Source organism: Hirsutella rhossiliensis, assembly GCF_020360975.1.
Source record: "Hirsutella rhossiliensis strain HR02 chromosome Unknown scaffold00004, whole genome shotgun sequence".
Lineage (NCBI taxonomy): Eukaryota > Fungi > Ascomycota > Sordariomycetes > Hypocreales > Ophiocordycipitaceae > Hirsutella > Hirsutella rhossiliensis.
In genome coordinates, this window is record NW_025408670.1 from 780,732 (window position 1) to 1,061,046 (window position 280,315).

Genomic DNA, 280,315 nt, shown 5'->3' on the forward strand with positions numbered 1-280,315 from the left:
GGCGGTATCCCCCCCTTCCCCTTTCCCTTCTTTCTCTCCCTTCTTTAACTATAGTAGTAGTATTAATAGGTAAGTTCCGCTTTACTTAGGGCGTTAGTCTATTCCTAGCTATATAGGCCGCTTTATTAATATATACTTATAGTAGTAGTAGTAGTAGTAATAATAGCCTTAATAATAATAATAACTCTAACTAGTAAGTTCCGCGCCTTATTACGTAAGAGGCTATATTCCGTTAAGCTAACTTCTACGATAGATATATCTACCTCTCCCTCTCCTACATCTTCTTTCTTAGAGCGTATAGAGTCGTTCGTTAACGCTATACTAGCCGCGGCTAATAATAACTCCGCCGCTATTACCGCTCCTACCGCCGCCGCCGCCGCCTCTACTACGCTATTCGCCTTTATATTGCCCCTTAGGGTAACGACGCCGTCCCCGCCGCTACTTATAACGCCCGGCCCCTTAGCCCCCGCCTCTATCTCCGCTACCCCTATAAGTCTATAATTAAGTAAGTATAATAGATATTATCCGCTAACCTCCTATAATATAAGCGCTAAGTATAAGCCGGCGCCGCTTTACTTAGCCCCCTATATACGTTATATATTATAGGAGCTCGACTACTTTAACTAGGCCGGGCGCCGCCGCGGCGGTAGCTACTACTAGTACGCGCGCGCCGGCCGCGCCTATAAAGCGGCGCCTCTCGTCTTACTCGCTACGGCGTTAGCTTAAAAGGCTAGCTCGTATAGGTAGGCGCGGGGGGCTACTAAGAAGCGCCTTACCGCCGCCGCCGCCGCCTACTATAACCTCTACGCCCTTAAGTAATAGGGCCTTATACCTAAGTAGGTCCTTACTCCTTTACTCCCTTACTTCCGCCTTTAATATACCCGGCGCTAGGGATACCGCCTTTATCGCCTTATCGGCGGTCCCTTTAGCTATGCCCGCTTCCGCTACCGCAGCTGCTCTTACTGCCGCCGCTAGCCGCCGCCCCTCTACCCTTAGAGCCGCCGCCGCCGCCGACTAGCTTATAGGCTTAGAGGGCCGCCTTAGCGCCTTAGAGACCGCCGCCGCCGCTAATAAGAAGGAGGAGGCCGATAAGGATAACGATAACGAAGATAATAATAAGGGTAACGACGACGATAAGGAATAGGCCTAGGTAGTTTAAGGGCTCCGCCCTATAATAAACGCTGTTTTTATCTCTACTTATACTATTACGCTTATATTACCTATATTATTATAACTACCCCCTTTACTTTACTTACTTTATAGTCTTAGCTTAAGCCGCTATTAATAGTTTATTAGTTTATTATTCTCGCTTATTAGTCTATATAAGGCCTTAAACTTATTAAGGGCTATAGCTCTTATAAACTTATATATAGGTTCTTATATAAGGTCGAGGTACCTACGCTACTTAATAAGAACCTCCTAGCGTTTCCCTTAGCTTACCTTCTTTTAGCGTATAGCCTATATCTCTTTAACCTTAAATTTATCGTCCCCCTCTACTTTAAATATAAGCGGTTAAGCGTCCGCTACTTCTTATTTAGGTAGCGGGTTAAAGGAGGCTAGGTAAAAGAGGTTAATATTAACCTTATTATAGACCCTTATTAAGAGACTATTAAGCTTAATTACCTATAAGCTAATAACCCTTTATACTATAAACTTTATATATAGCTAGTCTAGCTTTTTCTTTAGTCGCGCTAACCTATAGTTATAGAGGTTAAGTTATACTTTATCTCTTACTATAAACTTATTTATTAGCGCCTTAGTTTTATTAGCGTGCCGCTCTTAATCTTACGCTATAGTAGCTATCGCGGATTAGTAGTATTTTATAGTTTCTTATAGCTTTTATACGAACGTAAAAGCGCGGCTTTCTAATAATATACTACTATACTACTCCGCTACTACGTCCGCGGTAAATAGGATTAAGAAGGGCGGCTTAAAGCTATACGTTATAAAGAAGGGGGCTATCTTAATAAAGGTTTATAGTTTATTATTTAGCGCGAGCTAGGTAGCGGGGAGCTAGCGGTCTTAGTCTACTTAGTTATAGGCTATAACTACCTATAGGTATACCTACGCTTCCTAGTTAACCCTCTTAGGTCCCCCGTTAGTTTATAGGTAATAAGCTATACTAAGTAGCTATATAATTTAAAGTAGCTAGTATAAGTACTACTAAAAGCGGCTAGTTTAGTTTAACCCTCTATCGCTTATAATAAAGGCCGGCTAGCTATATAAGCGGGCCTAGTATTAAAGGAAGCGCTCTATATAAGCTTTTATATCTATAGATAGTATTAGCTTTAGTACTATTAATTTACTAAGTCGGTCCTTAATTACCTATATATAGCGGTTGCCGCCCTCTATAAGCGGGAGGTTTATTATAAAGTCTATCTATATATATATATAAAACCGGTCTAGTATTAAAAGCTACTTTAGTAGCCCTTTAAGCTATACCCTTTAAATCTTTATATAGCTATAAATATCGTAGTTATAAAGGAAGTAACGAACGTAGTACTATAGGAGGGGCTAGTAAAAGTCCCTTATAAGGCTTACTATTATACCTTATTTACCTAGGTAACCTATAATACTAAAGTTATAGATAAGTTAGACTAGCCTCCCTTAAAGCTTATTCCGTTTATTTAGCTTTAGCGGTCTCTCTTTCTCCTTAGCTTCTATAATATATAGTGCGCCTAGTACCTATAGTCCCCCCCGCTAGCATAGATACCCTTATAGGTCGATATAGTAGTTAGCTACTTATACCTTTAGCTTTAGCTTTAGATCTAAGCATTAAGCGCTAGACTTAACGGCGCAGCGTACGCCCTTATAAGTACGGTCTAAAGCCGCTATCCTATCCTATAAGCGTTAAAGGGCCTTATCTTAGAATACTCTCGCTACGCGTGCCCTTAGGCTAGTCTATCCCTCCTTACCGGACTAAGGTAAGGGCGTAAGGGGAAGCTTATTTACTAGTACCGCGTCTTCCTTTACTAAGGAAGCTCTTATATAAGTCTATAGTGCTTCTTATAAGATAAGCTATAGATCCTAGGCCTTAATATCCGCTCCTATTAGCTAGTCTTAATCCCTTTAAGAAAGCGCGTCTAAGACCGCGGAGTCCTACTTAAGGTAGTACTTAATCGAGAAGTTAAAGCGTAAGAGATACTCCGCTTAATAGGCTTACCGCTCTAAGAGGTATTAGCGAGTTATAAAGTACTTAAGGTTCCTATAGTCTATAAGAACCTTAAAGCTCTTATAGCTCTAAAGCTCCGCTTACTATTACTTAAGGTAGCTAATAATCGCTAGTATCTCCTTATCGTAAATAGTATAATTCTACTTTACTAAGGTTAGTTTATAGGAGTAGAACGCTACTAGTTACTTTTACTTATCTACCTCCTAAGAGAGCGTTCCTTTAAGTACCTAGCCGCTATAGTCTACTTTAACTAACGTAGACTAGTTAAAGTCCTACTAAAGTAGTACTAAGGCTTAAGAGAATAGGTCCTTAAGCGTATAAAACGCTCCTTCTTATATAGGCCCTTAGTAAAAGGCGGTTTACTTCCCGGTAATCTTATTTAAGGGCATTATAATATAGGAGAAGCCCTTAATAAATATCTTATAATAGTTCGCGAACCTAAGGAAGCTCTATATACCTATCTACGTAGTTAAGGTAGCTTAGTCTTAAATCGCCTAGATCTTTATAGGATCTACTTATATACCTACGCTTATATAAATAATAAATATTATATACTAGTCCCTTAGTATAGGGCTAGTATATTAACCTTACCGTCTACTTAGATCTAGTATAGGTTTAATAGGTAATTAAACGGACTAGCTACTATATATAATTAAACGTATTATATAGACTAGCTACTATATATTATTACGCGTATTAAATATAGACTAGCTACCGGTCTTATAAGTTAAAGTAAGAGTAGTAATAACTATTTATATTCTTCTCTACCTACCTAAGATCTAGCGGGTTCTCTATCTTTTATATATACTATAGCGAGCGTAGGACCTTACTTAGGGCTTTAACCGAGTAATATCTTAACCTTATAATCGTGCGACGGTAGTATAGTATATTAGCGGTATTTCCCGGTATTTTCCCTAGGTAAGCATAGGTATTTCTCTATAATTTCCCCGCTATATCCTCGTAGTAACTTCTTAGGGAAATATTAGTATAATCCCTAAGGAACTATTATTACTTAGGAAATCGTAGTATATTTCCTATATAATATATCCCTAGGGGAAATCTTTATAAAATATCTATATAATCCGCTTAGTTATCGTTTCTAGGATTTCTAGGTAATTTCCTAGAGTTTACCTAGTAGCTTCTAGGTTCCTTCTTCCGCGGGGAGCCTTAGGGAGGGAGGCTAATATCGTTATAAGTACCTAGATTATCGACTATAGGGTGTCCCGTAATAATAAAGCCTAGGTACTTAACCCTCTTAACCTTAAATTTATATTTATCTAGGTTAAGGTAGAGCCTATAAAGTTAAAGGCGCTTTAAGACCTTCTATACTTTCTATATATAGTCCTTATAAGAGCCGCTTATATAGATAAGGATATTATCTATATATATAGAGGCGAACTTATTAAGGAAGTCCTAAAGTATATTATTAATATAATATTAAAAGGTAGCAGGCGCTCTTAAAAGGCTAAAGGGCATTATAAGCTACTTAAATAAGCTATAGCGTATATAGAACGCTGTCTTTTACTTATTACCCTCTAAGATCTATACCTTATAGAACGCCTATTTTATATCTAGCTTTATAAACTACTTTACCTTTAAAAGGTTATAGAGTATATCTAAGATTAAGGGTAAGGGGTAGCGGTCTAGCCTTATAATTATATTTAGAGCCCTATAGTTATAATAGAACTATATCCCGCCCCTTAGTTTACGTATAAATAGGACTAGCGCTCTTACTTTAGAGCTACTTACTTAAATAAAACCTTTATTTAGGAGGTCCCTTAGCGTCTTCTTTAGCACTAGTAGCTCCGCGTATAATATACTATATAGCGGTCTAAATAGTATAAGTAGTTCTTACCCCTTCTTATTAGTATAGAGTACGATCTTATAGTCTACCCTTAGCTTATATAGATTAAGCTTATTTACTTCCTAGGATTTAAATAGCGGTAGGAGGTTATAAAAGCGCTTTAGTATCTACTACTATAGCTTAAAGGGCGACTTTAGCTTCTTTACCTAAAAGGCCTTATTAATATCCGCTAGGCTAATTATATAGACCGCTATATTAGCTGCTACCTAGCCTTCCTCTTACTTTAACCGTTATATAGTTCTTATAAAGATAAAGGTAAGGACTTCTTATACTAAGTATAAAGCTTATATACTTAGTCTTACGCTTATAGAACTATTATTATAGTAGACCTACCGTTATATAGGCTTAAACTATAGCTTCTTTTAATATAGAACTAAGTATAACTCTATATATAATAACTAGGGTTTCCTAAGGATTAAGGGAAACTTTAGTTAAGGGATTATATAGGCTATAATAAGCTTATAGTAACTATCGACCTTTATAGCTAGCTATATAATACCTTTAATTACTATACCCTCTATCGCGCTTAAGGCGCCCTTTACTCGCTTTAAGGCAATCTTTTCTACTAGTACTTATATCTCTTATATAAGCACCTTATTAACTACGGCGTAGTACTAATAGCCCTTATCTATAAGGGCGGCGATAGGTAAAGAGTTATTAACTATAATCTATATTAAAGTAAGCTCCTCTTCTATATAAGTAGATAATTCCTCTTTCTCCTTTACTAATACTAGTAATTAAGGCTTTAAAGCCTATCTTTACTCTAGAGCTACTTTTTTTCCTCTAGGCTTAAGGGAGCGGAGTCCTCTTTATTATCTAAGGTAAGGAGTAGTTCTATCTTTACTACTTAAACTACTATAGGCCGCTTAGCTAAAAGGAAGGGGCATTTTAATATAAAGTATATAAACGCGCTATAATATAAGTAGCGGCCGTTAGCCTTCCTTTTCCCGATTTCCTCGCTTATTACTTACTTCGCCTACTACTTAGAAAGCAGGATAGTATAAGGGATATTCGATAATAACTTCCTATTATATTTAGCTTAGTCTATATAGGTAGCTAATATTAAAGTATCTTTATTAGTATCGATAGTTAGCTATTCCTTTTATAGAGGGGTAGTAATCCTATTACCGCTATATAGCGTATACTTATAAAGCTTTTAAAAACACAGCGTTTACTTATAGCCCTATACTACCTTTATTAACCGGCTTATATACTTACTATAGTTAGTAGGTATAATTATAAGGATAAGTAGCTCTTATAAGGCTAGCGTAATTAAGTTCTATAACTATATAAGCTTCGCGCTATCTTCCTATACTATAGTTCCTACCGCTTATAAGAGCGTCTCTTTAAAGTTAAGGAGGAATTCGCTAAAGGTCTACCTATCCCTTTACTTAAGGGTCTATAACCTATCCTATGCCTTCTCCCGCTCTTATACGTTGCTAAATATATATATAAGGTATTAGAAGAAGTCCTATAGGTCGCGTCTACCTCTAGGGCCGCCCTTATCTTAGAATCTAAAGATCCGCTATATCTAGGGCTCTAGTAGTATATAAAGGAGTAAATACCACGCTATATTATAATAGCTATTTAGGCCTTATTTCTTATTTATTATAAACTTCGTTTATAGCTAGCTAAGGAAGAAGTAAAAGGACTTAGGCTTACTATCCTAAGTTAGCTAAAGAAGCGGCTTTTATATCGGTAGTACCGCTACTATAACCGGTATTACTAAGGTTATAGGGGTTAACGCTAGTCTTATAGACGGCTCCCTTAGTATAGCGAGAACCTCGTTCTTCTTACTAGCTATCGCGCTTTTAATCGCTTCTAAGATAGCTATAATACTTCCTATCCGCTTAAGGGGTAGCGGGGTACTCCCTTAAGAAAGCAGTACCCTTTCTAAGGAGATATCTATTAGATCTATTAGTTAATAGCTTATACTATTATAGAGTAAGTAGAGGTATATATATAGGTACTATCTATAGGATAATATTAATAAGCTATATAGAGCTCTTTTATATATAGCTAGCCCGCCCTTATATATATAGGATCCGGCCCTTTATATATAACTATATAGCTTAGGCTATAGCCTAAGCTTATTACCTATAATAGTTAAAGACTCTTATAAATAAACTTTATAATAAACCTCTTACTTATAAAGGGTAGTAACCGCTATATATAAGTAATTAAGGACCGACTTAGTAAGTCTATAGTATTAAAGCTAATACTATTTATAGATATAAAGTCCTATATAAAGCGCTTCCTATAGTACTAGGCCCGCTTATATAGCTAGCTAGCCTTTATTATAAGTAATAAGAGATTAAATTAAACTAGCTACTTTTAATAATACCTATACTAACTACTTTAGATTATATAGCTACTTAGTATAGTATATTACCTATAAACTAATAAAGGGCCTAAGAGGGTTAACTAAGAGGTATAAGCTTACCTATAGGATATCGTAGCCTATAACTAAGTAAACTAAGACTATTAGCTCCCTATAGCTTAACTTATATTAAATAGTAGACTATATACCTTTATTAAGATAGCTCCTTTCTTTATAATATATAGCTTTAAACTACCTTTATTAGTTCCCTTTATTATAGATATAGTAACGGAGTAGTATAGTAATTCGTTATTAAAAGGCCGCGCCTCTATATTTATATAAAAGCTATAGGAGACTATAGATTATTACTAATCCGCGATAGCCGCTATAGTATAAGATTAAGAGTAGTACGCTAATAAGACTAAGGCTTTAATAAATAGGTTTATAGTAGGAGATAAGGTATAGCTAGACCTTTATAACTATAAGTTAGTATAGCTAAAGAAAAAGCTTAACTAGCTATATATAAAGTTTACGGTATAAAGGGTTATTAGCTTATAAGTTATAGAGCTCGATAGTCTCTTAATAAGGGTCTATAATAAGATTAATATAGACCTTCTTTATAAAGCCTCCTTTAACCCGCTACCTAGATAAGAAGTAGTAGACGCTTAACCGCCTATAATTAAGGTAGAGGAAGAAAACGAGTTCGAGGTTAAAGAGATATAGGCTATATACTAAAAAAAGGTTAATAAAGGGAAACGCTAGAAAGTCCTCGTTAAGTAGCGCGGGTATCTTAACCCTATATAAAAACCTATATATAAGTTTATAAGAACTATAGCCCTCGATAAGTTTAAAGCTTTATTTAAAATAGTAAACGAAAATAATAAACTAATAGACTATTAATAGTAGCTTAGGCTAAGACTATAAAGTAAGTAAAGTAGAGTAGGTAGTTACGATAATATAAGTATAATAATATAAGTAGAGATAAAAATAGTATTTATTTTAAAGTAAAGCCCTTAAACTACTTAGACCTACTCTTTATCCTTATAGTCGTCTTTATCTTTATCCTTATTATCCTCCTTTATATTATTAATAGTAGCGGCGCTCTTTAAGGCGCTTAAGCGGCCCTTTAAGCCTATAAGCTAGTCGGCGGTAGCGGCGGCTCTAAGGGCTCTAAGAGTAAGGGGGGCCCGGCTAATAGTAGCGGCGGTAGCGGCGGGCATAGCTAAGGGGACCGCCGATAGGGCGACGGAGGTAGTATTCCTAGTACTAAGAGAGTTAGTAGTAAAAGTAAAAGAGCTAAAAGAGAGGAACTTACTTAAGGATAAGGCCCTAGCGCTCGAGGGCATAGAGATTATAGTAGGCGGCGGCGGCGGCGGTAAGGCGCTTCTTAGTAGCCCCCTATACCTACCTATACGCGCCGGCCTTCTAAGCTAACGCTATAGCGAGTAAGATAGGAGGCTCCGCCTTATAAGCGCGGCCGGCACGCGCGTACTAGTAATAACTACCGCTATAGCGGCGCCCGACTTAATCGGCGTAAGGGAGCTCCTACGACGCGCACTATATATAAGGGGCCGCGTAGGCGGCTTTAGCCTATACTTAGCGTTTATACTTTAAGAGGTTAGCGGAAAATAGCTACTACGCTCGCTAGGTAGCGGACTTATAGGGGTAGTAGAAGCGGAGGCGGGGGTAGAGGGGCTAGGCGTTATAGCCGGCGGCGGGGATAGCGTCGTTATACGGAAGAGCGATATAAGGGCGGCTAGCGTAGTAGAGGTAAAGGCGGCGGCGGTAAGCGCGGTCGCGGGGGCGCGGGTAGGAGTAGCGGTAGCGGCGGAGCCGTCGTCGGCTATACTTAGCACGGCGTCGATAAACGACTCTATATACTCTAAGAAAGAGAAAGCGGGGGGGGGGGAAGGTAGATATATCTATCGCGGAAGTTAGTATTATAGATTATAGCCCTTTACTTTATAGGGCGGAGAACTTATTAGTTAAAGTTATTATTATTAGGGCTATTATTACTACTATAGCTACTACTATAAGTATATATTAATAAAGCGGCTTATATAGCTAAGAACGAACTAACGCCTTAAGTAGAGTAAAACTTACTTATTACTACTATTACTATAGTTAAAGAAGGAGGAGAAGGAAAGGAAAGAAGAAGGGGGGGGTGCCGCTTTATATACCCTTAGGTAGAGGAGGCTGCCTAAGGCCGAGGGGACGGGTAACCTAAGGCTTACGTAGGTCTAGGCCGGCCGCTAGCTACCTAGGGGCGTATATAATAGGTCGCGCCCTTATTTAAACGGCTAGCTAGCCGATAAGTATAGAGCCCGGTTCTAGCTACCTAAGCTAATAAGCGCGGGGATAATAGGGCTAGTAGGGCTAGCACGATTAATAGGAAAGGGTAGGGTAGAGCTAGCGGTATAAGCTAAATAATATAGAAGCTATTAATTAAGTAACGCCGCGCCGCGCTTAAAGGAGGGCATTATATAAGAGTCTTTAACTATTATAGGTTATAGGCTTAGGCTATAGCCTAAGCCGTATAGTTATATACGGAGGGCCGGATCCTATACTATAAGGAACGGTGTTCCTACTATAAATAAAGTAGCTATAATATACTCTCCCGATTATATAAGCTAATAAGTAGTATATTAATTATAGATAAAATCTTATCCTATAGAGTAAGAATCGCTCGTTATTTTACATATTATTATATATTAAACGGGTTGCCGGTTATCGTATAATCGGGAATCGAAGGAATAGAGCTAGCTTAGAATACTAGCTAAGACCTCTTAAGAATACCGGCACGACTAACCTCCTCTAAACACGAATATTAGTAGAACTAAGATACTTCTAGATTTACTCGAGATATCACGGAATTTCCTAGTCTTAGGGCTATATAGCAGCCTAAATCTAGTCCTAAAAGGTTCTTCCGTTTAGCTATAATTATCTATATAAGACAGCATGTCCGCTAGTAGATAGATAGAGAATTATTAACTTTAATACCTCTTCTATATACTAATATACTACTAATAAATTCCGTTGAAAATCCTACCTTATACTCCTTCTTCCCCTCTATTACGTAGTCTTACGTAATTCCTTAATTTCCTAAAATTCCGCTTTTGCTTATATACCTTAAGAGGTTATAAGCCCGGCTTACTCCTTTTAAGCTAGGAAATTAACTACTTATACCTTTGAAATTCCTCGTTGAAATATTCAATTAAAATTCCTTTCGAAATTCCCCCTAACTTCTTTTACCTTCCTACGCTCTTAAACTCCCGTCTAGACTTCTCGATCCCTACGAACGAAATAATACCGAATTTATATAAAATAGGTAGATAGAAAGAATATAAATTTACTAGACTTAAGGGAAATTTAAATTATACCTTATAGACTACGAGGATAGAAGCTATCCTTATAAAAGAAAAGCTTATTGCTGCTCTAGAGCAAGCAAATTATATATAGACTACGGAGGCTTTATCTATAATATTCCTTTAAGTCGAAGATAGTCCCTTAATATAAATTCGGCATCTAAAAAATACTAAAGAAGTATAGGATGAGCTTAAAAAGCTATATAATCCGTCGAACTTTTCGTCGAATTATCTACTTATTAAGCAGCTCTTTAATCTTAGTCCCTCGGACTCTAATTTAGAGAAATACCTTTATAAGGTAAAGGAAATCTACGAGGATTTAAAATCCTATAATATAGAAATTCCAGAAGTTATTCTTATAGCATAGATTCTTAATTGCCTTAATAAGGAATTTAGAAGCTATATTATAAATATTACGTAGAGCCTTAGGTATAATTCTACGGTTTACCTCGAAACCCTTATAGCTAGTCTTTATCAAGCTAGAAGAATAGAGGATATAGACGAATCTTCGGAGAAAACCTTCTTAATACGAAGGAAGCCTTAGAAATCCCATAGAAATTCTACGGATACTCCTTATTATAAGGAAAGCAAAAAACCAGGGCATTTTATAGTAAATTACTATAAATTATACCCGAATAAGGCTCCCGCTTATTAGGTATTAAATAAAGGAAAAAGGGATAATAGGACTCGAATTTCTAAGAAGAGAAAATCTTCTTCTTCTTCTTCTAGAAGAAATCCCCTTCTAGTAGTATTTCTACTACTAATAAAAGAAGGAAGGCTGAATTACCGAGCTAGAGTCCGATTTAAGATAGTAATAAGGTCTTAAATATAGCTTCGTAAGAAAATATAGACCTAGATATCGACCTTATAGACCTTTCTAGGCTCCGACCTCATATAAACGTCAAGGATTTAGAGGTAATTTTAACCTCTATAAATACCCCTATAGTAGAAGCTAATAAAGACTCTCTTTAGGACCTCTAAAAGCCTCGATTCCTAGAATAAAGGAATTAGTCTTAAAGGTAAGAGAAGGAGGATTTCTAGTTATAAGAATAAAAGGATCTTTAATTTTATATATAATACCGGAGCTACTAGCATATAGTATCTAATAAGAATTTCCTTATTAACTATAAAGAAATTAAGTCTAAAGTTTACTAGGGAAAAGCTTCTTTTATATTAGTAAAGGAAAAGGGGACTTAGTATTTAAGTTCCGTGATAGTAAAAAGGTATATCCTTCGAGACTGCTTTTATATACCCGAATTAGGGTAAATATACTATCCTAATCTTATTTTAATAATACCTATGCCTTAATAGAGGAAATAAAGTCCTTTTATTAGATAATAAGGCTAAGGTCCTTACTAAAGGATTTCTTAGAAATAAATTATATTATATTCCTATAGAACCTTTATTAGAAAGCTAATTAATCCTTATTACGTCTTTAAAAGTAAAGGATATAGATTTTTATACTTAGCACTTACGCTTAGGGCATATAAATAGTAGGTGTGGGTAGGCACCTGCGGCAGCTGCTGCAATGAGACGGTACTAGGGTTAACCTGTGATGTTGTATTCGTCTTGATTCTCTATCTAAGGAGGCAGAGGCCAGCGTGGAGAAAGGGGCACGCTGCTCAGCCGCACACGTGACCGTACGGGTCACGTGCCAACCATGGTTGGTCACACCACTAGATAGATACATTCCTACACAGGCAACTCTTCTTTTGCTGTGAGAAGCACAGCAACACCTTGAACGGGTCTAAAGGATAGTAGCGTTAAGGCCGTGAAGGAATGTGCCGTGAGGGGCGTGTGTCATTATTGCCAAAAAGTGGGTCCGACGTCTTGTTCTTAGCTGTAGATATCTGGGAAGAAGTGAAGGGGTCTTCCTGATAGGAGCAATCATTTGATCATAGGTATAAGGAGCGGTTAGGAACGTTGTACGTATCCTTCGACTCGAATTGTCAGACTATTGGTATCGATGAAGCGTTCCAGGGCTCGGTTTGGTGATGCTTTCGTCATTGCATCTGCTGGGTTGTCTGCGCCGTTGATCCAACGAATATCTGTTATCTCTCTCTTCTCGTATGACTGGCGAAGGGCCATGATATCAATCATCAATCGTTTTTCCTTCGTCGTACCGAGCTTGACTAGGCATTCGTAGAGAGAGTACGAATCCGTACAGACGATGAGAGGGATAGGAGGAAGGTTGAGTCGTTCCGTAATTATCTTCATAGTCATCGCAAGGGAGATGCCTATGTCGAATCCGTTGGCCATACCGTAGATCTCTGATGCTAGGACGCTACGGGTAACACGTTTGCACTTTGTTGAACTCCAGTGTACGATGTTACCACTAATCTCGAACTGTTTTTCTTTGTGGTTTGTCTCGTTAACGAGGGTAATGACGAATCCTAGTTGGGAGGATAAGTCCTTGTTGTTTGCGAAAGAACCATCGGTGAAAACCATCAGCTTTGCAGTAGCTAGATCAATTGGTTTGTACGTGAGGCCACGTAGTTGGTGATCCATTTGCCATTGCAGTCGCTTGTTCAAAATTGCGTAATCTTTATCCTCAGGGGTCTGTACTTGGGCGGCGACTGAAACATCGAAAGAAGCTTCCGGTTGAGCAATTGAAGCAATGTATGAGGCTCGCGCTCGTTCCTCAACGTAGCGCTGGTGACGATCAATTGCTTTAGGTCAATGGTGGTCATTTTTGCTGCTTGTCCCTTCTGTTGAAGTAAAAGGATCCTTTCTTAAGGGGTTATTATTCAGCAACGTCAGTCTTGCACCATTAAAGTCAACCGTTGTTCCGTATGTGATGTCAGTCTTGGGCTTGGAACGAAATTCTGCCTTTGTAGCTCTTCTTCTTCACGGGTAGAAAAGTTGTTCGTTCCAAGGATGAGGGTGTCATCAGTTTGCATTCAACAATACCGAGCGTGTCAGGGCCAGTATTCGAAATCAGTAGGCAGGAGTCATAGGTGGAGGTAGACATATCCAGCTTTTCGAGGTGATGCTGCTGATATGTGCGGAACCAATGGACTCCGGCTTCTGCGATACCGTACAGGGGCTTAATAACACGAATAATTGTTCCGTTAAGGTATTTGCCTTGTAGTTCCGTGGGCAAATACGTAAGAATGGTCCGGGAAAGCTTGGTCTGGGATTGCGGGTATGCCTGAGTGATATCACGGAGGGAGAGGGTTATGCCGTAGTTTTGAAGAAGTCCGGGGGCAATAGCGAGGATGAGTCTCTGGCTAACGCGTTGAATTGTCGGAGATTGCGTCAGGAGGGTGGTCTTCTCAAAGTCGTTATGTCCTTGAATAACAAGTCGAGACTTTTCGTAGGGCTTAGTGTTGATTCCTTTGACTTCACGAACCATTCGAGAGCGAAAGATTCTATAGTTTCCATGAGTCATTTGATCGTATCGTTCAAATTGGAATACACCGCGGCCAACGAGGTCAGTAATCTTTGTTATCGGATTCTTCGAAGGGGTCACCAGGAGAGGTGATTATGCCATCAGACCGTAGCTTGAGGAAAGAGCTTGCATCTTCCTCCTTTGGGTCAAGAAGCTCTGGTCTACGGCTTGGGCCATCATGATCAAATCCTTTGGCTTGTTCTTTGATCCTGGTGGGCGTCCTCTCTTGCGGGGGGCCGGGGGTTCGGGTCGGGCAGGCAGGTCCGTTAGGGTCTTAACGGGGTCTTGAGCCGGTTGTTCATTAAGATCTGAACGAATGCCTGAGGGGTCTGTGTCGTGTGTAGGGTCGGAAAGAGTGGTATCATCACGCAGATACGGTTGTACAAGGGTCGATCGAAAGACTTGGGGCCGTTGACTGTGTCAATGGTGATGTTATGGCTATCAATCGATGCAATCTTGAAGGGTCCTTGCCAACCGTCTTTCTCTCCAAACGCGAACTTCACTTTGCAGCGGGAGGATAGCACTTCTGTCGTGCTCGGGCCGTTGCGTGCATGGAGGGCATCCTTAACTCGTCTTTCTGCCGAGAGTTGGCGGAGCATTTTCATCGCTTTCTGCATAGCTTCCGATCTTTTGAGGGTGGAAGCGGAAGGGGGCGAGTCTGTAGATACGCGAGGGTATGCGCCGAAAACAAGCAACGTAGGCACAAGACCGTCAGGTCCTGCCGTATCATTGATTGCTTTAACAGCCATTTGAAGGACTGTTTCGGCGGAAGTGGTGTGGCCAATCTCAGCATGGAGGATGTTAAAGGCGCGTCGGAGGGTGCGTGATAGCGTTCAATCTTTCCAATGGACCAATGCGTCTCAACAGGTACTTGAGAGCATTTGATCCCATAATCTTTGCTTCGTTCCGGAATTCGAGAGAAGCAAAGTTAGTTCCTGCATCGTGACGGAGGGTATCAGGAGGTCCAAGATACGTGTCGATCCAGAGGGTCCGGAGGGTCTCCATGTATCTTTAGCTGACATTGACGGTAAAAATCTGGCTCCTTGAAATCAGTAGCTGAGTCCACAACGTGTAGAACAGGGCGTTGTGGTGTTCCTAGGTGCATCACATCAACGATGATTTCGTAGTTGAATTCTTGATCATCGTTAAGGGTGAACTTGAAGCGGCGTGGGGCTTGTGAGTGCATTTGACAGTGGTGACAGAACTTAGAGATAGTCTCTAATGTGTCTATCGAGACGTCACTGTGCCCGGCTTGCTTCAAGAGGTGATGGAGCCTAGGGACTGCTGGGTGTCCAAAGCGTCGGTGAAGTGTACGAATCTCTGTTTCCGTAAGAAACGAGATAGACTCTTCATCTTTCGTAAGGAAGAACCAGGATGTCCCCATTTGCGGATGACTGGGATGCTGGTAGGGCGATTAGTACAATGATTACTACAATTGATGGTATCTGTGATGTTATTGAAATAGATACCAAGTCGATCCATATCAGCAAGGCAGAGCAAAAGGAGTTGGGGTTTGAAGGATGTGGAACGTGATCCTTCCGAGGGGTTTTTAGGCAACTGTGCCAAGTGAGTTAATCGTGTCGCCGTTGCCAAATTTGATGGAGGCCTGGCCGGATGTAGAGCTGTCGAGAGCTACAGAAGGATCTTCTCGTTGTAGGGCGATGTACTGAGAATATCCTGCTGTGGAGAATGTTGCTGCACCTGTGTCGATCATGATACCTTGGAATCTATCCCTTGAATAGCGATCTTCAATAATAAATTGCGAGGCTGGAACAACGGTTTGATCCGTCTGATAGACGTCTTCTCCTGTGATCAAATGATTGAATGCCTGTTGACAGAGCATTTGGCTTGCTTGCCATTGTTCCGGGTGATCGTTGGTGCTATTGTCATGTTCTTCCCATGTATCTTCAGTGTCATCAAAGCTGCTCATCTCATGACCTTCGTAGTCTAGAATATAGCCTCCGATGTCCGTGAGTTGTACACCTATGAAGTGGCATTGAGTGATATGTTGGTCCTGGCCTTTTGTCGTTCATCCGTAGAGTGTTTAGTTGACCAACAGCCTTCTTGTCCACAAACAAAACACTTCTTTGTCCAGTTGCGGTTATTGTAGCTAGGATTGTAGTTACTACGGCTTTGAGGCCGGTAGTTTCCACGGTTGTAGCTTTGTCCGTATCCGCGGCTGGGTCGTTGACCTGAATATCCGTATCTGCCTCGAGAGCGGTTGTTATTGTATCGACGGTCGAGGTAGTACTGATGGCGTGGATCGTTATGATCGAATGATCCAGCAAAGTCAAGGGAAATTGAGAAGTTGTTATGAGGGCAAGATGGGTTTCAACGGATGCACGAAGATCTGCAAGAAGGTGCTCGACGTTATCGGCGGGTTTGAAAAGAGCGTATTGGAGTTCGGGTACTCCACGGCATGCTTTCATAAGCGTTGTACGCAGAAGGTCTCTGCGTACCTGCCAAGGGCTCGTTGGCAGAGCTGAAGCTTATCAAAGAGGATTTGAAGCACTTCGTGGGGGGTCTTCGAAGCATCTTGGGCACGGATGGAGTTGAAGGTTATTGTTGTCCAGTCAGTATGGTAGTGGACATGGTTGACTTCCGTGTCAAAGTGTTGTTTGAAGATATCATACGCTTGTCGGAACGTCGTAGCCCATGTGATCTTATCAAGATAGAATCTTTGGGCTCTTCCATCAAGGATCCGGGGAAAGAGTGAGATTGTGATGGTTTCACTGGGATATGAGAGCAGTTGCTTAAGAAGAGGCGGAGCTTATCATCAGGAGATCGTACGGCTCTCCTGTGTAGTTCCGATCTTTGTTCCAGGTCTTCATAAACTTGCTGGATGTCGCTATCGACGATAGCGTTCGGGATGTTATCCGGGGAGTTTCATGTATTCTCCAAAGGTTGCAGGGCCGGATAAGTGTTCGGGGATGGAGTTGGTGACGGGTTGACGAGATCGGGGTTCTGGAAGCGGTAGGAAGTCGGATGAATAGTAAGAGAGGTCGGAGCAGGTTTATCTTGGATAGTCGGAGCAGGAGTAGGTGCGTTAGGAGGGCTCGTTAGGGTCTTAATAGGTTGTGGTTCGTTAAGACCTTGATGAGGTGCTGCTAAGGGCGTAACTGATGGTGAAGGAGGTTGAGACGGATGGGGATTAGTGGAAGCATTTGATCCTAGTAATGCTGTCTGCCTCCTGAAGGCAGCAGTCCTCTCATCAAACACCATCTCCGTAAACTCCTGCTCTGGCCAGGTTTGTGGGTTCTCGATAGTTTGTAATATGAGAAATTGTGTTGCGAATTTCCCCTTTGTGAACCTGTGTAGATACCTCTTTCCTTAGTAGTTTCTGAGGGCTCTTTGTATTCATTCGGGCGCGGTCCCATGTGTCTTCGGTCCATTCTTCAAAATGCTGTTGGAAGTAACCAAGGAGGTCGTATCCTTGATCACTGCCAGATTGAACGATGAATATGAACTTTGCCACATATGTCGTTACTGCGATCTTGTCCTTTTCGTCGTGTGTGATATCGTTGTCCCAAAGGTCGATATTAATTTGTCGGAATGCGGATGCTTGGATGTCTAGTGCCTGCATCTGGTCGCATATTTCTTCGAGCTGGGCTTCTGGGGACATAGCTCGGGCGGTCGGGGCTATCGTGATCAAATGAATGAGACGATGTGGGGTTCGTATTGGTCTCTTCGTATACGAGTTGTCGCTAATAGGAGGTCGAGCGTCGCGTACTAAGTAGGTCGTTCGCGGCCAGACTGAACTGACGGGGATCTTGCTACTTAACGTCAAGGGTCGAACGTTCTTACTAGTTGTTTGCGATGTGGTCGCCTGTCGATTCCGGTGCTCACGGCTAGGCAAACTAGCGGGCGATCGTAATCAACAGTTGGAAGGACTCTCGCGCGGCTGGGCAAACCAGCGGGAGATTCCTGTTCTTAGCACAAATAACCTTCTTCTGAGCGCTACCAGGGCCACAGTAAAGTGACGCGGACTATAGCACCTTCGAAGGTTGAGGAATTTGTCTCTTCTACTTAGCTGTCTGTGACGGGCGTGGGCCGGTCACTGATCAGTGTGGTTAGGCACCTGCGGCAGCTGCTGCAATGAGACGGTACTAGGTTAACCTGTGATGTTGTATTCGTCTTGATTCTCTATCTAAGGAGGCAGAGGCCAGCGTGGAGAAAGGGGGCACGCTGCCCTCAGCCGCACACGTGACCGTACGGGTCACGTGCCAACCATGGTTGGTCACACCACTAGATAGATACATTCCTACAGTAGGGCTATTTTAGAAATATTAAAAAGATATAATAAGGATATAAAAATGCCTCTAGAAGAGGAAAATAAAATAAGGCAATGCGAAATATATATTAGAGCTAAAGCAACGAATAAGGTTAATAAACAACCTTTATATAAGTCTTATTCTTATTTAGAAAAAATAGTATTAGATATTTAGGGCTAATTAAAGTGCCTACTTATAATAAATATCACTATTATATTTCTTTCTTAGACGTAGGAACCCGATATCTAGAAATATACCTTCTAAAAAAAGGAGAAGTTTCAGATAGGTTCCTAGAATTTAAAAATAGGTAGAAAATAACCCTAAAAATACTAGGATTAGAGAAGCATTTTCTAATAATGCTAAAGAATTTATATATAAAATAAAGCTCTATCATGAAAAGGAATTACCTTTAATTCTAGTCCTCCTAGGACGCCGGAATCTAACGGTAGAATAGAAAGAATAAATCGTACTATATTAGAAAAAGTACGAGCTCTTTTATTTACTACTAGGCTTCCTAAATATCTATAGGGAGAAGCTGTTTTAACAGCTACCTATTTATATAATAGATTACCGTATTCTACGATAGGATTTAAAAGTCCTATAGAAAAGAGGGATAATATAATACTACCCTTCGAGACCTTAAATAAAATTAAGACCTTCGAAGCCTTATATATTATAAGAATAAAGACCCTAAAGATAAGCTAGATAATAGAGCTTTTAAGGGAATAATAGTAGGCTATTTAGAAAATGCATATAAAATCTAGGATTTTTCTAAGAGAAAGATTACTATCTCTGAGATATTACTATACTAGAAAATAAATTTATAAAAATCTAGAAATCTCTAGTAGTAATAATACCTTTGATTTTAATTCTATTCGAATAAAGATAAGCTAGAAAGCTATATCCTTATAGAGGAAGCTACTAGAGAACCTAGAGATAAAAGTCCTTGCCTCTATGAAGAAGAGTCTTTAAATAACGATCCTATTCCTACTACTAGTAAAATAGTAGTAGAATTACCTAAGAAGCGGAAGGGTTCGATTCTAACTATATCGAATACCCTAACGTTAATTTATTTCTAAACTGCGATTTTATAGAGTTAATTCTAGCTAGTATAGAAAATCAGGATCTAAAAATTCTAAAGACCTATAAACAGGCAATAAATAGCCCTAAAATAGCATTTTAGAAAGATACTATAATTAAGGAAATTATCTAGCTAATTAAATATAAAACTTAGGAATTTTCCTACCTCCTTAGGGATAGGGAGGCTATAGAGCCGCTAGGTCTATACTATTAAGAAGGATAGTTAAAATAATATAATAAAATATAAAGCCCGTTTCGTAATATAGGGATTTAAGCAGATCTATAGCTTAGATTTCCTAGATACCTTCTTAACTACGGCTAGACCCGAATCTATTAGAATTCTACTTATTTTAGCTATTATCTATAAATTCAAAGCTTTGCAAATAGATATAATAAATGCCTTCGTATATACCGATATAGATAGCGAAGTATATATCGATCTTCCTATAGGCTACGAAGAATACGCTCTAAAGAATATTATTTAAAATTAATTTACGTCGACGACTTTCTTATAGTAGGGCCTTTAAATCTATAATAGAAGAAAGATTATTTAAAGAATTATCTAAATTCCTAGATTTTACTATCTTAGGAGATATAAAAGACTTCTTAGGTCTAAATATTATAATAAACCGAGAAAATAAAGAGCTATATATATCCTAAGAAAATTATACCTTAAATAAATTAAAGGAATTTAATAAAGAAGGTTTAGGAACTTCGAATTTACCTGCTATAGTAGGCTTTAAGCTTATAAAAGCAAAGGAATTACCTTCTAAGGAAGATATATTGCAATTTTAGAAAGAAATAGGATCTCTATTATACTTAGCCTTATTTACTAGGCCAGATATCTTATATTCTGTAATTTCCTGCGCTAGATTCGCGGCTAAGCCCGACTAGACGTATTTTAAGGCTTTAAATATAATTTAGAAATATTTAAATAAATTCCCTAGCCTAAAGATTAAATATAATTGCAATATCCCTTTTATATAAGGGTTTTACCGACTCTAGCTAGGCGTCGGATTTAACGGACGGAAAATCCTTTTCCGGTTACTGTTTTTATATATATAATAATATAATAAGCTAGGCTTGCTCTAAGCAGAAAGCCGTTGCCCTTTCTACCTACGAAGCAGAGTATATTAGCCTTAGGGAGGCAAATAAAGAAGCTATTTATTTAAATATGCTTTTTAAAAATATTACTAAGGATCTATCTATTAAGATTCCTAATACTATACCTCCTATTTTAACGGATAATACTGCTGCTATTAAATTAGCAGAAAATCCGGAATTTTATAAAAGGTCTAAGTATATAAGATTAGCCTATTACTATACTAGAACTAGTATAAGAGAAGGGAAATTAGAGTTTTTATATTAAATTAGAAGATAATATAGCTAATATTTTTACGAAGGAATTAAGACCTAGATTACTCTATAAATTTAGAAACGGTCTATCCTTAATATAAGTTCCTAAGCAATTAAAAGGGGTTTTTAGATATTTCTTATGCTTTCTATATCTTTCCCCTACTAGGTTTTTCCTTTTTAGGTTTCTTAGAGAAATATTTACTAGGTTTTTATCTATTAAGATTCTCCTAGCAATAATAGGTTTTACCTTATATAAGGTTATCCTATAAATAATTATTATAACTATAGATTTTTCCTACTATAGGTTTTTCTATTAGTTTATACCTAAGGATTTTTTTTTCCTAAGAAAGAATAGGTTTTTATATATCCTATTAAGGTATAAGAATGGTTTTCCTATATTAGGTTTTTACCCTATATATATACTACTATAATAAATTAGTAAAGAGTATATAAATCTACTTTAAGGGAGGCTATAAGGAACGGTGTTCCTACTATAAATAAAGCAGCTATAATATACTCTCCCGATTATATAAGCCAATAAGTAGTATATTAATTATAGACAAAATCTTATCCTATAGAGCAAGAATTGCTCGTTATTTTACATGTCATTATATATTAAACGGGTTGCCGGTTATCGTATAATCGGGAATCGAAGGAATAGAGCTAGCTTAGAATGCTAGCTAAGACCTCTTAAGAATACCGGCACGACCAACCTCCTCTAAACACGAATATCAGTGGAACCAAGACACTTCTAGATTTACTCGAGATATCACGGAATTCCCTAGTCTTAGGGCTATACGGCAGCCTAAATCTGGTCCCGAAAGGTTCTTCCGTTCAGCTACAATTGTCTATATAAGATAGCATGTCCGCTAGTAGATAGATAGAGAATCATCAACTTTAACACCTCTTCCACACACCAATACACTACCAATAAATTCCGTTGAAAATCCTACCTTATACTCCTTCTTCCCCTCTATCACGTAGTCTTACGTGATTCCTTGATTTCCCAAAATTCCGCTTTTGCTCATATACCTTAAGATATACGTATATATACGGGCTAGCTATATATAAGAGAGCTTAGTATAGCTTATTAATATTATCCTACGGACGGCACCTACGCCTACGCCTCTACCTACTCCGTAACATTGCCCTAGTATAGACCCCGGTCGTTACTCTATCTTATAAGCTAGCCGTCTAGACTAGCTCCTATTTAGGTTTAGGGTCGGGCCTAGCCGGTCGTCGTTAGGCTTCTCGTAGTAGTAGTAGTCCCCGTACTCCTCGTAAGTCTTAGGTTACTCCCTCCCGTGCCCCGCGTACTACCCTAGGGGGGTCCCGTTGTTCCCGCCGCGATAACGAGGCGGACGTTGCTACCGACGAGTTAGGTTAAGGTCGTAGTTTAGGGCTAGTTATCGGCTCTATCTTAGTTTAGTTTTAGGTTAGGTCTTATTCGGTTACGGTCTTTTAGTAGTAGGTCTTATTCTATAGCTATTAAGGCCGGCTCGGTTAGGTTATATTAGTTCTATTTAGTCCGTAGTTTAAGCGGCGAGGTTTACGCTTAGTCCGGGTCCGATTTAGTCGATGCTATAGACCCGTTATCGTAAGTCCTCTCCCTTTCCCGGGTCGCCTTAGTAGGGGAGGTAGTTAGCTAAGGTAAGAAGTAATATATTAATACTACTTTTACCTTTAAAGGAACTAAGAATAGAAATAGTATTATACCCTAAGGTAGTATATATAAAGGGAGGAATTAAAGAGGCTAATAAGCTAAGCTAAATTATTAAGGAAATACTACCGATTTAACTAATAACTAATAAGCTAGTAATATACCTATTAAGGGCTAAACTAAAGAACGTTATTAAGGAAGAGGATCTTCTACTTAATTAAGAGTTATATATTTTTAATATAATAAGCTAGGATACCTATTTATAGAATATACTAATTCTATAAAAGTAAAAACCTTAGTAAAGACTCTTAGACTTAATACTATAAAATAAGGAAAAGGTAAGATATTAAAGTAAACGCTTTTCCTTTAATAAACTTAATACTTATAAGATAGTTACTTAAAACTCTTATAATAATATTAAAGCGAAACCTTATTAAAGTCCTTATATACTTAGATACTTATAGTACTATTAACCTTATAAATATATACTTTACTTAATAGTAAGGATTACTATAAATAGCGCTATTATTCTTATAAAGAGAGATATAAGAAGTATATAAAAAATATATAAAGGTAAAATTAAAAGTAAGGGGTTAGATAGGTAGGGCAAAGATATATAATTCTTATAGGGGCAGTAATTATAGTAGGGGAGTAATTATTATATTGCCTTAATTCTCCTTCTTTCCTCTATCTAACGCCCCTCTTTATACCTATCTAGCATCTTAATTAATAAAGAAGATCCTGCTTAAAGAAGCTACTAATATCCTTTTAACTACCGAGCTTTTTACCGGTTTTTCCCCTCTATTCTAGCCGTTACCGGCATATCCGTCTTATCTCTCGCTACCTCTATAGGAAGCTATCGCCACTTCTACTTCCCCTCTTACCCCTACCCTCTTCTCTGCACCTCCTTTTAGCTCCTCCTTCCTTCTTCTATACCGGTGTTTCTTAGCTTCCTAGGTCCCTCTTGCTAAGGGATATCTCCGAGAACTGCGATATTAGGCCACGCTTCGCGACAACTACAGTATGCTAATATAACACGAGTGTGTACGTTTCCACATCCTTGCGACGCAGTATCTAACTAATACCGATATGCGGATACGACGTCTAGTGTGCCAGTACCTTCCTTCCTGCAATTGATGGGACATATTACTGCCGGCGGCATGCTGATACAAATGGCAACTCTAGCCAGTAAGCTTCTCATCTTTAGATATAGCCTCGTCCGGTACTAACAGAGCTGGTAATTATAGCACGTAAAGCGAATTGCCACCCCGTTGGTGAAAGATATACTATGCTAATATAGCTGGGCGAACCCAGGGGGTAAATTGCGCTCTAGAAGGGGCGTCTGGTCACTAGAGGCATGCTAATGGATTCATTAGACCGGAAGTGGTTATTCTGTTGGCTATACAGAGCCTAGTAAATGCTACTGACTGTTTTGACAGAATCGTGAGTTGTTACTCTCTCGGCGGCAGGTCTGACCAAGAAAAGGCTAATACAGTTTAGTGTGTAAGATCCTACTGAAAACAGAAACACTGTGATTGGTATACTTAGGCCCTGACTAGCCAGTATCCCAGTCTGACTTAAGGTTTTTAGTATATTGGGTGGTCAGACTGGGATACTGGCTAGTCAGGGCCTGGAGATGCCCATGCTTCTCTTGCTTGATAAGGACAGCTCGAGACCCAAGCCCTCGGTGACTCGTACTTGTAGCTGTCTGCGGAGGAGCGACGAGGCCAATGATTTCCTCAACGCGAGGGTGAAACCTCGGTCTCTACCTTTTGCACCACCCCCCGCCCGCCCCCAACTCTCCCTGGTCCAACAGTTTGTCTAGCCCTGACAATAACATGGCTTAGGTAGTACTGAGATATTGCATCTGGGCGCCCGGACTGCATACGTTCGCCTTGCTGCGACATTGACAGGTTGCAGCCCTTGTTGGTCGTTGCTGCGCCATGTAAGGAGACAACATGCAGCTAAAGAATCAAGGTAGCATTGGAATCCTATATCTAAGCGCCTGAGTTCCCCTGCTGCAACATGGACAGTCTACCTGCCGCCGACTCTAGGCAGCAACGTGAGCTGGCTGCCATTCTTTCTCCCAACTTTGCCACAAAAATGACGGCAACAGATGATACGATAACAGGATGTGAACTCAATATCACGCAGCGCAGGACGGGGGGCTCGTTTTAGCTAAAGAACACTCGCTATGTTGGTTTGTAAATGTGGCGCCCGCATGATATGTTGGTCTGTGAATGAAGCGCTCGCATATGCATACCTTGTTGCCGCTCAAGTGAACCTCTTCTCGATGGCTATGCTGCAGGTTATGCGGCTGCTCGCAGGAATCGTGCCCGTCAAATGACTGGGAAAACATCAGGCATCTACCTATAAAGTCCAAGACCGCCGCGAGTGGAATACGCATGTAACATCCATCCACCCATACCAGCGGTTTTAAGCTAGTAATAAAACGCACATCGCTCATAATATTGCTATATAAAATGGCAGGTACCGGAAACGACGATTAGGGCTACCGCTCCTCGGCCGAGTATACTGTCATTGTAGAGGATGCGGGCTATGGTATGAAGGGCAATGTTAAGGATTTGGCAGCCGCACTTTCATCTGGTGAAAGTGCCCGCGTCAAGCGTGGCATAGTAATAAATGACAACGGGCAAGGGGGGGAGAAGAATCAGGATCAGCAGGCAAAGGAAACCACAAAGCGATAAAAGATAGACATATGGGACTCAGGAACGCCACAATTTCGCCAAGGCTATAGTGGGCTCTTCACACCACCAGTCGCTTCCGAAGAAGTTATCTAAACTGCATTTATCTTCGAATTTTGATTCAACAATCCGTCTTAGCGGACACTGGCTCACTAAACAACCGCCTCAACCGATCGTCATATTCTTTCTTGTCAACAAGTTTTCTTTGAACAATATCCTTCGAGTTTCGACACCAAAACTCAGATACGGTTCTCTCAGCGTCTGGGCTCAGCGAGCATAGGTGCTGTCGCAAAAGAACATACATAGCATTCACCGAGGATATACAATGCCAAAACCACGTTCCTTTCGACTCCCACATGTCTTTCATAATCTGTGACACTTGCATGTCATGCTCTACCGTAGTCTTCTGCTCGATTTGCTCAAAGATTAAAAGAAATTCGTGGCGTACGTTGTCGAACTTGGCATATTGCTCATATTTAAGTTTAATCTCATCGACAGAGAGCCCTGTCAACCAGTATGGAACACGAAGCATCTCGGCGGGAAGGGAGCAGGCCCACTCTAGGTCAATCAAACATGTGATGTTCCATTGCTGGTCAACAAGTATGTTGCTTTGGTGTAAGTCGGTGAGCTGGAGTAGAAAGGGACCCTGGCTATATTCCCGTTTGATATAACGGTGGGAGAGCGCACGGAGCACTGTCTTGACTGCCATTTGGCTGCGGCAGTCGCTCTCGCTGAAGACGGCATTTGGCTGACTGAGGAAGCGATTATCATGAAAAGTGAGCATTTCTGATACGAATTTTTCAGAAGAATTATAGGTATCGTTGCTCTGAATCGTTCTCTCCGTGCCGTCATTTTCCAGTATCATCATCGAGCAAGACAAGGCACGGTTGGTTAGCGTTATCGTTCCATCATGGTTGAATCGAAAGGACCCAATTCGCGGCTGGGGAATACGCGCAAGAGAAAGCATAATGCGAGAAATGCCGCCAAATAGTCTTTGTCGTCGATCCGAGTCGTCTATGTGCTCACGCCACGTATTTGATAGCACTTCTCCAGTATCCGGCCCAATGTATTCAAGCAGCATGTAGGCCGAGTCCAGGCGAAGACTTGTTGGATCATGATGGGTATAGTTGGAGAGCATAGGCCATCGGAGGACTCTGTGGATATAACGGCGAATAGTCTGTGCGATGCGGATGTATAATGGGCGATGACTGGAATGCGTATACTAGAGATCCGTCTAGTCAGCTTAGACGGTCGGTCTACGAAGTATGCAGTGCCAAGACAGGTACCTACATGGTGGCCGTCTAAGAAGCCAAAGCCAAATAGGTGCGGAATGCGGATATCAGAGCACCTCTCCTGCATCCATACATACGTCGCGACCTCGCAGTGGAGTTTCTCATTGACGGTGCCGGCATATCTTGATTCAGCAAGCTTATGTGGCATAGGGCAACGAAAGACGAGCTTCCGAGTCACGCCACCAGACTTTATTTCCACGGGGATGCAGGCATTGAAGCTGCCTCGCATCCACTCAGGGAAGTAGAGAACGGTACAGCTGTCCTCTGGACCAAGCCCGAGGTGATGTTTCGTCAGGGCCGCGATTGACCGCCGTTGCATCCAGAGGTCGGCAAATAGATGTTTGGCTGCGGAGACGTAACCCAGTTTGTTGATGATGTTGGATTCTGACTTGCATGCCGATTCGTACGTGATTGGATCCCGCCCAAGGAGGTCCAATATGGCCGGCATGGTGTTGGGGGCAAGGCGGGTATCGTGGAGCACGTAGCTTGGCGTCGAACCGACGGTGGCCCCGAGGTTCGATCTCGAGGATTTCTGCAACAAAAAGGGGCCAAGTGTTTGCAAGTATATCACTCGCAACACATGGTCCGTGCGCTTCACCTAGCGTTGCATTTCCGCAAGGGCGAGGCGTCCTGTGATCCTCCCTGTGTCTGGCCGTATTGGGCAGGGAACCCGCCTACCAGGCAGTATATCAATTTGGCGGCATTCGCATATAAGCTAAAGTATCTCGCGATCATACGCACTCTATAGCCAGACATTTATATAGCTGCATATATCATGCAATTAAATTAAAGAAATCAAAGCTATTTATATACATCTTCTAGTTGCTATTCCTGCTCATACGGCTATGGGTAGAGGTAGATGAGCCGACAGCGCTAGAGGGTGAACCTGGACAAACTCCTCTCTTTACCTTTTTCAGCGTGATCATTATGCACAGCTACTTGTAGTCAGTATATCTTATGGCGCCCATGTTCTAATTGGGGATGCTCTACGAAGCATCGCAGAGACAGTCTATAACTGTCCTGCCTGCAGTCTCACCGCCAGATTCTGGACGCCCCTTTTACACGCATCATCTCCTTTCAAGTCGGCCTCACGGGTAGCCAGTCGCTCGTCGTGTTAAGGCCTTCGCTTAGGTTAACTCCTTTCGCTTGAGACCAAGCTTTTCTGAGATAAAAGTAAGCACGACCGTATTTTCCTTCTCCTTTTACTTGTTCTACTACTCGACTCTTGGGCTGCCTGAATGCTCGATGAGTAGCCGAGATCCTCTAATATGCATTTCCATAGTCAACCCCTGACTCGATCCTTCGTTTGAGAGGTGGGGGAAGATGGCCGAGGAAACGAAGGTAACCCTTGCCCTGTTTGCCCCAGCATCTCTCGACAACCCACGGGCGCGTTCACCTTGTTGGCGGTGACACAAGGCAGCTTCCCTCCCAGAGTAGCCTACGACAGTGCCAAGTCGATGCTCGGCACGGAGGGACGCTTGGACGGTGTGGAATTGTCTTCCCGGGTAGCTACCTAATTACCCATCTTCTCAAACACGGCACGATGGCAGCTCATGGCCAACCGGATCCTTGGCAGTTGAATGCCGAAGGTCGAGCTAACTCGCCTGATGTGGGCCTTGGCAGTCTCTTGCTCTTCATCATGGACATCTCCATTCTTCACTCAGCCAGGGTTACTTGGCCAACTGGTGGACTTGTGCCAGAAGCCGTGAGGGGCGGCTTTCGGCATGATTCAGCTGTTCGGTAGCAAAACTCGCCATGATGCTCATGCAGTGGCGCTATCAAACTTGGCGAGATGGCGCATTCACTCCCGTTGAATACCAGAATCCAACCCCTTGGTATCTCCAGACGTTAGCTTTCTGCGCAGGTACAGTACCCGTGGTAGAACCCATGGGTCTGTCTTGCATGTGAAGCGATGATGTCACTGTCGCGTGGCCCGCTTGCAGGGTGCCTTGGTTTGCGATTGAAAGCTAAATTACTGTGCATACAAAGAGATTGAGCGAACAATAATTAGGTACTGTCCAGTCCAGTACTAGTCTCCATTCCAATCTTAGGGGTCGGTGTGCTCTACGGAGTGCCCCATGCCCATACGTACTGGGCCATTTCCACAGTCATGGGGGCCCAAAGAGCGTGCGGTACAGGGCGGGATCGAGATCTCGAGCGGCGGGGGTGTCGCCTTTTCCAAGGCACGTTGACGCAGATGCACCGTCATCCTCCCGCTCGAGGACCCTCTTCGGCGCGGGGAAGACAAACCATTCCGAGCGCGAGCCTTGCCAAAGTGTGTGTGCATGTCTCGTGTACTTGCGAAACCCAAGCAGTGCTTGACAGTGCCTCGGATGACGCATGTAGCTGCAACCTCCGTTGCCATCCAACTAGCTAGCCTCACCAGCCACACGCGGCCCGCCCATCACGGTGCAGGGGTCCCGGTACATACGAGCAATCGGGTAGGTACCTGGGTAGGTAGTAGGTATGATGCCATCAACAGAAAAGGCCCGTGTCGTCGCCGCCACCACAGCCACTCCGTCATACGTCATCGTTCCCATCTACAGACTGTTAGACTGTACAGTGTAACTTACAGTAACCTTTTACAGTGTCCCCTGATGAATGTGGCATTTGCTAGCTGGCATTTTGTCTTCCTCGCTTTAATTGTCGTTTGCTCCGTGCGGAGCCAGGTGCCCGAGCTTCAACGTCAACGTCACAGCTATGACGCCTTCCCCTCCCTCCACCCTTCGGGCAGTGCACTGCCTTGGCCAAGCCGACAGGGCTAGGACTCAAACCAATCAGCTTGGCCTCTTGTAAAACTCCCCCCCGAGCCTGGTCGTGCAAAGACCGTGCTGGGGGACTGCCGGACTGGTTCTCGGCACATCCCCACCACTCCTGGTGGCCCTGATGACGACAGAGGAGGCGTGGTGATGCTCAGTTTCGGCTTGTGCGTCCATAGTTGGCAAGTGATGTCGCCGCTACCAGATCGAGATGGCCCAAGTGTGCATGGAATCTCTACATATATAAACCTCATCCCGGCCCTCCTCTCAAGACCATTTTTCCAGACCATCATCACCACTTTTGATACCATAAACACAAAGCTCACAGCAATCATTTCACGCACTCTTCACCTTTCCACTCAAAACACCTTTTCACCACACGACACGAGAGAAAACCCAACCACCATGTCTTCCATCGTCAACAAGGTCAAGGGCGCCTTGTCCAAGAACGACGACAAGACCGTCACCGATACCACGCACACCTCATCTGCAGCCAACCCTTCTCAGCCTCGCACCAAAGACACCCACGCGGCCGGTACCAATATCGGATCTCACGGTACATACTCTTCGGGTGACAACTATGCTCTCGGAGGCGACAACCGGGGCGTTCAGAGCGGTGGTTCTACCACCGACGGACCCCACGGTGATCTAGGGAACAAGCTTGACCCGAGAGTGGACTCGGATCGGGATCATTCGAAGAATTTGGGTGCCAATCCCCAAGGGACAGCAACCACGGGAAACACGACGTCCCACACGGGCACCCACGGCACAACCGGTACTCATGGCCTAGCTGGCACGACTGGTACCCATGGCACGACTGGCCTTCATGACACGACCGGCACCCATGGTGCAACTGGTATAACTGGTACCCAGGGCACGACCGGAACACATGGCACAACCGGTACCCATGGCACGACCGCAATTCCTGACACAACTGGCACCCATGGCACCCACAGCACAACTGGTACCCATGGCACAACCGGTGCCCTTGGCGGAGTTGGCACTCATGGCACCCACGAGCCACACCAAACAACTGGCCCGACCACCACTGCGGGACATGGCAACGCAGTCGCTGACAAGCTCGACCCCCGTGTCGATTCCTCCACGACGCGGGATCATTCTAGCCACACGTCCCACCACGGCACCGCCGCCGGCGCTGGTCTCGCCGCGGGAGCAACAGGCGCGGCCGCTGGGCACCATGCCAGCCACGGCGTTCACGGCACCACCGAGGCCAACCGCGGCTTTGATGGGCCTGCGAGCAAGACGGACGGACCCCACTCCAGCAATTTGGCCAACAAGGCGGACCCGCGAGTGGACTCCGATCGCGACCACTCGAAGAACATGGGTGCGAATCCCCAAGGTTCTGCCACCACCGGTAACACGAGCTCCACGACGCATGGCACATCCGGCAATACTGGCGGTGGTGCCTTCTTTAGCGGAACTGGAGCCGATACCACGCATGGAATCACGCAGAGCGGAACGCACAGCACTCACGGCCACAACACCCATGGAGCTCCTGAGGGAACATACGGGACTCACGATAGCCGTTTGGCAAATGCCGCCGATCCCAGAATCGATTCGGACAGAGACGGTAGCCGCAATGCCGGCGCCGCCCATTCGGGGACGCACACTGGCACTCACACTACTACTGGCGCGCACACGGCTGGGACTCATGGCCACAACACCCGAGGAGCCCCTGAGGGAACTTACGGAACGCACGATAGTCGTTTGGCGAATGCTGCCGATCCTAGGATCGACTCGGACAGAGACGGTAGCCGCAATGCTGGCGCCGCCAAGGGGACACACACTGCTGGCACGCATGTCCCGGGTACTCACACGGCGGGCACTCACACGACGGGCACTCACACGACGGGCACTCACACGGCGGGTTCGCACACTGGCACCCAAGGTACAGGTCCAGCTCCGAACACAGCAGGACCGCACAAGTCGGACCTCCTCAACAAGGTTGACCCGAGGGTTGATAGCGATTTGGATGGATCCAAGACAATTGGTGGAAACAAGACTTTTTCGCAGTCGTGAGTGCGTGGCCTCTCCCGGTGTACTTCCTTGCATGATTGCCAACTGACAGACACAGAAACCACGCCATTGCCCACAAGGACCCCACAGATGCGGCGCAAGTACCACCTTCAGTGCTCCGCCAGCATGTTGGAGACGTTGCGGTGCATCATGATGATCCCAAACATGATCGTGAGAGGCGACATAGTGTTTCGCATCAAGAACAGCACAGGGGGCTGTAAGAGAGTTCAAGAATGGGGATTATGTCTTTGGCAGAATAGGTTTTGTGATATCGTATCTTCGTTAGCGACTACCCGAATTGAAGACTTGTTGTTTTAACATTCGCACGTTACACCTTGTCACTTAAGAGGCGGTGATAATTCAATTGTAACTCTAAAAACCGTTTATAAGAATTTGTGTTTATCCCCTAATCCTTGTACGGCTCCTAATTCATCCCGACCCTTTGGTCTAGAATGCCGCGGTCAAGCTTACGAGGTGGGTGGCATAAAGCGCGAAGAACTGCTTATAGCTGTAAAAAGAATAGTTACTGTCCATGAATTTGCTTTAGTGCATCTATAGAACTGGTGGTCGAAGCCAAGCGCAAGAATAATTGCTATAAGCTGATCTATGGGAACGGGGTCAACCGGCCGAATTGTCTGGACTATATCCTATTTATTCGATTAGAACTGCGCATGCCAGCGTTCAACTCTCGGGGCATATAGCCAAGATGCGTCGGTATCCTTTGCTCCTCAATAATGGAACGAATAAAGCTGAGATTTGTCTCCCCAGTCGGGGAAAGAACGCTCAGTATCATCCCAACCTCAGCAGCACCGTGAGCGGCAGCCTTATCGTTATACAGGGTATTTGGGTTTCTTGCGCGTTCGGCCTTGATTCGTGCGGCTTTTGCACGGCCCATGCAAAGACCATCAATTACATCACACTTTTCTAATTCCTCGAGAGCAACGTTCCAGGTCTCTAGATCGATCGTATTGATATCGCCCTCTGCCCAGTCCACACGTGAGAAGCTGCAGTCGTGCTCTATGTTCCACGGTTGTCTTTGGACATCGTCTAAGTCGAAAACAAAATCGATGGGATTTTTACTCTGCACTAAACCCACGATCGTAATTAGAGCACTTGTCTCTGGAGAAAGCCCAAAGCCCTGAAAGCATGCGAGTATAAGATCGTTTATCTTCATGCCTCTCCCAGACGAAGGCAGGAAGCCATGGTTGGTGAGCGTATTGAGTCCCGGGCACGCGCAGCGAACTAAATATGTTAATAGATCCCGATTAGTGTAGGATAGAAAAAGCATACCATCATCCGGGCCTGGCGCTTGGAACGCCGAAAACCGAGGATCTCCAACATCCAGTATCGGTGAGGTTTTAGCTGGTTGAAAATAGAAGACTAAAGAGGTAAGTATGAGTGCAGAACCAGTATATGGTTTCATTTCTCCTATTCGATCTACTAAAGAAAGATCTGATTTTTATAGTTTCTTGCGGAGGTTTCCGCGAAAAGCGAGAGAATTATATAAAAGAGAAACCGTTGGTTATCGTCAGTCCCTAAACCTTACTCCTGCCTTGAGGATGCACTCGCTTCTATTATATTGCTTCCATTCTATGTTGTTGTTGCTTGCCGGACGGAGAGCATGCCATGTCATTCGTCGATTATGTCGATGTGTGCTACCTCATCTGGTTTAGCCGGCATGTGATAGCGTGCCATGTCTCAGGGCCTGGCAGCTTTCTAGAGGAGTGGCAAACGAACGGCAAGTTCATCGCCGCATCAGAGTTACATTCCGCAACCAGCTCTGACTTAGAGCGCCTGTTTAAGATACCTAACGAGAACGCAACCCAAAGTATATGCCTGACGTCAATGTTGGTTGTGACGACGATCACGACCATGACCACGACTATGACGGCCCTGATGACAAGTGCCACAAGCTTGATAAAGCTTGTCATTTTGATTCTAAGAAACATCAATCGCAATGCTGCTCAGGCCTCACTTGCGAACCCCTATCATCTAAGGGCAAAATCGGACGAGTAAGTAATAGACAATCTTAATCCTATGGGACAATTTATTAACTTGCTTTGATAGTGTAAACCAGACAACCAAAAGTGCCGCAAGCTTGATAAGGTTTGTTTTTTTTTTCTAAGAAACCCAAATCGCAATGCTGCTCAGGCCTCAGTTGCGTACCCCTAGCATCTAAGAGCAATATCGGACAAGTAAGTAATGGACAATCTTAATCCTATGAGATAACTTTTTTAACTTGCTTTGATAGTGTAAATCAGAGAGGTGCCGCGAGCTTAAAAAAGTATGCCATATCGATTCTAAGAAACCTGGGTCGCAATGCTGCACAGGGCTCAGCTGCGAACCCCTATCGCCCACAAGCAAGATCGGTCAAGTAAGTAATTGAGGCTCTTTTCAACAATCTCAATCCTGCAAGGGAGAATACTAACATACTCGCGTTTTAGTGCGAAGCAGCCGAGAAGTGCCATAAGAAAGAAACAACATGTCATCTCGATGCTACAGGGCCCGGGTCGAAATGCTGCTCAGGACTTAGCTGTATGCCCGTGAGCCCGAAAAGCAAAATCGGACAAGTACGTTTTAAAGACCATCCTATGGGCAAGGGTGAATCGTTAACATGACATATAGTGCAAACCTGCGGTTCCTGATGTTCCGGACGATGGCAAATGCCGCACTTGTGACGCGGTTTGCAAGCCGACAATCGAAAACCCCGACTCGCAATGCTGCAAGGGACTTCGCTGTGTAGCCCTAACCCCCGGCGACGATGCAGGACGAGTAAGTAAAGAAGGCTCGGTTGATTATAACTCAACCAACCGAGCAAGAGAACGAATCATTAACGCGTCTCGTAGTGCAGAAATCCCGACCAGATCCGTTGCAAGAACCCTAGACCAGGACTTCGGTGGAAATTATACCGACCCGGGCCCGGTCGAATTCCCTTTGACAACCTCATCTCTCCCTTTGCTAAGATCATCAGTCTGGATAGTTTGCTGGCGGGCCTGCCACCAGCCGTGGCCAGTGGAGAGACCCTTACAGTGGGGTGGCCTGGCGCTATAGGTCCCTGGGACCCGACGCTCTACCGCGAGCCCACAGGTGCCGGCGTTTCCCCGAATGGCCCACTCGAGTATGTCGTGGTTGCGTTTACCGGATACTTCATCCCAGTAACGTCTGGTACATACACGTTTGAGATGAACTTCGCAGATGACGCGGCGTTCTTGTGGGTCGGGCCCAAGGCCGGATGCGGATGCACCCAAAGGAATGCGGACATCGTCGCCGACTATTGGGGGCTGCCTAAGGAGGGATGGCCTGGGTCGTTCAAATTTCAAGCGACGGCCGATCAGCCAGTTCCAATTAGGATCGTAGTGGTGAACTCCGCGTGGTGGATAACACTGCACTTTTGGGTTAAGAATGCGGGGGGCCAGGTCGTCATGTCCCACGACCAAGCGGCGATCGATGGATCCTTTGTCGCCTGCTAGTTCATAAGGGTGGTTTTATATGCTTAGGTCGCTACACCTGTGCCCGAACCAGGAAGCAGCTGCTTAACAGCTCGCAGTCAGACCTGACTAGGAGAGACCTTCGAGTAAACAATTCAACTAGTTTCACTCTTTACAACGACATCCCCACCGGGTTCTACCACTCACCAGAATGTAACGTGAGGCCCTGTCTGCCTGGCCACCAACTATACCTAGCCTGCCACCTTAAAAGTAGGTCAAGGCGCAGCACCAGTACCGCCAATTTATACGCGCATATTCCCTGCGCCTGCGCAATGCACCTGTAGAGGGTTTCTAGCATTAACAATGAACAACTTCATTGATCTTATAGCTATTTAAAGTAAAGCCACAGATGACTGCGATGTCCTGGAATAAAGGGGCCTAGAATACAGAGCCACAAGTGCCTTGTCGAGTGACAGCTACAAGAATACAAGCATAAATAACTACAACTATATCTCGTTATATAAGCTTTCCTGTTACGAAATCAATAGCTCCTTAATGCAGTGTGTGACTTCTACAGTTGCAATAGCCCGGAGGCAGGCACATACGAGGTTGCAAGTAGCAGTGTCTCTTAACTGGAAATTACAGCTTGACCTCAAGGCTGAGTGGGCAAGTACCCTTCCGTTTTCCTTGACAGTTATTTAGGTCTCCAGGAGGTCTCTTTTATTCTGCATTATCAGGGCCCTGAGGCCACCCCTTATCAGCTGGAGATATATACATTGTTATCTGTTTGCTTATACGAGCGCCCTTTTTTCTGAGCGATGTTTACGAAGTAGTTGGGAATATCAGCCCGGCCACGTGAGGCTACCCCACTCGCCTACCCTACACATGTCACCGTCGTCTTTATTTCAACCTCATCCAACATCAGCGCACTGCTGGATAAGACGCGCGGAGAGACGTCCGAGTGAGAAGACGGGCAGAAAGAAAATGCCCTTCTCATAACATGGCGTCACCCCTCGCCCAGACTCTCTGGGATGCCCGGATCCCGCTGCACATCACCCACGCCTCGCCCTCGTCGTCGGCGCCGCCCTCGATGGCGACGACGGTCCCGCGCTTCAGCTACCTGGCCCTGCTGCTGCCCCGGCTGGCCGCCTTCTTTGGCGCGCCCTGCTCCAGCTTCCACTTCGAGGGTGTCCAGCTGCGCAACCTGGCCGCAGGCCTGCTCTTGGACCTGTACCGTCCCGAATTGCCTTGGCGATTGACTGTCGGCGGCGGGGTGGCGTGGGACATTGCCGACACTTTCCTGAACTGCGTCAAGGAGGTGAAGTTTCTCTTTCATTTCATGGCTCGTCTGGTCGTACCTCTTTGCAGTATAGGAAAAAGAAGAGTGAAAGCGCCCTTGGATCTCAGAAACTAACATCCTACCGCAGGCCGACTTCATCCGCAACGGCAACGCCAACCAAATCATGAAAATGTCAAAGGACCACACCACCCAGCTCTGGAACGCCGTCATCGACAACAACTACCCTGCCTACGCAAAAGTCCACGCCCGCCTCCTCGACGCCCCAACAGCCCTCAAGCACGTCCCCATCCGCGTCTACATCCCCTCGCGGCCCCCACCTGGCGCTCCGGACCCGGACCCAGGCTCCTTCAAGGTCGTCCAGTCGCTGGTACCCGTTGCGTCGCCCAACCGCAAGCCCAGGCTGCTCGGCCAGGCCCTCAAGCACATGATGCCCCAGCTGTTTCCCAGCAGCCGCGACCCTGTCCTGGCCAGCGCCATCTTGCACGGCGCCGCGGCCCCCTTCGAGGCGCCTCTGGGCGAGCTGATGAGGGAGGCGGCGTACCCGGATGGCTGGCTCTGCTTCGTGGTTGTTGTTTAGCATGCTGCTGCGCTGAGTTATTTCCTCCAAAGCCAAGGGATTTTGTAACTCGACAATGCTATCAACATGGCTGTCGCTTATGCAAGCTGGGTGACTTGAATCCATTTCCCTCAGTTCCGGGACGTGCAATTCTACTCGAATCAGGCCTGCCTCCAGCGGACATCATGTAAATGTAATATGTTTTCCCATCAAACTGCGGTAGGCGTTGTCTACCGCCTTCCTCTTCTTACTCTTGACCTCGTCGTCCTCGTCGGGCTCCTGCTCGATGGCCTCATCCACGTCGTCTGGCCCGGGAATGCGCGGCATCCACGCACGAATCTGCCCGTCTAGATGAGCGCTGTAGATGGCGCCAACCGAGTTGCCGCCCCCCGCGACCGGGCCGACGTGACGCCCACCACCGCCGGCTCCCCGCCAGACAATGCTCGTGATCCTGTTCCTGCCCGTCTCTGCTCCGCGGGGCCCCACAGGATTCGACGAGCCGGGACTCCGCAGCCGCGTTATCATGTCCCCGCTGTGAAGGTCAAAGACGAGGATCTCCTGCTCGTTGGGCCAAAAGAGGAGGTCCCCATGGGTCGACAGTGCCGAGGGCGACACAAAGAAGCTGGCCGTCTTGGCGTGTTGGTTCTGGACGAGCGAGCCAAAGCTCGCCAGCGTGTTGGCGCCCGTGGCGGCGTCCCAGACCCTGACGCGCCGATCCAGCCCGGCCGACAGCAAGTATCGCCCATCATCAGTCCACTGCAGCCCGTTGACCGCCTCGTCGTGGGCCTGCGCCGAGGCTCGAAAGTGTGATGTCTGGGCCCAGTCGATGCCCGCAGCGGCGGCGTGGCCGAACCGGTGTAGGACGCCCAATGAATCTTCCTGGTCGAGCTGCGCAATGACGCCGCCGGCGCGTCGGACATCCCAGATGCGAACCTTGCCGTCGGCGTGACCGCTCACAAGCACGTGTTGATGCCGCGGGCTCCACGACGTGCACAGCACAGGGCCGCCGCGTGCGACGAGGGCCTGGACGGCCGAGCCAGACTTGAGGTCCACCAGGCGCACGTTGGAATGCTGGGTTGCGCAGGCGACGAGCAGGTGGTCGGCGACTGGACTTGTCGAGTGCGAGTATATGGTGGCGTTGAGATGGAACTCTGCAGTTACGGCTGCGCGATCCGTCGACCACAACTTGAGCGACTTGTCGTACGAGCTCGAGAGGAAGGCGTCGGGGTCGAAGGGATAGAAGGCAAGATGGGTGATGCCATGGCTGTGGCCTCCACCTGCCCTGCTGTCCGGCGTGGACCGCGCAATGGTGCTCACAGGCCTGAAGGTATGGAGCTTGTGCGGGCTGACGCAGTCCTCCAAATCCCACAGCCTAATGGATCCTCCGGCACCGCCAGACAGCAGAAGGCGCCCGTCAAACTTGTCGAGGGCGAGGCAGCCGACGCCTTCTGCGTGGGCGCGAAGACGATGGGGTCTGTGATGGGCCGCAGACGACGCTGCCTCGCCGTGGAAGCGATGCTGCGGAGCTGGCGCAAAGGAGCGGAGGAGGCCAGAGGTGATGGCCTGGGCCAGGTCATGGGGAGCGAGGTCACCCGTCTCGCGGGCGAAGAGACGAGACTGCATTCATCTGGACCTCCGCGTGCGCGACTGAACTGTCGCTGCAACAAGGGAGAGTTGAGGATGATGTCAGCCAAGTGGAGCAGCTGTGATCGACCTCTCCCCACGTCCACCCACCCAAACAAGACTTGAATTTGTCGTCGTTCAATACTTCGCATCGTTGCCAAAGAGAAGCAGTCTACGGTGCAGTCACTCAAACGTGCGAATCGGCATTCACCTCGACGGAGCCATGAACCCAGTCACGCCACAGACAGACCAGCACTCTGGCCCAGGTCTCGACCGAAGCAACACCTGAGTGCAAACCAGCCCAACCTATTTTGCCTTATCAATCGCATCTCATTGTCTCCTCTCCTTCTCCTCAAACCGCGTCAGAATCAAGGACGCCGGCTTAGTACGAAGCAACGACTGTCGGCCATGCAGCGGCAACGGAATCAAGTGCACGCCACGGTCAAGGCAGAGGACCAAGAGAGTGAAGCGGGCGAGGTGCTGGTGCTCACCGACACCGAAAATCCTCGCCAAAGTCGACGTCGACGTCGTATCGCGACTGTCTACGACGCAGTGGCAGGTCAGGCGAGACATGGGAGCCCAAGGCCGCGTGGAGCAACAGTACTGACTCGACACAGGGCACGTCTGGTCCAAGCAAGCTACCCGAGATGAGGCGGCCGGATGGGAGGACCGCGCCAGGGTCATCAAACATTCCACTCGACACACGCCCCTAGCCCCAGACGAGCTCCTCTTCCGACGCAAGGACGCCCCGGAGCGCTACGCAGAGCACGACATCTACAACGCCCACGAGCGAGATATCCCGCACGGCGCCCTGCCCGAGAGCAACCTGCTCAAGGCCATCCATGGCTACACGAGCGGCTTCTACGGCGCTCTGGCGCGCAAGCACCGGCCTCGGCTCGGTGGGCGCGACGTCGACGAGCGGAGCATGGACGAGACGGCCCTGCTGGCCTTTGGCATCCTGCTGGAAGAGGCGGGCAGGGAGGTGCTGGGCCGGCGAGGAGACCTGGTCTTCACCGAGGGAGCCGACGAGGTCCGCCGAGATGAGGTGGCGCGGGAGGTCGGCCCCGAGGCTTTTGTTGGCTACCAGGAAGCCGGGACACCATGGAAGACAGCCAAGAGGGGCCCCAAGAGGCGCAAGGTGGTCAAGGAGGACGAGGAGACCTAAGGCCGACCCGGCTATCCGGAATTTGTCGGGGCTAACACTCGCCGTACGGCCCTGCAAAAGTGGCGATGCTCGGCGAAGTGACATGAGGATTGTCCTCTTTGTTGAGGAGCGATGCACGCGTCTTTGGACGTGATAAAGATGTACATTCAAGGGCCGCTACTAATGTTTTAAAGAACAATACGTCTGTCCGGTGGGGTGCTGCGTCTCTTCCGGTGCTGGAAGCCCTGACAGCCCCCTCTTCTCGACGTTGGAAGACGAGGCATTCTTGGCTGTGTACAATTCGAGGGACGAGGAGCTACGGTTCGAGCCAAGGCTTGACTGCGTGAGTCATTTGCCTGCTGGGAGTTGCACAGGGTTTCAAGACCCGGCAGACTCCAGCACCATGTGCTCCAAAACGTTCATTCGTTCAGTTCGCCATCAACGAGCTTGGCGACGGCGTTTGCGTGACGATGCCCAAGCGCACAGTCGAGCAGCTGTGGGAACAAGGCGTCGTTGTCTGGCCGGAGTTAATCGACCGACGTTGCACGCGCGCAGGATGATGTGATGCTGACGACGGTTGCGACAGCCGCCCTCTCGCGTGGCACGGCAACGGCCCAACCGCCATCCCTCGCTCGGCCGGCAAGCCCAATGCCGCCTCTTCACCTCGAGCAAGCATTACGCGCGACGAGAGCCGGGAACGGGTGAGAAAGACAACAAAGACGGGTAATGCGACGGGCGGACAGCGTTCAAGGCCCAGCGACAATGCTGACCGCGACCGGTGGAAACAGCAACAAGGCGAGATGGAGAGAGCGCGCACGACGGAGGACAGAAACCAACTGGGCAATGCCGTCGAGGTGAAGCTGCGACGGCGCGCTGCATCGCGGAGACATCATCTCTCGTCTAAGCGTCGCCCGCCGCCCCCTCTCGCGCGAGACACGGCCAGCAGGCGATGCAGGTCCGAACTACGCCAAGCGTGCAGCCGTTCTGCAACCGCATAATAAACCTTGCATTTCGCTGTATACACCGTCGTACGTCCTATGCGTGTATCGCCTCGACTCTGTGCGTATGGCCGGTCGACTTCCTTCACCCCTTGCCATTACACGCCCGGCATGTATTGATGCCCGTAGATGGGATGCGTGTCGCTCTCCCGCGCAGCCAAGGCACCGCAGGTACATGTTCTCTCGACTCCCAATCGAACCTATGGCAGCTCGAAGAAGGTTGTGTGTCTTCTGTCTCTTCCCGCTCCCTGCCGCCCCCTGGTCTAGGGGTATTTACTAAAGCAAAAAATACGATCAAGGAAAAAACCGGGCAATTCTGTGACCGATCTCCATCCGATCTGACGGCAGAGGAGATCGCGAGCCGCTGACAGGACGCCTCCGACTCCAGGCGCGAGCTCGACCAGGATATTTGCTGAGGGCATTTTACGGGACCTGGCCTTACAGCGGTTACGTAGCCGCTACGTGATATTTCGAAGTTTTCCCATTGCTGAGGAAAGAGAGAAAGGATGGCGAGAGAAAGCGTGAGAAAAGAAGTCTGTAGATGGACACCACGTTCAATGTCCTGGTGGGTGTGTCGATCAACAATCAGCGGCACGGGGGATGGATACGAGCATTGCAATGAGGAAACTACAGACTCAGCATGACCACTTTTCCTTTTTTCATTACCGTGTTTTTACACAGCGTCTTGTCTTCATGGCCGCCGCATCGGCTTGACATGGCTTGACCGTCATGGCCGTTTTTACCTATCGAGGGCCGCATCCTGGCCTCCCCAACGGCTGTCTTTTGTAGCTCCAAGGAGAAAAGAAGGAACAGGCATCCGTGCAGTGCAGTATGTACTTGCAAAGATGGAGTGTGGGTTGTTGACGCGCGAGATGGTGCATGCTGTAAGTGCACGAACGACTCATCCTAGCGTCGTCGGCCGATGGCTGAAGAGAGTATAGCACGCGGCTATCGCTTGAGGATGGGAATTATCTTGCCTGGTGTTATCATTGCTGCTACTGTGTCGTTATGGTGACGAAGCCTCTACATATGCTGACCGTATGACGGTGATGATATTGGGAGTTTCGTTGCCCCTTTCTTCTGCATCGATTTATTGTCAGGAGGCTGTTTCGTAGTCGTTTGATGTTGATGCTTCCCTAACCCGTAGCTATATACATACATTAAGATATATCATGCCTGTACCGGACATAATCTTTGCTGGTCTGGCCCAGGGCGCAAGACGACCCGATCACGGCTCGTCTCGGATCCGACTCTGGCAACGAACTGCACAGTATAAGGGAGACGGTAGACTGCGACCCGGCCATCGTACGAGGCGCAACCGAATTCGTGCTGGCCGTTCTAGAAGTCGTCACCGCACCTTCGACGACGACTTCCATGCAGGCAGCCGATGACCAGGCTCATCCCCGTCTCCCCTGATGCACATGCAAGGGAACAATCCTTTCTGCTGTGTACGTACGTAGCAACATACAGGTGAGCTCAGGCACAGGGAAGTCAGAGTAAACGTTGTTTGTGACAGTAGTAACCTTTCACGTATCACGCCGACGGGTTGAGAAGAAATCCAAAGCGGAATGTGAGCGAGTCGCGGCTTCGCCGTGCTTGAGCTGACTCTCTTCGTATCGGCGGCCCTACATGACAATGAAAATGCATTTCTCACCGTTTTCATCGCAAAATGACTCCTTTCCCATCTCGAGTGGACAGGACGCCCGATTGGCGATGGATCGAGCAACCCCCTCCCCTATCTATCTGTCATCTGCAAAAGCAGCCGAGAGACAGCCATCCTTTCCCCGTCTTCTTTCTTCTTCCATCGGCGCGTCATGAAAGCTCAGAACGTGGCATCCAGCAGCCTCATCGACGATCCCGTCCCTGCTGCGCGATCCCTTGAATCGAAATCGAGGCGATCCACGAGGGGGTATGGATCACCGGGACCCTTCTCAACTCATGTCTTCCGAGCGAGTGAGGCGGACTGTACACAGGGTCCGGCCGAGGATCATTGCTTCCGAGCCGCTGTGGCTCACTCTCAACCCATTGTCTTTTTTTGTTCATTTTATGCGCCGCGCGGCCGGCAACAAGGGGAGGGATCATCGAACCGGTGAGACGGGATCCCGAACCGACGGGGATGCAGCAATTGATGGGAATTTTCTTTCTCCATCATGAATTGGCCTTGGCTCTTCTCATCACCGGTCTTTGGCTGCATTATGTAGGCATGCTCGTTCACGTAGGAGGCGGCTGCCACGTGGTGTACGCGCCAGCGCCTTGCATCGGATCCTGTCTCTCCTCCCCCCCTTCTCCGGTGGCGAGGCAGCCCTGCTGCTTTGTCCGTCTTCCCCGTACGAGAGGAGGCTTGCGCTTGATGTCTACGAGAACCGTAACCGTAGCACGAATACTCCGTCCATGGCCCGTTGCCGTGCTCGCACTGCATGTTTGCATGTATGGCGCGTCGCACGAGCAAGCCCCCCCGGACCCCGGACCGGCCCATGTCAGCGACGACAGGGAACAAAAGGTCGTCAACGGCAGCGGACCGGATCCCCGTTGCAGGGTTCCCTCTCTCGCGAGCGCTCGCAAACCGGGGGGTTCGCGGGCGGCCGCGATGACTGACATGGCGACATGTCGGCCGGGCTGCCGAGCTCGCCCGCCGGCCCTTGTATGTAGGTTAGACGTGTAACTGTACTCTGCCTCACGGAGAACTCTGCCGTTGCTGCATGCATCGCATGTAAGCGCGGCTTCGGCAGTAGCACTGTCATGTATGTACAAAGGTCGTAGGTGAAACGTGTCTGCGCTGCGTCTTGCGGGAAGCTACCTACGTTACAACCAACCCTCAGCAGGTAGGACCAGGGCCTCTGGATGGATTTGCAGGCCATGCCTTTTCTCCATCACACTTCGTATTAACAAGACAAGCCAAATAACGAATTGGAAACCCCAAAAATTGGACAGGACCGGTCATTTACGGCGCAGGCCCTGGTGCGAGCCCAGCCAGCCGGGGAGCCGGCGCAGGCGAAAGGGATGAGAAGGGCAAAGCAGACAGACAGACAGCTGTCGTCTCTTTTGACAGCAAGGCTCGCCCAAAAAAAGGAGCTTCGGCATGCCCCGGCTCAGGAGGGAACATGATCGCGACATGGAGGCTTCAGCCTCATCATCGACTGGCTTGCCTCGTCCCTAGCCGACCAGACGTCGCATCTGGCTACCCTCCCTCGCACCGGGCACGCACAATCCCGGCTCCGCTGTCGTGCATCTTCTGCGACAAAAAGCTTGTCCTGCCTGCCTGCTTGCCCCCCTCCCCGCCCCTTCCCTTCTCTCCTCCCTCTGGAGGAGTGCCTCGAAGGCCGAGATAATCTCTCATTCGCGCTCTCCGCGTGGCGCATCCCGTCTCTCGCCACCCGTTCTCTGACCACCGGATGACAATAGGGGGACGGCAGGGACGTGTCAGAAACAAAGACGCGCGTGCAGATGATATCGTCCCGTGGTGCCTTGCCGAGAGCTCCGATGGCGGAGAGGGCGTGTGCTAGCAGACTCGCTCCCGCAGAGAAGGCGAAGAAGGGAAAGAGAAGATTGATCGAGGGCGAACGGAAATGGACATGGAGAGTGAGCCGGAAAGGAGTCTCTCCCTTTCGCTAGTCGACACCCTGCAATACAGCCCGGGACAGTCCAGAGAGCCTACAGCACAGTACAAAGCCACCGACCTCGTCTCTGGACCTGAGCGCCTGGTCGGCCTCGAGACGGCGATACCTTCGAGTACCCCGGGACGCCTTGTCACGTACCCGGCCGTATTGTACCGCAGTACGGCATAAGGCCTGTCTGTGCCTGGCGTGCGTGCATTCGTTGCTGTTTATGTAGGACGTTCAGCACAGCTCATGTCGAACAATCGAAGATACAGACAGTATGGATGGGATTCTGGACTGTCCATTCCTACTTCAAAGTCCATGTGTAACATAACGTGTGGGTTTCTGCGCGGCTGCCCCTACTGACCGGTCTGAACGGACACAATAGTCTTCCTGTAAGTTGCACCTCGGCAAACGTCTCGCCGGGACGACTTGCCCGCACTACCATAGACGATCAACAGCCTACAGCCGGTCCCGTCCACTGGGCTGGCCGGGCTATGTCACCGCCACGGCGGCGCCCGCACGCCCGCCGCCCTGAGTCGTCGTCCAGGCAGTCACCTAACCAGATGAGGCAAAGGGCCACCTCCGGCCGCGCCTTTGGAACCGCAGGAGGAGGGAGATTGATGGCTGAGCCGCGCTGCGGTTTGTGCGTGCAAGTTCAGCAGCCCCGAGTGGGCGGCGCGCAAAAAGGAACAAGCTCACACGGGGCAGCGTCGGAGGATAAGACGGTGCAGGAACTCCGCACGAAGCAAATAAAGAAAGGCGAGGCAAATTGAATAATGGGAGGAAAAAGCAAGCCGGACGGTTCACGCGTCTCCCATGACCCCTCTTAGACGCGCCGTCATCTAGCTGCCTGAGTAGTGCGCCTGGCACCAAGCGTGTCGGCTGCCTGTGTGGTTGTCGGCTGTTGATCCTGGGCTTTAGTCGCTTTCTGCACGCGGCAGCTAGACGGGCTGAAGGGAAACTCCCTGCCGGGACGGATGTCGAGGCCGCTCATGTGATGTAGGCTCGTAGTCGTGAGTGGACCGCGAGAGTAGGCCAACCGAGTCGGACATCGTCATGCTGTCCCCTCGGTTCGGCTTCTCGACACTGGGCCTTGACCGGCTGAGGCGCGGGGGCAAAGCGCAGTAGGCGGCAGCATCAAGCACAGACGAGGGGGACGCATATGCATACGTAGAAGCGGCACTCGGTACCAGAAATCGGGCATCATGGATGGGCGTGGATGCATGGGCGACTCTCGCACTCCAGCAGCCAAAGCAAGCAACGACCTCGGTCGAGATAGACTTGGCGCTACGCTGCCACCATTGTGCACTGGCTTCAGCATGAACCCTTGGCCAATGTATAAGTTAAAAGGCAGAAGAAAAGGGGAAGATGGGGGCCACGGGGCTGACTCTCCGCAGTGACAACTGAGAAGCTTCCGTGACTACTCGTCGTCTGGCTGGACGACGACGAAACCGTCTTTTCTCAACTGCGGCGAGGCGTAGGCGTGCTACTCGTCCTTGGTTCAGCTGTAAACGCGTGGTCCCCGCGTGGGACATTTTCTGCGGGGATGACGATCAATGTCTCGACGGCCTCGAAGACGGCGGGAGCGTGCTCATGCAAGTACAGTACATGCCGAGTACATGCGCGAGCCGGGGCGTGTAAGTCGCACAGGCGGATGGATGACATGGCCAGGACGAGGCACGATACGTGATTCGCCGGCGATATTCGTAAGTGTGCATGAAAAGAAAGTAAAAAGGAGCTGGCATAACGGGGATGAAATCCTACAGTGCAGTAGGAGGAGAAGAAGGAAAACCCAGCCGCGGGGTCTCCCAAATTACAATGCCACGGCCTCCAAGTCTTGCTTGGCAACCCCAGCTGGCAACCCAGCCCGCGAGATACGTCATGGAGCTCCTGCTGGGCAATAATTGAGCCTCAATGGGGGAGGTACCTGACATGGACGCATGCTGGTTACATGGACCAGTGTTCGGTATCCACCGCTATCAATACTTCAATACTGTACAGTTGATATGCATAGGCCTACAGTGCCCCGGGCCACTGCTCTAGAACGAGATGCCGCTACTAATTACCTACCCAGTTTCGCGCCTGGCATGTAGCGCCGGGAGCTAATGGGGGCCGTTGGGAACAGAAAATAGAGGCCGGCACATCGTCGTCTCTTTGGCTGCTCTTGCGCGACAGCAGAGGCGTTGGACAAAGGGATGGTACGTAGCACAGCACTCGACTTTGGGTATATGCAGTGTCATCCCATTCTCCACGTTTCATGCATGTCATGACCGTGTCGTTGCAACGGGACAGGAGGCAGAGTTCTCACTGCGCGTCAAACGTCGAAGCTATTGCACCTTGCAAGGGGCCTCGACGCCCGATGGCCGGCTTCAATTACCTGCCCAAAACACTATTTTACGAGGCTCCAGCTTTCCCCAGCCAGCCGGCGCCATTGATTCGCCATAGGACGGCGGCATGCTATGGCCACACCCGCCGAGGCGTCTTGATGGATCCTCTGCTGCAGTCTCTGATTTCCTTTTCCCCCTTTCTCTATCTATTTTCTTTCCTTTTGGGCACCCCAGCCTGCCCTGTTCCTGAGATCGTCTGTATGTCTTCGTCTGCTCCCCCCGCCTCACTCCTCCTTTTCCCCTCATTCTGCGAATAACGGGCAACTATCAACAACCTGGGCTCCATTCCAACTGGGCCGGCGGCTCGGCTTTGCCCTGCTGCCCGTTTGCCGGCCGTACATGCTGCGGGCGGTGATTCTGTACCCGCATTGCCCGCGGAGACTTGTCAACGTACATGCCGTGCTGCACGTCCGGCCAACTGCTATATAGCTCATGGCGTATCGCTATGCCACTCACGAGGTAGGTGGTAGGTGGTAGGTACCGTACGTATGTAATGCATGTACTATGCAGCTGGTGCCTGGCAAGGCGATCGGGAGCAGCTCATCGTCTCTTCTTCTGGGAAGCCCTGTGACAGGCTCGTCTGACCCAGACCCGTGTCGTCGGTGCAGCCGGCGTCCTTTTTCAGCGCGCCGGCGTCCCATGTCGGCTGCCTTGGGCTGATGTGCTCGCGCCGGCGCCTCCGCCAAGGCCCGTGGGGCCCGGGCATGGCTCTGGTCTGGCTGCCTCGGTCCCCCACGGCTATTTGCATCTCACAACACCCCCCTTTTTTCAGCTGCGCTCTGTCCGTCCCCTCTCGTCCATGGTTGGTCGTCGACAAAGTACGGGGCATGTCATCGCCCAACGCCAGATGGAGGAACACGGACGGCATCGGCACGACGAGACGGCGCCGGGCTCGATAGTCGTCTGGAGAAGGGGATGCCTGTGCAGGTTGTACTGCACATGGGTGGACCGCGCAGCATGTACAAAAAGCACAGCTCAAGTCGAGGCCATGGACCGTGGCCATGTACAGTAGGTAGCTTGGCAGAGACTGCTCTGCCCACACGTGGCGCGGGCGACCCCGTCCCCCGCGAGCTCCCGGGGACGCCGTTCCGCCATCCGGTAGTCCGGGGCTAGATCCAAAAGGTGAAGAGAACCTTGGACAACTGCAGTGCGGCGCCGTCATCTGCATATACCGCGCCTGGCCTGTTCCCCATTTTCCATGCACGGCCATTGAGACGTTTCGCCATGGCCTTGTCACCGCAACATGCATCTTGTTTTTTGCTCTTTTCTGCAGTTTGATCAAGGTCTTCTGTGTCAACGTCGGCGACCTCCAGTCCAGGCCGTCGCCGACAATCTCGTGGACGGCTACCCTTGTTGGCGTAGCGCAGGCCCATACTAACGCTCGACTTGGTCCGAAGCCATTGCGGAATCAAAAAGAGGAACGAAAGGGAAAAGGAAAAACACGCCGGCAAGGCAAGGCTATGTGCATGGCCGGCACGCTGTGCGGTTTTTATCGGCATGGGCATCCTACTAGGGGCCCGGTGCCTGTCTTTCCTTCATGTGCTTTGCCCGTCTGCCTGATTGGCGGACTTGTTGATGCTTTTTCGAGCCGCCGCCGCCCATTGTTCTGGGGATGACGGACTCAGCGGCCGGGGTTCGGGGGCAGGAGCAAAAAAGAAAGGAAAAGAAGGATTCATGTCCATCTCATGACCACCCCCACGAGAGCATGGCACTCAGAGCTCGACGTTTGGCTGGATGAAACATCCACCCCGCGGCTGCATGTTGGTGACTTCGGGCCCGGGACGGCCTTCCGGACTCGCGCCAGACTCACATGAGCAGGCTGGGCTGCGGGAGAAACGCCGTGCAAGAAGAGGTAGGGGGGTCCCGCAGTGACACTCGGGGCCGGATGGTGCCCAAAAGGTTCACGACGGATGGTCCTTTGTAGGAGATGTTGGCATGGGAGCGGACTGCGAGAGTGAGAAAGAGGCGACGGGATGGTGTGACAACGACCGGGTATCTGCTCCCCCTTGCCCTTGCTTCTTAGCGAGTCCACCTACCGGGAAACAGGTAGCCTAGGAAAGGCAAGCACGCATCCGAACGGGGCTACGGGTAGACGGGCAAACACAGTAGGGCGAGGTAGCTAAGGCGAGGTGGGCAGCTGATGTGATGGAGACGGACAGTAGAGCAATGTTTCGTCAGGCAGGTACAGTAGGTCTGTATTAGGTGGGCGCATGCAATCATTCACTCCACAGGGCTGCCGCCGCTGAAACTCGAGGGCCAGTCTCGACAAGCGATGTGCGTCTCGTCTCATCAGCTCTTCAGGGCCACCAGCTGCAGTCGGAGGGGCCGCAGGAGCCATATACATCTGCCATTACATCTGACCGTGTACGTGTACGTGCCGACATCTGCCGAGAAGGGCGAAATGTGCCCAAAACTAACATGACAAGACTGTGTATCTTGCCTCTGGGATGAGATGGCATGGGAGCGTAGTATACAGGGATGATGCTCAAGCCGTCGCCACGATCATTGGGGTACATACCTACTCGTATGGGACAACTTGTAGACACCTCCCCGAAGCAGCAAGCAGCAAGTCTTCGTGCGGGGAGAAGGAGGCCTGTCCTTGCGTGTTTGCGTGTATGGTGGACGCCCAACCCACTTCGATTGCCGCCATCGTCGGGGGCCTCGGGGCTGAGACCTGGTACCAAACAAGGAAGAATCGGACAACGCGACTCCGTACCCAGGTAATGGGTTCGGCGCCCTGGTTCGGTTGATGCCGACCCAGACCCGGCGCGTGGATGGCGCGCTCCTCGGCGTCGACTCGTTGGACGGCTGGTCGCCAAAGTACACAGGCGTGCCGGCTTGACCAGAGGTTTGGCAGCAACGCGGGGAACTGTACTCAGCCCGGACAGACGTCCAGGAGGAGCGGGGAGGTGTGATCCTGGCCGGGCTCGCGTCGACAACTACGACTAATATCTACTGTACTATACCTTACAAATGAGCACGTATGTACGAATCTGGGGGTACTATGCCCATCAAGGCCCCCTCCCGAGCGCGGGTTGCCCTATCTCGGCGGTAGCATCGCAGGCGGGTGCGATGTGAGGAGGAGAAGCAGCACGAGACGAGCGAGGCCATGATGGTATGATATGACCGAGGGTGCTTAGCCCGGTGTTTGTCATGAGATGCGGTCTGCGGTGTCACGTCATGAGTGGGCGGCTCGAGGGCGGTGATGCATGGGGCAATCCGTGCCCATTTGGCCCGCGAGACGCGCCCAGATTACAGAGCACTTTATTCCAATCAGCGGTCCAGTGTCGTGCTGTGTGCTCCGGTGTACTGTACTTTGGTACTGGGTCATCGATCAACGTGCGAAGCATGTACTGTAATTGGATACGACAGCGATGTTGTTGTTGTTGTTGTTGTTGTTGTTGTTGTTCCTGCTGTCGTACGGGATGGGCGTCGTCTCACCTCACTCCCTCCCAGGGGCTGACTCTCACTTCCGACCATGGACCCGGCAGGCAGCGATCCCAAGCCCGCACCCGGCACTCACCGTTACCGGGGCTCGGGAGGGAGAGCCAAGCCGGGTCGAGATGGAAGCGGGGAACAGGGCAGCAGCAAGCACAAACAAGATGGATGGGGGAAGCGGTCTGCGCCCAAGTAGGACCAGGTATGGGAACCAACAATGCTGCTGCATCAGTGTGCGGATTAGACGTGGAGAAGAAGAAGACGGCCCAAGATGGAAGGACAGCCAGAGAGGGCGGCGGCAGGGGGGGAGGCGGCAGAGACAAGGGACAGCTGGGTATCCGTACTGGTACTTTGGGCTACAGGGTGCAGATGAGACATGTACAGAATCGAGACGGCTTCTGACACCTGTCGCTCTCACCTGGCAGCACGGGCGGTGATGGGATGCTTGTTGTACGTATGCTGTGCGCATTCTCCTGCCGTTGGCCTCGAGTCGATGGGGCGGCCAACACGGGGCCAACACGGGGCCAACACGGGGCCAACACGGGGCCAACACGGGGCCAACACGGGGCCAACACGGGGCCAACACGGGCCCGACGAGCCAATGCGAGGCCCGCGGTGAAGTTTGCTCGCGCTTACTGTAGAGGGTGGTGAGTGAGCAGTTGGTGGTGCTCAAGAGAGGACGGAGAAGGACATGGGTAGGCGGCGATTGATGTCCCGAATCAGTTCCCAGCCGCCGACCTCGCCGGCGCTGGACATGCTGTCCGCCGGCGCTAGCACGGCCGTGACCCAAGCCCTCGGGGCCCCAGTTGGAAGCTCGGACATCTTGTTACCTTGATTAATAGCGTACGGATACACGACTATTAATTAAGGTAACGAGTACAACTAATTGATAGCCCTGACCGCACTTGGCGCCTGTATGTCCCGTACGCGATGCTCGCTGAAGCATGCGAGCGCGTGCCGTTTCGGCCCTTTGCCCGGTCCAACATGCATACGGAGTTTCGTGTGTCTGCCCAGGACGAATGTGAGGTGAGGATGCTCTAGATATACACATGTGTGACATCGTCAGTTACTCCCTTAGCTATGCTTCACAACGACGTATTATACTGTGCAGTATAGTACGCGGATACCGCCAAACAGAGCGGTCGCAAACTGACCGAGAGGCTCTCCGCGAGCAACGGCACCCCTCGCCGAGCTAGCGCCTTGGCACACAGGGCTTTTGCCACGGAGTTTTATTCTGTATGCATGCAGGGCATGCCCTGCTAGGCAGGCGGTAAACGAGCTGCATCACGGCGCCTTTGGATGGCCAGGTGTCGTGCAAAGTACGACAGTGTGTACGTACTGTATGTACGTAGAGACGAAGAGACGAGACAAACAATGAGTGAGCCATTGCCAGGTTCCGACGCGTTGGATGCTGGGGCCGACGGGACTTGGATGTGCATGTCCATCGGCATCGCACGCCGGGCCATGCAAGCTAAACAGGCAAGCTAAACAGGCAAGCTAAACAGGGAGGCCTAGCGTGCATACTGTAGGTACAACGTTGCCTTGTTCTGTAGGTACTGTACGGATACATGCCGGCACGAGCGTCACCGCTTGACGGGACGGCGTCGTGGGCACTTACACCACGCTCGACGCGCCGTACTGGCCTCGTCTTTCCCTCAACCTGCGTATGTATACATACTGTACTGTAGACCCAGCCCGGCGACGACGGAGCATCTTCATGTCTCACGGCAGCCGACTCATACACATTGTACTGACGGCGGTGGGGGTGGAGAGAGACCGTGTCCACCTGGATATCTGATGAAATTGCGACCAAAAGTATTGGTCCATTGGACATGGACGGGCATAGACGAGGTACACCACGAGACCAAGCTTTGGGCCAGGGACAAGGTGTTTATAAGCTTTGATTAAACCATTAGTAAAGCAGCTTGCTATAAAGAGAGCTATTGCCGTTGATGCCAGGGTCATCTGGATTTCACCAAACGTGCCCGCAGGGGCGCCGGCGAGCCGCGTCGGGCGGTGGCGGCCGCGTCTCATTCGAGAGTGATTGTCAACAAAGACGAATGATGCAAATCGAGAATCTGACATTACCCGCGGGCGTCTGCAAGGCTAGAAGGATTCGTTTGGCTACGTCACTTGACTAAATCAGTCGTCTTGATCGAGATAGTATCAGGAGAGGCGTTCATCGTTCATTCATTCTACCCTCGAGTGTGCAAGTACCTACGTTGGTGACTGTCGTACCTACCTACCAGGTACCCATCTACCTTACTGTACTAAGGCACCCAAAGCCCATCCATGTTCCTGTACTTACACCACTTGGTCCCTGGACACTGAGGTACCCGCTACTCCATGCTGTTTTATGCCGCGCCGCACGGGCGATGGCATAACCTGCCCAGCGGGCCTTTTTAGCTCGAGGACCATGTACAGCAGGTACTTCCTACCTACGCTGGGCCTCCACGGACATGTACAGATGTACCGGAGGAACGTAGGTACCTAGGTACCTACCCGCCTGTGGATGGAACGTCGACACCCGCTCTGTCTGCCCTTTCGTCGCTGCCTCTCCCGAATCTCCACCGCCTTCACTGCCCGGCCCGCTCGACTGCCGCCCCGAACCCATCTTTGCAGTCGACATCCGCGCCGGCATGGATCAACGAGGCTTTTGCCGCGAGACCCCTCATTCGAGGAAAAGAACCGGCAACCAGACAAACCACCAGGCAGGAGGGGAGGCGGGGGGGGCGAGGGGGGGCGTGTGTGTGTCAAAGCCGACCGACAGCTTGCTCAGAGCACATCCCCCCCCGGCGCTCCCTGTCGACTACCACCACCACCACCCTCACTCCCCCCCGGTCTCGTCTGGAGCTGGAGCTCGTTGCACATACGGACGCCCTTCAAGCCACCCTGGTCCTGTTAGCCTGCTGATGAATGACAGAGAGCGCGCTCGAGAAAGAGCCACAGGGCAGGGTCCGTTTCGTGGGTTCGGCCCTCAGCTCCCCCATCGCGGCTTACCGTCTTTTTTGCCCTTCCTGCTCGCCAGTCTGGATGGGACTCGACATTGTCCCATCGCCGCGCCACCCGCCGCGCCCTGTCCGACGTCGTCGTCCTCTCGTCTGGCCGCTAGCCCTGCGATAGCTTGGGAAAGGCTGCAACCTCGGCCGCACGTACCTACGCTGTGCAACCTCAGCCTGCTCCTTGTACACAGCCTCCAACCTGCTGCGACGCTGTACAAGCCTGCGGTACTCGCGGTCCCTCCCATCCACGGGAGAGAGGGGGGGGGGGGGCCAGTCGCTGCTCCCGCGCCCCACTACTCAGGCTGTCTCCTCCTGGATAGCTCCAGAGAGCTTTCTCGTCTGCTGCCCAACTGCTGCTGATCGCCTCGCCGCCTTTGCGGCCTTGGCTCGACTTCTGTTGAACCGACCTCTTTGCTTGCTTGGTCCCCCGGCTCATGTCATCATAGCCTACCAATCGTGCGAGCCTCGCGCGCCCACCCCATGTCCGGCCTTGTTCCCAAGCTCCCGGTCTTGAGCGCGACGGCCCAATAAACCAGCTCCTTTTCCAGCTTCACTCCCTGGGTGTCTGCTTGTTTCGCCTTTAGCCCATGGCCTGGCCGTTGCCCCTCGGTGGTCCCTGCTTTCGCCTCACGCCTCGTTCCTGAGCATGTGTTCTGTCTTGCGTGGCGGTACGTCGAGCACCACAAGTATGGATCCAGGACTTCCCGATGGCAAACGCCCTCGTCTCTCCTCGTGGTCGGCTTCCACAGCGCAGGGTGCGTCACTCCCGCATCCTCATGCTACTCCAGCGGCTCCGCGTCCTCATCCGCCGCCACCACCAGCTCATCCTTCTCAACCTCACCCAGCCCCGGCTCCATATCAACAGCCTTACCCACCCCACTCCGCAGATCCGCCGCCGTCTGCTTCGGCACCATTACACGGTCATGCCCACCAGCATCCCGACCTCGACCGTCGCCATCACGACCAAGAGACTCTTGCCCCCATGCAAGACCACCATCGCCAGCATCCCCCACCGCAACAGCAACCTCACTCGCCCGCTCATCCCCATCCCTATCACCAGTACCCCCCGCGAGACTCCCTTATAAAACGGGAAACTGGCGACGATCTCCGGCGGCCCAACTCTACGGGCCATGCCCCCGACCCTCTCCCTCCCACAGCCCACCCCGCGTCGGCCCCCCAACCTCCCGCGCCGCTCCAGCCCTCGCCCTACGCGGCCGAGAGTCAACCGCGACACATGAGCTACGACGGCGGGCCGCCGGTGCCTCCGGCTGCTGGAGTCTACCGCCCCCCGTCCTTTCCTCCCACGCCCTCGCACCAGTCCTCCTATGAGCCTCACCACAGTGGCTATCCGTCGGCGACGGAAACCTTCTACAGCGTCTACTCTTCCGTCAGCGCGGCCAAGAAGAAGAACACGCGGGCGTCACAGGTATGAGCCCCCGCCCCGGCCTTTCTCTCCTGACCTATCCACCTCTGGTTCCCGTTTCACGTTGAGCCGGCGCGAGACTAACACCTCCGGCCCAAGGCCTGTGACCAATGCCGCCAACTCAAAGCAAAATGCGACGAGACCAAGCCCTGCAAGACGTGCAGGGACAAGGGCACCGAGTGCCGGTATAGGGATCCTGTGCCAAAAGCGTATGCGGCACGCTGCCCTGCCGAGCGAGGAATTTCCAGTTGCTAATGGTCGACAGGACCGACAAGGCCCAGGCCGACATCCTGGAGGGCATTACGATGATGCAGAATAGCCTGTCGTCATTGGTGAACCACGTGGGCATGATGAATGATAGGATCACCAAGCTCGAATCGTCGTTTACTAGGTTTTCTGGCAACGGCCACGTCAGATCTGACCCCTTGTCCGACGACGAGATGAAAGCAATGTCGCGTCACTCGTCCATCACCGACGGCGGGGCCGACAACCCCTATCACTTAAACGATGCCGCCCGCGACCAGATCCGTGCCGAACGTCTTCCTATGCACATCACGGCAGAGGATGAGATCGAGGCGGAGCCGGGCCCCCCCGTCCCCCCTGGAGAGCCTGCGATTCCCATTAACCACACCACTCTGGCCGGTCTGCTTCTTGAATGGCCGCCTATCCGGGAAATCACGAAGCATCACGTTGAGAGGGAGGGCATCTATCATGTCAGAGAGTTTCCCATCAGTCCGGAGCAAAACCGGGGCCCGTTGATCGTGTATGGCCGGGGCGAAGACTCGCACCCCTCGCGGCATCGGGACATTGTGGACCACGGCCAGCTAGATATGGCCGACGACTCTTCCGACATGGCTTCACCTTCCCCGGCCGCCGACTGGGGTCGTCTGGGAGGGCTCAGCCCCGGCGATCAGGTCGATTACAGGGGTGGCGTTCTCGGCATCGACGGCAACCCCGACTTCAGCGAGTTCAGAGTCAAACAGTACGTGGAGAGTTTCAAGGAGAACATCTTGAACATGCACCCCATTATACAACCCAAAACCCTCGACGACTGGGTCCAGCAGTTCCTCGACTCGCTGCCCAGGGCTCACCCGAAATCCCTCAAGCATCACACCACCAAGCCCGGCTTCGCGTTCGCGAGCGGCTGCCACACTCCAACAGATTCCACGGGCTTGAAGCGGAAGCGCTCTCCCGGACCCGACGGCTTGGATGGCCCTGTGAGGGCTGGCAGGCCGGAACGGTCCATCCACAACGCCCTCATCCTGACGGTGCTGGCGCTCGGAAAGATATGCCTCCATCGCGACTGCGTCCCTGACGCGCTGCATCATGGGGATCCGCAGCCTCAGGGGAGCCCCATGAACCGAAACGGAATCCCGCCCTCGCCGATCCAAGGCTCTCCCCCCAGCCATTCTTCCCACTCCCATTCTTCCAGCCTTGCCTCTCCCAGGGAACCGGAGCGGGGCGCTCAGAGCAGGCGATCATCTATCCATGGTCCCGGTGGCGTCCGCGTCGGCTACAGCCTCAAGAAAAACTACGAAGTGATACCCGGCCTGGAATATTTTGCGTTTGCGACGGATATCCTGGGAAACCATACAGGAGCCTACAAGAACATGAAGAACGTGTACGCCGACATCTTTGCGGGTCTCTACCAAGGACAACTGGCGCGGCCAATCGAGAGCTTCGCTTTTATCCATCAGGCCAGCCACAAGCTGCAAGTCATTATGAGACCGTAAGCTCCTCCCCTTTCACCTTTTTTGCCGTGTCCTGACTCGAGGCGCAGGAGCCTGGACAAGCTGCGCAAAATGAAACACAACCGAGAATTCATCCAAGATCCCAAGTACAATCAGCTGGCGTTGGCGTTCTGGACGTGCCTACAGCTGGAAAGGTGAGAGACAATGCAACGGCGTGCTTACCACCGACAACTAACCAGGCCCTAACGACAGCGATCTCATCGCCGAGATGCCGTTACCTCCGTCCGGACTCTTGTCGTACGAGGACGACATGCCACATCCCAACATGAGCCTGCTCGATGACGTGGATCAGAGGGTGCTGGACAGCTACCCGGGCCAGCTTTACCTGCGGACGCATCTAAATAGTATCCACCGCCTGTTTTATGCGCCCGAGGATCCCTTGGACCCTGACAAGCAGCATGAAAACAAGCTGAACAGCGTTGAGCTCGTGGCAAAGGCCGTTCTGGGCATGGACTGGATTGCGCCACGTTACGCCTTCAACGAAGACGATCCGCCCGCAGATGACATTCTCTCGGCCCGGCTGCGCGGAAAGTACTGGGGGGCTCAAGTAATTACATATCGGCCATTCGTCAGGATGATCTTGGAATTCAATCACAGCCGCAAGAACCATCCGTCGAGCCCACACATGACCGAGTTCCGCGAAGGATACGTCTACTCGAGGATTGCCTCGGGTGCGAGGACCATGAGCGACATCGACCCCAAGGTTGTCGAGCTGGCGCAAAGAGGCATCAAGGCCCTGGTCGAGAGCACAAGGGCATTCCATGGTCTCGGCGAGAAACGGCCCATCATCACCAACGTCTTTGGAACGGCACATGCGTAAGTACATGTCTCCGATTCTAAGCGACCGCCCAGCTAACAGCCTACACAGCCAGTGGGGAAACCTCCTTGTTCTCGCGGCTGCTTACAAGGACCCTATCCTTCACGCCATGATCGACGAAGAGCTCTTGCAGGCGCTCTTCGTCAGGACAATATCCTTTTTGCGGCAGTCAGCGACGGCTACGAGCTCTCTGAGAATCGACAAGCACATCCTCGAGGGTCTGCAGCGGGACTTGTTCGCCCACGATCCGAGAACAAGCTCGAGCTTCTCGAGCGGCGCGAGCCTGCATACGCCCAAGATGCTCATGGCGGCACCGCCTCTGGTGTAGCACGCCTCCGGGAGCCTGGCCATGTCTCCCCACGCACACACGGACATGACACGCGGCAGGTGAAGCACCGGCCCGGCAGACAGTGTCAACAAAATGCGCAGCCTCGATGGCCGCGGAGATTTGCTCTGTCCGTTACAACGACGACGCCTCCTTCGCAGGTAGTAGCGAGGCTTGTTTCGAAACTGCATCTGCCTTTCATTCAGTTCGGCTTGGCGATGCATTGACGACCTCAAGATGCTGTCAAATGATTCGGCGGTTGCGAGAAGGGGCGATACCCCTTGCTCTTCAACACCCCCCTTTGAGCGCAGAGTATCTGTTGGGTTGGGCCTGGCTCTGGAACATGTTGGCAGCGGCGTCGGCTCCGTTGAATATTTCTCAGCTCGCGTGTGCAGCCTGGGTAAGTACCTATAGGGCGGGAGGAGTCAAAGATGCGCGGTTTGCGCAGACTCGATGCACAGTGGTCCACATCGTCAGATGCGTCGATGCCCGGGTCCGTGGGCAGCCTGCTTTCTGCTTGGCAAGGGCACGTTGTCCCGCCATTCCTTTTTTCTTTTCCTTGACCAGGACGCCGCGCGCGACCGAAAAAGTCTTTTAACCCATTATCTCTTACTAGTACGTCATCGGGGTTTCCTTGCGTTTATACTCGGGAGGGAAGCGGAGGAGATACCACGTAGACCTTCTAGGGTCTCATGCGCGAGCTGTGGGAGGGGACCTTCCAGGGTTCTGTATAGGTATAGGACTTGATCGACCTTGGAGGGTCCGGAAAGGAGGGAGGGCGGACGCGAGCGAGCAGTTGGCTGCGCCGCTGGTGATTTTCGGGAGTGGCGCGGGGGTGATAGATGATGAGACGGGGGGAGAAGACGCACAGATTGGTCGTCTGTATGAGATGGGCATGTCAGAAGTTGTAGTTTTGAGAACTAGGTGATCAAAAGCAACGGATGAGATGCAGCCTGAACAGTCCTGCTCTGATGCGGTCGAGGTTTATGCGGGCGGGCGGAAACCATCCCCCGCCCATTTCCCTTGGAAGCGGCACCGCGATCACGGCATCAGCGGCCTCTCTATATCTTTGGTGAAAAAGGGTGCCGTGATGGATACGTTTCTATATGCGGGCAGCGGGAAAGGCTATATATACCCTGCTTGCTCAGGTAGCTAACGTTGAAGTGCCTCGCCTGCTTTTGCTCGTCAAGTGCTAGTCTATGGGGCTGCGAAGAAGACATATAAATAGACATGTACAAGGATCTATCCATTTTTGGGGGGTATGCTTTCCGGCCTCTTCTTCCGTTCCTTTTACTCCCTGTACGGATCTGTATTCCTCCCAAACGCCCACGGACCCAGCTTGCCCAGCACAGTTCCTGAGGGAGGGGAAGGGGGAACCTCTGCTCTTCTTGGTTCAGCCAGCCAGCTTTGGCCCATGATGCTCCTATTGCATGGTGCTCGTGACCAAGGAGTCGAGCATGCCGCCCGTCAGGGAGGCCACCTGGGCGCCCTCGACCTCGCGCTTGACGCGGCGGTGGAGGGTGCAGAAGCCGTCGTGCAGCTCGGGGGAGCCGCCGGCGTACTCTGCGTACAGGTCGAGCAGGTTGAGGGCGACCTCGACGCAGACGCTGACGTAGCGCGGGTCGCAGATGTGGGCGCAGACCCAGCGCATGACGGGCAGGACCGTCTGCTCGTCGCGGGCCTCGAGGGCGTCGCGCACGGCGCCGCGGTGGCGCAGGCTGAGCAGCAGCGAGAGGGCCTCGAGGGGCGCGTAGTCCGGGTCGGAGCGGTCGACGACGCGGTCGAGGGCGCGCGCGTACCGGGCGTGGCGGAGGTCGTTGTGCCAGGGGCGCTCGCGCTTGCGGGAGTCGCGGGCGTCGTGCAGGACGACCATGTCCGTGTCCTCGCCCACCATGTCGAGGCAGGAGGCAGCCTCGATGCGGCGCTTGCGCTTCGACTTTGCGGCGTCGAGGGCGGCCACGGTGCCGCTCACCAGGGCCGCCATCTCGCGCTCGCGCTCGCGCTCGCGCGCCGCCTCGGGCACCGTCAGGCGGGTGCGGACGCTGAGGACGCCCGACTGCATGCCGACGGCGAGGTGGCGGTCGGGCGCGTCGGGCGCGTCGCCCGAGGGGATGACGAGGACGGACAGCACGGGGGACTGGTACTTTGAGCTGTGGACGACGTTCCAGCCCGTCGTCTCAAACACCTTGACGTGGCCCTCGAGGCCGCCGGTGAGCAGGCGGCGGCCGCTCGAGGCGAGGCTGAGCGACGTGACCGTCTTTTGGTGGTTGCTGATGAGGTGCAGGGGCCGGGCGGCGACGACGTCGAGGACGCTGACGGCGTTGCCGGCGGCCGCCAGCAGCGTGGTGCCCGAGGGCAGGGGGAGCACGTCCTCGACGGGGGCGGCGTGCTTGAAGGTCATGACGGCGCCGGCGGCGCCGGCGATGCGCGGATCCCACAGGCGCACCGTGGCGTCGTAGCTGCCGGAGACGACCATGTTGGCCATGGAGCCCGGCAAGAAGCGCGCGCAGCGGACATAGTCGGCGTGGCCAAACAGCGTCGTCGTCGGCTCGGCGCCGGGCAGGTCCCACAGGCGGACCGTCTTGTCGTCGCTGGCACTGAGCAGCGTCGTCGGCGTCGTCGGCGACCACCTCGTCGTCCACACGGGCAGGCGGTGCTGCGTCCAGGTGCGCAGGATGGCGCGCGAGCCCACGTCAAACACCTGCATGCGCCCGCCGTCGTCGCCGGCGACGAGCACCTTTGCGTCGCGGCGCACCTCGCCGCAGCGCGCCACGTCGCCGAAGCGCGTTATCGTCTTGACCAGCTTGCGCGTCCGGCTCGAGTAGAGGTGCACGCGCGTGCCCGTCGTCACGGCGAAGACGTCGCCCGCGCACGACAGGTGCGTCGCCGCGTAGCCCGTTGCCGACGGCACCAGCACCTGGTTCTTGAACGTCTTCCAGTACCGCTGCTCCGCCGTCGTTGGCGACGGGCCCGACGGCAGCCTGAGCTGTGGGAGCGGCCCCACGGGAGCGGCCATGGCTGCTGATGCTGCTTGTGCTGATGCTGCTGTTGCCGATGCTGCTGCTGCTGGTTGTCGCGGTGTGCCCGCTGGGGCCCCTGCCGCCGCTGTTGTTGCTGATATTCGAGTCGCTCTTTTGGTGGTAGCTGCAGTTATAGTTGTTGATGATGCCGAGGATGAGCAGTTGCGCTACCTAAATCGCAATCTTGGAGGAGCTGCCGGATGGATGAAGTCGGTCGGAGGTTTTCTCTAGCGGTTTAAAAAATTTAAAAAAAAAAAAGTCCCTTAACGTCAAATGGACTTCGATGTGCGGAATCGCTGCCGCGCGGGGCGGATGGCGCTTTGCTGTAACAGGACTAGCGTCCTCTCCTCCATTTCCTCTTCAAGACCTCCAGAGTACAAAGTACAAGCAATGTTGCCGGACGACGGTTCAGTCTTCAACTCTTATTCTCACGCTGATGCAAAGTCGGCCAGAGTAGCTTCACTGCTTCACCATTCATACGATTAGCCCTCGTTGAAAGAATCTAAAGTACATGTACCCATCCAAATCCATTGGCAGCAGCCCCAACTCCTTGTTACTCCGCAAATGCTTTGTCTCCCTCGCTGTTTCCCCTGGCCCATCCATATTCCTGAAAGACAGCCCGTATTGCCCCGAAATCAATCTCGTGTAGTTTTCCATCATCCATCCTGTCTTGCTCAATCCTTTTTCAATATCCTCCCCGGCGTCTAGACCTGCCGGACCCGATGTCAATCCGCTGCATCTCGTGCATCAATGCCAGCTCCCCCCCTCCGTTGGCGCCGCTCATCGCCGTAAAGGGGATCTTAGCCGGAATCGGCGGAGCGGCGTTATGCTGCGGTGCGTGGTTCTCGTTGGGGTAATCCCATGAGCCCCAGCGACGGGGTCCGCCCGTTCGAGTGTACACAATCTGTCGTTCTTGGAAGTTGTCCGTTGAAACGGGTGCGAGAGGGCTGGACATGGCGGCCGAGGGCCCCGGGGGTCCTCGTGCGGCCTTCTTCTGAAGCCGACCGCGTCCAGACACCGGAGGCGTGCGAGGGCTGTCGTCAAAATGATATGAAGGCGGCGACGTCGTGCTTGGCTGCGCGCGAGCAATCCGAAGCGGCCTTCGGCCACTGGGGGGCATGGGTTGAGCTCCCGACGGAGTGGGCCTGCTACGGGAATCTGGCGACGCCTGCATCTGGCCGCCCTTTGGCTCAGGCTCCGGAGCCCACGACTCCATTGGCAAGTGGTCCGACGGGTCAACTTCCCGCCCATCGTGTGTGATGATCTTGCCGCCCATTTCGATTCGTTCCGTCTTCGGACGGGGCTCCCGGGGCGATCCCAGGGCAGGATTCAGCGCGTCGTACGAGTCGGGGCTGAAAGGAGTATCGGATATCATCCGGTCCTCGGCCGCCGGCGGCCCAGGGCTCACCGATTTCCGCGGGATTCTGTGCTGCGGACTCGGGCTCGGGCTAGGTGAGGCGTGACCACGTCGGACCAGCTGGGTTTCTGGCCCTCCCGAGTAGGTCACATCGGGCCGGCCCTCATACAGACGGGCCACGTATCCTGGAGAGTGGGAGCGGTATGCCTGGGATTCGTCGTTATCGTGACGACCCCTCGTCGGCGTTGTCCCAGGAGGCGTTGCATGTCGGCCGTCGTGGCGATGCTCCTCGTATATTTGCTCCAAAATCTCACGAGACAAGCCCGGGTCCATTCCAGGAGACAGGGACGCAGGGACATCTGGCAGGGCGCAGCCCGGAGAGCCGCGCGCCTGGCCCGCTTCAAATTCAGGTCTTGGGCTTGGGCGCTGGCTTTGTCGCTTGAGTGACTGATACATGAGGCCATTCGACTGGTCCCTGACATGGACGAGCGATGCGGAAGTCGGAAGCCCGCCGCGGCCGTGTCCAGGAGACAGGCTCGCGTGGCGCGACGATGCGGCGGGCGAGCGCATGAGATCCATCGTTTCCGAACGAGGGGCCGACTCGAACATCATCTCGTCATTGGAGGTGGACCTCGGGCCACCGTGCTTGTAAGAACTCTCCAGAACCCCTGGCGGAGACTCCGGGACATCTTCCACCGTGGGCTGCATCGATCGGTGCTGCGAGTCGCTCGCAGGATCGTACGAGTGATACCTTGGTGGGACAGGAGAGCCGTTGTGGGACTCGGAGGGACTCGAGCCTGGCGAATTTGGGTCATAGGGCCGGAAGAGTGGTCGGCCTGGATAGGTGGGGGCCGAGTGCCTGAGTGCCTCGCTCTTCAGTACCCCGTGCCTCATGGGTGTTGAGGGCGCCACCATCTGCGGCGGGGAGTCGTAAATGCCCCGGCGCACCAGCTCCTGGCCGTCTCCGCTGGGCATGGAGCGATGCGCCGGCGGTGGCGGTGGGCATTCGTCCTCGATCGGCTGAGATTGCACCCAGTCTCCCTCGGGCAGCGTCACAGTGTGGTGCTCCGGCAGTGGAGAGTGCTGGCCCCGCGAAACGGGCTGATCGTAGGGAGAGCCGGCCACATTTGGCCCGTAGGCACTTTCGTCGTAATGGCGCGAGGGCGTGTCGTACGCCTCCCTGGGCCTCTGGGCGGGCCGAGGACCATCCACACGAGAGGTCGAGTATCCGGACTGAGGCGATGGCGAGTACTGGTCGGGATGCTGGCGCGCCGCAGGGGTACTGTACTCTACTGCCTGAAGCGGCGATTGGGTCGGGACATGGGCGTGGGGTCGTGGTGGCGTTTGCTGGTGATGGTCTGGGGACGCATGTACCGCGGGCTGGGGAGCCGACGGAGGAGGTGACGGGGCCTCGCCAGTGACGGGGTCAGACGGCAGAGGCCGTCTTTTGGTGGCAGCCCTTTGCTTCACCGAACCCATGTCCTGGTCCGAGGCATTAGGGAGCCTGCGCTTAACAGCCGGCTTGTCGGGCTTTGGCCGACTGTCGTAGTAGGTGATTTCAAGTCGAATCTCGCCGGCGTACTTGCCCTTGCACATGAGGGTCTGCCACACGTCGTTTTGGCCGCCTCCGGGGACGATGATGGCCTTGAGGTCTATCCAGGCGTCCCCAATGAGGTCCGTCTTCTTGTCGTCGGTGAAGATGGAGATTTTGAGCTGGTAGTAGTCGGGGGAATCGTGGACGGTGAAGCGCAGTTCTTGATCCCTAGGAGCGACGCGGTCAATATGAGATGAGATGAGAGCTTGGAGGACACCTTACCACTTGGGCGTCTGACCGCCACGGACATCAGTGGCCGTCTTCTTTGCCTCCTTGCCGAGCCTGGCCGCGCAGTAAGGATCCTGCTTCCCAATTGTCTTGCGGTTGGGCAGGTTCTTGGCCCTGTCGACGACGGTGACGAGGGTGCCAATGGGTGGGCCGTCGACGGACATGTCGGCAAAGATGCCGGCAGTGTGGCCGCCCTTGAGGGCAAAGGGCATCGTCTTGGTCGCCATTGTCGAGTGCGTGCCGCAAGGAAACGGAGAGCTTGTGGAGGTGATGCAGCAAAAGGGCAGAGGGAGAGACAGCTCACATCGGCAACCAAGCGTCAATAACAAGCGGCGAGAGTCGGAATTAAGAATGAAAGGAAAACCAGGTATGAGACTTAAGGAAAAGGAAAGAATCGCAAACGGCGAGCACAGCTATTTCGGGCGCTGATCGGGACAATGAGTGAGACGCGGAGTAATTGAATGCAAGAGAGGGAAGAGAGCGCAAAGAGGATGACGCCGCCTTGTTTTGTTGCATGAGCATCTGCAAGCTCTCTAACAGGCGGTACCTGGGGGGGAGCTCCAGACGGCGACGTTGGGCGCCGGTGGAGCAGGTAGCCCCAAGTACCGCGCGAGCAGCGGCCGTGTAGGGCAGCCGGTCCCGAGGCGCGGTGGCTGGGAGGAGGGGCCTGAAAACAAAGAGGCTGGTAGCGGCTACCTGGACGGTACCCGGCGGCTGCAAGGGTCCGGCCTACGCCCGACGAGCTCTAGCGCTCTGCTCAGGTACTATTAGTGGGGGCGGCTTTCAGCGGTCCATGGCTCACGGAGGGCGTGGTTGCTTGGGCGGCTGCCCGTTAGCTTGGTCGGCCCGCTGCAAGGAGGAGGAGGTGGGAGGAGGAGTTGGGAGGAGGAGGAGAGGACCAGAGAAGCCGTGCTGCGGCTGCCACTACGAACGTACTCGCTGGGGGATGCACGGGATGCACTGCGAGGCTTTGGAGACGGAGAGGTGTACCGTTTGCCGTCCTTTGGAGGCTGAAGCGGGGGCGCAAGAACAGGTACCGCCCCGTAAAGAGGACCTACGAAGTACGGTCGGTACCTCTTCAGGTTCCGGTACCAACTGCTGAGCCCCTTCTCGCGACGCAAGCTTCTAGAAGGCAAATGCCACAAGTGACGGCGAATCAGCCGCCGTCTCTGCAATGGCTACAAATCCTGGCTGAGCTGCGCCAAGTCTTTGCTGACGTCGCCCGGGACGAGGCTTGGGTTCATATCAACAGCGGGATGCGAACCGAGAAACGAAACGAAAACAATGTACTGCCGCGGTCCATCGAAAGAGAGCAGGGGTCCGGGATCCGACGACCAACCTCCTCCTCCCCCAAGGTCCACCATCGGAAACGAGAAAAGGGAACACTGCAATAGCGCTGCGCATTGAGCCGCCAATTCAGGCCCTATCCGCATCCGGTGGGTCAGCCTGTCTCTGTCGATGGCCCGGACACAATGGCCATTGCTCCGTCGCCATAGGGACCGCCTTGTCTTGAGCGCTGAAACCACGGGGTCGTGCGTGGCATGACAGAAACATGTGTTGGACTGTCCATTCCTCGTGGCAACGTCATTTCCCCGGCTTCGCCATCGCCGTGCAAAGAAGAACATCAGAGGTCTCCACGTCACCAACATACGGCAGCTCGCGGGCCGAACCATGAGGAAGCCACCTTTAAAGGTGATTGATGACTGCATCGAGCAGGAGATCTATGGTGGCGCCACGTGCTCTAATCACCAGTCGCAGCTTCTGGACAGCAGCTCGGCCAGTTGCTGCAGGTACCTCTTGTCGGATTCGTCAAAGCCGCCCAGAGTGGCACAGTCGACATCGATGATTGCGACGACGGCCCTCGTCCCACTGCCGTCGCGGTCGTCGGCCAGGACCGGCACGACAATCTCGCTCCTGCTGTCTCCGTCGCAGGCGATGTGGCCGGGGAAGCGGTCCACGTCGTCGACCAGCTGCGTCTCCCGCGACGCCGCCGCCGTGCCGCAGATGCCGCGGCCAAACTTGATGGTCTGGCAGGCGACTTTCCCCTGAAAGGGCCCGAGGATGAGTTGCGGGTCCTTGGAGGAAGGGTCCAAGACGTAGAATCCTTGAAGCGAAAACCCGGTTCAGCCGCAGCCGTCTTGGGGGGTGGACACTGGGGGAGTACTTGCCCGCCCAGTTGACCTGGCTGCTTGGAGGCGGTAGCGACTTGTAGGCGTGCCATAACAAAGAGGCGGCGTTGGCGAGGTTGCTTGCCATGGCGTCTTGTTGGTTACTCCCATGTCACGAATCCTCAGTGGACTGGTGGCGCATACCAAACCTGTCACCGTCAGTCGACGCGTTCAAGTAAGTGTCGGCCGAGAGGCGCTCACGAACCCAGTTGCGCTGGTCTGCGAACAGCCCTTTGGCCTGGAGCAGGACTTGCTCGTAGGCCTCGTCCTTGGTGACGCCACTGGCGAAGTTGGACGCGTCGGCGTGAACCTGCGGGGAGTGTCAGGGGTTTTCACGCGCGCCCTGATTGGGGGGGTGGCTTGACAGACCATTGTGTTGTCTTCTTGGTCGTTTTCGGGGTAAATGATTCGGTGAAGCGTCACGTCCACGTCCCGAGGCCACGGTTTTCCTCCCGCCAAGCTGGTGCGATTAGTCACCGTCCTGGGCCCACTGAAAATCGTGATGGCAACATCTTTAGCTGATGTGGCATTTTTCAATCCCGTTGTAGGCCAGCGCGCGAGACAACACTCAGCGATTAGAGTCCAGACGCTGCAGAATCGGAACTTGGCGCTGCATCTGCGGTGGATACGGTGGAACCACCCACCAGCCACCCGCCTGCGCTTCGGCTCAGGTCCAGGGAAGACCACCCACCCGCAGATGCATCTCTAGCCTACGCGCCGGACAAAAGCACTTGAGTGCAAGGCGTAGGACGACCTGGTCAGCAGAACAGGCGCTGCGTTTCCTTCCTTCCGTTCCCATTTTAAAAACCACTCACGCTCTCGACTCCGGATAGCTTTCCTGCCGTCTCTGGTGGCCTTTCTTATATCGCTCTGGGCTGCAAGGCAATTTGCTACAGCCCTGGTGGCAAGGTTGATACTCGCCTCTTGAACTCTTCCTGTGTGACTCTTCTGCCCGCACGAGTGCAGGCTTGCCTTTCCAGTGGCCTTGTCTGGACGCACGGGGCAACAATGCCAAACACCAAAGACGCAGTCGAGCCTGAGGTTGGATTCCCGCACTCGGCTCGCTTGGATCATCTTCCACTGTCCCTCCGCTTCTCCACTTTCTAGCCTCCAAGCCGACTTTTCTGAACTTGCATCAACATTTAATTACCAACGGTTGACTTGGCGAGGGTGTGAACCAATAAACGGGTGACGGGCAGAGGAAGACGTGGTTAGGGACTCCGCGTCATGTAGCGTCGACAGCACTTAACATGGCTCTTCAGCCAGACAAAAAGCCAGGCTCCCGGGACGCGCGGTCAAAGAGAGTGGAAGAGAAATCACGCCCTACCAAGATGAAAGTAGAGACTTTCTTCAGTCTCAAGCAGAGTCCCCTCTCTTGGCACTTGATACTGTTGTGTTCACAATAGTGTATTGTGCCGTCTTGACAGCACCCTGCGATTTGAAGGGCGCCAACGTCAGCCCTCAAGTCCACTCTCGTCCACTCGGCGTCTTTTGTTCTTCTACCTAAAGACGTGATAATATGGCTTTAAACTACATGGAGCAGATAACCAAAACTTAGGTGATTTAGGATGCTCGCTTTATGTGGCATAAGGTATAAGTGGCGACGGTAGGATCCTCTGACCACCTGTCAACTTGAGACTTATGGGGCATGATGACAGATGTGTCCTGCTTGACAGTCGGTATGGCTTCTTTTATAGAGCCATTTGTAATACTTTGGTAGTCAGTTCTTAGAGTTAGTCTTCGGCCTGTTAAGGTTGCACTTATAGGAAATTCCAAGTCCAGCTAAATCGAGATTTGCGCAACCTGCACACCACAGCTAATGTGCGACCGTATGTAGATGAATACTGCATATACATTCGCTTGGATTCGATTCTCCCCACTGCGAGGGGACGACTGGGAATAATGCGCTTCGGAGATGGATGCGTGTGCTGCAGCTGGTTCGTCTGGGCCGCTCTGATCCTGGCCCAACCACATTCTGCTCCTGCAGCAAGTTGCCGAAACGCCAATCGATGGCTCATCCTTATTGTTGGCTATCGTTCTCCGGCACCACTGTCCAGGCCCAGGCGCCGCAACTCCCCCATCTCAGAGCACGTCTGTTTGTTAGCCAGACGACAGCAGCCACGGCTCAACCGAAGGCGCCGACCAAGTTAATTCTTAATGCTACGCCGACAATTAGGGGCCGCACGACGGACCAGCTGGATCTGAGCGGCGGAGAGAAGGTGGTGCCTAACGGAAACTTATTCGGCAACCGTCAGTTGACACCGGTTCCAGATCTTTCTAGTCCCGAACCGCGGCAACAAGCTCTTCATGTTCTCGAGTCGCGACCGTACGCACCTCGTTGTTTGGCTTCGGGAACCCATATCTAGTGCCCAAAAAACGATCGCTACATCGGATCGTTGCCAGCAAGCCGAGACGTACGACCTCCTGCCTCGGAGATTCTATCCTTCTCGTCCCACTCGAGACGGATTGCCATTATAGCGTGCTGCTTTACCGGAAGCAGTCAAGGCGCCGGGAATAAAGTCCGAACCAGTAGAGTTCATTAGCTGCCCCTTCGGGCAGGTAGCAAAGATCTCCGCTTGTATAAGTAAATTCTTTCGCCCGTGTCCCTCATAATAAGTCGTTTAGCCTGCTGATTTTCTTCTTACCATTCTTCCAGACCTAGCTCGGAGCGGGCTAAGGGCAAGTAGTATCAAAATAGCCGGTAACGTGCAAATAGCTCTACTCTTGCCATTTATTCGACGTCTAATAGCTCTAGCTTGGGCACTCTCTAATCTATATGGAATCAACAGTCTACTAACCCGTCATTGAGGCTGCAGAAGCAATAGACAGCTCTAATCAAGCCCTGCTGCCTCTACCATATCATCATCCTCGGCGATATGGTTACTTGGTCAGTGGCATCGCGTACTAGCTCTGCTTTGACAAGCGATAATACCGACTCGCAGTCTTGGTCCTCAGCCTCTTTCCCCATATCAAAAGAGGCACGCCCAAAAGATTAATTGCCAAATTTATAAACGCGGCGGTAATGAACAAGCCGCTGAGGCCCATTCCCTTGACCCAGGGGTTGGTGGCAGCAGGGCCGATCACGCCGAGCACGTTTCGGAAAAAGGCGACGACCACAAATCCTTGGGCAATAATCTTCCACCTGTTAGTTGGCGCACCTAAGGAGTTAAAGGGGTACATACGTTGGGATAGGCATCTACCACGAGGGTAAAGGATATGCTTGCCATGCCGCCAAAGCCGAATGACATCAAGGCACTTCCGATACTGGGGAAAATCCAATGCAGGCCCTAGAGATTCCACTGCATTAGCATTTTCAAGCTCTTTTTATCTCTGAGAGAGAGGGAACATACGCGATCAGCTGTAACGCCGAAAACGACCAAACCGGCCGACATCCCAAGGGCCGGTAAAGGAAGCGGGTATAAGCGCATTTCTGGCTCGTATAAGCCTCCGTTCCTTTTTGTTAACCACACGACGATCCAATCAACGAAGTATCCGCCGTATAGGTTGCCAAATAAAGAGCCAACAAATGACGCCACAAACAGGTACCCAAGCTGCTGCGGGTTGAAGTTGTATGGAGGGGCGGAAAACACGATGCTTTTCAACGATCCTTGGATGGTAATCCTGTCTTCTCATCAGCATTGTCCGGACCGTCATGGTCAAGCTAGCGGAAAGTATAACTAACCACATCAAGCCGGTCCCAAAAACGAGAGAAGTAAAGACAATGTGAGGCAGCCACCAAGAGTGTATAGGGTAGTAAAATATCTTCCAGAGCGATTCGTCGGTAGTGGTAAGAAATTGGAGTCTGAGGTAGTGTGGGAATGGTTTTCGAGGCAAGGCACGGTCCGAATCGAGTACGAGGCCAACGGTGCTATTGTTATCCTTCTCGGAATCATCCGAGATTTTTTTCCCAGTCTCGCGAACGAATTTTGTTTCCTCGAATGAGAAGATGAAGAAGACGAAAAGGACCGTCATGGTCGCGGCTTGCGTCGTTGCGGATGCCCGCCATCCGAAGTTCGTCGCTTGCGCGCCAGCAGCCATGGGAATGAGGGAAAACGCCGTCGAGAGGGCGAAGTGATAAAGGGCATTGGCAGAACCCCTCCGGTGGAGGAAGAACATGTCGCGAATCTGGTTGGCCATATTAGTTGGCTTGCTCGCCATGTTATGCCGTGGCATTCGTGGAATAGTAAACGTACGCTCATCTGAACGGCTGTCTCGTTGATTGCGGCGGCAAAGCCCTTGAGGGCGTTGGTTATGTAGAGCTCCTGCGTCGTGGTCATGTTGGCAAACCACCAAGCCGCCACCACATAGACGGCAATCGAGACGATATATACCGAGCGTCTACCATACTTTGTAGCAAAAGGGATGAACAGGATGCACCCTAGGGCCTCCCCAGTATGCTCGACTGCCCTCGAATTGATGAGATCTTCGTTTGTCGCCTGTAGATCTTTCCGTAGCTGAGAGATGAAAATCGATTGGGTGGACAGCCTAAATACGTATTAATATTAGTGAGTTTGGGCTGTAAGTTCGTATACTCACCCGGTGAATATAAGCAGCGTCATGGCAACGAGCAAAGCAAAGTTCCAGGCCTTGCGCCACTTGGGCCATAGCTGAAAGACAGTATAAGCCGAGAGACGATGTTTGGGGAGCTTGTGAATAACCGACCAAGGGATCATCCGGATCATCAGAAGGCTCTGGGATCAAAACCAGTTGTCCATCTTGAATATACTTGCGACCTAAAGAAGCTGCATTGGCATTTTACGCTCTGAAAGTGTGACTGAAGCGCGGACCCACGGGATAGCAACTCGACAGTCCCCGGGGGATGGTCTGGGCCGTCATCTGGAGGTTTCCTCCGGCCGGGTTCATCCATCGCGACGTGTTTGAGAGGTCGTGAAAACCCTGAAATATAATGGTGAATGTGCGATAACGCGCCGATTGGAAGGTGTTGGAAGACGGAAGAAAGAAAAAGGTTCTGGCATAGGGACTTGGTATTTCATATACGCATACAAGACTCGTTGGGGACGGAGATGCCGTTGATGGTAACAATGCCATAACCTTTCAGGTCTCAGGTTAACTGTTGTCAGGCGCGTTCTTTTGTCGAACCGGTTACAAGACCACGAGGGCCTCTGACTCGGCAGCGGAACTTACTTCGCATGACATTACATACGCGAATGGTTACAAGGCGTCGCGAGTCAGTAATGCATTAATCGTCTTGATAACTTTACCCGGCATCATCACTTTAAGAAGGACGGTATCCTCGAGAGGGTCATCCCACGGCCGTCAGCTGTGGGTGTATTTCGATTACAGGCAGACCCGTGTCAACGTCTATCTAGCACTTACAGAGGTGGATTTGAAAGGGACTTCATCTACTTTACAGGCCTTGACGACACCAGCAGTCCATACGTATGTTGGGTACTGATGTACTGACTGACCAGACCACATGATACGACTGCATAACCGGGTAGCAGTCGATGTTGATCCCTGTGGCAGGCCTCGTGACAACGTACTCTATGCCCTCTTGACAGTCCAGCTTGGTGGGAAAGCGCATATCATCAGCCCTGCAAGAAGGCGGAATAGCGATGCCGGGGCCTCCGCGGCGCTATGGTTTCGCAAGGAAACCGAAACGCACTATCCAGTCCAGAACGCTTCATCTCACGGGCGCTGTTACCTGTTTGAGCTAGGTTCTAGCCACGGTTTCCATGCTGCTTTAAGCCCCATAGGGCGGAAATAAAACGATTCATTCACATATCAGCAGCCCCCCCTTGCGGAACACCTCCGTCCCACCCCCGAGAGCACCAGGACAAGCGCCCACCATGCAACGTGGTCCATTCTGCGGGGAAATAACGTTAATGGGGCTCATCAATCAAATTATCAATCACAACGGCATGAGCATCTTTCAAGTTGTGATATGCCAAAGGGAACTCTGCTGTATCATGGCGCTGAATCGGGCCAGATATTAGGGACAGGCGCCTAGTGTATATTGGGCGACATATTTTCAAGTAGGGGCCGTTATGTTCAGCCCTTCCTCGTTTAAGTAGATTGCATCGGCAAACCAAGCATGGCCGTCAGCATTGTTCAGAGCTTCATCCTTATCTAGGTTTATGAACCCATCTAGGCCGTATCCCAAATGGTCGCGAGTTCCCTTGACACATTCTATATGGGTCATCCCGTGGATCATCATATGGACAACGAAGCCCTGGTCGTCGGGTGTCGGGAATGTAGGCAAGAAATAGTCTCGCTTGCAGAATCTGACGTGAGCTGGGTCTGACCATAGAAAGTAGGAGCTGAAGCTGCCTCGGCCAGAGTTGCACTGAAAATGATCACACATAACGTAGAGTCGTATGTTGTGTAGGCTACACTCGGCAGCAACTTTGGCGAAGACATCCGCGACAGAATTTCAGGTTTCTGGCTTGAGTTCTAAGAGTAGTCATTTATTCGCTGAGTCGAACCGTTCAGAGCAGCTTGCCGCGCCGCTTCAGCTAAACATTCACAGCCGAGCATGGCTTCCTTTAGTACACTCATCCATTCCAGAGAGCATATGTTTCTCTCCTCAAAGACTTTATATGGCGATGTCAAGGTATCGGGAAATATATCTATGGCATTCGATTTGTACCGTATATAGCCAGCCAAACTGTTGTTCCTCTTATTGGCAATATTGAAGGTACCTTCGACGAAAAGTTTGAGTGATTCAGAAGAAAGCACGTAGGCTGCACGGGTATCATGTAAGTCGATGGTAATAGTGACACTCCCATGCGCTGGCATGGGTTGAAACCCGGACTCGTCGCTTCGGTCAGTTAGTGACTGACCTGTTATGAAGCCTCAGCAGGTTATCTGTTAAACGCGTAAGTATAAATCGCATAAATCGCGTATGATTACAGCAGAGAACCTACTCTCATGATAGTGGTGTGCCTCCATTGATTCCAGACGGCTGTCATCAAGGATGATACCGGTTTTAGGATCTTGATAACTGATCGCGTCTATTCCCAGCATTTATATTGATCGCTAGAGGTTCAACCACTTCTGTTATACATAGTTTAGAGGCAGGATTCAGCTTCCTACCACCGTGCATAGATTAGATTTCTCTTATTTAAACCACGACAACATTACAATAGCCTAGTATGACCAATCCAGAACAGCTTCCTATATGACTACATGTTGTGGGCCCGCCGAGGATCCGTTATAGTGCGGACTAAACAGAGGTCAACCTCAGATTGAAGTTTCGAGCAGACGAGAACTGGCAAATAACGCTATAGTCTTAAGACTCGCAAGGCTTATTCGTTTAACTAGAACTTGGACCTTCAATTTAATTTAATTTTCTAACGGGGCTGTTGTCGATTGACAACGTTGTCGCTTAGACAACTTCGTTCTCTTTGCTACGTGCCACACTTTGCCTCTGCAGTGACTGAGCGGTCCACTAGCGCGACCACTTCTTTTGCCACCAGGCCAAGACCCTTGCAGATTTACTTGGTTCGATTTGGATTCATTTTGACAAGTCTACTTTTCTCTTAAGATGATATACACTAAGGAGCTCTTATATGACCCATGCCAAGGCAGCATCTCTGAGCTGTAAATTTCAGTAAGAGCTACTAATACTATGGCCCGGGAGGTTAGCAGAGTCAGGGCATTAATGCAGGCACCCTTTTCCCTTAGAATTCTATCCTTTGCTGTAGGACACGTAAAGAGTACAACTAGCATATGGGACCTTACTTGCCCCTATTGTGCTAGGTCTCTAGAGCCTAAGACGTTTCTATACCTATAAAGACCTCTTAATATCCCGTCTCATAAGTGATGCAGGTTATGACTTCCCAATCGTCAACCTGATCACCCCTGACGGCACCCCTGAGTGCGATTCATTGAAATGGCCGTCCAAGTTTACAGAGGGCTCATTGACCGACTATCATTAATTGTATTCGAAAGACATCCGGCCGCAGTTTGGGCGGTATTCGATCTGGGGCATCCGGTCTCGAATTTACCGATGTCATCAGGCTGAGTAAATATACACAAGAACGTGTTTTGAACGCTCGCTATTCTGAAGCAAAATTCACCTGAGATACAATGTCGATGTATGATGAGAGTTTATTTCAATATCTGTGCAAGGCAAACGAAAGGGAATCGCCGTTGTTCGACTACATAGACCTTCACCTCACAACAAGGGTGGATGTTCTGGACTAGGCCCATATTGGGATAAAGAGGATACTGCTCATCTTCGTCCTTTAGGGGCTTGGTCTTATAGAAGATACTCACCTGACATGGACGGGTATTGAGACGCCGTGCAGTTGGCGTTAACCCACGATTGGCTGGCCTCATGGTCGGAGGTCGCTCTGCCGAAAGCCAATTGCAGTTGTTATTAATAGAGAGTACCAAAACAGTCAGTAAGTAGGTGGCCAAAAATATTGAATGGAAGGTTGCTTTTGACAACCATAGCAAAGCGCTTGCTCCTCTACTTTCCCTCAGCTCGGCTGAATCAGGCGCCGACCTTTCCTTCGACAGATGACGTAGACTGGGTCGTCTTCTCATGCTCCTCTGGCTCAAGTACACCATCGACAGATTCATAGAGTGCGCGGACGCTTCCGGGTTCGTGATAAACATTAGGCAGTCTATTGTCCTCGAGCATATCGGCTCGAGCTCTCCAGACTCGATTCCTGGGCGATGCTTCGGGCCCTAAGTCTTGCCAGCAGCGCAAGACGGAACACATCTGGGAGCCTCGTACGGAGAAGTCGGTTCGACAGTTTGGACAGGCGTCGTGCACCTCGACGCGGACCGGGCTCGTGGGTGCCAGCTCATTCCCGGTTCTGCAGAAAGCAAACTGTTGATCCAGCAGTAGCTGCTTTTTGCGCCTCCGGATCGCCCATGCCAGGTCGTGGTAGTTCTTGTGCGGACACAGAGGGAGGACGAATCGCAAGACGTCACGCTGGCGTTTGACTTCGGTGTCCTCGTCTTCGAAGCTCCATACGCTCAGGACCAAGAACCTACCGTCAACGATCCTCGGGAAGATAGAGTACCAGATGAGGAGTGACGGGGGTAAGCGGGTAGGCAGCCCGCCATGGTAGGGCTGCAATATCTTTTCAAGGTGTCTTTGGCGTCTGCCGCCCTCGTCCTCGAGTCCGGCGCGGGCCAGGCGTGTGTATTTGAGCGCGAGCTGAACGTGGAAGTGATAGAGCCTAAACAGAGAACCGATTCTAGGGCCGAAGATCTCACCGGACCGAGACTTGCATCCTCTTCTCTGCCGAAATTGAGAGGCCGGAGAGTCGGCGTGGTCGGTGCGATGGAGGCAATGGCACCGCCAGCAAGCCCAGTGGTCGGGCCGCTGACGGGCGAGGCATGAGAGGAACTCGACGCTCTGACTGCTTCCCCATTTGGCTTTGTCGAGACCTAGAGGGTGATGGAGGGCGATTCGCAGGGCACGACACGTCTGGGAGAGCAGTAGCTGGCCGTGCAGCGGAAGATTCTTGGCGATGAGGAGGGCGATTTCGACGGGCACCTCGAGAAGGGCGCAGACAGTCTTCTGCTGCTGCTGCTGCTGCTGCTGCTCCACCTCGTGCTCCCTGTGCTCCTCTTGGTCTTCGTGCTCCTCGTGCTCTTCGTGCTCCTCCTCCTGCTGCTGCTGTTCATGCTCGTGCTCCTCATGCTCCCCCTGCTGCTCCCGCTGCTTCTTAGGTTCTTGGTGATGCTTCGTCTTGGTTATCTTGGATACAAGACGGCGGACTGCCCTTTGGAGCCGCTTCATCATGGCGGATGACATGACTTGGAATGAGGACGAGAAGATGGACAAGAGGAGGGAGTTGAGGGGAGGTGGACATGACACGTACATTGGGCTTCTCCTACGGAGGCTAACAAGGTTATCCAGCGCCTACGAAGCCGGTCATGGTCGGATATTTGAGTTTGGTAAAGGATGAGTGCTAAGATTAACCTTGAAAATAAGAAAAAGCCACCGTGACGATGCAGGAACACGGGCCGTAGCGAAGGCTTGGCGTCGACACTCGGTTGGAAAGGCGTCAGGGCGCCGGTGAGCTGCCACTTCTCTAGTATCGTAAGGTAATCTGTGCCCGCTTTTAGCATCGCCCTGGCTTTGAAGGCAGGTCCAGTACAGACCCAAGGGGACTTCCCAGAGCGGTCACGCGTCGTCTGAACACCAGCCGGAACAATTCTCCCCTCTTGCCCTCGTCCACTCTTCTTCTTCTTCTTCTTCTCCTCCTCCTCCTCCTCCTCCTTCTCATTCTTCTTCACCGCCGACTTGTCCACCAACCGGATTCTTCATCGCACGACTTCGTCATCACAGGCTTCTTTTCGCAGAAGTCTTCTCGCCGGCGCCTTCATCACCGTCTCTTCATCTAGGCATCTCGAGTCTGCTGATACGCATACGGAATAGTTGGCCTTTGGGAGGTTGCATTAGAAGTTGTGATGTTGGAGTCGGCGGAAGCGAGTGGTAATCACGTGTACATACTACATGCATACGTGCAGGGTACCTCAACATTCGTCATTTTGCGTGGCCAAAACTCCCCGTCACTCCGTTTCTTGCACAAACATGATGAACCCCCGAATCCCGTGGAGACAATGCGCGCACCGCGGGAGTGGCTGGCATGCGAGCCGTCCATGCTCGGCCCTGCGCCTCCATGGCTCCCTCGTATCGCTCCGCCGAGCCCATGACGATGCTCCGTCGCCCAAGAGCCCGCTGCTCAACCCTCCGGCCTCGACGCGCCCACCGCCCCTGACGATCCCGCCGCGCAGCTCGGTCGATTCGACGTTCCAGTACCTCTTCCAAATGGGCAAGGGCTACCTGAGGTTCTACAAGGACGGGCTCAAGGGCGTCTGGGCCAACCGCAAGCTGCTGCGGCAGAAGCTCGAGCGGACGCCCCCCGACGACCGGCCCTCCATATTTCGCCCTTACTACGTGCCCAAGACCTTTTCCCGCGCCGACTGGGTCCTCCTCTGGCGCGTGCGCCACGACATGCTGCGCCTGCCGCTGTTTGGCCTGATGCTCATCGTCATTGGCGAGTTCACGGCCCTCGTCGTCATCTACGTCGATGGCGTCGTGCCCTACACCTGCCGCATCCCCAAGCAGATTCTAACGGCGGCGCAGAAGGCTGAGCAGCGGCGCCGGGTGGCCTTTGACGAGCTCGAGGCGCGGTCGCCGCACGGCGTGCTGAGCCCTCGCGTGACGGCCGACGTGGCGCGGACGCACGTGCTCAAGAGCCTGGACCTCGCGGGCTCCATCTGGGACCGGCTGGGCTTCATGCCGCCGGGAATGTGGCAGGTCAAGGGCAGGCTGCGCATGGCCTTTCTCGAGGGCGACGACCGCAACCTCATCGAGGACGGCGGGCCCCTGGAGCTGGAGCCTGCCGAGCTTGCCATTGCCTGCAGGGAGCGCGGCATCGACACGCTGGGCAAGAGCGAGGCGGAGCTGCGGAGCCTGCTGGGCGACTGGCTCCGGCTGACGGCAGCCGAGGACATTGCGGAGAGACGGCGGCGGATGGCGACGCTGCTGCTGACGAGGTATGTCGAATCCCAGTCCCATTTGATGGCGGCTTTATGAGGGCTAACGTGGCTTGACGTGGCAGACCCGAAAACTGGCCCGAGCATCGAGACTTTGCGGTCCCAGAGTGGGAGCTGTAGCGAGATGCGGCGCGCAACGACACCCGACACCACCACAGGGGGAGCTGTCGAGAGACGGTCATGGCGGATGATGGGTCGTTTGATGGAGAGGCCAGGCCGCCGAGGGATAGAAAAGGAAACAGGCCACTCACGCTTTGCCGGGCAAGATGCCCACGTTGTACGAGTACGAAAGATCAGATGGATCGATAAGTAGACGCCTATTTAGATGATGAGGACGTGTATACATACGACACTTTACTCCAGAGACGCAAGGTCAAAGCAAGAACATGTTGAACGGGAGGCGCATGTCGCGAAACCCGTCGGTATCCGGTGCGGCGCTGAGGAACGGGTCCGGTGGGCCGGCGGCAGAAGGGAGGGACGGAGATGTTTGGGCGTGGCCTCGGCGCAACAAAAAGCTCCGTTCGGGGGAGGGTGCGATGCGACTGGCCCGGCACAGCGCTCTGCTGGGCATCATGCAAGGGCTGTTTGGGAGTGGATAGGCAAAGAGACCCAAAGAGACCGGCTGCTGAGTGGATTGGGCCAGCTCCACCTCATGATTGCAAGGCATTCTTGACATGGATATTTGCACGTCTAGTTTATCAAATCCTCAAACTCGGAGCAGCGGAGGGAATATGGAGGAGCCCCGTGGGTCCGGAGGAGGCCGCGTGTGGGGAAGGGAGGAGGCAACTTTACAGGGCCGAGACATGCTGTAGAGAACCTACCTCAGGTACCTTACTGTAATGAGATGCACGAGGGCACATGATGCTTTGGGCACAGGCGCTGTAGGTCCGCTCCAGTGCTTCAAAAGACCAAAGCTACGGGGGGCGGAGTTGGGGGTACCTGGCCCTGGGGCACCGGGTCGGTCCTGGGGCAAGTACCCAAGCCAAGGCCGAGGCTCCGCATCACATGCTCGGCCTAGCCGACGTCCGTTCCCGTCAGATTCATCTTTCTTAAGAACCATTGCCGCGCGACTCCCCGCCCTCGGCTTCCCCAGATTTCTCCCTTACCGTGTTCCCAGTCGAGTCTTCCTTTCCCTCTCCGCCGTCTGTCGACTCCCGCTCTCAATTCCCGCAGCCATGTCTCTCAAGAACGGTCCGTCGCCTCTCCGTTGCTCCGCGGGCGCTCGGCGCACCATGACGAGTACCGTCGCATCATGGACAGACGAGGAACACGCGGCTGACAAGGTCCAACATGAAAATAGACAAGTTCCCCTCCTCGGCCGCCTTCGACGCCATCAGCCAGGCCCTCTCGGCCAGCGACGCCGACCGCAAGGACGCCATCCAGCAGGGCAACGCCGTCTTCGCGTTCACCCTCAAGAACAAGGCCGGCGAGACCGAGAGCTGGCATATCGACCTCAAGGATACGGGCAAGGTCGGCACCGGCAGCGGCGGCAAGCCTACGGGTGAGCCCATTCCTCCCGCACCTTCCTCCCTCCCCCTCTCTCTGCCTTGTAGCTTGGAAGGGCTGACCAGTGCGCCAAAAGTCACCCTCTCCCTCTCCGACGAAGACTTCGGCAAGCTCGTCGTCGGTGATGCCAACGCCCAGCGCCTCTTCATGTCGGGCAAGCTCAAGATCAAGGGCGACATCATGAAGGCCACCAAGCTCGACCCCATCATGAAGAAGGCCCAGACAAAGTCCAAGCTGTGAGGCAGGGATAGCCATGGCATGGCTGGATGGATGGCGCCGAATATTGTACTTTATACCGACGGGACATGCATGTAACTTTTTTTTATTGTTGGCACCCAAGGGTTCTGTCCCCTGAAGCTTGTTTGATACAACCTGAATGAATACTCTTGGATGGGAGTCACGAAAAGGCCTCGTCGTCCTCGTCCCTCGTCTTCTTAACGACTTGTTACACCAGCCCGGCCAGCTTGCGGAGGTGCTCCTTGGCGCCTTCGCGCAACTCGCGCACAATCTCCCCCGCCGGCTGGGCCTTTTGCACGAGGCCCACGCCGGTCCCGCTGCGCGCAGACACGACATGGACAAGTCAGCTCTCGGCACGCACACAGAAGCCATCCACTCGCGCCCCTCGCCCGGCGTCTGTTCGTCGGTGTCGGGGAAAGAAAAGAAAAGAAAAGGGGTCAAACTCACGCCCACGTGCCGAGCATCCGCGTCGCCTCCTCAGGCGAGTAGTCCTTGTCGAGGCTCCGTTGGCAGTCCTCCAGCGACGACCCGGACAGGAACTTGCCGTGGATGGGGCCTACGATTGCGCGGCCGTCGTAGAGGGGCCCCCAGAGGGTTGATTTGTTCATCTGGTCGTGGAAAGGAGACCTGGACGTTCCGGGACGTGTCAGTCGGTCTAGAATGCGCCAACGGACAGGAGCACATACTTGAGCGTTGACGAGCCGCCATCGACTGTCTCGAGGATGAGCTGCTTGCGGTGGTCGGGGTATTCTGACTCTCTGGCGACTGTGAACTGGACGATGTAAGTGACAGGTGCGCAACCCTGATACAGCAAGTAGAACAAGTCTTGCTACTCTCAACCCACCTTTGTGCCCATGACAATGCCTTCAGCCTCTGCGTTTTGCGAGTTTAGCATGAATGCACACCATGACCGTTGTCAGAAAGAAGCAGGGACTGAAAGGACGCACCCAGGGCCATCATGGCTGCCACCGCCTTATCCGTGGCAATGCCGCCCGCCGCCAGCACCCCGACGTCGCGCCCGGCAAACTCGCCGTCGAGCATGGCGCGCACCTCGGGCACCAGGCTGACGACGCCGGCGCCGCGCCGGAACTGGTGCCCGCCGGCGTCGACGCCCTGGCACACGAGCACGTCGGCGCCGTCGTCGACGGCCGCCCGCGCCGCGGCCACGTTCCCCACCTGGACAAAGACGCGCGGCACGGTGCCGCCGCTCTCCTCCGCGCTCTTCCGCAGGGCCTCGATGATGGCTCGGTGGGGGCGCGGGGACGGCGCTGGCGCTTCGGCCTCGGCCGGGGCGAAGAGCCAGACTATCGCGGGGCGGTGCTTGGCGATGATGGGGAGCGCTGTTTCGGCGAAGCGGGCGATGGAGGCATGGCCCGTGATGAAGCTGATGCCGATGCGTAGCGGCGACGATGATGGTGGTGACGGCGATGCTTGGTCGAGGAGGCGTCGACTCTCGGTCAGGTCGGCATCGAGCTTACTGAGCTGAGGCGAGCCCGGGTCGAGGTTGAAGGCGGAAGCGAGGAAGCCTGTGCCGCCGACGAAGAACAAGGTCAGATACAAGGGCGACGTGAAGCCGCGCAGACCTCGGCATTGATTACTTCACCCGACAGCAACTTGGGAGGGATGGGAGAGGCGACTGTACCGATACCGCCGGCCTTGGTGACTTCGGTGGCCAGCGCCGGGGTCGCGGCCCCGAGCATGGGCCCGTTGCAGATGACGGGCGCCCGGGTCCACGGGAACCACTTCTGCAGCCTGGGAGCCAGCGCCATGTCGTGCTCCATGGGCCTCTCTGTCCTGGGCACGGAGGGATGGGGATATTCAGGAGGGTACGAGGACGAGAAGAAAGGGCGCCGCCGATCGAGGCAGCAGACGTGACGAGGACGGGAGTCGAAGCAAGAGTAAACCACGCAGGTGTGAGCAGGCGACCTCGACGTATATGCATATAAAGATAGGTAGGTATAATTATAAAGCAGTTGAAGTACGTGGTGGAGAAGTCGCCGGCGATTCGCTCCGGCTCGTGCGAGTCCGCAATTGCCGAGCTCATTCACATGCAGCCGGTCCGCCGCCGCCGCCGCCGCCGCCGCCGCCGCCGTCTTACCCCCGCCTTTGGGCTGGGGGGGAGCAGTGTAACCAGCCAAGGTGTCAGCACGTTCAAACTGGACCGAGTCTGCGGGCTCGAGATTCAGGCTGCGTGCTCGTAAATACGCCCGTCTCTCCGACCCTCTCGCCGAGACAGGCGGCTCACGAGGGCAGCTCTTCAACAGCTACATATCGTTGCTTGGTAGCATCGGCGCGGTCGAGCATTGTCATGTGTGTTCAACATTGGTCATTCGCTGTGAGACGCACATGGACGAGCGACAGCCGTCAGTCAGGCCATGGAAGCAAGTCATTTATCGGTCGGGGGCTTCCAGCACTCGGGTACGCTGTCGAGGTCGACAGGCTCCCGCTCACTCGCGCCGGGGATGAAACATATTTCTCCTGCCAAGGTAATAAGCTGGTTGGTTGGCATTTGATGCCCGAAGTCGTGACGGAAACGTCGCCGGCTCCCCCCAGCCAGGGCAGTGTGATCGATCGGCAGGCTTGGCTGAGCGGCTGCCGTCAACCCCAGCAGGGAGGCGTCTGATTGGCGTTGGAAAAAGACGTGCCGCAGCCACTGTTTCGTCGACGGCAGCCAGAGCGTGGGCTGCCAGGGGGAGCCATTGGTTGTTGTTGGGGGGAGGAGTTTTTGGCGCTACGTAATGGGCCTGCTCGGTAAAACGTTATATTTCATGATGCGTGGAGTAATGAATGTCATGCATTGTCTCGTCAGACAAAGGGAGAATGGACCGCATCAAGCGAAAAGGGGGCCAAGGGTGGCCATATAGGGTAGGGCGCCTCTGCCAGGGCTTCTCTGCCAGGACTTCTCTGCCAGGGCGATGCGTCCGTCCACTGTAGGCACTGTAGACGGGGCCAACGCGACAAATCAGTGCGTACCTGCAACCGGGGGGCGCGGGCATTGGCAGGGAAGATGCTGGGAGGCCAGCCGTTTTGTCGACGGAAGCACGCGCATGCCAATTGGCAATTATGCCGCATGAAGCTCTGGCCTCATCCGTGGAACCAAAGCCAGCCAATCGTACCTTGTGCTGCCAGAGCTTGCCGGCAGCACGCGCCTCAACAATCCCCTAATTGCCAGATGTACATACTGCTTTGCTTTGGCCGGCGGACCGCTCCTTTTTCCTTTTGGGTCCCAATTCACGGCCCCCCCCCAACCAGGCAGAAAGAACAATCTAAAAGAAAGAAAAAAAATTAAGCACGTGAAGATTCACGCCTTCTCCAGGCAGTGAAGAAGCCTTTTTCTCCCACTTTGTGAGGGTGTCCTTCAGTTGGTGGTCGTCTTGTGCCCCTGCAGGCGGTTGATCAGGCGATGGGACAGATGATGCACCGTCTGGCGACGACGAGACACCTGCCAGCCCATCTTGGCTTGGCTGGGACCCCTTTTGGTGTCTGAGAAGCACGACCAACGGCCTCTATTGCCCGACTTATCAACCTTGAGATGGATTTACCAGTGGCCATGTCAGCTGCAGCGAGACACCCATCCATCCTTGTCTGCCAGTGTCTTTCTCCCCAGACGCGGCTGCTCAGCCCTCTCGTCCCAGTCTTCAACGCTACGACGGCCGTGCGCCATCTCGGGCGGTCCAGAATGCTCACGGTTCCATCAGCCGGAGGCAGTGAATCCTGGTCGCCACTCGGCTGCACGCCATTCACCCTCGAATATTTCGCCAGAAATGAAAGGAAAAATGGAGAGGCAACCAAAACCTCGGTGAATGCAGGGACGCGAGTCCAGTCCACCCATGCAACAGAAGCAAGCAAACAATGCACCTTTTTCTACAGAGAAATGCCCAAAAAATCGGGAGTCGCCTTGTCTGCTTGCCATAGCATCCATAGGTAATTATTAGTGGCCGTAAAACAGGGAAACGCCAGATTTGTCAAGTGTCAGTCAGCCCCCGTCTCATCCAATACCTCCAAATAGCATAGCCTACTTAGGTAGCTAGAAGCTGGCCTTGTCGCCTAGCAGCAGCTGATGGAAGCTAAGAAGTGAAGCCGAGGCGTTTGTGCACGCCTTGGTTTTTTGCCCTTTTCCGTCGGGCTGGCAACACCGTGACAGATCTGGCTGCATTTTCCCCATGCGCATGCGCGTAGTGTCGATGGCTAGGTACTTTTTATCTTGCCTTGCAGTGGACGGGATCCTGCCGTCTTCAGTGGACCATGTACTGTACGAACACATACTGGTCATGTTGAGAGCGCTGCGACCAGGGACGGCCTGGCGCCAGGTACAAGACTTTATCCGGTGGCCGGGAGCGAGGACGCTGGTTGGCTGGCTGCTGGCGTCTCTGCTAGCCTGCTCTGAGCGCTCTGGCTTGGGTTCCAATGGCCTGTACGGAGTACCTACTAATTACTAGTAGTACCTAGACAGCTCGGAGTACGGAGTACGTGACCGCGTCTCTCACTGTGCCTAAATCAGGAGACAGAGCTACCTAATCATGTGCCACCTACCAAGGCAAGGCACAAAACAAGATCAAGGCAAGAACACGGCAAGAAAGATGAGATGCTGCCGCTGCTTGCCGGCTGCGACTTTGCAGCGCCAATGGCCCGCCCCGGACTGTGGGCGGATGATTGTTTTGGCATCCATCCATCCCCCGCTCCACTCGCCTCTGCGCCTCTGCCCTCTCGCCGCCCTCAGGCCCCAAAAGCCCAGCGCCCCTGCCGCCCTTCCAGCCCCCTGTCCCCCACCCACACCCACTCGCCTTGCCAGTCTGACTCTAGCACCAAGCACCATGGAAGTCCCCAAGTCCCAAGTACCTACCGCCTAGCCACTCCCCTAGCCACTCCCCTCTGCCGGACGCCTAGAAGCAGCCGCAGACTTTGGCTCAATACTTACTCCGTACGGCTGGTGCTAAGAAAATTGTCTCTCCCTCCTCTCCTCTCACCACCCCCGTCTCTCTCCCACACACTCATCCGTTTCGTGCTCGCTGTCCACTCGAGTCGTCCCATCCTCCTCCTCCTGCGAGGACAGGCAGACTCGGCTTTAAACTTATACTCCCACCCACTACTGCCCGTCATCCATCCATCCAATTCTCCGCCATCCCCATCCTGCTGCGGCCCGCGCCATCAGAAATGCTTACTCTCTCGCGTCGTCGCTGACTGCCCTTGACCCCCGTCTCGTCGGTTTGCTTACCGGGCATTACTCGCCTGCCCCTTTTCCCTTCACGTTGGAGCCTCGCTGCTCCTGCCGAGCCTTTGCCCGCTCGCTGCATCAATTCCTGACCCCTCCGACCGACCGACCGACGACTGGACACACGGCCCGTCGACTCGCGCCGCTTCCTTGGCTCCTCTCGCTCCGCCTCTGCATTGTCTAGCCTGCGGCTCCGACGCCCCTCGAGGACAGCAGCGCCATGGCTTCCTCATCATCTAACGTCGTCGGCGTGCACTACCGGGTCGGCAAAAAGATTGGCGAGGGCTCATTTGGCGTCATCTTTGAGGGAACCAACCTGTTGAACAACCAGCAAGTTGCCATCAAGTTTGTGAGTGCTTTGACCCCTGGCCGCCTGCGCCTTGTGTCGCCATCAGCTGCACGCCGACCCACGCTGACTGCGCTCTCCAGGAACCTCGAAAGAGCGACGCTCCCCAGCTGCGAGATGAATACCGGACATACAAGATTCTCGTCGGCTGTCGTAAGCACCCACTTCCCCAATCCACCATCCCCTCCCGATTATCGGCTTGCCTCGCCTGCTTGCCAGGGCCTCATGGCTAATTGCAGTGGCAGCCGGCATTCCCAATGTCTATTACTTTGGCCAGGAGGGCCTCCACAACATCCTCGTCATCGATCTCTTGGGCCCCTCGCTCGAGGATCTCTTCGACCACTGCGGCCGGCGATTCACCATCAAGACGGTCGTCATGGTCGCCAAGCAGATGCTGTCGAGAGTCCAGACGATACACGAGAAGAACCTCATCTATCGTGACATCAAGCCCGACAACTTCTTGATTGGCCGCCCCGGCACAAAGGCCTCCAACGTCATCCATGTCGTCGACTTTGGCATGGCCAAGCAGTACCGCGACCCCAAGACGAAGCAACACATTCCCTACCGCGAGCGAAAGTCTCTGTCCGGCACTGCCCGTTACATGAGCATCAACACCCACCTCGGCCGCGAGCAATCCCGACGAGACGACCTCGAGGCCCTCGGCCACGTCTTCCTCTACTTTCTCCGCGGCGGCCTTCCCTGGCAGGGTCTCAAGGCTGCGACCAACAAGCAGAAGTACGAGAAGATTGGCGAGAAGAAGCAGACGACGGCCATCAAGGACCTCTGCGAGGGCTTTCCCGAAGAGTTCTGCAAGTACCTGACCTACGTCCGCAACCTCGGCTTCGAAGACACCCCCGATTACGACTACCTGCGCGAGCTCTTCACCCAGGCCCTCAAGAACGCGGGCGATGTCGAGGACGGCGAGTACGACTGGATGAAGATCAGCAAGGACTCGGGAAAGGGGTGGGACTCGAAGAACCACAGCGCAGCATACCTGCACAACCCAAACGTTCGCCCGGGCCCCTCTCAGATGGAGCTTCACAGTGGCCATCGCCAGGGGAATACCACTTCTCACCAGCAAGCACAGAACCTTACCGTCGGCCGCTTAAACGCCGCGCAACCGCCCCCTCCTTCCCCGATCAAGCAGATGGGCAAGCAGAGAGACCGGCCAAGCCCCCCCGGCGCCATTTCGGCACAGCGGGCCAGCGGGGTGGGCGGCCTCCGCGAAATGGGCACCCCGACTGGCTCTACCCAAGCACAGTTCCAGAACAGCACTCAGAACCTGCCGCAGCAGAGGGTCCCACAGCAAAGCCCCATGGCCGCGACCGGCCAGCATAACGCGCGGCCCTCGGAGCCCCAGCCCAGCGGGTTCCAAAAGTTCATGAAGACCATCTGCTGTGGTTAGGTGCCTCCCATCAGGTTTCGCGATTGTTTCTGTATATACTGTTGCGGCGGCGGGCCACAGGAACTCCAGGTCGACGGCAAACCGATCCCGACGAGACCCTCGTCGCCTGAGCCCGCGGCCGCGATTGGCGTCGGCGCCCTGCAATCCAGCCTCATCTATCCAGACCTCCCGGTACAGTTACTTGTTACTCCTACGAGAAGCAGAATTTCCCGCCAGCCACTCAGCCTGCGGCGGCGGCGGAGGAAGATTTTGAGGCGGCGGCGGCTGCTCTTGTCGCAACAGGCACCCTACTCAGAACCGGTTTCATCTTGGACGCTCAGTACCCGGTGGGGGGCATCGCCTATTATTTGACGACCGACCGACGACTAACAGTAATCAACATCATGCTAAAAACAAGACCAAAAAACGGGCGTGTCGTCGATCCGGGGCTTAGTGGCTCGGCTTTCCTTGTTCATCATGTCTGGCATTCCATCACGAAACCATACTCGACCTTCCTTATTCGAGTTGCGGCGCAGCACGGCGCAGGGTGGTCACGAAGGGCAGCATTGAGCCTCATTCATGTGTATCTTCGTTCTTTTGCTACCACGTCTTCTATAATAAGTCTAGAGCTTTTTTTCTTTGTCGCGGCAGAGTGAGGGGGCCGCGAGTTGGGGCAATCGGAGCTGCGGAGTGGCCGGCTCACTGGCATACAGGAGGGGAGGCAGTAGGGCGAGAAGGCGCGAGCGGGTGGAATATGATTTGTTGTGCGAGATGAACTCATTAGCACAAGTAGGTGTAGAGTCTCGCGTGGTGCTCATTGTAATGGAACATGAATTTGTCAAGAATTCGATAGCTCCTAGTGTGCACAGTTTCCGTGACATCTCAGATTTGAACTCGATCAAGATGGCCATGTCGGGATTCAAGTGGCCAAATCAGCCCGCAAAACGCTCCTCGCCATGGATCATTTCCCCCTATACGTGCCGTGCCTCCCGTGGTGTCTTCAAGCGGACAATGACCGGAAATAACATCACCAACCCCACAACAAAGTCATCATGTGAGCTTCTGCTTGATGAAAAAGGAGCGCAGATGCGAGAGCTGCCAAGCGCACGTGACGCCGATGACGACGAGCTGGATGACGATCCAGCGAACAACGCGGCCGTTGGTGGACTCGGACTGGTCTCTGAACTCTGCTTCTCGTTCCTACACGAAGACGTTAGGCTCGGATGACCACGGTGTCATGAGGAGGTCGGGACGGCTTACCCTCTGGAAGACTTGCTCCTTGCGGATGTCGCTGAGCCTGGCATTGAGGTCCCTGATGCGGCTGGCAATGTCCTGAAGCTTGTCCTTGTCGCTGCTCTCGATCTGACTGGTGGCGCCGATGACCAGGTCGAGCTTCATTTTGATGCCGCCGTGGAGGGTCTTGGAGGAGAGCCAGCCAGACCGGCCAGAGTTTGAGGAAGGTGTGAAGCAGATCTTGTGCTCGCCGGCTTCCTGGGCGGTAAAGGTAAAGCGGCCGGCCGAGGAGCCGCGCTGGGAGACAACGCGGTGATCGTTGTCGAAGACCTCCTACGGGGCGCAAGTCAGCATCCACGGCCAGCCAGGGGAAGGACAAGTGGTTGACGACGTACATCGACGGAAATATAGATGCTGATGCCACCATGCTGTTGCCATGAAGACACGTGGTGATCATACTCCTCGGCCGAATAATTGCCCACGACGAGCGTGTCCTTGGGCAGATCCTCAAAGAAGCATTTGGGCGCGGAGCCGTCGACATACAAGTGCAGAGCCGAGGCGAGGGAGAGGATGGAGAGGAGAGGCAAAAGGGCCCTCATTTCGACGAGGTTTCGGGAGCGCTGAAGAGCTCGCCGGTCGTCGGATCTGGGCTCTTGTCGGTTTGGCGGTGGGCGTCCCCCTTTCGCTCGAGCTTCGGTTTGATGGGTGGGCGTTTGTGACAGATGGCTTGGCGTGTGGAAGCTGCCACGTTCAGGAAAAGGTACAGGCCCGGTCACGTGCGCGGGAGGCGGCGACCTCTGGCGCTTTTGACCGTGAGCGGCCTCGAAAAGCCAAGAACAACACTTTTCGTAATCGCAACAACTCGCCATCTATTGCACAACTGCCTTCGATACGCACGGGACGAGTGGGATCAAGCGCCTCCGACGTGCAATGAAATCCGCCTCTTGAGACGTCAACCAGCACTTCCCCGACAATGACGTCCGATGTCCGCGACGTGCTCAATCTGCCCGAGGGCGGCGCCGGGCCGCGACCGTCCAAGAAGCAAAAGGTGGCGGCCCCGAAGCCGAACCTCAAGGGCCTGGCACGCGAGGTGCACCTCCTCGGCGGCGACAACCCCATCGCCATCGTCCCTGAACCCACGCAGTTCAAGAAGCGGCGCTTGGCCAGCCGCAAGCCAGCGGCGCGATGGGACATGCGGCCCTTCCGGAACACTGGCCGCGAGGACCAAAGCCTGATACTGCACCACTGGAAGCGGCAGGAGACCAAGGAAGACGGCGAGGGCGTGGCGCAGGAGAGCGCCGAGACGACGGACGAGATGGAGGACTCGACGTTTTCCAAGTACAGCGTTCGTGTCTCGGTGCCTCAGTACAGCGATGACCAGTATCGGCAGCACCTGCAGAGCGCCGAATGGTCCAAGGAGGAGACGGACTACCTGATGGGCTTGGTGCAGGACCTCGACATCCGGTGGCCCCTCGTCTGGGACCGATACGAGTGGAGCCCGCCCGCGACCAACGGCGAAGCGAATGCGGACGGCGACGAGAGTAAGGCTGTTGTGCCGGCTGCGTGCTCGCGGTCGATGGAGGATCTCAAAGCTCGCTATTACGAAGTGGCCTCGAAGATGATGGCTGCACAGAAGCCCGTCCAGTACATGAGCCAGTCCGAGTTTGCGCTCCACGAGATGATGGCGCACTTTAACCCCCAACAGGAAAAAGCCCGCAAGGACTTTGCCATGAACTCGCTGTCACGGTCCCGCGACGAGACGCGCGAGGAAGAATCCTTGCTGCTCGAGATCAAGCGAATCCTCGCGAGGAGCGAGCGATTCAATGAAGAGCGGAGGGAACTCTACAACCGCCTGGACTATCCTCGCGCCGAGACGGACATTGGCTCCTTCAAGTCATCGTCTGGCCTGCAGACTCTCCTGCAAAACCTGATGAGCGCCGACAAGTCTAAGAAGCGCAAGTCCATCATGGGCACCGACGGCGTGAGCCCAGGGGCCCCAACCGGGCCGCAGCCCGCCACTCAAGATTCTGGCAAACGAGACAGCATCGCCACGGCCTCGGCCAGCGCCCATCGTGATTCCATAGGAGCCGCCGCTACGCCAATGGGGGGGAGTAAGAAGGCTCAACAGCAACCGCCGTCTCAGCAACAGCAGCAACAGCAACAACAGCCGAACCTGCCACAGCAGCAGCAGCAAGAGCGACGCAAACTCAACGAACACGAGGAAGCCATCTACGGTGTTACGCGCTTTGACCGGCTGGGCTCTGGGCCGACGTTCCGGACGGAAAAGATCAACAAGCTCTTCTCGCACAAGTCGAATCAGCAGCAGATGCGTATTAACAATACGCTCAACGAGCTTGATGTTCCAAGCAAGCTGGCCATGGCCACGGCGGCAACGACGCAGCAATATGAGCAACTCCTCGTGGCAGTGAATGGCCTTCTCGAGGCCCGCAAGCTCTCAGACAAGTTCGACGCCGAGATCAAGCTGGAGCGGACGAAGAAGGCGGAGCGGGAAAGGGCATTGGCACCACCTGAGCCGGAGAAGGAAACGCAGAACGGCGAAACCAAGGGGGAGACTAATGGAGACGATGCTGGCGGAGGCGGCGACGGTGGTGTTGCCGACGAAGCCAAGACGGCTCGCGATGCGGCCCAGAAGGATGAGGGAGAATGGAGGCCGACTGCGCCCGCCGAAGGTGACGGCGACAATGACGGCAGTGAAAAGAAGGCTCAGACGGATGGCAACGAGGGCGCAGAGGAACAGGTCCGGGATGCCACGGACAGGGAAAAAGGGGCGGGGCCCGGAATCGCGCACAAGCGCAGCGCGAGTGTCTTGAGCACCATGAGCGACAAAAGCGCCAAGCGGCAGAAGAAGTAGGATCCAACCACCCAGGTACTTGATCTGTACATGCCGAGATGAGATCTGGATGAATGCAGGGTTGCTCTGCATGCGGGGAAACGGAGCGGAGAAGACTGATACGCGGAATCATCCCGACCGTTGCGACTCTGCGAGATGCGACTCGGCGGCGTCGGCAGCGTGCGGGCGCAGGATTTCAGCTGCTGGCGACGTTGAGAGGGAACTCCTGAGGTTGAGCCAAGGACTGGACGGGCGCTTGGCCAATGGCGGCGTCTAGCAGCCACGGGCCTACTGCACGAGAAGAAGCGGATCAAACGGCGGGCCCAAGGGTGAAGGCGCGCGACGGCGATGGGGTGAATGCAGGTACATAGATGTATGGATTTCTAGGTGCTTGCATGTGCTGGGAGCGTGTAATACCAAGACGCCGAGCCGGGGGACGTGATTGGCTCCGTGGTGAGGTCGATGCTGTTGACGCCCCTGAGAGCGGCTGGTGATGATGACGAGAGCAAGTCCAGGCATGTCTAGTGAAGGATCGAGTCGAAGATGAAGGACGAGACCGAGTAGATGGAATGTGACGTGTCGCTGTGATGGGCGCAGATAGCTGATGGCAAGAGATGGGCAAGTTGGCCGAGGGCTGAACGAAAAGCCCGCCCCTCCACGCTGCACCCCTTGATCCCCTGCCCTCCCGGCCAAGGCAGAAAACGCAGCCGCATCCAAAGGCCGGCGCCGTCGAGAGGAGGGCCTGTAGCTAACGTGTGCTGTGAATGTGTAGTCGGGCGCTTAAGCGGGCGGGCGGCTATGCGGTGCTAAAAGCCAAGGGGCAGCCCTTTCCTTCTTCCTTCTCTCTCTGAAAACCTTTCTTTCTTTTTGGGTCTTCTGCACGGTTTTTTTTTGGTTGTTTTGCTTTGTTTTGGCTGGGGGAAAGCTGAGGATGGGTCAACTTGCAGTGTGGCGTGTGTCGGGCGCTTATGCCGCCGCCGACGCCGTGGCAAGGGGGGGATGCAGGCAGGGGCAGCTCCGAGGGAGACCTGGACGGAGGCTCGCTCACCGACGGGGCCTCCCTCACCGGGCCATCTGCGACGTCAATGTTGGCAGCAGCTGATGGATGTGTTTGGCGGTGCGAAGACAGCTCTCAGGTCACTTGCAGGGATTGTAGCCAGTCGGACGCCGCGTAGGAGAGGAGATACCTCAGCGTTTTGCTCGCACATCACCCTTTTCGAGAAGGCCTCTTGGCACTGGATGGCTAGGTAATTCGCGCTTATCCCAGCATCCACAAGGCACGGGTTTTGATAGGCTCTCTCTGCGGAGTGATGGGTGTCGGCTTAGTGTCCCAACTTTACATACCGTGGGTTCTGCAACTTGAGGGCTGTTTGCACTGCCAAAGGGCTGGGCGGAAGAGCTGGACATGAACACTTTTCAATGCCCCTCTTCTCTTTCGAAACCCAGCTTGTAGTATCCGTGCCTAGATTCATCAGCCCTCGGGGGGCGGCTGCTGTGCGCGGTTAGCCAAGGTACCTCTCGGCCAGGCGCGCTGCGCTTTCCGGGCTTGTTGTACCGGCTACCTCGCCGCCGTGACGTGGCGCGCGTTAAGAATTGCGGGACACGGTGAGACGCCGCGAGTCGCGCGTGACTTGCTCGGCCAGCTTTGCTAGCGTCGGCTTTTAACCCGCCCCCGGATCGGCACGCCGACGGCAGCGGAGAACAGGGGGGAGACTCCACTTGGCACCGCTAATGACAGCCTCATGCTACGGCGTTAATCGTCAAGGCGTATTATTATATCATCCGTACAGGCTACTCGTGCAGCCAACGCGTGGGCTCGTCGTCGTGCGGCTGACGTCTTACATATAATCAGGCCCGGTCTTCCGAGCGCCGCCTCTCGGCGTGCCATGGCCGAGGTTGCACAGCCAGCGACAAACCAGCTATCCCCGTTCTCCCTCTCCCTCTTTGACTTTTTGACTTTGACAGCCCCGGCAGCGTCGTTGGAGATAAGCCGCCATGACCGTCTTCAGCCTTCTTTGGCAGAGGCGTCGCCCCCACGGGCCCGGCATTGCAGCCAACGAGCCTGGCCTGGCCTTTAGCCCTGGACAAGAGAAATGTTCCCTTTGAAGCAGTCATTTCCCCCTCTGCCCCCAGCTGTCTAGTCTGCCTGCGAGTCGAGGTTGTCCTCCTTCGTCCCAAATGCCCTTTTCTTTACCAACGCCGAGCCATGTCATTTGAATCGCAATTCAAGAGCGAGCAACATGCGGCGTCGGAAGAAGCCAATGTCGCCTGATCCGAATCTCATTCACAACTCCTTTGGTGTCTCATGAGGTTGGTGTTGGTCGCCCGAGCCCAAGTTCGGACCCGGGTCAGCAGATGATGCCTCGCCTCGCCGCGTCTTATCCAATGTTGGTCTCCCAAGCACATGTTGGAAGAAGCAAGAGTCGGAAAAAAGATGAGACAGAGAGTGCGCAAGCAAGGCCGGCAAGTGGTAGGAAGCGGTGCCGTCGAGACCAACCGCCGACGTGACCGGGCGGCGGCGTGGTTGGACGCCTCGTCGTCGCCCCTTGTTGCGGCTGTCCCAATCGGCTGCGATCAAGTAGCCTGGTGCGCTCGCATTGACCTGGTGCGCTCGCATTACTAACTTCTTGGCGCGCGAGGAGGCGTCGAGAACGGGCCACGAGCAGGGCGCCTTGCTTGCCTGCGACCTGGCTATGCTTCGCGGCGCCACGCCGTTGGAAGGGCCAGTGTGCCTAGACTCCCCTTGCGCCACGCACTCGCGCGCGTCGGAGCAAGGATGCCGCGTGAGAGTGCGTCTGTGTGATTGTCGATGCTTATGCTACGCATGTGTGTATTCTTCACACGCTACTGCCTAGCCTCGCATTGTATCCAACGGCACGCACCCGCCCTTGGCCATGGGGGAACAAACGCCGCTCGTGATTGGCCTCGCCGTCGAGGCCATGTGACGGCGTAGGCGGCGTAGCAGGGTGACGGGGCAAGACGCATTGACGAATGTAGACATGACGACGGGCCGGCGAGCGCTCGGTTTCAAGGTGGCAGGTTGTCACGTCGAACAAGGAGAGAAGCGAAGAGCCGTTGTGCGCGTCTGGTGCCCCCGGGGCGGCAGAAGAGGGGTGAAACATGCGCGCGCGTGAGAACGTTGTGATGTGAGTACTGTAGATACCGGAACCAACTCACCCGCAAATACTAGGCACCTGATTGCCGCGAAGCTCGATGAGACGGTTGGACGATCTGAAGGACGTTTCGTTGAAGCCTGCCATGCGCCGCCATGACATGGGGGCCTGGACGGGGGTGTTGGCCGCCTGTGGCCCCGGATTGGTTATCCATCCAGCGGGTATAGCGAAGACATCGTGTGTCCCCAAGGGACGCCTCTGGTTCGAGTCAGAGATTGCTCCCTCTCGAGATGATAAAGTACGTGAACCAGATCGAGGGATCAACAATGGAGACGAAGACGTCATGCGATAAGATGAACCGCCAACGGGAGTACATGCTTGCTCGAGCAGTGTCGGGTCGAGATGGCTGTGGGATAGAAGGAGAGCTGAAGAAGACCAAGATGAGCACATCTGGCGCTGCGGTGCAGCACCCGACAGGGGCACCCCGTCGTAGAGAAGGCGGGCATGAAACTTGGCGAAACAGAGAGACGCGTCGGCGTCTGTGTTTCCCGCATGGCCAGGCGTCTCCGCCTAAAATGACTCGACGATGCGGGTGGGAGACGTTTGATGATGGACGGATGGTGTAGGTACAAGGGCAAAGTACTGTACCGTGCGGAAGCGGGCGGCTAAAGTGGGCAATGGGGCGGCGTGTTGGAAGTACCTTGTACTGCACCGTCTGTACTACCTACCTTACCTACCTACCTAGGTAACGTACAGCGCATCTGAAACACGTGCAGAGTCGCCGTGTACTTTGTGGGCCGCCGTGCCTGGCGGTGCCCGCTAGTACCTGGGGCCTAAGCGCGGGCCCGCCCTGTCATCTCAAGTCGCGTCGCCAAAGGCTGTACTTTGTACTTGTCTTTTATGCCAGAGACAGGTCGGCGATACCAGGCCCGGCTGTCACAGACAACTCCCCCTCTGCCCGTGTGACGTTGCCTTGCTCCCTCTGCGCAATTGGGTGATTCGAGGCGGGCGGTGTGACGCATCGTGCCCGGGGGATGGGGGGGGGGGGTTGAAGGTTTCCGAAGCGCCTTTTACCCAGGCGCGACTGTCACTCGCCCTGCCGGTGCACGTCTACACTCTCTCTACACGCGAGCACCGCCCTCTCTCTGCCGGTGATCTGGACGTCTAGCATAGAGCCTCGTCCGTGTCTCCCTGTCTTACGAGCAGGCAGTTCGGCTGCACCTGCGCAGACGTGGACATGTAGTAGCATCGGACATCCGGCAACTCCCCGGAGAGGCCCGGCGCAAAGAGAGTGCGCGTCCGTGGGGCGATTTGGCCTGCGACGACCTTGGCAGTATAAAGCATAATGCGAAGACATGGACGAATGGCAGGCACGCATGGAGACACATGGCATCTGATATGGCTTTGAGTCTGAATAGATGCTTGGGGTGGAGCCGGTTTGGTGCGCGGCTTGCTGCGGGCACGCCCCCTTTTGTCTCCACTCGGCCGGCATCTGGATCTACGGGGACTCATGGCACTCATGGCGCAGAGTACAGATATGTATGTCGGGAACGGAGCTGCTGGAGTTGCATCTCCTGTAGAGTACAGGGCCGCTGCGATGCAAGAAGGAGCACGTACTGTACAGTACCGTATTTTACACAGTCGATCGGCTGGGAGACAAACAAGCACGAGAGACGACAGGCTTCAGGTGAAGGTGGAAGAATATGTACAGTATACATACACACACACTCGCCGGCCTGGCGACAGTGGACGGTAAAACACATCAACGACTCGGCAGGCGAGCGATTTTAGGTGCAGGGCGCTTGCAAAGCTGGCGAGCAGATGGCAGGCAAGCGAGGGCCAAGCGAGCAGACACACCGAGATGGACCCGTCTTGGTCCGCAGATGCAGTCTACAGCGGGGCCCCGGTGTCATGCACGGAGAAGCAGGTATCGCCTATCACTTACTCGACGGCTGAAGTCGAGTAGTTAGTCGACTACGACATGTATATAATTAGTACAGAGTACGGATACTCCGTACTCGGCCGTGCTGTGCTGTCAGAAGCGACCTTTCCGGATGGGGACACGACCCCTCGGCCAATACAGAGTACCAGCCGTCTAGCGCTGTTTGGGTCTCCCCGCTGCCGCCGTTGCCAACCGCTGGGCGCTAGGACAGTGCCTGTAAGTGCCTCGTCTCTTCCTCTGCACCAACCAGCATTGGTCGGCCAGTCGCCCCCGACTCCGTCTCTCGCCTCTTCTCTCGCCCTTCAGCCCGTGCTTGGCCAGCGATGCGCTCGCGTTGCCTGGCCCGAAGCTCTGTTCTCTGTTTTCCAAGGCCCCGAGCAGCAGGGAAGCGCCCCCCAGACGGAGCCGGCGGCTTATCCCGGGCCACGCAGCCGCAGCCTGCGACATAATAATCGCGCGCCAAACGAGGCCACCCCTTCCTCCTCCTTCCCCGACTGAGGAAAAAAAAGAGGGACCCAAGCTTCCGAAACTCCCCAACAAGCGCGCGACCCTTCCTTCCGCCTTTTATCACCACCGCCGTGACTTTTTTTCTCCCCGCCTTGAGCTTCAACCGAGCCTGCTTCTCACTTGCCTCTTTTTTCCCCCGCCTGCATCCTTGCGCAGGCCCGACGCGCTCCGTGTCGGTGGCGGCGGCGACGGTCCATCTTCTTCTCGCTGCTCCATTCGCTCTGGAGCGTGGGCTGAGTAAGGGTTGCTGCGCTCCTGAGACCAGCACAGTCAACCAGGGCACATGCGCGCTCGCCGGCCTTCCCACACGCCCAATTTTCTCACACAACGCCTCGGGCCCTGTCTCGGCTCCCTGGGGACTCCCTCCGTTCCTCGCTGCCGTGTCCCATCTCCCAGCGCTAATTGGGCCCCGACAACGACCCTCGTTAGCCAACGGCCTCGACGACCCGTGCCAGCTCGACCCGGAGCCACGATTCCTCTTTGCTCCCTCGTCGCCCGCTCTGTGCGCCCTTCTTGTCTTGTGGTCACAAACCAGCTGCCCTCCACCCCACAGCTCCTCAACCAACATGTCCACCTTCACCGCCCTAAATGGGGCCTCCCCAAAGACGACGGATCCGCCACATCCAAAGGCTACGGCTGAAAATCAAGCCGCCGTTGACGACCAGCCTCTGGGCTCAGCCCTACTTCAGTATCAGAAGCCAACCGATGTCCCCACGAACCAAAGGGGCTCCTGGCGAGTGCAAGACCGCCCGTCATTCCACCCGGCCAACTATTCCGACGCCGAGCAGTCGCACAAGCGGAAACGCTCAGATTCGTTGGAACCAAGGCATCAAGACGCCCCTCGAGAGCCAACGCCAGACACGGCCCCTGCCACATCCCACGCCGAGGCCCGCGGCTCCCACGCGCCGACCCAACAAGCACATCGCCAGGGAAGCGACGAGCTGCGAGACAGGGACGCCTCTCCGTGGAGTTCCCAACAAGGCCGAGACGAGAGAGATACTTATGAAGCTCGGCAGAGATCCGCCACCCCGACCCAGGGTCACATGGACGAGCAGGCAGGGGATGCGCTACGCAGAGCCGCCGGCCACATGGACCACAGCGACTACAGTCAGACGAGCCCCGATGCCGAGGACAGGTCCATGGGCCTCTACGGCAGCCCCTATGCTGCAGACCACAGGCAGGACTCGATGCCCCATCATGACCCCAAGAAGCGAAAGCGCAACTTTAGCAATCGAACAAAGACTGGTTGTCTGACCTGCCGCAAGCGCAAGAAGAAGTGCGACGAACACAAGCCCGAGTGTATGTTGTTGCTTTCGCCGTGCCCCTATTGCCATGCTGACTCCTTCCGCAGGCAGCAACTGCATTCGCGGCGGATTCGTATGTGCAGGCTACCCACCGCAGAGGGGCCCCGGCTGGCAGAAGCCCGACAACAAGGCCGCGACCGTTCCCCTCGAGTCCAAGGACCCCAGCTACGTGCCCCCTGGCGCCTATGGTATGCCGCAACACGGGGCCGCCTATGGGGCCCAGCCCGTCAAGCGTGAGCCCCTGCCGCACTATCGAGGCCAGGCTCTCCGGATAGACCCGCCCCAGGGCCGCCCGCTGGCCGCCTGCGACGACGACCGCCCAACTGCATCGACACTGCCCAGCGCGTCTGCTGTTAGTCCCGAGAGCAAGCTCTCCGCCATCGCCTACGCACCCGGTAACGCCTTTCCCACGCCCGTCAGCGCAAACACGCAGCCCCCGTCATTCGGAGAAAGGATGAACAAGGACTATCCACGCGTGCCCCCGTTGCACGACCTGGGCAGGGGGGAGCCCGAAACGCCCCATCCGTCCAACTCTCTGCCCCAGATCAACATTCTTCACCCCACGCGCGTGAGCAGCCCGACCGCGCACCCGCAACCCACCTCCTCGAGCGCCCAGGTCGCCGCGCAGCTCGCCCTGTCCCATCCGCAGTATCCGCAGAGGAGGACGCAGAAGGAGGAGATGCTCTCGGGACGCCACTACTATCCCTTTGACAAGGAACTGTGCCTGGAGCGCGAGCGCTGCGCCGTTGCCTGCTGGAGGTTCAACAACCTCACGACGCCGCCCACCCACGGCGTGTCGCCCGACGAACGATCCCGCCTCTTCCTCGAGATACTGCAGCCTCGCGACCCCGTCCGCGTCTCGCCCTCGGAGGCATCCCCCGTCACCAACGTGGGACGCGTCGGCCGCCACGTCGCCGTCGAGACACCCTTTACCTGCGACTATGGCTACAACATCTCCATCGGCCACCACGTCGTCATTGGCCGACACTGCACCATCAACGACGTCTGCGAGGTCAAGATTGGCGACAACTGCGTCATCGGCCCCAACGTCAGCCTGTTCACGGCGACCTTGCCCATCGACCCCAAGAAGCGCCAAGGCGGACAGGGACCGCAGCTCGGGAGAGGCATCATCATTGAGCAGGACTGCTGGATCGGGGGAGGAGCCACCATCTTGCCCGGTCGCACAATCGGCAAGGGGAGCACGGTTGGCGCCGGGTCTATTGTGACCAAGGTTTGTTTTGCCCGACTCTGCGTCCGGTAACAGCGTCGCAGCTGACCGCTTGTTGCAGGATGTCCCCCCTTTTACGGTCGTGGCAGGTAACCCTGCACGCGTTTTGCGCGGCATTGGCATTGCGCCGTAAGTACTACGAACCCGCCGGGCGGTCGCCGGTCCGGCCACGGCGGTCCTCGTCTCGTGTCCACGCATGGATTATACCCAAGCGCGCAATGTGCTGAGCTGCCAACCTTGTTTGTACATTTCTTCTTCCCCCCATTGTCTCCTTTTGTTCTTGTCCTGTTTGTTGCTCTCTCATGATGTCTATGGCAAAGCACGACTATATCGTTCGACGTGGCAGAAACGGTTTAACGGCGTTGCTCCTTGTCTTGGTGGGAACATGCATAACCGTGGCAGCTTTATTTTTATCATGGGAATACAGCGGAGGGAAATCATCGTGGCCCGCAAATTCCATATATTTCCTCCCTTGTCTTTGGCGTTGGTTCCTATCATGAGTGAAGGGGACGGGCCGGTCGTCGAATCAGCGGAGAATGGCTTGTCCGAGGAAAGATACAAGGCGGTATGGATCCGGGATGTCAAGAATCAAATGTGCTGGACGGCCGCGCGTTATGTTGCTTCACAAGCGGGATCTTGTTTTTATGTGCCACTGGGCCGTCTTTTGGGCGCCGGCCATGGTTGCGGGCTTGCTCACGATGTTACGCAGCTGTCGAAGGGTTCTGCACGACATTGATCGGCGTAGAGGGGGGAGGAACGAGGAGCGTCGATAACAGAAGAGACGCGTTTTAAAAACAAGGCCCCTCTGAATTCGTGCCCGTGGTGGTCAAGGGAACATCTCGTGGCCTTGCTACGTGGGGCAGCAGCAGGCAGCAGCATGCGCCTTGCTTCCTCCCACCTCGGTCGGCAGCACAAGCACAATGCAGGAGGGGAGGCCAAGGTCTGCCTCGGCCGCCTGGCTGCGGCCACCCGCGAATAGGGCGGGCCGTGGAATGCGCACGAGGCGCGGAGCCGGACTCTTGGCTGCGGTCACCGCCTTTTCTTTGCGTCCTTGCCTCCTGGGCGCCTGGTTCTCGTCGGCTGTCAGACACACGCAACGACACGTGGGCGCAACCCGAGACGGTCAAGGTGTTTTGAAGAAGAAGAAAGCCGTGTACAGTACATAGGGCACGAGTTGCCTCGCGACTCTTGGTTCGCCTGCCACGTGTAAGGAGGGAGGGGCGCTTCCTTGGGTCCTCCCGTGTAGGACGGGCTGGGTGGGACGGAGGCGGTTTTGGGGACCTTTGGCTGGGATGGGAGGGCGGTTGATGTTTATGTTGCTGCTGCGGGGGGGCGGTCATGGAGGAGAGGGCCCGGGTCGGAGGAATTGGTCGACGGAGAGCTGTTCCCGTCAGCTGACTGCTATTCTTGCCGGTTCGTCTTTCCCTGCGCCCCTTCCTCTTCAACCACCAGCCGAGGCTGCGATAAAGCAGGACGCAGCGAAATTTGAAACATACCCAGTCCACACCCACAGAGCCACCGAGGAAGCTCTCCAACGAGGGCATCTCGCCCAGGCCGACGGCGCAGTCGCCCCCACCCGCGTCATCCACGGGCCCGGGCCGGCTCGGTGGCTGCGGCTGCGGCTGGGGCGGCGGGGCGGCCGACGGCGACGAGGGGATGGCCGGGGCGGGGTCAACCCGTGCGAGGATGGCGCGCAGGACGCGCGAGGCGTGGCGGGCGTCGAGCGAGGCGGCACGGCGGGCGTACCAGAGGTCGTGGATGGTGCGGAGGAGGCGGATGCGACTGGCCCTGTCTTCGCAACTTGGGGGAGATTTGAGTTGGCGGGGGATCGATGGCGGGGAGGGGGAGGTGGGTACGAAAAGGGGAAAGAAAAGGAGGCTACCTGTAGTCGGTCGACTCGCTCAGGTCCAGACAGAGAACCATGGCGGCCAGGAGGAAGTGATCGTACGTCATACTCGTCATCATGTACCGGTCCTCATACATGCGCCGCCCCGGCCGCGTCTCGGCGTCGACCTCGACGTGCAGCTCGAGCAGGCGCCGCGCCGCGTCGCGACAGACCTGCCCCGAGGCGCGGTGGCGGGGATCCGCGTCGGGGGCGGCGGCGATGTTGACGGTGGTGAGGTAAGGGCGGTGGAGGACGCAAAGCGTCTTGAGGTACATGACCTCGAGCATGAGGCGGTGCATGACGGTGTAGCTGGGGTCGGTAAAGGCCGTGGTACGGATGGGCCGGACGCGCAGGCAGGCGGGCAGGTCGGCGTGCCACTGCTCGAGGGCCGAGTGCAGGGCCTGCGTCTGCACGTAGGGCACGGGGCTCGGGGACAGGGCGAGGCGCGCGACGCGGCGGAGGATGCGGCACAGGCGCGACTTGACGGTGCAGGCCAAGATGGGCGTCGGGTCCGTCGGGGCGCGCGGCGGCGGCAGCGGCGACGTGGGCTCGTCAAAGTCGTCGTCGGTCAGGTTGGTCGGGTGGCCGGCGTCGCAGACGTCCTGGTCGACGAGCGACGGCAGGCCGTGCTGCAGCGACAGCAGCAGGTCCGTCGACTGTACCGTGAACCAGGTCCGGCGCCGCATCTCGGCCTCGAACGGGCTGACGGCGAGGCCGATGCGGCCCGCGTCGCGGTGGTAGCCCCGCCGCTGGGCCAGACGCACCGCCAGCCCGTACACGGGCCAGAGCGCCGAGTCGGCGTCGGGTCCCTGCACGTTGCGGCAGTGCGCGTAAAGGAGCACGGCCTCGACCGACCACGGCCTCGCCCTTAGGTACTGTCCGGCGACCAGGCACTGCGCCGCCCGGACCAGGTAGACGCGAGGCTCCGTGACCGACGGCGGAGTCGCCTGCGCTGGGTCTCGGACGCGCGCAACCATGACCCCAGCGCTGAGGACCGAGAATAAGATACTGGTCCAGAGGAAGCCGGCAGACGAGGGGTCGGCCCAGAACGACTCGTAGCAACGCCGGAAGTGATGTGCGTGGAGGAACGGCACGGCGATGAACTTGGCATTGAAGTACAGGCTGACGAGTCGGTCCGCTTCCTGTCGCGCGGGGAGGCTGGCAACGGCGTCGGCGACAGTGACAGGGTTCACGTCTCCGAACACCAGGTCGGGCTCCTCTCCGGCTGGCTTAGGCTCGCTCGTATCCGGCTCCTCGCCGACAGTGGAGAGGAGCGTCTGAATGTCGCGGATGCTGTCCACCAGCGCCGTCCACGACGTTACCCCGTGATAGTCGTCGCCGATGCCGTCGCCGTGCAGCTCCTGCCCGCCGACAGCCGGGACTCCCCGCGCTTCGGCATCGTTGTCAGGACTTGTCTTTTGCTGCCTCCTCCTCGCGTCCGCCAGGCCTTGGACCATTTCCTCGAGCCTGCTCAGCCGCATCTGCACCTCCTTGCGTCCGGCGTTGCCGCCGAACTGGCACGAACTATCCCCTCCGCGTTTCTCGCACGCGCCGCAGGGCTGCCGCCGGTCGCATCGGGACTTGCGTCGCTGGCAGGCCGTGCACGAGGCGGAAGGTCGGCTGCGCTTGACGCGGTGATCGTCGTTGGCGCGGAACACGCCGGTGAAGGGAGCGAGACCTGGTTCCGGCATATCGACTGGAGTATCTATATTTTGAGGGACTCTTGTCGCAGCCTGAAAAGCCCTTCACTGCTTAGCCTTCCCGGGCTCACGTCCAGACTCGGTCATAATCTGGTAGCCGTCCGTTGTCGACGGTCCCCTGTTTTTGCAAGGGGAGAGGCTGATTGATATTTCTCCAACCGCTGATCTTCGAGCTTGATTGTCGATGAAGCTAGAAGATGAGGTGTGCAGTGTGATGAATTGTTAAGCGTAGGGTCAGCGGCCTTTCTTTTTACCGGGGCTAAGCAGAGCTTAACAAGCGATGCCAAAGTGGTGCCCTCTGGAGCTGAAACACGCGCCGCCTGCCGGCCAGACCTGTTTGACATCGAGTCTTGGGTGAGCTCGGTCGAGAGTCAACAAAGGCTCGAAAAGTGACATCGACGTTGGCTGAATACACAGTGGCCCGGAGCATTCATGTGTAGGCCACGGATTCTATAGGCCTATGAGTGATTTACTGGTGCGGGCCTTCTCCCATCATCGTCCGCTTGTTCTCGTCGATGATGCTCTCCAGCATCTTCAGCGCCTTGGCCTGGTTTTGCAGTCTCGCAAAGGCCTTATAGGTAAAAGCGTCGGAGTGAAACCCCACTGCTTCCATGTCTTGCAGCGTCGCGACCGTTCGCTTGACATTCTGCAACGAAGCGTAGCCTTTGATGAGCGTATTCCAGGTCACGAGGTTTGCCTTGATGCCGAGCTCGTCCATCAATTGAACGACTTGTTCAGCCAAGATGTGCTCGCCGCGGTTCATCAAGCCTCGCAGGAGAATGGTAAAGGTCAGGACGCTGGGACACGGATGAACTGGCGCCGTCGACACGTCCCTCCCGTTTTCCACTCGTGCTTTGCGCGCATTGGCAGAGCCAGTCTTTAAGTGGTCTTTCAGCATGTCGCCAAAAACTTGCAGAGCCTGTCTAGCTAGTAGTTGATGCTCGGTCATTGCCAAGATGAAGGCATCGTGAATGAGACTGCCTTGGTCCTTGATGAGCTGCCGCGCCAGGCGGCCCTTCTTCCCTTCCTCTTCAAGCCGCGACTTGAAAAAGCCGTAGGATGACACGAGGTCGTGCGGACTTCGCAGGCTTCTGATGTAGGATCTCAACATGATGGCAATGGTCGTCATGTTGGGCTGCAGACGTGACTGTTCGCCGCTAGAGAAAATTTTGTCGACAACAGGGACCACGGAATGTGGAAAGGCCCATGCTTGCCCATGGGCGGGAGCCACAAGATCCTGGGAGGGCGACTTTTGGGCCAGTGCTGCAGGGAGTAGATCTGGCAACCACCACTGCAGGGGCTCGAGATCGAATTTCTTGGCGTAGATGTGCAGCATAGGCGTGAACAGCGGCAGGGTCCAGGGAGGAGGGAGGTGCCGCTCGCGCGACTCTGCATCAGCAAAACAGAAGATGGTATGGAGCAAGTTGTTAAGCACGTCCACGTACGGCGCATTGGCAGCCTTGGCCACTTCGAGCGCTTTGATGACATTGGCAACATTCAAACTGTTCTTAGCGCCTCGAAACACAGTTACCCACGTCTTCGTGTCCAGCTGAATACCGCACTCGGCGAACAAGAGCGCTAGCCGAATGGCCTCTTCCACCTCGGATTGCTGGCAGAGAGAATCGACCAATGCAGTGGCATTGATCACATTAGGTGAGAAGCCTCTCTCGATTAAGGACTGGAGAGTTTCCGTGGGCGAAAAAGGGAGAGTTTCGTCCTCGCCTCCGTCTTGTGGCGCTTTGCAGTGAAGAAGCGAGGTGATGACACTCGCCGATCTCGCGTTGCTGAGATCCATGCCATCATCAGCCAACGCCTCGACAATCTCATATGCGCTTGTTTTGTGAGCCCGGTCATTTGCAAAATTGCTTGCGAAGTGCAAGAGCGTGTTGGCATGTGGTCTCCAGCCGTTTCTCAAAAGAATGGTGTAAAGTTCACTGGCCTGCTCGCAGGGAAGCTTGCGCGCTAGAAGACCGAATGTCCTCTGCCCAAAGGGGACGTGACGGAGGGGCATGTCCTCGACGATCCTAGACGCCAGGTCCAACATTTCATCCGCTTTGGTGGTTCGTTCCGGGATCGTAAGGGAAGCCTCGAGGCGGAAGCGCTGGACAACAAACAGTAGGACGTCGTGAATCGCATAGCCCGGTAACAAGGGCTCCAGTGTGGCGTCGAGAACCATGCTTGCCTTTTCTGGGCAGAGGTGCATCGTCGAAAGCATGATCAAAGGCCATTCTTGTCGTCTAGCCTTGGGGTCTCGAGATTCCCATGCTTTGCGCATTGCAAGCACAGTATCGAGCTCGAAAAGCCACTTTCCTCGCTCGAGCCACGGCCACGAAGATGGATTCACAGGATCCAGAACATGGCTCAGTTTGATCTTCCATGACTTGAAGGCGCGCCTCGCCGGCAACACTTCCGATGGGGGTAGCTGGTGGCGAATGTATCCCCATTGCAGGTAAAGGGACTGCCGTAGGCGCCGGCGCTGCCAAGCCTCCGGAGACAAGCGTCCATGGTCGGCACAGTTTGCCTTTTGGAAGGTGCGGATCACGGCCGATACGCTCTGTCGCGTACGTTGATCTGCGTGACGACGCGGGCGACGGCCGTTGGGGTGGGAATTGTGACTGCTTCGCTGACTATTTTGAGCTTTCGACGGACAGCTCGAAGTGGGCGGAGTATCCGTATCGAGAATTTGAGCGGAAATTGACCGCGTTCGATGTAGACTAGATGCCGTAGAGCGTCTCGACGTGACACTGTCGTTGTTTGTTTGGCCCATGATAGTTGGCTCCTTTGCCTGCTGCCCAGGGCAGTTTGACGGGAAAAAGACAGAGAAGAGCGCATCGCCATGCTCGCGGTCATGTTGCCGACTCTTGTTAGCTTGGTCTCTCATGAGCTGCGGCGCGCGAGTTGACGCAGAGGCCGTATGTCTGCGCAGTTGAGCAAAGAGTGTCGAAGTTGCGAGTGGCTGTCCAGAGTCTGAGAGCCTTGACAAGGCAGCGCGACAGATGCGAGCCCCCTGCATTTCAAGCGCACCAACGTCAAGCAATGTGGGGTCGTCTTGGCTTCATGATGCGTCGTCGTGTATGTCTTTGGGTTCAGGAGCCTGCGTGATCCCCCTGGTGTTGAAGTGCGAGCTGTGAAAAGTTGCGAGGCGGGAATTCATCGACGCGGAGAGCTGGAAGAAGTCCGGGGTACAGGACATAAGCCACTGCATGCGCACTTCCAGGAGGCCGTAAGTGTACAGAGTACTTTCCACACCATGGCGCGCTAGCTTAACTGCGCTTGCGCTCCTCGTGCCCCGCCAATCGCAACCTGCTGCAACAAACCACGGCAGAGTCGACTTCGACGCCTCGTCTCGTCACCACTGCTCGTCCGCCATCAATCGGCTGTCCACCATGTCATCCTCGCTCAACACCCTGGGCGCAGCCGCGGAGGACCGCAAGGCCCGGCTCGCACGCCTACGAGGTCTCAAAAGAAAGCAGCCAAACGACGAGGTCGCCGCCCCCGAGTCGGAAAGGTCCCCGTCGCAGCCAGAGGAGCCCGACGTTACGCGGCTGCACCTGTCTGGACGCAACTATGACTTCGAGACAAAGGGCCCGAAATTGGGCTTCGAGCATATGCCGAACCAAGGCTTGGACGCGCCGACCCTAGAAGAACAAGCGGCCGAGGTGGATGCCCAAGTCCAGAGACAAGCGGCCGACGAGGCGCAAGACGACAAGGGCATCGACCTGCTCAAACTACAACCGAAAAAGCCAAACTGGGACTTGAAGCGAGACTTGGACAAGAAAATGGAGATTCTCAACGTCCGGACCGACAATGCCATCGCGAAGCTAGTCCGTGACAGAATAACGCGCGCCCAAAAGGCGGCGCAAAAGGACGGCGACCCGGCGAATGCGCTGGCCGACGGAGAGGCTGCTGGAATGGATGGCCTGGCTCTCGTTGAAGGTCTCCGGGTCAGGGAACAAGCGGGAAAGGAAGAAGAGGAGCGAGAAAGGGAGGAGGCAATGGCATAACACGGGTGAGGTCAGGAACACCAGAAGTTTGCATTTTCGCGTGCATTGTTGGCCTGGAGTCGGTCTATCTAGACTGTGGATTGGAAACCCGGCGAAACAAATCTTGATACCCAATCATCTACCACCGTTCATCTCTCTCGTCATGGCTAGGCGTCTGCTGAACGGACTGAGACTTCGCTCCCTCGGCGGCTCGTCTACTTTCGCCTCCCTTGACCGCCTATTGTCTCCATTGTCCCGAGCACCATCGTCTCGACCGCGTCGTGGACCGCAATGTTCCCGCTCGTCCCTCCATGCCGCCCCTGTCTCTGGAGAGCGAGGGTCATTGTGTCGGCGAGATTTTGAGTCGCCGTCATATCTCAAGTCAAACGAGTTGGGCCTGTGCCGCTGCCGATAATCTCGACCGCCTTGCTCACCCCGGGAACTCCATTCATCTCGGGACCGCCCCAAGTTGTCGGGTGGAGGAGAACGACTGTGCCGCGATGAGGGGCGCGGGCGGCCTCTGGGAGGTGGCGGGCTGCGGCTGCAGCTGCGGCTGTAGCTGCGACCGCGCGGTCGTCGGTCGTCGGTCCTCACGCCTTCTGGGCCGCGTTCACGTGTCAACGGCATTGGAGACCTCGTCCGCCCTCTTGACTGTTTCAACTCTGCTGAGGCGTCGGTTGAGATAGTTGAGACTGAGCTTGAGGAAACCGATCTTGGGCGCCTGGGCGACGACTTGATCATCTCGTCCTCGCGGTTCTCGCGTTCGCGCTTCTGGGCCCGCTCAGTCTCCCTCTTTGCGATCTCCTCGTCGGCAACGCCTTTTCTGTACTCGGGTTAGGACAATCTTGATACGGTGCGATGGACGCTCACTTTTTCTCCAACGGTTGGAAGGCATCATTTGTGAGTTTTGGGACAAGCTTGGGATTGCGCAATTGCTGCGAGCGGGAAGGACGCGATGCATAGGGCCGCTCTTGGGCGGGGGCCTTGCACTCGTATGAGTAGTGACGTAAAGAAGGAATTAGTTCGAGGTTGACTATGGGGATTGCGACAAACATATCTCGTTTCAAGCATTTCTGGCATTGGACGTTGGCGGGCGTGGACCGCATCGGCCCTCCGCGGCGACTGTGAGCATGCATAACAGAAAGGCGCAGATGCTTGCGTATGGTATGAATGGCGTGAGAGCTCGAGCAGGACAAATGAAAAAAAAAGATACGGCGGCGGGTGTTCAGAATGAGGTTGCTACGCGCCCTCAACTCACCAGCCAGTCTTTAGATGATGAGCATGGAGTGCGAGAGAACTGACTAATCTAGGCAGGCTTAGGCTCATGGCGCACCAGTAAGCTCACGTGACCTGGACCATGGACCAGACATGTGGCGGCTCGATGCGAATATTTTTTGGCAGCCTAACCTTCGTATTTCATCGTGCATACACCAGCAGCTTGTTCCAGATCCAGGCACTTGTTGATGCGTCACCCATCAATCCAACTGTCGATGCGTCAAGAGGCGCCCACTGATCCAGGCCGCATTACGTAAGCGACCACACACAAAACCCATCAGCGAGGAACCCAGCCACCGGCGCTAGGTCATTTCCGAGCTTCACGGTACATCTTTGAAATCCTCCCTCTACCATTGTCGAGCCTCTCCGTCGACGCTACCCGATGGCATCGACCTAACCCGCCGTCAGACATCTCAATCTTTCGCCAGGCTTTGGCCATCGCAGCGACGCTCGGGGACTGCATCAAACCCTGCTGCCGTAAGCCCCTGCACAGCCCTGCCCAGCGCGCGCAGACCGAGAATTCGAGCCCGAACGTCGCCCCTCTCGCAACGCTGCCGCCTCCCCCCTCGCCGCCACGATTTCATCGTCGTCCGTTATTATTACATGCCATCATCGCCTTGTCCTGGCGACCCTTGTTCTGACCCTGGCGACTGCAGGTCCTGTGCTTTCCCTAAGCACGACGACAGTACTGAGGCTTTCCTGAACCCGGGGCGACTTACTTCCCTCCCCCATCTTCAAAAATCTGGAAACGATGCCCTCCACATACAAACAATGAACACCGGAACTCTGTCTTCGACCTGTCGGCCCGTTGCGATTGATTCTGCGCTCTGATTTCGATTCTCTACTCTCTCTTCCCCCAGTCTTGGCCCGCCTCCTACACCTGACGATCGTCGTCTGTTTTAATACCGCGTTTGCTGTGCCCGAATCTCGCTTATTTGGATATCGAGCCGCGCCCATCATTCATCATGGCGACTGCGCAGGTATCCCCCGATCTTCCCAGACCCTCTTTCGCCAAGGTAGTCGGCTCATCATGTGCCCGGCCGGCCCTTTCGTCGACCTCCTTCTGTCTGGGCTCGTGCTAATACTTGGAATTCTCCATCTTAGGTAGCCGCTGTTGTTTCAAAGGAGCCCCCATCAGGCCCAAGTACGGGAAACGATCAAGGTGCGAATGTCAAGCATCAGCCTGGCGCCGCTGCTCCCATTGTCGTTAGCGGTGCGTCGGCCAACGTCGCGTTTTTACGAAATGCCTCGCTTTCAAAGCCTGGGGGGCAAGGTACCGCAAGAGAGGGCTCAGCTGCCGCGGAAAGAGTGGCATCGTCGCTGAACGATCTCAAGCTCAGCTCCAGAGTTCCCAACCTCGTCGTCGACGGCACACCCACTGCGCTTGAACGCCAGCGCGCACTGATCAACAGGGAGAGCGTATCCGACGAATCACAGAAATGCGACTCGAGTTCAGAGTTGGGGACCAAACCTCCGAGCTTGGACGGCAAGAGCATCACATCTGGGACCACATTTGCCTTGGACGAGAAGGAATCCCTCCGTCCCGACGACAGTGCAAGCGTCAAGGCCGCTGCCGAGGACGACGATGCCTTTTCTATCCGAGGATCTTTCATAGCCGGTTCTCGGATGAGCTCCGAGGTGGCCGCTCGCGCCCGTGGTATTCAGCTCGGCGACATTCCCGAGCGTAGGCTGGCGCAGCAAACCCTCGGGATTCCGGGCCATGGGGTTATTACTCCGCAGAGCTCGGCTTCTGAGCGACCGCCGGCTGTCAACCCGACGATTCCCCTGAGCGTGGAAGGGTCCTCTGACGCCTTAAATGTCATCTACCGCCAGGCGCCGGATGAGAAGCTGCTTGACGCCTTGTCAAGTCCCCGGGATAGATTTTTCCTGTTAAGGTTGGAGAAAGATGTGATTGACTTTGTGCAAGATTCCAAGTATGCCTGCTCAGCTCCCCCTTCTGTCCCACTTTGACTGACGTCTCCAGGGAACCGTACATGGACCTGCCTCCCTCCAACTCATTCTGTAGGATGTTGACGCATAAGCTGGCCGACTACTATCACATGACGCATTCTTTTGAGCCGCATATTGGGTCTGTCCGTATTTTTAGAACGCCATTTTGTCGAGTCCCGCCGTCTCTGGCAACCATGGCGCCGCAACCCGCCGCCTCCGCAGGCGGCACTCCGCCTCCTGCTGTCCTGCCCAAGAAGATCATGCGTCGAGGGCAGGACAGTGAAGGTGGGCCATTGAGCGCTGGCGCCTCGAAGCCTACCTCGGAATCTGGAAGCGATAACAAAGACGGCAAAGAGAAGCAACCATTTGCGAAAGAGAAGTAAGTGCGCCCATTGTGGAGGTGCATGGAGTTGTCCCACTAATTTGTTCCCCAGGCTGTCTAGAGAAGAGAGGGAGGAACTGTACAAGCTGGCTCGAGAGCGCATCTTCGGTAGTTCGGAAGATAGCGTCCAGGGTATGTCCTTCTACAGACTCCTCGAACCAGCTCACAGACTAACGCGCCCGCAGAGAACGAGGGTGAAAACGGCATGTCTCGTACCAGCTCAGTCTCTGCCACCAACAAGGCAAACGTCGGAAAACGCGGCAAGGCTGGCAAACAGCGCCGCGACGACTCGGACAGCTTCGACTCGAGATACCAGTACACGCCTTACTGGGGACCGTCACAGCAGACCTGGGTAACCCAACCTCAAGGACAGTTTATGCCTCCGGCAGCTCACGGGCAGTTCAACGGCCAGCCTGTGCCGGCATATCCTGCACCGGTGCCGCCCGTGTATACTCAGCAGCCGGCTGCGTATCCTGGCTTGTCTGGCATGGCGCCCAGCCCGGCCTACCCGGCGTATGGGATGCCTCTGGTAAGCACTGACAATCCCGTCTTCCGATTCCATGGCTGACGCTCACAGGGTCCTCCCCAACCCCCTCCTCCGCAGAGGTATCAGCCCAGTGGCAGCCCGATGATGGCGTACGGCTCGCCCGTTCCGCCCGCTGCTGTGCCGCAGGGCTGGCAGCCGGGCTTCAGCGCCCCGCCCTCCTATCCCCCCCGGGGACCCGCACCCACGGCATCACAGGCTCAAGCAGGAGGAGTTCCGTATGCATTTGGGCAGCTTCCTGCGAATGCCAACCCGCACGACCCAAAGAGCCAGCATCCCATCCCAGGAAGCTACAACAGGAATCACGCATTCAACCCAAAGACGCAGTCATTTGTCCCTGGTGGGAATGTCATGCACCCGGTGCAACCTCCCCAGCCTCCCTTCACGGCCCCTGGCTCTCACCACGGCAGTCCCCAGATAGGGACTCCCCACCTTGCATACGTCGCATATCAGACAGGCGTCCCTCCCTCCTACGGGGGAGGCTACGGCATGGCAAGGCAAGGATCAAACACGTCGCTCCCGTCGTACCATGGCCCACCTCACATTCAGCATGTCCCGCTCATGCCGAGCATGCCCCCTCCACCTCAGCAGATCCCTCAGAATCCCTCGACGCAGATCCCTGGCCGCCCGGCGTGTCCTCAGGGGCCGAACCAGATATATAGTCACTTACCTACTTACGGCAACCCAGCCTCGTTGCCGCAAAAGCCGGCTTCTGGAGTTTAGTGAGCATCAGACCAACGGTGTTCAGGGGTGGGAGCCCATATGGACGGCGCTTACGGGCATGACGAGCATTTTGGCGTTATCGGTGGATAGGATGAATTGTCTTTCGAACGGTTTCTTTTCGCAGGCTACCGTTGCCTCTTCCCCCTTTCTTTTTAGTCGAGGTACAACACATTGGGAGAACCCCTCGATGAAGACTGCACGACGATTGAATCCCATTTCTTCAATACTTTCTCCAGGGCCGACTTTCGGCCTGCCAACAACGCCATGGTGACTTGTGTTATGGTAGAATACGGTGCCCCATGCCCACCCGTAATGATTCATCATGCAGACAATGCACCGAGTCCGCGGTCCTTTGTTTGGGCGAGGCTTCATTGGCCTGCTGTATGTTCGACCCCAATCCCGTTCTAATCCGTGGGTTCCCGGGGTTCCCGAGGCTGACCACCTCCCCTGCCGCCGCCCCGCCCGCCTCGCTTGCCGCCGCGCTGGTTGCCACCTCGCTCACCGTCGCCCTTGCCCTCGCCGTCTTTTTCGTTGCCTGTCAGGTTGGCGGTGGCCAATCTCTGAGACAGATCGATCTGAGTGCGGATGGTGTTTGCGAGGTAGCTGACCATAAGCACGTCTTGAATGTGGTTGTTGAAATCATGCTCGATTTGCGACGTGTCGACCTTGGGCGCCAGAGACAGAGCGCTCATCAGGTGCTGTCCCAGAGCGTTGTTGGGCTCCTCTTCCTCGTCCAGCACACCGTTTGCCCACTCGCTTACCCGGTCCAGGAGGCCCAGGGTCTGCTCGATTGACCGGCCCAAGCCCTCGATGTCTGATACCAGAGGCGCAGTCCGGGACTCGAGATTCTGCGCGCTGCCAAGGGTCTCGAGGGCGCTCCTGTCGGCATCGCCATAGAGCATCTTGTGGGGGACCTGGATGAACAGACAGCTCTCGGCTGCCCGCTCGGCGTTGACGGCAACTGGAGCGCTGATGTAGCATTTCGTCTGGATGTCCTCGCCCGGCTCGGTCGAGATGGTCAGGTGGATGGCGGGATGCGGGAACGTGCCCGTCTCGGGACTGCCGAAGAAGTTTTGGATCAAGGCGCTGAAGCTGTTGAGTTCGTGGGAAGTCGTGTACCACCCGAGCAGGGACTCGCGCGGGGAGGCCTTGAGGGTCAAGGCGAGCATGTTCTTTTGGTATTCGACGTCCACCTCGACTTGATCCTCCTCTTCGGTGTGCGGGATGGCGAAACAAGAGCGGACCTCGACTTCGGTGCCGTCTTCGGACCGGGTGCCGACCAAGGCGCCGATGACTCGGGTTGACTGGGCATTCTCGCGGATGTCCCTTCGCACAGCGTGATCGAGAATCGAGAGGACGGCCTTTGGAGACAAGATGTTAGACTCGTCGCCTCTCATCTAGCGCGCAACGGGGAGGAGGAGGTACCTGCGGCTGGATGTTGACGCTGAGCGGGGCGATGTTAGTCTGGAGGCCAACGTTGCTATGAGCCAGCGGGCGCGCGAGATGTATGAAGCGCTCGGTAGCGGCAGCCATGCTGGGCAGAAATCTCAACGAGCGTCGTGGGAGGGGGAGGGAAGACGTGCGTATCGCGCGGGTTTGGGCTGGGCGGCCGCGTTGTCGTTCTCGCTTCCAACGCCTCCAAATTTCGCCGATTTTGTGGTTTGCAAGGGTTGGCGGCTCCGGCTGGGGTTGTGCGCACCTGATAAGCGGCGATAACAACTGTGGCGCAGGAGCATGTCTACCCCCGCCATGATGTGGCTGGAGAAGGCTGCTCTGGCGAGGCTGAAGGCCCAAATGGGATTTTTCCAAAAGTCTCTGGCGCGATCGGCCACGACGACTGACAATACACTGCAACTCTGGCAGCTTTTTTCTCGTCTTTTCTTAACCGCGTCACTCTAGCTCACATGGCGCCCCGTGGAAGAGGCGGTGGTTTTCGGGGGCGGGGGTCCCGTGGTATGGGTGGAAGGGGTAGGGGAAGGGGAAGAGGAAGGGGATCAACTCGGTTTGGTCCTACACGACGATTTGACGGAGACCGATTGGCAGACCAAGATGAGTACGTGGAGAAAGTCCCTTGAAATTCTACCATGAGGGAATCAAAGTCTGAAGACCTTCACAGAATGGACGATTCAGAGCTTGAGAGCAGCTCTGATGATGCGCAGGAGGAAGACTTGGACTCGGCAGTCTCGGAAGACGGTGACGATGAGGAGCCGCCCTCACGTCCTTACATGGCTCTGCTGCAAAGCTTGAACGAGTCCAGTAACCCGAAAGCCAAGAGGCGGAAGCTGGAACATCCAGCTTCGCCCCAGCAAGCTCCCAGCTCGCTGTCCCATCAACGTGAGAATGGAGATGATGAGGAGCCTGAAGACGTCGACAAGGCGGACGAGGAAGAGGAGCCCACTGTGGACCCCGACGAGCAACCGCAAAGTGATTCGGATTCCGAAGACGGAGATGCCTCCGCAGATCCCTTTGATGCTCACATCGCCCAGCCTGACAAGTCGAGCGTCGCAAAGTCGGTGCAGGCAGTCAAGGATGGGCAGTGGACGACGAAGCGGGCGCTCATCCAATCATTGCGGACAACATTAATGTCTCCTGGACTTGAAAGTGCATTGGAGGTTCCTGAGAGTGTTGCACAAGTGGATGCCCTCAAACTTAAGCAAAAGTTGAGGGAGACAGCCAGCACAAAGATGAGCAACCTCGATGCAAGCCAACGAGCACTCATGCCTCTGCTCTTCGAGTATCGAGATGTACTGCATTGCGACCGGACAGTGGCGAACTCCCACGGCCTTCGTCAACTAGTTTGTCTTCATGCTCTCAACCACGCCTTCAAGTGCGATTTTCACCTTGCAACAGGACCTTGGCAATGGCTCAACTAACCACACCATAGGACCCGAGACCGCGTCATCAAGAACAACTACAAACTCGCCAAGGAGAGAGAAGACACAGACCTCGAGTTCCGGGACCAGGGCTTCACCCGCCCCAAAGTGTTGTTCCTCCTCCCCACCCGGAACTCGTGTACGCAAATGGTCAACATTATTCGAGAACTGTGTGAGCCTGAGCAGCAGGAAAACCGCAAGCGGTTCGAGGAGTCCTATGTCGAAAAGAGCTCCAGTTTTGGGGACGATCGGCCTGCCGACTTTAAAAACCTGTTCGAGGGCAACGACGACGACATGTTCCGCATCGGCGTCAAGTTCACGCGCAAAACCATAAAGTACTTTGCCCAATTTTACAACTCGGACATTCTCTTGGCCAGCCCCCTGGGTTTGCGCATGGCCATGGGGTCCGAGGAGGACAAGAAGAAGCCAGACTTTGACTTTTTGAGCTCGATTGAATTGGTCGTTGTGGATCACGCCGACGCGCTCTTGATGCAAAACTGGGAGCACGTCGAGTACATCTTTGAGCACCTCAACAAGCAGCCCAAGGACGCTCACGGTTGCGACTTTAGTCGCGTGCGGCATTGGTACCTGGATGACATGGCCAAGTTCTTCAGGCAAACAGTTGTCCTTTCGGCCTTTAATACCCCCGAGCTGTCAGAGCTGGCGAGGCTGCACTGCCACAACTGGGCCGGCAGAGCGCGGCTGCAGCCTGAGTATCCGGGGGCCATTCTGCAGCTCGGGATCAAGGTCAAGCAAGCGTTTTCGCGGTTCCAGTCATCGTCTGTGGACAATGACCCCGATGCCCGGTTTGAGTACTTTGTCTCGGCCATTGTTCCTACGCTCGTCAAGCGGGCCAAGGACTCGACCGGCACGCTGCTCTTCGTCCCCTCCTACCTCGACTTTGTCCGGGTGCGCAACTACTTTGCAAACTCGCCCACGGTCAGCAGCGTCACCTTTGGCGCCATTTCCGAGTACACGGACGTGCCCGAGGCATCGCGCGCGCGGTCGCATTTCCTGTCGGGGCGGCATCGCGTCCTCTTGTACACGGAGCGGGCGCATCACTTTCGGCGCTATCAGCTCAGGGGCGTGCACAGGGTGGTGTTCTACAGCCTGCCGGATAACCCCATCTTCTATCGGGAGATTGCGGGGGAGTATCTGGCCAAGAGCGAACAGGACCTAAGGATCGAGCCCGGGCAGGGGACGGTACGCGTCATGTTCTCCAGGTATGATGTGATGAAGCTGGAGAGAGTGGTGGGCTCCAAGAGGGTCGCGAAGATGATGCAGGAGCGAGGTGACACATTTGACTTTGTTTGAACAGCCAAATCGAGGGTTCATCTTGATAGAAACCCTGTTCTTAATCCAACATGGTCTCTTGGCTGTGTGGAGGGCTCGTCGCTCCATAGCATTAGCGTTCCGAGAGATAAAAGTACACTTGCTGTAAACGACTCCAACAGAATGGTTCAATCGTCACTGCGCTCACTTCCCTTTGTACACTGCGCGCCTTTGAACCAACAAGCACCCCGTGATTTATATTTCCGCTATCTCTTGGTACCCATGGGCCACCACCCTGACCGTCCAGACTCTCCGGCCGCCTTCTTGACAGAGTCTGGGACGATATCACCAGCCATTTTCTGCACCGCTGCGCTCTCCCTGGCGGCCATCTTTGCAGCCTCAGGGCTTTCCACCTCTGGCGTCGTGTCGGGATCTGCCGTATCAAGGGCCATGAAGCGCCGCACCATCTTCTCCAATTCGTCTTCGCCGCGGAGCCTCGTCACCTTTTGGACGTTTTTCAGGGTAAGCGGCGTAGACACCCTTCCCAGCAGGCGGTCCCTGGCCAGCGTCTTGGCCGCCATCATGAAGCGCGAGTCCTTGGGCCCGTCGACGAACTCGAGGATGGCGCTCTCGCCCTGGTCGTAGGTGTTTTTCGACTCGGTGCGCACGACGCGGGTGTAGCCGCCTTCTCTCGGGAGATAGCGTGTGCGCAGCTCGCCAAGAAGCTTTGGGAGGTGAACATTTGGTGTCTACCGGTTTTCCTTGTTAGTGAGCTTCGGGTCCCATGGCCGCGGGTCTGCCTCGCGATTGTTGGGGGGCCACGAACATAGAGGATGCCCTGTGCAGCCCTCCGGCTGGGCTCATTGTTTTTCTTTGCGAGCGTGATAAGCTTCTCGGCCATGCGTTGCGCCTCCTTGGCCTTTGCGTAGGTGGTCTGTATGTGCTCGTACTGCACCAGTTGCGTGACCAGGCCGCGCAGCAGGGCCATGCGCGCAGACGAGTTGCGGCTGAGATGCCGGTACTTGACCGTGCCTCCAGCCATTGTCGCTGCTGGCTCTCGAGGGATCGGTGGGGAATTGAGCCTGGAGGAGAATGTGAGAATTGGAACTGCTCTCTCTCAGCCTTAGGCGAAAAGGCGCTCTCCTCGTGAGCGACTGGCAGACATGAGGTTTTGCTTAGTCAGGATCTTTTTTCTTCTGCTTCCAACTTGGCCAGGCGCCGAGCGGCTCGACCCAGCTGTCGTCGACTCCGCTACGCCAACCACACCAAGAGACAAGCATCTGCTGTTGCCCTGTCACTGGGGGAGCTTCTGAGCTTAGACACAACATGAAAAACCACGCATAAGTCGCCAAAAAGCAGACATATTGGCCCTTTGCGCATCACGCAGCTCTCGCGCGGCTCCGCTCCCAACACGCCGCTTTTGGAGCTGTAACTGACATCATCATGGGCTTCGCTACCGGTTTTGTACGCAGGCAATCTTCTTTGAACAAACGCAGCCTCGCTTGGCCGCAACGGGCAGACTGACCAAGCCTCTACAGACCGGTGGCGTCACTCTGACCCTTTCCCTCGCCTACCTCTCGGTGCTTGCTCACCAACGCAACCGCGAGGAGCAGAGCCGATCTCTGCGCGCCCAGGCCCTTACTCTGCAGAGCATCGTCAGCCCGATCCCGCAGCCGCTGCCCCCTTCTCGCGCCGAGGTTGCTGCCGCCCAACGAGCGGCCTCCATTGAGAGCGCCAAGGACCGATGGAACGACGAGGTTGAGAACGCGGTGCGGTGGATGCAGAAGACGGACTGGACGGGGATTCGGGAGGGCCTCGAGGCTCGCGTCGCTACCCTGTGGACCAAGGCGTTTGGGGAGATGGCAGAGGAGGCGGACCGGGCGGGCGACAAAGTCGAACCCTTGGCCAGGACGGCCAAGTCTACCGCTGGAGAGGCCGGGAACAGCATTTCGGCAGCTGCCAAGAGCGCCTTTGGCCGGGCAAAGGAGGCCGGCTCGCGGGCTGAGTCTGCGGTCCAAGGCAAGGCACTGGATGCTAAGATTGTCGGTACAAGGGCCATTGCAGAGGCAGAGGACGAGGCAAAGAACACGGCAGCCGGGGCGCAGGGCGTCATCGCCTCGGCACTTGAAAAGGGTAGAGACAAGGCTCAGGCCATGGTGGGCAAGGTCAAGACGGCCGTGGGCATGACCGAGGACGAGGCAGCAGGTACAGCTACAGAAGTCGTCGGTGGCAAGGAACCGAACCCCGTGCAGAGGGCTCTGCAGCAGCGATACGAGAGGGCCGATGCCAAGGTGAACCGGAACGTGGCCGAGGTGTTGAGGGAGAGGTACATGCCGATGGACCAGCGCGACAACACGGTGCTGCGAGGGTTATAGAAGTGTAGCGAAAGCAGGCCATGAGAGTTTTGTCAGAGTACAGATGCCGCTCATCATGTTAGAATATAGCCCAGTTTCGTTGACACGAGTGCCTCGCTGAAGATACGGGGAGGCACGTTCAAGCGACGTGAACATGGCTCGACTGTTGAAGCGTCTGGGTCGTCTTGAGGAAGGCGTACTGATGATGGCTTGGGTTAGGAAGCCCCGTGGTGGCATTGGCTCGAGTTCTGATTTCTTGACCACGGTGAAGCTCAGAAAGTCGCCATGCACTCACTATAGCCGTGATGAGTTTCGCTCGCGCGCCTCAAAGCACGGTGGGGGCGGCTTCAGATTGTCCGTCGACGGGCGGTGACGGGATCCCATGTAGTAAGTAGTAAGCCTCGCGGCACCCGAACGGCACAGTCAGTCGCCTTACGTGGGAATCTGTGCTTGTTACTGCAGAGTGACGGACCAGGCCCAGCCTTTGGGTGGCTGTTGATGCTGCGGCTGCTATGTAGGTAGTCACGAGGACCAGCCGCTGACTAGAGTCGGTAGATAAGACATGTTATCGCTTGTCCGGACCCGTCGAGCCCGGTCGGCATGCTCATTAGCAAACGCTGCCTGCTGATTGGTTCGGGCGGACAGTGACGGTGCGCCGGCGCCACAGGGCGACCCGAGGCTTGGGGGCTAGAAAACATCAAACGCTGCGTGAGAAGGGGGCAAGACTTTTTTGTTCCTGTTGCATATTCTTGGTTCCCTCACCGATCAAGCCAGGCATTTTTGTTTCTTTCTCGTCTTGCGTCCGTCGGACTCCTCAATCGCCTCTACTCGTGCCCTCTGGACCCTGCGACGGTTTAGGTTTTTCCCTCCTCTCGAAACACCACCACCACCACCGCTCTCGGACAAAGAGCCCCACCGCCTAGGACGCTCGACGCCACGTCATCCGCAGAGACAATCCCCCATCGCGAGCATCAGAACTCGCTGATTGCGGCCGTCGCTTTCTCACACTCTTGACAAAGCCCAATTGAGAGAGGGAACCTCCCCCTGCGCAACCACCATGTCCTTCTCCAGCCTCGTCCAGGACCTTAGCCTGCGCGACACCAACGGAGCTCCCCCCCGTCGCCCCGGTCCACTAGGGTCCATGTCCATGTCCACCAGCTCGACGGCCGACGACCGGACCTCGCGCATCTCGCGGGCCATGTCGTACGCCAGCACTGCCGCGACCAGCGTCAGCATCTCGGGCGACATCTCCAGCCAGCTGCATGGAGGCTATTTCCACCCTTTGGCCCGCTCCTGGCAGGCCGAGCGCCAGTTGACAAAGGTCTCTCTCTTTCTTCTGGCGTACCGGCAACCCCGGCTAATCAAATCATGTCCCTGCAGTCCATGCTGATTTATCCCCTCTTTGTCACCGACGGCGAAGACGACATGATCCTGGTCTCCTCCCTACCGGGCCAGCATCAGCTCAGCGTCAGCCGCCTCGTCTCCTTCCTCGAGCCTTTGGTCCACAAGGGCCTGCGTTCCATCATGCTCTTCGGCGTGCCCCTCAAGCCCGGCTCCAAGGATGCCCTCGGCAGCGCCGCCGACGACCCCGAGGGCCCCGTCATCCAGGCCATCCGCCTCATCCGCCGCCGCTTCCCCCAGCTCTTCATCTGCACCGACGTCTGCCTCTGCGAGTACACCTCCCACGGCCACTGCGGCATCCTGCGCGACGACGGCAGCCTCAACAACCAGCTGTCGGTCGACCGCATCTCGGATGTCGCCGTGGCCTACGCCAAGGCCGGCGCTCACTGCGTGGCCCCGTCCGACATGAACGACGGCCGCATCCGCGCCATCAAGCTCAAGCTCATTGAGGAGGGAATCGCGCACAAGACAGTCCTAATGTCGTACTCGGCCAAGTTCTCGGGCTGCCTGTACGGGCCCTTCCGCGACGCCGCCGGGTCTGCGCCCTCGTTTGGTGATCGCAAGTGCTATCAGCTGCCCCCGGGCGGTCGCGGTCTCGCCCGCCGGGCCATTGTCCGCGACATTGGAGAGGGAGCCGATATCATCATGGTCAAGCCCGCCAGCCAGTACCTCGACATCATCAGCGATGCCAAGGACCTGGGCAAGGACTTGCCCATCGCCGCCTACCAGGTCAGCGGCGAGTTTGCCATGATCCACGCCGGCGCCAAAGCGGGCGTCTTTGACCTCAAAACGATGGCCTTTGAGTCGACCGAGGGCATCCTGCGGGCGGGCGCCACCATTGTCGTCAGCTACTTTACGCCTCAGTTCCTGGACTGGCTTGAGCATTAAAGACGGGCATTAAAGAGGGGGGACGGCAACGTACGGGCTACATGACGGCGTTAAGGGAGTCGAGGATTGGCGACAGGTGAAAAAGAGGTGCTTTTTTGGAGGAACTTTGGCTTGGGTGCTTGTTTCTTTCGTTTCAACCGTGCTTGGTCGACTGATGTAGGCCAAGATGAGAGGGGGTGATACCATAGCGTACCGGGCCGGCACAGTGCATCCAATCTACGACCTGGTCACGCGGGCGTCATGTTGCTGCGTCAATCGGGACGGCGTGGCTGTCGTGCTTTCCGAAGGCGACAGGGGCAAAGAGAGGCAAATCTGAACGCTTCCAGGTTTCTTAATGGAGAGGCCTTTCAGGGGTGGGGCGGCGGCTCGCGTAGCTGTTCGTATAGACGCGGTGAAGGTGAGCGGAGATGATGGACATTCGGCTCGGTCGACCTAATCAGAGGAAGCGAGCATGGCCAGGAAGCTCAAGAGGTCTGCACGTCATAATGTACCACGGGATTATTGTGCAAGATTTATTTTCCGAGGCCTTGTCCCATGCCTGCTGAGAATGGTCATCTACGGCAGTTTCCTGTGCAGTGCAGCCGGTTCCTGGTCACAACAAGAGGGATGATGTAACTTAGTAGTCTCGAATATCGGGTATCCGCATGTCAAATCAATGATTTGAATTGGTCGAATTCAATTCGGGGCAGCATGTAATGCACGCAGGTATGTATGCCTGGTTGGCCAACCCAGCGCTCGGTACTCGAAATGCAACCTGGCCTGATGATCTTTGCCGCGAGTGCATGCATCAGACAGTGTCGCCGTCGCAGCTGGATCGAGCGCCACCGGGCCCTGCCAACGGGACGATTGTACGAATATGTACCGGTATGTTTTGTGGGTGCGGCTCCGACATTGGCAGCGTCTTTTATTAGCTTTGTAAACCAACCTACCTAGTCCTTCCTGGGCAAGGCAAGAATAAGGTCAGACGCCTGAATCGTTTCAGATGTATGTGCAGCATCGAGGAAACAAAGCAAAAGGGGAAGAAAAAAGCAAAGCATGAAAAGAATCCCAAGGGTGGCATGCGACGTTTTCTTTCTCTCCTTCCTCCATCCTAGGTACGTCGGCTGGACGTGTGCCTTGGAGGTTAGATCCGAAACTCCCGGCACATCATGCAAAGGGACGGAGGAGGGACGGGAGGGCAGATCCGATGGTGCGGCGAGAAGATACCGGGACTCGGATGATGGTCTGTAGATTCATTTAGAGCAAAGTACTGATGAGTATGAACTCGTCATATATTCGAGATTTGATAATAAAAGGTGGACAAGATGGCAAAAGCTTACTTTGAGCGAGAGACAGACCGACAAGGGGCCGACGCCATGACGACCGCGTGTGCCAGGCCGGTCGTCGTGAGTTTTTGCACAGACAGGCTCACGTCCACTCCTACACACACATTCATACCAAATAGGTAGGTATTCCGTACTGTATGTCGGTATGGCACGAGATTGGACGGTTGGTCTGCAGCCTCGATGAGCTGACTTGCTAACAAAGCAAATAGTATGACATTTGCTCGCCGGAGAATTCGTTGCTTGGGTGGATGCTCGAGCATGACCAATCGCGGGGCCGCAGACTAAAAGTTGACGTTCGATTTGGGTTGTTGCAGATCCCGGCGATGCATCTGCGTCGGGCCCCTTGTTTGCTAGTGTGTCCAGGCTCGCATCCTCAGCCATACGGGAGCAGCTGGGAAACGGCATCGGTTTCAGACGATCCAGATGCGGTCGATATTCCCGTCTCGACACACACACACACACACACACACACACACACACACTCACTCACACTCACACGCACACGCACATGCAGCTCGCTTGTCGGTGCCTTCAGGCTCGCGCAGTCGCAAGCTGGCGTGACGCGGCCCGTCGACGGATGGCACGCGCAGCCTTCTGAGACAAGCGAGAGTGAGGGAGCGTGTGAGCAGCCCAAAGAAAAAGAAATGAAGAAGAAAAAAAAATCTCCAACAGAATTGCTTCTTTCCCGCCGTGTTACAGTACGGCCGCGGACCACTCTCGTCGCTTTCCGCCGGGGGCTGACGGCCCCTGCCATGGGAATCAAGGCCAAAAAACAGGCAGGCAGGCTGAAATAAGAAGGAACTCGAGGCAATGTCCGTGCTGGGGGAGAGGGAGCCCGCGGGACACGCACGTTGCCTGCGTCTCTCCCCCGAGAGCCCCGTTCCACTTTTCTCTCTTCTCTTTTTGATGACGCCTTTTGCATGCTGTTCCTGGACCACTTGTCTAGACAAATCAGACGGTTAGTAGTGGGTGAGGGGGGGAGATGGGAAAGGGAGCCGCGCAAGAGGTGGTGGGTTCACGAAAACGGGAAGCATGGCACGCTGAGCGCCCCGTGCAGAGGCAAGTACCCTGTCCAGGTTGCCCAAGGGCAGTGTGAAGAATGGCCTCGGTTCTGCGGCTGCTTGTTGTCTGTGCAGTGAACCTTAAACCCTGCTACTTACAGTATCTATCTCGGTGAATCTCCATCTCTGGATCCAGAGTCTCGCCGAGGACAAGCGACGGGCATGGTCGGCTAGAGGACAAATGGGACCTGGCACACGGTCGGTCCTCGTCGTCGTCGTCGTCGTTACACGCGAATGGCGAGGCAACACAACCAGGCCGTCTGCGAGCTGCTGTACTCTTCAAAACCAAGGTGGCGACTTACATAAGGTGAGGCAAGGTGTAAGGTAGGCGCAAAGTGACCTACCTAGGTAAGGTAGGTATTTTACTCTTTCGGGCAATCAGGTGAGCAACGGTACCTGGGCCAAATCAATCCAAATCCACTGGTGCCAGCGGATCGGACTCACCGGCTTCTGCTTCCCGGCTGCCCGGTGTGGATCGTGCATCTCCATCTCGCCTGCCGTCCAAGCCCTCAAGCCTTCAACCACCCCCCCTGCTTCCCTCCGTGGCAGGCGAGCGGGGGGGTACGCGACTGCCCAATCCAGTTCGACCTCACCGCTGAACTTGGGTATCGGCTCTCCGACGGCGTTAATGCGCCGCAACGAGGCCAGACGTCCCCCCCGGCCTGCTGCTCCGCCGTACCGACGACGGGGACTGCTCGCCTTGTCCGTGCATATGCAAAGGTGGGCAGGACCTACCTTACCTTACCTACCTACTCAATGGGCGCTCCGTGCCTTGCATCCGCCCATCCAGGGCCTGGGCAGGCACCTCCGTCGCCCTCCCCTTCCCATAACCACCCACGCATCCCCTCAACCGAAACCTGCCATTGCATATCTTCCATCTTCCCCCACCCCTCTCCCTCTCCCTCATCAGTCACCACTGTCCCAACGCTCTCGTCCACCCTGGGGGAGGTGTCATCTCGGTGCAAACTCGTTCCTCGATCCTAGCGCCTCCTCGTCCGTCCGTTCATCCGACTCCTTGGTCTGTGTCAAAACATCGGCTGTCCAAGTCTGTGCCCTGGCTCTCTCCGCCATAGTCAGCAGCAGCACCCTCCTCCTCCGCACCTAGCCACGCTGGCTTCCCTTGCCTCTCCTCCTCACCCTCTACCATCCCCTTCCCTCTCCATTCCCCTTCTCTTATCCTCTTCTGTCGAGCAAGCCATCTCGCTGCCGGATGATGAGCGGACACGCTGTCTCACTGCAGTCTCTGCATGTTGAGGAAAAGATGGGCCTTTTGAACGAGCGAGCCATGTGGGACAGCGAAAGCGAGGGCGATGCTGCCGAAGTGGAAAAGCGCTTCCTGTTCAACAACATCAATCTCGCAGAATACTCGTCGTCTGTCGCTACCCTCTGGACCTATCTCTTCTCGACGCAATGGCGCATCTACATCATCCGCCTCTTGACATTCCTGACGCCCAGCTTCCTGCAAGGTCGCTACGCTCGAGAGCAGCTTTGCCCGCAAAAGCTCTCCCCGACGGCCTACCTCGACGGCATGCGTGGCCTGGCTGCCCTTTTCGTCTTCTCCTGCCACTACACCTACCAGGGCTTTGTCATTGCCAAGGGCTGGGGCTGTGACGAAGAGAATTATGACATACTCAAGCTTCCCTTCCTCCGAATCTGGTTCCAGGGCCCGCAGGCCGTCTGCGTCTTCTTCGTCATCTCCGGCTATGCCTTGTCGTACCGACCCCTGAAGTTGGTCCGCGGCCGCTCCCTACCCGAATTCTCCACCACGGTGAGCTCTCTCGTCTTTCGCCGGGCGCTCCGACTGTACCTACCGACGGCCGTTTCAACCTTCATGATTCTGTGCCTCTTGCGGATCGGGGCCTACGAGTGGACCCGTGACTTTGCCAACGACCCGACTTATATGCCCAACGTCATCGAACCCCACCCTCTGCGGATGGATAGCGCCTACGAGCATTTCCAAGACTGGGCGCTGCAAATGTACAGATTCGTTCATGTCTTTGGCTGGGAAAGGTTTGGCGGAAGCACATGTAAGAACCTGCTCCCTGGAGGCAACAAAGGCCGCCTTCTTGTCGGTGCTGACCCCTCTTGTCTAGCTTACGACGTACACCTGTGGACCATTCCCGTTGAGTTTCGCTGCTCGCTGTATCTGTTTCTGGTCCTTGTCGGCACGGCTCGTCTTCGGACCAGGTTTCGGCTTCTCGTTGTCGGTTTCGTCATGTGGTTCACGTACCGGCACTCGCGATGGGACTTGCTCCTGTTTGTGTGCGGCATGCTCCTTGCGGAATGGGATCTCATCCGGGGCGCACACACTGCCCCCCCTGCCCTGCCTCAGGACGAGAAGGAGGTCGAGAAGCCCTCCCGCTCACCGTGGGCAAGGCTATTTTGGTCCCTGGCCAGCATCCTCGGCCTCTACCTGCTGTGTCAACCCGACGACGGAGGGGAGAATACGCCCGGATGGCGCCGCCTGACGTCGATGATCCCCGAATGGTGGGAGGAAGAGGAATACCGGTATTGGCAATCGGTCGGCGCCTTTGTGTTCGTCGCTGCCGTCGGCCACTCCAGGGGCTGGCAACGCTTCTTCAACCTAGCGCCGGTGCAGTACCTGGGAAAGATCTCGTACGCCCTGTACTTGATGCACGGGCCTGCAATGCACACCGTCGGCTATCATTTCGAGAACTGGGCGTACAGCCTGACCGGGGTGGAAGGGCACTGGTACACGGTCGGCTTTGTGCTGGGCGCTTGCTTCTGCGTGCCTACCGTCATTTGGTGGGCCGACGTGTTCTGGAGGGCAGTTGACGTGCCGTCTGTCAAGTTTGCCAAGTGGGTGGAGAAGAGGTGTGCGGCCAAAAACTAGGAGGTGACGGAGATTGCTGCTACCCAAAAGAAGGGTTGAGGTTGGTGGTTTTTTTTTCGGCTGTTTGGTCGAACAAACTTTGCACAAGACATGGAAGGCGCAAGCATATGTGTGTACGACGGGGGCCAAAGGACGGCGTCGGCGGAGTTTGTCACTATTCGTCTTCCAGATTCGGCGTGGGATACCCAAAGGCGAAGTATGGCATAATGCGTTCTCTAGCAGGCTCGGAGCCAATGAATAAAACAACGGTGTGTCACTGGACAAGTTCAGCACGGCCCTGTGTTTGCCTGATGGTGCAAGGAGCCGTCGCGGAGGGGTGTTGCATGCGGGACGAGGGGATTCCGGAGTGCCGAGGCCGGGATCCTGTCGGCTGGTGCGCGGCGTCGTGGGCGCAAAGCAGCGGTCGGCGAGGTCGCCGATGGCGTGGAAGTTGGCGGACCGGGCCGCGGCTTACGCCCAGGGTCGGTGAAGGGTTTGAGCATTTGGCGCCGCCGCAGCTGGTCGGGGCGTCAGTCTGCGTAACGTGAGCGGCTGCAAAGCGATCACGAGACGGCAAAGAGAGCCAAGAAGCGGTGATGGCGGTGTCACGTGGCTGGCTTGGTAGTCGGGTCGATGTCGGAGCCGACGTGGTGGGTATGGGCCAGGCGGGAATCCGGACAATCACGGAGACTGGTTTAATATCTTGCTCTAGAGAGATACCAAGGGATGAGGTTCACTGTGGAGTCGCAATATGGCCTTGGTTCACGGGGCCTCAGGTACTTGCATCACATGACTTGAAACCATTGGCTCCAATATTTGAATGTCCTGGGAGAACCAAAACTGTCGTCGGTGACACGTCATTTTTGCTGCATATGGAGACTCTTTTCCGCAGCCAACAGCCCCAACTGCGCAATGGTGGAGCGGCTCAGAATCTGAACGACAGGCACGTCGGCGCGAATCTCGTTTGAGAACCACCCGACGAGTTCCACGGCGACGAGCGAGTCGACGCCAAACGCATACGGCGGCCGGTCGATGTCAATGTCCTCGACGGGCACCGCCAGCGATCGCGCCAGCCGCTTCGCAAATAGGCCCGTGATCGCGGCCGCTGCCTCGGCAACACTCGCAGCCGCCCGGAGCTGTGCCGCGGCGCCGTCGACCTGCTCGGCGCCGGCGGCGGTGGATCCCTCGTGGCCCTGCTCCTCCATGCAGTACAGGTGCCGGAACACGGGGAGGTGCATCCAGCGGTGTTCCTGCAGTAAGCCGCCGCGCCGTACAAAGGCGGGCGTCGTGAGAGCCCCAAGAATCTGCGTTTCCCAGGGGGACGGGACGTCGAGGAGGGGATTGCATGCGTACTTGAGCAAGAAAAACAGGTCGCTCTCGCGCAGTGCCCTGTGGTCCAGATACGTCATGGCCATGCTCTGCGCCACATCGGCGCGCTCGGCGATGAAGCCGATGCTCTCGACGAAGCCGAGGTCGAGCGAGACGCAGCGCTGGCCCTGGGCGTGCCGGAAGCGCGCAAAGCCGTCGAGAAAGGCGTTTGCGGCCGCGTAGTTGCTCTGCGACCCGGCGCCGTGGATGCCTGCGAGCGACGAGAGGAGTACGAAGAAGTCCATGTCCGGCGGGAGATGGCTATGGAGATTGAGCGTGCCCTGGACTTTGGATCCCAGGGCCGCCTGGAAAGCTGGCAGGGTGTAGTTTTCGAAGATGTGGTTCTGGTACGCATGCAAAGGTTGGCTCGAGAAGCGCACAAGAAAAGGGGGGAGCGTGTTCCGTCACTCACCTCGACCACCATGGAGGCTTGGATGCAGCCCTTGATAGGCGGCATGTTGGCTTTGGCGTGCGTGACAACGGCCTCAACGGCCTCGGGGTCTGAGATGTCGCACTTGGGGGCGTACACGCTGACGCCGCCCTTTTCAAGCGAGGCAACCAGCTCTTTGGCCGCTTCGCTTTTGGGCCCGGAGCGCGAGAGCAGCATGACGTTTCTCGCGCCGTGTCGGCACATCCACGCTGCCGTGTGCCTCCCGATGCCCCCGAGCCCACCGGCGATGACATAGGTAGCCTCGGCGTCGAATCTGTAATCGAGCGGGCTCTTTGGGATGACCTATCATCTTTGTCAGTCGAAATACCCCTTCTTGGCCTCGCAATATGCGTCGGCAACGGCATATTCTACCTGAATCGTGTCTGCTTGCTCCCAGTCTACCACAGCCTTGCCGACATGACGGCCGGTCTGCAGCAGGCGAAAGGCCTGTTCAAAGCCGGAGCGTTTGAAAACCGTCAGCGGGTACGGTATCAAGTGCTTCGCCGATGCCGTCGGGTCCTGGACGAGCGCCTCGACTTCGCGCATGATGCGTCCCATGAGTGCGTCGTTGAGCCTCGCGACGACCTGGAGATCAAGAGAGCAAAACGAAACGTTGCGCAGGAAGGGCTCCATGGGCAGGGCCTTGAAGGTACTCGCGTCGCGTTTTCCAATCTCGATGAAGCGCCCAAAGGGGGCGACGCATCGCCAGCTTTCTCTCAGGGCTTGACCGGCGAGCGAGTTAAGCACGACGTCGACGCCCTTCCCGCCCGTCCTCTGGAGGAGCTGCTGCGCGAACAGGATATGCCGGCTCGAGAAGAAGTGGCTGGGCTCGATGCCGTATCTGTCCATGAGCAGCTTCTTCTTCTCGGGGGTGCTGACGGTTACGTATATCGCTGCTCCCGCTCTTTGGGCGAGTTGGATGGCGGCCTGGCCGACGGCTCCGGCTGCGGCATGGATCAGGATGCTCTCGCCCGGCTGGAGACGGGCCAGGTGGTGCAGGCCGTACTGCGCGGTTGCGTATGCTAGCGGAATGGCGCTGGCTTCGGCGAAGGAGATACCAGGCGGCATCTTGATCGTGTGGCATCCCTTTGCGCGGACGCAGCTCTGGAAACCGCCGCCGGCCGCGATGCCGCAGACGTGGTCGCCAGGGCCAAAAGCCCCCTTCAGACCCGCCCCGACCTCCGTCACCACTCCGGCAAACTCCTGGCCAATGTGGTCGTCCGCCACCTGGTTCAATGCCACCATGACGTCCTTGAAGTTGATGCCGGTGGCCATGACCCGCACGCGCACCTGGTCGTTCCCGAGCGGGAGGGACGCCGAGGCACTGGGGCCAAAGTGCAGCGAGTCGAGACGTCCGGGGGAGAAGCGCAGCTCCAGCGCGTCGGCGGCGCCGGCTTCCACCCCTTTGCCGACCTGGACCGGCCGGGGCTCTGCGTGGGCTTCCGAGTCGAAGAGGCTGTTGATGTGCGGCGCCTCGACGACCCTGGGGATGGAAATCACGCCGTTTTCTTCCACTAGGTCCGTCTCCTGATGCTCGGCCGGCACGCGACGGCTCTGGTCGACGACGCGAAGGATGGTCTCGGCCACGCGAGCCCCGGCCTGTACGTTGAGGTGGGCAAAGTTGAGACTGGGCCGTTCGCGCATGAGGGTCTTGGCGAAGCCGGCTATCATGGCTGCTTCCGGGTTCTCGGCAGCCTCGCCGCAGTTGTCCGTGACCCAGATTACCTGCCGAGCCGCGTCCATCACGTGTCGGAGAGTTGCAAATTGAGCCTCGGTCAGATGCGCCATGATGGGCTTGCCTAGTTCCATGAGGCATATACACTGGTCGTACTTGGACTCCCCTGTGGCTAGCTGGCTGCTTGGCGTTACAACACACACACCATTGGACTGTGATGTCAGCTGCGCTTGAAGAAGAGTGGCCATGTCCTCCTGGTATTGAGTCTCCGTCACGATGAGGGTCGTCAAGGGCTCTGCCTCTGCACTCGGATCTTCTGGCGAGCGGGCTGGACGAGAGACTAGCAGAGATAGGCCGTGGCTCTCCTCAACATTGTCGGGCAAGGAGACCTCGAGGCCGTCGAAGCCGGCTCGCAACAGGGCCTCGTTCCACTCCGATCTTGTCAGAAGCGGGCCAGAAGATCTGTGTTTCTCCGTGGCTATTTATATGCATGTCAGGTCAGCAACTGCAAACGAGGAAAGTCGCAGCGTTGTACGCACAAAGCCACCAGCCTGGAAGAACCCCAAAGGCGTACGGGATGGTTGCCAGCCGCCTGTTCGTGGGTTCGGAAAAAACAAGTCGGCCGCCGCTCTTGAGGAGCTTCTTGACATTGCGCAGTGCCTTGTCGATGCTCGTCGTTGCGTGCAGAACCTGCGCATAGCCCCTGATTAGCCATCCGTGCTCGCGAGACAAGCTGCCGGAATCCGTGTCTGCAGGCCAAGAAACTCACAGCAGCAGCAATCACCACGTCGTAGGACCCGCACTCGAATCCCTGCTCACCGGGATCCCGCTCGATGTCGAGCGTCTTGAACCGCATGCGGCCGGCGTGGGCGGCGTATTTCTCCTGCGCGCCGGCGAGGAAGCCCGGCGAGATGTCGGTGAAGTCGTAGTGGCCGAGACGCGCAGACGCACCCGCGAACCTGCCGTGACGGGACAGCGCGTCGAGGACGACGGTGGTTGTGCTTCCGGTCCCTGCGCCGACTTCGATGATTTTCATGTCGGAGCTCTTGTGCGACAGCAGGTCCATGTAGGCCGCCAGCCTGTGTGCTGTGAAACTAAATAGGGGGCTCTGGTAGAGGCTGTCGGCGAGTCCGTCGTTGAAGAGTATCTCGAGGGGGTCTAGCTCTCCTGCCAGCATGGGGACGAGTTTGCGGCCAAAGGATGCGATGAGCTGCCTTTGTGGCCCTTCGGAGGCGTACTCGTCAACGAGGTGACGACGTTGAACGTCGTCTTCCTCGAAACCAGGTAGCGTCTTTTCGAGGGTCAGCGTGGACTCGCTTTCATGCTCCAAGAAGGCCTTGGCCCACTTGATGTAGTTGTTGAAGTGATCCCTTGAGAGATTCGCCGGAGCGAGGGCCAGGTCGTCCAGCATGCGGGACAGGAAATGGCGACAGATTATCTCCATCTTCGTATCAAAGCACCCGCCCGCCATGTCTTGAGTTTCATGGCGGCAGTACTCCTCGATTTCGGCCTGTGACAGCAAGCTAATGTCGGGCTTCCAGCTGACCTGGTGGAACAGGCCGGTCGGCTCAGGCGGGCCGTCTCCTAGCGAGTCCGTGGCCTGGACTCCGAGCAGTCGAAGACCGCGGAAGGTAATCAACGGCGTGCCCGTCGACGCGCTCACGGCGGTGACGTTGCCGTCCATGCTGGAAAGCCCACGCTCGGTCACGTTGCCGTAAAGACGCAGCGTGTCTCCCACGTCGCCGCCCAGCAGGCTGGGCGAAAAGAAGACCTCGGAGAGCTGCGTGGGCACCATGGTGGGGAGCTTGAGCAGGTCCTTGTAGACCGAGGCGAAGAGGATGTGAATCAGCCCGTCTAGAGTTGCCGGGTGGACCATGTGCTCAGTGAGCTCACGCTGCCGGACTCGCCGCTGCCACTCACCAAAGGGCAGGTCTGCCGTTGCCTCTCTGCCGTGCTCGCTGAAGCGGATTCCGTGCAAAGTCTGGAAGCGTTCGCCAAAGGTTGCCCCTTTCTGGTAGAGGTCGCGGTAGAACTGGGCCCTGTCGATGCTGGCCGAGCAGCGCTCGTGAGCCTCGTTGAAGCTGCCTTCTGTCGCGGCCAGGGCACCGTCCTCGGAGACGGTATCTGAAACGGCGGCGTGCTCGATGGCAACCAGTCCCGAGCAGTGCATCTTCCAGTCGTCGCCGGCAACGGAGAAGATGCAAAAGTCGAAGACCAGCGCCTCCTTGGTTGAAGCCGTGTCGTGCGAGCTCATGTGTAGCTGCGCTTCGACTCCTTCGTCGGTCGAGGGCACGACCAGCGCGCTCCCGATGCCGACGTCTCGTAACCGGAAGCCGGTGACTCTCGGCATCTTTGCGGCGAGACTCCTGATGCCTTCGAGCACCATGACGAGCATGCCTGCGGCGGGATACAGAACGGTGTTGTTGATCTACACGTATGGTCTCGTTAGCCCAAGTCGAGTTCAAGTCCAGTCCTAGGTGAATGATGTGTACCTTGTGGTCAGAAACCCACGGGATATCCGATTCTCTTATAGTGAATCGCCACTTTGGCTTCAGGGGGTTCCAGTCCGCGCACGGAGTTCCGAGGAGCTCGTGCCGCGGCCTTTCTCGATTTCGGGCGTTTTTGGAAAGCCTGCTCTCAATCCAGTACGACTGGGAATGGTTAAAGGGGTACTTTGGGAGATTTACGAGCATCCTGGGCTGCCGGGAAGTGATGTCGTGACGATTAACCACCTGCAGGTCGACTGCGTGTCCATGAACGGCAAGTCTCCCTAACATGCCCTTGACGGTATCAACTGAGCTGACGTTGCGGCGCATGGTACAGTCGTAAGCGTATTCTGCGTCTCCCGCAACTGTCTCTCGAACGGGCCGCTCAAGAGTACAATGGGGTCCGATCTCGAGCAGGTACGGCAACGGCTTCACGTCGGTTTGACCGTTTCCTGCCAAAGATGAGCACATGAGTCGGAGGGCTTCGGAGAACTTGACCTGGGAGACAAGGTTGGCGACCCAGTAGTCTGCCTGACGCAGATCATGACCCCATGCCTCCTTTCCAGTGACGGACGAGTAGAAGGCCGAAGGCAGCCTCTGTGGTTCCGAGTCCAACTGGCCTTGGAGCGTTGCCCGGTAGAAGTCGGCGACTGCGCCCATCTGTCGGGAGTGATAGGCAACCGGCACATTGAGCTTCCGCGCAAAAACCTTGTCCGCCTGTAGCCGGCGCTCGAGCTCTTGGACGAGCGTCTCGTCTCCGCTCACTGTGACGCTCTTTGGGCTGTTGACGCAGCTGCACGCCAGTGAACCAGCGTCGCCCTGGACAACCGCGAGGTAAGGGTCTAACTCGGCCTCGGACAGACCAACCGCAAGCATGCCTCCCTTTGCTGCCTGGTTGTCTTGCAGGAGCCTCGAGACGGCCTCGCCCCGGAAGTAGGCGGCCCGTAGTGCAGAGTCCTTGGCCAAGGCGCCGGCGCAGTATGCGGCTGCGATTTCGCCCGATGAGTGGCCTACCACGGCCTGAGGGGAGATGTGCCACGAGGCCAACAGGTCGACGAGCGCGATTTGAAGTGCGGTACACAGGGGCTGCGCCAGGCTCGGGTTGTCTATGTCTAACTGGGAAGCGGGTGTGCATAGTTGCTCTTGCACTTGGTCAGCGCGACGAGCACACTCAGGATCTTGTTGAAGCGGGCTTACCAACGAGAGACCACTCGGAGCCCAAGGACCGGAAGAAAGCATCGGCATGCTCGATGCTTTCCCGAAAGACCGAGTGTCGGGGAAGAAGCTCCTTGCCCATCCCCGCCCACTGCGACCCCTGTCCTGTAAAGACAAAGTGAACCAGGGGGCTCGTCCCCGTGGCGCGGATCGGTTTCTGGGACAAGCCGTGCAGACTTTGCTGTAGCTCTTGCGCAGAAGCCCCCAGGGCAAAGGACTTCCATGGCAGCATGCTCCGCCTGCTGCCCAGCGTAAAGGCAAGGTCTTGCAGGTATTCGCTTGAGAAGGCTCTGTCAGGCTGGGCCAGATGGTTCTCCAGGGCTGCGGCTTGCCGGCGCACGCCGTTCTCGTCGGCGGCGCATAAGAGGAAGAGCAGCTTGTCGGGGACAGCTTTGGAGATTCCGTTTGTTACTGCCCCGTTGGCCAAAGGTTGGCTGCGGTCTTCTGCTGAGACATCGCAACTCCTTGTCTCTGATCTGGTGTTATGCACTGCCTGTATCCCACGGCTCTGTAGATAATGCAAGGCATCGTCAATAACCACATGGGAGTTGGTACCGCCGAATCCGAAGCTGTTGACAGAGGCCCGCCTCAGTCCCTCTGTTGGCCACGGGAGAGCCGACGTCGGAAACTGCGAATGTTAGCAGGCCTTTCAAGACTGCTGCCTTATACTTGGGCTTGCTCACCTTGAGATGCCACTTGTCGGCCTTTATCCTCGGGTTCAGATTCTCGAGCAACGCATTCGGGGGGATCACGCCCCTTTCGAGCATCAGGACCGTCTTGATCAGCCCAGCTATGCCGGCCGAAGGCTCAAGATGGCCGATGTTGGCCTTGACGGAGCCGACATGGAGTGGCGTCTCCGGGGAGAGGAGCCCCGAAAACGCCAGGCTGATTGCTTCTGCTTCTATGGGATCGCCGATGGCGGTGCCGGTACCGTGGGCCTCGAAATACCCCGGAAGACCAAAGTCGTCACCCAAGGGCTCGTACGCTTTCCGGATCAGAGCGGCTTGAGCAGTTGCGCTCGGCTGCGATATGGAAGGCGTGCGGCCGTCCTGGTTGGCCGAGGTGCCGCGGATGACGGCTCTAATTGTGTCGCCGTCGCGGACGGCGTGAGATAGTCGCTTCAGAACGACCATGCCGACGCCCTCGGCTCGGCTGTAGCCGTTTGCTCGATCGTCGAAGCTGTAGCACTGGCCATCGGGAGACAGAAACCCCAGCCTCGATATCGGGGCCGTCATGGTCATGGGATCGAGCTGCAGCTGGACGCCGCCGACGATGCTCTGGCACGGGTTCAGCGCAGGTGCTCAGGTATGGAAGGGAAAGACGTGGTTACCATGTCAGACTCGCCCCGAAGCAAGCTTTGGCATGCGATGTGGAGGGCGACAAGGCTGCTGGAGCAAGCGGTATCGATGGACACGCTGGGACCGCGCAGGTCGTAGAACCAGCTCAGTCTGTTTGAGAGCATGGCGGCCGAGTTTCCAGTGGCCTGATACTTTGCACTTATTTCGCCGTCGTGCGAAAACAGCGACACGTACTCTTGGGCGAGGTTTCCCACGTACACGGATGTGTTGCTCCCCTGCACCTTGTCCAGGGACACGCCGGCTGCGAGCATGAATTCAGTGCATGTTTCCAAGGGGCCTGAAGCGGGCGAAGCAAGCATCCCACAAAAGAAAGACATCTTGAATAACACACCATTCTCAAACGCGTGATACGTCGTCTCGAGCAAGAGGCGCAGTTGAGGATCCATAGCCTTGGCCTCGACACTGCTCATCTTGAAAAAGGGCGCATCAAAGGTCGAAATGTCTCCCTTGATGAAGTGGCTCTGCCGAGGCGCCCCCTATTCTCCTGCGTCAGAGGATTGGAGCACGAGCAGACGATCGAGTGAGGGATGGTCGTGACGAACCGTATCTTGCCGCCCCGGGGTTTGGGAATTATGGCCATTGATATTGTAGCGGCTTCTTGGCACCTCTGTTCTCGTGGAGAGGCCATCGCGAATGATGTTCCAAAAGGCATCTTCGGAGACGGCCTCTTGGGGGAAACGAAACGCAAATCCTACAATGACGACGGGGTCCTCGGCTCCGTGTTGTCGAGGGGCCATTTCGTGATGCATCATGGGAAGCACAGAGCTGCTGAGCTTGTTCTAGTTTCAATACCACGTTTCGGGGCTTTGGGCGATGACTATCCTACCTTTATACAGCTATCTATATACTGGCACCAGGTCCTACCTTGGGTAGTGGTCGGGAGTAGAGGGGGCTCAACCCTTCGGGATGCTACAGTCGCATACATACATGCAATGCCATCTTAGACACTTCAGGCGTCTTCATGGGCTTGACGCTACAACACCGACTCCGTCAACATGCGTCTGTTGAAAGGGCGAACCGGGCCAAGTCCATTTGCCAAGCGTGAGTAAACGACACTTGATTCCCGGACCGCTGATCGACCTGCATCGGGCTATGTGGTCAGACCAGGCGGCAAGGTTGGGCAACGAGGCACAGCCCCCAGCGACGCATCACGCCGAGAATGGAAGCTTGCTACTACTTGACCGAGGGTTTAATGTGCGGTCATTGACGTACGCGCCCATCTCCGCGCACGTATGGACTATACGGAGTCCTGCGTGAACGAGGCTGACGGGAATCCCCCTCTCACACGCGTCTGATGAGTCTGAGACCAGCAACGGTCACACGAGCGCTGTTGGCTGCAAGGCTCTGGTGGACTGTCGAAACATTGCTCCCTCGCAGTTCCCTAATGGCTGATGAATGCCGACAATGCAGACAATCGGCACTGCATCCTCCTCCTTTCCCCTCTCGGGCAACGCTTCCGCCCCCAAGTATGCAGCGGAGAGCGACCACTAGCCGCATGTAACATATCAGATCAACACCGTTGCAGTCTGTCAGCCTTTCTGCTTCTCGGGCCTTGCTGCTTACGGCCTCGGTCCCACGCTGCCTCTTTCCTGCAAGTCAAGGGCCCGCCCCCTGGCGGCAAAGCGCTTCCTCGATATTTCCGAAAACAGAGAGCGATTGGCCGCCACTATGATGCAGAAATCGTACGCTCCCATATAAACTAGCCACGCTTACGTCGGCGGATGAGGGAGGGAGGGAGAAAGGGCGTGTAAGCAGCATCCAGCGGCCGTCCGCCGTGGTTTTCTTGACAGGTTGATTCACAAACCTTTGACTCCCGGGCTCGAGCTTGTCGAGGCTTCAGTCTTCCTTTCGATCCCAAGTCGCCTGGTCTCGGTTCGACGGTATTCACCATGCGAGCTCTCACAGAAAGCGGCAGGGACAACCTGGGTGCTTGCATTGCCATGATCATCTTGACGACACTCGCCACGATTGCAAGGTTTGCTGTCAAGACGAGCCGCCATCAGGCGCCCACCGGTGCCGACTGGTTGTGCCTATTGTCCATGCCTCTGTTCTACACTTACTGCGGGCTGATCATCCACTGTGAGTCTTGAGCCAACATCTTTGGTCTGATGTCTGTTGGCCAAGAGCCGGCGCTGACGGGCAAGTTGGATGCGTCTAGTCATTGTCGACACGTCCCTGTATGGCTCATTTGACATTGAACCGACGCGGGGCCTCGTGGAGCTGAGGAATCTTCTCAAGGTACGACGCAAGTAGCGCAGCATGTTCATCTCATCCACCGCTTCCAAGCTCACATGCTCGATACATAGACGACTTACGCGTCCGAGATACTCTTCGGACTCATCATCACTATTGCCAAGCTCAGCATCCTTTGGCTCTACTACACCATCTTCTCCGGCGCCAACAGCACCCTGAACAAGCTCGTCATCAAGGGGGCCGCGGTCGCCTGCCTTGTCTGGTTTGTCGTGGCCACGTTTGTCGTCGTCTTCCAATGCAATCCCATCCACGCGTACTGGGACAACTATGTGATGAAGCCTTGGTGCTTCAGCAGTCCGCGCCTCCTGCTCGGCTACGAAATGACCAACTTGTTCTTCGACGTTGCCATCCTGTGCATTCCGGTGCCCATTGTGTGGAAGCTGCGTCTGTCGTCGTTCAAGAAGATGGGTGTCTTGGTCATCTTCCTCCTGGGCGCTTTGTGAGAAACGCTCTGGTGATGGGTCTTGGTGCCTGAGACTGACAGGTGTTGCAGCGTTTGCGTGGCAAGCATTGTACGATTGAGCATGATTTGGCACCCTCCAGACGTCGATAAGGGCGGTGAGTCGTCCCCAGTGCTACGTGTAATCATGGGCCTTGGATATGGAGGCTCACGGCAAATCAGTCGACTTTTCCCCCACAATGATGTGGTCCACCATACAGCTTGGGCTCGCCATCATCTGTGCTTGCCTACCAACACTCGGCCCTCTGCTACCCACCATCAGCACGCCCTTTGAGTATATCGGAAGCTGGACCGCGTCGCTGTGGTCTCGGTCGAGCCCCAATTCCAGCGGCCGGGGGTACAAGATCTCCAATCAGTACGAGATGCCCGATGCAGGCAACAAGCCGCCTTCCTCGTCCCAGCATGAGAGGGATAACATGGGATTCCATGGTTCCTCCCGGAGCTGGGCGCACGGAAGTTCCGGCGACGGACATGTGGACCACAAGGTCGAGAGGATGCCTCCCAAGGGTATCATGGTGGATCGGGATGTACGCGTGGCTTGACGAGGGGGTGTAGGGTCGAACATACTGTACCTACATGCAGGGAAGGCTGGGCCAGAATGGGGGTGGATGGTTTTGGCTGTCGTGAGCCAATGAGGCATTGCATGGTCGATGCAAGAAGCTGTCTGTGATGGCTTCATACTATTCCAGAAAGGGAGGTCGACCGATATCAAGCCGTCGAGACCCTTCACGCCGGAGGGGGGAGGGGGCTGGGAAAGAGACGGCAGAGGTTGATGCCGTCAAGATAGCCTGGCTGCTGGCGTCCCCGTCTACTTGTCTCACTCACTATGTCGTCTGCATATTGTGAGCATGGCCGCTTATTTACATGTAATAGTCAAGCTGTCAAACTGAGCATCCCCTGTCATGAAGGATATAATTACAGTACATACTTGCTTGACACGAAACGGTTGTGCAACGGCGTGCTGCGATTCTGACAACGACAGAGGTGGCCCTCGGGAGCGGAGTCTTTTCGGACACGGCCGATCACTACATGGACATGGATATGACTGCGTCGCCGGGGGAGTTGGGGTTGCAATACCACGCACACAGCCCATGCCATGCAACGCAACCGGGCAATGGAGGTCATATTCGACAGTTGATCGGTTAACTCATCCGGCCGGGCTAGAACCCGGCCCGTGATTCACATGACCAGCGGAGAAGCGGAGAGGAGCTGGGGGCCAAACAAGACGCACGTCGATGGAGGAAGCGGGACGGAGAAGTGTTCCACGACCGAGTCCACGACCGAGTCCACTGGAGCTTGCCGGCCGAGCCAACGGGAGTTCCACACAATGCCTAGTACAGCAATAGAACTCCGGTCCCCTTGCTGTATACCATATGCTACATTACGTACAGTATGGACTGCATGCGTCCAACCAACGTGAAGGTCATCTTCATGTAGAGAGGCCGAGACATCTTCGCCCGTTGCACGACATCTAGGTCGCCAGCCAACTGGCCGTCCCGTCTCTCCCCCTCTTCTTCCCCCTCCTCCTTCTCCGCTTTGCATCAGATCCCTGTTTCCACCTACGCTCGCCCAAGGACAGCAAGCTATAAGCCTTTGGCCACAACAGCACTTGCCGCGCAAAGTACCGTGCACACAGCCACGACAACACTCCCCGGGAGCAGCCAGAGACAGGTTCCAGACATCCACGATGGCTCCGTTGTGGTCATCGCAGCCCTTCAAGGCCGTCTACACTGTCTTCTTCCTGCTCAAAGCACCCCCACACCTGGCACTCCTCTTCTTGCAGTACCTCGCCAGGCCACTCCGTCCGCTGGAGGAATGGGACGCAACCACAAATCTCGCCAGTGCCGTGCTGCGAATGCTCTTCCAGTATGCCACCGCAACCCGCTCCCAGCGCCCCATGTACACGGACCCCAGAAAGGCCAAGGAACGGCTCTCGCGTGTCGAGCCCGCGCCCGACCACCTCTTCACCGGCATCCTCGAGGGCTCCGAACACGAGGCCATCAAGCCGGCGCCCGTGGACGCCATATGGTTCCCGAGTCCGGCTCCGCGCGATGCTGCCGAGCTGAAGAAGCAAAAGGTCGTTATCCACTACCCCGGCGGCGGATATGTCCTTGCCTTCAGCCATGATTTCGCGGGACAGACCGTCGCCGACGCCATGGCCGCGCAAATGAAGGCGACCCGGACCGTCTGGGCTCAGTACCGGTTGTCGGGCACCCCGGAGACTCGCTTCCCTGCCGCCCTCCAGGACGCCATCACCTTCTACCACTACGTGCTGTCTCTGGGCATCGACCCCGGCAATATCATCGTGTCGGGTGACTCGGCCGGCGGCAACCTCGTTCTCGCACTGCTGCGCTACCTGGAAGACTCGCCGTCGTCATCTCTCCCGCTGCCCGGCGGCGCCATCATCTGGTCTCCTTGGGTTCACATCACGGCCCATGCCGGGCGCGACTACGACAACAGCAGACATTCACGGTCCGACCTGCTGATCGGCCCCCTTCTGCAATGGGGAGCCGAATCGTTTCTGCCCCAGGGACAAGTTTCCAAAGACACGGAAGCCTACACCTCGCCGCTCCACCACCCGTTCAAGCTGTCGACACCTCTGTTCATCCATGCTGGCGCCGCAGAGGCTTTCCACGACGATATCAAGAGCTTTGCAGAGGAGATGGCGCAGGTGAACGGCCATCGAGTGCAATTCCATGCCACGCCACTGGCGCCGCACAACCTCTTGGTTACCCACAAGACTTTTGGCATGACCGAGGGGCTCAATGTTGCAATGAAGGAGGCCTATGACTTTTTCGAGCGTGGAAAGTAGAAGCACGCGATGCTTCATGTCAGGGGACGGACGTTTCCGTCCAACGCGGCCCTGTAGGGCAGCCGGCAGCAGTTTTGACTTTGCCGGAATCGTTGCGGCCAGCTCTCTCGTCGAGGTATTTCGTAAAATGTCGGACACGTTGAGGGAGGCCTGTACATACTTCAAAGCCCACTTCTGGACATCGACCGCCACCAGACTATCCACGCGATAATGGGCCGGCTGCTACCGAGGTCGTCAAGCTCCACCATCAAGAGCTCTCCGTCCGCCAAGGAAAGCTTGAAAAGCTCCGTATTAAGGTAATAGATTTACTCTACTCAGATTTCTCTGCTGCGTGACTATTTGTGGCTCTGCAGGATGATATATATATACAACCACCATGAACCGCAAATACTACTTCTGGCTATACTAGCAGGCAACTCTCAGCAGCACCAGTGCGCTCGGTAGGTTGCTGGCGATTCACCAGGCTCCCCGCCCTGGACTTGACCCCCGACTTCTAACCCAAATTCCGGATTGGTTGGGGATGATGTTGAGGTCCGCGCAAGCCAAATCAATATCCTCGGCTCTGCAGACTTCATCTATCCAGAGCCTCAAAGGGTCTTTGGAATTGAATAAGCCGGAGCACAGTTTTACGTCGAATTCGTCTTTGAGCATATAGGCGATCCTGGTTGCACAAGTTTCCATCTGGGAGGCCGAAGTGTCCGTCTGGGACTTGAAGCTAGGGACGGCTTGGCCGAGGACGCTCGAGGCGACGAGGCCGAGTACAAAGATGTTCATGATCATGGTTGCGCCGTGTAAGTCACTGGTAACTGCAGAACGTGAAGAGAGCGGAATTAGGCCGTTGGTATGAAAGCCTGAGAGTATAATCTATTGACAATACAAGGGGTTCGGCTGGGCTTTATACGTGGACGAGGTTGGCAGACGAGTGAGTTTTACGTACATGTAGACTCGGAACCAATCCCGAGGGATGATTTCTGTTGTTATCCCTCCGATATTTCAGTCTTTCTCAAGGGCCAATGGCTAGAGCTCAGCAATGGCCGGCCGTGTGGTGTTTTCAATGCTCGGCATTGTGCCAAGGGTCGAGAACTTTATTGCCCGACACAAGACGTTACTTTGGGCCTCCATCTTTTACCCGGGTACAAATCCTCTGCGAAGAGCTTCTCAAGATTTTTTAATCTTTGCGAAGCTTCTGCCGTTGCCTGAGGATTACATACGACATCCGATTCTCTTAACCTTTCAGCACGCATGCCTCATTGAAACTTGTCCAAGGCGAGCGGGGCTTCCAACCACAGCGCAACGATGGGACTTGGCCAGGCCATCGTATTTGAATACGATACTTCTGGTTGTATTATACCTCTCTCTCTCTTATGAGAAGCGACGGAGTCAAAACATGTACCAAGCATCCGCTTTTGACCGGTTAAGATGAGCGCGCAATCGTCTGTGCTATAGGTGGGAAGGCAGCATGAGCAGCCATAGGGTCGGATATTATGCTGCATACGTAAAGGTGTTGTAAGTTTTCGTGATTTCTCATAGGGATATCCATGTAAGAGCTTTGTCGCCTGATGTATCGAACACGGAATCGCCTGTCAACTTGGTGTCTGCCCCAGCTCCGAAGGACTCCCGCCATGGCACTGCAAGAATCTCGCGACAGGAGAAAGCATGCTTCTGTTTCTTCGGGAAGGAGTCGCCCGTTGAGTGCCTTCAAACGTCATTATCGGATCACGCAGGGCGAATTCTGAAAATTGGAGTTTGGCCCGATGGCACGACAGTCACGGTGGCCCGCATTTATGAGCAAAGGGGCCTCGACAAAGCATCAAGGTGGACAGATAGCCATGAGTACTCCTGTGAGCAAAGGGAAGGAAAGTAAGAGAGCTTAGTTTGAGTGGAAAGGCATCCCCAGGATGACGGCCGATCACCCTATTCACATCATCCACTGACAATTCGGCAGGCCCGTGTCTGAGGCGCACACGATTTATCGGCCGAGGTCTATATAATAAGCATCCTGGACGGGATTGCTAAAGCTAGTTCCACTTTGCTTGCCTGGTGACGCACGAGTTTTGGCGGAATCTCGGTGTCAGCCCGAGGCAGGAATCGGTTCATGTCGCCGACGGGCAGGCCCTTGCGTCGAGGGTTGCCGCAAAGGTCGCCGCCATCACGGGTTTTGTCCCCGACAATGCGGGCGCCCAAGGTCTGAGGGAAGAGCCTCAGACTTTTACCTTGATCGTCATGTATGTATCACGAGCTCACTCCCTTTTGCGCACGGCAACTCCCAACTCGCACCGCTTTCCGAGAAACTGCATGGACAGGGTGAGCAATTCGCGCAGCGCCCAACTGGAAATGGCCATGGCCGGGTAATTACACGAAAAGCAAGTGTTACACGTATCCTGAATACGAGTTCCATTTTCCGTCGCGGTTCGGACTCTCGACGAACTTCTGCGCAGCCTTTGACGATTGTCGAGCACGAGCCTCGAAACGACAGGGCGGGAACAGAGTGCAACTGGCAGCACAAGACAGGAATGCGATCCTAGCTTCAGGACAAGCCGGGCTAAACTAACACGCAATGGGGGTGTCTCAGAACCATTGCAAAAGCGCAAGCCGGCCTATCCCCCTTGTCTTTGGCCATTTCCCCCTCTTCACGACGCCAGTGCTACCAAGCCGGGCCTCGACAGTTTCAATCTTCATTGCTTTTGCCCGGCTCTTGCGCGGCAAGACCAGCTCGGGTTATGCGACGGAATCCGGTTGGGAAAGCCAAAGGGCTTTCGGGCTGCGGTGAGAGGGGAGAGAGGAAACTCAATCCTGATGTGAGGGAAAAGGGACAGAACCGGTCCCAATGTCGTCACGGCCACAAGGGAGGACAGGGAAAGATAGCGGTCAAACGGCAGTTGCAGATCCATGCCAGGCGGTGGCTCTTTCAGCAGTCTTCGGCTTTGCGCGTCGGCGACACTGCAAAGGTGCCAACATCGACGATGGGCCAAGACAAGAGCCGCCGACATTCCTCCAGCTCGTGGGTGTGCCAGATGTTGCGAGATGTCAGATTGTCTCGCAAGCCCGACCAACTTCTTTCTCCTGGTCTTTCGTTATCTGTTGAAAGTCTAAATCGCTTGGTGAGCCGAGAAGCGAGCGCACAGGAGAGAGCGAGAGAGAATAAGAGATCGACCTTTGCCGGATACTTTCCTCCATAGAAATTGCACCGAATTCCAGCCATGCGAGTCCGTAGCTGCCTGTCGCTGCTCAGCAGGCCGCGCAGCATGATCGCCGGCTTTGGTCGTCTTTTTGTCTTGTCGTGCGCCTAGGGGCGGATTCCTCCTCGCAAGACAGCAGTATAGTAAAGGCCGGGATCAGTGACGGATACATAGCGGCGCGAGTTGTAACAGGCCATCGGTCGCTGGGTATAAAGTGTCGACTCGAGTCCCGTCATCTGACAGTTGGGTCACCGATAGTCGTTGTCGTCGTCGCCGTCGCAGAAGCCAAGTTCAGACTTGCCTTTTAGCTGTACGCCCATTCTCTCAAGCCAAGCCTTGAAATAGAGAACTAGGTCTCCTTTCAACCAAGATCTATCCGGTCTCTCACGCCATGAAGGTCAGCTTGTCCACCGCCGTCTTGGCCGCGCTCGCCGGCAGTGTCTTGGCCGCGCCGTCGGAGGCGGCAGCACAGAGGCAGGCCAATGTCGAGGTTTCGCAAGCGGGAGCGGGAGCCACCGTCAACCTCGCCCAGGCGGACGCACAGGAGCTTCTCCGCATCGCCATACGACTCAACGAGCAGTTGATGGAGAGCCAGCAGCCCCACCACGCCAAGAGGCCAAGGAAGGAGAGCGTGTTCAAGGCGATTTCCAGAAACGGCGAGAGGAAACTCCAGAGGTTGTTTGGCGGACGCCAGCCCGAGACATCGCAGGGAATCGTTGAGGGGAACGAACGGCAAAGCATCAGCCAGCGGGACGGGCAGGGGCTAATACCCGACTTGCTCAATGGTCTCCTGGGCGGCGGCGAGAAGCCCGAGCCCAATTACAAGCCCAAGCCCAAGTACAAGCTCAAGCCCAAGTACCCGATGCCACCCTCGCCCACCACGACGGCCGGCAGCACGTCCACCGGCAGAGCCAGGCCGTACGGAGCCAAGCCGTACAAGCACAACAAAGACTTGAAATACCGCCGGGAGTTTACCAGAGCCGGCTTCAAGAACAACACCGGCGTGCGACCGAACAACGGGGCCTAGAAGTAGAGCCGGGATGATTCAGGGCTGATGAGATACGATTGAACGGATGAGTCTGCTGAACTCACCGGGCAGACCCGAGAACTGGTGTAATGTGCTTGCGGGATAGGGGTGGAGGCTCATGACTGAACGCACGCTTATTGATCAGCCCCTTCTAGCGCCTTAAACATTTGACAAGGCAATCCCCTTATTTCTCAGTATAGCCTTGTTTCGTGATGAGAGTCGAGGCTGGTGACCGTTGATCGGCATGCGTCATGACATCATCTTCGGGCCCCGACGGGACACAGCCATCTCTGCCCTGCCGTCATGGGGTCGTGGGCCATGACGTCTACTTCGTACGCATCAGCCACACAATTTCTGGCCATGGCGATACCTGTTTCCAGCCAGTTCCCAGCACACCCTTGTCTTCCAAGGACTGTACAGCCTTTGCGTGACCCAACCAACCTCAACAAGCATGGGCCCGGGAGTGATCTGCGGGCTCGAGCTGTCCGTGACAAGCATGCCATCATCTCGCCCCCCGTCATGACGGAGCCAAGCTCTTTTGACCTACACCACCTACATGATGCTTGCGGCGGCCGCCGTCTCTGGGCAGATAAATATACAGCTTTACCCTTCCCCCTTTTCCACGGCATCCTAGCCTTCTCCATCATACCCACCACACTGCCAATCCAACAGAAAGGAAACAAGACAAACAAACTCCTCCATCCATCGTCCATCATGTTCTCCACCTCCACTCGCCGCCGTGAGCCTGTCCACCACCACCAGCCCGTCATCCACCACCAGAAGCGCAAGCCCACTATGAAGGACAAGCTCAGCGGTGCCCTCATCAAGCTGCGGGGAAGTCTGACGCGCCGTCCCGGCCTCAAGGTACGCACCACCCTCCTCTCACCGGCCAAGGTGGTGGACACAAGCTGACCATACGTGTAGGCCGCCGGCACTCGTCGCATGCACGGCACTGACGGTCGCGGGTCGCGTCGCCGCCGCTACGGCATCTTTTGAGATTGGTCCATATCCACGAGTGTTGCAAGCGAGAGCAAGCGGTCGCCGGCGTTACAGAGAGGATATCCCATGCGCGTTGATTTTGACGGGTGCCATTTACACGACGGCTTACACATGTCTCCTCCTACCCCTCGACAGAGGAGGCTCTGATACCCATGCCCCTTAAGGACAATAACGAGAGAATACACACGAAGAATTCAAACCAGTGTCTTGCGCTGCGAAAGTTTTGTAATGAGCACAAGCACGAAAACCATGGAGTGAAGAAAGAGGCGAGGATTACTTTCAATTGTTGATCTTTGAAGGCCTCATAAGGGAGACTGTGGTTATGCCCTACATCTTGTGCCCAGATTGTATCAGCTGTCCATGGCTGTCACAGCACAGCCGCTGACATAGCTCCTTCAAAGCCATATACTATCAAATCAGTTATCGGTACGGCTAAAGACTTGTACTTTATATACGGCCTTTCACTCATTTCCTCGTGCATGCTGGTCGTGATTCCAGTAATTGCGAGTTGGTCGGGAAACCGCAAATGCTTAACGCCGGATATTCAGGCTTTACAGGTTACAATGTATGATTGTATAGCAAAACCCATCAAACCTGATTGAACAAGTGGCAATCTAGCTGCTCTGAGATTCGATTACTCAGTTTGAAAACCATGATTTACGCCTGGTCCTGTTTGTGTGTGGCACCTGCAAGTAGGAACAGTCGCTTTTGTCCTCAGCACGAGAAGATAGTCATAGACCGCCATGTGGCTAGGCTACCCGAAGGCCTGCAGTACCACCTTTGCCCCATTCGTGAGTTCTCCGATTTTTGATTCTCCCCTCACGATCCTGGGAGGTGGATGCATAACCCTTGGCAAGGTGTGCAAACACAAGCCGATTACCATCGGCCCAGTCCACGTAGCGTTTCGAAGCCGAGTGCGTCAAGAGGTTACGGGTTTCATGGCGAGCTACTTTGTTGGCAGGCCGTAGCTAGCTCAACGTGCTTGAAAGGGGCCCCATACTTTGGTGACCGGAGTACCATCTGTGGTTTCCGCCTGAAAGAGCACCTCTGAGCGCTCAGGCTCGGAAATTTTTGTCCCTAAAAGAGCACAACCTCTGGTGTACAGTAGAAGCTGGGGTTTATCTCGGTGACGACCTTGCCCATCCCGGTGCTGTATGCCAAGGCGACATGACCGACGTCGGTGTGTGGTGCTGCAGCTCTCATGGCTTTGATCGTCTTGCTAGTAGGCTCCTTCTTAGCCACGTCGACCTCCTCGGTGACGAACAGCCGTCCGCCGAGTTGGACCCTGGTGCTAAAGAATTCGCCTTCAAAGCAGCCTTCCGAGAAGGCACACCATAGTGATCAAGAAATGAAGTAAAGTCGACTTTATCCTGGATTTTCCAAGTCGGAATCGCACTACTCAGTAAGTTCCAAGTTGTCCTTGTCCAAGAAAGCCGTGACACAAGGAACCAACTTGGTCAGTATACATGCAGGGCAACGAAGGTGGAGGACTGATCTCCACTTACACTGTATGCAGCTGTCACTTTTTCTTGCCTGTCGAAGCGCAGCTGGCCGTTTCCTCGAGCTCGGGCACATGTCTGTGGTAATGCTAGCGTATTATCGGAATGAAGTCTCAGCCAAGCTGTGTGGATGGCAGGGCCAGACACTTTGCGGACGAGAAGTGCTGGCTCGAGCTGGTACTCGATTAGCGCAGGTAAGATAGACGACTCAGAATCGAGGGCGCCATACCAACGGAGCCCGCTGTGGAATCATTTGCTTGTGAAAATATACATCGAAGATGGTTACGTCCTGATCAGCGGTAGTCTTTGGGACAAGCTAGAAAAGATCTCGTCGCATGAAAGACATGGCAGCCATTAACTGAGGATATTCAGGCACTCCTTAATCGAGCAGGAGTCCGGCACGAGGCCGCCTTCCTTGGAGCAGAAGGGAAGGCACTAGCTTTGAACAACATTTGCTCAAAAGAATTTGTACACTCGAGTCCGCACATTTATTTGATTTGCGATGGACCTTCAATGGGCTTTCCAAGTTCCGCGAGTATGGTATCTTCGAGAGATACTCTTGCCACAGGCGCAAAAAATATTCTTTCCGCACGGTGCCGTCCGTGAGCTGAATCCGGGCAGAAACGACTGTCATTGTGGTAGATCGTAGATGGTAACAAGATGGCTGGGGACTGTATCTATGCTATAGACAGGAACCGGGACACTACGGTTGGATCACTTAGCTCACGAGGATCACAGTCCGATCAATCCTCACAGCTCATCTTGGATCCACCTGGGTCACCCTACAACCCTGGCGATCCGATGCGCTGGCTCAACGTTCCAATCACTCACTTATCCGAGTTGCATTGGACCTTTCTCGCGGCCCCTAGATTCGGTAAAAGCAAGTATGTCGCTGGTCTATAGGTGGAATCTAACTAAGCGAATTAGGCCAGCTAGGTTCGCCCTAAACAGGACGACTCTCTCCGTGAATTCCTTATTATACATTAAACAATTCCTTGTCTTACTATAGAGTCCTCGTGTAATCCAGCGCCATGGCTTTAATAGGAATAAATTAGCCAAGCCCTCTCAGCAAGAAATACTTCGCTTAGTCTTTTTCTCAGACCAACTCTAATTCCCGTTTCACCATGAAGGTCGAGGCTTTATCAGTCGCGTTCGGCTTTGCGGCCGGCACCATTGCCAAGACCGCCCACGACTTTGTGCCGCAGATTGGTCCCTAGAAATTCAAGGCCTGCTATACCGATAACAGCAACAAGCGGACCCTGCCCTTCGTCCAGCAACCCGGCAATTTGCTCCCGTCGACATACACCGATATATGCCAGGATAATGGCTATACGGTGGCCGGTATGAAAAATGGCAACGAGTGTCACTGCGGCCACCCGGAGGAGATCGTTTCCTCCGGGGCTAAGATTGTTGACCTGAGTCAGTGCAATAAGGGCTGCGACGGCGATGGATCGGATAACTGCGGCGGCGACTTGCGCATCACGATATACTTCCTTAAGCAGTAGAAATACAAGCCCAGACCACATCCACGAAGCATCAAGACGACGACGACGACGATGATGATGATGACGAGCATCACCACAAGCACCCCAAGCATCACCCTAAGAAGCACTCCAAGAACCCTAAGAAGCACCCCAAGAAGCACCCCAAGCACCACCACCACGATGGTGACGATGACGGCGACGACGGCGGCTACAACGGCTAGAGCTGGAACCAGACTCGGGCCGTTAAATGCGACGTCCTCCGTTACAAAATGCATTAAATCTAGATACGGAGCTATTAGAGGTAGGGGATAGGCTCGGTTAGAATCCTCATGCTTAATAGAGGCTATGCCAATCGCCGGTTAAGTTAGCAAAATATTAGAAAGGGCCTAGGTCGTTTGGAACACGTGGCCTAGCCCTGCCCATCCTCAGACTCCAATTCCCCAATCAAGTGTCTAATTATTACCCAGAGTGCTTAGCCTGGTTCCATTCGGAGCGGCCCGAGACGAACCGCCCAGTGAAAATACCAGTAGCGTTCACTCCCAGTAAATGTCTCAGCTCTACGGATAGTATAGATCTAAAGGTGAATTTCAAGAAGCCCCAAGGGCCGTGGTCGGCGTCAACGTTGGTAGTGGCTTTGCTATGAGTTCCCTACGCAAATCAGATAGATAGGGAACTCGACGTATGCGTTGCTCTTAAGCAGAGGCTTAAGAGCATAGTAGAAGAAATAGGGGCTTAGGAAGGTGAATTTAGTGATATATATCTTTATCTATCTATTAGGATAATGTAAGAAGGTATAAGCAATAAGCGTAGAATCGGGTAATCGATAACGTAAGCGGAAAGATCGGTCGAAGGAGTATAGGGTAGGATTTCGTCCGGAATTTATAACGAGTATATAAGGGGCTAAATAATATATTAAAAGAATAGCGTTGCAAAGGATGCTTATAAACTTACTTATTCTATCTACTACTCCTAGGGAAATCCTTCGTCTTTTATAGACTATTGCTCGCCTACTAGTAGACTAATTAGTTAGCTTTCTAGTATATTCTATAGTGCTTAAAAAGCTCTATCTATAGTATATCTTCCTAACTTAGTAGGTGGTCTAATTATAACGTAATAGTTAACGTAAGACTATAGGTTCTAGTATAAGTAGTAGATTTAACTAGAATATTCTATACCCTACCTATTCTTATATCATAGATATCTTTAGAACTACTAGGCTAAAATAAGCAATAAGGTATTCGTTCTACTTATAATTAACTTATATATTTTATATAAAAACTTTTTACGATACTAATACGCGCCTATAGCGGGTTTATATCGCGACTAAAATACTAACTAATACTAGGAATTAATTTAGCGGTATTAATTACCCTAAATAACGATACTACGCCGAGGCTAAGGGGTAGGTAGACGCGGTGGCGGCCCTCGACGCACCGGGCTCGACTAGAGCGCGTGGCGCGAGGAGACGCCACCCGAATTTATGCACCCCGATAGGGCGAGTCAATAAACCCGAAGCAGCGATACGATACCTGCCCGGGCGCCGAGCGACCCCGTAGAAAAAGTAGCATACGACGAACTCGCGGGCTTTATCCTAAGCGTATAGTTCGGTAGGGTATAGGCAGTAGTCGAATAGCTCTCTAGGGCGAAGAGCCGCGCCGGTAGCGCGTCGTCGGCGGTGCTCTACGCGGATAAGAACTTTAAGATAATAATCCGGGAAGCAATTAAGGAGGCTATTAAGGAAGAACTCCGCTTAGGCGTTGCTTTAGGCCCGGAGGGCCTAAAGCGAACTTAGGCCGCGGTCGTAGCTAAGACTAGGGGACCGACCTAATATAAAGCCGCGGTAAAATAGGTCCTACCGCGCTATAAACGCGAAATTATTATAGTCCCTACTAAGGCATTGCCCGAAATCCTAGGCCGCGAACTAAAGGATATAGTAAAGGCGGTAAATACGGCCTTAAAGACCACGAGCGCTATAGCGGCGAGGCGCCTCTAAAGCGGGGATATCGCGGTTATATTTAATACCTCGGCGAGAGCCTACTAGAGGGACTAAGGCTAGGTTAAGGCCGCGTTTAGACTAGAGGCTACGATTACCCGCCGCGCGTATACGGTAGTCGCTAAGAATATCCCCTTAAGGGTAACGACGGTAGATAGGGAGCGACTACTCTACGAGATTATAGAGGTAAATAAAGTCGAGGTCCTTTAGGCCTAGGCGCTATACCCCTAATCTAAGATATCGACGGCGATAACTATACTTATTAGGGTTAGTAGCCTAGAAGAGGCTAATAGGCTTTATAACCTAGGCCTAGTCCTTAAAATATAAATCTTTTAATATAAACCCTATAATAAGTTAGTCTAACTATAAAGATACTATAATTACTATAGGTACGGCTATATTGCTAGGCGGTATATATCGATATAACTTTATAGCTAATATAGGAGTATAGTATATAATAAGGGCGAGGATAAATATAGGGCTAAGAAGGGCGAAATCCCCTATAACTACGTCTTATACTAAGGAGACTACTTATTATAGACCTAAACTTACCCTATAGTAAATAAAGCCTAGGAAAAGGTAAGGGAAAACTACCTACGATAACCTTAATAGTTCGTAAACTCTTAGACTTACGCCGAGTAATAAGTACTACCTACCGTCGAAACCTAAGGCGTCCTTAAGCCGCTTATAGTCTAAAAGCGGGGACCGGGTAGACCGCGCTAGGATAAGAGGTCGAGCTTAAGATACCCGCCGGCTAATAGGGCTAGGGAGGCTAAACCGAGCACGAACGATATTTATAGGTATAGTAGATAGAGAAGCACTAAGAGATAGAGCGCCTCTTTCCTTATATAAACGAACCCCTTTACCCCGACCCTACCTATATATAACTAAAAGTACTATACTAGAATATATAGAAGAGATATAAGCTAGCTTAGTTAGCGCTTTACTACTAGGCTAGCTTCGACCTAATAGTATTATAGGAAGTAGAAGCTACGCTAGGAAGCGGGGCCCTACCCCTTAGAGCGGCGCCTTATAGCTTAGTTTATAAGGAGGGGAGGTACGCGCTATATATATATAAAAGGCTCGGGCTAGGGATATAGTCGCCCCGGTTTAGACTAGACTAAAGCGAGGTAATTTTCGGGGATAGTACTAAACTAAGAGCGATTTACTTACTACTAGGAGCCGCGAGGGCTAGGGCGTTACGGGACCTAAGCGTAATTAAACCGGAGCACCCTATAATAATAGTAAGGGACTTTAATATCTACTACCCGCTCTAAGATAGATATAATAGAACCTTAGACGGGGCGATATAACTTATATAGGAGGCGATAAGACTATAACTCGAACTCGCTACCTTAAGAGGGGAGTATATAAGATTTTTCTATAGCTAAAAAGATAGCACTATCGACCTAGCTTAGGCAACGCTAGAGACTAAGATATAGTATACCGGGCCCAACCTAGACCTATCTAGGTTAGACTATATCCCTTAGACTATTATACTATAGGTTAATACCTAGGCCTAGGCGCCTAAACTAGCCCTAAGGTAGAAAGAAGTAGAAGTAAAGCTAGTTAAAGCTAAGACTATATCTTAGCTAAGGCTATTTTAGCTAACGCTCTAAACGCCTAAGGATATCGACCGGGACCTAGACTATATCTTTACTACCTTTATATAGATCGCGAAAGCTATAGTTCTATACTAAGGGCGAGCATTACCTAGGGGCAACGTATAGTTTACCCTAGAGGTAGGAAGGGTAATAAGGGAAGCTAAGAAGGCAAGGAGGAAGTATAGGCGAGAAAGGAGTAAGGCGAACTAAGAAGACCTATACGAGGCGACTATAGCTTAGAAGTAGACCGTCCGCGAGGCGAGGAGGGCCTACTAGCGCGAGTTCCTAGAGGAATTTAGCGCGGATAATACTAAGCTCTAGAATATAGAGAGGTAGGCTAGACTCCGTAGTAGGCTACTATTAAAACTAACCTATATCCCGCCGCTAGTTAAGGAGGGCGAGGACCGACTAATAGAAACCTTCGAAGGGAAGGCCTAGATACTAGCCGCTAAGTTCTTCCTACTAAAGGCTAGCACGACTTAAGGGCTACCCCGGCCTATAGCTAAGGCGACCCTTATAGTTAACTAATAGATCTAACTAGCCGACGTTACGGCAGCGCTAAGTAAGATAGTAAGCTAGAAAGCGGTAGGACTAGACGGCGTCCCCCTAAGGTTTATTAAGAAGTACGGACTAGCCCTAGTCTAGCGACTAGCTATAATCTTTAACGCTTATACCTAACTTTTATATTTCCTAGGCCGGTTCTATAGCGCGAACGTAGTAGTAATTTAAAAGCCTAGTAAGAGGCTAGAAGCCTACCGTATAGTAGGGGGATAGAGACCTATTTCCCTCCTACTTATAGTAGGGAAAGTACTTAAGTAGATACTAGCCTAAAGGATCGCGGGGGTAGCGGAAGCGAACGATATCCTACTAGAAGGATAAATAAGGAATAGGAGGGAACGCTTTATAGAGGCGGCGATCCTACTAGTAACGGAACTAGTACGTACGACCTAGGCCTATAAGGGCATCGTATCGTTCCTATAGCTAGATATTAAGAGCGTATTTAATATAGTTAACTATAATAAGCTTATAAGGGAACTAAAGCTTAGGGGATACCCTAGATAGCTTATAAGCTTAATATAGAGCTTTATAAGTAATAGAAGATCGACCTTTTACTTTAATAGGAGGACCTCGGAACTAACTTAGGTGCTATCGGGAGTCCCCTAAGGCTCCCCCTTATCCCCGATCCTATTCCTATACTATATAACCCCCTTATACGAAAGGCTTAGTATAATATATAGTATTTATACTATTAGCTTTACCGACGATATAAATATAGTTAGTATTAGACCTAATAAGGCTACTATAGTAGCGCGCTTAGAGGAGGCCTAGAAGGTATACGCGGAGTAAGCGACTAAGTTCGCGGTTACTTTTAAACTATTAAAAAGCGAGTTAATATACTTTATATAGAGGAGATAAGCAATAACGATACCGGTTAGCCTTAAGGCTAATATAGTAATACCGGTCTAAGAGGCCCGCCTACTAAGGGTTTAGGTATATCGGAAATTATATTAAAAGGCGTACCTAAAATAGCTTTAAGTAAAGATAAAGCGCTAAACTATAGCCCTAATCGGGCTCGTAGCGTCTACGTAGGGCTATACCCTACCGCGCGCTAGGGAAGTCTATAGTAAGGTAATCCGGTCCCTAATCTCTTATACTATAGTTATATTCTATAAGATAACGCCTATAGGGGGGAAACTATATAGGATCGCGCGGGACCTAGTACGGGACTAGTTAGCTTACCTCCGAGTAATAATAGGTGCCTACCGCGCGACCCTAGTTTACTAAGTAAAAGCGGAAGCGTAGGTGCCCTTAATTAACCTCTACCTAAACTAAAGAATAACGGATACCCTCTAGAGGCTAAAAGACTTAGGGCTCCTAGGCTAAATTTAACGCGCGTTTAATACGGTCGCGGATATACTTAAGAGGAGGCAACGCTAGAGGGAGAGTAGGCCCCCGGCGGCGCTACTACCTAGTAGGCCCCCCCTCGCGGAGGAGATAAGGGGGGTCTAGAGCTAGATAGGATCGGACGACCTCTTAGATAAAGCTAAGTTACTTAAAAGGCTAAATAAGGAATAGGCCGCTTAGTAGAACGCTAAGGAAGACGCGATCTAATAATACTAGACTACCCTCTACCCCGCTAACTTCCCGCTATAGTTTAATAAGGTAATAACGCTAGATCGCTATAAGGGCCTCCCTAAGTATATTAGCACGGTAATTACTTAGATATATATAGGAAAGATTAAGCTTAACGACTTCCTCTTTAACTAATAGGTCCCTAGCGTAGTCTTACTAATATATACCTATAGATAAAAATAAGATACTATCTACTATATAATAATCGACTACCTATTAACGGAAGAGGCGAGGGAGTCCCTCTTAATACGGGCCTAGAACGTAGGCGACGTAAGAGTAGGCTTCTAAGGGAAAAAGATAGTAGCGCCGCTAGCGTAATAGCTCCTCTACTTAAGTAGGCTCCGCTAGTTTAACCTAGCTTAGAGGCTATACGTAGATAAGCCGGATAATAAGACCGAGGTCGCGCCGGAGATAGAGCGGCCCTAACTAAGACTACCCTAGCTAACTACTTCCCTTACTAAGGCGACCTAAGAAAGGGAGAGGACTTACGATAATAGGACTATAGTATTAGCCGAACTAAACCTAGACTAGGTATATACCTCGCTACTTAGACTACGGACTAAATAGAACTAACGAGACCTAACTATACTAGCCTTAATAGCTATAAAATAAGACCTACTACTAAAAGACTATAACTAAATAAGACCCGACCTAAAACTAAACTAAGATAGAGCCGATAACTAGCCCTTAAACTACGACCTTAGCTTAACTTATTAGTAGCGATATCCGCCTCGCTATCGCGATAGGAATAATAGGACCCCCTTAAAGTAGTACGCGGAGTATAAGAGGGAGTAACCTAGGACTTACGAGGAGTATAGGGACTACTATTACTATAAGAAGCCTAATAACGGCTAGCCGGGCCCGACCCTAAACCTAAACCGGAGCTAGCCTAGACGGCTAGCTTATAAGATAAAGTAACGACCGGGGTCTATACTAAGGTAGGACTTACTCTAGCGGCGGCATAGAGGCGTTCGCTATAGCCTATACTTATAAGAGTCTTTAACTATTATAGGTTATAGGCTTAGGCTATAGCCTAAGCCGTATAGTTACGTACGGAGGGCCGGATCCTATACGTATATATACGGGCCAGCCGCGTATAGGAGAGCTCTATATAGCTTATTAATATTATCCTACGGACGGCACCTACGCGCACGCCTCTACCTACTCCGTAATAGTATAAGCTATTAATTAATAAATCTAATAGATATCTCTCCGGAGAGGGCGCCTCCCCCTTAAGGAAGCACTCCGCCCCTCCCTAGACGGATAGGAAGTATCGTAGCTATCCTAGAAGCGATTAAAAGCACGACGGCTAGCGAGAAGGACGAGGTTCTCGCTATACTAAGGGAGCCGTCTACGAGACCGGCTTTAACCCCTACGACCTCCGTAACGCTAGTTACGGCGGCGATACTACTATCGAGGAAGCCGCTCCCTTAGCCGACTTAGGACGGTAAGCTAGAGTCCTTTTACTTCTTCCTTAGCTAGCTATAGACGAAGTTTATAACTAACGAGAAATAGGGCCTAAATAGCTATCGCGATATAGCGTAGTATTCGCTCCTCTATACGCTACTAGAGCCCTAGATACGGCGGATCTCCGGATTCTAGGATAAGGGCGGCCCCGGGGGTAGACGCGACCTATAAGACTTCTTCTAATACCTTATATATACGTTCGGCAACGTATAGGAGTAGGAGAAGGCGTAAGATAGGCTATAGACCCTTAAGTAAAGAGACGGATAAACCTTTAGCGAATTCCTTCCCGATTTTAAAGAGACGCTCTTACGGGCAGCGGGGACTACGGTATAGGAAGATAGCGTAAAGCTTATATAGCTACGGAATTCGATTACGCCGGCCCTATAAGAGCTACTTATCCCCGTAATTATACTTACTAACTATAGTAAGTACGTAAGCCGGTTAATAAAGGTAGCTTAGGGCTATAAGTAGACGCCGCGTTTCTAGAAGCTCCGTAAGCGTACGCCGTATAGCGGCGATAGGATCACCGCCCCTCTATAAGATAAATAACCGGCTATCGATATAGATAGGGATACCTTAATATCGGCTACCCGTATAGACCGGGCTAGACGCGGTAAGAAGACGCCGTCGACTACCCCCTATACCGCCCTATACTCTAAGCAGCGGGCGAAGTAGGTAACGAGCGAGGAAATCGGGAAGAGAAAGGCTAACGGCCGCTGCCTACGTTACGGAGTATCTATATACTTTATATTAAAATGCCCCTTCCTTTTAGCTAAGCGGCCTATAGCGGTTTAAGTAGCGAAGATAGAACCGCTCCTTACTTTAGACGATAAGGAGGACTCTACCCCCCTAGGCCTAGAGGAAAAAGAGTAGCTCCGGAGTAAAGATAGGCTTTAGAGCCTTAATTACTAGTACTAGTAAAGGAGAAGGAAGAATTATCCGCCCGTATAAAAGAGGAGCCTACTTTAATATAGGTTATAATTAATAACTCCTTGCCCGTTACTACCCTTATAGACAAGGGCTACTAGTACTACGCCGTAGTTAATAAGGCGCTTACGCGAGAGATATAAGTGCTAGTAGAAAAGATCGCCCTAAGGCGAGTAAAGGGCGCCTTAGGCGCGATAGAAGGTACGGTAATTAAGGGTATTACGTAGCTAGCTATAGAGGTCGACGGTTACTATAAGCTTATTATAGCTTATATAATCCCTTAACTAGAGTTTCCCTTAATCCTCGGGAAACCTTAGTTATTATATATAGAGTTATACTTAGTTCCGTACTAAAGGAAGCTATAGTTTAGGCCTACGTAACGGTAGGTCTGCTATAACGACGGTTCTATAAGCGTAGGACTAAGCGTACGAGCTTTATACTTAGTATAAGAAGTCCTTACCTCTATCTTTATAGGAACCGTGCGACGGGTAGAGCGGGGGTAAGGCCGGGCAGCGGCTAACGTAGCGGTCTACGTAGTTAGCCTAGCGGATATCGATAAGGCCCTCCGGATAAAGAAGCTAAAGTCGCCCTCTAAGCTATAGTAATAGATACCGGAGCGCTTTTACGACCTCCTACCGCTATTTAAGTCCTAGGAAGTAAATAAGCTTAACCTATATAAGCCGGGGGTAGACTATAGGATCGTACTCTATACTAATAAGAAGGGGTAGGAACTACTTATACTATTTAGACCGCTATATAGTATATTATACGTAGAGCTGCTAGTACTAAAGAAGACGCTAAGGGACCTCTTAGATAAGGGTTTTATTTAAGTAAGTAGCTCTAAAGTAAGAGCGCTAGTCTTATTCGTGCGTAAACTAAGGGGCGGGATACGGTTTTATTATAACTATAAGGCCTTAAACGCAATTATAAGGCCGGACCGCTACCCCTTACCCTTAATCTCGGATACGCTCTATAACCTTTTAAAGGCGAAGTAGTTTACGAAGCTAGATATAAAATAGGCGTTCTATAAGGTATAGATCTTAGAGGGTAACGAGTAAAAGATAGCGTTCTATATACGCTATAGCTTATTCGAGTAGCTTATAACGCCCTTTAGCCTCTTAAGAGCGCCCGCTACCTTCTAGCGTTATATTAATAACGTACTTTAGGACTTCCTCGACGAGTTCGCCTCTATATATATAGATAATATCCTTATCTATACGAGCGGCTCCTATAAGGACTATATATAGAAAGTACGGAGGGTCCTAGAGCGCCTCTAACTTTATAGGCTCTACCTTAACCTAGATAAGTACGAATTCGGGGTTAAGAGGGTTAAGTACCTAGGCTTTATTATCTACGTAAGCGTAGGTATATAAGCGGACCCCGTAAAGATCTAGGCGATTTAGGACTAAGCTGCCCTAACTATATAAATAGGCGTATAGAGCTTCCTTAGGTTCGCGAACTATTATAGGATATTTATTAAGGGCTTCTCTTATATTATAATACTATTAAACGAGATTACCGGAAAGTAAACCGCTTTTTACTAAGGGCCTATATAGGAAGGAGCGTTCCGTACGCTTAAGGACCTATTCTCTTAAGCCCTAGTACTACTCTAATAGGACTTCGACTAGTCTACGTTAGTTAAAGCGGACTATAGCGGCTAGGCACTTAAAGGAACGCTCTCCTAGGAGGTAAACGGGCGGAAGTAACTAGTAGCGTTCTACTCCTATAAGCTAACCTTAGCGGAGCGGAATTACGCTATTTACGATAAGGAGATACTAGCGATTATTAGCTACCTCGAGTAATAGTAAGCGGAGCTCCGGAGCTATAAGAGCTTCGAGGTTCTTATAGACTATAGGAACCTCGAGTACTTTATAACTCGCTAGCACCTCTTAGAGCGGTAAGCCTACTAAGCGGAGTATCTCTTACGCTTTAACTTCTCGATTAAGTACCGCCTTAGGCGGGACTCCGCGGTCCTAGACGCGCTTTCCTAGAGGGATTAAGACCGGCTAACGGGAGTAGATATTAAGGCCTAGGATCTATAGCTTATCCTATAGGAAGTACTATAGACTTATATAGGAGCTTCCCTAGTAGAGGAAGATATAGTATTAGCGAATAAGCTTCCCCCCGCGCCTTTACCTTAGTCTAGCGAGGAGGGATAGACCGGCCTAGGGGCGCGCGCGGCGAGAGTATTCTAAGATAAGGCCCTTTAACGCTTATAGGATAGGATAGCGGCTCTAGACCGTACCTACGAGGGCATACGCTACGCCGTTAAGTCCGGCGCTCGACGCTTAGATCTAAAGCTAAAGCTAAAGGTATAGGTAGCCGACTACTATATCGACCTACGGGGGCATCTACGCTAGCGGGGGAGACTATAGGTACCGGGCGCACTATATACTATAGAAGCTAAGGAGAAAGAGGGACCGCTAAAGCTAGATAAATAGAACGAGCTCTAAGGGAGGCTAGTCTAACTTATCTATAACTCTAGCGTCGTAGGTTACTTAGGTAGATAGGGCATAGTAGTAGGCCTTACGAGGGACTTTTACTAGCCCTTCTTATAGTACTACGTTTATCGCTTCCTTTATAACTATAATATCTACGGCCGTATAAAGATCTAAAGGGCGTAGCTTAAGGGGCTACTTAAGTAGCTTCTAGTACCCGACTAGTTCTATATATATATATAGATAGACTTTATAATAGACCTCCTACTTATAGAGGGCGGTAACTACTATATATAGGTAATTAAGGACCGACTTAATAAGTCTATAGTATTAAAGCCGATACTATCTATAGATATAGAGTCCTACGTAGAGCGCTTCCTATAGTACTAGGCCCGCTTATATAGCTAGCTAGCCTCTATTATAAGCGATAGGGGATCGAATTAAACTAGCCGCTTTTAGTAGCACCTATACTAGCTACTTTAGATTATATAGCTACTTAGCACGGTATATTACTTATAGACTAACGGAGGGCCTAAGAGGGTTAACTAGGAGGCGTAGGCTTACCTATAGGCTATTATAGCCCGTAACTAAGTAGACTAAGACTAGTAGCTCCCCGCGGCCTAACTTACGTTAAATAGTAAACTATATACCTCTATTAAGATAGCCCTTTTCTTTATAACGTATAGCTTCGAACTACCCTTACTAGTTCCCTTTACCGTAGACGTAGTAGCGGAGTAGTATAGTAATTCGTTACTAGAGGGCCACGCCTCCGCGTTTATACGAAAGCTATAGGAGACTATAGATTATTGCTAATCCGCGATAGCCGCCGCGGCGTAAGATTAAGAGCGGCACGCTAATAAGACTAGGGCCCTAGTAGATAGGTTCGCGGTAAGAGATAAGGTATAGCTAGACCTCCGTAACTATAGGTCGGCACGACTAAAGAAGAAGCTTAACTAGCTATACGCGAAGTTTACGGTATAGAGGGTTATTAGCCCGTAGGTTATAGAGCTCGATAGTCTCCTAATAGGGGTCTATAATAAGATTAATATAGACCTCCTTCGTAGAGCCTCCTTTAACCCGCTGCCCGGATAAGAAGTAGCGGACGCCTAACTACCTATAATTAAGGTAAAGGGAGAGGATAAGTTTAAGGTTAAAGAGATATAGGCCGCGCGCTAGAAAAAGGTTAGTAGGGGGAAACGCCGGGAGGTCCTCGTTAAGTAGCGTAGGTATCTTAACCCTATATAGGAACCCGTATATAAGTTTACGGGAACTATAGCCCTCGATAAGTTTAAAGCCTTATTCAGAATAGTAGACGAGAATAACGGACTAGCGGACTACCGATAGTAGCCTAAGCTAGGACTATAAAGTAGGTAAAGTAGAGTAGGTAGTTACGATAACGCGAGCGTAATTATATAAGCGGAGATAAAAATAGCGTTTATTTTAGGGCAGAGCCCCTAGACTACCTAGACCTACTCCTCGTCCTTATCGTCGTTCTTATCCTTATCCTCGTCGTCCTCCTCTACCTTATTAATAGCGGCGGCGCTCTCTAAGGCGCTTAGGCGGCCCTCTAGGCCCGCGAGCTAGTTAGCGGTAGCGGCGGCTCCGGGGGCTCCGGGGGCGGGGGGGGCCCGGCTAGCAGTAGCAGCGGGGGCGGCGGCGGGAATAGCTAAGGGGACCGCCGATAGGGCGACGGAGGCAGTATCCCTAGTGCCGGGAGAGTTAGTAGCGGAAGTAAAAGAGCTAGATAAGAGGAACTTACTTAGGGACGAGGCCCTAGCGCTCGAGGGCGCGGAGATTGCGGTAGGCGGCGGCGGCGGCGGTAAGGCGCTTCTTAGTAGCCCCCCGTGCCTACCCGTGCGCGCCGGCCTTCTAAGCCGACGCCGTAGCGAGCAAGATAGGAGGCGCCGCCTTATAGGCGCGGCCGGCACGCGCGTACTAATAATAACTACCGCTACGGCGGCGCCCGACTTAGTCGGCGTAGGGGAGCTCCTACGACGCGCACCGTATATAGGGGGCTACGCGGGCGGCTCCGGCCTATACTTAGCGTTTATACTTTAAGAAGTTAGCGGAAAATAGCTACTACGCTTACTAAGTAGCGGACTTACGGGGGTAGTAATAGCGGAGGCGGGGGCAAAGGGGCCGGGCGTTACGGCCGGCGGCGGGGACGGCGTCGTTACCCGGAAGGGCGACGTAAGGGCGGCTAGCGTAGTAGAGGTAGAGGCGGCGGCGGTAGGCGCGGTCGCGGGGGCGCGGGCAGGAGCAGCGGTAGCGGCGGAGCCGTCGTCGGCCGTACCTAGCACGGCGTCGACGAACGACTCCGCACGCTCCGAGAAGGAGGAAGCGGGGGAGGGGGAGGTAGATATATCTATCGCGGAAGTTAGTATTACGGATTACGGCCTCCCGCTCTATAAGGCGGAGAACTTACTAGTTAAAATTATTATTATTAGGGCTATTATTACTACTATAGCTATTACTACGAGTATACGTTAATAAAGCGGCCTATATAGCTAGGAACGAACTAACGCCTTAGGTAGAGCGGAACTTACCTATTACTACTACTACTATAGTTAAAAAAGGAGGAGAAAGAAAGGAAGGAAGAAGGGGGGGATACCGCCTTATATACCCCTAGGTAGAGGAGGCTGCCTAAGGCCGAGGGGACGGGTAACCTAAGGCTTACGTAGGTCTAGGCCGGCCGCCGGCTACCTAAGGGCGTATATAATAGGTTGCGCCCCTATTTAAACGGCTAGCCGGCCGATAAGTATAGAGCCCGGTTCTAGCTGCCCGGGCTAATAGGCGCGGGGATAATAGGGCTAGTAGGGCTAGCACGATTAACGGAAAAGGGTAGGGTAGAGCTAGCGGTATAGGCCCTATAGTACGGAAGCCGTTAATAGGGCAACGCCGCGCCGCGCTTAAGGGAGGGCATTATATAAGAGTCTTTAACTATTATAGGTTATAGGCTTAGGCTACGGCCTAAGCTATATAGTTACGTGCGGAGGGCCGGATCCTATATATATATATACGGGCTAGCCGTATATAGGAGAGCTCTATATAGCTTATTAATATTATCCTATAGACCATACCTACGCGCACGCCTCTACCTACTCTATAATAATACTATAACTATAGATTTAATCGATATTAAGACTAGCGACGATCTTAGCCGGGACTAAACCGCGACGACTATAAATACGCTACTAAATAAAGTTAGGAGCGCTAATAAGGTCGCTAGGCGATATAAAACGGGGACGCTTTAGGGCGGGTTTAGCGATAAGAGAACTACCGAGCTATAGCTCGGTATCGGAACCGATAGCGGGCGATAAGGCGGGCTCCTATACTAGCTTTAGGACGACTACGGGTATAGGGACGGCGACGGTCTCCCTAGCCTTAGCCTTAGATAGAGCTATAGACGAGGTAGCTACCTTACCCTTACCCTTACCCTTCCTTTTATTAAAAGGGGCTAGGGCCGGACTAGGGCTAAGAAGATTAAAACTACCGTTATCCCTACTATTAAGACTATCGCTAGCAATAAGATAGAAATAGTTAGCGAGATCGTTAACCGCTATAAGAGTCTTTTAAGTAACTAAGAGCGACTTAGGCCTAACCTAGGCTAAGGTCTTAATAGTATCGCTAAACTTACTTAGGTGCTTCTCTAAGGACTTATATATATAGTAGGTATTATCTATAAAACGGGTAAAAGCTAAGGCGAGCGTCTCGATATTCTTAGCGACTATAGCCGGACTAAGGGTAGACTCGTTTAACGCGCCCTTACCCTTAGCGGCGGGGGCCTTCCGACTAGCGCGGATATAGGTTTCTAGAGCAGCGCGGTAAAGGCGCTCCTATACCGAGCCCTTAATAAGAGAGAGGCGGTCGACCTTAGACTAAGCCTAGTATAGAGTATAGGCGGCCTCCTCGCCCTTAAAGGTAATCTAAGATATAGATTAGTACTAAACTTAGACCGTACTATAGTAGGAAGGGGTTACTTACCCGGTAATAGGACTAGTTAGAGTTAGCGTAAGCGATATATACTTTAGCCTTTACGGCTAGTAAAGTTAGTAAAAAGTACTAGAAGTAAGACCGGCCTAGGAAAGGAGTAGGACTAATACTTATAGGACTAGTTTTAATAGCCTACGAAGGACTTATAGGTAAGCTCGCTAGTAAGGCGCCCGATATACGTAAAATATAAGATAGAGCGCTCCGATCCTACTATAGTAGCGACTTTCTTATAAGGAGGGGGTTTTATAGGAGGTAAACCGCTACTACCTAAGTTAGCTTCTTAGTTAGATATTGCGAAACGATAGCGAACGAACTTAATATAGTGCTAGTAAGACCTAGGATATAGAGATAAGGCGGGTAAGAAACCGGGGCTTCTAAAGGAGAGGGTAGATAGAGAGGTAGGGGGAGGTAGGTATAAAACTAAGGGGAGAGGGCAGGTATATATATACGCGAGCCGGGCGCGCGAAATTAGTAACCACGCGCTAGATAGTAAATATAAGCCGCCGCGCCCCTAATTAGGAAGCTGCGTAGCTAGATAGAAACCGATTTTCGATTAGCGGAGCCGGCCGACTAAATTTCGATTAGCCGGCCCTACCTAGGAGCGACCTATACTAGCGCCCGGCCCGGCAACCGGATAGTACCTGCCCTACTAACTAATAGACTAATAGGCTAACGCGTACGCGGCTACGCGGTAGCGACGCGGGAGCTAAGGAGAATAAAGGTGCCCGCGAGCCGGGCCCCTAGAGAAAGACTACTGCCTATAACCCTAGGCCTAGGCTAGTAAGCCCGGGCCGCGGCCGCTTAGGATAGTAGCGGCTACGGCCTAAGAGGGCCTACGCCGAAGAGTAAATACGCGGGAGGAGCCTATAGTAGCTAGCGTAAATTTTATATATACTACTACTATAACCTCGTTTAAGGCGGACCCATACTAAAAGAGGGGAGGGTTTTCCCCTAGGCACTTTAGTTTTTCCCTCCTATTTAATACCGAAGTTTTAGATACCTTTAGCTAGGTCCCTAGTATAATCTTAATAATAATAATATATATTTTATATATATTTTATTTTACTAGGATAGGCTTATCTTAACCCTCTTCTCTTAAAGGAAGGTATAGATATTTAGTAAAGGTCTTTATCTTTAAGGGTTATTCCCTTAAACTATATTATAAAGCCTCTTTTTACTAGCTTATTTTATAGAGCCTCCTTATACCTATTATTTCTTTATAATAGTAAAATAGGAATATAAGGGTATATTCTTATAGCCTCCCTTAAAGAGTACTAAGTAAATAGTGCTCTTTACTAGTTATTCCTTTTATAGTAGAATTATCTATATTAAGAATAAGGTATATAATAGGAATATAAAGGAAAATTTTAAAACCCTTTCTAGGAAAAACCTTAGTAGGAAAAATCCTAGTTATAATTATAATTTTTTTTCCTTTTTTTAGGCAAACCTTTATAAGGAAAAAGCCTTATAAAGTTATTATAGGAAACCTTTAATAAGGAAAAACCCTATTTTTATAAGTTGTTTTTTATTAATAGGAAACCTTTTTAAAGGAAAAAGCCTATTAGTTATATATAGAAGAAAAGCTAAGAAAGCGAAAGATAAATAAAAAACCTTTATTAAAGGGATATAAGCTTTTTTTTTAAGGCTCTTTTAATTCCCTAAGGGAAAGAAGCTCTTAGAACTTTAAGAATTTTTCTCTTCTTAGTTCCTTAGTAAATATATCGGTAATATTATCTTCGGATTTAATATAGAAAATCCGAATCTTCTTTTCCCTAATATTTTCTTAGGTATAAAAGTAAGCAATATCTATATACTTTGTCTTTTTATAAAATTCCGGATTTTTAGCTAATTTAATAGCTACCTTATTATCTATTAAGATAGGAGGTATAGTTATTATAAAGTAGGTAGAGGCGTATATATAGGTGCTATCTATAAGATAATATTAATAAGCTATATAGAGCTCTTTTATACGCGGCTAGCCTATATATATACGTATAGGATCTAGCCCTTTATATATAATTATACGGCTTAGGCTATAGCCTAAGCCTATAACCTATAATAGTTAAAGACTCTTATATAATGCCCTCCCTTAAGCGCGGCGTAGCGCTGCCCTATTAATAGCTTCTATACTATTAGGCCTATACTACTAGCTCTACCCTACCCTTTCCTATTAATTATACTAGCCCTACTAGCCTTATTATCCCTATACTTATTAGCTTAGGTAGCCGGAACCTAGCTCTATACTTATTAGCCGGCTAGCCGTTTAAATAAGGGCGCAACCTATTATATACGCCCTTAAGTAGCCAGCGGCCGGCCTAGACCTACGTAAGCCTTAGGTTACCCGTCTCCTTAGCCTTAAGTAGCTTCCTCTATTAAAGGGTATATAAGGCGGTATCCCCCCCTTCCTCCTTCCCTTCCTTCTTTTCCTTCTTTAACTATAGTAATAGTAGTAATAAATAAGTTCCGCTTTACTTAAGGTATTAGTTCGTTCCTAGCTATATAAGCCGCTCTATTAACGTATACTTATAGTAATAGCTATAGTAGTAATAATAGCCTTAATAATAGCAATAATATTAATAACTTTAACTAGTAAGTTCCCCGCCCTATAGAGCGGGAGGCCGTAATCCGTAATATTAACTTCCGCGATAAATATATCTACCTCCCCCTCCCTTGCCTCCTTTTTCTTAGAGCGTATAGAGTCGTTCGTCGACGCCGTACTAAGCACGGCCGACGATAACTCCGCCGCTACCGCTACTCCTACCCGCGCCCCTACTACTACGCCTACCGCCGCCGCTACTACCTCCGCTACGCTAGCTACCCTTACGTCGCCCTTTAATATAACGACGCCGTCCCCGCCGCTACCTATAACGCCCGGCCCCTCGGCCCCCGCCTCTATCTCCGCTACCCCTATAAGTCCGTAGTTAAGCGAGCGTAATAGACGTCTTCCGCTAACTCCTTAAAGTATAAGCGCTAGGTCTAGGCCGGAGCCGCTCGCGCGGCCCCCTATATATAGTATACGTCGTAGGAGCTCCCTTACGCCGACTAGGTCGGGCGCCGCCGCAGCGGTAGTTATTACTAATATACGCGTGCCGGCCGCGCTTATAAGGCGGCGCCTCCTATCCTACTCGCTACGGCGTTAGCTTAAAAGGCCGGCGCGTATAGGTAGGCCTAGGGGGCTACTAAGAAGCGCCTTACCGCCGCCGTAGCCGCCTACCGTAACCTCTACGCCTTAGAGCGCTAGGGGCTTATCCCTAAGTAGGTTCTTCCCCCTCCGCTCTCCTACCTCCGCTACTAACTCTCCCGGTACTAGGGATACCGCCTCCGTCGCCTTATCGGCGATCCCTATAGCCGTGCCCGCCGCCGCCGCTACTACTACCCCTACCGCCGCCGCTAAAGCTAGCCGCCGCCCCTCCGCCCCTAGAGCCGCCGCCGCCGCCGACTAGCTTATAGGCCTAGAGGGCTAACTTAGCGCGCTAGAGAGCGCCGCCGCCGCTACTAAGAAGGAGGAGGGGGCCGATAAGGATAATAATAATAATAATAGTAAGGGCAAGGGTAATAATAAGGAATAAGCTTAGGAAGTTTAAGGGCTCTACCTTAAAATAAACGCTATTTTTATCTCTACTTATACTATTACGCTTATATCGCTATAATTACTTACTTTACTTTACTTATTTTATAGTCTTAGTCTAAGCTACTACTAGTAGTTTATTAGTTTATTATTTTTATCTACCGGTCTATATAAGGTCTCGAACTTATTAAGGGCTATAGCTCCTATAAACTTATATATAGGTTCCTATATAAGGTCGAGGTACCCGCGCTACTTAACGAGAACCTCTTAGTATATCCCCCGGCCTACCTTCCTTTAACGTATAGCCTCCTCGACCTTAAATTTATCGTCCCCCTCTACCTTAATTATAGGCGGTTAAGCGTCCGCTATTTCTTATCTAGGTAGTAAGTTAAAGGAGGCTTAGTAAAAGAGGTTAATATTAATCTTATTATAGACCCCTATTAAGAGACTATTAAGCTTAACTACCTATAAGCTAATAACCCTTTATATCGTAAACTTTATATATAGCTAGTTTAGTTTCTTTTTTAGTTATATTAACCTATAGTTATAGAGGTCGAGCTATACCTTATCTCCTACTATAAACCTATCCGCTAGTACCCTAGTTTTATTAGCGTGCCGCTCTTAATCCTACGCCGCCGCGGCTATCGCGGATTAATAGTATTCTATAGTTTCTTATAGCTTCTATATAAACGCGGAAGTATAGCTCTCTAGTAACGTACTACTATACTACTTTACTACTACGTTAGCGGTAAATAAGATTAAGGAGGGTAGCTTAAAGCCATGCGTTATAAAGAAAAGGGCTATTTAAATAGAGGATTATAGTTTACTATTTAGTATAAGCTAGGTAGCGGGGAGCTAGCGGTCTTAGTCTACTTAGTTATAGGCTATAACTACCTATAGGTATACCTATACTTCTTAGTTAACCCTCTTAGGTCCCCCGTCGGTCTATAGGTAATAAGCTATACTAAGTAGCTATATAATCTAAAGTAGCTAATATAGGTACTACTAAAAGCGGCTAGTTTAGTTCGACCCTCTATCGCTTATAATAAAAGCCGGCTAGCTATATAAGCGGGCTTAGTACTAAAGGAAGCGCTCCGCGTAAGCTTCTATATCTATAAACGGTATTAGCTCTAGTACTACTAATTTACTAAGTTAGTCCTTAATTACCTATATATAGCGGTTACCGCCCTTTATAAGCGGGAGGTCTATTATAAAGTCTATCTATATATACGTATAGAACTAGTCTAGTACTAAAAGCTACTTAAGTAGCCCCTTAAGCTACGCCTTTTAGATTTTTATATAGCTATAGATATTATAGTTATAAAGGAAGTAATAAATATAGTACTATAAGAGGGGCTAGTAAAAGTCCCTTACGAGGCCTACTACTATACCCTACCTACCTAGGTAACTTATAACGCTAAAGTCGTAGATAAGCTAAACTAGCCTCCCTTAGAGCTTATTTTATTTATCTAGCTCCGGTAGTCTATCCTTCTCCTTAGCTTCTATAGTATATAGTGCGCCTAGTACCTATAGTCTCCCCCGCTAGTATAGATACCCTTATAGGTCGATATAGTAGTCGGCTACCTATACCTTTAGCTTTAGCTTTAGATCTAAGCGTCGAGCGCTAAACTCTATAGCGCGGCGTACGCTCTCGTAGGTATAGTCTAGAGCCGCTATCCTATCCTATAAGCGTTAAAGGGCTATATCTTAGAATACTCTCGCCGCGCGTGCCCTTAGGCCGGTCTATCCCTCCTTACTAGACTAAGGTAAATGCGCTAAGGGAAGCTCGTTTAATAGTAAAGGTATAAAGGGAAGCTCGTCCGCTAGCACCGCGCCTTCCTCTACTAGGGAAGCTCCTATATAAGTCCGTAGCGCTTCTTATAAGATAAGCTATAGATCCTAGGCCTCGATATCCGCTCCTATCGGCCGGTCTTAATCCCTTTAAGAAAGCGCGTTTAGGACTATAGAGTCTTACCTAAGGCGGTACTTAATCGAGAAGTTAAAGCGTAAGAGATACTCCGCTTAGCGGGCTTACTACTCTAAGAGGTACTAGTAGGTTATAAAGTACTTAAGGTTCCTATAGTCTATAAGAACCTTAAAGCTCTTATAGCTCCGGAGCTCCGCCTACTATTGCTTAAGGTAGCTAATAATTACTAGTATCTCCTTATTATAAATAGCGTAATTCCGCTCTACTAAGGTTAGCTTATAGGAGTAGAACGCTATTAGTTACTTCCGCTTATCTACCTCCTAAGAAAGTATTCCTTTAAATACCTAGCTATTATAGTCTACTTTAACTAACGTAGACTGGTTAAAGTCCTATTAGAGTAGTACTAGGGCTTATAAGAAAAGGTCCTTAAGCGTATAGAACGCTCCTTCCTATATAGGCCCTTAATAAAAGGCGGTCTACTTCTTAGTAATCTTATTTAAGGGTATTATAATATAAGAGAAGCCCTTAATAAATATCCTATAATAGTTCGCGAACCTAAAGAAGCTCTATATACCTATTTACGTAGTTAGGGCCGCTTAGTCCTAGATCGCTTAGATCTTTATAGGATCCGCTTATATACCTATGCCTATATAGATAATAAAGCCTAGGTACTTAACCCTCTTAACCCTAAATTCGTACTTATCTAAGTTAAGGTAGAGCCTATAAAGTTAAAGGCGCTTTAAGACCCTCTATACTTTCTATATATAGTCCTCGTAAGAGCTACTTATATAAATAAGGATATTATTTATATATATAGAAGCGAACTTATCGAGGAAGTCGCAAAGTACGTTATTAATATAATACTAAAAGGTAGCGGGCGCTCTTAATAGGCCGAAGGGCGTTATAAGCTACTTAAATAAGCTATAGCGTATATAGAACGCTATCTTTTACTCGTTACCCTCTAAGATCTATACCTTATAGAACGCTTATTTTATATCTAGCTTTATAAACTACTTTACCTTTAAGAGGTTATAAAGTATATCTAAGATTAAGGGTAAGGGGTAGCGGTCTAGCCTTATAATTATATTTAGAGCCCTATAGTTATAATAGAACTATATCCCGCCCCTTAGTTTACGTATAAATAAGACCGGCGCTCTTACTTTAAAGCTACTTACTTAAATAAAACCCTTATCTAAGAGGTCCCTTAGCGTCTTCTTTAATACTAGTAGCTCTATATATAATATACTATATAGCGGTCTAAACGGTATAGGTAGTTCCTACCCCTTCTTATCGGTATAGAGTATAATCCTATAATCTACCCCTAGCTTATATAGGTTAAGCTTATCTACTTCTTAGGACTTAAATAGTAGTAGGAGGTTATAAAAGCGCTTTAGTATCTATTACTATAGCTTAGCGGGCGACTTTAGCTTCTTTATCTAAAGGGCCTTATCGATATTTACTAGGCTAACTATATAGACCGCTACGTTAGCCGCTGCCTAGCCTTCCTCCCGCTCTACCTATTATATAGTTCTTATAAAGATAGAGGTAAGGACTTCTTTAGCTAAGTATAAAGCTCGCACGCTTAGTCCTATACTTATAGAACTATCGTTATAGCGGACTTACTATTATATAGGCCTAAACTATAGCTTCTTTTAGTATAAAACTAAGTATAGCTCTATATATAATAACTAGGGTTTCCTAAGGATTAAGGGAAACTTTAATTAGGGGATTATATAGGCTACGATAAGCTTATAGTAGCCGTCGACCTCTATAACTAGCTATATAATACCCTTAATTACTATACCCTCTATCGCGCTTAAAGCGCCCTTTACTCGCCTTAGGGCGATCTTTTTTCCTAGTACTTATATCTCTCGCATAAGCGCCTTATTAACTACGGTATAGTATTAGTAGCCCTTATTTATAAGGGCAGCGATAGGTAAGGAGTTATTAATTATAACCTATATTAAAGTAGGCTCCTCTTCTATATAGGCGGATAATTCCTCCTTCTCCTTTACTAATACTAGCAATTAAGGCTCCGGAGCCCGTCTTCGCTCTAGAGCTACTCTTTTTCCTTTAGGCCTAAGGGCATAGAGTCCTCTTCGTCGTTTAAGGCAAGGAGTAGTTCTATCTTCGCTACTCGAACTATTATAGGCCGCTTAGCTAAAAGGAAGGGGCATTTTAATATAAAGTATATAAACGCGCTATAACGTAAGTAGCGGCCGTTAGCCTTCCTTTTCTTAATTTCCTTACTCGTTACCTACTTCGCCCGCTACTTAGAGGGCGGGATAGTATAGGGAATATTCGATAACGACTTCCTACTATATTTAGCTTAGTCTATATAAGTAGCTAATATTAAGGTATCCCTATCTATATTAATAGTTAGCTATTCCTCTTATAAAGGGGCGGTAATCCTATTACCGCTATATAGCGTACGCTTATAAAGCTTTTAAAAATATAGCGTCTACTTATAGCCCTATACTACTTTTATTAACCGGCTTATATACTCGCTATAGTTAGTAGGTATAATTATAGGGATAAGTAGCTCCTATAAGCTAGCGTAATTAAGTTCTATAACTATATAAGCTTCGCGCTATCTTCTTATACTATAGTTCCCGCCGCCTATAAGAGCGTCTCTTTAAAGTTAAAGAGGAATTCGCTAAAGGACTACCTATCCCTTTACCTAAGGGTCTATAGCTTATCCTACGCTTTCTCCCGCTCTTATATATTACCGAACGTATATATAAGGTATTAAAAGAAGTCCTATAGGTTACGTTTGCCCCTAGGGCTACCCTTATCCTAGAATCTAGAGATCCTTTATATCTAAGGCTTTAGTAGCGTATAAAAGAGCGAATACTACGCTATATTACGATAGCCGTTTAAGCCCTATTTCCCGTCTATTATAAACTTCGTCTATAGCCGGCTAAGGAAGAAGTAAAAGGACTTAGGCTTACCGTCCTAAGTTAGCTATAAAAGCGGCTTCCGTATTAATAGTGCTACTACCGTAACCGGTATTACGGAGGTTATAGGGGTTAACGCTAGTCTCGTAGACAGCTCCCTTAGTATAGCGAGAACCTTATTCTTTGTTACGACCCGACCAACGGATGTTACGACCCGACCAACGGATGGCCATGACACGGGCCAGGGATGACTAACCGCTGAAGGATCACGTGACCATGCGAAAGGTGATCGGTGGATCGCCTTACGATCAAGCGAGCGGTGCTCGACGGATCGTTCATCGATCAAGGTGATCACCTCTGTGATCACCTCCAGCACCTCGCGATCAGAGACGGGCAGTTGGGTATATATAGCTGCCCCATTTCACTCTTTAGATAGATAGCTCTTTAGCTTTCAACACAATCATTACGATCCCTATCACGATCTCATCTCTGATTCCGATCACTTGATTACCTGGTTACAGTCTACGGTCTACGACCTCCGACTCATCACCAACGTGACATACTTATCATTGCTCAGACCACGCCCTGTTGTATCTGCCAACATAAACCCCACGACAGGTTTATCCCTGGGAATATCACCGGTCGTCACACGTTGAAAGCTCTTGTTCAGAACGATACCGCGTCTCTCTGAGCAATATCGCATAACTGTCAACATGCCTGCACAGCAAACTGGATCAACCAACTCGGGACACACCGTGTCGCCGCAGGACATGATGCGCGAAATCATCAGCCTTCGACAGGAGGTCCAAGTACTCAGGAACGGAGGAGGCAACGGACAAGTTAGGGACCTCGGAGAAGCAGTCAAACCAAAACAGCCAGGACCATTCGACGGTACTCATGGCACGCTTCGAGACTTTCTCACCCAACTCAAAGCCTACCACCGATTCTATCCGACCAAGCTCTCGGACCCAGTCGAAAAGGTACTCCACGCAGGAAATTGTTTATCTGGAACGGCACTCGCCTGGTTTGGACCCATCATGAGGACTTTCTCGACAACCAACCAGCGCGACGAGACAACGAGACAGACGAAGTCTTTGCCAGTTTCCAAGGATTCGAAGAAGCCATTACGAAGGTATTCGGAACAACCGACGAGGAACGAGAGGCCGAACAGAAACTTCGAGAACTCCGACAAAGGATCTCAGCATCGGATTATGCTGCGAAGTTCCGTCAAGTCACCTCAAAGCTTGATTGGGACGACGAACCTCTTATGTCACGATTCTACGACGGGCTTAAAGAAGAAGTCAAGGACGAGCTCTACAAGGAAAATCGACCTGACAACCTCTCGGACTACATTGCTATGGCAGTACGAATCGACGACAGACAGTATGCGCGACGCCAAGAAAAGAAACAAGGAAGAGGAAACTGGAACCCTTCCTATGGGAACAACTTTAACCGACGCGCCAACTACAAGAAGAAGCGCGAAACTCCCATTGCTTACGCCCACACAACTAACCCAGGCAAAATGGACCTGGATGCAACAAAGAAGGGCGAAGGAAAATGCTTCAACTGCGGGAAAGTTGGACATTTCTCACGAAATTGCAAGCAACCTCGCAAGGAGAAGAAAGTTCACTGGGCCCCAGCCCCAGAAGGTAAGAGACACCTGAACGCTACTAACAAGCAGGAACCAAAGCATGAACTCCTTAGTTGGACTGCATGCTACGACGACAAATGCACGGTACACCTAAGCGACAAAAACGGTACCGGATGGTTCCAAAGCCACCAAAGAAAACCCTGCAATGGTGCAACGAAGAGATCCACAACACAGAAACAAGTCAAATTCGCAGAACCAGAATACCCCTATCCTGAAGGAGTCTCACAAGACTGGATCAGGAAGAACGGCAAACGATTCCAGGAAGACATGCGAAATAAGGATCGACAACAACGACGGGCAGTCTATAAACAACATAACAAAGAAGATACGGACGCAGCCCTTATGCTCACGAAACTCGGACAACAACCCGAAGAGGAACAACGAAGTTTCGACGACACAAGCTCTGAAGAACAAGACACGCTACAAGAAACAGAAGACGAGGATGAACTCGCACCACCACCCTCACTACTAAGGAAAACGCCACGATTGGAGAACACGCTCCATACTTCGAAGAATTCGAAGAAATGCTCAAAATTGGAACTCAACAAATACCTCAAATTCTCACGGAAAACCAACAAGCTGCATTGATTCGATACCAACCGGCACCACGCGGAGGAGACTACGCTGTGGCTATCGCCGCGGTCGACACCTTTACAGCCCTACAACGAGAATGGCAACCACGAGGAGAATTTTCAGATGACCCAAGAACAGTGCTCAGTCACGAAGAGCACAAACATATTTCATGGATCTCATGCGTCTATTTGGACTGCATGATACACTTCCAGATGAAGGCACGACACGACGCCTTCCCAGTCAGATTCGACGGACAAATACTTTCGAAACCCTACCTAAGCACGGAACTGGACTACTGGAAAATCGATCAACGTTACCCGAACGACCAAGTCATGTTATTGGAACCCGATTACGGCACGCCACTTGAATGCCGCGATGATTACGGTTCTTTAACGAGATGTCTTTCGGAAACATGCAAAATCCACAAACACGCCAAAATTGGGGAATGGCACAACGCCACTCGCTCTAAGGCATCCGAACCATCTATCTTCACAAGACTCGCGCAACGAATCAGATGCGACGAAGAAGATTACAACGAATGTGCACACCCGAACTGCAAAGTTCACGAACACGAAAAGGCACGAGCATGGCACAAACGACACAACGGTGCACCAAAGGACTACTGGCGACACCTACGAAGGCTACAAGCTACATTCGACCAAGGAAAAATTAACGCAGAAGAACTACGCGCAAAACAGAAAGACGCAGAACGAAAACTCGATTCCTGGTACGAAAACGAACAGAATTGCGAAGCACGGTACGCAATCAACTGCGAAGCAGCACAATGCAAACAACACAGCGTTGAGAAACAAGAAATCTTCGATTGGCTACAAGAAATCAGTCTCTTGAGCCCCGACACGACACCACGCGACGAAAACATAAAGAAACGATATCAACAACAAATCGAAGAAGAATACCCAAATGAAACGAATAAGGACCAGGCAAAACGAGGTACGCCATCTGTAAAAGGGCTACAGACTGGCACGACACGACAAGATCCAAGGACCCTATGCATGGCAACGGCAAGCCATGGCAACCAAATGGTATTGGACATCCAAATCGCGGGACATCACGTACACGCACTATTGGATTGCGGCGCGATGGGCAATTACGTTTCACCTAGAGTCATCAATCGTTACCGACTCCCATGGAGACACAAGAAAGATCCATATGAACTCACGAATATCGAAGGAGAGGCCTTCAACTATAACAACGGAATCATTGATATGGAGATTGATCACCTCGACATCAATATCCAGGGCCACGACGAACGAGTCGACTTCGACATCATGGACATTGGAGAACACGACCTTGTGTTAGGGCTTCCATGGTTACAGGAGAGCAACCCACTGATCAACTGGAAAACTGGCCAGCTGCGTTGGAACGAAGACGCAAGTTTCCAAGACCAGCAGATTTGGGAGAAAGCAAAATTTTGCGATGATTTAGCCACTGAACAGGACGAAAGGGATGACCGTTCAAGCAAATCATTACGGGCTTCAGCGATACAAACGAAAACAGCAACCGAACCGGCGGACACAACAAAATCGACTGACAAGACCCACGTACTGACCAACACGGCTGTACAACCTGGCATCCGACATAAACAGAACAAAGGACACAACAAGAAGATCCGAAGAGTTATTGCCACTCTAAGGAAAGACCTCGAACAAATCAACAAAGAGCTCGAGTCAAGAAACCAGCTCTCAAAAGAAAGAACAAAGCCCACAAGACAGAATGAAGAACATCCCACAGGAATACCGGAAATACGACAAACTCTTCAAGGAAGAACTCGAGACAGGGTTACCCGAACACAGTCAATGGGACCACGAAATTTGTCTCAAAGATGGAAGAACGCCGACGTTCCATAAGATTTACAACCTAAACGAAAAGCAACTGCAAACGCTACGCGACTACCTCGACGAGAATCTACGAAAGGGATACATACGAACATCAACATCCGAAGCAGGCTACCCAGTCATGTTTGTTCCAAAGAAAAACGGCAAGCTACGACTAGTTGTCGACTACAGACGCCTAAACGATATTACAATGAAGGACCGAACACCATTACCGCTTATATCGGAACTACGAGATCGACTGCACGGCAAAAAATGGTTTACAGCCCTCGATCTCAAAGGCGCCTACAACTTAATACGCATGAAGAAGGGACACGAATGGATGACAGCTTTCAGAACGAAATTCGGACTATTCGAATATCTGGTAATGCCATTTGGACTCACAAATGCACCAGCTACCTTCCAACGGATGATCAACAATGTCCTACGCGAACACTTGGACATCTTTGTGGTAGTATACCTGGATGATATCCTAATCTTCTCGGACACCCTAGAAGAACACAAGGAACACGTCCACAAGGTACTCCGCGCACTTCAGAATGCGAAGTTACTGGTTGAACCAGAAAAAAGCAAGTTCCACACACAGGAAGTAGATTTCCTCGGACACACGATCTCACCAGGAGAGATACGAATGCAACAAGACAAGATCAACTCAGTCAAAGAATGGCCAACGCCAAAGAACGTCAAGGACGTACAAAGTTTCCTAGGATTTGCGAATTACTACCGACGATTCATCAAAGATTTCGGAAAGATTGCAACACCACTACACGACTTAACGAAGAAGGAAAAAGAGTTTACATGGGACGACAAAGCCAACGAAGCTTTCGAATGCATCAAAACGACGATTACGCAAGAACCGGTCTTAACCACCTTCGATCCAGAACGACAAATCGAACTCGAAACCGATGCATCAGACTTTGCTCTAGGAGCACAAATCGGACAGAAGGACGATGAAGGAAGACTACGACCAATTGCATTCTACTCGAAAAAGCTACATGGCGCAGAACTCAATTACCCCATCTACGACAAAGAATTCCTCGCAATCATTCAAGCTTTTAAGGAATTTCGACACTACCTTCTCGGAAGCAAACACAAAATCAAGGTCTACACAGATCACAAAAACATCTCACATTTCGCGACGACGCAACAATTGAACGGACGACAGATCCGATGGGCCGAATGTCTATCAGAATTCGACTACGAAATAATCCACAGAAAAGGAACAGAAAACGGTCGAGCTGATGCCTCAGCCGACGATCCGACTACGACACAGGAGCACCTATTGTGAAAGGACAACTCCTTGAGCTCAACAATGAAGGAATATGCAACAACGACAGCTTAACGCAATCTTCAAGGTCAATCCAGACGAAGGCCTTACGAAGAAGATCCAACAAGCCTACGATAAGGTTGATTGGGAACCACTTCCAGTTGTTTGGGAAGATGGCCTGGCAAAGCATCAAGGAAAGATCTTTGTACCAGAAGAACTTCAGGACGAAGTTATACGCGAAATTCACGAACACCCGACACACGGACACCAAGGAATCCGGAGGACGATGGAAAGAATTCGACGAATCTACGACTTTCCACGGATGAAGAAACGAATCAGCGAAACTATCAGAAAATGCGAACTTTGCGCACGAAGCAAAGCTGAACGACACAAGCCATACGGAGAATTGCAACCGTTACCAGTACCAAAGAAACCATGGGACTCGATAGCTTTCGACCATATCACAAAGCTACCACCGTCAAAAGAACCCATGACCAACGTCAAGTACGACAGCATATTCGTCATTACCGACAGATTGACGAAGTACGGATACTTCTTACCGTACAAAGAAGCAAGCAACGCAGAAGAGCTAGCATATGTGTTCCTACGAACTATTGTCAGCAATCACGGACTACCGAACGAGATTGTCTCTGACAGAGGAAGCACATTTGTGGCCAAGTTTTGGCAAGCTCTCATGGCACAATTAGGAACGAAACATAAGCTCAGCACAGCTTATCACCCACAAACAGATGGACAAACAGAACGACTCAACCAAACGCTTGAACAATATTTACGATGCTACATCAGCTACGAACAAAACGATTGGGTTAAATGGCTACCGACGGCACAACTAGCTTACAACAGCTCAGTCACAGAGACAACCAAGCTCTCACCAGCATACGCCAATTACGGATACAACCCAGAAGCATTCAAGGTCACTCGACAAGGACCACAAGCGGAACGAGCGATACTGCAAGCAGATCAGCTACGAAAATTGCATAAAGAAATGCAACAAGAACTTCAATTCGTCAGAGAACGAATGTCCACTCACTACAATCGGAAAAGATTGCAGGGACCAATCTTTCAAGAGGAGACATGGTCTACCTCGTACGACGAAACATCAAAACAAAACGACCAAGCAACAAATTGGATTTCAAGAAACTTGGACCGTTCAAAGTCAAGAAAACCATTTCAAAAGTCAACTACGAACTTTCGCTACCAACAACAATGCGGATACACCCGATATTTCATATCTCATTATTGGAACCAGCACCACGAAACGCCAAACCACAGGAAAAATCGAAGTCGACGACGATCAAGAATACGAAGCAGAACAAATACTGGACACAAGAAAACAAGGTCAGCAACAGGAATACCTTGTAAAATGGAAAGGATACGGACCTGAGGAAAACACATGGGAACCCACCAAGCACCTGACCCATTGTGGTTCGCTTCTCCGACAATTCAATCAACAAAGATCAACCTCCTGACGAAATGGGATTTTCCGGCGCCGACGAATCCCCGAGCAACCCAAATTGGGCTAAGACAGAAGGAGACAACGACACCTGGGAGTACAAAGAATCCCAATCCTCGACGAAGTCCGAGGGTAACCGATCGTCGTGAGGGGAAGGCGGCCGCGCCTCCTCCACTCGTTGCCGCTCCTTCTCCGCCTCTTCTTTCTCGACACGTTCCAGCTCCTCAACGTTATCGATCCCACGGGAGACCGCCCGCATCATCTTTTCAAACCATAATTTCTTTTGTTTTCGAAGGCGCAGAACCTTTTCCTCGGCCTCCTCAAGCTCGCGTTCGAGCTTGATGTGTTGATTTGCAATATTTCGAAGCTGTGCCGGCGATACCCCTTGGACGTCGCAGCGGGAAGGTGAAGGCGCACGCATTCGACACAGCGATCAGAATCCGAAGACGACACCTGGCATTCCCGGAGTCCGCGACGCTCGCAAGCCGAGCAAGAAGGCATCGTAAGAATGTCGGGATTCGAAAGGATCGTGGAAAGCAGGACACCACAACGGATGGACGACGAGGCCTTGGCCTTTCTTGGAAACACGGTCAGACGGCATGACGGACCATGATGAAGGAAGAAGAAAGGAACGGCACACACTCACGCAGGAAATGACCAGGATATGCGACACGGCGGCTAAAGCAGGTCTTGAGGGCAAGACCAAGGGAGGGGGAGACCTGATGTTACGACCCGACCAACGGATGTTACGACCCGACCAACGGATGGCCATGACACGGGGGGAGCCAATAGAGGCGCGGACCCCCGCGCCTTTAAAGTCGGCGCGGACGTCCGCGCCTGTTATGTAAGCCCAGGCGGAAGATAGTCGGGCCGCCCCCTGACCTGTACTCTCCTTTTCTATTGCATGTGGCAAACTGTCGCACAGAGAGCCAGCCTCATATAGCATACCATCTGCGCTCAGAGTAGTTGTCCGCGGAAGCGATGCTATAATCCGCATATTAAGGTCGAGCGCCTGCATGCGTGGTGCTTGGACCCCATTGAGGCCAAAGCTCAAACGCAGGCTGCATTAAACCTCGCAGGCGGCCTCGGTTACAAGGGTTCTGCACCACGTCCACAAAGCAGGAGTTTCCTTTCCTTTGTGTATAAAGAGCTGCTCACTGTCGTGCACTACAGCTAGCTCTTCAAGATAATTCCAATATGGGGCTTACTGAATTCCCTGACGATTGCCTTCCTCCTGAGGGCCAGTTCGACTCGCGAGAGTCTCTTCTTGCCTCAATTAATGCGTGGGCGGCTCCAAGAGGCTATGCCTTCACCACAGGCAAGTCCACGAGAGACCCGCGGTCCGGAAGACGCACAGTCATATTTGCCTGCGATCGTGGAGGTAGACTTGGGGCTCATACAAGCAAGGACCAGAAGCCAGCTGATCGGCAACGGTCTACAAGCTCCCGTATCACTGGATGCCAGTTTTCCATCAATGCGAAAGAGAGCCTTGATAAGTCGTACTGGTATGTCAGGCATCGCCCAGGCGAGGAGAAGTCGGTCCACAACCATGAGCCCAGTCTGCATATTACAGCACATCCAGCTCATCGTGCCTCTCCTCAACTGACCAGTCAGCTATTGGGAACCTCTCAAGCGCTGGCATAGCACCAAAGGATATCCGGACATATATGCGCCAGAGCTCTCAGACTGCCCAAGGAGCGACACAGCAAGACATATATAACTGTATCGCACAGCGCAGACGAGAGCTCCTTGCTGGCCAGAGCACAATGCATGCCCTTGCCAATGAGCTTGACAACGAGGGGTTCCAGAGCCGCATACAGCTTGATCATGATGGCCGAGTCACAGCAGTCTTATTCGCACACCCAGCGTCTCTAGGATACCTCAACGCATACCCAGAATTACTACTGCTAGACTGCACATACAAGACGAACAAATATAAGATGCCACTGCTCGATATGATCGGCGTTGATGCCTGTCAGCGGTCATTCTGTATTGCCTTTGCCTTCCTCAGTGGTGAAGACGAAAATGACTATATCTGGGCACTGGACCAACTCCAATCGATATACGAGTTATATGACATTCGCCAGCCATCGGTTATCCTGACAGATCGCTGCCTCGCCTGCATAAACGCAATTTCCGGTGCTTTCCTGCGTCCAAGTCTCTGCTTTGCATCTGGCATGCGAATAAGGCGGTGCTTAGCTATTGCAAACCAGCTTTCGACCGTGACGATGAGGACTCTAATAGTGATGAGAGGTGGGCTGAGTTCTTTGGGTATTGGCACTCAATCGTGGGCTCGAAAGATGAGGAGACATTTGATCAACAAGTTGAAGAGCTCGAGAAGCGCTTTGTGCCACGATACGTCAAGGAGGTTAGCTACATACGGGAAACCTGGTTGGACCCGTATAAGGAAAAGCTCGTCAAGGCCTGGGTCGATCAATATGCTCACTTCGGCAATGTGGCTACTTCCCGGGTGGAAGGCATCCACGCATTATTGAAGAGTCACCTTAAGAAGTCAACATTAGACCTCTTCGAGGCAACGAGGGCAATCAAGCAAGCTCTCCTCAACCAACTGGCCGAGCTACAAGCCAACCAAGCCAGGCAGCATATACGGATGCCAATTGAGCTCTCTGGAACCGTATATAGCACGGTACGTGGCTGGGTATCACACGAAGCCTTGCGACAGGTTGCAAAGCAACACAAGCGCCTCAACGAGAAAAACACCCCATCTTGCACAGGCAGCTTCACCAAGTCTCGCGGTCTCCCTTGTGCGCACGCATTACAGTCTCTCATAGTGGAAGATCTGCCTCCGGCTACAACATTTTCATACACATTGGCGCCTTCGACGGGATAACAAAGAGATTGGTCAGGTCCTCATAGAGCCTCGTCGGCGACTAGACCAACTTGTCGCCGCATCAAGGATATCACAGTCATCCACACAGCGCGAGCCAAGTGCATTTGAAGCCATAGAGTCAGATCTACGGCCAAAGGCGCCGCCTACATGCAGCAAATGCCACCAGCAAGGGCACATCATGACATCTCGCAATTGTCCTTTACGCTATAGCGACATACTGCAGCGGGCAGAGGCACGGGCGGCACAGACTGCAGAGACTGCAGCAATTGCAGGGACTGCACAGACTGCACAGACTGTACAGACGGTAGCAGTTCCAGAGACTGCGCAGACTGCAGCAGTCATGGAGAAAATGACAGTTGCAGTCACTACGGTCTCTACAGTCTCTACAGCAATTGCAGAGACTACAGAGACTACAGAGAATCTATTATATGATGACCCACGAGCCATCTATCAGAGGTATGTCAGGGAAAGAGACTCTTGGTATAGAGCACAGCCTCGCGGCAGTCTCAAGACCAACCAGGCATACCGAAAGGCAATGGGCTTGCCATTGCGCTACAGCAAGACTGAATATGACTGGTGCCTCGACTGGAAGCAAATGTCAAGGAGCTGCGGCTCGAGGCAATGGACCAAGGTAGAGATGATGGCATACCTTGATTGGGATAAGGCAGAAGAAGAGCGATTAGATGCCCGGGTGGCCGAGGAAATTCAGGTGCAGCCTTTCTCACGAGAAAGAGGTACTGCAGGTATATGGGCTGACTGCGAGAGAGACTCAGAGGAACAGCAGGCATTTTATTCACATATAAGTGGTGATGATGCCGGCGATGCGAAAATGTGAGGCAGATCGTGAGATCACCGACATGCACCGGCGTGTAGCACTGTAGCTGGCCAATTTTAAGGCGGTGAACTTCCCGCGCACCCTCCTTGCCACGCAACAGCGGCGCCCTTTGCGTCACGTCAATCTACCAAATAGGGAAGGCTATGGGTTCGAACCCTAAGGGATATCCTCCTTTGCAATTAATTGAAGCTATATGTATGCAGCAAGCATGCTGTATCGGTGAGGCCGACTGCGAGCGCAGTTGGCGGCGGCCCAAATGGCCTGCCAGGCTTACATAACAGGCGCGGACGTCCGCGCCGACTTTAAAGGCGCGGGGGTCCGCGCCTCTATTGGCTCCCCCCGTCTCCTGATGCCCTCACCCCAGTCTCCCACAAGAAGCATCCCGCTCGAGCCACACCACGCCCAAAGAAACCGGGTCTTCCCCGCCGCTCGATTGCCAGACTTGCCCACTCGCCTGACGGCTGCCTGTGCGGTTCATCGCTCTCCTCCACTCATTGCTGGTCCCCGGCATGTGAGGGGAACAGGGATCCGGAGATGCAGTGTCGGGAGCTTCGGCGGGACGCGGGGAGGCAATCGCCTCCGATCATCGGCCGCATCAGGCTCGGACGTGCGCTCAACAGGGAGATCCGCCCGCCGACTGCCCCGGGACCTTGCATCCCTTGGCCCCTCCCTTTCGGAGACGACGCCGTGTCGGTCGGCATCGACAGGCCTCGGGACATCAGCCTTGACCCGGTGTAGGGAAGCTCGTGCTCCCCAGAATGCCGTAACGCCCTTTGTCCTTCCTGTATTGACATGGACCAGTTCCGGCGCGGCGACTCGGCTTGCCGCACGTGGAAAGCAGCAATCGCTCAGCAAGGGCAAGAATTTTGGTCGACTGGACGGGCCGAGTGGCCGCCAAGCCCGGCATGTTTCTTCCGCCGCCTCGCTCCCCAGCGCGTGCCCTTCTCTAGGAAACAGTTCTGCTTGTCCGCCCTCGCTCAGCGGCCGCCTAGCGCACGACGTGCCGTGTGCTCTCAGAGACAGCCATCTGGCGCCCTTGTGGTCTGATCGTTAGCCGCCGGGGCAATCCGGTACGAGCCGTCTCTGCATCCATCGTCTACAGCCAGCTATTTGGCTCCAGCAGTTATACGCCATGGTAGTACGACCTAGCTTGGGATCTCTCACAGCCGCATAAGCCTGACGAACCGGGAGCCGGGAACAGGGCCCTTGCCGATTTCCAGGAGAGGCCTCGTTGAGTGCTAATACGTACTAGTCGGGGGAGATATTTGCTTTTTTAATCAACGTCACGCCAACACCCAAAGTCCTGACCCCTGCAGCTGGCGCCGTACTCTCTCCTTGCTCCGATCCAAACAAAGTCCAGGCACGATCCAATCAACCGCCAAGGTGATTGATTGGAGATGAGAGCCGCCAGCATCAAGCCCCATTCTCCCGGAAAGCTAGCGTCGAGGGCAAGTGCCTGCCAAGACCCAGAAATAAACCCAGAGGGAGATCGGCGAGTCCACGGCAGATCCCTAGTCTGGTGGAGTCGGCGGCGGGAGCGGGATGCTGACTCGTCGCCGAACTACAACAAACTGACAAAGGAGGGGGAGAAAGACACGAGCAAGCGCACTGACGAGGGCAAACAGTCTGTTGAACCCCCTTCCCGCGGAAACGTGACCGTCTGTTCCCCTTTCATCCCGTAATGGTCCTTCGCATCCAGCCATGGCTGCTTGGGAAGCAGTCCGTTCCCTGCACTGCAGTGAGCAAGAGCGGCAGCAAAGGAAACAAAGACGTGTGACAGTGCCCTTTGCTGTGCGTTTTCGAGGCGTTCTTGCACCCAATGACGTGAATGCAAACATTGAACGCGACTCAGATTTCGGCGTGGAATTCATTAACGTGCCGTGCAGAGAGTCTCAGACCCCTCGAGAGATTGAGACGCCAGCGAACGCGCCGAGACCCTAGCCTGCGCCAAGGGCTATGGGCAACAATAAACAACATGTCGATACAATTGTATGATTCTGGAACTCCAGGATGCTGTGCTCCGAGGCCTCTTGGCTTGCTGTGCGACTACATACCCGGCCAGGTAATCAAGCACACGGGTGAGAGCACGTATGCCAGCCCGCTCACTAATGAAGCAGAGAAATGACTGTTATTGATAGCGGAGCATACGCTTTCTGGCATCCTTTGCTGCCGGGAATGTTTCTGGCGGACCAAAGACGAATCACTGGTCCCACTCGGCGCTGGCAAACTGCCAGCTCTGGGATGCGAGACGTGGTGCTGATCTCTTGATCCAGCGAGACATTGTCTTTTCGGCCGCTAGATTACGGCTTCGGTAGCTACGAGCTTCCCTCGTGCCTGTGTCACGGCGCGCAGAGCTGGCTGTGGGACTCGATGATCGAGGGTGTTACGGGCTCGACTCGACTGGCTATATAACTCTGAGCTTCCTCCCCGTGAGCTTGGCTTTCTTTCCTCTTCATCCCTCGTGTCAATATCACAGCTTCGCCCATTGCTTTATCTGCCTCACTCTTTCGGCAGCAGTCTTTCGCTCATCAATCCAACTGTTATCCACATTCGTTTTCGCACGCCCGCAAAGGACCAATAACGGAAACATTTGCCTGTCCCTCCTTAACCAGCAAACTCCGTCAAAATGAAGTACGCTTACACCGCCGCCGCTCTCGTCAGCCTTGCCCTTGCCGGCCCCGTCGTCGTCATCGACGACTGTGTCAAGGGCTGCAACTCCGCCCATGACGACTGCCTCGGCAAGCCGGACGCCCACCGCCCGACCTGCGCCTCCGAGTACGCTGGGTGCCTGGGCTACAACCCGTACGAGAAGCAGCCCTACGAGGCCCCGACCGCCTGCCGCAAGGGCGACAAGGAGCCGACTCACCCGCCCAAGCACGGCCATGAGAGCAAGAAAGAGGAGGTTGTAGTCGAGCAGTGTGCGTGCGCCAAGGCCTGCACCGAGGAGTGGACTGCCTGCGGCAGCAAGCCAGATGCCCACAAGCCGACGTGTGCCACCAAGTACACCAAATGCATCGGCTACAGCCCATTCGGACCGGATGGCGCCCACATCCTCCCCAAGACCTGTGCCGATGACGACGGACATGCCGAGGGCCCTGGCGGTGTGGTTCGCGTCGTCGAAGTCCACGGCAATGACGGCCACGAGTGTGCCAAGGTCTGCTACGCCAAGTTCAATGCCTGCCGCGGCAAGCCCGATGCCCACCGCCCCAGCTGCGACTCGGACTACAAGGGTTGCCTGGGCCACAACCCGTTCGGCCCCGACGGTTCCTTCTCCGTCCCGACTTCCTGCACCGTCGGCCGCCCGGGCCACCACGGCCCGGGTGACAAGTTCCCCGGCGGCGGCGCTCCCGGGTACCCTGGCGGCTTTATCCGCTTCCCCGGCGATGATGCTCCGGGTGTCCACTGCACTGGTGGGCCTGGCTCTCCGTGCCATGGCGGTCCTGGCGGTCCTGGCTACCCGGGCCACCCTGAGCACCCTGAGCACCCTGGCCACCCTGGCCACCCTGGCCACCCTGGCCACCCAGACCACCCGGGCCACCCTGGTCACCCTGGCGGTCCCGGCTATCCCGGCTACCCGGGCCACCCGGGCGGCCGCGATCATTGCACGGGCGGCCCCGATTCTCCTTGCCACGGCGGCCCTGACTACCCGGGCCATCCGGGCCACCCTGGTGGTCCGGGCTACCCCGGCCACCCGGGCGGCCCTGGCGATCATTGCACTGGCGGCCCCGATTCTCCTTGCCACGGAGGACCTGACCACCCGGGCCACCCGGGCCACCCGGGCCACCCTGGCTACCCTGGCTACCCGGGCCACCCTGGCGATCATTGCACGGGCGGCCCCGACTCTCCTTGCCACGGCGGCCGTGACCACCCGGGCCACCCTGGCGGTCCTGGCTACCCCGGCCACCCGGGCGGCCCTGGCGATCATTGCACGGGCGGCCCTGATTCTCCTTGCCACGGCGGACCTGAGCACCCTGAGCACCCTGAGCACCCCGAACATCCTGATCACCCGGGCCACCCTGAGCACCCTGGCCACCCCGAGCACCCTGAGCACCCTGAGCACCCTGAGCACCCCGAGCACCCCGAGCACCCTGAGCACCCCGAGCACCCTGAGCACCCGGGCGGCCCCGGCGCTCCTTGCACTGGCGGCCCTGATTCTCCGTGCCATGGAGGCCCAGGCGGCCCTGGCTATCCAGGTCACCCGGGTGGCCCCGGCGGTCCCGGCTACCCTGGCGGTCCCGGCGGTCCCGGCTACCCTGGCGGTCCCGGCGCTCCTTGCACTGGCGGCCCCGATTCTCCTTGCCACGGCGGCCCCAAGGGCCCTGGAGCCCCGGGTGAAGGCGAGAATGGCGAGCATTGCGCAAAGGTCTGCACTGAGAAATACAACGCGTGCCGCAGCAAGCCCGACGCGCACCGCCCGACTTGCGCGTCGGAGTACTCGAGCTGCCTGGGCTACAGCCCCTTCGGCCCTGACGGCTCCCTCAACACCCCGAAGTCGTGTTCCAAGGATGGCCAGCCCCCGAACAAGGGCCCCGGCGGCGACTACCCCGGCAACAACGGCACCACTGGCACCGGCAACCTGCCCGAGGTGGTCGTTGCTGGCGGCGAGCACATCAAGCCCGTCATGGCGCTTCTCGCCCTGGGTATCCTGGCTGTCCTGTAAGCAGGTTATACGAGGGTTGAGGGTCGGGCTGGGGCCGGGATGAGTACAAAGTCGGCGGGAGACGATGGATGGATGCTGCTTCAGGCGGTTAGGGATGGGACAGCTGCAAATGTTTGTGTGCTATTGTACAATGCTGCCTGATGGTTGCCTCGAGGGAATAATGCCGCATACATATTGGTTTTGGAATTGATTTGCGATCGAACTTGACTGCCTCCCCTATACATGCGACAGCTCGTAGCCCTCTGCCAATCAAGTCGCTCGAGAATCCAGCGACCAAGAGTCATGGATGCACTGGACCAAGCAAGAAACATAGCATTCTCTCTCTCTTGCGATCCAAGGGCTCTCTCGACTTGTGACGACAAACCTCAGACGCAGACCCCTGGCCCATTCCCATCACATGCTCCCCTCGCCAGCTGCGACAGTGCCTCGCTCCACCAAAGGGCTGAGCCGGCCCTGCCTGGCTACGGGTTTCCTACAGAGACCGTCGTCCTTGATCTCCGGGGGAGGAGCTTGATTCTTGCTGTGACTTTTGTCGTCATGGTCCCTCGTCGACTCCTGGCCGGGCTTGATTCAAGTAGACCAGAAGCCAGCCGCGTCCGACTTCTGGTCGAGAACCCAACACCCGTGAACAAAAATACGCAAATAGCCACCAAGCCCTGGCGGGCATGAATGAGGCCATTGTCCGAAGGGCGTGTTTTCCCCTGAACCACCCTCTCTCTACCCCCTCAGACGTGTTGAAGTCTCCTTCACGCCCTGCCCTGGCTCCCTCGTCCGTCGCAGTCTCAGCCGCCAGCTCTTTTACGTGCTGTGCTAGTTATCCGTCAACAGGCAGCCAGCATATGCAGTGCATCAGCCGTATCCCTCGTGTGAAGCTGTTGCTCGGCTGACACTTTTCCCGCAGAGGCGCTGACAATGAAACCACTTTGGGCAGTCGGAACTACAATCTGGCTGCCTCATGGGCACAATGGCACCCCTGTCTTGTTCCAAATTCTTCGTCTACTGTGCACTCTGGCCACATCAAGTCGTCGTGGGATCTAGCCCACTGGCAGGCATGTCCGTACAATAAATGCAATAAAGGACAATTTTCACATTCCAGTCTCGTACGCATCTTTGCCCTCCTTGGTCGGGTCGGCCTCTCATATCAATCACACGTCCTGTTGATTGATATCTCTTTCATTTATATACATAGCGCGGACCGCGACCCCCGGGCGAGCCAGATAAAGTTCTGGTGGACAAAGGCGCATGACGCAAGAGAAGAAAAAAGTCGTTGGCAAAGTCGTTAAGTACCATCTGGCATAACGTACAGAAGAGAAGTGAAGATAAAAAGTCAGAGTCCCTGTGCAAATCCTCGCTATCTAGCATAACGAACATGGCCGCTCCATGCCCGCAGATGGTCTGCAGTCATCACATCGCGTCATCCACGATGGGAATCACGAGGGCTGAGGAACCATTTCGCCAAACTGGCCCGGGACGTTGCCTAGAGTCAGTCATGTTAGCGGCCGAAGGAATTGCGCAATTGCATGTATAGAATGAGTTCGCCTCACCTGGCTTCTTGTAGTTGCAGACAGTGACCCAGTCGACCTTGGAGTTGGAGCAACGGTGAGTCGCGCAGCCAACCTCGTCAGTCGCCTTCCAGACCATCTGGGTGTAGTGGCCGATGGCATTGAAGTTGCCCGAGGTGGGGTCCGGCACTCCGTAGAGGTTGCCAAAGTTCTTCTTCTCATCGTACCAGCTCTTGACACCGCCAAGAGCGACCTTTGTGGCGCTGTCGCCCTGATCAGAGGTCCACAGCCAGGCCAGGTTCTGACCAAAGCCCTTGCCATGGCTGCGAGTCGGTTAGCTGCTGTTGGAGCGCACCCGGGACACCTGCTTGAGACTTACTTGTCATGGTTGTCGATACAGTTCTCGGCCGAGCTCTTGGCCGCCTGGGCCAGTTCGTCGTTCCACTTGAAGGCGGGAACTCTGTGCTCACGGCGGGCCTCGTTGTGCTTGTCGAGCATGGACTTGGCGTATTCGTCGAGGTTGCCGCCGGCGGAGGGCTCAGACTCCTTGGGCTTGCGGGGAGCGTACGTGGGCTCAGGCTCCTTGCGATCGGGACGGGCAGGGCGCGGGGCCGCGGTGGGCCTCGGCCTGTTGTTGGGCTCGTACTCGGAGGGGACATGGGCGGGACGAGGTTGACGAGGAGGGTCGACAACAACATCCGGGGGCGGCAGGTCGAAGATGTTGGTGGGGGCCGCCTCGGGCGAGTCCTCGACGTCGTTGAACCGGAGAGGCTTCTTGACCTCGTTGAACTTGGCGTCTTCGGCGGGCGGCTCCTGGCCGGGGGCGAGGGTGACAACGGCGGTGCTGATCTCAGTGGCGTAGACCCACTCGGTGACCGTCTTGACGGGGGCACGCTTCTCGGCGTCGCGGATGGGACTGGCCGAAGCCAGCAGGGCGCTGGTGGCCACAAGGAACATGGACGACTTCATGGTTGGTAGTCTGTCTGGATTTCCTTGCGGAGTCGGGTCTATAAATGCTCGTCTGGAGCCAAGTTAGCTTCGACTTGCTGCGCATGCTGAGCCACATGTTGGCTCTTGAACAGGACGTCGGATGCTTGATGTGTCTGTGGTTGCTACACGAAGCATTCCGGCGTGGAATGGGGGAGGTGGGCTGTGAGGGACCCGAGCAGGCGGTTGGGGCTGGAATGGATGGGTTTGAGACGGGGTTGCCTGAGCGTCGGGGAAATAATAGGCATCGTGGAGACGGCCAAGCAACGGACAAGAAGCCTAAAATATCTCCGACACGAGCTGGAATGGTCCGTCAAGCAGGCGGGAAGAAACATGGCGTTGATTGTGCCGTGACGGAGCAAACGTGACAGGGCAAGACAAGTGCAAAACGTACCTCGAAGACAGGTGCTTCACAAAGTAGAGAGAATAGACGGTGACGATGCGGCTCGAGAGAGTGCCTCAGGACCAGCTGACGCGATTGAGATGGAGATGTCTGTCTGTCGATGAGGCCGAGTTGATGGCAGAGAGAGGGTCTGAGCCGGCAGGATCGTGAAGGGATGCGAGGGCCTAACACGAGAACAAGCCGACAAAGCGAGGGACGAAGGGTGAACAGGTGCAAAGAGCGTCAAAGGTGAGAGAGAGAGAATGGACAACGTGGTCGCAAAGGCCGGCCTGGGCAAAGAGGGCTTGGTGACCCGTTGAAAAGGAAGGAAGAGCTGAAGGTGAAATGAAGCTGACGAGAGGAAGGAAAGGGAGGAGAAGGGAAGGACGAAGAAGATGGGTTATAAAAAGGAATGGACTGCGAACATGCGCCGCGCGAGTGAATTGGTGGGGGCAACACAATGGAGGCGTGGAAGAAGTGAGGACAAGGCGTAGAGGAGGCGAGCCAAGGAGAAGCAGAGCAGGGGGGGGGGGGAGATCCCTGGGGGAGATCCTTGGACGGTGGACCGCACCCGAACCAGGTACGGAGCCGGGTACGGAGTACGTACCGCGGACCCACCCAAGCAGGAGCTTCTTTTTTCCCCTTCTTTCCTTTGATTTTAGTTCCGATGCAGCGTCGGTTCGCGCCTGCCAAGCTCGACGGCCCACGCCCCCTCCCTCCCTTTCTCTCCCCGTTTCACCCGTCCTTGGGTGTGCTGGAGAGGTGAAGAGCCAGTGCAAGAGCCAGTGCAGGTCCAGGCGCCTCTGCACGGCATGTGCGCACGGAAGCGCTTGTCACTGTACTGTGCTGTGCGGCACGGTACCTTGCCGTTGCAGCGTGCATTAGCGCCAGGGGCGTGCCAGGCGGGCTGATGTTACCCCTGGCGCTTGCAGGCTCGCCGTGCCGCTCGTCACTCACCATTTTTTTCAAAGCCTCGTCACACAGACCATGGCTGCCAGAGACGTGCTGAAGGTCAGTGGGATATTCAAGTGCACGGCTGCCATCTTGACGCAGAGAGAGAGCCGACCGGGGGCGTGCACACAGTAAAATGCCACGTCGCGTGTGCAAAGCTTCCTGTCCATGCCGCGGTGCATGCTCTGCCAGTTGGACCGGCCCTTTTGCCAGGGTGCTGTACTGTACAGTACGTTGGCAGACGGGACGAAAAGGCGGCCCCACGAGCCTCAAACAGAGGCTGGCTGCATCGATGACAGCGCAGCTGCAGCAACCTCGAGGGGCCGTAATAAAAGGCGTTATTTATCTCGTCACTGCAATCTCCTGCCCCGAAAAGCGCTCGCCCCCTTTTGAGCCGGGATTTGTTTGAGATGGCCGTTTGCGCATTGTGTTGCCGGGCCACGACATGTCCCTCTTGGACAACTAGCTGCTGCCCTATATGTCGGCTTTGGTGGACCGGACTATTCAAGAGATCTCAGACCAGAGACGGGGCTAGGCAAGTAAGGCAAATGCCTTCCAGACATTGATTTCCCTTGGGAGGGGGGGAATTTCAGCAACCTTGACTCCGTGCAGAGCGTCGCTGGGCTCGCTCTGAAGAGTCAAAGTGGGCAACGTGTCCCAACGACGTCATCGGCTGCGCCCAAAAAAACAATCCAAGCTGGTTGCACTCTGTTCGTACTAATCGCCCACGCTTTTTCTTTTCCTTCCTTCTTGTGCAAGGCGCAAGAGTCATCATCTGTGCCCAATGCCGATCGCTACTTTGGCTGCAACACGCCCTTGTCCTCGGCCGCTAGACGCGCTGCATCGGCCACAAGCGCCCGATGGACAGAAAAGGGGGCAAACAGCATCAAACCCTCGTGCGTTGCAGCCACAACAAGACTGCAGACCCGATGTCTGTCATCTGCCAACCGACGTGGGTGGCTAGTCGACACGAAGCCGGGGCAGCATGGCAAACAGCCAGCCAACAGACCAGCCGCAGTCTCGCACTCGTCAAGCCAACAGACACGGGGTTGTCTTTGGGCTGGTTTGCAAGCCTGCACCTGTGCAACGGTCCGGCCCATGGCACCCTGGGCTGTGGAAACGGAATATTCAAGTTACCATCTGGGCGGAAAGGGCAAAAGGGCAGAGAGAAAAAGAAGCCGATTCTCCTTGACGGCACAAACATCCGTGGCGGGTGTGTGTTGTATTACTGTAGATCCTCAGTGAGCCCAAAACGGACGCCTTCCAGCCGCCAACGGCGATTGGGCCGCCCCGTCAAATAAGATAGACGGCCTACGGGGCCGCTCGACCCTGAAACCCGCCGTTCATCTCAATCGAGTGCGGGGCGGGGTGGGAATGTGGGAATGTTGGAACAGGTCCGGCCAGGGTGCCCCTGCCTCATCTTTCCCTGGTTGGAAAAGACCACCTGCCTAGCCTGGAAGGATGCAGTACAGTGCATTACTGTGCGAAGAGAAGAGAGAGAACCTGGGCTGACCCGAAGAAACAGTCCTTTTTCCTCGTCAATGGTGGCGTTTCCGACTGCAATATCTGACACGGCTGTGCTCACCTCCAACGAGGCTCGGCTGTCTTCCGGAATACCGTCGTCGGACTGCTCGACTTTTTGCTTGTTTACGTCCGTTATTTCATTCCCCACGCGCGGCCCAAGGTCCGGATTGCTCGAGCAGCCTCAGCCGGCCACCTAGGTATTCTGCCCTGGCATCTTGCCGTGATGGGTGAGACGTGCATTTTTTTCTTGCTTGCGCAATGGATGTGGCTGATGAAAGGACTGCGCCGTTTTGATTACTTGCTGCGAACCAACCAACAGCCTCTTCTCTTGTCTTCTGGCGTTGCCAACCCCCAGACCCCTGCCGAGGCCAAGCGGCGACTGTCCTCCTCGGAGTTTTCGTCGTCGTCGTCGTCGGCGGCCTCGTCGTCGAGTGCCACGGCATGAGAAGATGCTCTCTGCATCTGTACAGATGCTGTCTGACGAGAGACGGCACTTGCATGCTCTGCCGCCCGAGACTCGATGCACGGCCAAAGGCGGCAAGGGAGAGGAACGTCTTGGCTTGGATTGGATGCCGTCGTGTGGCTCCAGTGCTCGTGCCGATCCGCGACATGCGGAGGACCAGGCGAGTTGGGAATGCATCGACGACAATCGATTGTCGCGTCTCCTGACCCCGGAGCTTTTCTTTCCCGCATGCGACTTACCTCCGTGGGGTATGCGTGTATGGGACAGTGCATCTTCACCGAGCACCCCCAATGCTCTACTCGACATCTCTTGCATGCAACCCCGGAAAGACCATTCGACAGCTCGTCGAGTACAAGTACGACTGTACGGCCGATCCTTCTCTCATCGACCGGCTACTGTACACGGCACGAGCCGGATGTGCGAAAAGTCCAGCCGTTTTCTCTTGAAAATGCAAAAAAGTCTTACAATACGAAGTACGGATAGTACTCTGCTCGAAACCCCTTCCCTACCATAGACACGATGTAAATTACTGTACGGAGTACGTACAGTACATACACACTGCACTTCGTAAATGCAGCCGAGCTGTCATCTCTGCCATCAAGGCTGGCGAACCGGCAATCTCGAAACGTGCCTTTTCTGGCCCGGGGAGTCGTGGAGCTTGGACTCTCCCCCCTCTCGCACCGTTGGTCCATGCACAGAGCCTCGGAAATGAAGAGCTGTAAAGCTTCGACGAGCACGCATCGCGACTCTGCAAGCATCGCGTCAGCCAAAGACGGGATCAAGGGTTCGCGCCCGTTTCGCGCATGTCCATGAAGGTGCCGTCTCCAACAAAACGCCCCTCTCTCCATCTTTGCTCGCTTCCCAGCGTCGAGGGGAGGGCGCGTGGGCCTGTCCGATTCTTCCTGGGCGCGATTGGATGGCAGTTGACGGCCTCGAAACGCCCAGCAACGCGCTTCCTTTCCCGCACGGCGACCCGAGGGAGCGGCCAGCCCTCCGTCTGTCGCGCGCACGCCCCCCTTCTGTGTCTATCTTGGAACACACGCCCCCCCATCCCACGTCTTTCAATGCCTTTCTTCTCGTCTCGTCTCATGTTGCTCATCCTTTTTGCTGAAACGGTTCTAGACTTCTTTGTTCCTTTTTGCTCTCGGCTTCCAAGACGTGTTGACGCCAGCTCATCGATGCTCCCGTCCCTCCCTTGTTCCCTCCAAATGGTACGCCCGCAATCAGGCCCCCCCCGGTTCTTCAATGTACGAATGCAATGCAGACGAGAGGCACAGAGCAGCCTTGGTCCAGGCGAGATACATACTTGGTAGATACTGCAGGTGTGCGACAATAGTCTTGGATCCGCCCGTACCACCGACGAAGACAAACCTCGTCCGAGCCTTCGACCAAACGAATCACGAGGCTCTGCCAAGCTGTGAGCGAGCATCGGTTTCATCCCCCGCCATGGACCATCTCCCCCCCGGGTGGCTTGACCACCCTTGGTGCACGGTAAGTGTCCGGCATGTCCAGAGCTAACATATCGTCCGAGAGGCGAGGAAACCATCTGGAAGGCTCGGCTCATATCCTTGGGCTTTGGACCTTGGCCGACTAGCAAAGTAAAAAAGCCATGGTAGCCAACACGTACTGTATGTATGGCGCTGTCGACACAACCAACCCCCTCATGACCTCGAGATAACTACTACATTACTATCCGTACTGCAGTCCCTGTAATCTGGCCGTTGGCTCTCCAGTATTGAACTAAAAACACACACGGACCGCCCGAGTCCAACGCTGATGAGAGAGCACCCGGCACACATGCCGCCCGACGCGAGCTGCCGGGCGCGCCGTCGCTCACAACAGACTGGCCGTTGAGACGACGAGCCCTCAAGAGACCGAGTGAGGCATGTAGGCATTCGTGCTCACTCTGCTACTGTGGAGCAAGAGCGCGTCTCTGTCGTCCAAGACATTGCGTTGCAGCCCGGCACAGTGGCGTCCGCCTTTTACAACAAGCCCCGACTCCCACCGGTGCCATCCATTCTTTCTCCCTCTCGCGGGCCGCCGTTGCAACGGCTCGCACGCCGTCTCCCCATGTTTTGCACAGAAACGCAAACGGCGTCCAGTTCTACGAGCGGGCACGGACACAGACAAGTCCAAGTGGCCGAAGCCAGCACGGGACGAATAGAGGGGAGAGAAAAGCTCACCCAGCAGCTAATTCGCGTCGTGTCACATGCGCAGGCCGTGGCGTGAATACTCCATCGGACAACCTAGTCGTGCATCCAAGTACGGACGCGTGCCGGGTGCCGCTGCAAACCCGAACACCAACGCTTTCATTGGAGAGGGGCAAACCAGGTAGCAAAGTACGAGTAGGTATGTAGTCAAGGGCTGGTAGCACGGGAGAGAGTTCCAGGTGGCTCGTTTCGTGCTCTGGTCGAGTCGACAAAAGGTGTCGTGGAACCGGCCCCCCAGACTGTCGTGTCAGGCCTCGGCCAGATGAGGACGGACCGTCGGCTTCACCAGCGATTTGCCTTCCCTTCTCCCTCTGCCGTCTTGTTGCACCATGCAGTGCAAGGCGGCAACGGCAGTCGACGCATCACTGCCCATACAAGCCGAGCCTCCTCCGCGTCCGTCGATCGATCATGGCTGTGCGGCGAACGTGGTATGAATGGGGCGATTGCGCCTCCCAATCCTCTCCCATCTCACTCATTGCGGCCTGACGACATGAACCAAAGTCTCAGGGGATGCCGCGGCGACTTGATGTGCGTGCAGACGCGTCAAGTTGGCGCCGCAGGACGCGTGCAACAGGCCCTCCCGTCTTCCCCTCAACCCATCTGAAACTCAATGTCGCCCGAGCTGTCTCTGAACAAGTCTTGGGCGCGCGGGGACGGGCCAGGCCAACGGACAACCTCCAACCTTTCAGGCGGCGGCGGCCGGTGCAGCCACAAAACGGCACCCGCCCACCCGTCTTCCGACCTTTCTGCGGACAAGGCGCAGTTCGCTTACAGTGGCAGCTTGAGCGTGTGACGGAATCCATGGCCGTCGGGGACCGCTGCGTCCGAGACGTACGTAGAGGTGGCCTTATCTCGCGTGACGACACACGGGCGCACTGCGGGAAACGCCAGACTGTTGGCACTTCTGCGATTGCGGTGCTAGCAGCGCGTGCGTAGCAACTGGAGAGCTGGGCCTAGACATTTGTCTCAGCTGTCATTGTCGACCGCCACGGCCCAACATGAAATCCCAACCCAAGAAAGCGCTCAACCTTGGTCGTACATCGTTGCCCTTCGCCTAGTCACAGATCAGGTGCGCCACGGGCCTGCATGTCCCGCGAAAACGTGGCACAGCTGCATATTGACGCCCAATTGTTCCATTCTGAGCTCAAAGAAACTTGGAAAAGAATGTACAACCCGTGTCGCCAACATGGATCCTTGCAGCTTCTCACTGCTTCGCCTCGTTCTGCTGACCCGGGGCAAACGGCTTCCCGTCGCCCGGCCCGATGCGCACGTCGGCAAAGATCTGTTTCGGCCGTAGCTCGACGGGGACGACGTTGGGCGGCTGATCCGGAATCTTCTTCTCCAGCTTCTGTAGGGGGAGTCAGCTCGGGTGGGGAGGTGCGTCGGAGAGGCACAGCAGCTTGCTTACTATGTTGTCAAAGACGCATTTGTTGAGCTTCCATTCAGCCGGGCGACACTGCCAGAGCTGATGGTTGCGGTCGTCGAGACATTCCCAGTGCTTGCGGAACTCGGCGAGGCAGTGCGTGTTGATGTCCTGGATGCTGTTCCGGCCGCGCCCTTGTCAGCACCGAGCTACACGCATCGTAGATTCGCCCAGTTGTCCCGCTTGAATCGTATCCACGTGACGAGGGAAAGGGAGCAGCGCAGGGGAGACATACACACTCTGGGCACAGCGCGTGACCCGTCGGCCCTCTTTCATGCACTCAAACTCTCCTCGGCCGGGCTTCTCCGTCTTGCACTGCATGTAGTCGTCGTTGTAGTCACGACACCGCGCCCCGATGAAGAATGAGGCCGACAGCAGCGGCGCCGAGCTGGCGCCAATCTCCTTGACGGCGGGGACATCGTCGGGGAGCGGCGTGGTGTCGATGAGGAGCTGCTGGTGGAACCTGCTCTGCCGTCAGCCCACGCCCATGGATTCGCCGCCGAGGTGCTGGATTGAGAAACCGCGGCGATCGCATCGCCCAAGAGGAGGAATCTTACTGAGCACGTCGGGCTGCCATGATGCTCGCGTTGCCGCTGCCCGGTGTTTGGTGTGAGCTGCGTAAAGGGCAATTGCTCGTTCTCAAGCGCCGGAATTTGGGCTTGAGGTTGGAATTGGCGAGCTCGGATTGGCTGGCGAGGTGCTTGGTGGGGCGAGGCTGGTACCTCGACAAGGCGGCCCTCGAGATTCGACCCTGCGACCCTCCGCTGCCAGCAGCGCTGCGAGCAACAAACAAAGGGGAAAAAAACCTGCATCGCCACGAACCCGACCTCTGTCTCTGATCTACGAGCGACTGCGAACCTCCCGAAATGTCTATCTGAAGAAGCATCAAAGTCGAATTCTTCTCGTGCGCATCGCCGTCGAAGCATACCTGAAGCTCCCGTCGCGAACAAACTCTTCGCTAAGCGCGACCTCGGAGCCGCAACGGGCGTCGTCACTGGGGCAAGATGTCGCTCTTTGGTCAGTCCAAGGGCCTCGGCTCTGGCGGATTCTTCTCCCAATCGCAGCCCGCCCAGCAGCCGCAACCGACCCAGCAGACCAACAATGCCTTTGGCCAAACCCTGGGCGGCGGCCAGCAGGGCGGCGCGCTCGCCGCCTCTGCGATGCAGCCTCCTCAGCAGGTCCCGCAGATGCCCATTCTCGCGCAGTCGGCTGCCCAGCTGTCCAGCTCCCTCTGGCAACCCGGCAAGGAGACGCCACGCAAGTCCCACGCACCTTTGATCGGGGCCCCGGCAGCTAACTTGACGACGCAGACCAGAAGCCGATTCTCGACCAGATCAAACTCGTAATGGAGAAGTGGGACCCGGCCAACCCCAGCTGCGTCTTCAAGCACTACTTCTACAACAAAGTCGACGAAGCCCATATCCCCTTCTACAAGCCCCAGCCCTACGAAGACCCCCGCGAGTGGGAAGAGGCACTCCAGAAAAAGCCCGCGCCAGGCTTCATGCCTGTTCTCTGCTCGGGCTACGCCGGCGTCGCCGATCGCCTCAAAACGCAGAAACGAGCCGTCTCCGAGTTCAACACGCGGCTGCATCAGGTCAACGGCAGCCTGGACGCAATTCTGCAACGCCACGAGCTCGAGACTGAAGTGCGCGCTTTGGCGGCGCGGAGACGGCAGACGGCAATCAGCGAGCGGTGCCTGGCCCTGGCAGCGCGTGTGCAGGTCCTGCGAAACAGGGGCTATGCATTGAGCGGGGACGAGGACGATCTCAAGAACAGACTGCAGAGCCTGGAGCGGGAGGTCCAGGACCCAGCGCTGGGGGCCAGAGAGGAGGAGCTGTGGAGCAGACTGATTGTGCTCCGGGGATACTCTGACCGGCTGAACAAGGCGATGGACCAGCCCGCCAGTGCAGAGAGTGAGGGACTGGACGCCGAGACTGAAGTCAAGGCCAAGAGGGTAAGCCAATCCCCCTTATTGGATACTACCCACCAGCTAGCACATTCGCTAACGACGCGAGCAGGTCATGGAAGACTACGAGAAGCAACTTCAGCATCTGAAGAAGGAACTGGAGGCACTGGGTGCCGATTTCGAGGAATGGGAGAAAAGCCACAATGCAAACCCCAAATCTAGATGACGCAGTGTCGCGGGCAGCGATGAGCGCGAGAGGGGAGCGTCTGACAGCTTCGCGAGGACTGGAGTATATGCGATTTGACGAGGCCAGCTAGAGGGGAAACGGTGGCTATAACTATGTTGCCATGTCTGGACCCGTCTATTCATGGTAGCAAGCAACATCTTGCGGGATTCTAGAACGCACATGGGCCCTGGGCGATGTTCCCAGGCCGCCGCCTGTCGCATCACCGAAATCTTTGACACTTGAGTCTATTTCGTGCTTTCATAGTCGCAGGTGGAGTTGGGAAGCCCTCCGAGCCAGGAAGCGTCACTAAACGTCCGACGCGGGAGCCGTCAACGATATGGTACAGCTTCTCTCTATATGCAACTCTAGTAGGAAAAAAGCTCCCAGTCCGCTGTCAAGAGCTTGACTCTCACCCCCGTTCATCGCTATGGGGACGTCCCGTTTCATCGTGTCATGCTGGGGCAGGCAAAGGCCGGGCCAGTCTCAAGTTTACGATCGTGCAACGACAGGTCTAGAAGATCCTGCTGGCCATGTCAATGGCAAACGGCGCTACAGAGCAGACAGCAATCAGTATGGGTCGCAGACGAAGGACGCAACCGAGGACCTACATAGATATAGCATGAAGGCGGTCGCGGCCACCTGCTGGACGGTGAAAGCCGCCTCAGCTTCCATGGCCCGAATCTCCTCGGGAGACTGTTGCGGGGGAGCGACTGCGAGGTAACGAGAGAAGAATAAGGTTAGCCTTCATCTTCTACAGCAAAAGTCATGGCATGGCGTAAAGGGACGTACAGCCTGCAAACATGGTGAGATTCGTGGTTTTTGATGCGAAAATTGCGTCGTGTTTGGTAACCGCAAGTTGGATGCTTTACGTAAAAACAGGGCGATTTCGGGCGCGCGGACTTGGGTCGAGCCGGGCAGCACCGGGCCGAGTGCAGCCGATGTACCTGTGGCGTACTCTATACGCGGCTGCATGACGACGATCGGGCCACTCAACGCGGGCAATGTACCTCATACTTAGCGCTAGCCGAGGTGCAGAGAGCGTTATCGGTGGTGCGAAAAAAAAAAGCCCTCTTCTAGCCGCGATATCAGCATCTTCCCTCTCTCCTTGTCCTCTTCTTCTCTCGGTCTCCTTTTTGGCAGGCGGATCTTTCACTTGGCGCCGACTCCCCTCTCCAGAACGCACGTCGCCTCACTCCGGGGCCGGAGAGATCTGCAATCGCTGCAGGTAACTACCGACGCTCAACAGCCTGCTGGAGCAGCCCGGGCCTGATACCGCCGCCCATTGACTCACTCCAGCCCCTCTGCCGCTTGCGAATACCAGCGCTCGAGCCGCGGCAATGTCGTCCAGACTGGTCCTCGCCGGGGCCGCCGCGCCGCGCCGCGCCTCCGTGCTGGTAGCCGGCCTCATGTCTCACGGCCCTCTCGTCCCCCGCGGCGCGCGCTGCTATACCAAGACGACCCCGCCTACACACGTCAAAGCCCCCTATCGTGTTCGTCTGCACCCGGGCGTCGGCTTGGACGCCGACCCTAAACTCTTCAACGAAATGGAGCACGCCCGTGACAAGGACGAGGCGCCGTGGTTGGACTTTGTCGACCGCCACATCGGTCCACGACAAGAAGATATCGCCGAGATGCTCAAGGCCTTGGGCCCCGGTGCCGAAACCCTCGACTCCTTTGTCGGCCAGGTCATCCCCGAGGACGTCATGCTGCCGCCTCAGGTCCCGATCCAGCCCCGCAAGTTTAACGAGTACAACATCTTCAGGGAATACCAAAAATACCACAAGGCAAGCCGACAAATGTTGTGGATGAACGGCGGCGGCTACTACCCGGTCGACACGCCGCCTGTCATCAAGCGCAACATGCTCGAGAACCCCGGCTGGTACACCAGCTACACGCCTTATCAGGCCGAAATCAGCCAGGGACGTCTTGAGTCGCTGCTCAACTTCCAGACCATGGTGTCGGATCTCACAGGCCTCCCAGTTGCCAACGCCAGCCTGCTCGACGAGGGGACGGCGGCTGCCGAGGCCATGACCATGTCACTCGCCAACCTCCCCAGCGCGCGGGCCAAGCGTCCAGGAAAGACCTATATCGTCTCCGACCGTATCCACGAGAGTTCCTACCACGTCATGCTCGGCCGTGCCACGGGCTTCGACATCACCGTGCAGCTCATGGACCTGTCCGAACCGGGCGTCCATCAGAAGATTCAGGACCTCGGCGATGACTTGGTCGGTGTTCTCGCGCAGTACCCGGACACCGAGGGTGGCGTCGACGACTTCCGGGAGCTTGCCAAAGTCGTCCACGAGCAGGGCGCCTTGTTTAGCGTCGCCACGGACCTCCTCGCCTTGACTGTCCTGACTCCCCCGGGCGAGTGGGGTGCCGACATTGCCTTTGGCAACTCTCAACGATTTGGTGTTCCCCTGGGCTACGGTGGCCCGCACGCCGCTTTCATGTCGGTCAAGGAGTCCATCAAGCGGCGCTTGCCGGGCCGGCTCGTCGGCGTGTCCAAGGATAGGACCGGTGGGCGCGCTCTCCGTCTGGCCCTGCAGACGCGAGAGCAGCACATCCGGCGAGAGAAGGCGACCAGTAACGTGTGCACGGCGCAGGCTCTCCTGGCCAACATGGCGGCCATGTACGCTATCTACCATGGACCGGCCCAGCTCAAGCAGATGGCCTTCACCGGCATCAGATACGCCCGCATGTTGCAGGCCGCTGCCCAGCACTACGGTCTAAGGGTCACGACGCGCACCCTCGACCCTGAAGGGCGTGTCCTCTCCGATACCATAAGCATCCGCTTCCCCGAGGACAAGCCGGTTACTATTCTGCGCAAACAGCTGGAGGCGATCGGGGTCAGCAGTGGAAGGACCTGGGCAAATTGTCCCAACGTTGTTCTCGCCGTACCCTCGGTCCTCCATCTAAAGCAGTATCTGCGCATCGTCTGGGCTTTTAAGGAAGTCGCCACCAAAAACCTCTCGGACGACTCGAACGAAGTTAGCCGCAAAATCTGGATTGAGCACACGGCCCAGTCACCGAAACAGGTGCTCGGGGAGATGCCTGATGCTGTCCGACGACAGTCTAGCTACCTGACGCACCCCGTCTTCAACTCGCACCATAGCGAGACCGAGTTGCTACGGTATATGCACCATCTCCAGTCCAAGGATCTGTCACTAGTCCACTCCATGATACCCTTGGGCTCTTGCACCATGAAGTTGAACGGAACGGCCCAGATGGAGCTCATCGGCCTCAGGGCGTCCCATACTCACCCGCTCGGCCCTCGCGAAATGTCCAAGGGATACTTGACCCTCGTCAGCGCTCTCGGTGCTCAGCTCTCGGCCTTGACAGGCATGCACTCAACCTCGCTGCAGCCCAACTCGGGTGCCCAGGGTGAGTTCGCCGGGCTCCGCATCATTCGCCAGTATTTCGAGGATCACGGGGATCGTCAGGGAGTCAAGCGCGACATTTGCTTGATCCCCGTCTCCGCCCACGGCACCAACCCGGCGTCTGCCAGCATGGCCGGCATGCGCGTCGTGCCCATCAAATGCGACTCGCAGACGGGCAACCTCGACTTGGAAGATCTCGAAGCCAAATGCAAGGAACACCGCGAGCAGCTCGGTGCCATCATGGTTACCTATCCCAGCACGTTTGGCGTCTTCGAGCCCAACATCCGCAAGGTCTGCGCCATGGTCCACGAATACGGCGGTTTGGTCTACATGGACGGAGCCAACATGAACGCCCAGATCGGCCTCACGTCTCCCGGGGCCCTCGGGGCGGATGTCTGCCACCTCAATCTGCACAAAACCTTCTGCATCCCTCACGGCGGTGGCGGCCCCGGCGTTGGCCCCGTCTGCGTCAAGGAGTTCCTCGCCGAATACCTCCCCCACAAGCTCGGCCAGATGCCCGTCGCTAGCGCCCACATTGGCAGCGCCAGCATTCTGCCCATCAGCTGGGCGTACATCGCGACCATGGGTAAGTCCTCTTTTCGCGTCTTGCCATCCTCTCCGCCCCATGCAGTACCCGGGGTGAGGGCTTGGGGCTCGAGTAGCTGACTGCGTATCATCCACAGCCGACGAGGGCCTTCGCAAGGCCACCCAGGTGGCTCTTCTGAACGCCAACTACGTTCTTGCCCGCCTCAAGGACCACTACCCTATCCTGTACACCAATGACCAGGGTCGGTGCGCGCATGAATTCATCCTTGATGCTCGGCCGTTCAAGGCCTCGAGCGGCATTGAGGCCGGCGACATTGCCAAGCGTCTGCAAGATTACGGCTTTCACGCCCCGACGATGAGCTGGCCCGTGCCCAACACGTTGATGATTGAGCCCACCGAGAGCGAGAGCAAGGCGGAGCTCGACCGATACGTTGACGCCCTGATCAGCATTCGCCAGGAGATCCGCGACGTCGAGGAGGGCAAGCAGCCTCGCGAGGGCAACGTCCTCAAGAACGCGCCTCACACTCAGGCCGACTTGATCATGGGTGACGGCGAGGGCAAATGGGACCGCCCCTACACGCGAGAGCAGGCCGCGTACCCACTGCCGTACCTGCGGGAGAAGAAGTTTTGGCCCACGGTCACGCGTGTTGATGACAGTACGTGGCCGCCTCGTCTCTGAACCTCCCTCGAAGGAGCCCATGGCTAACGTTGACTATTGCAGCGTACGGCGACACCAACCTTTTTTGCACATGCCCTCCTGTAGAAGATACGACTGGCTTATAAGCGCTGCTGAGCGAGACGCCCTCCAAGCCCTCCAAGTGGAGGGCAAACAGCGCTTCTGTTCAGCAGTCTCTGATCTCATTGTACTTTATTGTCTCGCCACACACGTACGTGTGTGAACCAGAGATGGAAACCCGCAGAGTTTAACCTCTGTCCAGGGCCATAGACCTCGAGGACGGACGGGGGCGACTCAACCCGTCCCTCGTGCTGTTTTGTGTTTGCAGCAATTTCGATCTGGCCATGTATCACGCAATTGGAGTCTTGCCTTTGTTTTTGTCTCTTTGGAAAGGCGGAGGCGGTGGCATTTTACCTTTTCCTTCTTTTCTGAAGGCACAGTTATCATTATGTGGAGCGGTCGCGGGCAAGCAGGCAAAGAGGATATATACATACACGTGTACGCTCGGGCACGCATTCAACATGTACGGCGTCTTTTGGCATACGAGCGGCTCTGGGCGGCGTGGAGTCAGTGGCGCGGGAAGAGGTGAAGCGAAAAGAAACAAAGAGTTAGACTTCAGAAGCTCACTTGGATGTGGGGAACACAAGTGGGATGGTTACGAGACACGAGGCTATGACGTCCCAGTCTTGATGTAGGAATTTGCAGATTCTGTTTCCTTGCTTCTTTTGCAAGTCTGTTGAAGCCCACTGCTCCGGGATAGACTCGTCATTCCTTTTATGTGCGCCGCCTCATCGTTGCAACCAAGAAAGGGAGTTGATATTCTGCCACATGCCATTGTCATCGTCGTCATCGTCAAATAGGACAAACCGTGACGCCAATTCAATCCACTGCGGGGAAGAAACCACTCCATCACCCTCCCCAGCCAGTCTTCAGGCCTCAAACACCAAGGCCAACCCATCATCACCCGCCGTCACCACCCTCTCTCCAGTCTGACCCTGGACAAAGCCCAGGACGCCGCCCCCCTCGCCGTCGCCACGGTGGCCCCTCCACTCCTTCAGCAGCCCTGCGTCAGCAGCGGCACTCGAGCCCGTCGCACCGCCGGCGCGCAGATCCCAGCGGCGCACGACGCCGTCCATGCCGCAGCTGGTCAGGAGCCACGAGCCCGGGACGAAGTCGAGGCAGACGACGGAGTGGTCTTCGTGAGCCCCGACAATGTGGCGGCGCACGGCGAAGCGGCGGTTGGCGTCGTAGACGGCAATGGAGCCGTCGACGGAGCCGGCGGCCACGAGGGTGGTGGGCGGCGACGTGGACGTGACGGCGACGGCGAGGGTCTCGACGCTCTCGCCTTGCGTGTGCAGCGAGGCGAGGATCTGCCCCCCGGTCGAGGGGTCGGCGGCCGAGCCCTTGGCGCCGCGCGCTGCTTGCGGGCGGGATTGCGACGTGGTGCTGCCGGGCGAGGCGAGGCGCGGGAGGGAGACGATCTTGATGGCGCCGCCCGCGCCGCCCGCGGCGACAAAGGCGCCCTTGGGGTCGATGGCGACCGAGTACAGGCCGCCCTCGACCTCGAAGCGCTGGTCGCTGGCCGTCAACGACACGGCCGTCATGCCGTTATCGCCGACGAGGCCCTGGCCCGCGGCAAGGCCCCACACGTCCCAGACGTACAGGCTGCTGTCGTCGGCGACCGTGGCCAGTAGCTGGCCGTCGGGGGTCCAGGCGCCGGCGGTGCAGGAACCCGTGTGCAGGAAATAGGACTGGACAATCTGCAGAGGGGCGGCGGGGTCCGAGGGGTCGACGGCGTAGACCCAGACGGAGCCGTCCGAGGCGCCGAGGGCGATGGCGTCGGGATGGGCGGGCGACGGGCAGGCGGCCAGCCAATTGACCTCCTCGACCTCGCGCGCCTCGCCCAGCAGCGCGACGGCGACGCCCTGGGCGCCATCGCCACCGGCGCCGTCAGCCCGTACGTCGACCTTCCAGGCGCGCACCCTGCCGTCGAGGCCGCCGCTGACGAGCACGTCGCCGCGCGGCAGGGTCCAGCACAGGGCGTTGATGGAGTCGGAGTGGCCGTCGAGGGCGAAGAGGCTCGCGAGCTGGGTCATGGTGGCGCGGGGCGCTGCCGCCGCCGCCGGATCGCTGGCGTAGCTCGCGGGCAGCACGGGGCGGGACGGGGCGGCGGCCGTGTCGAGCAGCCAGCCAGCGCCGGGGGCGTTGTCTTCGGGGCCGGCTGAGCCGCCGACGGCGACGAGGGCCAGGTGGAGCGGGTGCTGGGCGATGGCGAAGAGCGAGTCGGGCGGCAGGTCAAAGTAGGCAATCGAGTCGTTTTGCAGCACCACCTCTTCCTCGTTGTCCGAGTCCATGGCCACGTCGCCGTCGTCGTTTGCCTCGGCAACCTCCTCGGCCGCGTCGTCGGCGGCCAGCATCTCGTCCATGTCCTCCTCCTCGTGTTCCCCGGGCCGCGGGACCCTGTCCTTGGCCGACGACATGGCCGATTCGCTGTTGTGTCTCTTGTTGCTTTCGGTCGTTGCAGGCCTTTGCGGGCTTTGCGTGGTTGACGAGCCGCGAGGAGAGAGAGATGCTATGTTCTTGTATGGCTTTAGCTATTGCCGTGATTGAAAACCCCCCGCTGCAGCTTTTTTTTTCCTGCTTCGAACCCCTCCATACGTCACGGCGGGCGGGCGCTGCTTGATAAGCAGGGTCTTCTTTATTAGCGGTGATAGTTTATAATCAGGCCTTCTCTCGAGGTCCACCAGCGCCGCTTTTGCCACAGAGATTGTCCTGCATGCGCCGGACGACGGACAAGATATCCTACGTCTCTGCAAAGAAAGCTTCCTTTTTCCCTCGTGGCTGGAACGAAACACCTCTGATAATTGCAGAGTGTCTTCAAGCTATGCCGTGGGCTGGACTGTGTCGAAAAGACGGGGGTATCTTGAAGCCATCCATCCCCTTGCACGCCAGCTCGTCTTCCAGAACCCGGCAGAGCTGTGTGCCTGGACAAGTCTCGGGTTCCGGAAGCCACCCCAAGCCGCCTTCGTCCCGTTAACGCCGGCCAGAAAGCCCAAATCCCTTCACTTCGAACAAGCCGTGAATGGCCATCACCCGTCGACAACTTCCACCCAATTCTTCTCCGCCTGCTTTCGCTTCCACCGCTCGCTCGCCGCCTCCCGCACGATGCTTTCCTCTTCCCCCCACTCGGCGGCCTGGTTCGCCATCTCGCGTATCTGATACTTGATCCCCAGGGGTAGCATCTTATGCCACCCGCTGTGCACTTTGCACCTTTTGCGCTCACACATGCCCTTGAAGGCCTCGTCTGGGCTGAGCGCATCACCGCCGAGCTTCGACTCCTTGAAGGTGGCCTGGCCCTCGGCTGACGCGGCGTACGCGGCAAAGGCGTCTCGCGCGGATATCGTGTCCAGCCTCGAGTCGTATCCGCAAATATCCTCGCCGAACCGACCGCCCGTGATGGCTGCTCGCCGGTGCTCCTGCGCGAGCTCCACAAGCCTGAGCATCTTGTCGCAGAGGACCGTTTCCTCTGCCAACTGGAAGCGGGCTTTCGAAGCATTGTCGAGAAACGTCTTCTCCTCGTCGCTCAAGATGCGAATGAGCGCATCATCTGCCCCAAGTCAGCGCACGCGTCATCCGCCAGCCGTGGCGTCATTCACTCACCTTTTCCGTCGTCGCCGGTTCCCTTGGGCAGGGCGCCGGAGAAGGGTATCCTTGCGACCTTCCACGTGCCATCCTCGCCAACGCTCCCCAGGTCGCTGTTGAGGATGGCCATGAGCTCATCCTGAGAAAGATGCTGTTGGTTCAGCCCGGCTTTGGGCTGGGCCTTGGGCAGTCTCGCCACCATGCGCTCCCACCAGGTTTGTGCGTGTTCGCTGGAGCAAAAGACGCTCGGCTGATTGTGCGTGAGGCGGGCGGGCTTGCGGCATGCTCCCAGGGCGCAAGCCTTCTTGTATATGGTGACGAGGTTGCCCTTTGTGCACAAGGGGCAAACAAATTTTTCAATCAGAGCCTCGCCAATCTCCTTGTTGATGTTGATGCACTCGCCGTGGAACCAGTCCTCGCAGTTCTCGCAGCAGATCATCCAGCGGTGGTCGTCGGGGCCGCGGCAGAGGCAGTAGGGCCCATTGTCCGACTCGTCGTCGCCCGATGCCTCGTCGCCCCCTCGCCCACCCGGCCCCGATTTGGACTTTTTGGGTTTCCTGTTCGATTCGCCATTCCTAGTGCGCTTGGGCCCTTTCTTTACCGCGGATGCCGTACCTTTTTTCTTTGGAGGATGTGCGGCGGCCGTCGTCGGTGCTGGATCTGGCGCTTCGGTGGAAGGGAGGGGGGCGGGGGACGATGACGGCTTGAACGGCGGAGGCGCGACGTCTTGTACAGTAGGACGAGGTGATTCGGGGCCGTTTCGCGTCTCTGCGGCCTCGTCAATGAGTGCAAAGCGAGGCTGGTCGTAGAAAATGGGCGCCGGGGCTTGATCCATGGCCTATTGAAGCTGAGCTTGGCGATTCGGCTATTGCCCCGTCAAGTTTTGCACTCTGGCCACTCAGTCTGCCCCGGACATGGTGAGCTGAAGATGCTCGCACGGCATCCGCGCCTTGATGAGTATCCCGAGACGAGTCAACGGGATGAATTAGCTTTGGCAAGGATGCCCTCGTCGGAGGTCAACGATGAGGGACGACATGGCCCCTTGAGCGAGGTGACTAAGCGTTATCCGCTCCTTATCGATAGCACCCGCCTCGGCAAATTCTCGGTGGCGCAACGGCCCATCCAGAGCTCTTCTCTTCAAGCTGCTCCTCCAGAAGCTCGTCTCGCCAGCCTCAGAGATCGCCATGTCCCATCTAGCCACGGCATCAAGAGCCCTCCTCGGCAGGAATATTGCTCGCCAATGCCAACGCTGTTTTTCCAGCAGCGCGCTGCAGCCGATGCAGCTGCGGTCGACGACACTCCTCCGGTCACCGATTCGGACGAGACCACCGATTGCGCAGAGGCGGACGTACAAGACGGTCGAAGAGGCAAAGAGCCGGCATCGAACAGGTGTATGATGGGCCTTTTTCCGGCGCATGCTATTGAGGGTGAGGCCGCTGACAAGTCTCTCCTAGCCCTTCTCGTGGAAAGCAATCCTCATCTTCGTCGGCACCTGTTCGGCACTGGTGTGGTACTTTGAGTATGAAAAGGCTCGCATGCAGAGGAAGAGAATAGCAGAGGCGTCCAAGGGCGTCGGCAGGCCCAAGGTCGGAGGCGAGTTTGCGCTCGTGGACCAGAACGGGAATCCATTTACCAGCGAGATGATGAAGGGCAAATACTCTCTCGTACGTCCTCCAGCTTGTTGCGCCGAGGAGCTGCCTCTTTTCCCTCGACGCTTGACTGACTGGTACCTTTGCTGCGACAGGTTTACTTTGGCTTCACACGATGCCCGGACATTTGCCCGGAAGAACTGGACAAGATGGCTCGGGTGCTCGATCTGGTTGAAGAAAAGGCCCCTGGCCCTCTGCTTCCAATCTTTGTGACGTGCGACCCTGCGCGTGACGACCCTCCATCTCTCAAGAGCTATCTCTCCGAGTTCCACCATTCCTTTGTGGGGCTCACGGGCACCTATGACCAGATCAAGGACCTGTGCAAGAAATACAGAGTCTACTTTAGCACGCCCAAGGATGTGCAGCCGGGACAGGACTACCTGGTGGACCACAGCATCTACTTCTACCTCATGGACCCCGACGGTGACTTTGTCGAGGCCCTGGGCCGGCAGCACTCGCCTGACCAGGCGGCGCAACTGATCCTGGGACACATGAAGGATTGGAAGGGGCGGAGAGAATGAGCAGGATGGGGGTTCGTCTGCCCAAGGGATCGACGATGACGTCGGAGGCCTTCGTGGGCGTGTAAAGTAGTGTCAAGAAATGGGCCCTTTGATGGCGTCGACGCTCTCAATCCTAAATGTACAATTCAACAACGGAATAAAGAAGAAAAGAAAATGCGACAGGAAGATAGCTGAAACCAAACCGATACGCTGTCCTGCATCAGCATCGTTGCATTGTCGTTACGCCCAAGGCCCGTTTTATCACTCGCAGGGGTTCGCTGATCTAAGCCAAGCTACGGGAGGCGGACCCGTCTGACCGACACGATGGAAACTCGGAGTAGGCATTGACTGGCCGCAGAGTCTCTCCAGTACCGATTTTCAGCTGCCCCTGCTTCCCGACAAGGACAGCCATGGAAGCGCAAATGGCGCGTGCCTCGAGCGCGTGCGTGAGGTGTCTCGCCGGCCTTGCCTCTGGCCCCGGCTCGGCAACACTACGAAGCGGGCCAACATTGGCCAGCGGAACTGCGCTGGGCCCCAAACTGCGAAGGCGGCAGTTTTGTAGCTCACAGAGACTGAACGAGAGGACCAAGGTCGAGCCGCTGCAGCCTCGCCAACAGAGGGCCAATGGCGGCGACGTCTATGCGGACGTGGCGTTTGCTTTCGAGTAAGCAGGCTCCTCCGGGCAGAGTGTCATCCAGCTGCTGACATCCCGGCAGCATCGATGGCGTCTTGTACCGAGGCCACCAGAGCATCCCCGGGGCCAGAGAGGTGCTTCGGAAGATTCGGTCTCTCGGCATCCGCTACGTCTTTCTGACCAACGGCGGAGGCGCCCATGAAGATGCCAAAGCGGCTTCCTTGACGAAACGTCTGCTCATGTCGCAGGACGAGGACGTGATTCACAACAGGGTCATTGTTTCTCACACCCCCATGCGTGGGTGGCCAGACGCCGTCAAGGAGCAGACTGTTCTGATTACCGGATCGCAGCCTGAGATGGCTCGACAGCTCGCCAATGAGTAAGTCGCCCTCCCAAGTCCCGCCTCGCCTTGACTCTTGCCGGAATTGCGGCCAACGGGGAGCAGGTATGGCTTCTCGCGGGCCGTGACCCCGGCCGATCTCATCCATGACAACGACAAGATCTACCCCTTTGATCAGCTCAAGGACAGTCTTCATGCTCGTCATCGGCCACTCCCGGATGGGAAGTCGGCGTCCCGGATCGCCGAGGCCTACAGTCGGGACATGGCCGCGGACGCGCTCAAGATTGACCAGATTCTCGTATGGAACGACCCGAGAGACTGGTCGCTCGACATCCAAGTCATTCACGATCTCCTGCTGTCCCACCAAGGATACCTAGGCACCGTCTCGGAAAAGAATGGCGACCGGTCGTTGCCAAACAGTGGCTGGCAGCAGGATGGGCAGCCGAAGCTCTGGATCTCGAACCTCGACCTGGTCTGGAAGACAGAGTACCCCGTCAACAGGTTCGGCACCGGCGCCTTCGTGGAGGCGTTGAAGGGAGTGTGGTCCGCAGTCACGGGCGGCGCGGAGCTGCAGTTCAATGCGCTGGGCAAGCCGTCCAAGTTTACCTACGACTACGCGCACCAGAGGCTTCTCAACTACTACTCGGACGCAAAGGCCGCGACTGACGTGGGCGTGCGGACGGACACGGGCAGGCAACGACCCCTGCGGAGGGTGTACATGATTGGGGACAACCCGGAGAGCGACATCCGGGGCGCCAACGACTTCCGCTCCGACGACGGCGCCGAGTGGGTGCCGATTCTCGTGCGGACGGGCGTGTGGAGGCAGACGGCGGCCGAAAAGGAGCCTCGCCACAGGCCGGCTGTGATTGTCGACGACGTGGTGGACGCCATTGCGTGGGCGCTGAGGAACGAGGGTGTCGAGGTGGCGAGGGACTGGCTCGTGTCTGGAAAGATGTGAGGATGCGCAGGAAGACAGGTGGGCAATTAGACGGCCAGCCATTTTGTGTTTCTTGCGCGACTTGTCATGGCGCGTAGGAGCAAACGCAGAGCTCTCCGTTGATATAAGATTCTTGCGGAGCAGACGCGCTGTGCCTCATTTCGCGTGCTCTTATGATCTCCGTATGATGACACGCATAGTGCTCTCTAGCTACTCTCATTGGACTGCCGTGTCAACAACACACACCATCGGTCGGAAACGCCTCACAAAGCGAGAGGGCCTCATCGCCCATATAACAACCAGCTCCGAACGATGCAGATGATGGTGCTCTGGCTGAAGGCAGACGAAGCCGAAGAGTATAGTGAGCAGGCCGAGGACCTGCTTTAAGAAGCCAACGCCCGTCTAAAGGACTTGAGACGCCAACTCCTTCGCATACAGACGGCAGAAGTTGGGATTCGTCGACCGCAGCCACTGACGTATCGCCCATGGCTGCGGTGATGCAGTTTGCAATCCAATGGACTATTTCGAGCACAGTTGACACCGCCAAAATGCTATTCGTGGTCACACTTCGCTTCCCGAAGACGGCTCATCATTGCCCTCTGCTCGCTGTTTCACCACCGAATGATTCGCTTCCACGCCTCTACCACGCCATGCTATGGATCCTTCTCGGGCACCTCCTAGAGCTTTGGGAGGATACGATGCCTAAGATGGGGTGTCTGCACGAGCTTCAATGCAGAAGTAAATAGTATTTAAGTTGATGAGTCCGTCTCCGGAGCCAACTTTCGCCGCCCATATTAACGCCGCCTACTACCAAAATCTCACCTTGCGAGCTCCTGCAACTCATCAAACTCTTCTTCCTCATTCCTCAAATCTTTGAATATCAACCCCCTACCGGCAGCGCAAACATGTTCTTCGGCACTGCTATTCTCGTTGCCAGCCTCTTCGGCGGCGCCCTGGCTGCCCCAGCTCGAGAGGCGCCCGCTAATTTTCGACTCCAGGACACTGTATCCATGGGGGGAGAGGCGAGCGGAGGTCTCGAGGCGATTCCCGTCGTTGGGGATGAAATGGACAAAGCTGTCAAGGATATTACCCCTGTTTAGCCCGGGTCGGTTCTGATTAAGTCTGTACGACACGTCGGAAGAATAGAGCTGATTTCTTCTTTTACATCTTATTGGAATCCGAGCACTAGCCCGGCCTCAAGCTGCTCTTGGAAGGCCTTTATGAAAACTCGTCCTGATGGTCATGTTCGTCTGTCGGTTCTCCTTACCCTCAAGCCGACTTTCCTGGCTGGTTTCTCTCTTCTCGTCAACGTCTTTTCGCGCCATTGGAGGCGGTCGTAGCTAGATTGTCCCCATGAAGGTTGGCGTGCAAGTACTGTCATTGGTACAATCGATCTCATTCCATGTTGATGCTCCTAAGACTCAAAGCTCAGGCACTCTGACCATGTCGGCCACACTCAGGAGACAGCGAGCGATAGAGAACAGTGCCATCTAGCAACTCAACTGTGTCGGCATCAGTATAACCTTATACGTGTCTTTCATGTTGGAGTCCTCATGAGAAAGAGAAATGCTGTTCGCACAAAGACCGGCTATTCGGCGATGTGCGAATAGTGACTTACATGCGCGAATAGCATTGCTTCCGGCTTCAAATCATGTTCACCTCACACGTGATTGTTCTTATGAATGGACATGGAAAAAAGGTTATGCCCTGCAATTTATTCCTGCATGGCAGCTAATATAAATCCGATGTTGGAGCGACCGAGGCCCAGGCCACAAAGGAAAATCTAGAGATTGCGGATATTATCTAGGCGAAAAAAAAGCTGTAACGGGGCAGATGAGCCGCCCTCGCCCTTTAGTTGTGATGGTGGCCACGGGGACCGTCACGGTGACCATGGGGACCGCCACGGGGACCGTCACGGTGACCACGGGGACCGCCACGGGGACCGCCACGGTGGCCATGGGGACCGCGGCGATGACCAAGACCGTTACGGTATCCGAAACCCTTGTTCCGACCGCGGAAGGGACGAAGGCCGCCAATTCCGTAGCCATACTGGTGGCCAGGTCCATAGTAGTAGTCCCAGCAGTCGTCGTCGTAGTAGTCGCAATACCAGTCGTCATCATAGTAGTGGCCATAGTAGTAGCCACCTCTCTTGGAGAGGGATTCATCGGAGCGCTTCTCCACGTCATTGGACTGGACAGTGTCGGCGCTGGGGGCGGCGAGGGCCGCGGCCGCGAACAGGGTGGCGATGGTGAAGAACTTCATGTTGAAAGCTTTGCAGAGAGGTCCCGGTTTGTCTTGAATATGGATGATAAGAAATGTTTGAATGAGTGAAGATGAGATGAACTGATGAGTGATGGAGAGAAAGAAGGATCCTGTCGTGGGGAGGCGGTGATATTTGTACTTGAGCAACTGGACTCTTCGTCCTCGTCCTTCGTCCCAAGTCCGACGAACAGCAGAGGATACAGCTGGGCTCGCAAGGGCCTCAACCAGCTGACCTTGGACGTCTCCTGATGCGACGGATGCAATCACGGCTACGAGACAAGGCTGCGGTGCAGTGTGCACCGCGGCAACTAAGCTGTAAGTCGCCGCTAAAGCAGGCCATGGCTTCGAAGCTGGAGTAATCGATCAGGACGGGTCTGTGCGATGTACATACATACACAGAAGGACCTCCAAGGACAAAGCATGCGGCTGAAGAGGACCATGTCCAGTAGTCGGCGTCCAGCCATGGGTCGTTCAGCACAGCGTCATGTCAACAACACCAGCACCGCGCCGGACATGAGCTATACTCTGCCAATGCTGACATGCAGTAAAGCCACGGGCTACAGAGTAGTCAGACTGGATATGCTCTGGCCTGGAAAAGTGGGACTATGGCGGCTCGGCTGCCAGCTGAGCTCTTGTTCGGCACTTGACGGAACAGAAATTAAGCTCCAGAGTTAAGCATAGAGCCATAGTCCAAGTGGCGAAACGCCGCGTTCTAGCCCTGGGTTCTCTGAGCCGATATAAGCACGCTACTTCGCACTAATGAGTATAGTTGTCAGACTATAACACTCTTATTTCTGAATCCCTGTATCTTTATATTCACGATCTCGCCACTAGTCAGCGTAAAAGCAAATACGCAACCAGCTCTCCAATATACTGATAATTAGCTTGGTGCTAAGGCCACTTCCGTTGCCAAGTCGCGCCGTCGATGCGATGCCGCTTACCAGGCCCTTCTGGAGGCTGGCCAAGGAGCTAGGATAGCGAGGCTCCTGCGCCCAGAAGAAACTTCCCGCGCCTCCATCGTACATGCTTGCGCGGGAAATTGCAGAATACGTGAGCCATCTGGTCAGAGCAACGCTGCTGCACCTAGGGTTAGCTAGCTCTTCGCTTTCTGGCTGTTGTAGGTTGGCGAATCGGACGATCTGCTTGGCTGTGAGACGTTTCTTGGAAGTGTTTCGGTTCTCGCTACGGGTCGTCGAGTGCATGCGTTTGGGCACGTACATGAACGACTCCGTAGGCACACCTGATCAACTGAACAGACGGCAGATGAGCTGGACTGGGAGCTGAGGAAAACGGTGAACAGGGGAGTCGGCAGACACGCGGGGGCAGCTGAAGAATCACGCGATACGGCCATTAACTCATTATTTCTTTTGTTGCTTTCTTCTTCGGGTCCCCGGGGGGTAGGGGGTTTGCCGCCCTGGGACACTGTCGTGAAAATCCTGCGCAAAGGAAGAGAACCAAACTTGATACAAGTTGACCAGAATAGCTAGGGAAAGAATTCTAGAACCTCATTTCTTGGCTAGGAACATTCGCAAGCTGAGGCATTTCAAGATTTTAGGCCAGAAACGACTGGGTGCTCCGTAGCCAGCTTATGTCTATTTCGGAGTGGCCGGGCGTCTGAACTCGATTGTCGACACAATGAACCGGGGTCACGCAAGCTAAGGCGTTCTATATTCGTTTAGTTGCGGGCATTTGGCTACTGCGCGCCGTCGAGATGCTAGTTCCTCAGGGGCTTGATACCGCCTGGCTTTCTTTTTCCTTGCGGCTGTGCCCTGCAGTAATGCACTGGGGCAACTAAGCAAGGAAGAAGAAAATCGCCAGAAATTAATTACTAAGCCATTCTGTCGAGATAGAAGCCTCCAATTTGTTAGTAATATTATCGCAAAGGCATGACGGTCCCGGAGGTCTCCAGCAAGCCGAAGGCTGCGTATGCAGTTGTTTATGCGATTTATAACTTGGCCTAGATAGTTGTTGAGGAGAGTAGGCATAAGAGGCCACAGTCATGCCCAATAGACCTAATAGTCATGCACAAGGAAGCCTGCCTGACTAATATGACTCCCCTAGCCCAAGGACAGTATATAGGCCTAACTTAGGTATAGGAATATCTTAATGCCCTCTTTTAGCTAGCTATATATAGTTACTATACCTATATAAGCCCCTCCCTTATCCTAATAGATAGACTAAGATATATATTACTAAATTTACCTTTCTATGCCCCTATTTCTTCTACTATGCTTTTAAGCCCCTACTTAAGAGTTATAAGCCCGGCCTATATAGCTAGATTATCTTTTGCTCGCCGATATTACCTTTAAAGCTATTTACGAGCTATTAACGTGGTTATAACGCTTAAATCGTAGTATTAAGGCAAGGAACCTAGCTATACTAAGGGGCACTACTAGAAATATAAATTATATATCCCTTAAAGAAGGGTATTACTTATTAAGCTAGAACCCTTAATTTTTCTAAGATAACGTTAAAGGAAGTAAGAGGAGATAATTATATTATAAGACTAAAAGAAAGCCTTAATTAGACCCTATAAATTAAGGGGATCAAATTATAGGCCTAGATATATAAGATTTAGGAATATACTAACCTAGACGGTATAAAGGAGCTTATATAGCCTTAATAGCTAGACTAAGAGCAATTTATTATTAACCTTAAAGGGAGACCTTCTTAATAAAAAGATAAAACTAAGGCTATATTCCTTATAAGGTAAATAAGCTATAATAAATAATACTAGGATATAAAGAACTCTTTTTATAACCTTAAGAAAAGTTTTAGCTATAATTCGATCGCTATAAGGTCTAGTAGAAAGCCCTAATTATACTTAAAGAATTAATTAAGAAAACGATTAGGAAAGGGCTTTAAGGGATAACCTTAATATATAATAGCCTAAGAGAGAAAATTAGGGAATTAAAGAAGTAAGCCTTACCCTTAGGGGCAAAGGAGAAAAAGCTAATTTATAAGAGATATATAACCTTTATTAATAAAAAAGGTATATACGACTAGAAAGTATAGGTAGAATAGCTCGACTAAATTATTATAGATTTACGAGACCTTAAAGTCGATATACTTAATAATATAAGAATTAAATAAGATTTTCTTATAGTAGTAGACGAGTAGGACCTATATTAGTCTATAATAATAAGGGCTCTTAACCTTTATAATAAAAGATATAGTAAAGATTAACTTCCCTTAAGGAACTTTATCGCTAACTTTAAATAAAAATATACTTATAAGAAAAAGTTATAACTACCTTTAAAAAAAGGAAGCGCTAATTAAATCTCTAAGAGAGTAAATACCTAAGCTAAATATACTAGCTATAAGTAGTATATTAATAGCTTAATAAGCTAGTAGGAAATTTATTACTTACTATAGGTAATATATAATAAGAAGCCCTTAATAGGCTAGAAATATAGTAATCTAGCTAAATAAAATATCGAAAAATAGCTAAAGGACTATTTAAATAAGAAAGTAAAATACCTAGCCTAGACCCTTAATTCTTACCTTAAAGAAAGAAAACTAATAGATACTATTATTAGTAATAATAAGATAGGAAAGACTATTAATATAGTTACTCTATCTAAGGTAAATATAGCTATTAAGGGAACGCTATTACTTACTAATAAATTAATATATAACTTAGGGGCTAATATTAACCTCTTTATTAACCTAGGTTAGTTTTAGGATAGAACCTTTAAGTAGGGTTCTACTAATAAAGTCTAAGTTAGAAACTAAGCCTTTAGGATATAAGGAATAGGAATAGTAGTTATCCCTATAATTAATAGTAGAAAGATAACTCTACTAAATACTTACTTTATCTTAGAAATACTAATAAGTATTTTCTTAGCTAGGCTAGGGATAATAGTAGGGATATTCTAAAACTAGCTCCTAGGATACCTTTATTTAGAACCTATAAAGAAGGTTTATATTAAACTATAAGAAGGTATAAGCAATAAGCGTAGAATCGGGTAATCGATAACGTAAGCGGAAAGATCGGTCGAAGGAGTATAGGGTAGGATTTCGTCCGGAATTTATAACGAGCATATAAGGGGCTGAATAATATATTAAAAGAATAGCGTTGCAAAAGATGCTTGCGAACTTGCTTATTCTATCTACTACTCCCAGGGAAATCCTTCGTCTTTTATAGACCATTGCTCGCCCACTAGTAGACTAATTAGTCAGCTTTCTAGCACATTCTATAGTGCTTGAAAAGCTCTATCTATAGTATATCTTCCTAACTTAGTAGGTGGTCTGATTGTGGCGTGATGGTTGACGTAAGACTATGGGTTCTGGCATGAGTAGTGGATTTAACTAGAATGTTCTATGCCCTACCTATTCTCGTATCGCGGATATCTTCGGAACCGCTAGGCCAAAATAGGCAATAGGGTATCCGTTCTGCTCATAATTGACTTATGCATTTTATGCATATTTTTATATGTAAGGATAGGCTTATCCTGACCCGCTTTTCCTAGAGGAAGGTATAGATATCTAGTAGAGGTCTTTGTCTTTTAAGGGTTATTCCCTTAGACTGTATTATAGAGCCTCTTTTTACTAGCTTATTCTATAAAGCCTCCCTATGCCTATTATTTCTTTATAACAGTAAAATAGGAATATAAGGGTATATTCTTATATAAACTAACTAACTTCGAAGGTTAATTTATAATAGGAATACTCCTATAGTATAATAAGTAAGTATTTATAGTTATATAAGCGCCTAAGCTGCTAACTAAAGGGGTAGGTAACCTATAGTATCGCTGCCTTAAGTATCTTAGTTTAAGATTACTAGAGAAGCTATTAAAAGCCTACTTAGGTACTAAGCTTTAAGGCCCTATAATATATAGCTGTTAGATATATATAATAAGGAAAGCTAAGAAGGAAGTTTTAAGAAAAATACTATCCTTAAGGCCTAAAAGTCTAAGGGTATAAGTTAGCTTTAACCTTTACCTTAGCTTTATAATAGTATATAATAAGGAAAGAACTTTATATTATTTACCTATATAGATATATCTATAAGGTTCTATTACTTAATAAAAAGAAAAATAAGTATTAAGGATATCTTTAATAACTTTATAGCGTTACTTAAGACTTAATATAGAGTTAAAATAACTATATTAGTTACTAATAAGGAAAGGGCTCTTTTAATAATAGAATAAATAAAGTATATAACTAATAAAGGAATATAATTTATATAGTTAGCCCCTTAAACGCCTACGTAAAATAGTTATATAAAGAGATTAAGGGCAATAGTAAAGGAAAAAGTAAGGGTTATAAAGCTTAACTTAAAGCTTTTAAAAGAGCTATAGCTAGAGATATACTATAAGTTAGCCTACCTAAAGTCCGGTATACCTTAATACTAGTACTCTCTATAATACTAAGGTAGGTATGTTTTAATAGTAATTAAAGCTATATTTTAACGTTATAATAGTTAATTATAGTATTCTTAAGGTATATAAGCAAAAGCGGAATTTTAGGAAATCAAGGAATTACGTAAGACTACGTAATAGAAGGGAAGAAGGAGTATAAGGTAGGATTTTCAACGGAATTTATTAGTAGTATATTAGTATATAGAAGAGGTATTAAAGTTAATAATTCTATCTCTATTTACTAGCGGACATACTATTTTATATAGATAATTATAGCTAAACGGAAGAACCTTTCGGGACTAGATTTAGGCTGCCGTATAGCCCTAAGACTAAGGAATTCCGTGATACCTCGAGTAAATCTAGAAGTGTCTTGGTTCTACTAATATTCGTGTTTAAAGGAGGTTAGTTATGCCGGTGTTCTTAAGAGGTCTTAGCTAGTATTCTAAGCTAGCTCTATTCCTTTAATTCCCGATTATACGATAACCAGCAACCCGTTTAATATATAATAATATGTAAAATAACGAGCGATTCTTATTCTATAAGATAGGATTTTATCTATAATTAATATACTACTTACTAGCTTATATAATCGGGAGAGTATATTATAGCTGCTTTATTTATAATAGGAACACCGTTCCTTATAGCCTCCCTTAAAGAGTAGATTTATATACTCTTTACTAATTTATTTATAGTAGTATATATATAGGGTAAAAACCTAATTTAGGAAAACTATTCTTATACCTTAATAGTATATATAAAAACCTATTCTTTCTTATAACGACCGGTGTTATTCCTAAGGGATAAACCTATCGAGGGGTTTATGTTGGTAGATATAATAGGGCGTGGTTTAAGCAATAATAAGTATATTACGTTAGTAATAAGTCGGAGGTCGTAGACCGTAGACTATAACTAGGTAATTAGAATTAAAGATAAATCGTAATAAAGATCTATATTAAAAGCTAGAGAGCTATCTATCTAAAGAAGTGAAAGTAGGTAGCTATATATACCCGTAGAGACTGTCCTTAGATCATAGGCCTGGCTATGATCCCTAACGTTAGATCGTATAGAGCGCAGTAATCTCGTTGATCCTAGATTACTTAGATCTCTGCGATCCCCTCGATCCTATATCTATTAGATAGTCGTGCCGACTATTTATCCGTTAGACCGTATTACGTGCTTAACGCGGTCGACCGTTAGCGGCTTAGTAGCCGTAGTCGTAATACGATATCTCCCCTCCTTTTAGTCTTATCCGTAAGACCTACTATAGCTGCCTTAGCCGCCGTGTATAAATATACCCTTATCGCGTTGTGCATAAGTATATCGTTCCTTGTCTCTTTATCCTTTTAGGATATGCTGCTAATAGTATATCTAGTCGTGTACTAAAAAATCGTTCCCGAAAAGCCTCTAAGCGCGCTGCTCTTGCCGAACATATCGACTTAAGTAGAGATCCTGCCGATATGCCGTGCACTCGATGCTTTAAGGCGAAGAAGACGAATTATTAGATAGCCGAAAATTCTTCGCGCTATAATAATTATATTGCTAGTGGTCGTCCCTATTATAATAGTGTTTTAGTGGCCTCTTCTTATAGGTGTCTTCTAATTCTTTCTACGCGTAGTAGCTAACGTATTTCTTTTAGTAACTAAATTATTAGCGGAGCAGCGTAGGCTATATTCCGAAGAGGAGGAAGCTAGGGAAGCCTTATTAGAGCTTTAGGCATAGCTTGCGAATCTTTAGTCGTAAATATCTATCGCCGTTAATCGTTTAGCTTATATCTAGAAGATTCGGAATCGTGCGAAGGAAAAGAGTTCTAAGTTATTTCGTCGTAGTATCTAAGAAGTAGATGCCGAGGATAGCGTTTTGCCTACGCTCGATGCGTATAAGCATTAGGTAGTAAATAACTTGCAATCGTTAGGCGTTCCTAACGAGGCGAATTAGTCCTCGTTCGGTGTTAGTAAGGAGTTTGCGGATCTTAGTCCTTTAATCCCTCCTAAACCTTCTAGTAAAATTATTAAAGTAGAGAGCCGTAGTAGGTTAAGTGCTTAAGTAGTTCCTAGGTATTTTCCTTTAGTCTATATCCCTTCTACTTAATAAGGTATTCTTATTGCTAACCTTGTTTTCTTATATCTAGTATTTATTCTACTTTGTATTCTTAATCGTCGTCGACTTCGATTTTTTCCTATAGTTTAGCGTTTCGTGGCGCTAGTTTTAATAATAAGATATAAAATATCGGGTATATCCGTATTATTATTAGTAGCGAAAGTTCGTAGTTAACTTTTAAAATAGTTTCCTTAACCTTAAACGGTCTAAGTTTCTTAAAATCTAATTTATTGCTTAGTCGTTTTATTTTAATGTTTCGTCGTACGAGGTAGACTATATCTCCCTCTCGAAAGATTGGTCCCTATAATCTTTTCCGATTATAGTAAGTAGATATTCGTTCTCTAACGAATTAAAGTTCTTATTGTATTTCTTTATGCAATTTTCGTAGCTAATCTACTTATAGTATCGCTCGTTCTGCTTATAGTCCTTATCGAGTAACCTTAAATGCTTCGGGGTTATATCCGTAATTAGCGTATACTAGTAAGAGTTTAGTTGTTTCCGTAACTAAGCTATTATAAGCTAGTTGCGCTATTAGTAGCTATTTAACTTAATCGTTTTATTCGTAGTTAATATAGCATCGTAAATATTATTTAAGCGTTTAGTTAAGTCGTTCTATTTATCTATCTATTTATAGGTAATAAGCTATGCTAAGCTTATATTTCGTCCCTAATTATACTATAAGAGCTTGCTAAAACTTAGCTATAAATATGCTTCCTCTATTAGAGACAATCTCGTTTAGTAGTCTGTAATTACTAATAATTATTCGTAGGAATATATATACTAGCTCTTCTATATTGCTTACTTCTTTATATAGTAAGAAGTATCCGTACTTCGTTAGTCTATTAGTAATAACGAATATGCTGTCGTACTTAACGTTGGTTATAGGTTCTTTTAACGGTAGTAGCTTTATAATATAGTCGAAAGCTATTAAATCCTATAGTTTCTCTAGTACTAGTAGCGGTTGCAATTCTCCGTATAGTTTATATCGTTTAGCTTTGCTTCGTACGTAAAGTTTATATTCTTTAATAACTTTTCGTACTACTTCCTTAAGCTATAGGAAGTTATATTGTCGTTTAATCCGTTCTATTATTCTTTAGATTCCTTAGTATCTATATATTAGATGTTTATATATATCTTATATAACTTTATCTCGTAATTCTAGTAGTATCTAGATTTTATTTTTATATATTAGAACTTCTAAATATTCTATATTATATCCGTTTAGTGCTTCGTATTCTTTTATCTATTTTAGGATCTTTTAGTAAGTCGAGTCGTCGGGTTATACTTTAAATATTATATTTAGCTATCGTTGCTAGTAGTTCCCGTTTTCGTTGATTTCTAGGAGCTATCCTTTCGCTATAGGTGCTCCTATATCGTAATTGCTTCGTCGACTAAGGGCATTAGCTCGACCGTTTTCTATTCTTTTTCTATAGATTATTTCGTAGTCGAATTCTAATAAGTATTCGGCCTATCGGATCTATCGTCCGTTTAACTATTACGTCGTTGTAAAATATAAGATGTTCTTATAATCTATATAGACCTTAACTTTATGTTTGCTTCCGAGAAGGTAGTATCGAAATTCCTTAAAAGCTTAAATAATTGCGAGGAATTCTTTATCGTAGATAGGGTAATTAAGTTCTACGCTATATAGCTTTTTCGAGTAGAATATAATTAGTCGTAGTCTTCCTTTATTGTCTTTCTATCCGATTTATACTCCTAGAGTAAAGTCTAATATATCGGTTTTAAGTTTAATTTATCGTTCTAGATCGAAGGTAGTTAAGACTAGTTCTTACGTAATCGTAGTCTTAATATATTCGAAAGCTTCGTTAGCTTTGTCGTCCTATATAAATTCTTTTTCCTTCTTCGTTAAGTCGTATAGTAGTATTGCGATCTTTCCGAAATCTTTAATAAATCGTTAGTAGTAATTTGCAAATCCTAGGAAACTTTATACGTCCTTAACGTTCTTTAGCGTTAGCTATTCTTTAACTAAGTTAATCTTATCTTATTATATTCGTACCTCTCCTAGTAAGATCGTATATCCGAGGAAGTCTACTTCCTATATATAGAACTTACTTTTCTTTAGTTTAACTAGTAACTTCGTATTCTAAAGTGCGCGGAGTACCTTATAGACGTGTTCCTTATATTCTTCTAGGGTATTCGAGAAGATTAGGATATTATCTAGGTATACTACTATAAAGATATTTAAGTATTCGTATAGGATATTATTAATTATCTATTAGAAGGTAGCTAGTGTATTTATAAGTCTAAATAGTATTACTAGATATTCGAATAGTCCGAATTTCGTTCTAAAGGCTATTATCTATTCGTGTCCCTTTTTTATGCGTATTAAGTTATAGGCGCCTTTAAGGTCGAGGGCTATAAACTATTTTTTGCCGTGTAGTCGATCTTATAGTTCCGATATAAGCGGTAATAGTATTCGGTCCTTTATTATAATATCGTTTAGGCGTCTATAGTCGATAACTAGTTATAGCTTGCCGTTTTTCTTTAGAATAAATATAACTAGATAGCCTACTTCGGATATTAATATTCGTATATATCCTTTTCGTAGATTCTCGTCGAGGTAGTCGCGTAGCGTTTATAGTTACTTTTCGTTTAGGTTATAGATTTTATAGAACGTCGGCGTTATTCTATCCTTAAGATAAATTTCGTGGTCCTATTAGCTATGTTCGGGTAACCCTATCTCGAGTTCTTCTTTAAAGAGTTTATCGTATTTCCGGTATTCCTAGGGGATATTCTTTATTCTATCTTATAGGCTTTATTCTTTCTCTTAAGAGCTGGTTTCTCTTAACTCGAGCTCTTTATTGATTTATTTAAGGTCTTTCCTTAGAGTAGCAATAACTCTTCGGATCTTCGTATTATATCCTTTATTCTATTTATATCGGATACTAGGTTATATAGCCGTGTTAGTTAATACGTAGGTCTTATTAGTCGATTTTATTATATCCGCCGGTTCGGTTGCTATCTTCGTTCGTATCGCTAAAGCCCGTAATAATTTGCTTAAACGGTTATCCCTTTTATCCTATTTAGTAGCTAAATTATCGCAAAATTTTGCTTTCTCCTAAATCTACTAGTCCTAGAAACTTACGTCTTCGTTCTAACGTAGCTAGCTAGTTTTCTAGTTAATTAGTAGGTTGCTCTCCTATAGCTATAGAAGTCCTAATATAAGGTTATGTTCTCTAATATCTATAATATCGAAGTTAACTCGTTTATCGTGGCCCTAGATATTAATATCGAGGTAATTAATCTCTATATTAATAATTCCGTTATTATAGTTAAAGGCCTCTCCTTCGATATTCGTGAGTTTATATAGATCTATCTTATATCTCTATATAAGTCGGTAACGATTAACGACTCTAGGTAAAACGTAATTGCCTATCGCGCCGTAGTCTAAAAGTATACGTACGTAATGTCCCGCGATTTAGATATTTAATACTATTTAGTCGCTATAGCTTGCCGTTGCTATATATAGGGTCCTTAGATCTTATTGTGTTGTGCTAGTCTATAGCCCTTTTATAGATAGCGTACCTCGTTTTTTACCTAGTCCTTATTCGTTTTATTTAGGTATTTTTCTTCGATTTATTATTAATATCGTTTCTTTATATTTTTATCGCGTAGTGTCGTATCGGGGCTTAAGAGACTGATTTCTTATAGCTAATCGAAGATTTCTTATTTCTCGACGCTATATCGTTTATATTATGCTGCTTTATAGTTAATTGCGTACTATGCTTCGCAATTCTATTTGTTTTCGTACTAAAGGTCGAGTTTTCGTTTAGCGTTTTTCTGTTTTTCGCGTAGTATTTCTATATCGATTCTTCCTTAGTCGAATACGTCTTATAGCCTTCGTACGTATTGCTAATAATCTTTTAGTATACCGTTATATCGTTTATGCTATGCTTATGCTTTTTCGTGTTTATAAACTCTATAGTTTAGGTATACGTATTCGTTATAATCTTCTTCGTCGTATTTAATTCGTTGCGTAAGTCTTTAGAAGATTAATAGTTCGGATGCCTTAGAGCGAGTAGCGTTATACTATTCCTCTATTTTAGCGTGTTTATAGATTTTGCATATCTCTAAAAGATATCTCGTTAATAAACCGTAATTATCGCGGTATTTAAGTAGTATGCCGTAATCGGGTTCTAATAATATAACTTAGTCGTTTAGGTAGCGTTAATCGATTTTCTAGTAGTTTAGTTCTATACTTAGGTAGGGTTTCGAAAGTACTTATCCTTCGAACCTAACCGGGAAGGCGTTATATCGTGCCTTTATCTAGAAGTATATTATGCAATCTAGGTAGACGTATAATATCTATAAAATATACTTATAGTGCTTATAAGTAAGTAGTGTTTATAGATCGTCTTTAAATTCTCCTTATAGTTACTATTCTCGTTATAGAGCTATAAAGGTATCGACTATAGCGATAGCTATAGCGTAGTCTCCTCCGCGTAGTGCCGGTTAATATCGAATTAATATAGCTTATTAGTTTTCCGTAAGAATTTAAGGTATTTATTAGGTTCTAATTTTAAGTATTTCTTCGAATTCTTCGAAGTATAGAGCGTGTTCTCTAATCGTAGTATTTTCCCTTAGTAGCGAGGGTGGTAGTATAAGTTCGTTCTCGTCTTCCGTTTCTCTAGGTATTTCTTATTCTTTAGAGCTTATATCGTCGATACTTCGTTATTCCTCCTTAGGTTATTATCCGAGTTTCGTAAGTATAAGGGCTACGTCTATATCTTCTTTATTATATTATTTATAGACTGCCCGTCGTTATTGTCGATTTTTATTTCGTATGTCTTCCTAGAATCGTTTGCCGTTCCTCCTAATCTAGTCTTAGGAGACTCCTTTAGGATAGGGGTATTCCGGTTCTACGAATTTAACTTATCTCTATATTTTAGGATCCCTTCGTTGTATTATTGTAAGGGTCTTCTTTAGTGGCTTTAGGAACTATCCGGTACCGTTTTTATCGCTTAAGTATACTATATATTCGTCGTCGTAGTATATAGTCTAACTAAGGAGTTTATGCTTTAGTTCCTATCTATTAGTAGCGTTTAGGTGTTTCTTACCTTCTAGGGCTAGTGCCTAGTAGGTTTTCTTCTCCTTATAAGGTTGTCTATATTCTTTAGAGTAATGTCCAAGTTTCCTATAGTTAAAACACTTTCCTTTGCTTTTCTATATTATATCTAGATCTATCCTACCTAGGTTAGTTATATAGGCGTAGGCAATAGGAGTTTCGCGCTTCTTTTTATAGTTAGCGCGTCGGCTAAAGTTATTTCCGTAGGAAGGGTTCTAGTTTCCTCTTCCTTATTTCTTTTCTTAGCGTCGCGCGTACTATCTATCGTCGATTTATACTGCTATAGCAATATAGTCCGAGAGGTTATTAGGTCGATTTTCCTTATAGAGCTCGTCCTTAACTTCTTCTTTAAGCCCGTCGTAGAATCGTAATATAAGAGGTTCGTTGTCCTAATTAAGCTTTAAGGTAACTTATCGGAACTTCGTAGTATAATCCGATGCTAAGATCCTTTATCGGAGTTCTCGAAGTTTCTATTCGGCTTCTCGTTCCTCGTCGGTTGTTCCGAATACCTTTATAATAGCTTCTTCGAATCCTTAGAAACTAGTAAAGACTTCGTCTATCTCGTTATCTCGTCGCGCTAGTTAGTTATCGAGAAAGTCCCTTATAATAGGTCTAAACTAAGCGAGTGCCGTTCTAGATAAATAATTTCCTACGTAGAGTACCTTTTCGACTAGGTCCGAGAGTTTAGTAGGGTAAAACCGGTAGTAGGCTTTAAGTTAGGTAAGAAAGTCTCGAAGCGTGCTATAAGTACCGTCGAATAGTCCTAGCTATTTTGGTTTAACTGCTTCTCCGAGGTCCCTAACTTATCCGTTGCCTCCTCCGTTTCTAAGTAACTATACCTTATATCGAAGGGTAATGATCTCGCGCATTATATCCTAAGGCGATATAGTTGCTCTAGAGTTAGTTAATCTAGCTTGCTATATAGGCATATTAATAGTTGCGATATTGCTTAGAGTAACGCGGTATTGCACTAAATAAGAGCTTTTAACGTATAACGACCGGTGTTATTCCTAAGGGATAAACCTATCGAGGGGTTTATATTAGCAGATATAATAGGGCGTGGTCTAAGCAATAATAAGTATATTACGTTAGTAATAAGTCGGAGGTCGTAGACCGTAGACTATAACTAGGTAATTAGAATTAGAGATAAATCGTAATAAAGATCTATATTAAAAGCTAGAGAGCTATCTATCTAAAGAAGTGAAAGTAGGTGGCTATATATACCCGTAGAGACTATCCTTAGATTATAGGCCTAGCTATAATCCCTAACGTTGGATCGTATAGAGCGTAGTAATCTCCTTGATCCTAGATCACTTAGATCTCTGCGATCCCCTCGATCCTATATCTATTAGATAGTCGTGCCGACTATTTATCCGTTAGACCGTGTTACGTGCTTAACGCGGTCGACCGTTAGCGGCCTAGTAGCCGTGGTCGTAATATTTCTTAGGAAAAAAATCCTTAGGTATATACTAATAGAAAAACCTATAGTAGGAAAAATCTATAGTTATAATAATTATTTATAGGATATCCTTATATAAGGTAAAACCTATTATTGCTAGGAAAATCTTAATAGATAAAAACCTAGTAAATATTTCTCTAGGAAACCTAAAAGGAAAAACCTAGTAAGGGAAAGATATAGAAAGCATAAGAAATATCTAAAAACCCCTTTTAATTACTTAGGAACTTATACTAAGGATAGACCGTCTTTAAATTTATAGAGTAATCTAGGTCTTAATTCCTTTGTAAAAGTTTTAGCTATATTATCTTTTAATTTAATATAAAAAACTCTAATTTCCCCTTCTCTTATACTAGTTTTAGTATAGTAATAGGCTAATCTTATATACTTAGACCTTTTATAAAATTCCGGATTTTCTACTAATTTAATAGTAGTAGTATTATCCGTTAAAATAGGAGGTATAGTATTAGGAATCTTAATAAATAGATCCTTAATAATATATTTAAAAAGTATATTTAAATAAATAGCTTCTTTATTTACCTGCCTAAGGCTAATATACTTTACTTTATAGGTAGAAAGGGCAACGGCTTTATACTTAGAGTAAGCCTAGCTTATTATATTATTATATATATATAAATAGTAACCGGAAAAGGATTTTCCGTCCGTTAAATCCGACGCCTAGCTAGAGTCGGTAAAACCCTTTATATATAGATAAGTAAAGGGGATATTATAATTACATTTAATCTTTAGGCTAGGGAATTTATTTAAATATTTCTAAATTATATTTAAAGCCTTAAAATACGTCTAGTCGGGCTTAGCCGCGAATCTAGTATAGGAAATTATAGAATATAAGATATCTAGCCTAGTAAATAGGGCTAAGTATAATAGAGATCCTATTTCTTTCTAAAATTATAATATATCTTTCTTAGAAGGTAATTCCTTTGCTTTTATAAGCTTAAAGCCTACTATAGCGGGTAAATTCGAAGTTCCTAAACCTTCTTTATTAAATTCCTTTAATTTATTTAAGGTATAATCTTCTTAGGATATATATAGCTCTTTATTTTCTCGGTTTATTATAATATTTAGACCTAATAAGTTTAATATATAGGAATCTTATACTAGCTATCTTAAGTATTATTATAGTTAGTTAGAATTATATTAGCCCTACTATAAAGTAACCTTAAAAAGTAACTCCTTTATATATACGGGGTATATAGCGTTAATTAGTAGTATAAGCGTTTTTAGTTAATAGGTAATTATATAATTATCTTTAACCTTATCTTATAACGATATCTTTTTAGGCTCTACCTTATTTTTCTACTATAAGGCTTAGTAGGCTATTTTTATTAATACTAGCTTTTAGCTAGGCTAGTAGTTAGGTTATTATACTAGCTTTACGCCGTACTTATTAAGTTATTAATATTAGCCCTAGGTTTTTATTTTCTTAGTTAGGGGGCCTAGACTAAGGTTAAGGGGAGGTCTAAATAAATTTATTACTAGGTTTAAGTAGGCGAGGTCTAGGCTAGCCTACTTATAGTAAGGCTAGACTACTAGTATATTTATAAGCGCTTTTAAAAGCGCTAATTAGCTAATTAATAAGTAGGTTAATATAGTTTATTAGTTTAACTAAAAATTAATTATACCCTTAGCTAGATTTAAACTAACTTTAGTATTATAGCTAGTAGTCCTCCTAAGTATATAACTACTATACTATAAAGGTATTATTATTATTATTATTATTATTATAGCGGCTAATAGTAAAGAGTATAGTAAGGGTAGCGGCGGCGTAGGTAGTAAAGTTAATAGCTAAAAAGCTAGGTAGTAGGTAGTATAAAGCAGCGGTAGGTATAACGAAAGCGGCGGGGGTAGTAAGTAAGGTAGTAAGTAAAGCGAGGGCGCGGTTAATAAAGTTATCGATCTTAGTAAAAAAGTAAAATAAAGTAAAGGAAGATATATTAAATTATTTAAATAACTAATAAAGGTATAAGTTTACTTATATATAAGTAGTAACGTATAGCTAAGCGCTAAGAGATATATAGTTATAGTTATAGTTACTATTATTAATATTAATAATAATATAGTTAGAAAAAACTTCTTATAAAGCTAATATATACTTATAGTAGGTATATATCGTAACTAAAATACTAACTAATACTAAGAATTAATTTAGCGGTATTAATTACCTTTAGTAATAATACTATATTAAAGCTAAAGGGTAGGTAGATATAGTAGCGGCCCTTAATATACTAAGCTTAATTAAAGTATATAGTATAAAGAGATGCTACTTAAATTTATATACGTTAATAAAGTAAGTTAATAAACCTAAAGTAGCGATATAATACCGGCCTAGGCGCTAAGCGACCTTATAGAAAAAGTAGTATATAATAAACTCGCGGGCTTTATCTTAAGTATATAGTTTAGTAGGGTATAGGTAGTAGTTAAATAGCTCTCTAAGGTAAAGAGCCGCGCTAGTAGCGCGTTATTAATAGTACTCTATATAGACGAAAGCTTTAAGATAATAATCTAGGAAGTAATTAAGGAGGTAGTTAAGGAAGAACTCCGCTTAGGCATCGCTCTAAGCTTAGGGGGCTTAAAGCGAACCTAGGCCGCGGTTATAGCTAAGACTAAGGGACCGACCTAATATAAAGCTATAGTAAAATAGGTCCTACCGCGCTATAAACGCGAGATTATTATAGTCTTACTAAGGTACTACTTAAAATCCTAAGCCGCGAACTAAAAGATATAGTTAAAGTAGTAAATATAGCCTTAAAAGCTATAAGCGCTATAATAGCGAGGCGCCTTTAAAGTAAAGATATTATAGTTATATTTAATACCTTAGTAATAGCTTATTAAAAGAACTAAGGCTAGGTTAAGGCTATATTTAAACTAGAAGCTATAATTACTTACCGCGTATATATAGTAGTCGCTAAAAACATCTCCTTAAGGGTAGCGATAGTAAATAAAGAGCGATTACTTTATAAGATTATAAAGGTAAATAAAGTTAAGGTCCTTTAAGCCTAAGCGCTATACCTCTAATCTAAGATATCGATAGCGACTACTATACTTATTAAGGTTAGTAGCTTAGAGGAGGCTAATAAGCTCTATAACCTAAGCTTAGTCCTTAAAGTATAAATCTTTTAATATAAACCCTATAATAAGTTAGTCTAACTATAGAGGTACTATAATTACTATAGGTATAGCTATATTACTAAATAATATATATTAATATAACTTTATAGCTAATATAAGAGTATAGTATATTATAAAGGAAGGATAAATATAAAGCTAAGAAGGGCGAAATCCCTTATAACTATATCTTATATTAAGAGGACTACTTATTATAGACCTAGACTTACCTTATAATAAATAAAGCCTAAGAAAAAGCAAGGGAAAACTACCTATAATAACCTTAATAGTTCGCGAATACCTAGACTTATACTAAGTAATAGGTACTACCTACTATTAAAACCTAGGGCGTTCTTAAATTAACCGTGGTCTAAAAGTAAGGACTAAGTAAACCGCGCTAAGATAAAAGGTCGAGCTTAAGATACTAGCTAGCTAGTAAAGCTAAGGAGGCCGAGCTAAGTACGAACGATATTTATAGGTATAATAAATAGAGAAGCGCTAAGAGATAAAGTGCCTTTCTTTTTATATAAACGACCCCTTTTACCTTAACCTTACTTTTATATAACTAAAAATACTATTCTAAAATATATAAAAGAGATATAAGCTAGCTTAGTTAGCGCTTTACTATTAAGCTAGCTTTAACTTAATAGTACTATAGGAAGTAAAAGCTATACTAAGAGGCGGTCCCCTCCTTTTAAAGCGGCGCCTTATAGCTTAGTCTATAAAAAGGGGAGGTATACGCTATATATATATAAAAGGCTTAAGCTAGGGACTTAGTTACCTTAGTTTAGACTAAACTAAAGTAAGGTAGTTTTTAAGGATAGTATTAAACTATAAATAATTTACTTAATATTAAAAGCTATAAGGGCTAGAGTATTATAAGACCTAAGTATAAATAAACTAAGGCACCTTATAGTAATAATAAAGGACTTTAATATCTATTACTTACTTTAAGATAAATATAATAGAACCTTAGATAGTATAATATAACTTATATAAAAAGCAATAAAACTATAACTTAAACTTACTACCTTAAGAAAGGAGTATATAAGATTTTTCTATAGCTAAAGGGATAGTACTATTAACTTAGCTTAAGTAACGCTAAAAACTAAGATATAGTATACTAAGCCTAACCTAGACCTAACTAGGTTAAACTATATCCCTTAAACTATTATACTATAAGTTAATACTTAGGCCTAGGTACTTATTATAACTATAGTTAGTAGGCTATAAGGGAGCTAGCTACGTTTATATAATAAGGCGGCTTAAAATAATAATTAGGATAAGAAGTTACTTAAGCTTAGCTTACCTAAAGTATATATAAGCTAAGTAAGCCTTATATAAATAGATTATTACTTAAGAGTATAGCTTATAAGTAAGTTATAGTAAGCTATAAAAAGGATTATAGCTAAATCCGTAATCTAAGAATAGTCTCTATAAGTATATATAGCTACTTACTTTTACTCCTTTAAATAGATAGCTCTTTAGCTTTTAATATAGATCTTTATTACGATTTTATCTTTAATTTTAATTACTTAGTTATAGTCTATAGTCTATAACCTCTAACTTATTACTAACGTAATATACTTATTATTACTTAAACCACGCCCTATTATATTTATTAATATAAACCCCTTAATAGGATTATCCCTTAAAAGTAATATTAGTTATTATATATTAAAAGCTTTTATTTAATATAATACCGCGTTACTTTAAGTAATATTATAACTATTAATATACCTATATAATAAGCTAGATTAACTAACTCTAGAGCTATTATATTGCCTTAGGATATAATACGCGAGATTATTACCCTTTAATATAAGGTATAGTTACTTAGGAATAAAGGAGGTAATAAATAAGTTAGGACCTTAGAAAAGTAGTTAAACTAAAGTAGCTAGGACTATTCGATAGTACTTATAGTACTTTTTAAGACTTTCTTACTTAACTTAAGGCCTACTACTAGTTTTACCTAATAAAACTTTTAAACCTAGTTAAAAAAGTACTTTATATAGGAAATTATTTATCTAGAATAGTACTTACTTAGTTTAGACCTATTATAAGGGAGTATCTAAATAACTAATTAGTATAATAAAATAGCGAAATAGATAAAGTCTTTATTAGTTTCTAAGGATTTAAAGAAGCTATTACTAAGGTATTTAAAATAACTAATAAAGAATAAGAAGCTAAATAGAAACTTTAAGAACTTTAATAAAGGACCTTAGTATTAGACTATACTATTAAATTCTATTAAGTTACCTTAAAACTTAAATAGGATAATAAATCTATTATATTATAATTCTATAATAGACTTAAAGAAGAAGTTAAAGACGAACTTTATAAGGAAGATCGACTTAATAGCTTCTTAAACTATATTACTATAGTAGTACGAATCGATAATAGATAGTATATACGACGCTAAGAAAAGAAATAAGGAAGAGGAAACTAGAACCCTTCTTATAAGAATAACTTTAGCTAATATACTAACTATAAGAAAAAGCGCGAAATATAAATAGCCTAAGTATATATAATAAATCCTAGATTAATAAATTTAAGTATAATATAAAAAGGTAAAGGAAAGTATTTTAATTATAGGAAACTTAGATATTACTTTTAGGAATATAGATAACCTTATAAGGAGAAGAAAACCTACTAAGTACTAGCCTTAAAAGGTAAGAAATACTTAAATGCTATTAATAGATAAGAACTAAAGTATAAACTCCTTAGTTAGACTATATACTACGATAATAAATATATAGTATACTTAAGTAATAAGAACGGTACTAAATAGTTCTTAAAGCTACTAAAGAAAACCCTTATAATAATATAATAAAGGGATCCTAAAATATAGAAATAAGTTAAATTTATAGAACTAAAATACCCCTATCTTAAAGGAGTCTCCTAAGACTAAATTAAGAAGAATAGAAAGTAATTCTAAGAAGATATATAAAATAAAAATTAATAATAATAATAAGTAGTCTATAAATAATATAGTAAAGAAGATATAGATATAGCCTTTATACTTATAAAACTTAGATAATAACCTAAAAAGGAATAATAAAGTATTAATAATACTAGCTTTAAAGAATAAGAAATACTTAAAATTAGAACTTAATAAATACCTTAAATTCTTATAGAAAACTAATAAGCTATATTAATTTAGTATTAACCTGTATTATATAAAGGAAACTACGCTATAGCTATTACTATAGTTAATATCTTTATAGCTTTATAATAAGAATAGTAACTATAAGGAGAATTTAAAGATAATCTATAAATACTACTTACTTATAAGTACTATAAGTATATTTTATAGATATTATATATCTACTAAGATTATATAATATACTTTTAAATAAAAGTATAATATAACGCTTTCCTAGTTAGGTTTAAAGGATAAGTACTTTTAAAACCTTACTTAAGTATAAAACTAAACTACTAGAAAATTAATTAATACTACTTAAATAACTAAGTTATATTATTAGAACCTAATTATAGTATACTACTTAAATACCGCGATAATTATAGTTTATTAATAAGATATCTTTTAAAGATATATAAAATTTATAAATACGCTAAAATAAAGGAATAGTATAGCGCTACTTACTTTAAGGTATCCGAACTATTAATTTTTTAAAGACTTATATAATAAGTTAAATATAATAAAGAAGATTATAACGAATATATATACTTAAAATATAAAGTTTATAAATATAAAAAAGTATAAGTATAGTATAAACGATATAATAGTATACTAAAAGATTATTGGTAGTATATATAAAGGCTATAAGCTATATTTAACTAAGGAAGAATTAATATAGAAATACTATATATAAAATAAAAGATATAAAATAAAAACTTAACCTTTAGTATAAAAATAAGGATAAAATTATAAAGTATAATATATAATTAACTATAAAGTAGTATAATATAAATAATATAGCGTTAAGAAATAAGAAATCTTTAATTAGCTATAAGAAATTAGTCTCTTAAGCTTTAATATAATACTATATAATAAAAATATAAAGAAATAATATTAATAATAAATTAAAGAAAAATACCTAAATAAAACGAATAAGGACTAAGTAAAAAAAAGGTATACTATCTATAAAAGGGCTATAGACTAGTATAATATAATAAGATCTAAGGACCTTATATATAGTAATAGTAAGCTATAGTAACTAAATAGTATTAGATATTTAAATCGTAGGATATTATATATATATACTTTTAGACTATAGCGTAATAAGTAATTATATTTTACTTAAAGTCGTTAATCGTTACTAACCTATATAAAGATATAAGATAGACCTATATAAACCTATAAATATAAAAGGAGAGGCCTTTAACTATAATAACGGAATTATTAATATAGAGATTAATTACTTTAATATTAATATATAGGGCTATAATAAATAAGTTAACTTTAATATTATAGATATTAAAGAATATAACTTTATATTAAGGCTTTTATAGCTATAAGAGAGCAACCTACTAATTAACTAAAAAGCTAGCTAGCTATATTAAAACGAAGATATAAGTTTCTAGGACTAATAGATTTAAAAGAAAGTAAATTTTATAATAATTTAGCTACTAAATAAGATAAAAAGAATAACCGTTTAAGTAAATTATTATAGGCTTTAGTAATATAAATAAAAATAGTAACTAAACTAGTAGATATAATAAAATCCATTAATAAGAAATATATACTAACTAATATAGCTATATAACCTAGTATCTAATATAAATAAAATAAAGGATATAGTATAAAGATCTAAAATATTATTACTACTTTAAGGAAAGACCTTAAATAAATTAATAAAGAGCCTAAGTTAAGAGAAACTAGCTCTTAAGAGAAAGAATAAAGCCTATAAAATAGAATAAAGAATATCCCTTAAAAATACCGGAAATATAATAAACTCTTTAAGGAAGAGCTTAAGATAGGGTTACCTAAGTATAGCTAATAAGACTATAAAATTTATCTTAAGGATAAAATAACGCGGACGTTCTATAAGATCTATAACTTAAACGAAAAGTAATTATAAACGCTATATAACTACCTTAACGAGAATCTATAAAAAGGATATATATAAACGTTAATATCTAAAGTAAGCTACTTAGTTATATTTATTTTAAAGAACAATAGTAAGCTATAACTAGTTATTAACTATAAACGCTTAAATAATATTATAATAAAAGACCGAATACTATTACCGCTTATATTAGAACTATAAGATCGACTATATAGTAAAAAATAGTTTATAGCCCTTAACCTTAAAAGCGCTTATAACTTAATATATATATAAAAGAGATATAAATAGATAATAGCCTTTAAAATAAAGTTTAAACTATTTAAATATCTAGTAATACTATTTAGACTTATAAATATACTAGCTACCTTTTAATAGATAATTAATAATATCCTATATAAATACTTAGATATCTTTATAGTAGTATACCTAGATAATATCTTAATATTCTTAGATACCTTAAAAGAATATAAGGAATATATCTATAAGGTACTCTATATACTTTAGAATATAAAGTTACTAGTTAAACTAAAGAAAAGTAAGTTCTATATATAGGAAATAAACTTCCTTAGATATATAATCTTATTAAGAGAGATATAAATATAATAAGATAAGATTAACTTAGTTAAAGAATAGCTAATACTAAAGAACGTTAAAGATATATAAAGTTTCCTAGGATTTATAAATTACTATTAACGATTTATTAAAGAATTTAGAAAAACTATAGTATTACTATATAATTTAATTAAGAAGGAAAAAGAATTTATATAGGACAATAAAGCTAATAAAGCTTTTAAATATATTAAGACTATAATTATATAAGAACTAGTCTTAACTACCTTTAATTTAAAATAATAAATTAAACTTAAAACCGATATATTAAACTTTACTTTAAGAGTATAAATCGGATAAAAAGATAATAAAGAAAGACTATAACTAATTATATTCTACTTAAAGAAGCTATATAGTATAGAATATAATTACCCTATTTATAATAAAGAATTCCTTATAATTATTTAAGCCTTTAAGGAGTTTTAATACTACCTTCTTAAAAGTAAATATAAAGTTAAGGTTTATATAGATTATAAGAATATCTTATATTTTATAACGATATAATAGTTAAACGGATAATAGATTTAATAGGCCGAATATTTATTAAAATTAAGCTATAAAATAATTTATAGAAAAAGAATAGAAAACGGTCGAGCTAATACCCTTAGTTTAAGAAGTAACTATAATATAAAGGCACTTTTAGTAAAGGGATAGCTCTTAGAAATTAACGAAAATAAGAACTACTAGTAATAGTAGCTAAATATAATATTTAAGGTATAACCTAATAACTTAATATACTAAAAAATCTTAAAATAGATAAAAGAATATAAAGTACTAAATAAATATAATATAGAATATTTAGAAGTTCTAATATATAAAAATAAAATCTAGATACTACTAGTATTATAAGATAAAGTTATATAAGATATATACAAATATCTAATATATAAATACTAAGGAATCTAAAGGATAATAAAATAGATTAAATAATAATATAACTTCTTATAGCTTAAGGAAGTAGTATAATAAGTTATTAAAGAATAAAAATTTTATATATAAAGTAAAGCTAAACGATATAAGCTATATAAAGAATTATAACTACTATTAGTACTAAAGAAACTATAGGATTTAATAGCTTTTAACTATATTATAAAGCTATTACTATTAAAAGAACCTATAACTAACGTTATATATAATAGTATATTTATTATTACTAATAGATTAATAAAGTATAGATACCTTTTACTATATAAAGAAGTAAGTAATATAAAAGAGCTAGTATATATATTCTTATAAATAATTATTAGTAATTATAGACTATTAAATAAAATTATCTTTAATAAAAAAAGTATATTTATAGCTAAATTTTAGTAAGCTTTAATAGTATAATTAGGGATAAAATATAAGCTTAGTATAGCTTATTACGTATAAATAGATAGATAAATAAAACGACTTAATTAAACGCTTAAATAATATTTATAATACTATATTAGCTATAAATAAAACGATTAAGTTAAATAGCTACTAATAATATAACTAGCTTATAATAGCTTAGTTATAGAAATAACTAAGGTCTTACTAGTATACGCTAATTATAGATATAACCTAAAAGTATTTAAGGTTACTTAATAAAGACTATAAGCAGAATAAGCGATACTATAAGTAAATTAGCTATAAAAATTATATAAAGAAATATAATAAGAACTTTAATTTATTAAAGAACGAATATCTACTTACTATAATTAGAAAAGATTATAAGGACTAATCTTTTAAGAGGGAGATATAGTCTACCTTATATAATAAAATATTAAAATAAAATAACTAAGTAATAAATTAGATTTTAAGAAACTTAGACCGTTTTAGGTTAAGAAAGCTATTTTAAAAGTTAACTATAAACTTTCGTAACTAATAATAATATAGATATACCTAATATTTTATATCTTATTATTAGAACTAGTACTATAAAATACTAAACTATAAGATAAAATTAAAGTCGATAATAATTAAGAATATAAAGCTAAATAAGTACTAGATATAAGAAAATAAGGTTAGTAATAAGAATACCTTATTAAGTAAAAGTAATATAAACTAAAAGAAAATACCTAGGAACTACTTAAGTACTTAACCTATTATAGTTCTTTACTTTAATAGTTCTACTAGTAAAATCTACCCTAAGTATTATAAAATCGCTTAATAAACTAATAGTATTTTAATTAATTATATTAAATCTACCTATAAACTAAATATTAACTACTGCTTTAGATTCTTAGTGCTTAGCCTTATTATAGTTATTTAAGGAATAAAGGTCTTAATAGACTATCTTAGCACCTTTTATTTTTAGCTAGTACTTTTAATAGTAAAGCCGCGCTAAATAAGCTAAGGCTTTATTTAAGTTAGCTTAAGCTTTTAATATTCGCTCCTTAGTAATTTCTTCTTCTTTATCTAATCGATCGGACTCTAGATTTATTTAGGATACTAAGAAATATATTAGCTATAAATAATAGGTGAGATAATAAAGTTACCTATAGGAGCTAATCGCTACGCTTAACGTATTATAGGAACGACCCTACTATATATATTTAGTATACTTAGAAGATTTCTCTAGTATTTTATAGTAGAAGCCGCGCGATAAATAAAAAGAATATAGTATAACGTTAAAACTAAGATAATTAATAGACTTAGCTAAATAAATACGCTTAAGGGTCTTATAAGAACGATCCTTTAATATATAACTAGAAATATTATTAGTAATATATCCTAAGAGATAGAAAGGATAAACGGGGAATATATATATATATAATAAGGGTATATTTATATATAGCGGCTAAGGTAGTAGTAGGTCTTATAAATAAGATTAAAAGGAGGGGAGATATTATATTATAACTATAGTTTGTAGGCTATAAAAGAGCTAGCTATATTTACGTAATAAGGCGGCTCGGAATAATAGTTAGGATAAAACGTTACTTAAGCTTAGCTTACTTAGAGTATATATAAGCTAAGTAAGCCTTATATAAATAGATTACTACTTAGGAGTATAGCTTATAAGTAAGCTATAGTAAGCTATAAAGGGGATTATAACTAGGACTATAATCTAAGGATAGTCTTTATAGGTATATATAGCTACTTACTTTTACTCTTTTAAATAAATAGCTCTTTAGCTTTTAATATAAATCTTTATTACGATTCTATCTTTAATTTTAATTACTTAGTTATAGTCTATAATCTATAACCTTTAACTTATTACTAACGTAATATACTTATTATTACTTAGACTACGCCTTATTATATCTACTAATATAAACCCCTTAATAGGTTTATCCCTTAAGAATAATACTAGTTATTATAGTACTTAAACTAGCTCTAAGGTAGAAAAAAGTAAAAGTAAAGCTAGTTAAAGCTAAGACTATATCCTAGCTAGGACTATACTAGCTAACGTTTTAAACGCTTAAGGATATTAACTAAGACCTAGACTATATCTTTACTACTTTAGTATAAATTACGATAGCTATAGTTTCGCGCTAAAGGTAAGTATTACCTAAGAGTAATATATAGTTTACCTTAAAGGTAAGAAGGGTAATAAGGGAGGCTAAGATAGTAAAAAGGAAGTATAGGTAGGAAAGGAGTAAGGTAAACTAAGAAGGCCTATATAAAGCGTTTATAGCTTAAAAGTAAAGCGTCCTTAAGGTAAGGAGGGCCTATTAATATAAGTTTTTAAAGGAATTTAGCGCTAATAATACTAAGTTTTAAAATATAAAGAGTTAGGCTAAACTTTATAGTAAGCTATTACTAAAACCGACTTATATCCCGCTATTAGTTCTATAGTACGAATATAATAGTAATTTAAAAGCTAGGTAAGAGGCTAAAAGCTTACTAGATAATAAGGGGATAGAAACTAATTTCCCTTCTACTTATAGTAAGGAAAGTACTTAAGTAGATACTAGCTTAAAAGATTATAAGAGTCGTAAAAGTAAATAGTATCTTACTAAATAAATAAATAAAGAATAAAAAAGATCGCTTTATAAAGGTAGCGATCTTATTAATAATAAAACTAATATATATAACCTAAGCTTAAAAGGGTATTATATTATTTTAATAGCTAAATATTAAGGGCGCGTTTAATATAGTTAACTATAATAAGCTTATAAGGGAACTAAAGCTTAAGGGATACCTTAAATAGCTTATAAGCTTAATATAAAGCTTTATAAGTAATAGAAGATTAACTTTTTACTTTAATAAAAGGACCTTAAAGCTAACTTAAGTACTAATAAGAGTCCTTTAAAGCTCCTTTTTACCCTTAATCTTATTTCTATACTATATAACCCCTTTATATAAGAAGCTTAGTATAATATATAGTATTTATATTATTAGCTTTACTAATAATATAAATATAGTTAATATTAAACCTAATAAGGATATTATAGTAGTACGCTTAAAGGAGGTATAAAAGGTATATATAAAGTAAGTAACTAAGTTTATAGTTATTTTTAAACTATTAAAGAGTAAGTTAATATACTTTATATAAAGGAAATAAGTAGTAATAACGCTAGTTTACCTTAAGGCTAATATAGTAATATTAGTTTAAGAGGCCTACCTACTAAGGGTTTAAGTATATTAGAAATTACGTTAAAAGGTATACTTAAAATAGCTTTAAGTAAAGATAAAGCGCTAGACTATAGCCCTAACTAAGCTTATAACGTTTATATAGGGCTATACCTTACTACGCGCTAAGGAAGTCTATAGTAAGGTAATCTAGTCTTTAATCTCCTATACTATAGTTATATTCTATAAGATAACGCTTATAAAAGGGAAACTATATAGGATTATATAGGACCTAGTATAAGATTAGCTAGCTTACCTTTAAGTAATAATAAGCGCCTACCGCGTAACTTTAGTCTACTAAGTAAAAGTAAAGGTATAAGTGCCTTTAATTAACCTCTACCTAAACTAAAGAATAATAGATACCTTTTAAAGGTTAAAGGGCTTAGGGCTCTTAAGCTAAATTTAATATACGTTTAATATAGTCGCGGATATACTTAAAAGAAGGCGACGCTAAAAAGAAAATAGGCCCTTAGCGGTGCTACTACTTAGTAAGCCCCCTTTAATAAAGAAGATAAGGAAGGTCTAAAGCTAAATAGGATTAAACGACCTCTTAAATAAAGCTAAGTCGCTTAAAAGGCTAAATAAGGAATAAGCCGCTTAATAAAACGCTAAGAAAGATATAATCTAATAATACTAAACTACCCTCTACCCTACTAACTTCTTACTATAGTTTAATAAAGCGATAACGCTAGACCGTTATAAGGGCCTCCCTAAGTATATTAGTATAGTAATTACTTAGATATATATAAGAAAGATCGGGCTTAATAACTTTCTCTTTAATTAATAGGTCCTTAGTATAATCTTATAAATATATACCTATAGATAAAAATAAGATACTATCTACTATATAATAATTAACTATCTATTAATAGTAAAGGTAAGGGAGTCCCTCTTAATATAGGCCTAGGATATAAGTAATATAAGAGCGGGCCTTTAAAGGAAAAAGATAGTAGCGCTACTAGTATAATAGTTCTTTTATTTAAGTAGGCTCTATTAGTTTAACCTAGCTTAGAGACTATATATAGATATACTAAATAATAAGGCTAGGGCCGCGCTAAAGATAGAGCGGCCTTAACTAAGACTACTTTAATAGGTAAGATCGTACCCTTATAAATATTAGCCCGTTAAAAAGATAATACCCTTAGCGCTCCTTATCTAACTTCTCTCTAAGTATACTTAAAAGCTTTATAAAGGCTTAAATTATTTAATTAAGTATCTTTCTTAATTATAATTAATTCGAATTTTTATTTTTCCCTTTTAAAGTAAAAGCCGCTAGTTACGCGACTTTAATAAAGATAAAGAAGTATAAAGTAAAGAAATCTCTAAGACTTATATTAATAACCTAAGACCCTTAGAGCTATATATAAGACTAATAATTAGATAATTATATAGTTAATTACTCTATTAATCCTTAGCTATATACTATATATACTTTAAGTATATACCTTTATCCCTATTAAAACTAGTTTTTAAGGCGTAAACTCGTTATTTTATTATATTTATATAGCGATAAGTAGCTTTATTAAGCTAAGAATACTTAAAGGATAACTATACTATTTAGAAAAAATAAAATCTAAGGATTTAATAATTAAAGTAGTAACTACCTTAATAGCTAGAGTTAGGGACCTAATAAGGTAATAGGCTTACTAGAAAATAAATAATTAAATAATACCTTTACTAGTAGTAAAGGAAAAGAAATAAGCTAATATTAAAAAACCTTAAGCTCTTATTATCGGCCCTATAACCCTTAATACTAGCGACTTAGTTAAGATACTACGATCCTTATATAATACTTTAAAAGATATAAATAATAATAATAGTATAATCTAAACTATTCTAGAACCTTATTAAGACCTCTTACTTATATATATATTAATAATACTAATATAGATACTAATAAGGGATACCTTAATAACCTTAACCTTAGCTCTTTTTTATATAGTAGCTTATAGAGAATACTTACTTCTTTTTAATAGATAAGAAAGTAAGTAATAAGATAGTTATAATAAGATATCTTTTAACTTTAAAAGCTCTAACTTTAAATTTTATAACCTTATAATCTATAAGTATACTATATCTAGAAACGCTAGCTATTAAGAGGGATTATTTAATCTTACTACTAGTAATACTAAAAATATTAAGGTAGATATTAATAAGATTACTAATAGACTTAAAGATATACTTATTAAAAGCTAAAATAACCTTATAAGAAGACTCCGCTAACTATAACTCCTACCTATTAATAAGTTTAATAGTAAAAATATAACTAAATTTCTTAAGAAGTTTAAATAAGAAATATATATTAACTATATCTATAATAAAAATAAAATAAACTAGCTTAAAGTCTATATCTCCTTTATATAAGCCCTTACTATTAAAACTTTTATTAATAGACTTACTTAAAAAGAAGTAAAAAAGAGACTCCTTTAATATTATTATATATATAATATTAAATAACTAGAAACTACTAACGACCGCTTAGACTATTATAATATTAAAAAGCCTAAGACTATTATAAAAGTTATAGAATAGCTTAGTCTCTACGTATACTTATAGCGTAGGGTATAACCTAATAGCTAGGAAGAATCTATAGTTTAGTTATACTTTATCTACTATATAATACTAAAGGAACTTATTATTAATATTATAAAGAGAAATAAAAAGATATCTAAAGTTATCTTAAAACTCTTATATAAAAGCCTTATCTATATAATTAATAACTACTTAGTACCTTGCTAAGATATTAAGTAATAAGATATAATATCTAAAGTTTATAATTAAAAGCTTAAGAACTTAAAAAAAAACTAGCTTTTTAAGGAAATTAATAAAGTAGTAAAGGAAGCTAAATTTAATAAGGGTAAAGAAAAACTTTCTAAAGATCTAAAGAAAATAAATAAGAAACCTAGATAGCCTATAAAGGAGATCCTAGACCTAATAAAAGCCTTTAAAGATATAAAGATTAACCTTACTCGCTAGTAAGAATAGATATTTAACTAGCTTAATAAGGAATAAAAACGCGTTAATAATAAAAGCTACTCTTTAAGTTATAAATAAAGAGGTAGCGTAAATACTATTAGATTTTACTAGCTATCTAATTAATATATATATTCTTAGGTTAATACTTTTAACTAGCTTAGGAGATATTTTTATTATAATAAAAAAGGATACTACTTTAATAAGTATAAGAAATACTCTTAGAACTATAAGATCGGATTTATAATATATAAAGTAGTAAATAAGACTCTTTACCTTAAAAGAAAAGATAATAAAAGTATAATTCCCTTAGTACTTATTAATAGGTTCTCTTAAATAAGTATATATATTTAAAGGCTTATTATATACTAGGTAAATATATAGCTAGACTCCTTTATATTACTACTTATAAAAAGGTAAATATATAGCTAGACTCCTTTATATTACTACTTATAAAATAGGTTAAAGCTATAGTTATACTATCTTACTTAAATTAAGCTACTAGTAAAAAAGAATCTAGTTTCTTAAACTAGTTTTAAAGATATAGAAGCTTATATAAGTAAAAGCTAAGGAATTTAAAAGTAAGCGATATAAGAAAAGAAGTAAGAAGGATATTAGTTATTATAATTATAGATAATATATAATAAAGTAATATATATAATTAGATAATATATATAACTATAATAGGGATTAATACTTATAAAGGGAAAATATAAAGAGTTAAAGAGGATATAAAGGAAATTAAGATAACGAGAATAGTAAAAGCTAGCCTAAAGATTATTCTTATATACTATAGATATAGAGTAGATCTAAATAAAAAGTTTAATAGACTTATAGATAAAATTATTAGAGAAATTATATATAAAAGAATCTTAATCCTTTTAAATTACTTAATTAACTTTATTCCTTAACTAAGTAAGAAACTTAGTATAAGATATATAGATATAGCCTAAGGTATAGAAAATATTAAATTCTAGACCCTAGAGAAAGTAAAGAGTAATATAAGACCTTATAGAGCTACGATAATAGTTATAAAAGCAGCTAAAGATACTATAAAAAGTAGTTTACTCCTCCTTAAATATCTATAAGGAAAACTTATAGTAGCTTTAGTATAAGTTAAAAAATAAGATAAAGAATACTAGGTCGAACTAATTAAGCTTACTTACCTTACCTATAAAGAATCGGATTATAAGTACCTTAAAGTCTAATAAGTACTAAAGGAGGTTAGGTTTATAACTAATATAATTAGTATAATATAACTAGCCTAAGGACTATTTAATTAATAAACTTTAAAGGTAATAAGACTAAGGAAAGATAAATTTATTATATAAGAAGTAGTACTCTTAATAAGATACTAAGAGATAACTTTAAAGGACCTTATACCGATTCCTATAATATATATAAATATAGTCCTTATACTCTTCCGCTCGCTTAAGTATATATAAGACCTACCTTATATTTAAGTATAGCTTAGTAGCTAGAAAGCTAAAGTTCTAAGCGCCTTAATTAATACTAAGTCTAAAAGAAACCTTATTACTAAAAGATATATAAACGTATATAGGCTTAAAATCCTATTAATAAGAGTATTAATAACGGCGTATACTAAGTTCCTTATAGATATAGTTAAGGAGGTAGAGACTAATCTCTATTTAGGTATAGCCTAGATACTAATCTATCTTTATATTACGCTAAATAAAGTCTTACTCCCTTTTATCTTAGGTATACTATTTATTAAAACTATATATATATTATTTAATTATTCCTTAAGGAACGGTAATATATAGGTTAAATATTAAATTAGTATTATCTAAGTAGTTATACTAGCGGTAGGAGCTATTAAATAAGAGCTCCTAGATAAGGTCGATATAGTAAAATCCTTTTAAACTATAACCTTAATAGTTAATAAAGATATATATAAAAGACTAAAGCTTAAGGAGACTATATAGGAAATAGCTACCTAGCTCCTAAGAAATCCTTTTTAGGCTTTAATAATAAAAGTTAAGGAAGATAACCTAAGAGCTACTTAATAATTATAGAGAAACCCCCTTTTAGATACCTTAATAGCTAAGATTCTCTTACTAAGAAGTAAGATCCTTAGTTATAAAAGGGGCGCTAACTAAGTCCTTAACCTAGCCTATACTAGCGTAAACGAGCCCTTAATAGTATTAGTATAATAGTAATTAATTATAGATAAAAGAGATAAGGCGATTATAGCTATTAGATCTAAAATAGTAAAAGAGATTATTAAAGTTATAGTTATAGAGGCTATAGGAGAATTTAAGAAAAATATTATTAGAGCTAGAAAGAAGTTTAGAAAGATCTAAAAGGTTAAAGTTAAGATAGAGAGGAAACGACTTATTAAATTATATAATCTAAGAGTTAATACTCTTTTTAAAAGAAAAGTAAATAAGATTAACCCTATTAATAATACTTTATTAAATAGCTTAATATTAAAAGGGGACCCTAACTAAAAGAAGACTAAATAGAATACTATTAAAGATAAGATATAGCCTAGACCTTACTTAGAATACTTAATAAGAAAATTCTTAAGTATATAGAAAGGAAAGCGGCTAACGTAAGAGAGACTTAAAGTAATTTATAAATAATTTAAGGGCTTTCTTATAAAGGTAGAAATCTAAATCTTTAATAGTATTTTATTTAATAGGGAAGTAGTATTATCCTAAGACTTTATAGAAAGAGGTAAATTTAACCTAGCTATAGCCCTTTTATAGGTTATTAAGATAATAGAATATAAAGTATAGTAAGTAGCCTTAATTTTAATCCTAAAAGCGATAGAGTAAAAAGTTATTAATATCCTTAAAATTAAACTAAAGATAAGAGTCCTTAAAGAAAGGTATAGGCTCTATAAGAACCCCTTTTCTCTTATAGTAAAGAAAGATAAAGAGCTATACTTAATTAATTCCGCTATATATATAAATACCGTTATAATAAGAGATATAAACCTACCGCTAAATATAGATAGGTTTAGCGGCTACTTCTTAATATATAAGATCCTTTCCCTCCTAGACCTTTTTTAGGCTATAATTAGATCCCTCTTAATATTTAAAGCTATAACTTAACGATATTCGCGATACTTATTAGCCTCTTATATATATATATACTCCCTTAAAGGGCTATAAACTTAGTCGGCTAGTTTATAAGGATAATATAAAGAATCCTATAAGACCTTATACTAAATATTTATAGGAATTTCCTTAATAATATAAGTATTAAAGGGCCTAATATAATATATAATAATAAAGAGGTAGCGCTAAGAGTAAGGAGATTTATCTTTAAATACCTTATTAACCTTAATAAAGTCTTAGTTAACGTTAAACTTATTAGCTATATAATTATAAGGGCTAAATCGAAATTCTACTAATAAGTAACTAAAGTTATTAGTTATATTTATAGAATAAATAAAAGGTGCCTTATAAAAGCTAAAGTTATTAAGATTAAGGAATAGATAAGATGCTTTAATATAACGTATATTAAAGCTTTCCTTAATATTATAGGATACTATTAAATCTAGATTAAATAGTTCGCTATCTTAGTAAAACCTCTTATAGACCTATTAAAGAAAGAAGTCTACTAAGAGTAAAGAGATAAATAAGTAAAACCGATAGCTACCCTTAAAGAAGCTATTATTAATTTAGTCTTTTTAGTATCCCTTAATATCGGCCTTAAAAGAGGAGATATTATTTTAATATATAATACTAGTTTACTTAGCTAAGGGGCAGTCTTAATATAAATCGTTAATAGAAAGAGGCGCTATATAAGGTTTAAAAGTAAAATATAGTTACTAGTAGAAACTAAATATAATATAATAAAGAGGGAGTATAGGGCTATATTAAGTATGCTTAAAAGACTAAGAATATACCTATATAGCGTATATTTTATCCTAGAAACTAATATATAGGTCTTAGTCGATTAACTAAAAGGTACTTTTAAAGACGTCCTTAGAGCTATAATAATATATTAAATAAGCTATATTTTCCTCTTTAACTTTACTATATAATATATTAAAGGTAAGAAGAATAGTATAGCTAACGGACTCTTAAGAAAGCCTAAAAGACCTTTTAATATATTAGATAGGGAAATAAAAAGCGATATTAAAGAGTTTATAGACTTCTACTTAAATATAGTATAAAGGACTAAGCTATAAGGGGACTACTTAAAAGAATCGAGGATAATTATAGACTTCCTTTAAACGTTAAAACGGCTAAAAGGCCTTTTTAAATAAGACTATAAGAAGCTACGCCTAAAGAGTTTAAATTTCTATATTAAAGATTAAAAGCTTTAGCGACTCCTTAAGAAAGAAGAAAGAGGACCTATATTAGTTATAGACGACCTAAAAGAATAGAAAAGGATTATTATAAAGTACTATATATAAATAGGATATAAAGGATAATAAGTTATATATACGTTTATAAAGAATAGGTATTAATAGGCTAGCTTTTAAAATAATATTTATAGTATAATCTCTTCCTATAAAGAATACTAATACTTTATAACTAAGAGACCCTAGGAAGTTATAACCGCGACTATACTTAGCTACCTTATAAGTAAAATTTACTTCGATAGCTAGTATATACTATTTAATTATAGGTATTTATACCTTATAAATATATAAAATAACCTTATTAAATAGGTAGAAGTAACCTTAGTTAAAGAAATTACTATAGGAGCTATAACTAAGTTTATACTCTTTATTATTTATAGGTATAATATAATACTATATACTATAATTAATAGAGGGCCTAAAATAAAGAAAGACTTTAAGTATATCCTAGAGGATATAGGTATTAAAGTTATTTAAACTTTAGTATATAATTTAAAGGCGAACGCGGTAGTAAAATAAGGGTATTAAAGGTTAATAATAATACTTATATAAATAGCGGAGAAAAAGGGTAAGTAGATTAAATACCTTAACTAAGTAATCTTTATAAACCGAATAATAGTTAGAGAATCTTATAGAATATTAGCTTTCTACCTACTATATAAATAGGAACTAGTACTACCTTTTAAGGTAGAATACTTAACTTAGTAATTAATTAACTAGGATAAAGTAAAGATAAGAGAAGAATTATTTAAAGTATATATATAAGTTTTAAAAAGGAAAGAAAAAGATATAAAAGAAGCTAAGAAAAGAGTAATAAGATATTAAAATCGATTAATAAAGAGGATAGATAAAGCTAATAAGTATATAATAAGGAAAGAAAGCCTATAACTTAGAGACCTTATCTTACTATTTAATATAAGATAATTAAATAATTTAAAGAGGTAAGCTAAGTATTAAATAAGGTAGAACGGTCCCTTTTAAGTAGTATCGCACTTAGAGTAGTTTAGGGTATATAGGATTAAGACTTTAAATAGAATTATACTTAATAAGATAATCCTAGGAAAGTATTTAAAGAAGTTTAAAAATAATAACTAGTTACTTTAATATAAGATAACTCTTAATAAGAGAAAGAAAGAAGAAATAATAAATAAAGTAGATAATTTACTACTCCTACTAAGTAAAGAAGCCTTAGATTAAATAGTACTATAGTTATAACGACTCCTTAATAAACCTTAGAAGGATTAAAGCTAGGAAGAGAAAAAAGAGCAATTATAGATACCTAAGAAAGACCTAAGGTATACGATCGAGGTTTAGCTACTATAACTTAGTAAAGTAAAAAAGGATCTTTATATAAGAGCCTTAAAGACGCTAATTTAATAAGAAAAGAAGGAGGTAAAAAGGAGCTAAGGAGGGGAAAAGTAATAAAGATAAAAATCTATAACTATTATAAGAAATATACTAGAACCTAACTAGTAACTAAGGCACCGTTTAACTATTTAATTAAAGGACGACTATAGTAGCTAAGATATTTATAAGCGCCCTACCTACTACCTTATCTTTTTAAATTTTCTACTTAAAGTTCCTTAAGTAAATAAAGATAATATTTCCTACCCTTCCTTAATAATAACCTACCCTCTACTACCTTAAAGAAAACGAGTAAAGATATATTCAAATAATAAAGTAAGAAAATAAATATTCTTACTACCTACCTTTTTTAAGAATAGGATTTTTTACTTTATAGATAGGGATATCTATTTATTATTATAAAAGGGGAGACCTACTATAGCGAAACTAAACGCGCTTATAAGATATATTTTAATATATTTTCGACTTACTAAATTAAAGATATATAACCTTAAGAGAGAAAAAATCTTTTACCCTTAAAGATAGCGACTAAATAAAGCTACCTACTCTTAGTAAACCTACTATAGACTATTATAAAGCGAACTTAAAGACAATCTAATTATTACTTAAGAGAGAGCTTATTAAACTTATATAATCTCTTTCTAAGTAAAATATATATAAGGTTAATTTCCTCTCTTTCCTTTAAATCCTTAGTAGGACTAAAGAGATTAAGGATATTATAAAGAAAATAAAGAGCGGTCTTATTACTAATATACTTATTATAAAATTTATTAGTCTTAAGGTCGGTATAGAAATTATAACTATATATATAGTTAGCGAATCTATTAAGATTATAAGTAGCATTATAGTATTTAAGGAAGTACCGCTATTTATAAATAAGCGCCTTAGTTAAATCTTAAATATAGTTAGCGTAAAAGCTATTAATAGTACTTAAAAAAGAGATATACTTATAAAAAGGAAATATAACGTACTTATAAGTAAAAGTTATAGTTATTTAATAAGTTTAAATATACCCTTAATAAAAGCAAGGGTTATAAGTTCTATATAAAGTAATTAGGACTACTTAAGAGTATTCTTACTACCTTAAACTAAGCTAAGAAAAGAAGTATTTACGCGGATAAGTAATTTTTATAAGGATATATTATTATTATTATTATTAAAATTATACTAGTAACCTATTTTAAAGTATCTAAAACTTTAGCGTTAAATAAAAGGAAAAAACTAAAGTGCTTAAAGGAAAACCCTCCCCTCTTTTATAGCTAGTCTACCCTTATACTAGGTCGCGGTTATAATATATAGGAATCTTACGCTAGCTATCTTAGGTATTATTATAGTTAGTCGGAATTATATTAGCCCCGCTATAAAGTAACCTTAGAAAGTAACTCCTTTATATATATAGGGTATATAGCGTTAATTAGTAGTATAAGCGTTTTTAGTTAATAGTTAATAGTTAATTATATAATTATCTCCGACCTTATTTTATAATAATATCTTTTTAGGCTCTACCTTATTTTTCCGCTATAAGGCTTAGCGGGCTATATTTTATTAATGCCGGCTTTTAGCTAGGCCGGTAGTTAGGTTATTATACTAGCTTCGCGCTATACTTATTAAGTTACTAGTATAGGCCCTAGGATTTTATTTTCCCGGTTAAGGGGCCTAGACTAAGGTTAAAGGGAGGTCCTAATAAATTCGTCGCTAAGTCTAAGTAAGCGAGGTCTAGGCCGGCCTACTTATAGTAGGGCTAGACTACTAGTATATTTATAAGCGCTTCTAAAAGCGCTAATTAACTAATTAATAAGTAGGTTAGCGTAGTTTACTAGTCTAACTAAAAATTAATCTTTATAAGGATATAAGTTACTAGCTAACGTTTATAATAAAGGGTATAAAAGATAATTTAATTATACTAACTTAGCGTGCTCTTAAGAAAGTAAGAAAGAGGAGAGCGACCGCGTGCTTTAATCTTAATAATATTAAGAGCTTTTAATAGAACCTATAATTAAAAGGTAATTTCTATATAAATTAAAAACCCTTAGTAACTAATATTATTTCTATTATAAACTTAGGTCTCGAAGTAACTATAGATCTATAAAAGAAGATAGTTAGAACGAGCTAAGTAAGATTAAATAAGTTAAATAGTTATTACTTAAAAGTACTCTATATAAAGAGGAAAGACCTTAGTATAATAATTCTAAGTAAGAAGAGTAGTAGTAATAAGGGAAAGTTATAGAAGAGTAGTTAAAAAGAGGTTAATAATATTTAATAGCTTTTTAGTTTTAAGTTTAGCGGTCTTATAAGATATAATAAGAAAGAAGAGTTAGTTATAAAAAGAAAAGATAAGAGGTAGCGGTCTAGAAAAATAAAGAAGGTAGAGAAGAAAAGAAAAAAAAAGGAATAAAAAGAGTAAAGAGGGGAAGAAAAAAGTAGAGATTAAATAGCTCCTTAATCGATAACTAGTAAAAGAAGCTATTTAAGCGTAACCCTCAAATACGCTTAAGACCTTACCGCTATAGAGGCTAGCTAAAGTAACTAATAACCGCGCGCTTTAATAACTATTTATTCCTCTCGCTATACCCTTTTTTTTCCTTTCTTTTTCTTCCTTTTATATATATATATATATATATATATACTTTATACGCTTCCTTACTTATAACAATCCCTTTTATTAATATAACTCTTATATATATATATATATAACCCTCTTAGCCTCTTAGCGTTATAACTTAAAACTACTTACCTTAACTATTTAATCTTAACCTTTCCTTCTCTTTTACTTACTCTACCCTTTCCTAAGATATAGCGGCGAACCTAAATAGTATCCTAGGCCCGGCTATAGACCTCCTTAAGAATACTACTATTTTCTTTATTATACTACTATTTAGGAGTAGGAGTCTTATTTTACTTATTTACTATAGTAAAGTTAAAGTAAAAGGTAGTAAAAGGCGCTTTTACGCTAAAGATAAGGAAAAGTTTATAGACTAAGACTAACGAGATATTTATAAGTAAAAGCAACCTCCTTAGTATATTTATAGAGATCGTTAGTACTTAATACTAATAGGCCTTATTAAATAGTAGGATACTACCCTTAAAAACGCTTAGATAATATATAAAGGCGTTAAAAAGATAAATAGATTTACTAAGAATAAGGCCTGCTAAGAAAGTATATTATTAATATATATAACTTTCTTTATAAAGCTATCGATAAATAATAAGCTATAAGCTTTAGCCTTAGCGCGATAATTAAGATCTTAATAAGAGGTATTAAGAACGTAGTATACCTCTTACCTTACCTACTATTAGTTTATACTAACTATTAAGGGGAACCTATCGAAGATATAGAAGATAGATATATAAAGTACTATAAATACTTAAATAATAAGGAGTATTTAATTAAGTTTACTACTCCTACCTTTAACCTTAATTACTTTATATATAAATAAATATATATAACTAAAGTTATTAACTTTTTAATAGGATTAAATAAAGGGGGACTTTACTAAGGAGCGTTCTTTTAGGACTATAAGGAAGGAAACTTAGTTATTTTTAAATACTTAGAAAGAGAAATAGTATACTAGACTCTATATATTCCTATAAGTATAGCGGTAGTTTCTTTATATCCTTTAAGTTCCTTATAACTTTATATATACGCTAATCCCTTATACTACTTAGTTAAAAGGGTAGGAATATAGCTACTTAGCCTTAATAATAATCTAATACTAGGTTAAAGGTATAGTTAAGCTATGCCTTAAGATAATTAAGTAGTAATACCTAAAGGTTAAAGTAATTCTAAAGTAAAGGTATAAGGTAATATAAGAAGCCTTATAAATAAATAAAATCTTATACTAAGACTAGTATTTCTTTAAGCTAGATAAGAAGATAAGTATAAAAGGCTATATTAATAGGCTAATATATAGAATCTAAGCTATTATAGTAAATAAACTTAATTATATATAAGCGATATTATAGGGTAGTAGAGTTTCTTAGTAGTTTAATAGTAAGGTTAAATAACTATAAAAAATACTATTTAATTAAGGTTTAATAACTTTTAGCGGAGTCTTTATTATAAGGATTCTTAGGTATAAACGGATTTACTAATATAACTATATTATCCTAGGAGATTAAGAAAAATAAGACCTCTAAGAAGTCCTAAAAGTAATTAACCTCTTAGGTAGGCTTAGCGGATAAAAACTACTACTTTAAAGAGATATAAAACTAGCTTATATAGTAAGGAGAGTAAGAAAAGGGCTAACTACGCTAGCTACCTTTATAAAGTAACCTAACTTAATTACTTAGGCTATATACGGTTTCTTTATAGACCTCCTCCCTAAAAAGACTCCTAACTATTTAATTAGGCTATTAAGAATTAAGAATAGGCCTAGACCTTTATTACTTTAAGCGTCGACTAAATTAAGCTCCTTATTTAAACTAAGTAGCCTTTCCCTAAGTAACCTTAAGATAAGATCCTTACCTTAAAGTCTATAAAGGAGAGAGCTAAGCGCCCTTACTAGTCTCTTTATCTATATAAAAATAACGCCTTTATTCTCCTTCTTAGATATATAGCTAATTAAGCTTACTTCTTACCCGCTATTAATAACTCCTTTAAATATATAGAGGAGCAAAAGACTTTTAACTATACCCCTACTAATAACTTAATAAGAAGCTAGTAGGGACGAAAGGTAGATAGTATAGCTACTAACTTACCCTAGGACTCTAAAATTACTAAGCGCTTAGTTAATTACCTTAAGGCTAAAGACTTTAGTAACGCTTATAGCGCGCCTTATTACTCCCTAGAAATAAAGTATAGTAATAGCCTCTTTAGCTATAGTCCTTATAAGGTTTATACTAAGCTTTAAACCCTCTTAGGTTAAAGGAGTTAAAAACCTAGGAATATATTAAAACTACTACTAAGATATTAATAACTATAATTCTATATATTTATATAAGACTACTAGTAACGCGATAATAATTAGTCTATAAGACTCTATAGCTTATTTAATCTAGCTATACTTAAAGCTATAAACTAGTAAAAACGCTAACTACTTTATTTCCTTAATACCCTTAAGAATAATAAGCGCGAATACTTAGGAGTATATATAAGGGGTAGTAGATAATTATCTAAAGAAAGAAGTATATAAGTAAAGATAAGAAAGAGCTAAATAAGAAGCTTATAGGTAAAAGTAAGAATAAATAATATAAAGGGAAGGGATTATAGTAAAGGAGAAAAGTTCTATTAATAGTTTATTTACTTACTTATATACTTAGGAAGAGAGCCTTACTTATTATTATCGCGCCCTTTCTATTAGTATCTTAGGTTAAAAAGTTACTAGGGAGGAGTTTAACTAATAAGATTATACCCTTATAGATATTAGCCTATTAAAAGGATAAGACCCTTAGCGCTCCTTATTTAACTTCCCTCTAAGTATACTTAAAGGCTTTATAAAGGCCTAAATTATCTAATTAAGTATCTTCCTTAATTATAATTAATTCGAATTTTTATTTTTCCCTTTTAAAGTAAAAGCTATTAGTTACGCGACTTTAATAGAAATAAAAAGGTATAAAGTAAAGAAATCTCTAAGACTTATATTAATAACCTAAGACCCTTAGAGCTATATAAAGGACCGATAATTAAATAATTATATAGTTAATTACTTTACTAATCCTTAGCTATATACTATATATACTTTAAGTATATACCCTTATCCTTATTAAACTACCTTAGCTAACTACTTCCCTTACTAAGGCGACCTAGGAAAGGGAGAGAACTTATAATAATAAGACTATAGTATCGACTAAACTAAACTTAAACTAAGCGTAAACCTCGCCGCTTAAACTATAGACTAAATAGAACTAATAAGACCTAACTAAGCTAGCCTTAATAGCTATAAAATAAGACCTACTACTAAAAGACTATAACTAAATAAGACTTAACTTAAAACTAAACTAAGATAGAGCTAATAACTAGCCCTTAAATTATAACCCTAGCTTAACTTATTAATAGTAACGTCCGCCTTACTATTATAGTAGGAATAATAAGACCTCCTTAGGGTAGTATATAGGGTATAATAGGGAGTAACCTAAGACTTATAAGGTATATAGGGACTACTACTACTATAAGAAGCTTAATAATAGCTAGCTAAGCTTAACCTTAAACCTAAACTAAAGCTAGCTTAAATAGCTAACTTATAAGATAAAGTAATAACTAAGGTCTATACTAAGGTAGGACCTATACTAGCGGCGGCGTAAAGGCGTTTACTATAGCCTATACTATAATTATAGATCTAATCGAGGTTAAGACTAACGATAATCTTAGCTAAGACTAAACCGCGATAGCTATAAAAACGCTACTAAATAAAGTTAAGAGTAGTAATAAGGTTACTAAGCGATATAAGATAGAGATACTTTAAGGTAAGCTTAGTAATAAGAGAACTACTAGGCTATAGCTTAGCGTTAGAGCTAATAAAGGGTAATATAGTAGGATCCTATACTATCTTTAAAATAACTATAAGTATAAGGATAGTAGTAGACTCCTTACCCTTAGCTTTAAATAAAGCTTTAAATATAATAGCTACCTTACCCTTACCTTTACCCTTACCCTTCCCTTTATTAAAAGGGGCTAGGGCTAGACTAGGCTTAATAAGATTAAAACTATTATCCTTACTATTATAGTTATTACTAGCGATAAGATAAAAATAGTTAGCGAGATCGTTAACTACTATAAGAGTATTTTAGGTAACTAAGAGTAACTTAAGCCTAACTTAGGCTAGGGTCTTAATAGTATCGCTAAACTTACTTAGGTACTTTTCTAAGGACTTATATATATAGTAGGTATTATCTATAAAATAAGTAAAAGCTAAGGTAAGCGTTTTAATATTCTTAGTAACTATAGCTAAACTAAGGGTAAACTCGCTTAACGCGCCCTTACCCTTAGCGGCGGGGGCCTTTTAACTAGTATAAATATAAGTTTCTAAAGTAGCGCGGTAAAAGAGCTCTTATACTAAGCCCTTAATAAAGGAGGGGCTATTAACCTTAGACTAAGCTTAGTAAAGGGTATAAGTAGCCTCCTTACCCTTAGAGGTAATCTAAAATATAGATTAGTACTAAACTTAAACTATACTATAGTAGGGCGGGGTTACTTACTTAGTAATAAGACTAGTTAAAGTTAATATAAGCGATATACGCTTTAGCTTTTATAGCTAGTAAAGTTAGTAAAAAGTATTAAAGGTAGGACTAACCTAAGATAAGACTAGGACTAATACTTATAGGACTAGTTTTAATAGCTAGTAAAGGACTTATAAGTAAGCTTATTAATAAGACGCTTAATATATATAAAATATAAGATAAAGCGCTTTAAACCTACTATAGTAGCGACCTTCTTATAAGGAGGGGGCTTAAAAGGGGGCGAGCCGCTACTACCTAAGTTAGCTTCCTAGTTAGATATTATAAAATAAAGTTAAGAGATCTAGGTATAGTACTAGTAAGACCTAGGGATAGGGAAATAAGATAGGTAGGATTCTAAGCCTATATAAAGGATAATAGATAAAGAGGTAAGAGAAGGTAGGAATAAAACCGCGGGGGGAGGGCAGGTATATATATATATAAGCTAGGCGCGCGCAATTAGTAACTACGCGATAGACGGTAAATATAGGGCGCCGCGCCCTTAATTAAGAAGTCGCGTAGCTAGATAGGAACCGATTTTCGATTAGCGGAGCCGGCCGACTAAATTTCGATTAGCTGGCCCTACCTAAGAGCGACCTATACTAGCGCCCGGCCCGATAACCGGATATTACCTACCCTACTAACTAACTAACTAATAGGCCGACGCGATTACGGCTACGCGGTAGTAACGTAGGAGCTATAGGGAACGGAGGCGCCTATAAGTTAAGCCCTTAAAGAGAGACTACTACCTATAACCCTAGGCCTAGGCTAGTAAGCCTAGGCCGCGGCCGCTTAGGATAAAAGTAGCTATAGCTTAAGAGGGCCTACGCTAAAATATAAACGTATAAGAGAAGCCCGCGGTAGCTAGTATAAATTTCCTATATACTACTACTAAGACCTCGTTTAAGGCGGACCTATACTAAAAGAGGGGAGGGTTTTCCCTTAAGTACTTTAGTTTTTCCCTCTTATTTAATATTAAAGTTCTAAATACCTCTAGCTAAGTCCTTAGTATAATCTTAATAAAAATAGTATAGTTAAGAGGAAAGAGTAATAAGGGCGCGCTAGTAAGTTATTTACCTCTTAGCTATATACTAAGGTATAAGATTAACGTTATAAAGAACCGCTTATAAAGAGAAGGGTAGGGACCTTATATAAAGGTATTTACCCTTAGTATAGGTCTAGGTATTAGCTTAGACCTTAGCTAATAGTATTATAAGGCAAGGTAGGCTATATATATAAATATATATTTAATAGCGGTAAGCGTAGTATATAATTAAATCCTATATAGCGTATTATTATAATATAATAAAAGGCACTTATAGTATATCCTTTTACTTACCTTATTATAACGCTGTTTTTTATATTTATTTAGTATCTTAATTAATAAAGAAGATTTTATTTAAAGAAGCTATTAATATCCTCTTAACTACTTAAGCTTTCTACTAGTTTTTCCCTTTTATTTTAGCTATTACTAGTATATCTATCTTATTTCTTACTACCTTTATAAGAAGCTATTACTACTTTTACTTCCTATCTTACCCTTACCCTTTTCTCTATACCTCCTTTTAGCTCTTTCTTCTTTTTTTTATACTAAGCGTCTTTAGCTTCCTAGGTCCCTCTTACTAAGGGATATCTTTAAAAACTATAAAATTAAGCTATACTTTATAATATTACTAGCCCTTCTATCTTATCTCTTACTACCTTTATAAGAAGCTATTACTATTATAAAAACTATTATACTATATAAGTAAAAGTAAAACGCGCTTTAATAAGTATACTATAAATAATATATATTTAATAACTATAACTTTATAATAATTACTACTTTTACTTTCCTACCCTCCTCTTTATACTTCTTTTTTTCTTTTTATACTAGTGTTTTTAGCTTCTTATATCCCTCTTAATTAAGGATTTCTTTAAGAACTATAAAATTAAACTATACTTTATAATAATTATAAAATATAGTAAAATATTAAAAAAAGAAAAGTAAAAGAAAAGAAAAAATAATTAAGGGTTAAAACTATTATTTTATAATACTAAAGTACTATAAGCTATAATACTTAATACTATTAAATAATAGTATTAAAATAAATTCTAGTTATTTTATATATATAAGAGGTAATTACTTATAATATTTTTAAATTTTAATAAATACTATATAAGTAAAGCTAGTTAATTTTATATAAAGCAGTACTATTTTTACTAAGTATAAGGTAGGTATAAGGAAAGGTGTTTTCCTACTATAAATAAAGTAGCTATAATATTCTCTCCCGATTATATAAGCTAATAGTAGTATATTAATTATAGAAAAATTACTATATAATAAAGTAAGGAAAGCTTATTACTTTTTATATTATTATTTATTAAGCGGACTACTAGTTATCGTTTAATCGGGAATAAAAGAAATAACGCTTAGCGTAAAATAAGCTTAAAATATACTAAGATCCCTAATATAATAAGCCTCCTTTAAATATAAATAATATAAGAACTAAGACACCTATAGTTATATAAAAATCATTACTAAATCCGTTAGATAGAGGACTTCCTAGAAGCTAAAGTTCGGTCTTAATAGGTACCCTCGTTTAGCTATAATTATCTATAAAAGACTAGACGTCCGCCGATAAATAGATAGAGAATTATTAACTTTATTACCTCTTCTATATACTAATATACTACTAATAAATTCCACTAAAAATCCTACCTTATACTCCTTCTTCCTCTCTATTATATAGTATTACGTAATTCCTTAATTTCCTAAAATTCCGCTATTTCTTATATACCTTTAGAGTAGGTATAAGCTAAAGGTAAGGGTAGGATAGTAGTTAATATATATTATATATTACTATCTTCCTTCTTCCTACCCTAGACCTAAGCCCTTATTTATATCCGCTTTCTTTCGTATAGGGTTAAGGGGGGCTAGGGACTCCTAGCCTCCTCGACTAGAGACGTTGTAGTCTTTAATAGCAGCGTTATCAGCTCCCTTGTTAGCCCAGCTACCCATGGGTGACCTGGCTGACTCAGCCGAGAAACGTTCTTCGCGACAGTACGCACTTCAATTAGTTAAAGAATTCCCTACCCGTTGATCTTGGTGTGGGGCCACAGCAGCCCAACTAAGTGTCTTCGCCACTTAGTTGGCCCAAAAAATCCGGCACAGCCCAAAAAATCCGGCACAGCAGGGTCCTCAATTTGGGGTGCAAAATCAAGGAAATTCTACGCTTCGCTTCATGGTGCCGTCAATGCGACTTCAAATAGCTAAAATATACATGTGATCAATAGCTGCGGATCACCTAAAGACGCAAGTAACAACGAAAAGTGAAAAATATCACGTCTTTGGGCCTATTTAGGAGCTGCCGCCTTCCAGTCGAAGAGATAGGAAGACCGCGTTTGTGAGTCCAAATAGACGTATTATGTAGTAATTTCGCCTGTTGTGCGTCTCTGAGAAATATTTATCCATACCTGTGTTCCTGGAGCGTCTGCTGTATCTTGTTGGACGATCGGGTGCGCGGTCGAGGGCATGGTGTATCGACTACCGCTTCAACCGCTGCTAACGGCGGCGATGAGGGTATATTCTCTTGCGTGTCGAGTAAATTGTCCTCGTCTTCATCGTCGGCGCCATCCTCACTATGTTTGTCAAGATCGAGGCCTGTGAAATAGACGGTATCGTCACTGCCGGGCAACGACGACATATCTGTAAGTGGGCGAGGTCGGGTGCGCGCGCCCTGACATCTCTGGCGGAGTTATTTCTCTCGTGGTATCATAGAAAAGGATTCCTGGATGGCTCTTTGAGCTCCCGCATGAGGGTATCGCAACTTTGCTCCAGAGTGTAGAACTCAACGTCTCGTCCCGTAAACTCTAGCCAGGGCTTAAAGTTCAATGTCTTGACTCTGCCATTGACTAACTGCTTCTTCCCGACTTTATAGTCTTCTCGGATCTTCTGCATCTCTCCACGAACTCGTTTAAGATGCATCCTTATCTCCTGGCGCGTTTGAAGCCGGGTTTGCTTTGCCTGGAGCTCCTCATACTCCCGGTGATGTCGGCCATGCTGGAGCTCGTGATAAACTCTCCGCGCGGCCTGACAATCTTGCCTCTCTTCATTCGATTCGCATACGCCTGGGTTCGGCTATTCTTATCGCTGACTATGCCCTGGGAATGTGACGCCATCGCGATAGACTCGGTGTTCACTTTCGCAAGAACCCGCAAGTTTTCTCGTGATGGCGAGCTCATGAGGGGCCCATACCGTTGCCGGATATCATTGAGGGCATCCGCGGCGACTTGGAAACGCGTCTCCGAGGGTAGGAGCGAGGCGTATGCAGGATTGATCGGCTGCTGTTGTCGTAGCTGCTCGTGGAGGATCTTGGTGATCACCGGCGCTGGGTCGACAGGAAAGAGGCCTGTTTTTCAAATGCCGCCATAATGTTATGCCGCGTGAAGCCAGCCTCATATACGTCCTGAAAAGCTGTGGGAAGTTGACCCGCGAAAATGATATGTTGCCTTCTGCGAGCGACTTCCGAAGCGCTGATGTGCTGACTTTAGTGGCTGGAATACCCCAACATCAAGCGGCTGCATGAGGTGGGTGGAATGTGGAGGAAAATAGCAATGATGATATCAAACTTGATACAATACTCAGCAAAGTCAAGGGTGGTATGCCCTGTAAAGCCATCCACAACAAGCAATCGGTAGATCTTCTCGTCGTCAGGCCGTTGGTTTGGCGGCGCCTCCACGCGACTCATCCCCATGTTGGGGCGCCGAAGATGCTCGTCACAGCCGAACCACTCTTCCAGCGAATTTCCTGACTGTTTTGCTTGCGCTGACGATGCCCAAGACCAGCAGTTGAAATGCCTTGCCCACTCAAGGTGTATCTCTGCGTTGGAAAAGCCAGTTGGCGACTGGGCAAACCGTACGCCTGTCATGATGTCGATGCCGGCCCAGTTGGTGGTAGGGTAATGTTGGAAAACAAGCCAGGGTGGAAGAGAGTCCCCCACTGCGTTAACTGAGGCAATTACCGTGCAGGATTCTCGGTTTGCTGGGTCTAAAACTCGGGGCCGGGTGCTCTTGACTCTAGTGGTGCGCGTGATGAGAACTTGATGCGTTCTCGCAGGCACCCAATGCGTATTCCGGCCTCGTCTTCATTCCAGATCTCTGAACTGCCAATACGGTAGCTGGTGATGATTTCTCGAAGCTTTGAGTAGAAAAATTCGACTTCTTCTACCCGTGGGCTTCAAAGGACTTCCGGGCTCGTTCAACTGCTTTGAGATACGTCTTCGCGATCGCAGGATGACTTCCGCGCCAATTGTCAAGCCAACTTGACGAGACCGGGCGGGCATTGGGATCTCGACGCATTCTTATTGCATTTGCAACAGCTTCAAGTTGCTCTCTCGTGGCGGGCATGCCGGTGCGTTCCATCCACTGTACATACGCAACCAGGGCGTCGTCTTCGTCCTCCGTCAGCGCCAATGGACGCCCTGGAGCACGGAAAGGGGTTTCTTATGAAATTAATGGCTCTCTGTACGGATGAGCTCTTCACATTGTAACGGATGGCCGCATCTCGCACGGAAAGAGGCGTTCTTTTTGGTGTTGTTGAGCGACGAACATCGGCTCTGGGGTCGCGACGAGACGCCAGAACGGCTTTTGCTGCCTCCAGGGTAGCCATGTTATCTGTCATAATGTATTCCGGCAAAAAGATACGTAAATAAAGTCAAGTTGCGCGAGAAAACGCGGTTGAGATGCATAGGGTTGACGTTTTGGAGGTGGGCTGCTGTGCCGGATTTTTTGGGCTGTGCCGGATTTTTTGGGCCAACTAAGTGGCGAAGACACTTAGTTGGGCTGCTGTGGCCCCACACCAAGATCAACGGGTATACCTTTTCTTTTTTTCTTACTAGTCAGCTTATGGCTGTGAGACTATAGTTCCAGCTGTTGTATTTCGAGCCAATTCCGTTCTCTTCTAATCATCTCAATCCACATCGTTCGAGAGAGTACTATTTGCCTCGAGTTGCTCGATATAACGTTCGCAACCGTTCCTATTCCAGGCCTCTTCAAAAGCCTTGGATGCCTCTTCATAAGCCTTGGATGCCAGGTCAAAAACCTGGGATGCCTCTCCGCACTTAATCAGGTTTTGATCCTCTATCTGGTCACTGGCGCCAGGGACCGCGTCTGTAGTCGGGTTGTTACCCGCGTCGGCGTTTGTGTTGCCGTCAGCCACACGCTTCGGCAGGATGCAATCCCTGACATCTTCATCGCCATCTTCTGCCCCGGTGCCAATCGTGTTCGGCTCATTAAGGCATTCCTCAACTGCATCAATGCAAGCAGACGCATCGTCCACAATGCAAGCCTTGCTCTTACCGCTCATACAGTCCCATATAGGCATTTGCTCCTTGCGGCACAGCACTAGTGCGTCGTCGCATTCTTGAAGTCCGTCTTTTACACAAAACTGGACCCGAAACTTATCCACACGTTCTGGGGCCGGCTTTGCTTCTTGTCGGATCATGATTGAGTGCGCAGCAGCTAAGCTGGCAAATGAGACCAGGGCTAGGGGATGGCGCTTCATGATGCCTTTTGAGAGGTTCGAGAAGATGGTGTAAAGATTGTGACTTGTGCAAAGGCGAGTTGTCGTCTAGGTGTATAATGCGTCTGGACCACAAGCGCTTATATATATTTGTAGAATCCTCGATGCTCAGTTAGCCTTTATATAACTCGAACTGCGGCTGCTCATACATCTTATATCGCACAGGCGTGACAAGGTGCAAAGGCAAATATATCTAACCGTCTTCCCGACACAGTGTGCCTAGAGGTGTAAATACCTACTTGGTATGGACGAGTCAGACTACCGGCTAGACTGACTTGTTGGTCACACCACAGCGGTTTAAAATGGACACAAATATTTGCAATAGTATTACCCCGTTGGTCTAGGCGTGGGGCCACAGCAGCCCAACTAAGTGGCGAAGACACTTAGCTGGCCCAAAAAAACCCGAGACAGCACAAAACCCCCCGGGACAATCCTGGGGCCTAGTAGTTTACTAGAACAGTGTTAAGAAGATGTTAGTATTTCTTCGAAAATACGGTAAAATCCTAGGTACTTAATTCTAAACACTTATATTAGTAGTTTCCACTATTCTACAATTGTCCCGGGGGTTTTTGTGCTGTCCCGGATTTTTTGGGCCAACTTAACGGCAGTTAAGTTGGTCAGCCGCCCCTGCCTTTGACCAACGGGTAGTTGTTAATAGCTGAGAATGTGATGGGAGGGTGGCTAAGTAAGATAACGCTTGTCCGGTTATAGGCATAACCTAGTAAAAGCCTATGCCTTCTTGTATTTTAGAAACGAACGAAGCCCCGGCCAAGACGATTATACTACGCCTCTCGGCCGATCAAGTGGGTTCATCCCATCCGATGTCGGCTGATATCAAGCGCGCGATCTTGAATACGAGGATCAACCGTTATAAGACGGCGGAAGAATAATAAGTCTCTAGAGAGATACGTCTTCCGCAACGGCCTGGTTGTGAACGCTTATACCGGCCAACTCGAGACAAATATAATAATTAGGCGTACTCGCGTCCTCGGCGTCATCGAACCACGATTTGTTAGCCGCCCGCCGCCGTCGTGGTCGAAGCGCCCCCGGAACAGCCGTACTTGGCCCATTGTCTGGTGCACACAACACTCCGCCCTCTACTTGCCGTGCCCGACGCGGTCATTGTCCTTTGGGCTGTGTTTTACCTTAGGGCTCGGGAGGGCGCACCAGCCATGATCGCCGGCGCAGCACAGTCCTTCTCGCCTACCAAGCCCCTTTTGTTCCATCACTTACATGCTCTAATCAAGATTATGCTACTCAGGTATCCCCACTCGGCATTGACTCTTCGTAGAGCTGAGAGGCTTGGAGTGAACACGCTGTAAATTGACCCATCGTCCAGCAGGACGCTCGTCTTTCTGCATAAGGCTCAGTTGCTTCAGAATCAGCATAGTGGACATGAATCAGAACACCTGACCAAATTTCATCCAAAGCGACCAAACGGGGCTTATACAGTATTTTCAGACTAAAAGCCCAGGGAGCCACACACATACAAACAACAGGGATAATCCATACCTATGCATTAAGGCCAAGGGAAGTAGCAATTTCGTGCTAGGACCTTATTACCATCAGGGCAGGGCTATACAAGCAGCTATATTAGGGTCTAGGCGAGGTGTCTATACGTATAAATACCACTTTTGGATGTCACATAGCTGGATAGATATGCATTAGAAGTTCACCTCTTTAAGACCGCCTTTTCCTTCTACTGTGCTCTCAATACTGTTTGAGAGATAGACACATGGACATTTATAAAGGCAGCGGTATAATCCAGCGTATAACTGAGAGGCTTGATCCGCTAAAGCAGTATCATTACATACTTGTCATTCTCTACGCGCAACTACAAGTACAACAATGATATATTTCCGAGATCCATTTTCAGTAAAGGGAGTACTGCGCTTGTTCGCATTATGGGCGATTGTGCTGCTGCTCTCAGACTTTGGCCACAGCCTGCCCCCTCTAGCAATCGCGCCCTTGAGCTTACAAAAACGTGTGGAGCTTAACATTGATGACCCATCGCCAGGGTTTGTCTATCGTGGGGAAATGAGAAGTCCAGATCAAATTCGTGAAGCTGGCGGATTCCACTCGCGAGGCCTCCAATTGCAACAATCGGGCAAACAACTGAGTGGAGAACAACTATCACGGGGCAGCAGCCTGTTTGAGCATGCTCAAGGGCTCGAAACGACAGAATACACCCGATATGTTTCAACAAGCGCTGATCCGAAAGCGGCCCTGAAGTTCGCCATCGACGACGAAGGAAAGGAAGGAAAAACTGGGTATGTCTTCAAGGTCCGCACTGACAAAAGAATGGTGGCCGTAAACCCATCGCTTGGCTCGTATTCTCCGTTCCAATACCAGAAGGAACACGCAGTGGTTGGGTTTATTCCTCAGGACCAAATCGTCGGCTGGTACAGAATCACAGACGAGACACACTCGTTCACCCCAAAGGGACTTCAAGAAGCTGCGGATAAGATTAAAAACAACGACCTTGAATTTGCCCAGAATCCTACTTATGATGAAAAAAAATACGCTAAGAAGCGCGGCGGAGCGAGGCCTGAGCTCGCAGGGTTTCCAAAAGATCACAAGGCATGGGCAGAGAAACCATGGAAAGCGTTCAAGGACAAACCCGTGAGGGATATTTTTGAACAAATGCTTCAGCGGATATGCGGCAAAGTCAAAGCAAAAAGAGATCTGTCATGCTTAACAAGCTTTGGCTCTCAGGGTAAGCCCATGCCTGGTGGATCAAAAGGTGGAAATCCCAAGGTTGCTCCCGACACTCCTGATCCTAAGAAGCCCCCGAAAAAAGGAAATCCAATGGATATCGAGCCCGGGGCGGCACGGCCGAAGGGAAAAGGCATCAAGGTTTTCCATACCAGATTAACACTCAGGGGAACTGGATCCTTCGCGGCGGGTGCTTTACTGGTCGGGGCACCATTATTGAGAGGCGGATGGGAAAGACTCAAGCAGACGAATACAGTTTTCGGAAAAGCTGCCCAGGCCTTTGACAACTGGGTGGCAGGTATACAGGAGTTAATCGGAGGCCCTCTACAGCCTGATATATATGGAAATGCGTTAAAGAAGAAAATCATTACAGGGATAGGAAAAGCTCTTCAACTCGGGTTTGAGACAGTAAATCAGAAATGGGAAAGGGAGGCTGCTGAAAGGAGGGCCTTAGATATGAAGATGCTGCAAATGGCGGCAGATATCAATGCGCTTCTACAGGCTTGCGACGAGTCAGAAGAAAATTCTTTAGACGATGTCAAGTTTACAGAGGCATACTGTACCAAGCTTCGTAACGAAGTTAAGACAGCAGAGGCCAAGGAAGAAGAGGAGGAGAAAAGGATAAAAGAGGAGGAGAAAAGGACAAAAGAGGAGTGGAAGAAGAGGGAAGATAAGAAGAAGAGGAAGGCAGAGGAAAGAAAGGCTGCCGATACGTTGAGGAGAAAACAGGAGGCAAAGAGGAGAGCCTGTAAAGTAAGTTATCGCCTATTGCTTAAGGCACTGACTCAAGGGCCACCATCCGCTCTAACAAGAATCATAGTGCAAACCTATTCCACCCTTGCGGACTGAGTGCGGTTTAAAGTGCCGGCCACACTTGGTTCTAAGCTTGATGGGAGGTGGCAGGTTTCAGTAACTCTCTTCCTATTTATTTAGGGCTGTAAACAAATGAATCATATCTAAATAAAATCATATAAATCCAAATTAAATTGAATTAAATAGAGTAAAATCTTAGCAGTTATTACTATTAATAAATTATTACTCTAATACTTATAAGGTAGGGGCTAGTAGTAGTAGTAGTAGTAGTAGTAATAGTATTTTTTTATCTAGTAGCCTTATACTACTTAGGTCTCTATAAGGGAGTATAGGACGTACTAAGCTAGTTAGTATCTATATATTATATATTATATAGTTTACTTACTATTTAGTATTTTATTAGCTTAAAGGCGCTTATAATAAACCTAATGCTTATTTACGGGTTATTTAAGTATAAAGAGAGAGCTATCTTATAATTAGATTAATAGATTTAGCTTAAGGCCTTATAGCCCTTAATAACCTAAGTAAGCGGCGCTTAGTTATAAGACTTTAATACTTCCTAAGGTTAAGGTAAGTAATAAAAAGGATTAAGAAGAAAAGATAGGGTAGGAAAAGAGAAGTATAAAAGCTTAGTAGTAAGGGTAGATCCTTAAAAAGAAGGAGCTTACTTTTATTAGCTTAATAAGTTTATTAAAGTCTTTACTTAATACTTAATTACTAGCTATAGTTAGTAAGGATATAGGCTATAGCTTATAATATAGTATAATCTTTTTATAATAAAAGATATATATAAGCTCTTTTTATTATTTATATAAGTAAGTTAATTATATATTATTATAGTTAAACCTTTTATAGTAATTAATAAGGTTAGAAAAAAGGTTATTTAGATCCTTAATATTTTATACTTTAAAAGACTTCTATACTTTCTTAAGGGCCTTTAAGTAAGTCTTCTTAACTTTAAAGTAGCTTTAGCGCTAGTATATAAGCTAGTTTTAAGCTATAGGTATAGATAATAAATCTTAACGCTTCTTAATTATATTTATAATAGCCTTAAGCTCTCGTAAAGAGAGATATAAGAAGTATATATAAAATGCACGAAGGTAAAATTAAAAGTAAGGGGTCGGATAGGCAGGGCAGAGAGATATAATTCTTACGGGAGTAGCAATAAAGGTAGGGGAGTAATTATTATATTGCCTTAATTATCCTTCTTTCCTCTATCTAACGCCCCTCTTTATACCTATCTAGCATCTTAATTAATAAAGAAGATCCTACTTAAAGAAGCTACTAATATCCTTTTAACTACCGAGCTTTTTACCGGTTTTTTCCTTCTTTTCTAGCCGTTGCCGGTATATCCGTCTTATCTCTCGCTACCTCTATAGGAAGCTATCGCTACTTCTACTTCCCCTTATACCCCTACCCTCCTTTCTATACCTCTTTTTAGCTCCTTCTTCCTTCTTCTATACCGGGTGTTTTTAGCTTCCTTAGTCCCTCTTACTAAGGGATATCTCCGAGAACTACGAAATTAAGCTACGCTTCGCAATATACCCCCTTAGCTATAGCCTGCCCTTATAGTAAGGGCATAGCTAATACGGCTTCGGGCTAGTAAGTGTATAGAGGAGGTTCTTAGCTCTATACTTCTCCCTTTACTCGAGGAAAGCAGGGGCCCTTTTAGGTCCCTAGGCTCTTTTAGACCTACTTAAGGAATAGGGGCCTAAAGAGGGGAAAGTCCTATAAGAAAGGGGGCCTTCTTAGAAGGGAAAAACCTAATTAAATAGGGGGCCCTCTAAATAGAAAAACCTCTTCCTTCTCTTCGGCTATAGACGTTACCTTCTCGTACGGGCTATTAGCTCCTCTCGTAGACTCTTAAGGCGGGCCTCTAAGGATAGCTTCTCTCGAACGTCTTCTAGCCTAATTTACTATAAAAAGATAGCTAGCTTCTACTTCGGTAAGGGCTTTATAAGACCGTCGGCTTTTATTAATACCGTTAGAACCTAACGGACGGAAATAAGTCCCCTTTAGACCTCTTAGCGTAACTAATACTAGTAGATATCGATATACTATAGCTAAGTTAATAGCTTACTATTTTCTATAAGAATTCGTATAGTCTATATATTATTATATTCTATAGCTAATAGGGTCGGAATTTATAGTCGTAGAGATATTAGTAGCCGGCTAAGGAAAATCGCTTCTTTTAACGCTTCTAAAAGAGCTAGTAGCTCTGCCTCTATACTTAAAGTCGTAACGGTAGCTTGCTTCGAAGCTCTCTAAGTAATAGTTCCTCTAAAAAGGGATATAATATACCCCTATAAGCTCTTTCTATCTAAGGAATTATCTATAAAGAACGAATTACTCGAATAAAGGAAGATTTTAGTAGCTAATTTCTTCCTTTCCTACCCTCCTAGGCGTAGACTATATAATCTCGTTAAATAGAGATAAAGGATAGCTTAGTCTACTACTTCTTAGTGCCTAGGGCTAGGATTCTAGTTATACCTAGCTAGCTAGGAGACCGTAAAAGAGATATCTATAACGACCAGCGTTATTCCTAAGGGATAAACCTATCGAGGGGTTTATATTAGTAGATATAATAGGGCGTGGTCTAAGTAATAATAAGTATATTACGTTAGTAATAAGTTAAAGGTCGTAGACCGTAGACTATAACTAGGTAATTAAGTGATCGGAATTAGAGATAAGATCGTAATAGAGATCGTAATAATTATAATATATTAAAAGCTATTAAGCTATCTATCTAAAGGAGTAAAAGTAGGTAGCTATATATACCTATAGAGACTATCCTTAGATTATAGGCCTAGCTATAATCCCTAACGTTAGATCGTATAGAGCGTAGTAATCTCGTTAATCCTAGATCGCTTAGATCTCTACGATCTCCTCGATCCTATATCTATTAGATAGTCGTGCCGACTATTTATCTATTAGACCGTGTTACGTGCTTAACGCGGTCGACCGTTAGCGGCCTAGTAGCTATAGTCGTAATATAATATCTCCCCTCCTTTTAGTCTTATCCGTAAGACCTACTATAGCTGCCTTAGCCGCCGTATATAAATATACCCTTATCGCGTCGTGCGTAAGTATATCGTTCCTTATTTCTTTATCCTTTCGGGATATACTGCTAAGTCAGCTCACCTACTTAGGGGCATACCTACTTAAGGGCACGTCTCTATAATACTAACGCGCCGACTAACTCGTATATTATAACCGCGAATTCTCGTGCATCTTATACTTAATTATTATTAAAAAAACATTATTCGAATTAGCAATGTCTTAGCTTTCTAAATATACCGAAGATTAGCTTTAGAACGCTCTAGCTAATATTAAATTCGGCATAGGTTAGGTATAGGCTAGTCGGAAGTAGGGTATTCTAAGGACGATACTTTAGAAACGCCTTAAAGGTGCCTAACTAAAGAGAGAGGCATACGAATGCTATTAAAGGCTTAGCCGAGAGCAAGAGAAACACCTCTAGGATTAGGTTCTTGCCTAAGCCGCCCTTAGGCTCCCCCTAACGTATCTCTAGCTAAGGGAATTCGCCGGCCGTATTATTACGGCTATAGGCGATACCCGCCTACTTAGAAAACACTAGGTAGTAGGCTTTTTAGCCCGAAATCTAGAGGTTAGCACGATTAAAGGTAAAGCTCTTGATTCTGCTCGTATTAACGGCGCTTCTATAGCCCGGATTAAGGAGTGGTTCTAGTTACTTAAGCTCCCGGCTTTATAGGCTATTCCCCCGGAATCACGCTTTAATATAGACGAGATAGGTATCCTCGAAGGCCTCGGCTATAACGGCCTTATACTAGGGAGCCTAGAGAAGAAGGAGACGCTTAAGAAGCGGCTTAGGTCGCGTTATTAGACTATAATAGTAGAATGCGTCTCTACTACTAGCCGGGCCTTAACTCCTCTTATAATCTTTAAAGGTTAGGACCTTTAATACTAATAGTTCCTTAAAGAACTCGACTTTCTAAAGGATTAAGACTTTATAGCCTCTCTAAAGGGCTAGACGAGCGACTCTATCGCGATTTAATAGCTTAAGTAGGTCTTTATCCTATAAATAAGAAGCTAGCTATAAGGCAACGTCCTCTTAATTATAGATAGCTACGGAAGCTATTAGACTAACGATTTTATATACGAATGCTTCCTATACGGTATATATCTCCTTTTCCTACCTCTATACGCCTCGCACGTCCTTTAACCTCTCGATATCTTAATTTTTTCGCTAATTAAAGCTGCCTACTAACGTTAACTCTAAAAATTCGCTTCTCTCGACGATATAGCACTAATTAGCAAGGCACTTTTCCTTCGCTGCTATTATTAGGCCCGGCAGGCCGGCCTAACTAAGAAAAATATTAAAGGGGGGTAGCGAGGGATAGGACTTTAGCTAGTTAATATAGCAAAGCTATTAATAAGCCGCTTTATCTTGCCCACGCCGTTAACGCCGTTACTACTAAAGAGGAAGAAGAATTTAAGCTTAATAGATAATAGCGATGCCCTTAAAACACCGAGACGATTATAGGAAGTCTATAGGCTTATTAGGGGGCTCGAAAATCGCGGTTAAGTTAACCGTACGATCTATATACTTTTTAGCAAAGTTAGCTATAGCCTTAATCGTTAGAATATATAGCTTATAACGGCATAGCTATATATATAATAGCTTAAGTATTAATTATATTATCTACGGCCTTAAAAGCAACGAAAAATCGCCTAAGATCTAAATAGCCGGTTTATACGGATTAAATAAGTTATTAAGACGAGGAAATAGCTTTAACGCGCCCTTAAGCCGTTTACTATCGTAATAGCTAATTAGAAGGCGGATTTTAAAGCTCTATATAGAAGCTAGTAGCTAGAATAGTAGGAAAACACTATAATTAAGTATCGCGATATAAAAACGCGGCTTTAATTACTATTAGAATATACTGTCTTAGTTATATAAGACGTGCCCTTAAGTAGGTATGCCCCTAAGTAGGTAAGCTAACTTAATAGTATATCTAGTCGTATACTAAAAAGTCGTTCCTAAAAAGCCTCTAAGCGCGCTACTCTTACTAAATACATCGACTTAAGTAGAGATCCTACCGATATACTATGCACTTAATACTTTAAGGCAAAGAAGATAAATTATTAGATAGCCGAAAATTCTTCGCGCTATAATAATTATATTGCTAGTAGTCGTCCCTATTATAATAGTATTTTAGTAGCCTCTTCTTATAAGTATCTTCTAATTCTTTCTACGCGTAGTGGCTAATATATTTCTTCTAGTAACTAAATTATTAGCGGAGTAGCGTAGGCTATATTCTAAAGAGGAGGAAGCTAGGGAAGCCTTATTAGAGCTTTAGGTATAGCTTACGAACCTTTAGTCGTAAATATCTATCGCCGTTAATCGTTTAGCTTATATCTAGAAAATTTAGAATCGTACGAAGGAAAAAGGTTCTAAGTTATTTTATCGTAGTATCTAAAAAGTAGATACTAAGGATAGCGTTTTACCTACGCTCGATATATATAAGTATTAGGTAGTAAATAACTTATAATCGTTAGGCGTTCTTAATAAGGCGAATTAGTCCTCGTTTAGTATTAGCGAGGAGTTTATAGATCTTAGTCCTTTAATCCCTCCTAAACCTTCTAGTAAAATTATCGAAGTAAAGAGCTATAGTAGGTTAAGTGCTTAAGTAGTTCCTAGGTATTTTCCTCTAGTCTATATCCTTTCTACTTAATAAGGTATTCTTATTACTAACCTTATTTTCTTATATTTAGTATTTATTCTACTTTATATTCTTAATCGTTATTAACTTCGATTTTTTCCTATAGTTTAGCGTTTTATAGCGCTAGTTTTAATAATAAGATATAAAATATCGGGTATATCCGTATTATTATTAGTAGCGAAAGTTTATAGTTAACTTTTAAAATAGTTTTCTTAACCTTAAACGGTCTAAGTTTCTTAAAATCTAATTTATTACTTAGTCGTTTCGTTTTAATATTTCGTTGTATAAGGTAGACTATATCTCCCTCTTAAAAGATTAATCCCTATAATCTTTTCCTATTATAGTAAGTAGATATTTATTCTTTAATAAATTAAAGTTCTTATTATATTTCTTTATATAATTTTCGTAGCTAATCTACTTATAGTATTGCTTATTCCGCTTATAGTCCTTATCGAGTAACCTTAAATGCTTTTAGGTTATATCTATAATTAGTATATACTAATAAAAGCTTAGTTATTTCTATAACTAAGCTATTATAAGCTAGTTACGCTATTAATAGCTATTTAACCTAATTATTTTATTTATAGCTAATATAGTATCGTAAGTATTATTTAAGCGTTTAGTTAAGTCGTTCTATTTATCTATTTATTTATAGGTAATAAGCTATACTAAGCTTATATTTCGTCCTTAATTATACTATAAGAGCTTACTAAAACTTAGCTATAAACGTGCTTCCTTTATTAAAGATAATCTCGTTTAGTAGTCTATAATTACTAATAATTATTTATAGGAATATATATACTAGCTTTTCTATATTACTTACTTCTTTATACGGTAAAAAGTATCTATACTTTATTAATCTATTAGTAATAATAAATATACTATCGTACTTAACGTTAGTTATAGGTTCTTTTAATAGTAGTAGCTTTATAATATAGTCGAAAGCTATTAAATCCTATAGTTTCTTTAGTACTAGTAGCGGTTATAATTCTCTGTATAGTTTATATCGTTTAGCTTTACTTTATATATAAAGTTTATATTCTTTAATAACTTATTATATTACTTCTTTAAACTATAGGAAGTTATATTATCGTTTAATCTATTCTATTATTCTTTAGATTCCCTAGTATCTATATATTAAATATTTATATATATCTTATATAACTTTATCTTATAATTCTAGTAGTATCTAGATTTTATTTTTATATATTAGAACTTCTAAATATCCTATATTATATCCGTTTAGTGCTTTATATTCTTTTATTTATTTTAGGATCTTTTAGTATATCGAGTTATTAGGTTATATTTTAAATATTATATTTAGCTATCGTTACTAGTAGTTCCCGTTTTCGTTAATTTCTAAGAGCTATCCTTTTACTATAGGTGCTCTTATATCGTAGTTACTTCGTTAACTAAGGGTATTAGCTCGACCGTTTTCTATTCCTTTTCTATAAATTATTTCGTAGTCGAATTCTAATAAATATTCGGCCTCTCGGATCTATTATCCGTTTAACTATTATATTATTATAAAGTATAAGATATTCTTATAATCTATATAGACCTTAACTTTATACTTACTTCCGAGAAGGTAGTATTAAAATTCTTTAAAAGCTTAAATAATTATAAGGAATTCTTTATTATAGATAAGGTAATTAAGTTCTACGCTATATAGCTTTTTTAAGTAGAATATAATTAGTTATAGTCTTCCTTTATTATCCTTTTATCCGATTTATACTCTTAAAGCAAAGTTTAATATATTAGTTTTAAGTTCGATTTATCGTTTTAGATTAAAGGTAGTTAAGACTAGTTCTTATATAATCGTAGTTTTAATATATTCGAAAGCTTTACTAGCTTTATCGTCCTATATAAATTCTTTTTCCTTCTTTATTAAGTCGTATAGTAGTATTATAATTTTTCTAAAATCTTTAATAAATCGTTAGTAGTAATTTATAAATCCTAGGAAACTTTATATATCCTTAACGTTCTTTAGTATTAGCTATTCTTTAACTAAGTTAATCTTATCTTATTATATTTATATCTCTCTTAGTAAGATCGTATATCTAAGAAAGTCTACTTCCTATATATAAAACTTACTTTTCTTTAGTTTAACTAGTAACTTCGTATTCTAAAGTACGCGGAGTACCTTATAGATATATTCCTTATATTCTTCTAGGGTATCTAAGAAGATTAGGATATCGTCTAGGTATACTACTATAAAGATATCTAAGTATTTATATAGGATATTATTAATTATCCGTTAAAAGGTAGCTAGTATATTTATAAGTCTAAATAGTACTACTAGATATTTAAATAGTCCGAATTTCGTTCTAAAGGCTATTATTTATTTATATCCCTTTTTTATATATATTAAGTTATAGGCGCCTTTAAGGTTAAGGGCTATAAACTATTTTTTACTATATAGTCGATCTTATAGTTCTAATATAAGCGGTAATAATATTCGGTCCTTTATTATAATATTATTTAAGCGTCTATAGTTAATAACTAGTTATAGCTTACTATTTTTCTTTAAAATAAATATAACTAGGTAGCCTACTTTAGATATAGATATTTATATATATCCCTTTTATAGATTCTCGTTAAGGTAGTCGTATAGCGTTTATAGTTGCTTTTTATTTAAGTTATAGATCTTATAAAACGTTAGCGTTATTCTATCCTTAAGATAAATTTCGTGGTCCTATTAGCTATATTTAAGTAACCCTATCTTAAGTTCTTCTTTAAAGAGTTTATTATATTTCCGGTATTTTTAAGGGATATTCTTTATTCTATCTTATAGGCTTTATTCTTTCTTTTAAGAGCTAGTTTCTCTTAACTTAAGCTCTTTATTAATTTATTTAAGGTCTTTCCTTAAAGTAGTAATAACTCTTTAGATCTTTATATTATATCCTTTATTTTATTTATATCGGATATTAGGTTATATAGCTATATTAGTTAGTACGTAGGTCTTATTAGTCGATTTTATTATATCCGCTAGTTCGGTTATTATTTTCGTTCGTATTACTAAAGCCTATAATAATTTACTTAAATAGTTATCCTTTTTATCCTATTTAATAGCTAAATTATCGTAAAATTTTACTTTATTTTAAATCTACTAGTCCTAGAAACTTATATCTTTATTTTAATATAGCTAGCTAGTTTTCTAGTTAATTAATAGGTTGCTCTCCTATAGCTATAAAAGCCCTAATATAAGGTCGTATTCTTTAATATCTATAATATCGAAGTTAACTTATTTATTATAGCCCTAGATATTAATATTAAGGTAATTAATCTCTATATTAATAATTCCGTTATTATAGTTAAAGGCTTCTCCTTTAATATTTATAAGTTTATATAGATCTTTCTTATATCTCTATATAAGTTAGTAATAATTAACGACTCTAGGTAAAACGTAATTACTTATTATACTATAGTTTAAAAGTATACGCGCGTAATATCCTATAATTTAAATATCTAATACTATTTAGTCGCTATAGCTTACTATTACTATATATAGGGTCCTTAGATCTTATTATATTATACTAGTCTATAGCCCTTTTATAAATAGCGTACCTCGTTTTTTACTTAGTCCTTATTTATTTTATTTAGGTATTCTTCTTCGATTTATTATTAATATTATTTCTTTATATTTTCGTTATATAGTATTATATCGGGGCTTAAGAGACTAATTTCTTATAGCTAATCGAAGATTTCTTATTTCTTAACGCTATATTATTTATATTATACTACTTTATAGTTAATTATATACTATACTTTATAATTCTATTCGTTTTCGTACTAAAGGTTAAGTTTTTATTCTATATCTTTCTATTTTATATATAGTATTTTTATATTAATTCTCCTTTAGTCGAATATAGCCTATAGCCTTTATATATATTACTAATAATCTTTTAATATACCGTTATAGCGTTTAGACTATACTTATACTTTTTTATATTTATAAACTTTATAGTTTAAGTATATATATTTATTATAATCTTCCTTATTATATTTAACTCGTTATATAAGTCTTTAAAAGATTAAGGGTTTAAATACCTTAAAGTAAGTAGCGTTATACTATTCTTTTATTTTAGTATATTTATAGATTTTATATATCTCCGAAAGATATCTCGTTAATAAACTATAATTATCGCGGTATTTAAGTAGTATACTATAATTAGGTTCTAATAATATAACTTAGTTATTTAGGTAGCGTTAATCGATTTTCTAGTAGTTTAGTTCTATACTTAGGTAGGGTTTTAAAAGTACTTATCCTTTAAACCTAACTAAGAAGGCGTTATATTATACCTTTATCTAGAAGTATATTATATAATCTAGGTAGATATATAATATCTATAAAATATACTTATAGTGCTTATAAGTAAGTAGTATTTATAGATCGTCTTTAAATTCTCCTTATAGTTACTATTCTTATTATAGAGCTATAAAGGTATCGACTATAACGATAGCTATAATATAGTCTCTTTTATATAGTGCCGGTTAATATTAAATTAATATAGCTTATCAGTTTTCTATAAGAATTTAAGGTATTTATTAGGTTCTAATTTTAAGTATTTCTTTAAATTCTTTAAAGTATAAAGCGTATTCTTTAATTATAGCTTTTTCTCTTAGTAATAAAGGTAGTAATATAAGTTCGTTCTCGTCTTCTATTTCTCTAGGTATTTCTTATTCTTTAGAGCTTATATCGTCGATACTTTATTATTCCTCTTTAAGTTATTATCTAAGTTTCGTAAGTATAAGGGCTATATCTATATCTTCTTTATTATATTATTTATAGACTACCTATCGTTATTATCGATTTTTATTTTATATATCTTCTTAGAATCGTTTACCGTTCTTCCTAATCTAGTCTTAAGAGACTCCTTTAAGATAAGGGTATTCTAGTTCTACGAATTTAACTTATTTTTATATTTTAGGATCCCTTTATTATATTATTATAAGGGTTTTCTTTAGTAACTTTAAGAACTATCTAGTACTATTTTTATCGCTTAAGTATACTATATATTTATCGTCGTAGTATATAGTCTAACTAAGGAGTTTATACTTTAGTTCCTATCTATTAGTAGCGTTTAGGTATTTCTTACCTTCTAAGGCTAGTACCTAGTAGGTTTTCTTCTCCTTATAAGGTTATCTATATTCTTTAGAGTAATATCTAAGTTTCTTATAGTTAAAATACTTTCCTTTACTTTTTTATATTACGTTTAAGTTTATCCTACCTAAGTTAGTTATATAGGTATAGGTAATAAGAGTTTTATACTTCTTTTTATAGTTAGCGCGTTAATTAAAGTTATTCCTATAAGAAGGGTTTTAGTTTCCTCTTTCTTATTTCTTTTCTTAGCGTCGCGTATACTATCTATCGTCGATTTATACTACTATAGTAATATAGTCCGAGAGGGTATTAGGTCGATTTTCCTTATAGAGCTTATCCTTAACTTCTTCTTTAAGCCTATCGTAGAATTGTAATATAAGGGGTTTATCGTCCTAATTAAGCTTTAAGGTAACTTAATAGAACTTTATAGTATAATCTAATACTAAGATCCTTTATTAAAGTTCTTAAAGTTTCTATTTAGCTTTTTATTCCTTATTAGTTATTCTAAATACCTTTATAATAGCTTCTTTAAATCCTTAGAAACTAGTAAAGACTTTATCTATCTTATTATCTTATCGTACTAGTTAGTTATCGAGAAAGTCCCTTATAATAGGTCTAAACTAAGTAAGTACCGTTCTAAATAAATAATTTCCTATATAAAGTACCTTTTCGACTAGGTCTAAGAGTTTAGTAAGGTAAAACCGGTAGTAGGCCTTAAGTTAGGTAAGAAAGTCTTAAAGCGTACTATAAGTACTATCGAATAGTCCTAGCTATTTTAGTTTAACTACTTCTCTAAGGTCCTTAACTTATCCGTTACCTCTTTTATTCCTAAGTAACTATACCTTATATCGAAGGATAATAATCTCGCGTATTATATCCTAAGGCGATATAGTAGCTCTAGAGTTAGTTAATCTAGCTTACTATATAGGTATATTAATAGTTACGATATTACTTAAAGTAACGCGGTATTATACTAAATAAGAGCTTTTAATATATAACGACTAGCGTTATTCTTAAGGGATAAACCTATTAAGGGGTTTATATTAATAGATATAATAGGGCGTGGTTTAAGTAATAATAAGTATATTACGTTAGTAATAAGTTAGAGGTTATAGACTATAGACTATAACTAGGTAATTAAGTAATCGGAATTAAAGATAAGATTATAATAAAGATCGTAATAATTATAATATATTAAAAGCTATCGAGCTATCTATTTAAAGGAGTAAAAGTAGGTAGCTATATATACTTATAGAGACTATCCTTAGATTATAGGCCTAGCTATAATCCCTAATATTAAATTATATAGAGCGTAGTAATCTTATTAATCCTAGATCGCTTAGATCTCTACGATTTCCTCGATCCTATATCTATTAAATAGTTATACTAACTATTTATCCGTTAGAACGTATTACGTACTTAACGCGGTCGACCGTTAGCGGCTTAGTAGCCGTGGTCGTAATAATATCCGGTCTAGTAGAAATAGCTAAAAAAAGTAAGGAGCTTACCTTTTATTAATATTAGTATTTCTCTTACTCCCTAGCTTAAAAGGACGGATTAGGTAAAGGCTCTTTATCTAATATAAGTATAGAGGGAAGCTTCTTATCGAGGGAATTAAGGAGGAATTTATAAGCGACCTTATCGATATAGGCGTTTTAGGTAAGCTAGATAGTCCGTTAGGACCTATTTTAAAGGATTTATATCCCTAGGAACTACTTTAGCTCCCTTAGTTTAGTTATCTTATACCTTTATTATAGGCCTTATATAGCCTCCTTAGTAGCAGCTTCTTCCTTTTTTAGGTAGGCCTAGATAATATTATCGACGTAAAAGAAGACCGTGATTTTACCCTTCTATATTATATACGGTTCCTAAGGGAATTTCTTAAAGCCTAGGGCTTTAAGGGAACCTATTAAATACTATTACTATAAAAGGGGTAATCTTCGTAGTCCGTATAGAGCTTTCCTAAGCTATAGAACCTTTCCTAGCTATTAGAAGCCTAGTAGAAAGCGTATATAGATAACTTCTTCTTCCTTAAGTAGGTAGTTAATAAAGGCGTTAACTATATCTATCTAATCGAGCTCGAGGTCGAATTCTACTACTATAGCTATAAGGGTCTAAAAAGATATCCTTATTAAGGTAGTCGCCTTAGTAGGAAGATCCCCTTTTTCCTACTAGTTCCTATAAATAACTAGCTAGGCCTTATACTTTTAAAGGAAGCTATATTTATTAGTCTTATAGATAAAGACCTATTTATAGCTAAGGACTTATTTTCCTCTTACTTTTTCCTTAAGGACCTCTTTAAAAGACACTATCTCTTTATATAAGGCTAAGTAGTCTTTCTAGGCCTAGAAAAACTAGTCTTTAAAGGGGTGTCTTTCTAGCTACTTCTAGTTTACTAGTAGGTCTAGGAAGTCTCTTTTATATACCTTCCTTACTAATAGTAGCTTAAAAAGCCGGCCTACTATAAACGCTCTATAAGAACCGTCTTCTATTAGCGTTAGGTAGAAGTCGGAAAAACGATCGAAATAAGGGAGAGGTTAGTCTTCTTTAGTAACTATATCGGGCCCTATACCTTCCTTTACTTCTCGAAGTAGGGATAAAAAGGTAGCTAGGTAATCCTTTAAGAGAGGTGCCTTTCCTACCCCCTTAGGGGTCGAAATAGGAAGACTAATAGAGAAAGCTACTTCTAGATCTTCTTCTTATATAAGAGGAGGCGTAGGGAGGTACGCGTATTCTAACTCTACCGCTTTCCTATAGTCTCCTTCTTTATCTAGACTATCTAATCTAGTAGCTTCCTTTTCTTTTTCTTCTTTAAAGTTAGCGTTATCCTTAACTACTTTAACGTTAGTTTCTTCTTCCGTTTTCTTATCTAGGACCTCTTCTTATAACTACTAGGAAGGGGGGATTTAGATCTTCTAAATTAGCTATCGTTATAAGAGTAAGAAGGGCTATTAATCCTACTTTCTATTAAAGAAGCTAGATTTATCGAAAATTATATCCTTAGTTAAAATAACCTTCTATAAAAGAGGAATCTAGATCTAGAAGATACTTATAGAATTATAACTAATAAGGTAACTAATAAAGGCTCTAGGATTAAGCTTTCTTTTCTTCTTCCTTTTTAGCTATATATTAGTAGTTATAGCGTATGCCTTATAGCTATAGGTATAAAGGTAGGCTAGCGAGGCCCTCTTCTTCGTAAAGAGCTTAAGGGGGGATTTCTAGTTTATTCCTTAAGTAGTCCCTCTAGGGTCCTTAAGGTCCTAAGGGGTCCGGTTCCGAAGGTAATAGGCGGTCTTAACGACTTCCCTTTAAAGGTCGTATAGAAGCCTCGTAGTAAGTCTTATTATACGGGCCCTTTTTATTATAGCACCCCTTAATCTTTCTGCCCCTCCGTTCTAGGCCTAGGTATTCGGTGTTAATAGGAAGGGTAAAATGCCCCTTTTTTAAAGCTAATTTAAGATATCCTTTATAAATAGCTCTCCGTTAAACTATATCTTTTTTATCTTATAGCTAAAGTAGGATTTTATCTAGTTAACGAAGTCCTAGAGGGCAAACTAGTTATACTTACTTAGGTAGGTCTATAAGAAATAGGGGAAAACTATCCCTAAAAAAGCGTCTATAAAAAATATTACCTTAATAAAGCTTTCCTAGTCCTTAGAGACGTCGGTCTAATTAACATAAATTTCCTTATATAGCTAGTCTAGCCGTAAAGGCGTTCGTCTAGAAATTCGTCTCTTAGTCTTTCCTTAGCTATAGTATTTATATTCGACGGTCTTTAGGCCCCTTATTTATACGCCCTATTATTAGCCTAGCTTATATAAAGCTAGGGGGCCTAGGTAACTAAGTCGTACGTACTAAAGAAGACCGTCTCCTTAGGCTACTAAAAGAGGGTCCTTTATAGTAGACCTATTCCTCCTAGTAGGGAAAGCTAACTTTTTAAGAGATTCCTTCCTAAGGATAGGTTAGAATTCGAGAATAAATTAACCGAATTTTTCCTTAATAAGCCCGATAGTCTAATTCTTCTAGGCTAGCCTCGTAGGCTTAGACGTCGTATCCTAGAAGATTCCTTCTTCTTAAAGAAGGCGGAAGGAAATTAAGCTCGTTAAAAATCAAGGGTAAAAAGCTACCCTTTTTCGTCGAAGAATTCGTATAGACCTATTAGGTAATTTTATCGTGAAATTCACCCTTCTATATCCCTCTATCCGTACGGTTAATTCCCTAGCAATAAGGTATTCCTTCCGTGCCTTCTTAAAGGACCGGAATCGTAAGAGTATATTATAGATATTAAGGGAAGCACTAAAGTTAAGGATAGCTAATTTTCGTAGGGGATAGTTAGATAGTCTTAACGGGTGGTCTTACTAATCCGTAGGGAAGATAAAGGCCGGATTTACTATACTAACGATTTTTCCTTAAATTTACGGCTCGAATAAAGGCAATAGCGTTAGTTGCTATTTCTTAGCAACCTAAATCTCGTCTATCTTCTTCTATAATAAGGGGTCCTCCTTAAGAGACTATTATACTATTTCTTATAGCCTCTTTAAAGGGTTAATTCCTTTAGGTTGGTTTTCCTCGAAAACCTACTAGTAGTCTTCTAGCCGATAGGGCTTTTTATATACTTAGTAGGTAGGTCGATTCCTCCTTATACGTTATCTCTTTAAGGAATCCTCGTCCTAGTCTAGAAGGTCTACTTAAAAACCCCCCCTTTTTACCCCTTATTATTAATTTTAACGAGGTTCGATTTTAACTAGTTCCCTAATTTTTTAACTAACGGACTAAAAGGTCTATTAGGGGACTAGTCGGGCCGGTCTAACTAACGGGACCGGGGCCGGGCCCGGAGTAAGAGGCGGAGCTAGGGCCGGGCCTAGGGCAGCCGTTAAAGACAGTATTAATGCTCTTAAGGGAGGAGGAGCCGGAGGGGCAACAGCCGTAGCAGCAGTAGCGGGAACCGTAGTAATAGGGGCTATAGCGGCTATAGGGGCAGTAGGTCGAGCCGTCTAGGTCGAGTACTAGCTATAAAGGAATAAGACTACTTATTATTATACCTTAGTAGCTTCTTTATCTAGTTCCTAGCTAGCTTCTTAAAATATAGTTAAGTAACCGTTACTAATAGGCTTTATTAGTAGAGATATATCCCGTAGCTACTAGCTAGAAAGAGCTTCTATAAGGAAGTATTAGTTAGCTTCCTTAAGGATTTCTTCCTACTTAGCTAGCTACGAAGAAGCTAGTAGATTCCTAGTAGAAAAGGCTCCTAGGTAGGCCGTATAGGTCTTCTTAATACGGTTAGTTATATAGCCCCTTAAGGGAGCTATCGAGGTCTCGAGCTTTAAAAGCTACTACCTAGGAGTCTCTTCCTCTTAAAGAGAGATTAGCTTCGCGGCACTAATAGATTCCGTTATTACCGTACGAGCAGCAGTTAGTAGCTTCGTCTCGTAAAGGTATTCCTTATAATAACTCTCGTAGTTACCTAAGGTAGTAGAAAAAGCTCTCTATTATATAGAGGTTAGCTTAGAGAAGAGGGAAGCTCCCTCTATAAATTCCGTTGCCCTAGGATAA

The 280,315-nt window shown here is 48.4% G+C and overlaps 48 protein-coding genes across 48 annotated transcripts; 26 read left to right on the top strand and 22 right to left on the bottom strand.

Annotated features, from left to right (window-relative positions):
• Positions 1-26,296: 26,296 nt before the first annotated feature.
• Positions 26,297-26,924, bottom strand: HRG_04247 (uncharacterized protein; the record flags this gene model as incomplete). Its single annotated transcript, XM_044862718.1, has 3 exons — positions 26,297-26,406; positions 26,475-26,485; positions 26,554-26,924. The coding sequence occupies 3 exons, from the start codon at positions 26,922-26,924 to the stop codon at positions 26,297-26,299; spliced, it is 492 nt and encodes a 163-aa protein (XP_044721332.1).
• Positions 26,925-29,640: 2,716 nt separating this feature from the next.
• HRG_04248 (cell surface protein) lies at positions 29,641-31,493 on the top strand (the record flags this gene model as incomplete). The annotated part of the gene is made up of 5 exons (XM_044862719.1): positions 29,641-29,770; positions 29,828-29,878; positions 29,957-31,063; positions 31,145-31,271; positions 31,325-31,493. 5 exons carry the CDS (start codon positions 29,641-29,643, stop codon positions 31,491-31,493), a joined length of 1,584 nt encoding a protein of 527 aa, XP_044721333.1.
• A 4,207-nt stretch (positions 31,494-35,700) lies between these two features.
• On the top strand, positions 35,701-36,577 carry HRG_04249 (autophagy protein apg5 domain-containing protein; the record flags this gene model as incomplete). Its single annotated transcript, XM_044862720.1, has 2 exons — positions 35,701-36,018; positions 36,128-36,577. The coding sequence occupies 2 exons, from the start codon at positions 35,701-35,703 to the stop codon at positions 36,575-36,577; spliced, it is 768 nt and encodes a 255-aa protein (XP_044721334.1).
• A 162-nt stretch (positions 36,578-36,739) lies between these two features.
• On the bottom strand, positions 36,740-38,179 carry HRG_04250 (DNA excision repair protein ERCC-8; the record flags this gene model as incomplete). Its single annotated transcript, XM_044862721.1, has 1 exon — positions 36,740-38,179. One exon carries the CDS (start codon positions 38,177-38,179, stop codon positions 36,740-36,742), a length of 1,440 nt encoding a protein of 479 aa, XP_044721335.1.
• A 408-nt stretch (positions 38,180-38,587) lies between these two features.
• HRG_04251 (uncharacterized protein) lies at positions 38,588-39,344 on the top strand (the record flags this gene model as incomplete). Its single annotated transcript, XM_044862722.1, has 2 exons — positions 38,588-38,738; positions 38,797-39,344. The coding sequence occupies 2 exons, from the start codon at positions 38,588-38,590 to the stop codon at positions 39,342-39,344; spliced, it is 699 nt and encodes a 232-aa protein (XP_044721336.1).
• Positions 39,345-53,454: 14,110 nt separating this feature from the next.
• On the top strand, positions 53,455-57,066 carry HRG_04252 (fungal zn(2)-Cys(6) binuclear cluster domain-containing protein; the record flags this gene model as incomplete). The annotated part of the gene is made up of 9 exons (XM_044862723.1): positions 53,455-53,667; positions 53,737-53,806; positions 53,905-54,005; positions 54,066-54,173; positions 54,270-54,379; positions 54,436-55,899; positions 55,951-56,055; positions 56,114-56,737; positions 56,790-57,066. The coding sequence occupies 9 exons, from the start codon at positions 53,455-53,457 to the stop codon at positions 57,064-57,066; spliced, it is 3,072 nt and encodes a 1,023-aa protein (XP_044721337.1).
• Positions 57,067-58,486: 1,420 nt separating this feature from the next.
• On the bottom strand, positions 58,487-60,079 carry HRG_04253 (U3 small nucleolar RNA-associated protein 15; the record flags this gene model as incomplete). Its single annotated transcript, XM_044862724.1, has 1 exon — positions 58,487-60,079. One exon carries the CDS (start codon positions 60,077-60,079, stop codon positions 58,487-58,489), a length of 1,593 nt encoding a protein of 530 aa, XP_044721338.1.
• A 689-nt stretch (positions 60,080-60,768) lies between these two features.
• HRG_04254 (c2 domain-containing protein) lies at positions 60,769-63,489 on the bottom strand (the record flags this gene model as incomplete). The annotated part of the gene is made up of 3 exons (XM_044862725.1): positions 60,769-62,626; positions 62,693-63,202; positions 63,257-63,489. 3 exons carry the CDS (start codon positions 63,487-63,489, stop codon positions 60,769-60,771), a joined length of 2,601 nt encoding a protein of 866 aa, XP_044721339.1.
• A 1,518-nt stretch (positions 63,490-65,007) lies between these two features.
• On the bottom strand, positions 65,008-65,802 carry HRG_04255 (GAF domain-containing protein; the record flags this gene model as incomplete). The annotated part of the gene is made up of 4 exons (XM_044862726.1): positions 65,008-65,366; positions 65,431-65,510; positions 65,580-65,740; positions 65,800-65,802. The coding sequence occupies 4 exons, from the start codon at positions 65,800-65,802 to the stop codon at positions 65,008-65,010; spliced, it is 603 nt and encodes a 200-aa protein (XP_044721340.1).
• A 2,532-nt stretch (positions 65,803-68,334) lies between these two features.
• On the bottom strand, positions 68,335-70,297 carry HRG_04256 (major facilitator superfamily domain-containing protein; the record flags this gene model as incomplete). Its single annotated transcript, XM_044862727.1, has 8 exons — positions 68,335-68,565; positions 68,613-68,717; positions 68,781-69,051; positions 69,113-69,555; positions 69,624-69,915; positions 69,967-70,037; positions 70,093-70,163; positions 70,222-70,297. 8 exons carry the CDS (start codon positions 70,295-70,297, stop codon positions 68,335-68,337), a joined length of 1,560 nt encoding a protein of 519 aa, XP_044721341.1.
• A 3,594-nt stretch (positions 70,298-73,891) lies between these two features.
• On the bottom strand, positions 73,892-75,169 carry HRG_04257 (uncharacterized protein; the record flags this gene model as incomplete). Its single annotated transcript, XM_044862728.1, has 1 exon — positions 73,892-75,169. One exon carries the CDS (start codon positions 75,167-75,169, stop codon positions 73,892-73,894), a length of 1,278 nt encoding a protein of 425 aa, XP_044721342.1.
• A 783-nt stretch (positions 75,170-75,952) lies between these two features.
• Positions 75,953-77,040, top strand: HRG_04258 (LETM1-like protein; the record flags this gene model as incomplete). The annotated part of the gene is made up of 2 exons (XM_044862729.1): positions 75,953-76,920; positions 76,986-77,040. The coding sequence occupies 2 exons, from the start codon at positions 75,953-75,955 to the stop codon at positions 77,038-77,040; spliced, it is 1,023 nt and encodes a 340-aa protein (XP_044721343.1).
• A 1,170-nt stretch (positions 77,041-78,210) lies between these two features.
• HRG_04259 (SCP-2 sterol transfer family domain-containing protein) lies at positions 78,211-78,666 on the top strand (the record flags this gene model as incomplete). Its single annotated transcript, XM_044862730.1, has 2 exons — positions 78,211-78,421; positions 78,503-78,666. 2 exons carry the CDS (start codon positions 78,211-78,213, stop codon positions 78,664-78,666), a joined length of 375 nt encoding a protein of 124 aa, XP_044721344.1.
• A 205-nt stretch (positions 78,667-78,871) lies between these two features.
• On the bottom strand, positions 78,872-80,432 carry HRG_04260 (nitronate monooxygenase domain-containing protein; the record flags this gene model as incomplete). Its single annotated transcript, XM_044862731.1, has 6 exons — positions 78,872-78,980; positions 79,111-79,290; positions 79,350-79,435; positions 79,508-79,536; positions 79,611-80,189; positions 80,306-80,432. The coding sequence occupies 6 exons, from the start codon at positions 80,430-80,432 to the stop codon at positions 78,872-78,874; spliced, it is 1,110 nt and encodes a 369-aa protein (XP_044721345.1).
• Positions 80,433-84,095: 3,663 nt separating this feature from the next.
• HRG_04261 (kinase) lies at positions 84,096-85,626 on the top strand (the record flags this gene model as incomplete). The annotated part of the gene is made up of 3 exons (XM_044862732.1): positions 84,096-84,224; positions 84,305-84,374; positions 84,461-85,626. 3 exons carry the CDS (start codon positions 84,096-84,098, stop codon positions 85,624-85,626), a joined length of 1,365 nt encoding a protein of 454 aa, XP_044721346.1.
• Positions 85,627-86,655: 1,029 nt separating this feature from the next.
• Positions 86,656-87,437, bottom strand: HRG_04262 (emp24/gp25L/p24 family/GOLD domain-containing protein; the record flags this gene model as incomplete). Its single annotated transcript, XM_044862733.1, has 4 exons — positions 86,656-86,700; positions 86,755-86,805; positions 86,866-87,171; positions 87,234-87,437. 4 exons carry the CDS (start codon positions 87,435-87,437, stop codon positions 86,656-86,658), a joined length of 606 nt encoding a protein of 201 aa, XP_044721347.1.
• Positions 87,438-87,811: 374 nt separating this feature from the next.
• Positions 87,812-89,710, top strand: HRG_04263 (SANT/Myb-like domain of DAMP1; the record flags this gene model as incomplete). The annotated part of the gene is made up of 1 exon (XM_044862734.1): positions 87,812-89,710. The coding sequence occupies one exon, from the start codon at positions 87,812-87,814 to the stop codon at positions 89,708-89,710; it is 1,899 nt and encodes a 632-aa protein (XP_044721348.1).
• Positions 89,711-95,817: 6,107 nt separating this feature from the next.
• On the top strand, positions 95,818-97,916 carry HRG_04264 (bacterial transferase hexapeptide (six repeats) domain-containing protein; the record flags this gene model as incomplete). Its single annotated transcript, XM_044862735.1, has 3 exons — positions 95,818-96,550; positions 96,603-97,786; positions 97,845-97,916. 3 exons carry the CDS (start codon positions 95,818-95,820, stop codon positions 97,914-97,916), a joined length of 1,989 nt encoding a protein of 662 aa, XP_044721349.1.
• A 1,203-nt stretch (positions 97,917-99,119) lies between these two features.
• Positions 99,120-101,359, bottom strand: HRG_04265 (fungal specific transcription factor domain-containing protein; the record flags this gene model as incomplete). The annotated part of the gene is made up of 3 exons (XM_044862736.1): positions 99,120-99,164; positions 99,280-99,583; positions 99,666-101,359. 3 exons carry the CDS (start codon positions 101,357-101,359, stop codon positions 99,120-99,122), a joined length of 2,043 nt encoding a protein of 680 aa, XP_044721350.1.
• A 478-nt stretch (positions 101,360-101,837) lies between these two features.
• Positions 101,838-103,583, bottom strand: HRG_04266 (PPR repeat family domain-containing protein; the record flags this gene model as incomplete). Its single annotated transcript, XM_044862737.1, has 1 exon — positions 101,838-103,583. The coding sequence occupies one exon, from the start codon at positions 103,581-103,583 to the stop codon at positions 101,838-101,840; it is 1,746 nt and encodes a 581-aa protein (XP_044721351.1).
• A 1,171-nt stretch (positions 103,584-104,754) lies between these two features.
• HRG_04267 (cwf18 pre-mRNA splicing factor domain-containing protein) lies at positions 104,755-105,372 on the top strand (the record flags this gene model as incomplete). Its single annotated transcript, XM_044862738.1, has 1 exon — positions 104,755-105,372. The coding sequence occupies one exon, from the start codon at positions 104,755-104,757 to the stop codon at positions 105,370-105,372; it is 618 nt and encodes a 205-aa protein (XP_044721352.1).
• Positions 105,373-105,799: 427 nt separating this feature from the next.
• On the bottom strand, positions 105,800-106,457 carry HRG_04268 (zinc knuckle domain-containing protein; the record flags this gene model as incomplete). Its single annotated transcript, XM_044862739.1, has 4 exons — positions 105,800-105,910; positions 105,974-106,043; positions 106,085-106,174; positions 106,222-106,457. 4 exons carry the CDS (start codon positions 106,455-106,457, stop codon positions 105,800-105,802), a joined length of 507 nt encoding a protein of 168 aa, XP_044721353.1.
• Positions 106,458-107,591: 1,134 nt separating this feature from the next.
• On the top strand, positions 107,592-110,225 carry HRG_04269 (SUZ domain-containing protein; the record flags this gene model as incomplete). Its single annotated transcript, XM_044862740.1, has 7 exons — positions 107,592-107,642; positions 107,731-108,560; positions 108,611-108,648; positions 108,799-108,955; positions 109,011-109,090; positions 109,144-109,487; positions 109,536-110,225. 7 exons carry the CDS (start codon positions 107,592-107,594, stop codon positions 110,223-110,225), a joined length of 2,190 nt encoding a protein of 729 aa, XP_044721354.1.
• A 404-nt stretch (positions 110,226-110,629) lies between these two features.
• Positions 110,630-111,758, bottom strand: HRG_04270 (JAB1/Mov34/MPN/PAD-1 ubiquitin protease domain-containing protein; the record flags this gene model as incomplete). The annotated part of the gene is made up of 2 exons (XM_044862741.1): positions 110,630-111,586; positions 111,651-111,758. The coding sequence occupies 2 exons, from the start codon at positions 111,756-111,758 to the stop codon at positions 110,630-110,632; spliced, it is 1,065 nt and encodes a 354-aa protein (XP_044721355.1).
• Positions 111,759-112,180: 422 nt separating this feature from the next.
• Positions 112,181-114,412, top strand: HRG_04271 (utp25, u3 small nucleolar RNA-associated SSU processome protein 25 domain-containing protein; the record flags this gene model as incomplete). Its single annotated transcript, XM_044862742.1, has 4 exons — positions 112,181-112,193; positions 112,269-112,278; positions 112,342-113,052; positions 113,110-114,412. 4 exons carry the CDS (start codon positions 112,181-112,183, stop codon positions 114,410-114,412), a joined length of 2,037 nt encoding a protein of 678 aa, XP_044721356.1.
• A 224-nt stretch (positions 114,413-114,636) lies between these two features.
• On the bottom strand, positions 114,637-115,412 carry HRG_04272 (ribosomal protein l17 domain-containing protein; the record flags this gene model as incomplete). The annotated part of the gene is made up of 2 exons (XM_044862743.1): positions 114,637-115,119; positions 115,197-115,412. 2 exons carry the CDS (start codon positions 115,410-115,412, stop codon positions 114,637-114,639), a joined length of 699 nt encoding a protein of 232 aa, XP_044721357.1.
• Positions 115,413-115,813: 401 nt separating this feature from the next.
• Positions 115,814-116,745, top strand: HRG_04273 (altered inheritance of mitochondria 5 domain-containing protein; the record flags this gene model as incomplete). The annotated part of the gene is made up of 2 exons (XM_044862744.1): positions 115,814-115,834; positions 115,909-116,745. 2 exons carry the CDS (start codon positions 115,814-115,816, stop codon positions 116,743-116,745), a joined length of 858 nt encoding a protein of 285 aa, XP_044721358.1.
• Positions 116,746-117,781: 1,036 nt separating this feature from the next.
• Positions 117,782-119,013, top strand: HRG_04274 (delta-aminolevulinic acid dehydratase domain-containing protein; the record flags this gene model as incomplete). The annotated part of the gene is made up of 3 exons (XM_044862745.1): positions 117,782-117,816; positions 117,883-118,045; positions 118,105-119,013. 3 exons carry the CDS (start codon positions 117,782-117,784, stop codon positions 119,011-119,013), a joined length of 1,107 nt encoding a protein of 368 aa, XP_044721359.1.
• Positions 119,014-122,660: 3,647 nt separating this feature from the next.
• HRG_04275 (acyltransferase family domain-containing protein) lies at positions 122,661-124,253 on the top strand (the record flags this gene model as incomplete). Its single annotated transcript, XM_044862746.1, has 2 exons — positions 122,661-123,426; positions 123,493-124,253. The coding sequence occupies 2 exons, from the start codon at positions 122,661-122,663 to the stop codon at positions 124,251-124,253; spliced, it is 1,527 nt and encodes a 508-aa protein (XP_044721360.1).
• Positions 124,254-125,089: 836 nt separating this feature from the next.
• On the bottom strand, positions 125,090-133,513 carry HRG_04276 (KR domain-containing protein; the record flags this gene model as incomplete). Its single annotated transcript, XM_044862747.1, has 13 exons — positions 125,090-125,944; positions 126,013-126,333; positions 126,403-128,183; positions 128,245-128,395; positions 128,475-130,133; positions 130,198-130,231; positions 130,280-131,339; positions 131,389-131,850; positions 131,911-132,034; positions 132,090-132,683; positions 132,737-133,005; positions 133,096-133,225; positions 133,307-133,513. 13 exons carry the CDS (start codon positions 133,511-133,513, stop codon positions 125,090-125,092), a joined length of 7,647 nt encoding a protein of 2,548 aa, XP_044721361.1.
• A 1,140-nt stretch (positions 133,514-134,653) lies between these two features.
• On the top strand, positions 134,654-136,019 carry HRG_04277 (uncharacterized protein; the record flags this gene model as incomplete). The annotated part of the gene is made up of 5 exons (XM_044862748.1): positions 134,654-134,843; positions 134,923-135,002; positions 135,071-135,456; positions 135,511-135,575; positions 135,640-136,019. 5 exons carry the CDS (start codon positions 134,654-134,656, stop codon positions 136,017-136,019), a joined length of 1,101 nt encoding a protein of 366 aa, XP_044721362.1.
• A 1,145-nt stretch (positions 136,020-137,164) lies between these two features.
• On the top strand, positions 137,165-138,289 carry HRG_04278 (alpha/beta hydrolase fold domain-containing protein; the record flags this gene model as incomplete). The annotated part of the gene is made up of 1 exon (XM_044862749.1): positions 137,165-138,289. The coding sequence occupies one exon, from the start codon at positions 137,165-137,167 to the stop codon at positions 138,287-138,289; it is 1,125 nt and encodes a 374-aa protein (XP_044721363.1).
• Positions 138,290-141,859: 3,570 nt separating this feature from the next.
• Positions 141,860-142,495, top strand: HRG_04279 (uncharacterized protein; the record flags this gene model as incomplete). The annotated part of the gene is made up of 1 exon (XM_044862750.1): positions 141,860-142,495. The coding sequence occupies one exon, from the start codon at positions 141,860-141,862 to the stop codon at positions 142,493-142,495; it is 636 nt and encodes a 211-aa protein (XP_044721364.1).
• A 714-nt stretch (positions 142,496-143,209) lies between these two features.
• Positions 143,210-143,491, top strand: HRG_04280 (uncharacterized protein; the record flags this gene model as incomplete). Its single annotated transcript, XM_044862751.1, has 2 exons — positions 143,210-143,359; positions 143,420-143,491. The coding sequence occupies 2 exons, from the start codon at positions 143,210-143,212 to the stop codon at positions 143,489-143,491; spliced, it is 222 nt and encodes a 73-aa protein (XP_044721365.1).
• A 2,626-nt stretch (positions 143,492-146,117) lies between these two features.
• Positions 146,118-146,698, top strand: HRG_04281 (uncharacterized protein; the record flags this gene model as incomplete). The annotated part of the gene is made up of 2 exons (XM_044862752.1): positions 146,118-146,202; positions 146,496-146,698. The coding sequence occupies 2 exons, from the start codon at positions 146,118-146,120 to the stop codon at positions 146,696-146,698; spliced, it is 288 nt and encodes a 95-aa protein (XP_044721366.1).
• A 35,856-nt stretch (positions 146,699-182,554) lies between these two features.
• Positions 182,555-184,588, top strand: HRG_04282 (uncharacterized protein; the record flags this gene model as incomplete). The annotated part of the gene is made up of 3 exons (XM_044862753.1): positions 182,555-183,177; positions 183,257-184,259; positions 184,328-184,588. 3 exons carry the CDS (start codon positions 182,555-182,557, stop codon positions 184,586-184,588), a joined length of 1,887 nt encoding a protein of 628 aa, XP_044721367.1.
• Positions 184,589-186,018: 1,430 nt separating this feature from the next.
• Positions 186,019-187,059, bottom strand: HRG_04283 (cysteine-rich secretory protein family domain-containing protein; the record flags this gene model as incomplete). The annotated part of the gene is made up of 3 exons (XM_044862754.1): positions 186,019-186,065; positions 186,133-186,413; positions 186,470-187,059. 3 exons carry the CDS (start codon positions 187,057-187,059, stop codon positions 186,019-186,021), a joined length of 918 nt encoding a protein of 305 aa, XP_044721368.1.
• A 6,752-nt stretch (positions 187,060-193,811) lies between these two features.
• HRG_04284 (CHCH domain-containing protein) lies at positions 193,812-194,607 on the bottom strand (the record flags this gene model as incomplete). The annotated part of the gene is made up of 4 exons (XM_044862755.1): positions 193,812-193,955; positions 194,016-194,148; positions 194,266-194,493; positions 194,588-194,607. The coding sequence occupies 4 exons, from the start codon at positions 194,605-194,607 to the stop codon at positions 193,812-193,814; spliced, it is 525 nt and encodes a 174-aa protein (XP_044721369.1).
• A 427-nt stretch (positions 194,608-195,034) lies between these two features.
• On the top strand, positions 195,035-196,162 carry HRG_04285 (nucleoporin complex subunit domain-containing protein; the record flags this gene model as incomplete). Its single annotated transcript, XM_044862756.1, has 3 exons — positions 195,035-195,287; positions 195,341-195,984; positions 196,049-196,162. 3 exons carry the CDS (start codon positions 195,035-195,037, stop codon positions 196,160-196,162), a joined length of 1,011 nt encoding a protein of 336 aa, XP_044721370.1.
• A 567-nt stretch (positions 196,163-196,729) lies between these two features.
• HRG_04286 (mitochondrial import receptor subunit or translocase) lies at positions 196,730-196,964 on the bottom strand (the record flags this gene model as incomplete). Its single annotated transcript, XM_044862757.1, has 2 exons — positions 196,730-196,872; positions 196,952-196,964. 2 exons carry the CDS (start codon positions 196,962-196,964, stop codon positions 196,730-196,732), a joined length of 156 nt encoding a protein of 51 aa, XP_044721371.1.
• A 535-nt stretch (positions 196,965-197,499) lies between these two features.
• HRG_04287 (glycine cleavage system p-protein) lies at positions 197,500-200,868 on the top strand (the record flags this gene model as incomplete). Its single annotated transcript, XM_044862758.1, has 5 exons — positions 197,500-199,008; positions 199,081-199,149; positions 199,198-200,125; positions 200,223-200,741; positions 200,807-200,868. The coding sequence occupies 5 exons, from the start codon at positions 197,500-197,502 to the stop codon at positions 200,866-200,868; spliced, it is 3,087 nt and encodes a 1,028-aa protein (XP_044721372.1).
• An 822-nt stretch (positions 200,869-201,690) lies between these two features.
• On the bottom strand, positions 201,691-203,241 carry HRG_04288 (ribosome biogenesis protein Sqt1; the record flags this gene model as incomplete). Its single annotated transcript, XM_044862759.1, has 1 exon — positions 201,691-203,241. The coding sequence occupies one exon, from the start codon at positions 203,239-203,241 to the stop codon at positions 201,691-201,693; it is 1,551 nt and encodes a 516-aa protein (XP_044721373.1).
• A 609-nt stretch (positions 203,242-203,850) lies between these two features.
• On the bottom strand, positions 203,851-205,238 carry HRG_04289 (PHD-finger domain-containing protein; the record flags this gene model as incomplete). The annotated part of the gene is made up of 2 exons (XM_044862760.1): positions 203,851-204,368; positions 204,422-205,238. 2 exons carry the CDS (start codon positions 205,236-205,238, stop codon positions 203,851-203,853), a joined length of 1,335 nt encoding a protein of 444 aa, XP_044721374.1.
• A 349-nt stretch (positions 205,239-205,587) lies between these two features.
• On the top strand, positions 205,588-206,573 carry HRG_04290 (SCO1/SenC domain-containing protein; the record flags this gene model as incomplete). The annotated part of the gene is made up of 3 exons (XM_044862761.1): positions 205,588-205,794; positions 205,858-206,067; positions 206,148-206,573. 3 exons carry the CDS (start codon positions 205,588-205,590, stop codon positions 206,571-206,573), a joined length of 843 nt encoding a protein of 280 aa, XP_044721375.1.
• Positions 206,574-206,962: 389 nt separating this feature from the next.
• Positions 206,963-208,484, top strand: HRG_04291 (HAD-hyrolase-like domain-containing protein; the record flags this gene model as incomplete). The annotated part of the gene is made up of 5 exons (XM_044862762.1): positions 206,963-206,981; positions 207,070-207,110; positions 207,170-207,216; positions 207,269-207,565; positions 207,632-208,484. The coding sequence occupies 5 exons, from the start codon at positions 206,963-206,965 to the stop codon at positions 208,482-208,484; spliced, it is 1,257 nt and encodes a 418-aa protein (XP_044721376.1).
• A 1,778-nt stretch (positions 208,485-210,262) lies between these two features.
• HRG_04292 (uncharacterized protein) lies at positions 210,263-210,725 on the bottom strand (the record flags this gene model as incomplete). The annotated part of the gene is made up of 2 exons (XM_044862763.1): positions 210,263-210,464; positions 210,514-210,725. The coding sequence occupies 2 exons, from the start codon at positions 210,723-210,725 to the stop codon at positions 210,263-210,265; spliced, it is 414 nt and encodes a 137-aa protein (XP_044721377.1).
• Positions 210,726-259,816: 49,091 nt separating this feature from the next.
• On the bottom strand, positions 259,817-260,410 carry HRG_04293 (uncharacterized protein; the record flags this gene model as incomplete). Its single annotated transcript, XM_044862764.1, has 1 exon — positions 259,817-260,410. The coding sequence occupies one exon, from the start codon at positions 260,408-260,410 to the stop codon at positions 259,817-259,819; it is 594 nt and encodes a 197-aa protein (XP_044721378.1).
• A 1,866-nt stretch (positions 260,411-262,276) lies between these two features.
• Positions 262,277-263,992, top strand: HRG_04294 (heat-labile enterotoxin alpha chain domain-containing protein; the record flags this gene model as incomplete). Its single annotated transcript, XM_044862765.1, has 1 exon — positions 262,277-263,992. The coding sequence occupies one exon, from the start codon at positions 262,277-262,279 to the stop codon at positions 263,990-263,992; it is 1,716 nt and encodes a 571-aa protein (XP_044721379.1).
• Between the last annotated feature and the right edge of the window lie 16,323 nt (positions 263,993-280,315).